Below are 285,050 nucleotides of genomic sequence, written 5' to 3'. Positions count from 1 at the left end.
GAGCAGGACATCTTGACGCCGTTGACGACTCTCAAGTTTAGACGTATGCTTTTTTAGGTTCAGATTTTCTAGCATAATGTCCTGATTTTGCTGCAAAATGGTGTCCACTTCAGGTGGAAATTGCCCGGACATTTGAGAAGTTGACGAAGATGCTGCCCTCTTTGCGCCAATTGCCTTCAACCTAGGCAACCCCCCAAACCCTTTCTTATAACGCGAGCGGGGTCCAAGGACATCCGTGACAATATCCATATCAGGCGGGAACTGACCGTCGACATTATCGCCGACACAAGAAGCAGCAGATGATACAAGGGCCGTACTCTGGGATGCTCGACGCTCGGTCATCTCAGTCTGCACAATAAAAAGCACATATCTCGAATTCCAATATAACATTATTTGAAAACCTAACTTATAAATTTTTAAAATAACAACATATAAAATATAACTTTATTATCTATCTGCTAACATTCTATCATTAATGACTGCAGACCAGTGATTGAAAAAGAATGTAATTAATTTTGTTCTCGTATTAAGGAGTAAGTGGACTAAAGTAAATTTGGTCATGAAAATCTATATCTAAATCAAAATCATGAAGATGTTGTTGATATATACAGTAAGTGCCATTAATTCCATTAATGGGGAATTTACGTCTCTAAACATATACATCAACTATATTTGCATGTTTTTTATTTAGATATGAATTTTCATGACCAAATTTACTTTAGCCCACAAGCTCCCTAATACGGGGACAATATTAGTTACATTCTTTTTTTTATCTTAGTCCACAATCATTAATCATAAAAATATTGGCACATAGATTATAAAGATTTAATTGTTAAAAATTTAATTAATAATTAATAAATAATTACTAATTGACAACAACCAATTAATAATTAATATTTATTAATTATTTACTAAACTTTTTTAAAGTTAAATGATCATAAATTAGTTAAGGTTATGCAACTTACATGTTTTGTCGTTGCTACATCACTAATCCACTTATCCTTCTTCTCGTGGAGGTGCTCAAATGTGTTGATCATGCTCGGGAGCTCGCCAGTAGATCAGTCCATCTAAAAAAGCAAATTATTTAAAAATTGTGACATTTATAATATTTTCGTAAATGTAAGGATATATGTTATTATAATTTACGTGATCATAAACATGGGCAACGACGGATTTGGAACCGTGTCCTCTTGGTATGGTCATTTTTGCTCGAGCTTCTTTATTTTTCTTCGATATATGCGTCAAATAGAAAATAGTACTCATTAATCTAGATTGTAATTTTATAATTAAAAATTAATGTAAAATCTACGGCATACCTGCTGAGAATCAGAAGCCCAAAAATCCCATAAAATTGCCCAATCAGAAGAAGTAATTGACCCAAAAGGTTTTGACTTCGCTCTCTCATTGTCCACCTCTCCTCCAACCTCTACCCAGTGTTTCTTCATCGTGCTGCGCCAATCAGTCAGATGTTTTTGCATTTGTCTTACCATGGTATCGTTGATTATTGGATTGTTTTGTGGATAAATGAATTTGTCCTAAAATCACAATTAAATTTGGAATTTGTTAAAATATTATGAAGATAGACAAAATATTTAATCGTGAGTTATTAAAGGTTTAAAAAATGCTTACAGATAGCCTATTTCGAATAACTTGGATATCAGCTGGTTTTACTTGTTCCCAAGCTAGTGTAGTTGGGGGTACGGTGTTACGCAAATAACGAGTCATGGAATTGTTGAACCACTTGCCATACATTTGAATAGCTTTTCTAGTTTGTGCATCAAACTCTACTTTCAAATGTTTAACTTTTTTGATGGCCAGCTCCTTCTCGATATTGGCACCGTAATAAGCTCCCCTGCCCCTCTTGGAGCCACCACCTGTGTCATTACTTGGTTCGACCATTCTACATTAAAATATTCATTAATTAACTAATTCAAATTATGTATGTTTGTTGTTTTTTGTTATAAAATTAATATTTATTCATTATGGTCTTTCCCAACCTACCCTATTCCAACCTAGTGGATCAGAGGTCAGAGGTCCTAATGTTCTTACCCGGGTTCCTCCAGTACGGGTGCTTCCTAAACCCGGACGACATAGGGGATCGAGTCCATTCATTTTCTTTAAGGGAATTGAGTCTCGCCCGGGGCCTAGACGAGGGTTCGTCCCGGGTCGTTTTTAACTATGTGCGTTTTCATCTGTTTGGTTTACTGTCCTAACTCCTTTTTCTGTACTTTTTCAGAGGACTCCGACATGTCAAACCCGGCCAGCGAAATGAGGAGACTCATCAAGGACAGAGCGGCCAAGAAGGCGGCCAGGAAAGGAAATGAGGTGATAGGCCTGGAGCCCCACCTTACCAGGGAAACGCCCGGGACCGAGCTCCGTCCAGGTGAAGAAGCTCTGGCCGTGGTTCCCTTCCAGGCCGTGGAGCCTGCTGCAGACTTCGAGTCTGACCAGCCCCCCGTGATTGATTTGGAGGCGGGCGCGGCTGTCAGCCGGAGCTCCGGGAAGAGGGTCCCGGAGGCTGACGCTGGAGAAGGCAACATCGGGAAGAGGCCTCGGACGACGCGGGCAGGCTCGACTGAAGAATCCCACGGGGAGAGTCGGCTGACCGCGAAGGAAATCCCCCCCCCCCCCCCCGCCAGTTCTTCCCCTTCGCCTAACTCTTCTCGAGAAGCGGGAGTCAGCCTTGCGGGATGAGCAGTCCCGGCTGATCAATCGGACCTGGGAAAACGGCCGGTGCTGGAGGGACGACACTTACAAGGCCCTGACGATCCGTCGCCATCTCGGATCATCCTACCGAGTTTAGCGCTCCCCAGCCGATCGTGGACTGACTAGTCACCGAAGCGGGCTTTCGCCCAAAGCTCGGCCAGGACACAGCCCCCTGGCGGCTGATCTGCTGGACCAGGTTGGGAGCACCATGTCCAACCTTCAGCTGAAGAGGTACGCCACGATATCCAACCCAGACGTGTTGTTCATCTCCCAGGCTCTCCGCCACCAAGCCACCGCGGTAATTTTTACTTCTCTTATACTCCTCCCTCACTTGTTGATGATGGTTTTATTTTCTAACTTTTCTTTGCTCCAGGTTGATCTGTTGTCCCAACGGAGTGCGGACCTGGTGGCTGAGCTTGCCATAAAGATGGAGACGGCCAAGCTGGATTTGGAGGCGGTCGTGAATCAGAGGGAGGCTGCCAAGGAGACCCTTGGCCAGGAGACGGCCCGCCTCCAGGCAGAGGTGGCCCGTGTGCAGGCAGAGCGCGAGGAGCTCGGCCGCGCCAAGGTCGGGTTGGAAGAGGAGCTGTCTCGTAAGTCAAAGGATGCTGATGAACGAACGACACTCTTGGAGACGGCCGCGGCACAATCCGCCCTAGACAAGGAGGAGATCCTGGCCTTGAAAGCCTGAGTCTGCGAACTGGGCGACTCTCTGCTTCAGGAGAAGGCGGCGCATGAAATGACCCGTCACGAAAAGGAGGAGGCCGAGGGCTAACTGGACGTCACCTTTGATGAGGCCATCTACATGGCCTGGTGCAAGGATAAGAGTATGAACCTCCTTGTCTTCCCTGATCTTGAGTCAAAGCGGGCCGAGTACGAGGCCAAGGAGAGGGAGGATGCGGACCTCTGAGCGGATGCGCTGTAGGCCCGACCCCCGGCGTTGTACTTTTATTAGTGTTTTTGGCTTATAATTAAATTTAAAACACTGCTACTTTCTTTGGTTTTTACGAAAGCTTCCTTCCGTTGTTCAGTAGAAATTTCATTTTGTTGCCGCGATTAACTGATTGCAGGGGTTTAGTTCCGGTTCCAACGGCCTGGACTAGACCAAACGAATTAACTTTCCAAGTTTCTAATCCTGGCACCCTATCCATGGCCCTCGGGGCTTGGTTTAACCTGGAGTTCTGTTCTCCTTTGATCAGTTTTAGGCCCTGGCATTGCCCTGGGGCTAGCTGGATGCTTTTATATCCCGGAGGTCAATTTGTCTGGATCAGACGGGCCCTGAGCTCTGTCCTCTTTATTATACTCCCGGACTTCGTTCGTCCGGGCTGGGACATGCCTTGGGCTCGGTCCATTCTTCTATACCCCCGGACGTCGTTCATCCGGGGTGGGACCGACCTTGGGCTCGGTCCTTTTTTGTATTCCTGGATGTCGTTCGTTCGGGGTGGGACCGGCCTTGGCTCGGTCCTCTTTTTTATATCCCTGGACATCGTTCGTTCGGGGTGGGACCGGCCTTGGGCTCGGTCCTTTCTTTTATACTCCCGGACGTTGTTCGTCCGGGGTGCGACCGGCCTTGGGCACGGTCCTCTTTTTTGTATTCTCGGACGTCGTTCGTCCGGGGTGGGACTGGCCTTGGCTCGGTCCTCTCTTTTATATCCCCGGACGTCGTTCTTCCGGGGTGGGACCGACCTTGGGCTCGGTCCTTTCATTTATACCCCAGACGTCGTTCGTCTGGGGTGGGACCGGCCTTGGGCTCGGTCCTCTTTTTGCATTCCCGGACGTCGTTCGTCCGGGGTGGGACCGGCCTTGGCTCGGTCCTCTTTTTTACCCCCGGACATCGTTCGTCCGGGGCAGGACTGGCCTTGGGCACAGTCCTTCGTTTTTATACCCCCGGACATCGTTCGTCCGGGGTGGGACCGGCCTTGGGCTCGGTCCTTTTTTGTATTCCCGGATGTCGTTCGTCCGGGGTGGGACCGGCCTTCGATCGGTCCTCTTTTTTATATCCCCGGACGTCGTTCGTCCGGGGTGGGACCGGCCTTGGGCTCGGTCCTTTTTTTTGTATTCCCGGACATCATTCGTCCGGGGTGGGACCGGCCTTGGCTCGGTCCTTTCTTTTATACCCCCGGACGTCGTTTGTCCGGGGTGGGACCGGCCTTGGGCTCGGTCCTCTTTTTGTATTCCCGGACGTCGTTCGTCCGGAGTGGGACCGGCCTTGGCTCGGTCCTCTTTTTTACCCCCGGACATCGTTTGTCCGGGGCGGGACCGCCTTTAGGTCGGTCCTCTTTTATACCCCCGGACATCGTTCGTCCGGGGCTGGACCGGCCTTGGGCACGGTCCGTTTTTATACCCCCGGACATCGTTCGTCCGGGGCTGGACCGCCTTTAGGTCGATCCTCTTTTCTACCCCCGGACATCGTTCATCCGGGGCAGGACCGGCCTTGGGCACGGTCTTTCGTTTTTATACCCCCGGACATCGTTCGTCCGGGGCGGGACCGCCTTTAGGTCGGTCCTCTTTTATAGCCCTGGACATCGTTCGTCCGGGGTTGGACCGGCCTTGGGCACAGTCCTCTTTTATACCCCCGGACATCGTTCGTCCGGGGTTGGACCGGCCTTGGGCACAGTCCTCTTTTATACCCCCGGAAATCGTTCGTCCGGTGCGGGACCGCCTTTAGGTCGGTCCTCTTTTATACCCCCGGACATCATTCGTCCGGGGTTGTACCGGCCTTGGGCACGGTCCTCTTTTATACCCCCGGACATCGTTCGTCCGGGGCGGGACCGCCTTTAGGTCGGTCCTCTTTTATACCCCCGGACATCGTTCGTCCGGGACTGGACCAGCCTTGGGCACGGTCCTCTTTTATACCCCCGGACACCGTTCGTCCGGGGCATGACCGGCCTTGGGGTTTGCGTCTCCCGGACTGTGGTCCGAGTCGGGACTAGCCTAAGCTTTCGCCCCGCCGGGTATTTTGTTTATACCTTGGATGATACCCCCCGCAAGTGAGTAGAGACGGGTCTGGGGTCACTTGAGAGAGATTAGCATGGTTGTGACAATAGCCCTTTATGACGTTTTGCACACGTTATTTCCATTGTTCGAAAGAAATTCGCCCTGAGGCGTACATTGTTTACAACGAAAATGTTAAACTGGGAAAAGCTCTAGGACTATTGATAGTATTTGCGGAGATGCTCCGCGTTCTAGGCTCGTGGGACTTCTGAACCATCGAGCCGCTTCAAGCGATACGTTCTGGGGCATACCTCATGTTGGATCTCATATGGCCCCTCCCAATTAGGGCCTAGAACCCCCAATCCCGGATCTTGAGTTGCAGGGAAGACTCTTCGCAGGACTAGATCGCCGGTTCCAAACTTACGGCTCTTGACTCTGGAGTTGAAATGCCGCGCGATTTTGCCCTGGTACATCTTCAGCTGCACTTGCGACTCTTCCCGGATCTCTTCGATGAGATTTAGCGATTCCTGGAGTAAGGCGTGGTTCTGGGTGGGATCATATGTGTCGCGTCGGTGGGACGGGACGGTCGTTTCGATTAGGATGACGACTTCGCATCCATAGACCATAGAGTAGGGGGTGTGCCCGGTTGACGTCCTCTCGGTCGTTCGGTAGGCCCACAGTACGCGGGGGAGTTCCTCGGGCCATTTTCTCTTACAGGCCTGGAGCTTCTTCTTCAGTGTCCCCTTCAGGATTTTGTTCACGGCTTCTGCCTGCCCGTTTGCCTGAGGTCTGGCAACCGCGGAGAAACTCTTCACTACACCGTGCCTTTCGCAAAAATCCGTGAAGTGGGGGCTGTCGAACTGCTTCCCATTGTCGGACATGATTTTGTAGGGGAGGCCATACCGACACACTATGTTGTTGATGACGAAATCTAGGGCCTTTTTGGAAGTGATTGTGTTCATGGGCTCTGCCTCAACTCATTTTGTGTAATAGTCCACAGCCACAATGGCATACTTAACCCCTCCCTTCCCGGTCGGGAGGGATCCAACAAGGTCGATCCCCCATACTGCGAAGGGCCAGGGACTATTCATCAAGGTTATCTCTGTCGGGGGGCCCGCGGGATCTTCGCGTACCTCTGGCACTGTTCGCACTTGCAGACTTAATCTATACAGTCTTTCTTCATGGTGGGCCAGAAGTATCCTTGGCGCAGGATCTTCTTGGATAGATTGGGCCCGGCCGTGTGATCTCCACAAAAACCTTCATGCACCTCATGCATGATGGCACTCAGCTCAGTCTCGGACACGCACCGGAGGTAAGGCATGGACAGCCCCCGGCGGTAGAGTTTTCCGTCCATCAGGACGTATCGGTGGGCCTGGTACAGGAGTTTCTTGGCTGCGGCCCGGTTGTTTGGAACTTCCCCGGTGGATAGGTATCGGATCAGCGGTCCCATCCAGGAAGCGGAGTGGTCGATGGTGTGGATGGTGGAGGCCTTGATGCTCGGTACGAGGATATGGTTGATGGGAACCAGTCCGGCCAACTCGGCCTCTGCGTCGGTCGCCAGCTTTGCCAGTGTATCCGCAAAGACATTTTGCTCCCGGGGGATTTGGCGGATGGAATGCACTGCGAACGTTTGGAGCATTTCCCTCGCTTGAGTCACGTATGCCGCCACTCTCTCTCCCTTGGTCTGATACTCCCTTGAGATTTGTCTGACGACTAGCTGGGAATCGCTGTAAATTTCCAGGTTCGCTGCCCCTACCTCCCGGGCCAGGCGCAAACCGGCTAGGACAGCTTCATGCTCCGCCTCGTTGTTCGATGCTTTGAACTGGAAACGGAGGGCATTTTGTAGCTGGTGCCCCTGCGGTGACACCAGGATGATCCCGGCCCCAGCCCCATTCTCGTTAGAGGCTCCATCCACGAAGAATTTCCACACGGGCGCCGCGGAGGCCTTGGGAATATTTTCTTCCGAGGAAATCCCGGAACATTCGACGATGAAGTCGGCCAGGGCCTGTCCCTTGATGGACACCCGGGGCACGTAAGATATATCGAACTGGCTCAGCTCCATTTCCCACTTCAAGAGTCTTCTCGATGACTCGGGTTTCTGCAATACCTGCCGCAGGGGATGGTTGGTTAAGACCTTTATGGCATGAGCCTGGAAGTAAGGTCGAAGCTTCCGGGACGCCATCAGCAGGCAGAAAGTCAGCTTTTTGATCAATGGGTATCGAGACTCGGTGTCTAGTAGCCGCTTGCTCACATAGTATACCGGGAGTTGCGTCCTTTATTCTTCTCGCACCAGCGCGGCGCTGATCGCGTGCTCGGTCACGGCCAGGTATAGATACAGTGGCTCTCCTTCTACTGGTTTCGCCAGGTATAGCTTCCGGAAGGCCTCCTCGCACTCGGGCGACCACTCGAAACGCTGGCTTCCCCGAAGGACGTTGAAGAAAGGGACGCACTTATCCATGGCTTTAGAAACGAAATGGCTCAGGGCGGCCACTCGCCCCGTCAGGCTTTGCACGTCCTTGTACTTCCGGGGAGAGGCGATGTCAATCAGTGCCTTGATCTTGTCCGGGTTGGCTTCTATTCCCCGGAAGCCACGCCGAAAGTGCACTTCTTAGGGTTCAGCTTCATCCCGTACTTCCGGATAATCGTGAAAGCCTCTGCCAAGTCGTGCGAATGGTTCCGGGACGTCTTAGACTTGACCAGCATATCATCGATGTATACTTCCATGTTTCGCCCTAGCTGGGCCCGGAACATCCAATTGACGAGCCTTTGGTACGTTGCTCCGGCATTCTTGAGTCCGAAAGGCATGACTATGTAGCAATAAATGCCCTTGTCGGTTTGGAAACTGGTGTGCTCCTGATCCGCCACGTGCATAGAGATCTGATTGTAGCCAGAGTAGGCATCCATGAAGCTCAAGATCTAGTATCCAGACGTGGCATCCACCATTTGGTCGATTCGGGGGAGCGGGAAATAGTCTTTCGGACACACTTTGTTGAGGTCCGAGAAGTCAATGCATGTTCTCCAGGTCCCGATTGGTTTCGGCACCAAGACGGGATTGGCCAACCACACGGGGTACACAGCCTCGTGTATGAAGTTGATGGAAGACAACTTCTCCACCTCCAGCTTGAGGGCCTCGGCCCTCTCCGTCCCCAAAGGTCTGCGCTTCTGGCGGACCGGGATCGCGTTTGGGTCAATACTTAATGCGTGGCAGATGATATTGTGGCCGATCTCGGTCATATCGGAGTGGGACCAGGCTAGAAGGTTTTGGTTTTCCTGGACTTGGGCGATGATGGCGGCCCGAATGTCTGCCGACAGGCTCTTTCCTACTTGGATGATCCTGGCCGGGTCGGTTTCGCTGATGCACACCTCTTCTATTTCGTCCATTGGCTCCAGGACGCGATCGTCCCCTATCCACGGGTCTAGGTCATCCTCTTCTTGGCCCACTCGCTCAGCTGGAGGGAGGAGGGCTGGTTCGACGGGCTCCTCTCGGACCATGTATATGGGCCGGGCGGAGACGTGGTAACACTTCCGGGCGATTTTTTGATCTCCCCGGACAGTCCCTACCCCTCCGTTGTCGCATGGGAACTTCATGCAAAGATGGCGGATGGAGGTGACGGCCCCGAACTCGACCAGTGCGGGCCGGCCAAAGATGACGTTGTAAGCGGTGGGGCAATCCACCAAAACAAAGGTGCAGAATTTGAACGAGTGTTGCAATTCACCCCCCAGCGTAACCGGCAGCTGGATCTTTCCCATGGGGAGAAGCCCATCTCCGTTGAAACCGTAGATTTGGGTCGGGCAGGACGCCAGATCCGCTTTCGTCAGGCCAATGGCGATGAAGGCGGGTTTGAACAACAAGTTGACAGAGCTTCCGTCATCCACCAACACGCGGGACACCAATTTGCTGGCGATTTGCGCATCTATGACCAGCGGGTCATGGTGCGAAAAATGGACGTTGCGGGCGTCGTCCTCCGTGAAGGTGATGGGTAGGTTCATCAGTATAGGGCGCTGAGCCGGAGCCTGGACAAAGGCGCAAACTTCCTGGTCGTGGTCCAGCTCGCTCAGATAGCGCTTTTGGTCATTCCTCGAAGGCCCTCCCAGGTGAGGTCCGCTCGAGATGGTTGCCACATGCCCGTTAACTCGAGGGGGTACCGTCCCGGAGGGATAAAGCATTCCGGGGCTGGAAACTTCCGCGGCGAGGGCCCCCTGAGGGGCCTGCGCCGGAGGTCCCTGTGCATACCCTCCCGGGGGGGGGGGGGGTATGCCCGAGTCGTTACCGGGGCCATGGATTACCTGGGGCTTGCTGACATGCCCGGGACTCCCACGGGCATCCTTACCCACTGGTGGAGGTGCCCCAGCTTGATGAGATTTTTCGATCTCATCCTTGAGCTGCCGACACTCGTCGGTGGTGTGGCCCACATCTTTGTGATAGGCGCACCTTTTGCTGGTGTCTCTCGGATTCCTTCCCCCCTTAAACATGGGGCCAGGCTTCTGGTAGTGGACCGCCCTCTCTGTCGCCAGGTAGATGTTTTCCCTGGTGTCCACCAAGTTGGTGTATTCTGAATATTGGGGCTCGTAGCCCCTCTTCTCCTTTTTGGCCGGCTTGGGCCGGTTCTGGCCTTTGCCTGCTCGCTTCCCCCGGGAGGGATTCACGCTTACCTCTGTCACTCCTGTTTGTGACTGCTAGGCCATGACGGGGGCCATGCTGTATCCTGCTGGCGCGGTGCCATAACCGGAGAAGTGGGTTGACTGGACCGGGGCGTACCCCGAAGTGGCAGGGCCGTATACCGTAGCGGTGTAGCTGACTCCGGGCGCGACGACCGACCCCGTGGCAATGGGGGGCGCGGCGTAGGACTGCGCCGGGAATTGTCCCGTATATCCCGGAATCGTCTGAGAGACGGGATGAGGAGCTGGGGGCCACCCGAAGGCCTGGATCTGAGCTTCCTCCTAGTTGATGAATCCTTGGGCCCTCCTGATGAATTCTTCCAAGGTGGCGGCCTTGCTGCACTGCATGTCATCCCAAAGGGGGGACCCGGCCCGGATCCCGGACTGCAGTGCCACCAGGCCCTGCCCGTCGTCGACTTTCGTCTTGGAGGCTTCTTCAGTAAAGCGCTGGATGTAGGCTCTCAATGTCTCCGCGGGGAGTTGCTTAATATTGGCGAGAGTGCTGATTTTCATATCCATCCTCATGGCGGCCATGAACTGCTTTTGAAACACAGACTGCAGCCCGGACCAGGATTGGATGGACCCCGGTTTAAGCCTCTTCCACCATTCTTCGGCGGGACCGCCCAAAGTGATTGAGAAGCAGAGGCATTTTCCGTCGTCGCTAACATGAGCTACTGTCATGAGTCGGTTGTACCGGGACAGATGGTCCCTGGGATCGGTATTTCCAGTATAGGCAGTGAGGCTCGGCATCTTGAACCCCTTGGGTAGTACGGCTTCTAGGATGTGCCTCGCGCATGACTCTTTATCCTCTTCGTCGGAGTCAGTGTCTGCGCCTTCTTGCTTGCGGACTAGGTGATCAGTGACCTTTTTTAATGCGACCATCTGCTCCATCAGCAGCTTGGCCATGTTATCCTCCAGGGGGATTCTTTCGTTCCTCCTATCGTTGATGTCGTTCCTGAGGTCGCCGCCTCGAGGGAGGATTTTTCCCTCGCGGGCCCACTCCTTCTGAGCGTTCAGTCCATCGCGTAAATCTATCCGGGAAGTGTCGTCCCCTGAACTGAGGGCGTGGCGTTCCTCGCGGCGAGACCGTTATCGGCGGTTCTTGTTGACCGAGGCACTTGGGTGCAAAGACCTTTCCCGCCCGTTTGGCCCTGGGGCGTGCCGAGGCTGTCCATTCCGTGGCCGCGTCCCCTGTGGATCGATCGGGTGGCCTCGTCCTGGGACGGGGCACACCTTCTCTTTCCTGGGTAGCGGCCGTGAACGTGCCCCGGCTTTCTCAACAGGGGTGGTCTTCTCCCGGGTCTTCCGTCGCTCCTTGTCCGAGCCGGCTAGGGTTGGTTCGGAAAAAGGCTCCGGTGAACGGTCCGGGCTGGCACCCCTGGGGACCCCGGCTTGCTCCCGGGGAGCGGGTGGCTGCTTTTTTGGAAGTGGGCCAGCTGTGGGGTTGGCTGCCGGACCCTGCGCGACCATGAGTGCCTGCAGGGCCTGGAGAGACTCTTGCATCCAGCGATGCGCCTCCGCCTGCCCAGCGATCCTGGATTCCTGATCCAGGACTTGCTGCCTTAGTCTGGTCATTTCCAAGTCCTGCTGATCGTCGCGGAGGGTCCTGGGATCCGCAGCTTCGTCGTGGTATGCCCCCTCATTTTCCTCCTCATAATACTCCTCCTCGTTTTCCACTTCGTATTCTATCCCACCCTCGTAGTCCTATGAATCGTCTTGGTGAGGCGTTTGAGGAGGCACGTCCTCGGGCAGGTCCTGAGGAACATGCTGCGAAGGCAGCGGGTCTCCGTTGCCCTGCTCTGGATTGGTAGGGTCGAAGGTGGTGTGTCGTGTGTTCACCATCGTAGTAAAGGCTTGACGTTAGCACTAGCTTCCTTTAGCTCTCAATGAGAGCACCAAACTGTTAACCGAGATTTTCGGCAACTCTATTAATGAGTAATATTTACTGATAATAATAATGAAAACAGAAGATTGACACAGAGTTTTTACGTGGTTGGGGCGTTAACTAGCCTTAGTCCACGAGTCTATATTATTAGAGCTTGAAGAAGTTTTTACAATGGAGTTTTCTCTCTATATTTTGACAGAGTTCCTGTCTTTTTCGTGAAAAGGAGACTCCTTTTACAGTGTTCTGTAGCTTATATTTATAGGCGTATGGGAATACCGGGTCTGGGCCGGATCCGACCCAGGCCCATCGGGGAAATGGATATAAGCGGCCTTTCTAGTGGAGGCCCAATACAAAAAGATACAAAATACATGAAATCCAAACCAGCTAAGGCCCAATAGGTTGACCTTAGAACTACGTCTCGCTCGACAAAACGACACTTTGGGTCTGATCACTTCGAGTCACGAGGCAGATTCAGGAGACAAGACCAGTCAGAGTACTTGCCTGCGCAGTCCTGACACATCGGCGTGCAATCCCGAGGTGGCCTTTTCTGCAGGTGAAAAGTGGGGGACAACGCCCACGTGGAGCGAGGCGGCATCAGGATCCTGGACGCCTGGCATCTTCAACCGGGGGCGAGGTGATCCGGGTCCATTTACCTTGGTCCCGCTTCGTTTACCCTTGGCCCGGACAGTGCCAGGGGTCCAGGATCGGGACGCGTAGGCCGCGGCTATTCGAACGCCCTGTACGTCGCTCGGACTATCGTCGCGGAGGACGGACCCGGAGGGACATTCCGGACCCCTCCAATGGTCCTAGACATGAATCCTCGGTCCATACCCTTCCCCTTGGGCACTCTACATACCAAGAGGCCTTGGGCCGGGCCCGCGTGCTGATCTGGCCCCTGACAGTGGGCCATGACGAAGGGCCCGAGCCCATGCAGGAAATGGGGATAACAGTTACATATACTTGTTTAAATTACATATCATTGTCCTCATCATCACTAACTACAACATCATTACGAATATCACTATCACTATCGACTAGAACATTGTCGTCATCCTCATCGTCCTCATACTCGGCCAACGTGTCGTCTTCAAATTAAACTTCATCATCGACAACAAATTCATCTGAACCTTCGCCAACCATATCATCGATGTTGTACACTTCAGTGGCATGGACATCAACTTGATCATACTGAAGATTATCAAAAATTGGAAGTTCTACCCACAACTGAAATGAAGAAGAATTAAATTCTTGCAATATTGGTATATCATTTGTGGTCTCAGTATCATCAACACGGAATTTGAGAAATCCCATACATTCCTCGGAATGTATTCATTAATGAGCCTCCAATCATCCCAATTTTTCACATCTCGAAGATAATACACAAACTTCGCTTGAGATGCGAGAACGAAAGGATCATCTTTATAACATTCTTCCTTCAAATATAGCTCATAAAATTGGATTCCACTTTAATTCTACTTGTATTGAACCATCTACACTTGAATAGGACAACACTGTAACCCATCAAGTAGGACAATTCAATTACTTCTTCCAGAACTCCATAGTAGTTCACTCCTTCCTCACTTGGCACCATTACACCGCAATTTTGTGTTTTAAGCTTGTTATCCAAAAAACAGGCACAGATGACGTTGCAGGCAATTTTTGAACACGTGGCTGATACCTGGCAGAGTTCTGTTAGGGTATCGACCAGTAAGACATTACAAGCGCGGCAGCTGAGTTTTTACCACGACCAACATGGTCGTACATTCCAGATATTTCAAGATAATCTTGTAGAGATCATAATCAATTCCGAGATTATCTCCAATGATTCCTGATTATCCGAGTAATTAGGAGAGAATATCTGTAACAAATTCATGTAATCCTCCTTGAGCCTATAAATAGAGAAAGATAGCTCAAGGGAGGGACTTTTTGGGCTTTTGCTTAATTAAAATTACATATTTAGGAGAGAATTAGAGCTATTGTATTACGATTGTACTGTTTATCTCTCTCAGGTTTGTGAAACTCGGAGAACCCTAGTTCTTTGATCACCCCTTTGAGATCTCACATCAATAATAGCTTAAGTGGATGTAGGTCATTACCGGTTCTTGGGGCCGAACCACTATAATTTCTCGTGTCCTTTACTGTTTTTGTCATTATATTCATCCCGACACATCTATCCACATCAAGCGCTTTGACTCCGTGTCAGTTGACCAAATCAATGGTCAACATTCTGGTGCTTTCATTGAGAGCTTGATACGAAATCGTTGATATAGTAATGGCTAAAACAACAAAGAAGACTGGACAGGCGGCTAGTGCGGCACCATCTTAACCGCCTCCTCCTCCTCCAAACATGGCTGAAAATGAGCCACATTTGGAATTTGATGAGGAAGAATTGGATTCCGAGAAGCTGAGAAATACCCTAGGGGTATTGCAGGATGAACTGGCTAATCTGAGGGCCAGCCAAGAAAATGTTGTTGAGATTATGGCGCGGCAGCAACAAGAGATTGAGCGACAGCGCCAGGAACTGAGTGAAAGACAGGCGGAGATGGACCGTCGTCAGAGGGAGGCTATGGCAGCCCTCGAAGCAGCCTTGCAGTTGGCTAGGAATCAGGCTGCACCTGCCTCGCAGCCTGATCAACCTACAAATGGGCCACCCCAAAGGGGTCCCAATTCTAGCCCTCCAATCCAACCCTCGTGCCCGCAAAGGCCCGAGCAACCACCAATGCCTTAGGATGATGTCCCACCAAGGGATCCTGAAGCGCAGCCTCCATCCCAAGCTGGTTGGGGTAATCCCTCGCAGCAAAGGCAGAATAGGGCCGGGCAGCAGCCCCGTAGTCCTAGACGCAACAGAGGCGAAGATCCTAACCCACCAAGTAGGGGGCAGCGTCCTTCTGGCAACAGAAGGAACTCAGAGATAAGCTCTGCGGTCCGGGGCCCCCCACGGCATGATAATGCACGGGGACCTACCGACCAACGCAAGTCACCCTCTAACGCTTGGGAAGTTCCGGCCCGATGAGGCAACCGAGGGGACAGTCGATCCCACCATAGCCAGTCAAGGTTTAGAGATGGCCATGGTTACAATGAGGCCGACTCAGGCAGAGGAAATGCTAGTCGGAGAAATGGAGAAAGAGGTGGGGGCAGAAGCCCACCACCTAAGGAAGACCAACCCGAGACACGTGACGTTGGGGGGCAGCCCAGGAAAAATAGCGTCTTTAACCGGCTCGGAGCAAGCGAGCAGAGGCGAAGAGATGAAGATTTAAGAGATGTACTCAACGATCGCAGGGAACGGCATGATGAGTACATTCCCCCAGCAACAGAGGCCCCGACGATTCTTGACGCCGTGCAAGCCCAAATAGATGCCTTGAACCAGGCAGTACAATAGCTGGTCGGGGGAAGAACGTCTTATATCGAGTATGACAGGAGAAGGGGCACTCCTTTCGTTCAGAGGATAGCTGTGGCAGAAACTCCCAGCAAGTTTAAGAAGCCCACGCTTCCAAACTTTGACGAGTATGGTGACCCAATATCTCATGTCAACAAGTTTGAGATACAGATGGACATTCAGAAAGTGTCCGAAGACGCTCGGTGCAAGATCTTTCCTGCAACACTTTCTGATGCTGCATAGGAGTGGTTTCTCAAATTCCCTCCTGCAAGCATTGTTTCTTGGGAGATGTTCGTGAAAGAATTTTACGGGCAATTCTATGCGGGTCGTGTGCACCCAACTGAGGCAAATCAGCTGGTGGAGATACGCCAGCAAGAGGGAGAGCCAATGAAGGATTACGTCTAGCGCTTCATGCGAGCAGCGGCCAGAGCCAAAACAGTGGGTGATGAGGGCAAGATGATGGCCCTAACTGCGGGAGTTAGGCGCCGCACGTCTTTGTGGAGTAGCCTCATAAAGCATGGAGTTAAGACTACTCAAGAATTTTTGGATAGAGCTGATCGATACATCAAGCTCGAGGATGCCATCGCCAGCGAAAGGAAATCCCCAGGCAAGGATAAGGGGACTGCTGAGCCCGCCAAAGCCGCCAATGGGTCAAAACCTAACGGCAACGGCAAAGGCAACAGGAACGGCAATGGCAATGGCAAGAATGGGAGGAAACGGCCGCACAATGAGCCTTCCACCTCTGAAAATAAACGAGCCAAGGGCAATCGTTAGTGAACCAAGGGAAAACAAAAGGCAGCCGAGCCTGTTATAGACTTAGACGAGTCCTTTGACGAAAACGGTATTGTTATTTCACTCTTAGATAACTTGCCAATTCCCTGTCATTTATTCGACGGGGACGACAATTTTACATATGCTCCAAACTTAGGGCCAGACTTCTTCATGCCAGAGAGTGAGTGTATGACTAGTAGAGTCAATAGTATAGCGACCATTAGTAATAGCTCGAGTATTTGACTTTGTAATTTTCTTTATTTCCTTTCTGATACAACATAACTTGTCATCTATTTTTGGCTTACTGTCCGCATGTTTACCTCTTTTGCAGAAATGGCTTCTGCAAACGTTTTCGATCTCTACAGCACTCAGGAGGAAGAGGAAGTTCCCTTGGTCCGAAAGAAGAAATTGACTAGGAAACATGACGGGGAGCTCAGTCAGATGCCTTCGGCCAAGAAGAACCGAGCCACTGAACCTTCGAAGGATGGGCCTTCTGGCCAAACACCTGCCCAGCCTCCTGCTCCTCTCGAGAAGGAAATTCCGCCTCCACCTGCTCCTGCTGCCACGACTCCTTCACCCCCGCTCCTACCGAACAGGCTCAACAAACTGAGGGTGTTCTTCCTAGGGCTAAACTATCGGGCCACTCCCTAAGGTCGGCCAAGGATCGCCTTACTCACATCCTTAAGCATGACCGCTGCAAAGAGGCCATGGTTGAAGCAGAAAAAATGGAAGTCGACCAGATCCTCAATAAAGCCCTCAATGAAGTGGCCAGTATAAGTAACCTTCCTTCTCTTTTGTCCTCATGGTCCTGATTTTTTGCTTTTTGAAGCTAGTCTAACTTTTATTCTTTGATTGCAGGCAATGCTGACCATGATTGCTGCTCGCGCCCGCGCGGGTGCAAGTGTCAAGCAGTCCCGTGCTAGGGAGTTGAAGCTAATGGAGGAGCTTCAAGCCGCGGAGGCAAGGCACGTGGGAGTGCTGGAGGTGGTGACCCAGCAGAAGGATTCTTTGGCTGCGGATTTGGTGGAAAAACAAGCCTCTTTGGAAAATGTCAGAAAACAGAGAGACGATTACCATGAGGCTCGCCGAATCCACTGGCGCGAAGTCAAAAAGCTCCAAGAGGAAAATCTTGCAAAGGACAAGAGCATTGCCATCCTCAAAAGCCAAGTAGAGCAACTCAAGCGCCAAGGACCTGGAAATGTACAAGAATGCGACACTTCAATGCTTCTACGACTTCACCAAACTTATTTTTATTTTTATTTTTAAAAAACAGAAAACAAAAATGGTTTCAAACATATTTTCATTTTATAAAAATAAAAAAATATAAAACAAAAAAATATTTTTATTTTTGAGTTTAAAAAATTTAAAAACAAAATTTTTAACAAACTTCACTTGCATGTGCGGTTGACTTTTTGTACTCTCTGTCTCGTACAAGATGTTGAGTGTATTATTTTCATAGATTTTTATGTACTTCTTTTGAATTTTGACTCCTGAAAATCAGAATAAATAAACTTTACTGTGTCTAAAAGCAATCACAATAGTCAACTATATATATATTTATATATATATTTTGCACTACTCTCTTATAAACGTAGTCTTTGTGTTCCATAACATGTATAAAAACATTGAACCTTGCAGTTCACTGGTCAAAGCGTTTACTTTTGTAATGATTAACGATGGTTTATCACAGGAATGCAGATGTGGCAGTGCCTAATTCGTTGGAGCAACACAACTCACCAAAAGTGGAGCAGGCTGCTGAAGCACAAACCTAAACCCAGTATGAAGAAGAAGCCTGAACATCAATAAGAAAACCACCTAACATGGTTGAATGATTATACTGCCTAAATATGAGAGGTTTTTCATCACGATCGATATATACTATGGTGGCTTTGATTATATCAAATTTTATGTATTTTTAGTCCGATTATCACGATCGATATATACTATGGTGGCTTTGATTATATCAACTTTTATGTATTTTTAGTTTGAACACTTTAAAATACCAAATAATATACCAAATAAGAATACTTTTAATCGTGAGCGCCGAGTAGGTAAAGAGTCGAAAGTGTGCATGAGATTTTCCGATTCTTTACTCTACAATGTACTAATAATAATTTCGTTTACTGTATTTGAGTATTCTTTTGTGCATAATATATGACTTTTGGAATGTAACAATTAAAAAAGAGTCGTATATATATATACACTTGCATTAATCTTTTATGGGCTAACCCCATTGGAAAACCATTCTTTCTTTGCCCCCACAATATCCTCCTACCTTGCGTGAACGGTCATTAATGTAAAAAAAAAAATACCAAACAGTTGCATTATTAGTTGACCGTGCAATATTATTAGACCCCTATTGGCTTATTAATTAATCATAAAATTTGGAGTAAAAACCCCACTTCTAATTATTACTTTTTCCACCACTACTATATATATATATATATATATATATACAGAGAATTCTATTAATGCTGTACAATATTTGATGAGAATAAACTTCTACTCTTTCTCTCTAAACCAAAAACAAAAAAATGTCTTCTTCAGTTCAGAGCGGTCATTTAAATCTGGGAGCTTTATGCAAGTATATAGTCATTTCAGGTACATTTCTCTTCTTCTTTTACTTAGTTTTTTTCGATACAAATCATCACGGTGATCACCATTACCAACCTTATTCCGATCTCTTAGAAACCCTAAAGCAAAAACTACCAAAACCTTCTTGTTCTACAACAACTCCGACCAATATTAGCCACCTTGTGTTCGGAGTCATTGGCTCCATGAACACATGGAAGCGCAAAAGATTCTACTCCACAGCTTGGTGGAGACCAAACGTGACTCGAGGACATGTCTTTCTAGATAGAGCTCCAACCAAGGAGTTTCTACCATGGCCGCCATCTTCTCCTCCTTTCGAAATCAGCGAAAACATAACTATGAGAAAAATTTACCCCAAACTCGCCTCGCCAATCCAAGTTCGGATGTTGAGGACGAGTTTGGAGATGTTCAGACAGGGTGACGAGAATGTCAGATGGTATGTCGTTTGCGACGACGACACCGTTTTAATGGTGGATAACTTGGTTGAGATTCTAAGCAAGTACGACCATACCAAGTACTATTATATTGGAACTAGCTCAGAGAGTCTCAGCTCAGACTTTGGATTGTCGTTCGACATGGCTTTTGGTGGAGCTGGTTACGTGTTGAGTTACCCTTTGGCTTCAATGGTGGCTTCAACCTTGGATAGTTGTATTGAGAGATATCCCTTTATAAAATTCAGTGATTTCTTTATGTATACTTGTTTGGCTGATCTTGGAGTTGCTTTAACTCATAACAATGGCTTTCATCAGGTAATAATTAGTAATTTGATTTTTATTTCTTGAATTATATATATATATTTAATAAATTATTTTGTAATATTATATATTATTCTCGTACTACTTTTAATCCTCCTTGTACTAAATGATTATCACGGATATATGTAGTGCTTGTATCCACATGTTTTTGGGAATTGAAAGAGCAAAATAATCGTAATAATGTATTTCACTATAATTCACAATAATTTTTCAAAAAAAATATTTTCTATGATTATAAAACTCTGCTTTTTTTGTCAAAATAATATTTCTGATTTATTATTTTTATTTTGCAAAATAATATCAAAAATATATTTTGTCCTCTCGAGAATACTGCTTTATAAATAATTTTTTTAAAATGAAATAATTCTTTTATTAAAACCATATATTTTCACTAGTTACTCAAAAGTAATTTCACCATAAAAGATCAATTTATTATTATATAGGTTGTTAAAAAGTTTTTTTTTATTTATTAAAAAGTCAGTATATTAATGATTTTCTCATGGGAAAAAAAAAGTAGATTAATGATACATTTATGACAAAAATACCAATTCTTAGTCCCATTAAGCTATTATGGTTGTAACCGTACTTTGTAATTACTATTTTGGTTGATTACCCATTATTTATAAAAATTAACTTTTAGACCTCCTATTTAGTCAAAGTTCAAAATGTTAAAAATAGAAATAGATAGATTAATTATTTGAATATTCTATTTCAATTGATTACCAATTTGAACATTTTATTTATAAAAATTAATCTTTTGAACATGTATGTATTTAAAATGTTAAAAATTCTTTATAAAAAATAAAATTACATGTATAATATATGTTTTGTGTAAGAATTCACACTATTTTGAATCTTCTATTTTAGTCAACCCATTTGGACAATTTATTTTAAAAAAAATTAATTTATGGACCTTGTGTTTTAAATTATTACATTATTATAATCTATAAAATGAATAAAAAATTATATTAAAAGAGAAAATAGAAAGAGTGTTTTAGAGAAATTTTAATTAACTTTTGGACCTCGTGTTTTAAATTATTACATTATTATAATCTATATAAAATGAATAAAAAATTAGATTAAAGGAGAAAATAAATAGAGTGTTTTAGAACAATTTTAATTAACTTTTGGACCTCGTGTTTTAAACTATTACATTATTATAGTCTACAAAATAAATAAAAAAATAGACTAAAGGAAAAATAAATACAATGTTTTAGAATAATTTTAAAACGTCACATCTCTCCTTTATATAAGATATAAATTACATTTTTTTCTCAACATGCTATTTTTTTTCTTTGTTGGCAAGTCAATACGGTTTCTATTGTATAATGTATTCAATAAATACATAACTTAAGTATTTTTCACTATTTTCTTTCATCAATAATCATTATTTTTGTGGTTATAATAATTATAGCCTAGTAATATACAGTTCTCCTCACAAAGAAATGTTTTAAATTAGAATCCCCATCCCAATATCAAAAAATAAATCACAGTCATTTTCTTTTTTTAAAAAAAGAAAATAAATAAATAAATAAAAAATGGTGTGCTTATTAATGGCAGATTGATTTAAGGGGTGACATATCAGGGTTTCTATCAGCACATCCACAGACACCATTCCTCTCCCTCCACCACATGGACAACATCAACCCAATCTTTCCGACCACGAAGGACCAACCCACCGCCATCAACCACCTCATGAAGGCTGCAAATGTCGACCAGTCCCGCCTTCTCCAGCAGACCATATGCCACCACCGCCCCACCAACTGGACCTTCTCGGTCGCCTGGGGCTACTCCGCCCATGTCTACGAATCCATACTCCCTCGCAGCTTTCTCCGCAAACCACTCCAGACGTTCAGGGACTGGTCCGGTGGAAGACCTCCGCGCAGCGTTATCAATCCACGGTGGCCCACCAACGATCCTTGCCAAGCCCCTCATGCCTTCTTCTTCGACTCCATAAACGACGACGATAATGGAGTCGTTATCACCACTTATGTGAGAGCCTCTCCTCGTGGTTTGCCGGCGGCTTGTTCTTCCAGCGGTAACCATTCTGCCGATCACATCGACAGAATTCGGGTGTTTTCTCTGGCCAAACTACCCTTGGAGGTAAGTTCTCTGCTTTTTTGGTACCAAATCACAATACTCTTTATTAGGAAGAAAAATTTAGAGACGTGATTTTCATTCATAGTTATAGGGAAAATATTGCTTTGTGCAGCATGCAGCATGCTGTGTAATTTAACATCAAATCATTATAGCTAATTAAAACCAGCTCGGGTAGTTGGGTGTGTGCCTGGAAAGGAGATAAGATTTCAATTCCCATTTTTTTTATATGGCAGTATATAGTATAGTAATTTAAATTTTCAGAAAATTCTAGACAATTTAGAATGTCGAAAATTGAGTTCAAACAATTTATTTTACTTGCATGTAAAAGACTATTTGAATATAGATTTCGATACTCTAAATTATTCAAAATTTCTTAAAAATTTACACAATATCTTAAATAACTACCATATATATATATCGTATAAAAAAAAATTGAGTTTCAACTCATTTATATATGGTTACACGACGACTCTCTATAGATATATAAATATATACATATATATATTACTAACTACGAGTCTATAATATGTGTTGGTGTGTTTGTGTTGTGTATAGGCCGGAGGAAGAGAATGCTGCGACGTTGTATATGCAGCCGGAATGGACACTACTACGGAGGTCAGATACAGGGCATGCTTGAACCAAGAAGTCACTGCCTAGCCTATACCTATATATATATATATACAATATATATATATATATATTTAACATGACTAGTCAGATAAAGATGTATGAATTTTTTGACGGATTAATATATGCTAAATTTTGTTAAATTCCCAAAACTTGTAATTTTCATTTGTAATAAGTTTTGAAATCTGAATTATTGTAGTGACATATATATGAGCTATATAAATATATTCGTTTGTACATTTGTTGTGGTTACATTGTTCCGAAATTCACCTATCCATGGTGAAGAGGAACTATGGGGAGGTGGTATAATAAATGAATAATGTGAATTTTATTTATAACTATTATCATGAGTGAGAATGAGATATATGAATAAAATTGATTTTTTATTAATACTTGTTATCTAAATACATGTTTTAAATAAGAAACCTATATATATATATTAAATTCATTAAAATTGTCAAAAATTTATAATTAAATTTAGATGTGTTCATCTAATCCAATCCGCACTATTTTACTCATAATTTATCTGATCTGCAAGTTCGAATTTCATATTTCAGATCCAATATCTGCATAACAACTCAAATTCAATCCGTATAACTGTAACGCCTTACTACGTACCCTAGAGTCGTTACCATGTGATTTTAAAATGTGTCATTAGCTCGCTAACCGAGGTTTTAGCCCAAAAGTGTGATTAAATTAAATTGAAGACTCAATTAATGAAACTCTAAGAGAAAAAGTTTGGACATTCATTAAAATTATAAAAGTGTTATATAAGGATCCCCAAAACATTGTTTAAAACATAATTACAACTCAAAAGTTAGTACAGTTGACCTAGGCGAAAAATTTGAACAGTTATAACTTGTTCCTCAAAACTACCTCAGCCGTGGTGGCCAGGTAGGCTAAACATGTACACACCGCTTTATGCCCTCCAACTCATGCCTGGTCAACCTTTCCTTTGCCCTTATCTGCACCATAGAGCACATGCGAGCCAAAACCCAACAAGATAACTCCACACACATAGCATATAACAATTCATTCCAGTAAATGCATAACTAAAATAAATACAACAGACTATTCACATAGCGGCCTAAGCCGATCCAGGTGCGTTACCAAGCACCAGATTCACGGTCTTCACTGAGCGATTGAGTATAGCACCCTAGATGGCATGCTTGTTGTGACAGTCAGAATCCCGTGATCCGTAAGGGGAAAGACCGGGTAAGCTGTGCAATCCCACACCGCCTGGGGAAGGTCAAGTGTGATGATTCTAAGACTGTGTAGGTATGAGACTACACAGTTGAAGTGGGCTTAAATGGATTGATGGGTACTACCTATATCAACGATGCATCTTCTTTTCGGTAGCCCATCACTTAAGAACTCCAAAGTTAAGCGTGCTTGACCTGGGGTAATCTAGGGATGGGTGACCTCCTGGGAAGTTTTCCTAGGAAGCATGTGAGTGAGGACAAAGCACGCTAAAAAGACTCGTGTTGGTTGTAGGGCCAGTCGTCATTCCAGAAAGCAGCCATAATGACGTGGGGCGTCACACTTGTTTCCGTTCAACCTGCATTCAGCATGCTTGTTGCCGTTCCCGGCCTTTGTTGATCCCAGCCTTCGCCGATCCCGACCTTTGCCGAACCTAGCCTTTGTCGATCATTCATAAACACACAAACATGGCATAATGACTAAAAACATTCATACATAACACTAAACACAGATAATCAATCCATGCCCTACTCTATGAGCACAAACAATTTTCTTACCTAAGTCCCGAGCTGACAATATCAGGCGACCCTGAGCACGATCCCTAAATCCGAGCTTTAGCAGTAAAACTTAGTCACAATGTAATAATACATAACCATCACAATCTAAATCGATTAAAAACCTTTCAGAATAATAAACTAGCCTACGGGATCTCAAATTCTACTAAACCGGGTAGTAGGATCCTTCCCGAGTCCTTAAGTTTGAGTTCGCGAGCTTAAAATCCTAATCTGGCCAAAAACCTCTATTCGCGTCGTGGCGCCATCAATTAGAGTCGCAACGCCCCCACAATTAGAGTCACGACCCTCAATTTCTCCGGACATGCGTCGCGGCGCTCCCTGCCTAGAGCTACGGCGGTAAGGTGATTCAGCGAATCCCCAAGGCCTTCTGAGTTCATGCGGGTCGCGCCGCTCAAGAACAGCGCTACGACGTGAACCCAGAATTTCCAGTGTTTTCAGAATTCTAAATCCCATGAAAATCGATCCAAACGTGCTCTAAGGCCATAATTGAGTCCCAAAACACTTTTACTACACCTAGAGTAATACATAAACCCGAAAAACTCAACCAAAACCTCATCACAACTTAAATTTAATCCCTTGAGTTCAAAACCCCAAAACACTAAAAACATCGGAGAAATTCATGAAGAAAACTTGTTCTAAACCTTACCTTAGTGATGATTCCGACCCTGAGCTAGATCCCCAACACTTCCAACTTCAAATCCTCAATTCCGAGAGCTTTTCCTTCAAAATTTCTAAAAACCCTCTAAGCCACCAAGAGAAGGAGAGTGAGCTGAGTAGAGAGAGAGAGAGTGAGGGTGTTATGCTCATTTCCTAAGTATTATGATGAGATTAAGTTCAACCAAGTCTATCCTTAGCCTCAAATGACCAAAACGCCCTTTAGACCAATTCTAGCCACTTTAATGCTACCAAGGGCAAATCCGTCATTTGCATCATTCCCACTAATTCCTTGAGTATTCCTATGAATCCCCAATTAATATTGACATACCCAAATAACCGCTAAATAATTACCTGTTTCCCGGTAAATCCCAAACACACGCCAAGTTCCCAAAATACCCCTACGCTCACTCTGAGCCGGGTATTTGACCTCGTTGTAGCTATTCTATTAATATGCTCCCTAGGACAGCCTCGGATCACGCATCTCAAATATATCTCCACAATACTATGGCCTTATGTCATATCAAAAACATAACAAACACACATATATATACCTCAACGGGTCAAAAATTATAAATACGTCATTATTAACACAAACAGGCTCACATGCATATTTAATTCACCTAAACATGCATATCTAGTCATATAATAACATAATTCGAGTAATCAAATATTGACACATGCATATATCACAATTAATCACGTAATAATACGATTAAATCAATTATTACTCTCCCGACATGCTAATAAAGGCACTAAGCCTTATTAGCAGATTTGAGGCGTTATAATAACAAATCAAATCCAATCTGCACTATTGTGGATTGGGTCGGTTATTTTAGGATGGATTTTTAATATTAAATTATTTAATAATTTTTAGTAGAATAAATATTTTTTTTGTCATAACTAATGGACTACGTAAATATTGAAATAAAATATTTTTTTTTAATTTAAATATCCAATAACAAATAAACAAACTCCAATTGCACATAACATCAAGTTCCTTAAGGCTTAAATCTCCAATAATAAAATAAATATATATAGAAAGCAAAAACATATAACTTTTCAACAACACAATTATTTAAAACATCATATATTAATTTTTTAAAATATTAAAATTTTCATATATATTTATAATTTTTTAAATATATATATATATATAAATATATAAGTATTACATTGGATCACTTACTTTTATTGGTGAAAATGCATATTTTAGATTTTTCAATCCGCACAAGTGTGAATATCCGTGTTTTGTGGATTAGATTATGCAAATTGATTAGGATTAGGTATTTAATTTGTGAACACCCATTCAAATTTTTTAATTAGTATTTCATTATTTGCATTAAAGCCATGATCTGATGTATTGGACTATAAGTCTCAAAAAAATTATATATTGGTAATTGGAAAGTCAACCTCTCTAATTCTTACACTATTAACCTATACTTGTAGGAATCCAATGCTCAAATCGGTAGTTATTTTGTGTGGAATTAGTTCGGATGCTCTTATCTCGTGCTTGCGTTGGACTACAAGTCATTAATCTCATTAATTCTACTTACACTAAAGTATAGCTACTTTGTGTGGGGTTAATTGGAATAACATTATTTGTGCATTGAAACCCCTAATCTCATACTTATATATGAGACTATACTATAATTCATTAATTAAAGAGACGTAATTAGAACACTTATTCTTACACTAGAAGTCAAAGTTTGAAAATTCAACATCACTAATTCTTACACTAATTAATAATCTAAGTTGTATTATATACAAGGAGTAATTGCGGTATTTTCGACAACAAAAATATTGAACGTTATGTTTTTCCCACTTTTGTAACTACCAATTCCATCAAATTCATATGAGATTGAATGAGATGCCACATGTCACTTAACTATTCGTCCACATCATAATTTTTTAAAAAAAATCTTATTATAATTGATTTTAAAAATAATTAAAAAATAAAAAATTATAAATTGTAATAAATCCTCATTAAGAAAAATAATTACCCCCAGCCATCTATCTATAAATAGGGCTAGAGCACACTATGTAAAAGATCTCCAGATTGAATCCCCTCTTTGGTATTTAGAACATTGCAAAAACGGTGTTTGAAATTCATAGAAGCTTGAGACCTTCAAGCTTCCAAAATTTTAATACAAGTGACTTGTGGACTATAGTTAATTAATAACTCGAACCACGTAAAGTCCATGTGTTTTTCTTGCATTTTCTTTAAGCTTGATTTAATTAGTTGATAGCGAAAAAAGCAGTAAAATAAAAAAAATTGGATGCAAAGTAGCAATTCTTTGTTCTTATCAAAGAAATACATAGAGATGGGGATTGGATATGATAAAATTATCCCAAATTTTAATGGAATTAAGTTATTCCAACCTAGGGGATTATTTAGGCTGGGATTATTTTTTATAACATCTTCTCTAGTTTGATAATAAAATTACATTATAAAAATGATCTAATCCAATCCCACTATCCAAATGAAGCATTAGTTTATAACAAAACTTATAAAACTAATAAATTAACTACTAAAACTTGCTATAATTAAAAATTTTAATTCTCAATTATTAACATAAAAATATAAATTTTATAATTGTTATTTATAGATAAATTCTTCTTAAATTTTCTTATTTCCATTTTAAGGGATATAATTTAATTTTATTTAAAAAAAAAAGCTTATTATGCTATGATTTACATCTCAAAAAGAAAATTATGTTATTGTGCATTTTTTTTGCTTACTTATACTAGTATGCTGTAATATAGTTTAAATATGGTGTTTTTTTCTCTTTTGAATTTGTAGTAGTTATTTTAATGTAATATAAATTTTAGTAATTTATTTATTAAAAAATGTTAAATTATTGTATTTTTATACCATATTTAGAAAAGCCTCCAATTAAATTGTCGCCCAAAACCTTCAAATTTATTGAGAATTAAAAAACATAACCGTGCTTCGCGCAATCTTTTGTAATTATTAAAAATATATATTAAATAATTTTTGGGAGAATGTGAGGTAGGGATTCATTTTCATCATAATCGTACATCATGCTCTTTATATAGATACGTGAGGACATCTTAACTATATATTATTATTGTAATGATATTTTATAATATTTAAATTTATATTAATATAAATATTAAATATCTAGTCTTGTATTAAATATAATTATAATAATAATATTTTATAATATTTGAATTTATATTAATATAATTAGTAAAAAATTAAGATTATATATTATTATCATAATAATATTTTATAACATTTAAATTTATATTAGTGTAATTGTTAAATATCTAGTCTTGTATTATATTTGTGACAGTCACAATCCTGTGATCCGCAATGGGAAAGACTGGGTAAAAAGTTGTGCAATCCCACATCACCTGGGGAAGGTCAAGTGTAATGATTCTAAGACTGTAGTTATGAGACTACACAGTTGAATATGACTTAAATGGATCGATAGGTACTATCTATATAAACAAGATGCATCTTCTTTTTGGTAGTCTCATGATGGGTGACCTCCTAGGAAGTTTTCCCAGGAAGCGTGCGATTGAGGACAAAGCACGCTAGAAAGACTCGTGTTAGTTTGTAGGGTCAGTCGTCATTCCAGGAAAGCAATCATAGTGACGTCAGACGTTACAATATTATTATAATAATGATATTTTATAACATTTGAATTTAAATTTATATTAATATAATTATTATATATGTAGTCTTATATTAAATATTATTATAATAATGATATTTTATCATATTTAAATTTATATTAATATAATTAATAAATATCTATTATCAATTAGTTTTAAAGGTATATTATGTTAAATATTTAAAATATTCCGTTAAAGTTAATAAAACAAACTGTTGAAACAAAGAATTTCCATTATCAATATACTTTTTATATAAAAGAATTAAATATTATTATAATAATAATATTTTATAATATTTAAATTTATATTACTATAAATATAAATATCTATTATTAATTAGTTTTAAAATTTTATTCCGTTAAATATTTAGGGGCTGATTGATAGTTAATTCAAAAATATAATTTTAGAAAATTATTTTCAAATCAAATGATTTGAAAATATTGAATTTAAAAATAAAGTATAAATTTTTGAGATCTTGAATAGTTGGGTATTTTTAAAATTTAAAATTCATAGAATAGAAAGAAAACAATAATTTGTTGCTTTCTCTTTTGTTGAAAGATTTTAACTCAGTTTTCAAAAATTATTTTTTTTATTTTCTAAAACAAGTGTGCCAATTAAATTTTCATTGGAGTTTCCATATTTTAAATTCTGAAAATGATAAAACTATTTTTGAATCCACTACCAATCACACCCTTAGAAATTCTCTTAAAGTTAACAAAACAAACCCTTCAAACCAAATTTTTTGGTTATCTATACACTAGAGGTGATATAGATTGTTAAGAACACTTGTATATAGTTCGGGCACCCCCAACAAGTTTAAATAATAAAAGTGCTTTTGGTATTTTAGATTAAACCTTTTGGGAGTTTAACGTCAATAAGTCACGTGTGTTCTCATAACAAAGTACATCAAGTTTTTAAAAACGCTTCTGGGATATACATTAATTCATGATTATCAATGCTTAAAGTTTGGACATTGGAGTTAGTTGTAAGACATTTTGATTAGCAGAGTAACTGATCAAAATTATATATATAAATATATGAATAATTAGATGTTATGTATACCAATAAATTGTTTGTTTGAACACTGAAATTCTGTGTTTTATGATTACTAAGGGTCTGATTGGTTCGCGATTAGAAAACTGTATTTTTTAAAAGTGAGATTCTGAAATGAAATTCTGAATTTAGTAACTGAAAACATGTTTCTGAAAATGTGATTGGTTCAATGTCAGTAAACTGTTTTTGAGTTTTAAAAAACTGAATCTGTGATTGAGATTAAATTTGAAAATATAACAGAAACTGAATACGTGATTAGTTTAGCTGAAAGTAAAATTTAATTATATTGATAAATTAAAATTTAATTATAGTGCATTAATTAAATTCATAACAATATTGCATTGTCATTAACTTTGATTTTTTTTATATTAAAGTTATATTTTTTTAGGGCATGATTGATTAGTGATTTAAAAATTGTATTTTAAAAAAGTATGATTCTGAAAAAAGAATCTAGATTTAGTATCTGAAAATATGTTTATCAAAATGTGATTGAATGTATTGTCCGTTAACTATTTTTTAGTTTTATAAAATTGAATATGTAATATTTTTTTTTTATTTTTGGTATAATAATAATTGAAGTGAAAATATTTTTTTATTTATTTGTTGTAATTTTTATTTGATCAATGATTTTTTTAGCAAATATATTGTAAATTAGAATTAAATTATATTCTGTTATATAATTTTATAATTAATTATTTTACTAAATTTATATAGATAAAAAATTTAAAAAGTAGATTGACTTGTAAAAATGACAAAAGAAAAAAAATCAACACTAAGAAAAATAAAAGAAAATTAGCAAGAATTTTTTTTTTTAAATAGTAAAATTATAAAAAACAATAAATTTTCGTTTTCAAAATCCTTCATTAAAATTGAAGTTGCTTTTGGAATTAGTTTCCAAAAACATTTAACCAATCAAGTATTATTTGTAGGTCCCACCACTTTTAATTTTTGAAAACATAAAATCATTCTTAAATACTATACCAATCATGCCCTAAGTAATTAGAGATAAACTACTTCATTAAATGTAGAATACTGATTAAGTTGTTTAGACCGATTACAGTGTTGTTAACACAACTATTACGAAAGTTAAGACAGAAACAAAAAAATATGTAAAAGAATAGCACACGAAATTTTTTACGTGGTTCAAAAATTCTTTCGGATAACCTACATCCACAGGCGACGCTCAGAGAATAAACTAATTAGTAAAGAAATAATGAGTACAAAAGCATTGATTTAAACAACGTAAGACTCCCTCTTAAACTATTGTCACAATCTTGTTGTACTCTTCTCTAGGAATCTGGTTTTGATGAAACACTAATTCTTTTGAAATCCCTTCACGGATAGCGAGTATTCTCTTCTTCCCGAAATGAGACTTTGATAAAACTCTCTCCCAAAGATCCTTAGAAACACGTTCACAAGTGATAATACATGTTTGCAAAGAACAAGATAGATATATATTCACAAGTAATATCTTAATCTTTACAAAGAAATATTCTTCAAAATAACAACAAATGTTTACAAAATTCAAAGTAGAAGAGATGAAATTTCCAAAGACATTGGCAATGTATTTATAGGTGAAAAAATTGACCAATGGAAGCTTTTTCTGAAATCTTGTAATCAATACAAGAATATTTACAAATTTCTTTGATTTAAAAAATCTGCCAGCCAGATTCATATTCTATATCAACAGAATAGGAAACAGTTGCGTTAGCGTGAACATCAGACTTATATGGCAGAACAAACTTGGTCATTTTCGAAAATATTTTTATCATTGGGTAAACATAATCCCTGAAAAATATCTCACAAAATAATAAATTAAATTTATTATTCTACCAATGAAGATTATTTGTGATAAATATGGTAAATATATTATATTCACATTGAAACAAATTTTCACACTAAGGCCAGCTCAATCAAGTGATAACTAATTCATAAATCAAATGAATTAATTCACAAATCAACAAATTTCTCAATAACTTTAAAATATTTTTTTCTAATATAAAATTATCCAATAAAAAGTATTTTACAAACACATTTTTGCCCCAGCCATATATATATTGACCGTACGTTACACCATACAAAGCTGTATTGTCAAGCATATATATGCATTGATATGAAAACATATACATATATACTTATATATATATATTTATATACGTACATACTTTTCACGAATGGTAACTCCTATCTATCCTATACTTGAAAGTTAATTTATGTTATGAGATTAATTGTTAGATCACGCCAAATACATATAATTCATGAGTTTCAAAAATGGGTTTTATCAAAAGATTATGTATTTTATATATATAATAAAGAAAAGGCAACACATCTCGTCACATGTATTAGCAAAAACTTAAACAAGAATCATGTCCTAAAATCCAACTTATTATATGCTTATCTTCTTAATTAGTACAAATATATATGTATATATATAATGGTAATATTAATATTGTGTTCATATTTTATGGCGTTGGATGAAAGTTCCCTAAAAAAATGAGGCCACGCCTTAAGCAAGAGCAAACATAATAATAATTAATTCATAGGCCCTAGCTACAAAAAATGAAATTAAAAAAAGTTTTGTATATATTTCGTTTAATAAGAATTAATATATGTAAATAAAATACATCTCATTTTGTATTTGTGTATTTATGGAAGAATTGATAAAATCTCAAAAGGAAACATGATGAACATCGTTTATATATACATATATATATATATATATTACCAAACATGCATGCCAATTAAATTGATTTTAGAAAAAAAAAATTATATATATATAATGCAAAGAGGAAGGAAATAATTATTTCCTAATTATTCTCAATATATAGTACCTGTTGAGTTTTTTCCACTTTGCATTATATATATAAAAAATGTTATATATATATATATATATATGTTAAGGTGCTACCAAACCCTTTTTTTATTATTATTATTTAGTTGCCAATTTTAAGTTTTTCTTAAAAAAAAATCATTTAGAAAATGTATATATAGTACTAATTAAACTCCTAATGTTATAGTAATAATAACATATTTTGTCAAAAAAATTAAAATAATAAATAAAATATTTTTTTTTAATTTTTGTAGTTTCCTTCTTATTCTAAAGGGAAAAAAATCTCACATCTTTAAAGACCACACGAACTATAATATTCTTTCCATATTAGATTTCTTCTATATATAAATATTAACTAAAAAAAATTCATTCTAATAAGAGTTGGAATCTATATTATTTTTCATCTATTTTGTTTTCAAATTATATCTTCTATATATGTATAAATATTAACTAAAAATGCAATCCGATAAGTTATCTCTTATCGGTGTGTATTAATTATTCAATTTCATTCGATATATATTGCAGACAAAACCATACAACAAAGATTAACAAAATCAACTACATCCACTAAACCCATGAAACTTGTTATGAAAAAAAAAATTGAAAAAAAAAAATTAACATTCATGTGTAATTTTAATTTTTATTAAAAAAAAAGTTAGCACTACTAGTGCCCTTGTAACAAAAACTGTAATAATAATATCATATAACAAGCTCTCTAGATCTTAAACGACATACGTGACAATCTATAATGTCACGTACATATATATAATTATTAAAAAAAAATCATAAATTTAAAATTTAATTAACTTTTTTATTTTCCTTATCTGTCAATGCATTTTATTTATTTAATTTTCCTTAAATAAAATAAATAGTATTTACTCTCTTCATAAAGAAAGAAAAAAAAATTATCTCTCCTCTATTTTTCTTTATCATTTTCTCTATCACTCACACTACTTTTTCAAAAAAACTAAGAGCGTATTTAGAAAATCACCCTATAATTAGAATTGAGTATAATTTGAAATAATTAATCAATTTGGCATGGTCGTGAATTCCAATTATACTCTCTAATTCTCCTAGCCCCTAGAGAATTAGGTGTAATTACACGATGTAATTACTCATCACTATCAATTTTAAATAATATTTATCACATAATATTACTAATTATTAATTATTTTGCCAAACATAATTCATAAATAATTATTATATCTTGAATTGAAAATATATTGTAATTACTCACGTAAATAATTACTACTTTACACAGTTGTTTCTAAACCACGACAATTAGTCTCTCTACATGGAAAATCATACATATACATATGAGTCTATAACCGAGTCACATTTATATACTGAGGAGTGAGTGAGTTGAGTTATAGCGAGGGATATCGAAAATGGCATCTCCAGTTGCCATAGACACTCCCACAAGAAACCCAAAAATGGGGTCTTCATTCGGAGATTTATTGAAATCTCTGGCCATATCAGGTCTAGTCCTCTTCCTCTTCTACATAGTTTTATTCGACAGTACTCACAACACCAAACGTTTCGATCTTCTGGAAACCTTCATACAAAAATGGCCAATATCTTCTTCACCAAACCATACTCTCCCAACTCCTCCTTCTCCTCCTCCGATCAAAACCAATCTCAGCCACCTCGTTTTCAGTATAGTCGGCTCCATGAACACATGGAAGCACAAAAAGCTCTACTCCGAATCCTGGTGGCGACCCAACGTGACTCGAGGATATCTCTTTCTCGACAAACCACCCAAAAACGAGTTCCTCCCTTGGCCCTCTTCGGCTCCTCCGTTTCGGGTCAACGAAAACGTCAAGAGAATCTACGAACGAGCCTCGAGCCCATCTCAGGTTAGGATTGTACGGACGATTCTGGAGATGTTTAGGGAAGGTGACGAGGGTGTTAGATGGTATGTGATGACGGACGACGACACCGTTTTGGCGGTCGATAACTTGGTCGAAGTTCTGAGCAAGTATGATCATACTAACTACTTTTATATTGGAACGAACTCTGAGTGTATCAAGTCCAACTCCGACTTCTCGTTCGAGATGGCCTTCGGCGGAGCTGGTTATGCCTTGAGTTACCCTTTGGCTTCGTTGGTGGCGACTCAGTTGGATGGTTGTCTCGAGAGATATCCCACTTTGAAAGTCAGTGATTTTATGTTGTATACTTGTTTGGCTGATCTTGGTGTTTTTCTCACTCATAACAATGGCTTCCATCAGGTAAAGTAATTTGATTTTGATTTTATTATTTTTTTCAACTGATATTGTCATTGAAAAACTGATATTAAAGGAGACGAATGGAAAGACTTCTTTTTTTTTTTTTTTTTTTTAAGAATCGCTAAGCGCACCACTCGTGCTTAACAATATAAGGAGTATTGGTCCAATTTAATATCACGTCAATTATGTGAATTTAATAACGCTAATTAATTATATCACTTCGTATGGCTTTGGACACAAAGTGTCAAATAATAACACTTTAAATTCAAATAGAGTATTGTTATTGACACCACCTTAAGGTGCACACACGAATTGGCACCTCATAATTAGTTAGCGATACTGCATGATACTTATTAAATTCAAATATGTGACACCCAATCTTCTTGTGGTGTTGCACACAACTGATGCACTTTAGCCATTCTCTTTTTTTATGGGGTGAAATAATCATCTTCCCGTATAAATGGCAAGTAATATTCATGACACTACATTGGTAAAGATAATTGTCAATCATTTTATCATTTGATTGATTATAATTTGATTGGGATAATGAATGAGAAAGAGAATCATTATATTATATTGTTAATGTTTGAGAGTTTGTGTAAAATAATTGACAATTATTAAAATATTCTCCATTTAAAACCTAATGCTTAAAAATTGTAGAAAACACTAATTTACATTCAATGCAATTTTCTATATAAAAATGAGTTTAGGCAAAATATTAATTTTTATACTTATTTTTACACGATAGCTTTTATTAATATTAACATTTGATTTTATTCAAATTTCTCAACACCCAAGTCTATTTTGCTAAATAAAATTAATTAGAATAGAGTATTTTCACAAATATATATCCTTTTTAGAGATTTTTAATTATTTTTTACAATGATTTTTGGTATATGTAGAGTATAAATTTGGTATATATTTAATATACTTTTAATAGATTTGATATATGTTTTATACCAAATACACATTATATCTCTAATATACTAGAAATCATAATTTTTTCTAAAATCATAAAAATAATAATAAAAAAAACTCAAAAATAAATTATTTTTTAAAAAATTCCTGAAAATTATATCATTATTCATTTAAAAGTATACAATGTACAATCAAATAATGTTTCAGGAAAAAACTTTCTTAATAAAGGAAAATATTAGTAGTCATCAGTTATAAAATGACTGATGTTTATTATTTTTTGTTTTTAAAAACAAAAATAGTTAATTTAATGGCTACGTAAAATGTGTGGTTGTAGATTGATCTACACGGTGACATATCAGGACTACTATCAGCTCATCCACAGACACCATTCCTCTCCCTCCACCACATCGACACCGTAGACCCGATCTTCCCCAACAAGACCCGACCCGAATCCATCCACCACCTCATGAAGGCAGTGAAAGTTGACCCCTCTCGTGTTCTCCAACAAACCATATGCCACCACAGGCCGACCAACTGGTCATTCTCAGTCTCATGGGGCTACTCCACACACATCTACGAAGCCACACTCCCTCGCAGCTTTCTGCGCAGACCACTCGAGACTTTCCGCCCATGGAAGCGGCACAGGCCACCGTTCTACATGTTCAACACGCGGTGGCTCACCAACAATCCCTGCGAAGCCCCTCACGTCTTCTTCTTCGACTCCATTCAGGAGGCTGCCGACGATGGGATTGTAACCACTTATGTAAGAGCATCTTCTCGTGGCTTACCAGCTTGTTCTTCCAGTGGTAACCATTCTGCCGATCACATCCAAAGAATTCGAGTCTTTTCCCCTGCCAAACTGCCTTTGGAGGTCAGTATATGGATACGATTATACATAGATAGCAATCTGAATTTGTTTTGTTAAGTAAGCTGTTTGTGTTGATTATTATGTGTTTTTGTGTGTAATAGAGTAAAGGAAGAGAGTGTTGCGACGTCGTTTATGGGGACGGAGAGAACACTACAGAGGTCAGATACAGGGCATGTCCGAAGGAAGAAGTCACAGCTTAATTTAACAAGAACACAAAGACTACTAGGCTTAAAATTTAACTTTCGGCGCAGTAACAGTAAGTTATTGAATGCATGGAAATGAATGCTGGATATGTTTCACAATATTTGCTTGATTATTATACAAAAGTGGGATAAAGAAGATCATGTATAAGAGTTTTTGAGTGGTTGGTGATTTCACAGGAACCACTAATGACAAGAGACAAAACTCATGGCCATGGTTCGCTTGGCTTGTTGTGCATACATATTCTCACATTGATAGTCTTAGTTTTGTTTTCTGTTTGAACTGTTAAAAAAAAAACTAGGCTTCCAGAACCATAAAACTACCAGTGATTGTTATGTAAGTACTCGGGAGAGACTCGAACCACAGACCTTGTGGGAGCAATCAAAATAAATGTTTAATCTCTTCAATAATTACAAAACTTCATTCCAGAATAAAGGAAATACATAACAACAATTCAGGTTTCTGTAGCAATGTACCACAAATCTTCATGAATGGGTTGAAATCATAATGGACCAGAAACTAATAATCCAAACATGTGTTAGCTCAGTCACGAGCTGTAAAATGTACTAGGACAAAGAATATCCTAAGCACCCAAAACTCCCCCGCCAATCCAATTTTTTTAAGCAATTTGCCAATCTTTTACAACATCTTGTAGTGGGGCAGGGTAGACCAACTTCACTCTATAATTTCTTTCAAATAAAGTAAAACAGAAACGGCGGTGAAGACATACCCACTCACTTATTAATGGGATTTCTGGATTCCTATCCAACGAGCATAATCCACCCACCTGTGATTAGAATTTAGCAAAAAGTGGTTAGAATTTAATCACCAAGGGGAAGAGACTCATTTGGGAATAAAAATGTTGATAGGAGAATAATTCTTACAATAATGAACCCAAGAATGTATTGCCCGTCCTAACAGCAAAGCACATTGCACTTAGCATAAGCTTGTGTTGGTGTAGTAAGGGTTCCAATAAACGCTGTTCGATAACACCGGCCAGTACTTGATACCTGTCAATCACAATTATGGTTTTGGTAAAGATATTCCAGTGCTAATGCTAGTCTTGAAACCAGTAGTAGCGTGTACAGAGAATTTAAGCATTGTAGCAAGTAAAACTATACTTGTTTTTTCTCTGAGTTTAGTTTATGTAATAAGTTTATGAGCACATCATGTGACAAATTTAACAATCATAAGAAATATCCGTCACACTGACTTAGCATAAGCAAGATGAATTGCTAACTAAAAGGTTGATCATGATACTGAAGAACCTAACTGAAGAAGTCACATACCTGAGGTTGCTAGAAACTGCCATGTACACACCATAGGCAACACTGGTGGATACTATAGGCACGTTTTCAACTTCAAGAGCAGCATCCTTATTTACTGCCTTCTTTGCATTAATCAAGGCATTTGTCACAGCTGTGCCAACCTAAATAAAAATATAACCAATTTCATTATGTGAGCTTCATTTAGATTTGTGGTAATGAGATTTTTTTTATTACTTATTTTTTCAATCACAATACAATCGAAAAAAAAAAAAGGTGACAGAAACAATCGTAGGCACACAGAAACTAACCAGTGATGAAGCAGTGCCAACTGCAAAAAGCTTGGTACCATTGCGCTGCAAAATTCAATCAAGTCATTGTAAATATCTAAATTCATTTTAGTTTTTTCCAGTACAAACTAGCTAGCAGGCATCTAAACTTCTCCTTACCACTATGGCACCAATCCTCTGCATTAATGAATATGATGTTCCAGACAAAGCAATCTGTAGACATATATTTAGAATAGTATTAGTAGCTGTAAACAATACCTCGGCAAGAATTGGAAAATGTTGACAGAAAAAGAAGAAAACCTGGAAGGCGTTATCAGGGCAGTTATGGAAAAACTTGGCAATGAATCCTGCATTTAGTGAAAGTGCAGGTCGGAGAGAAACAGTGGGAGCGGGAAGAAAAACAAGCATGAAATCTGCAATTATGGCCATTACCTAAGGAAAAATATGGAAAGAAGTGTTAAAAGCAAAGCAACAATAACATAAACAGGACGGTAATGGGTATATCAAAAATCGTATATCACCATCAACCTTATTTTCTTTTACGGCAAGCCCTTTGCCACAATTGCCCCACCAAAAAGGAAAAAAAATCCCTTTGTTGTTTTGTAAGTTGCAACATTAATTAGCGCTATTACATAAGGTTGAAAATAAAGACGAGAGAAATGGTAAGAAAGAATACATACCACATCTGCAAAAACAACTTCAAGCTCATTGAAAAAGTTTTCCCTTCGGCGTTCATACTCAGCAGCAGTCTATGATCAAAATAAAAATTAAAACTCAGAACCCAACAAAAGTGATCAACTTCATCACACCGATCAAAAAATACATATTGCCCGTAAAACATACTAATCTAATGGACGTTTTACTCTTCCTAATAACTACCAGAAAAAACTTCTGGTTATCGAAAATCTTTCTCCCTACTGAAACTTTTTTATTCAATTATACACCACAATCACATCGTCATAGAACAACTCAGAAATTGAAAACATGATATTTGACTCCACAAAACTAAGACAATCAACCGATTAATTTTTGCAAAAAAAAAACGGTGGAGCTTAAAAGACCTTTTGATCTCTAGCTGCTCAGAAAGTAAAGGTATCTCTTTTTTTCTTTTTCTTATTTGGTTATTGCTGAAAATGAAATCAAATCTACCCACATTTATTATACATATGTAAATCAAAGAACAATGACAGTGATTGAAAAAGAAAGTGGAAAATCAGAAGAGTATACCTTAGTAAACATTCCAACGCCGCACTCCATAGCAACCTTAGCCAAGAACAAATCATCAGCCAAAAGCCTCTCCCTAAATCCAGCAAACTGCATCAGCCACCGGATCAACCCCGACTTCTCAAGCGAAAAGTACCGACTAACAACCATTCCAGGAATCCGCCCCGCCTCAATCGCCGCCGCCAAGTCTTTAGGCAAACTCTCCAGAGACCTCCCAGCTTCCTTCAGAACCAAAAAAGCCTCCGCTCTGTTCTTTCCGCCAGCATTGTCGTCAGATTCACCACCGTGACCGTGATCATCACCTCCACCGCCACCGCCACCGGAAGATCCTTTTCCGTTGAATCCACCACCACCTCCGCCGCCGGTGGAAGCAACAATAAAATGAGACAAACGGTGGCGGTTGTGGTAGGCAAGGGAGTTAGCGGTTGGGGAGGAGAAACTTAGGTGAAGATGAGACGATGAAGATGGTAATGATAGAAGTGAACGGTGGAGATTGAGATTGGAGAACGATAAGGAGGAAGAAGAGGAAGATGGAGAGAGGCAGAAGGCGATCGCCATTGTTGATTTTGGGGAGGCTCGTTCGTTGGTTGGTGGCGCACACAGATGGAAGTCTTCCCCCTTCGACTGTGTGTGTTTGGGTTTCTTCTTCTTATACTTTATATAGTCTTTACTTTAGAGAGATTTTTTTTTTTTTGTTTTGTTGGGACAAACACAAAACCTTTTAGAAAGATTTGTTGGACGAGACTAGCAAGAAATTTTAGTGATGAGCAGGGGTATTTTAGTCATTTTACTTTTCGACCTTCACCTTCATTTTCTGTACTCATATACAGTGCCCTTTTTGGTATTTTTCTATTTTTGGAATATATTTTGGCCTTAAATAATATTCTCTTTTCGGCGATATGGTAGAAATCATAAAATTTATTTAATCATAATGTTCATTGGCATTATATTCACAAATTTAATTTTCATAAGTGAAATATATCAATATTAATGAATATTATAATTAATGGCCATAGACATATGATTGAGTTTTAATTATATGGATTTCATTTTAATTATAAATTATTTTAAGTGAGGTCTACATCACTTTTAATTGTATTTTTGAGTTTTTTTTTTTTTTTTACAATAATGGTTGAAATTAATTACACATTATAGTGCGTAAAAAATGTACAATTTGAACGTGTATTAATCATTACTGGTTAATTATACTGTTTCAAGTTCACATTTTCACTCTTAATGTAAAAAAATATATATTTATGTAAAGTGGAGGAGCTAAGGGGACTACCCTCTCCTAACTTTCCAAAAACAAGAAATTTAATTAAAAAAAAATAGATATTAGAGTCTATAAAACATTTCTTTGTAATCTTCACTATTTTTTTTTTGGCAAAATCAATATTAATTGGTATAACAATTCAAGAAGAACTACTATGGATATATTCAACTCATTAAATTGTAGATTCGGGTTGATTCAAGATTCTATGTCAAATTATGGTGTCTCATAATGTATCCAATCAATATAATTTTGACTTCTCATTTAATTTTGACGCATCATATTACTAAAGGAGGTAATAGTTTTTTAATAAAAGAAAATTAAATGAGGTGTTAGTATTATATTGATTTGACACATTATGGAACACTGTAATCTGATCAGAAATCTTGATTAGTGCATATTAATGCTTATTTAGTAGGGTTAAATATACGAGAGTGAAGAAAATATTGATGCACCACAAATGTTGGACAGTATACTAAGACAGTTGTAAGATCTACATATTTATATGCTCGATAGATACTAAAGACAGCAGAAAATTATTCTAAGGGTTATTTGTATATGATATGGCCCAGCACTTGGTAATAGATTTGTGTGTGCTTACTCAATATTACATGTATCCCAAATAATGTTAATATTTGGGAAAAAAACAAAGTTGTTTGGTGAGAAAAAATATATCCATAATTAAGAAGAAGAAAAAAGTTAAAGTTTATATTTTTTTTCTTTAAATTTACAATATCAACTTTCTTATTTTTAATATTATGACCAGCTATTCAAAATAGAATATGTTTTAATTCCCCCACCCCCAAAAAAAATATATATTAATGTTTTATTTTCTTAGGAAATAATTGATATTTTACCAAAAGGACCCCTCCCCCAACTATGGTTGTTGTAGCAGAGTTTTGTCGCTCGAAATTTTTGCGTAATGAAAATTCCCTCAACTATAGCAATCATTGAAAATGTATTTAAATCAATTTATTTTTTAAAAAGATTGTTGATGTAGCACTTATGTGGTGTGATTCGAGACTCCAGACGAAAAATATATACATAGATATTGATCTAATGATAAATAATGAGAATATGCATCTCTATTTTTAGAGTTAATATTAGTATGTTTAGCATCAATAAACTCGATTCCAACTAGTTTGCATTAGTAAAATAAACCCTCGTATGGCATCTATGACTATATCGAAACATTTAAAAAATGAATAAAATACAACAAAAGGGACATGTTTTCAATTATTGGTATAGTTTGGGGAATTTTTGTCACGCAAAAGAAGTTGGAATGGAAAACTCTACAAGAACCATAATTTTGGGATGGAAAAAAGCTATTTGTCCAAAAGAAAATTAATTTTTTTACTAGGCAAAATTGGCAACTTGAAAAAAAAAACATTGTGGACCTTATGATTTTATGTGAATTTTGTACTTTACTAAATTAGCCTTGAAGAGAATATATGCATAATAATCTTTTTTTTAAGGACAAATACTTATTAGTATTTATTCCACTAAGTTCTTACTTATTAATTTAAAAAAAAAAAAGTGATTCTAATTAGTTTGCATATTTTTTTTCAAACTATTAGAGAAACGAATTTAATAATATATTTAGTATCTGCAAAATATATATTAATATAAATAATATATATTAGGATCCTTTTATAATAGTAAGAAAATAACTGACATTATTAATTTCTAACCATTAAGAAATAACATATTTTAAAATATATATTTATATTGTGTAAAGAATTATATTTAAAAAAAAAAAAAGGATTGGCACTTTCATGTATAGTTTCTTTAATCAATAATGAATGAGTTGTGTGGTAACAATGATTAAATTATATTTGAAGAATATATTCCTTTATGATCTGGTAATTAATTTCATTGGTATTTCTGACTTTTAGGCATCTAGTGATATATTTATATAATTCTTGAATGATGGCATCTAATTTTTTTTTATTTTTTTTATGTTTCGAAAGATATGCTTTTAGAAATATTATCTTTTTTTAGTAAAAAAGAAAATAAATAGAGGGCAAAGTTGGTATAATAATTTGGAAACATGAGAGAAAGTAACTTTTAATACCGCTGATTTGTGAAGCTAATTTTAAATGGAAAATGAACGATTCCATTGGACCACACTATATATTAAGTTTAAGATCTTGTATTATTACTTTATGTTTTGGAAAGATGTATGCATATGAATTTATTTTATTTTGAAAAGGAATATAATTTTATTTGGGTGTGAAAGATTTATCATATTTTTTATTTTCATGTTTTTCGATTTTTTTTTTTTTTAAAATTGGCATCCAAATGTGATCTCCTACATAAGTTCAAATCCTTTCATCCAAAATACATAAATATATGGAACTTCTTAGGTAGAGGTAGAGGTATTACTTTTATCCTTACCAGTATGAGTGTTTTTATTTTCTACATCTGTAGAAATTATAACCTAATTTTTTTATATAATGGTGTACATAATAATTATAACAGTCATTTTACCAATTTTTTTAAGTTTTAAATAATTTACATTGTGAAATAAGTTTAAGCAATTTATTTTACATGAGTGCGACTGCTTGTTTGAATCTTGATTTCTGCATCATAATTACTATGAATTTCTCAAAAATTAATAAGATATATGTTATAACTACAAAGTAAACCATTATATATATAAAAAAAATTATTTATAATTTCTCTACGTAGGAACAAAAATGCTCCTATTACCCCTACAAAGGAAATTTTAATTTTAGGAAGAGTTGGTGTGGAAATTAATACTCAACAACCATCAACAAAAGTTATTATTAGACAAGTTTTGGTGTGGGGTGGGCAAGTAAAGGTCATATCCATTAAGTGTTTTAATAATATTAATACAAAAACTTATTAAAAAAATTACATTTTCCTGTTAAAAAAACATAATTCATTATAATGCAAAGTGAGGCTATAAATTTTAGAAAAACTGTTGTGTTAGTGTTCTTGTATAAAGTATGACCAAGTTTTATTCAAGTACATGTAAATTAATTATAATTAATTGAAACATCCAATTATTGATCTATCGTTCGATACAATCCAATAAAAAAATAGTTTGATGAAAAAAAACTTTCGGAATTTCATAATAATAATACTTCTTTTGATAGTTTAGATTAATTATGTCATTATTCCTATTTGTTTAAAAATCAAAATATCATTGTACGCATAATTTAATAAATATAATTAATAAATTCTATAAATAAAACTAAACATATATATAGCAGAATATATATTAAGTACAAACATTAAAAAAAAAATTTAAATGAACAAAATATAATGACGGAGTAAAATATGGATATGAACTACTACCATGTGCAATTTTTCTTTCAAAAGGAAACTAATATATAGTAATGTAGTGGCGTGGGAAAACTAATTGTTTCAATATTTTTCCTTAATAATGGGTAATTTTGTACTTGGAAATTTTTTTAAGAATAATTGTTTTAATATTTTTTTCTTAATAATGGGTAATTTTGTACTTAATAATTTTTTTAATAAAGGAAGTTTTTTAATTTTTCAATTTTATGGAGTTTAACTAGAAAATGGGTAGAAATAAAAATAAATAAATAGTGTGCCTATATATTGTTTATCCCAAAAATAAACATGGTGATGTGGCAACCAAATGCAAAAATGTTACTGGTCCTGGTCGATTACTCGACCAGATGATTATAAGATTTTAGTCGGGTTTAATTGATGAAGTTGAAGATTTATTGATCGAAGGGTTGCTGGTCGAATGCAAGCTAAACGTGTGAGCTGCTTGAAGAGGTGCCAGTCAAGAGATGTAGCTAAGAGTAGGCCGAACGGCCAAAGTGACCCGAGCTTTACGAGATATTTATGTAATTGTAATTTGAATGTATTTTTTATATTATTTTATTATGAGTTTAGCTCTAACATACCCACATTATACGTGTAGGATCCATTTCATGCTTGTAAAGCCCATGACCTACTAGGGACTATAAATGGAGACATCTCAATTATTATTTTTTATGCGCACTTTACATACAAATATTCTGTCAAATTGTATTATCTCTAAGGTTTGAGAAACTCAGTTGAATCTTGTTTTCTTGAGTTTGAAACATTCGTGATTAATAAAATTGCAAATGGACATAGGTCATTACCAACTCTTGGAGCCGAACCACTATAAAATTGTTGTATCGTTTATCTAAATTCAGCTCTTTATCATTTATTATTGTCGGATACTCGATTCAATGACGTTGACCAAATCGGTGGTCAACATATATGCATCCAAACCAGTGGTAGATGAATATCGATCGATCAAAATTGAATTATATATTATTTTGCATATACTTTTAATTACTCTAATTTAAGGAAGTTGATTGTCACAAATTGGATAAGTAATTTTGTAATTTTTAGAACCCTTAAACAGTCAACCACTTTATCAGTAAAGAAGATCAGAGTGACATGGGTCCCCAATTGAGTATGTTAAAATACTGCTGAAATTATACCATAAATAAAGATCATTAAAAGTCTCTAATACACATAAGTAGGGATGAAAACAGGGCGGGTACTTGGCGGGGGGTGCTCCCCTGGCCCCATCCCCGTTTTCCATTTTAATACCCATCCCTGCCCCCATCCCCGCATATTCTGCATCGGGGACGGGGCGAGGAATCTCCGTGAGTATCCATTTATTTTAAAAAATAAAATAAATAAATGTAGATTACCTAAAATTAATACATGTTACACTATATTACACAACCCTTACTTTAATTAATGGTTAACAAAAATTTTGAATCAACACAGTTATTACTGAATTTTTTTAAATCTAATAACTTTGAATTAGTTTTTCGGATTTAAATTTATTATCAAATAAATGTATACTAATATGTTTAATTGAGTATACTAAAATACTTATTTAACTATATTGATTGAGATAAATATTGACTCCCGAACAAAAATATCAATTTTAACTAAATGTTTAATTGGTTAAATAGATGATTTTTAAATATATATATATATAATTATACTTAAGGAGGGTATAGGCCTTGCATTATTTATTTGAAATATAAAAATAAAAAGTTACCAAAATGTATTTTAGGCCTTTAATTTTACACAGTTCGCCGTAAAACAGTTTAGTAGGAAGGAAAAATGTATAGAAGAGATAAAAATACGAATATATTTCATTCTTAATTGTTTGATATGTAAAAAAAAAGGAAATTATTTTATGCAAAATTATTATATTATTTTTAAATTATTACATTTGGAAAAATATTTGAATAATTTCACTTTCATTTATTTATGTAAAATCTCACCTTTCTTTCTCCCATCCAAGGAAAAATAGCTATGGTCCCAAATAGTAATTTTTACCTTACCTTTTTTTGTTTTCTCTCTCAATTTTTTCTACTTATTTTAGTCTGATTGATTCACGATTGGAACATTACATTTTTAAAAAGTGTGTTTCTAAAATGAAAATCTGTATATATAGTCTTAAAATATGTTTTTAAAAATATAATTAGTTCAGAATCCGTAAATTGTTTTTATATTTTATAAAACTGAATATGTGTTTGGTAGAGAATCTGAAAATATAAAAAATGATAAAATTGTAGATTTAAGAATATAATGATTTGGATTGAGAGAAAACATAAAAATAATATTTTTTATTTTGTAACTTAAAGTTAGATTCATTATTCAATATTCATGTATGCCTTACTATTTTTAGTTTTAGAAATCATAAAATTGAATTTATATTTACTATCAATCGGACCTACTGTTTTTATTTTATTTTCTTTTCTCTCACATTTCTCTTTTATTTTATGTACTCAATACTAAGCTACTATGTAATGTAAATAATAATAATAAGAGTCTATATCTTTTTGAACTCTGTGTTTTGACAAATTACTTTTTGGACCCTATGTTTTGTAAAATGGTTAAAATATAACCCTAAACTCAATTTTGATGAAGAAAAAATTGAATATAACAACACAGTTTTTAAGCAAAATGATTTTATTTTTGTTTTGAATTGTTAGTTTGGTAAATTATTTGTGATTTTAGTTGAGAAAACATTGACTAAAATTGGGTTTAGGGTTCTATTTTAACTATTTTACAAAATATATGGTCCAAAAAGTAATTTGTTAAAACATAGAGTCCAAACAGATAATATGACAAAACATAAAGTACAAAAAAACATAAACCCTAATAATAATAATAATAAGAATAAGAAGTAAACATTGTGGGGATTTAAAAGTCTTTTTGTATTTATGAAGATGAATGAGTGAGCAAGATTCAGAATATATATTTTTTTATAGAAAAAGAAAATTGAATTGAGTTCCACAAACGTTGGAAGTCGTAGTCAATGGCAATGAATAATAATAATAATAATTGGTTTAAATGAGTGAGAGTTTCAAAGTGTTTTAGACAGGCGTGCTTACCAGAACGACAGCTGTTATGGTATTTATGAGTTCGATGAAACAGTTGTTTGTGTTTGTTGTATTTAAAAATTTGATTTGATTTGATTGATTTTATATGGCTACACCATCATTGTATGCATCATACACATGTTGTCACTTTTAATGCACTATTTTTGTCACATATTTTGTATGAATTTTTTTTAAAATTCATGTATAGCAAACATTAATATATAGGATTCAAATTCAATATTTTTTTTTAAATAATTTGATATTGTGTATTGTCTATATATGTTTGGAGATTAGCTCTATATTTTCATCTAATTTTTGTTTGACGTGCTTCATATTTTTCTTTCACTTGTTTTTAATATTACTATAACGCCTTAAATAGCTAAGATCATTATAATATGTATTGTAAATAGTAATAAATTTGTTAATCAAGTCATTTGGACATAAATGTGTTATTAGAAGCAATTAACGGATTATGGTTAAAAAATTTGGTCAAAAGAATATTTATTTTCATTAAAAAGTTTAAGTTCATGCATGAGATCTCCAAAATAAACATTTAAAAAGTCACTTGCAACTCAAAAAGGTAGTTACAACACAAGTCGACATAAGCGACAAAATTAAGGTTTAACCCTAGGTCCTTTATGAATCTGCGACTATGGTGGTCGAGCAAACTGCATATGTATATGTCGTCATCGAAGCTCTCCAACTCATGACTGGTCCAACTTCTTTTTTCCTTTATCTACACACATAGCACCTGTGAGCTAAGACTCAGTAAGAAAACTTAGACATGCTCATAAGCAGTTAATAACATATTACAAAATCATACATAACATGCCTTGCAGTAGTAATCCTACTCATGCATGCATTCAGTCCAGATAAGTGACTATAAAGTCACACCGGGGCATGTTGCCCTACATTAGTGACTGTAGAGTCACCCCTAGGGCCCATTGTCATATTCTCTGTATAATCTGCCTTAGGGCTGCCCAAGCATACCTGGCGCTTTATTTTCCAAGCAACCATAGAGTCGATCAAGCATATACCACGCTCCTGATAGGCCTAACCATATCGGCCAGCACTCAGCGCACTATTGCTACCCTTAACTTATAATTCAAGTCTTTCGGCCTGCGCTTAGCCGGCTATTGTCGCCCTTGACTTAATAAGTCAAGTCTTTCAATCAGATAATTGTTTAACGTCCAAAACGTGCTTCCACAAAGCGGTGGTTGTAGTATAGATCAGGCGATCGATTCCACAATGAGGCAAAGAAATACAGTTAATCAATAAATAAAGTTTAGAGATAAATAATATGGGAAAAATAGAACAAGTGATATTTTTGTTGTTTTTGAGATTTAAAGATAATAAATAAAGATAAATTAAAGTGTGATGTAACAATAGGTAACAAGTAGGAATGATCAAGAGTCACCAATATGCATACTTATTTATTTGGATCTTTGATTCACAAAAATTAACAAATGGATAGTTCACATCCCAACTATTCATTTGGAAGATTTAACAATGATGCACAAATATATTTTATACAAAAGTATTCAAGTGATTATTAATCTTTACCATGGAAGGATGAGATAAATCTTATGAGAAATCTAAAAATGACATTATACCATTGTTAATAATGCAATAAAAGATTGGACATAAAACCCTAACACAAATATTACTTTTATTATTTATAAAATACATAGAAAGAGCGTGACTAATTCTATATAGATTTTAGCAAAAGTACATATATATGAGTGAGATGGAGAAAATGATAAATATATTATCTATATTATTTTCACTAATTTGATAATATATAGAAAGTGTATGACAAAATCTATATACTATTAATAAACATAAATATAGATAATAAGATGAAGAAGTAGAGATGAAATAAAATAAATCACTAAAATATATAAACTTTAAGCACGTGGTGAATAAAAAATATCAAACAAATTCATAGTGCATATAGGATCATCCTAACCTTCCTAAGAATGTTAGCCTATTATGCTAGACATTCTCATGAAATTCTAGAGAGAAAGATAAATGAGATTAAAATTTGGTAGAGTTTTGCTACCTAAAAATTACATAGAAAATGTCAAAGAAGAGTCTCTATTTATAGAGGGAGAAAATGACTAAAAAGAAATTAAACAACAATTTGGGGTTTACAAAATAAATCTGAAATATTAATAGTAAAATATGATTTTGAAAAATAAAATCTTATTATAAATATTAACCTAGTTAGTTTTGTGTATGGTCAATATGCCATTTTTCTAAAGCACTAAAAAAGAAGAGCTTTAAAGCTCAAAATAGCAATTTCGCAAGGCCCAATACCCATGAAAGTGGCTGTTAGCAGATGAGGGTTTTGACCCACTCCCAGCCAATGGGAGCGCGCCACGTAGGCCCTGGCTGGGAGGGTTGGGCTGCTTCAGATGGGTCTGCGTTGGGGGAGCTTCAGTTGGGCCTTCGGTTTGGGCCAATGTGGTGATGCTACATTGAAGGGAGTAGAGGCAAGGCTGGGGATTATGTTGGGCCGCTGGAAACATTGGTGAGCTGAAGGGAATGGCGTTGGAGTGAGGCTATTGGGCAGTTGACATGTGGCGCACGAGGTGGCAGCAACTGGGCATCTAGGCAACGCATGGCAGGCCGTGAGGATGACACCTGGCGGCTGGGCAAGGAGAAAAAGGCTGGGCTTAGGCCAATGGGCCTGAGCTTCTCCTTCATATTGGGCCACTTTCTTTCAAGAAAAATGCCGTTTTCTATTCTCTTTTTTCATATTTAATTATTTTCTTTTCTCTTAATTTCAAAGTGTCAAAATACAACTTGAATTCCTACAAAATAATAATAAATTAAATCATAATTAAATATTTTCATTTATAAAATATATCATATTAATTAAATGAAAATAATAATCAAAACTTAATTTATTTTGACATTTAAGATCAATAAATGTGTATTTTTCACCACTAATCAATAATACAGAGAAGCATAAAGCATTTAACAATTATCCAGACACAGAACACTATCATGTTTGATCAAATGATCATAGACATAATCATAATCATGCTCATTCACAAGGGCCTCTGACCCAAGCACTGGATAAATAGAAACGACCATCGAGCATGATCCCTTTCTGAGCCCTAGCGGTACCCTAGTCACAACCATAATAGAGGATATCCATCAATATCGAGTAAATAAATGCTTTCGGACCGAGTCCTCGTCTCCAGGACCTAGAATTCTACTAAACCGGCTAGTAGAATCCTTCACAAGCCCTTAGGTTTGAGTCCCTGCAACTCGAAACTTCATTTGGCCACTTTCCCTTACTAGGGTCGCAGCCCGCCCCTGAAGGGTCACAGCGTGCCTTTAGGTAGAGAGCCCCTAACCACAAAGGCACATGGCATGCGTCGCGGTGCAACCTACTAGGCGTTGCAGCACCAAGGTGGTTCAAAAGAACCCCAGCGCCTCTGAGTTCATGCAGGCCGCGACGCTCCAAGAACAGCACCGCGACGTAACCTCCGTGAACCCAGAATTCCAGCAATTTTAAGAATCGCCCAACCTCCCAAAATCATCCCAACACCTGATTTTTGAAACGCCCCAACTCCAGGGACCGTTACGGTGTACCTTGTAAACAATGCTAAACTCGCTAATCGAGTCATTTGGCCAAAATCGTGAACTAAGTATGATTAGCGGTTAAGGGATTAAACATTTTGGATAAGTTGTAACGTTTCACTAGAACGTTTAATATATACATTGGGATCCCGAAAATAAAGTTTCAGAGTTTATTACAGAAAATATATACAACAGACCGTTCTAAGCGGCAAAACAGGGTTCAGCCCTAGTTCCACTTTAAACCTCGGCCGTGGCGGACGAGCAGCTGCATATGTACACGTCATCACCTAAGCTCTCCAACTCAAGGATGGTCTGTCCAACTTCCTCTTGCCTTTACCTGCACCACGTAGCACCCGTGAGCCGAAGCCCAACAAGAAAACATAATATATCATGATATAATATCAACAATAACCAAAGTAACCATCCAGAACCAACGGTCCATACAGATAGGTGACAATAGCCAAAAGTCACGATAATGAGCATCGCTCCCTCTAGCCATGTGACGATAGGGTCACCAGGGCTCAACTGATAAGAGATTCTTTCATAAGCTTGGTTAGGACAGGTGCAAGGTGATTAGTCACCAACATAGCCTTCCTCGCGACTCTAGAGTCGAAACTATGGACAATGTCCCTTAGCCATGTGACAAACAGTCACCGGGGTCATATACCTTGGCTATAGTCATCTGGTCGTAGACCAGGCAAGCACTTATAGTTCTCATTGACCTTCTGGTCAGTCCGGCATTAATACCCCATATGAGTCATTCAATGCCGGTCTCGATTAGATCTAATCTTTAATCGGCCCGGCGTTCACAACGCACTGCCACTTTTGACCCTTGGGTCGGTAAAACGCGACCAGTGCTCAGCCCGTGGTGAACCTAACTGATAAGTCACAGCTTCACAGACGGATCTGGCACCATTGTCGATTCTGACTAATAAGTCAGCGCCATACACAGGTAAGCCATGCCACCAACATATACCACATGTCCAATATCCAATAACAAGTATTCAGCATGCTTACTCAACAGATATTAGTACAATTAGGACTGTGCATTAACACAGAGGCTCAAGCTTTGAACGATATCACACCCAGTATACAAAGCATGTCCTAATCACATGTTTCTCATGCATCATATGCAATATATCCAGCAATCCAACATGCACCAATAACAGCCATGCATGTCACATTTAAAAGTCAACCAACATGCATCAAGAATAGCCATGCATGTCATACATAATAATCAACCAACATGCATCATAATAACCATGCATGTCATACATATTAATCAACCGGCATGCACCAATAATAACCATGCATGTCCCATATACACAGGGTGCAGTTTTCTTACCTCAAAGCCGAGCTAGAACGATTAAAAGAACGACCCTTGAGAACGATCAACTTTTAGTCCTTTAGCGGTCACCTAATCATAACCAAATATAAGGTATCATTAATAAAAATGATAACTGAGGGTTCCCAAACCAAATCCCAGCCCCCGAGACCTCAAATACTACCCAACCGGGTACTAGGTCCAACCCCGAGGCCTATGGTTTGAATCCCTAAGCTAAAAACTACTTTTTAGCGAAATTGGCCATAAGGGCCGCGGCCCCCAAAAGCTGTGCCGCGGCACACCCCCAAACCGAGAGGCCCCCATCTGCCAGACGCCAAGGGCCGCGGCACGCAAAAGCTGTGCCGCGGCACCCAGCCCAGTTCAGCCTAAGCCCCACCATACACGAACCAGTTTTTCCCAAGTACGATAACTCCTCAAACCAGCCCTTCAAACCTCCACTAAACCTTCTCCTAACATACAATTAAACCCCTAGACAACACCCATAACCTCCCCTCATCAAAACTCAATCTTAAAATCCATCAAAACCCCTTTGAATCCAAACATCTAACAAGAATCAAAAACTGAAAACCAAAACTTGAAAATAGAGCAACACCTGAAACCAAAGTCTAAAACTCACCTTGAAACCTGTTTTGAATCCTCTTTAATGGTTGAAACAAGTCCCCTAGCTGCCACCTTTGATTTCCTAGCTCAAAACCCCTAAGTGGCTCTCAAAATTTGGAAGAGAGATGGAGGAGAGTTTTGTACGGGAGAGAGAGGAGAAGAGGATGAGGATGGCTCTGTTTTAACTCTGTTTTCTACAGCCTACTAAACCTCATGCATATCCAAGCCAAATGACCTAAATGCCCCTAGGTCATTTAAAGGCTTCTAAGCACTCCCAAGGGTAAAATCGTCCTTTTCAACCTATACCGTTAATCATAATTAACGCTCTCCAATTCCCGCTATTCTCAATATTCTCAAATACCATTAAATCATATCCCGTTACCCTTTAATTCCCGGTAATGCTCTAATCATCAATTCCACCCCGAGACTCACCCCGAGCCCCGAACTAAACCCGTTATGACTAGACCGAACACTTGCATCTCATGATCGTCTCATGTCGACAAGCTCGAACCAATCCACCTTATAATGTGGCTATAATAATTAATCACAATCACCCACCCAAAATATACAATTACGCCCACAGTGGCCAAATTACCAAATTACCCCCATAATTAACATATGAGCCCATATGCATGCATTCACCATCATACCATAATATAGTTTCATGTAAACATGCACATAACCATTAAATACCATAATAAATCAATTATGGCCCTCCCGGCCTCCTAATCAAGGTCCCATACCTTATTAGGAAATTCGGGGCATTACAATTTTGCTCACAATTGGCCATGAAAATGGTCTCGATAACTCTGAAATACACTAACCCACCTCAATACTTAATCAAAACATCATACAAACTCAATATTATTAATTAGCTCTAGAAACTATAGAAAAAGCTCAGAACTCAAGCTTGAATTTACCTCTATTCAATTTGTTTCCCAGCTGCTTCCTTAAGCTTGTTACCCTCTAAGTTCTCCCAAAGCAAGTTTCAATTCCACAAGCTCCCTCCTAGACTTAAAATGATCAAGGCACTCCAAAGTCCTTCTTGAAGCCAAAGCACCAGTGAGAGGGAGAGAGAGTCACGAGAGAGAAGAGAGAGAGTGAAGTGTTTTTTTTTTTGTTGAGTTTATTGATGCTAAAGGCTCCTAATTGACTAAATCAATCCATAGGCATGAAATGACCAAAATGCCCCTAGCCTAAATCCTTACTCTTTAACACCCTCAAGGGAGAAATGGTTTTTTACCACCATTTCACACTAAGTTCAAATTACACCAATAAATTCACATTACCCGATAGATCCCGGTAATGTACTAAATTATCAAAATACCCTTAGGCTCACCCCGAGCTGGGTATTTGACCCCGTTGTGACTGAACCGCTAACTTGCTCACTAGGACCTTCTTGTGCCGAGTAACTCAAATATATCCACATAATAATGTGGTCTAAATCACAAAACACATATATTTACAAATATGCCCTTGACGAGTCAAAATTATGAAAATGTCATTTCTAATTAAAAACGGGACCACATGCATGCTTAATACACCTAAACATGTCACACTAGTCATATCATAATATAACTCACACATCACATAAACACATAATTAATCCAAATTATTGTTCTTTTGTCCCCCTAATCAAGACACTAAGTCTTATTATGAAATTTGGGACGTTACAATCACAATGGCTAAATTAGTGTTGTAACTTGTAGTCAATTTTGATTCGTTTTTTTTTTCTTTCAAAATGCATAATATTGTATTCAATTTTAATTGACATTGGGTTACATATGGTAATTTTCTTTTATAAGATTTTAAGTGAAAACTTATTGGGATATATTCAAAATTGTATTTAAGTTCAACAAAAATATAACTACTAAGATAATGATGCTATAATATTAGGGATGTTCATTAGTCGGTTTGGGTAGGTTGGACGATTGTCAACCCGCCCAACTCGTAACCCGCCTAAGGAAAAAGAAAATTAACTTCAATCCGACTCTCATTGAAAAAAAAAATTAACTTTAACCCGACTATCGAGTTGGGCAGTTTGGGTTGCCAAAACATTTTTTTAATTATTTTTTTATATAAAAGTTTTAATTATTTTATCTATTGATTTTGAACTTGTAACTTAAATGATTGTTACTTTTAGGGATTTTTTAAAATTTTAATTTGTATTCAATTTTATATAATATATAATTAGTAATTATGTAAATATATATAAAAATAAAAAATAAAAAAATTCTTAATTGGTGGGTAGCATAAAATTTCAACCCACGCGCCTAATATAATAATTGAACGATTTGAAATGAAGCTCGTATTTTTCGAGTTGCATTTGTTATTAGTTTTTTCCAATTGGTTTGGGCAGGTTATTCAAATTGGGTGGGTTGTAAAATTTTTTGAACCTTATTTAATACAAAATTATGGCTCTCTAGTTCCATTTTTTTGGTGGACCTGTCTTGATAGTTCTAAAGGAATGGTCAAGATTCAACCTCAAAATTCTTTATTTCAGTTTTTGTAGTCAAAACTGCAAAGACAATGGGTATCCTACTAGTTTAATCTTAACACGTCTAACATGAACTAGTAATATTAGTTATATTTTAATCGATTTCCATCTTAATAATTTATAGGTAATTCATTTTAGGAACTTGTTTTTTATTCACAACATAACTCTACAAAGATTTTTCATAATCTTGGGGTGACTTGTGATAATGTCTTTTTACAGGTACTCTAATATTATCTCAGTAATAAACTAATTTCTGTATGTATATATACATAGTCTAACTATGAAAAAAAAAAAATTAGATTTTTTAATCTAATAGTTAGACTCAGTTGCCACATTAATGAATTGTTTTTAGGTGAAAAGAGTACCCAAAAAAATATGAGGAAATTATATGTTTTATGACATTTTTTAACAAGTTTAATTTTTTTTTTTTTTTTCAAAAAAACTTATTTTATGGTTTTTTTTTTAAGAATTTTCAAATTTATGGATTTAGTTTCTCATATTTTTGTATAAAAGTTGGTTTATGCCATAGTTTTACTCTTAAGTTTCTTTAAATTAGAAAGTTATTTTAGTCATTTCAGTATTTTTTATTGGGTAATTCCATTTGCACCCCAATAATATATATATATATATATAAATATTCACCACCCCATTAATTAAATAAAATTAATTTTTTAAAATCATTTTTAACATTTTTTCTCAATATTTTTTTTGACATTCTTTAATTTCTTATTTTTATTAATTTCAATAATTTTATTCAACTTGTTTTCATATATTTTTTTAAAATAATGTATAATTTTTTAGAAAAAAAAAAATCTTACTTTAACAAGTTTTAATATATTTTTTGTTATAATTTTTTATTTAAATATTTAAAATATATATTGTTTATATGTATTTTTTAGAATATAAACAAAATAGAAAAATGTGAGCATAAGTTGGAAAAAAAAAGTATATATTAATTCTTAATCAAATTTTGGGGTGCAAATATAATGTCATTTTCTATTTATTATTTTTATATTGTTTAATGTTTATTTTTTGTAATTTAGTATTACAATTCAAAATCACAAATACATTTTCAAGTTTCATCTTTCCAACTTCTCTTCTCTGTAATGTCTTTTTTCTCCTCCCTCTTTCGTCGAACTTTTTTTGGAGAGAACTTCTTATTCAGTCGTCTCGCCTTTAACTCAAATTATTTCATTATTTATTATCATTTTTTATTATTCTGCTTATTCTTTTTAGTTCTAATATATTTTTAAAAAATCAAATCAATTGTTTTGTTCTAGCTTTTTCTTATACGTTTTTTTAAAGACTGTGACTATTTTTTTTCTTTGTCTAGGTTAAGTAACTGATTACTTTCACATTTACATATATGCTTTTTTCTTCATATTCGGATGTTCCTATCAATGTAACTAATTACCCATTCACGTTTTTATATCATTTTTTTTTCTTCAGAATTGAATGTTCCTATCAAGGTAACTGGTTACCCATTCATGTTTTCATATCTAATTTGTTTTTCTTTCCAAATTTGGATGTTCCAATCAGGGTTACTGATTACCCATTTAAGTTTTCATATTTGGATGTTCTTACTAGAGTAACTGGTTACACGTTCACGTTTTCATTAGACTTTTTTCTTCAGATTTGAATTCCCCCATTAGGGTAACTAGTTACCCATTCACGTTTTCAAATCTTTTTTTTTCTTTCCAAATTTGGATGTTCCTATCAGGGTTACTGTTTACCCATTCAAGTTTTCATATCTATTTTTCTTCTTCTAAATTTGGATGTTCCCACTAGGGTAACTAGTTACCCATTTACATTTTCATATAAAAACCTTTTTTTTTTCATATTTGAATGTTCTTATCAAGGTAACTAGTTACTTATTCACGTTTTCATATCTATTTTTTTCTTTTCAAATTTGGATATTCATATCAGGGTTACTTTAAAAAGAAAATGTTGAAAAAAATGATTTGAAGTAGTCTACATATAGTAGAAAAAACACCAAAAAAAGTACAATAATAAATAATAAAAAATAAAATAGTAAAATAATTATGTAAAAGTAAATGAAGAAAAAATAAAATGGAAGGAGAAAAGAGTTAGAAGAAAAAATAGAACGGAAAAAAGAAAAGAGGAAAGAAAACCGAAAAAATATAAAAAAAAACAATTGATGAAAGACAAAAAAAGATGAAGGTAAAAAAGAAATGAAAATGGAAAGAAAAGAAACGATGAAGGGAAAAAATGACAAGAAAAAAAAGAAGAAAAAAAGAAGGAAAAAAATGGCAGAAAAAAAAGAGAGAAAGAAATGAAGAAAAAACAAACAAAATTATCCTCAAAATCAAAGAAAATATAATTATGAATTATCATTAGAGATATAGCATAATTATATATTTCAAATTTATAAGATAGAAAATCCCATAATTATGAAATCTAACTCAAAAAAACTATAGAAGGTAGAAAAATTAAATGTTGATATTTTTGTAAATCAACCTAAAAAAGTCATAAATATGAAGGAAAAAATCCCCAAAAATATCGTTACTGTGCACAACAAATGATATGAAATCAATGTTGACCAACCATTCAAAAACTACCTAGTATTTTCTAGAAGTAAAACTGAATATAAAGTTATATATTTTGTGGTTGTGGTTTTTTTTTATTAAGTCATTTAATTTCATATACCGTTTTAAATTTACAAAAATACGATTTATTTCTACGATTATACACTAAAAAAAAGTTGTAAGTTTCCTTATTCGTTTCTCGTTTCATTTCCCATCATTAAGTTTGTATTTCGCCTCGATTAGATTTGGTATTTCCAAAGGGCTTAACGATGAAAAAATAATATGGGCCAAACTTGTGGTCAAAGGTCCAATATAACTACTTGGGCCGGTGGACAGTCCATAAAAGTGGTCTATTTGGGCCAACCATTGCTTGTTGTTTATCAACTTGGATATTGGTGTTCATATATTTTTCAATCAATACTAGGCATAAAAAAAAAAAAATCATATATTAGTGCATAAACTAAAATATTTAATCCAACTTCTAAAAAATATACCTCATCAACAAGTGTTTATACTTCAAATCACATTCTTTTTCTTAACTAAAAAGATCAAAATAAAAGTTTTGCATGCTTTTTCTTTTTGGCAATGATAACTTCATTGATTATAATAAAAAAGTCCTACAACCTAAAAAAACTAAGTATATCTAAGAAAAGATGGGATGTTAACTAACCATACAAGTTGTCTACCTATCTTAATAGCATGCGCAGCTAATCCATATATGAGCAGTCATAATGGCTGACCGACGAACATGGACTAGGGCACTTCTGGAAATCTTGATGACAAAGTTGCTATATCCTTTTATAAGGACCCAAGGCCATAAAAAAATATTGCTCTCTTAGAAATAGCAGACACAGCTGCTAGATAATCTGTTTCGACAACATGCACCGAAAGTCCTTTGAGAGAATCCAATCTAAAGCCACCATTAATGCCACACATTATGTCTGTGTAATTGTAAAGCAACCTACAAAATAGAAAAATCAAGAAAACAGAAGAACATTAGTGAGGAAAAATAAATAAAGTACAGATACGTAAATATAACAGTTGAGATTGATATATGTTGATAAAGAAAGATAATACTCTCATTATTAGACTTAAATCAATCACTAAATAGAAGAAATTAATAAGTAAAAAATTATCTGTAATTGTAATTTCTGATCTGTGGATGATTCATTAAAATAACCAATAACTTAATTATAACACAATAACCTCAAATAACTAAAAATTGATATAACCTCCCTCATAAAGTTAATCATTCTTGATATATAATAAAATTTAAGATATTAATGTGAAAGTAACTAACTTAAAAAAGGTAAAAACAATTAATCATATCGTTTAAAAAAAATAGAAAAAAATATTAATTGATTCTTTTTATAATGAATAAGATTAAGAATAAACACATCTAATTCCCTAATACCTTATCATAAAAAAACGTGTAACACTTTTGCTTATTGCAATGACCAACATTAAGGTGTAAGAATAACTTTTTTTTTCCTCTTTCTATTATTTTACTTTTCCTTTTTGTGCCATGTAACACAAGACAAGAATCAATCATGTCAATGGTGATGTTGGTGCTTTTTAGGGTTTCCCATTACAAATTTAGTGATTCACAAAAGAAAAATAATGAACCCTCCTCATAATTTATGTAGGTGGTGAGTTTGTCTATGGAGGCAAGTTTTATAGCTTAGCATACAATTGGCTATAATAGAAGGCCCGCTCCACTTATTTTTGTAACATAATTATAATGTAGGCATCCAAAAATGACATAAGATAGTTTATTTATGTGTGTATATATATACAGGGAATTCTCTTTTAGGGGTTTCACTTTTAGTCCTACTGGTAGGGCTCTCAGTGTTTACAACCTGTAAACAGTTTTGGGCATGATTTTTTTTATGATCGTGTATATTGTAGCTATTTAGAGCATCCTGCAAATTTTTAGAAAATTCCAAATAGTTTACTGTACTGAAAACTAGATTCAAACATGTTGTTGCACGCGTGACTAATTTTTTTTTATGCGGGTAGAAAACAACATGTTTGAACATAATTTTCGGTACTGTAAACTATTCGAAATTTTCTGAAAATTTGCAGGATGCTCTAAATAGCTACAATATACACGGTTATAAAAAAAAGTCGCGCCGAAAACTATTCACGGGTCGAGAAACACTGAGAGTCCTACCGATAGGGCTTAAAATGAAGCTCCTTTAAAAAAATTGTCATATATATATAAATATATATTTATATAGCCTAATAGTACTATTGTTCTATTATTGGATACTATATATAGTCTATAATATCATGGGCATGGCATAATATTCCACTTTATGGAACAATATTCTTGGAAGTGAAAGGAAGGTTAGTGGAATGGTGCTCACATACAACTAGAACTAGTTATATATAGTGAAACTCTAATCTATATAAGGGAAGACTATTGAAAATTGTATAATTTGTCCCTATTTTTGGCTAAAATATCTTAAATTATGCTTTAAAATTAAACTAAAAAAATAATAAAAATATAAATGTTATGAGGTTTAAAAAATATGCATTTTTTTTTTTTGTGAACGATATTTTTCTAACAAAAAAATGATGTTGATAAATTTTATCATAATTTTAAGTTTGAGACTTAGATTGTTAAGTTTTGATCGATGATGACATTTTTGTATTTTATATATATGGTTGTTTTGACTGAGGAACGAATTTAGTTATATATATATATATATATATATATCGAAATATTAGAGGAGTAATTGTAAATTTAACAAAATTTATAATGAATTATCTTATAAAATGCTTTTGTAAGTAATCCCTTTAATTATGTTTTAAAATGTAGCTATATGTTAGTTGTATAAGTAAATTTAGAAGACAATAATACAAAAAACAAAAGACTAAAGTTAAAATAATTGCAATAATTTAGAGATGTATATACACAATTATTTGGAAAAAGATGTGTTGAATAATAGGAGACTTTTCGATTGTTATGGAAGACTATTAAGTGAGATATATATATATATACATTTATATATATATAAATGGGAATTCTCTTGAGACTTCACTTTAAGCCCTACCAGTGGGACTTTCAATGTTCTCGACCCGTGAATAGTTTTCGGCGTGATTTTTTTTTTATAACCGTGTATATTGTAGCTATTTAGAGCATCTTGCAAATTTTTATAAATTTCCGAATAGTTTACATTACCGAAAACTAGGTTCAAACCATGTTGTTTTCACGCGTATAAAAAATATTAGTCATGCGTGCAACATATGTTTGAACTTAGTTTTCGTTACTGTAAACTATTCGGAATTTTCTGAAAATTTGCAGGATGCTCTAAATAGCTACAATATACACGGTCATAAAAAAAAATCACGCTGAAAACTATTCACAGGTCGAAAACACTAAGAGTCTTATCGATAAGGCTTAAAGTAAAACCCTATAAAAGAATTCCTCTAATATATATATATATATAAAAGTGGCCTAGGATAAGTACCAAGATATCTAGATAAGAATAAGAGGAAGACTTGCTGATATGAAAATGTTGACTCATGATTATTCAATATTTCATCGACCAACTTAGGCACGTTTTGCTTACTTGAATTATTTTCTAGTTTAATAGATCGAAGAAAATACGTTACACCAAATTTAATTCTCTACCCTCTCATAATTATGTGGTGTATGATTTTATATATTATTCTCTTATGGAATAGTATTATAAGAATTTTGTTAGCTTTTTATATTTTCGGCATTAAGAGAAATTATATAACCTATTTTTTTTTTTTTATGATGGTATACATTATAGTTATAACATGCATCTGATCGATTTTTGGGATTCTGAATTCCCAAATAATTTGCGGTGTCGAAATTAAAATTCAAATGCCTACTATAATTATTATATATACTGTCATATAAAAAATTAGGGTATAATTTATCCAAATACCTAAAATAAAAAATACTTATACTATGGGAGGCAAAAGTAAACCCCTATCTAAGAAGCTCTTTAATATTATATATGTGGTTTATGCTCTCATTCTCAATGATATACAATGAAATGAAATGTGTTAGAAAAATAACTATTTTTTGATATAATTTTTATAATTATTTGTGAAATAATATTCTTGACACTCGAAACTCTTTTAAACTCACTCAACATCTTGTTTGGAAGATTATTTAACAAAAAAAATTATACAAAAGAAAAATTATTTTGAAATTATCATTAAAAAAGGTAAATATCATTTTGGATTCCGTGTTATGCAAAAGTTATCGATCAGATCTTCTATTTTGTTAAATGATAATTTGAACCATCTGCTTTATAAAATGAAACAAATTAATACTCTGAGCCTGATTTTTGTTAATTTTTTTAATATGACCAAAAAATACCCTCAAATTTTCTAATTAATCGTTTAAAAATTAATAAACAAATAAGAAATTTTATTTTAATATTAAAAATATATTTAAATTAATTAAAATAATTTTAAAAATCAAAAATCAAAATTAAAATAAAAAATAAAAAATAAAAAACCTAAACATTATAATAAAAAAGTTGTGTAGTACTTTTTTAAATAATTATCCTTAATTCCTTAAAAAAGTATATTTTTGTCTCAATTTTTTTTAATCTTTTGACCTCATGAAAAAAATTCCTTACATCACCCTATCTACAATAATAAATAAAAATATTTGTAATATTGTGAAAGATCTGCCTATGATTAAATAAAACATGACCAAAAAAAGAAAGCAAAGGAAAAACATGTGTCTACCAATTTATACATGTGTGTAATTGATAACAATATATAATGATAATTTTTTTCGATTATAAAATGATAGTGATGATCCATATCATGCTATATTATTCTAAAGACAAAAATGCAAGCCAAAAAAAAAAAAGCAAATCTTTCTTAGTCTGTAAAAAATATAGAAACGAATAAAGTGAGATGGCTATAAAAAATGGTCCATGAAAAACTCCATGATAGTTACACCTGCTACACGTTTTTATTTTTATTTTTACTAAGTTATAGTGGACATATATTTCAGTACCACAAAATGTAATGATGATCATAACCATTTTCTTTTGAAGTGCTTACTGCTTTTTTATAATATCTATTCGAGCACTCAAAATGTTATTCTACTTTATTTATCAATATACTTCATCAAACCTTATTTTTTTTTATTTTACTTTACATTTTTACATTACACCATACATCAACTACTCTATATTTTCTTTTACATTATTTAAATATTATATCTATAAATATTATTTAATAGTTAAAGTAAAAAATATATATTAAAAGAGAAAAAAGAATAATAAAAAAATTGCTAATGGGAGAGAGAAAGGAAAAAAAGGACAAATAGCTAATTTAAGCTTAGCTACATTTAGAATATAATTTATTGGGTTTAGTGCTAAGCTATTATACATATATATATTTAAAGGAGTTGATGGAGTAGATATTAAGTCATTTAGCTAAAAAAATTTACATTTGGACTACTTTAAAACAGCTATTGGGACTGCTCTTAGTGACCAAAATGGTAGTCAACCATCATCAAAATGAGTTAACACTATATTTTTTCTCCAATCCAATCACAACACTAAAAATTACACCAAAAAATTTATCATACATTATTATATTCCCTACAAAATACACATTATATTATTTTATCTTAGAGTAAATTAAGGTTAAAATACTTAATGTTTTCAAAATGTTGTATTTTTATACCAATCTTTTTTTTTTGCGATAAATATACTTAATGTATTCAAAATGTTGCACTTTTATATCTAATTTTTTTTGCTGTAAATATACTCAATATTTTTAAAATATTGCGCTTTAATACTTATTTTTTATTATTTTGAGAAATAATAGGAAAGTTAAAGAAAATATAGGGTTTTAATTAGATTTTAAATTATAAATTATTTTCACTTTCTTATTCTTTTTTAAAATAATAAAAAAAGGAATCATTTAAAATTATAAAATTAATCAAAATAGTTAAAACTTATATTTTTCCTTCACTTCTTTTTTAAACTTATATTTTTAATTGATGGAAAATAATTTTTAATTATTTTTTAATTTAAAATAGTTATTTTGAGGAATTATAAGAAAGAGAAAATAATTTAAAATTTTAAAAATAATTAAAAACCTATATTTTTCCTTAACTTTCTTATTACTTCTCAAAATAATAAAAAAAAAAAGTATAAAAGTGCAACATTTTAAAAACATTGAGTATATTTACCACAAGAAAAAATTTGGGTATAAACGTGCAACATTTTGAAGACATTGAGTATATTAATCGCAAAAAAAAAAATTGAGTATTTTAGCCGAAATTTACTCTTTATTTGTAAAATAAAATAAATTATATTTATACTTATTTAAAATATTAATTTGAAACACAAAAAGCAAAAAAAATATATTGGTAAATAATTTCGCATCAATAATATGAAAATACTGTTCTCCACCACCACTTTGCAGGCCTTTTGGATTAGTTTTGATGTGAAATTTACACCAAAACATTTTTACCTTTTTGTTGGAGTTGACCTTATATATATAATTTTTTTTTTGTTTAAAAAAGAAGTAAAAAAAAAGGAAAGAAGGAAAACTAAAGTATGCAATAATTTCATCAAGATTTATTTTCTTTGTTTTCCTTTAAAAAAAAATACAAATTTCGACCTTCATATATCTCCTTTTTAAATTTATATGTATAGTGTAATTATATAGGTAAGAGTCGAATTCGATAAAAGCACAAAATATAAAAGACAATTTATGATGTAAATATATAAAATTAATCAGTTTGAAACGAAAAGGTCTTTGAGTTTATTTTGTGACACTTTTGAATATTTGAAGGAGTCTTTTTCTCATTAAAAAAAATATTACATAGGGTTTATGTTTTTTTAGATCCTGTGTTTTGGCTTTGGACTTTGTATTTTAAAAAATTACTTTTTGATTATGTATTTTCTAAAATAGATCAAATAGATCTCTAAACTTGATTTTGATTAAAGTTTTCTAAACTAAAATCACAAATAATTCATCAAACTAACAATTCAGAACAAAAATACAGTCGTTCTGCATAAGAATTGTATTGTTATATTTAATTTTTTGTTCATCAAAATCAGGTTTAGGGACTTATTTGAACTATTTTATAAAACACAGAGTCCAAAAAATAATTTGTTAAAATACAGAGTCTAAACAAATAATAAAGCAAAATACAAAGTCTAAATAAAAGTTGCCCAACTAAAAATGATTGATCTTTTGAATATGTAAGATGGATATAAATATAGGATAATTTTTTTTACACATGCTTCACTTTAAGTTTTACTGGTGGGGCTCTCAGTGTTTCTCGACCCGTGAACAGTTTTTGGCGCGATTCTTTTTTATGATCGTGTATATTGTAGCTATTTAGAGCATCCTGCAAATTTTCATAAAATTTCGAATAATTTATAGTACCGAAAACTAGGTTCAAACATGTTGATTTCCACGCACACAAAAAAAATTAGTCACGCGTACAACAACATGTTTGAACTTAATTTTCAGTACTATGAACTATTCGAAATTTTCTGAAAATTTGCAAGATGCTATAAATAGCTACAATATACACGGTCATAAAAAAAATCGTGCCAAAAACAATTCACGGGTCGAGAACACTTAAAACCCCACTGATAAGACTTAAAGTGAAACTCCTATAGAAGAATTCTCTTTAAATATATTATGCACATATTATGCACATAATATGGTCAATAGAAAGCCAACAAGATCGTTCACTAAAAGGTTTTCTTTTTTTCTTGTTGAGAAAAGGTATTGTATTATCATTAAAAATTAACTCCAAAGGTACATGTAAACATAACAATCGAGGAAATATTAAATATGATTAAAGGTGATCATGAAAAAAGATAAAAACAAATAAGTTTCGTTTTCTTTCACTTTTTAGTTAAATTAAACTGTTCGCTTTGTCTTCTTTTTTTCAAGGAAAAAATAATGCAATATTTCACTTACTTTTTATTTTTATTTTAAATATCCCTAAGATAGTTTGTTTCTAATTAATAAGTTAAATATTCTTTGATTATTTATCATATAATTTGACCAATATATGTGACTAATTACTCCTCGATATCAAGTTCAACAAATGATCTCTAACTCTCTATATTGTTTTTTCCTCTCAATTTGAGACGTTATTTTTTTTAACACGTGGAGAAATTATAACTTAAATTTTTTTATATAACCATGTAAGTTGTAGTTATAGTAAGCGTTCATCAATTTTTAAATTTTTTTAAATAATTAACAAAGTCAAAATTATAAGATTTTAAAATCTATTTTACATATATATAAAAAATAATATAAGTATAATTTACTGTTTAAACTGTGATCTTAATATTGTGAGAGAACAAGCGCTATAATTTTTTTTTCAATATATATCTTATCAATAAAGTATATTTTACTTTTATAAAAAACTTAATGTTAGGAGTCATAATAAATCTAGGTATATACTATAGGCAGTAGCTTGAAGAAGTCAATGAAACATAATTAGACCTAACACGTTCCATCTATATTACGAGGATGAGTAATGATCATTTAAACACCGAATTCCCAAAGAGTATATTATAAAGAGTAATGGTATGTGTACCTAAAATATGTACCCAAACATTACACACAGTGATGTGTCACTGCTATTTAAAACAGTAGGTCCTAATTTTAATAAATGTGATTGACTAGGCCAAACTACCACATCACTGTGTGTAATGTTTGAGTGCACATATCATTACTCTATTATAAATTGGTACGCAACTACTTGGTCGCACATAATTATTTTATTTTTTGATATTAAGTTTTAATGGAGAATTCTCTCTTGCACTCTCCAAAAGGGCCACCCTGGTGTACCTTTTGGTATTTTTGGTTCGCGGAGTATTTTTGGTGAATTTTTTATATGACCGTTTACTTATTTAGAGCATCTTATAAATTTTTATAAAATTTTCAATAATTTACAGTGTCGAAAATTAGATTCAAAATAAATTGTTGCACGTATGACTAATTTTTTTTATGCGCGTGGAAGGTAATATTTGGAACCTTATTTTCGGCACTATAAATTATTCAAAAATTTATAAGATTCTCTAAATAACTATAATGTACACGACCATAAAAGAAAAATTACCAAAAATAATTTATGAGCCAAAAATACCAGTGGGTGCATCAGTGTACTCTTTTAGAGTGTGCACCCGAGAATTTACCAATAACATTAATACAAAAAAAAAATTATTATACATAGAAACCAGTTTTGTAAAACTTGAAATTTTTAATTTTTTTAATAGTCTATGTTGGTCTAATTAGTCGAATTCTCCATAAATATATACACACTATAAATGCAGCTTACTTAATTAATGGATTTTGTGACCATGAAAATAAGTGGCACACAATTGCATCATCTAGTCACGTCATCACAAGTGGCTAGCATTGAAGCTAATTAGTAATGCTACATACATATATAAAACACTACCCAGAATTTGCCACATATATATATATACGTCTATGTATTATATAAATTCTTTTGACTTTCTGTCGTTTCATTAATTATTTATATTATTAGATGTTGCGTTGGATTCTCGCAGTGCTATATATAACGGTGGGTTTATATTTTTTTTTTAATTTCTGTCATATTATTTGTTTGGACTCTGTATTTTAATAAATTACTTTTTGAACTCTATATTTTGTAAAATAGTTAAAATAGAACCATAAACTCAATTTTGATGAAGAATAAATTGAATATAACAATATAATTTTTAAGCAGAATTATTTTATTTTTGTTCTGAATTGTTAGTTTGGTAAATTATTTGTGATTTTAGTTGAGAAAACATTGACCAAAATCGGGTTTAGGATTCTATTTTAACTATTTTACAAAACATAGAATTCAAAAAGTAATTTATCAAAACACAGGGTCCAAACAGGTAATGAGACAAAACACAGAGTTCAAAAAGATATAAACTCATATATAATTGAATATTCTCAGCTAACAAAATTCTCTATTATATTTTTTTTAATAAGACATGTGTATATTATTTAATTTATTATATTTTAAGATTTTTCAAAATTATTAATAGAATTTATATGACATTTATTGATTTAAGAAAATATAAAAAATATATAGAAGGGAGTGTAATATTTACATGTCTATTGAATATATATATATGGTCAATTGCAATGGGGCTTAATATATATATATTTATATAAAGGGAGTTTATTATGTATGAGTATGGTATTACTTTTGCCTTTTTATATGTTTGGTACTTCAAAAAGTTATAATCCAACTTTTATTATATAAAAGCGTATTTGATAGTTATAATAGGTATAATAAATTATATCGTACTGAAATAAGAGTTTAAATAGTTTATTTTTTATGCATATGAAAAAGTCTAGCACGCGTGTAATTAACTGCTTGAATTTTAATTTCGGTACCATAAATTATTCAAAATTTTCCAAAAATTTTCAGAATGTGTGTTATAATTATAATGTACGTCATCATGCAACAAAAAATTGGATTATAATTTTTTCATGTGCTTGAAAATAGAAAACGCTCGTACGGTAAAAAAAAAAAAAAGTGATGTGCCTACCTAATAAAATTCATATATTTATATATAAAAAATGTATTAATTGATATGGATAAAGATACAAATTACAATTGTATACTTCAAATAAAAATTGTAATTAATTTTAGTAATTTTATCTTTTTATATGAATAATTAATTGATTTATAAAATATATATGGCGACTTTTTTGTTAAAATTAAATAAATAATTAGTAAATTATAAAAAAATTGGAGTTTTTATTAAATAAATAACTAATAAATTATTAAAAACAAACCTCCGTAGTACGTATATATATATAGGTGTTGTGCATGATTTTCTTTATGAACCCACATGTTTAATCGATCTATATATATACATATATTTGTACCATATAAAACGACGAAAATAATAAGAATATATAATTGGCATTTTCAAGAATGCAAAACAAGTGAAAAGGACAATAGCTAGATCTCTTGTATCACTTCACAAGAGAATATAATTAAACACCAAGAACACATGATTCAATCTCATATATATATTTATATATTTAAAACAAGAAAATTAGTGACTAAACACTTAATTATATAATTAACTTGAGTTTGTTAGATTTAATTAATCAAGCCGAACCCAACTGCTGTGCCCCATTACTACTACCATTATCCTCATTAATATTCCTAGTAAGGACTTTCTTCAAATGCTCCGCCATGTCCGGCGGGTGGCCCTCCAACCTCGGCCGCTCCGGCAACACCCACCGCCCATCGCTGTTCCGTACCATCCCTTTATTCTCGTCTTGCCGCCAGTTTGGCGGCACACCATATTCTCCTCTCAAAAGATCACAGTTCTTGTTCACGAGCGCTACGTCTCTCTTCGTGGCCAGCCGGAACCGCCGTCCCTTGCCGTGGTACCCATCCACCAAGTGCAATAGGGCCTCGAGATTATGGGCCGAGCCCGGATCCTTATTGGGCTTCAGAAATGGGCTTTTGGTGTGGTCCACAGCGAGCTCCACTCCCACGTGTGCGTAACTCCATGGAAACGACATCGCTTCCTCGATGTACTTCTGGAACTGAAACTTCTCGTTCGTTACTATCCCCGGCACCGTCGGGACCACGTCGTGAACGTTGACTATTCTCAGTACTTTGACTCCCAGCTCTTCGCACCGTACTTTGAATTTCAGGTTCCCTACTCTCGGCCCGGCGAAGGAGAACACGGTGACTGGGATTTTAGAAGAGTTGTCACCGTCACCAACGACGTCGTTTAGCCCAACTTCGGCTATGTCGTACGCGCTTATCAAAGCAAGAGCCGCGCCTAGGCTGTGACCGGTGACGGTGATGCTAATCTCTGCACCGTCGTAATACTCCAACAGACGTTTAACCTCCGCGAGTACTTGCTCACGCGCCGAGAACGAGCAGTACTTGCAACCGCGTTCTTTCTTGGTGTAGAGATCGTAGAAACCGGACTCGATCTTGACCGTCGGATCGGTTCCGAACTCTGCCGGACGGAGAATATCCTTGAGGTCGCATAACCACTCGAGGTAAGTGACGGTTCCTCTCCAGGCGATGAGGATGTCACGGCGGCCGAGCCTGGCGGTCTCGGAGTCGTCGGTCGAAACGGCGACGTATCCCATCCAGTTGGCGTGTGTGCTCCAAACGCTGCTCATCTTCGATTTCTGGAAGAAGTTTGGGAGGTTGATGTTCGAGGTGGCGTAGAGGTATCGACTGATTTGGTAGCCACGGTCAGCCATGTCGAGGCGTTCGAAGAAATGGGCTCCTTGGTATTTACAGGTGCCGCAGTACTTGGAGTGAGGGTCGAAGTCGAAGGAGTCGTAGCTGGCTTGGGAGAACTCGCCGTACCGGATTATTTCCTGCCGGAGATGAGAGTTCAAAGGGTCCAGTAGACCTTCCCAGTTGTTCGAACCTTGAATCTCTCTCCATATTTCACTCAGTTCCCTCTCGTCCTCGTCGTAAACCAGATCGTAATGTTCATCGTGATCGTGATCGTGATCGTGATCTCGATGATGATGGTGGTCGACCTTTAACTGATCAGGGCTTAAAAGGGTTTTTGAGAGTGATGACGATGAAGATGATGGTGGTAATGATGAACACGCGATAATGCTCAAAGAAGGAGCTTTGGTTGTAGTTGTTGTTCTGAGATTGTTTCTGTATCTTGCTAAGAAGCTGTTATTACAGTTAAATGAAGAGTTAAGGGTGGTCATCGGAATCGGATTATGTCTGAGATTTTTGTGGAGAAAGAGTGAGAAAGAAGATGCCATGATTCTGTTTTTTTTTTCTTTTTTTTTTTGAATTAAAAAATTAAAAAAAAACCTAAAAATATATTGTTTCGATAAGAGATCAAGAAGAAGAGAGATGGTACTATAGAAAAACAAGTGATATCAAATCAATATGAAAAAAATGAAATATAAAGTGGGTTTAGCCTTGAGAGACAAAATGGCCTACTATAGAAAACACCTATATATATCTTAATATCATTTTTTATTTTTTATTTTTTATTTTTTTTAAAGATATCATTTTGGTAAAATTTTTATTTTTGAATTTTTTAAACAAAAAAATAGAAATATTATTTTTATTTTTGTTTCTATATTTTTAAAAAATAAAAATATATTTGATAACTATTTTTTTTTAAACAAAAAATAAAAATAAAAATTTATTATTTTTTTGTTTTTAAAAACAAAAAATATAATAAATATATTTGATAATTTTTATTTTTATTTTTTATTTCACAATATAACATAAGGTGTTAATTTGAAGAAGATAAAAAAATATAAAAAACAGTTGAAAAATATTTTGAAAGTGGAAAATTTTTGTTTTCAAAATTTAATAAATTTTAATTAAATTTTTTAAAAATAATAAATAAGAATAGAGTTATCAAATACTATTTTATGTTTAATTTTCAAAATTTTAATTAATTAAATAAAAAACTATTTTTTTTAAGGATTACCAAAAACTCCTATGTATTGAAATTATTTGTTTTTGAACACATATATGCATGAAATTTTTTGGTCAAACTACTTTTTAATTATTCAAAGACTACAAAGTTATTTCAAGGTATTTTTTTTCCAACTGCCATGAAAGAAATTAAATTTTTTGTCTTTAGGATTGATTTTCATATTAAAAATATATATATCTATTTTATTATTTAACCGACAATTACTAAAAGAAAAAAAATCTAAGTAAATATACAACATTACCATTTCTTATCATGAATTAAAGTTAGGTATGATAATTATTTCTTTTTTCTTTTACTAAAAGGCCAAATTAAATTATATATGTGTGTGTGAAAGAATAATTCAATTGTCCATGGCCAAAAAAAAAAGGTGTTGGTTCACACGCTTGAATATATTATTGAAAGGAAAAAAAAAATATCTTTTGAAAATTTATAAATTGAGCCTATGAACCGACTAAATATATGATATGATTGATTAATTAAGTCACCTTTATTCCAAACTAGATATGAAGATTTATAATGACTCAGACGTTTGGTTAGTAATATATATATACTAGGTACAATGTGAAATGCATATTCTATTTAATTTTTTTAAAATAATTATGAAATATATTTATTAAATTTTTATTATCATATAAATTTTAAATAAATAAACAATATTATATATAATATATTAAAATAACAATTAAACCTAAACATCATTTATGATTTTTTTAATATATAATAATATTTTATATCATATAGTGCAATGTATAAAACATTCATAATATTATTCAAATCACACATTTATATAATTAGAGAAGAAATTTGTTTATTTTTTATAGAATATAAATATTATTATAATTTCTTATGTGGTTACACAGTCATACTATTTATACATACGACACTTATATATAATGTATTTATAATATTTGTTGTTATTTAATATGAATATATATTTAATTAAGTTATATTAAGTAATAAAAAAATATTTTCTTTATAAATATAAATGATAAAAAATTTAATAAAAATTAAGATTATGTATTATATATTATTATAATAATTATATTTTATAATATTTGAATTCATATATTAAATATTATCATAATAATAATATTTTATAATATTTAAATTTATATTAGTATAATTAATACATATTTATTTTTAATAAGAGTTAGCGAAAAAATTCATTAAAACCAAAAAAATTTTTTTATCTATTTCCTTTTTGTACAGAGATATATATAATTCTACTAGATCTTATATAAAATATAATAATATAGAAATCCACTTAATTATATAATACAACTTAATTAGACTGATCGATATAACAGACAAATTAATACTACTACGTACGGCATTGTATTAATTGAACTATATAATAATAGCCCAAATATACAGCTAATTGGCATTAAAAGGGTTTGTTGTGATTGTAGAACACGAGAATTGATATAAGAGACTCTAGGGTGTATGACTTCTTTTAACATGCCATATCATAATTGTTGCAAATTAATAACGAGTTTCGTATATTCTAATTTACTAAATACAAATAATATAATGCATGTTTGCTTAGTTTTATTTATAAAATTTATTAATATTTTATTAAATTTATATCATTGTCATATAAATTTCAAATAAATAAATAATATTATATATAAAAAAATGACATAAACATATTAATTGAAAAATTAAACCAAAATATTATTTATATTTTTTTTAATATACATATATATAATATAACAACTTTTATAAACATAAACGATAATTTTTGTAATAAAAATTAAGATTATGTATTATATATTATTATAATGATATTTTATAATATTTAAATATATATTAATATAAGTATTAAATATTTATACTTGTATTAAATATTATTATAATAATAATATTTGAATTTATATTAGTATAATTAGTAAAAAACTAGGATTACATATTATTATCATAGTAATATTATATAATATTTAAATTTATATTAATATAATTATTGAATATCTAATTTTGTATTACATATTATTATAATAATGATATTTTATAACATTTGAATTTAAATTTAAATTTAAATTTATATTAATATTAATATAATTAATAAATATATATTAATATTAATATAATTAATAAATATATATTTTTAATTAGTTTTAAGGATATATTCCGTTAAATATTTAGAATATTCAGTTAAACTTATCAAAACAAATCGTTAAAATCAAGAATTTCCGTTAGAAGAAATTAGAATATGTGAGTTGCGATATTAAATTGCTCTAATGACAATATGCCCTATCATAAGGCATTAGGCACCATAGAATGTCCTTTAGTAATTATCTTAAATTACAACTTTAAGGTGACCAACACTACATAAAGTGACATCTTAATTAAAAATGATTACCGATTTCTAATATTACTCAATAATTTAATATATGTGGGATCCATTATTTAATTATACACTAATAATAGTAAAACATCTCATGTGTTCTTGTATAGTTATATCCATATATTTACATGATATTGACATTTATTTTTTGCGGTTAAAGTCTTCGTTACTTTCCACAAGTTAATATAATATACATAAATATATCATTTCCATTGACTTATTATATCTACATATGTAATGTAACTGAGATTATAGTAGCTTTTCACACGATAAAAATAATGTTATATTATTTTTTGGATCAATAATTGAACTTTAATTAGTTAAAGTGAGATATAGAGATGTCTCATTGGTGGTGGTTCTCATTCTCATATGGCAGAGAGAGGCAATGTTGTCGCTTATATTTGGAGCCAGTTTCTGACAATTATTAGCTAAAATGATATAGAGAATAAGCCCCTTATAATATATTGTCTACCTAAAAAAAATGAAATATATGGATTATCGAACATCTATATATAATATGATATAATACAGTGCAATGTGCCTAGAAATCAACTCAAGTTCAGTCTTATGTGTGGTATATATTTATAGGGAAAATTTGTTGCCTGGGTCCAAAAAATGCTCCATCAGCGGATGTCTTTTGTGTTTCTGAACCGTAAACAGTTTTCAGTACGACATTTCTAGAGAAATCATCTACTCTAGACATGAAATAAATGTTACCCCCACGTAGCAGTTTTTTCCGAACCCCATATATCAAAATGAATATACTCTAGTATAGCTTTAGCTTTGTGTGTACCTGCTTTGAATTTGAGCCTATGATGTTTTCCAAGTATACAATACTCACAAAAATCCACTTTACTGACTTTGTCCTTTCCCAATAATTGCTGGTCACTCACAATTTGTAATCTACTTTCACTAATGTGGCCAAGCCTTCTGTGCCAAAGTGTTGCCTTTGAGTCTTCTGGCGATTCTGTCACTGTATTGTGACTCTTTGCAATCGGTTCACCTATTAGATCGTATAGGCCTTCTTTCTTGACTCCCTTCATTATCACCATAGATCCTTTACACAAGTTTATTTGCCCTTCCTTGATTTTGATTTCTACCTTCACATCATCAAGCACACTTAGTGAAATAAAATTTCTGGACAGATTAGGAACATACCTTACTCCACTTAGGGTTATAATAATCCCATCAAGCATTCTGAAGCTCACTGAACCTGAGCCTTCTATACTATAGTATTGGTTGTTTCCTAGGATCACCTTCCCTTTTGTTGAATCCCTGAAATCAGTCAACAAATGTTTATTATTAGTCATATAGAAAGTACAACTAGAGTCTAGTATCCAATCATTTTTAAAAGATGATGAGGCTACATAGACTTCTCCACTTTCATATCCATCAATCAAATTAGCATTTTGAAATTCATGTTTATTGTTTGATGAAAGTGATAAAGAGCTGTTAGAGTCTCCATGTCCCTCATATTTTTTTTCTGTTATTCTTTTTCAAGAAATAGCAACCTCTCTTGAAATGTCCAGGTTTTCCACAGTTGTAGTAGCTTTTAGGATCACTCGGGCCCCTTGAGTGAGATCTGATTTTGTCACGGCTGTGGTTGTCTTTGTGATGTCCACATCTGTGACTTCTACCCTTGTTGTGCCAAGGTTTCCTTTGAGTTGGTCTTCCACGACTTAAGTTTAGTTCTCCACTTAAGTTCCCTGATTTTTCAGATTTCATTTCCAGGTCCTTTGACTTCAAAGCATAAATAACTTCTTCAAGAGTTATCTCTGTCCTCCCATATTTTATTGTTGTCTTCACTTCCCTATATGATTCAGGCAATGAGTTGAGGATGATAATGGCTTGATTTTCATCACTTAAAGCCTCATTCTCTCCTGAGTTTGCAAGCTCAATGTGCATTCTCGAGAAATCATCAAGATTCTGCTCTAATGTTCTTGAATGACTCATCTTGAAGCCAAAGATTCTTTCCTTCAGAAAAATCTTATTAGTTAGAGATTTTTGCTGAACTTGTTCCTCCAGCTTCTTCCAAATCTTGGCTAGAGTCTCCTCTTTGTCAACTAATCTGATAATGACATCTGAAAGATTGAATACTATGATTCCAGTTGCTGTTTCAAGAAATTCCTCTTGCTGAGTCTTGGATGTGTTCTCAGGCCACTCAATGGGATCCTCCAAGACCCTTAGTAATTTTTGTTGTGCCAATAAGGATCTAATCTTCCTTCTCCAAATCCTCTAGTCACCTGAGCCATCAAACTTATCAATATCAACTTTAAAGTTACTCATATTATTTAAATCTAAATCAAGAAAAGTATTAGGGATTTTAGTAGGTTCAATCAGTGGTATATCCACAAATTCTTCTTGAACTTCTTCAGGATCTTGAATGGGTTCTGTTGTATTATCTCCTTCTAGCTTTGATTGGGTTGTCCTTCTCCCTGATGTGAATTTTTGTTGCTTCTTCTAGCCGAAACCTGGCTCTGATACCACTATAGGAATTAGACAGTTATATCCCTACACCAACAAAAATTCAATCAGTAATTCCAAGGTCAATATAGACCTTTCACACCTCTGATTTGACTAAGGATCAAAAGGTTTAAACGACAACGTATTAGAACCCTTAATATCACAATATTATACAAGACCCTAAACACAAATCAATTTCCAGTCTGATATCAAACCCTAGCAGACCGAAACCCCAAAGATCCCCTACTGGAATTTCAATCCCAAACCCAGAAAATTTTCTGTAAACTTAGTTCAGCAAAACAACAAACAAAACGAAAAACAGAGAAGAAAACACCCATAAATTTTTCGAGATTCGCCCAAAAATTTGGGTTACATCCTCGTTGAGCTGCTCCTCAGATGGTGAGCTCCGATCTTCATTAATGTTGGTGAGATTACAAAGATTCAGCAAGGTTCCAAGTCACAGAAGAATCGACAAGGTAACATTCTTCCTTAAACTCTCTCTGTAAATTTCTTTCTTACTCTTTCTTTAGAAAGAACACTCTCTAACACTTGTATATTTTTCTTGACTCTATCTCTCTCACCTTTTCTTTTGAGCTCTCGGGACTGCTTCAAAGCCAAAATTGGTTGTTTTCAATTGGAGCAAGCATCAGGTATAAATAGGGAGAAAAAATCTTCTATTTTGAATGTACTGTTGAGTCTGTTTGGATCTATTTGAAAAGCTGTTAGGATCTTGAGCTTGTTTTCTGTTGTAACTAGTATGAGCATGAGAAAAAGAAAAATTTATGTTCTGTAACTGATTTTGTAAACCTTCGGGCAAGAGAGTCAGTCTTTGTTGTTGTTTTCACTGATAACAGTTTAAACGAGGATTTACACAACAATATAAAATTTGCCCATAATATTTAGTGTCAATATTATTAATTACCTATCAAAAGTGACATAGTTTTATTCTAAATAAATTATGTGATTGAAAAACTACTACTTCATTGTAAATACACTTTATGTATTAAAAAAAATGTGTGTTTAGTGATACTCATATTTGCAATATAGAAGGTTGATTAAAAATGATCTAAATTTAAGTTTTATGCTCAATTTTATTCTACGTAGTTTGCAAAATTTTCACTGATGTAAGAAATTGGTTCTAGGAGGAGACTACAATGGAAATCTATACAAAAACAGAGTATGCAAGAATGTTCAAAATGGATTTTTACTTTTCATAATCTTAATCATTCATTTTTTTTTTCAACATGTGGCGATATTATTATTTATAATTTTTTTAACGAACTAATGTGACATAAATTTGACAATTCAAATAATTGAGTTTGAAAATAAAAAATAATTCCTTGTAATCATGACTCATGAAAGAGTCTCATCACCAAATAATAAAAATCCAACTATAATCATATTATTTATACATAATAGAACCCCACAAAAATTGAATATTTTAAATGAGCCAGCAGGATTGAACATCACAACAACCAGGAATTAAACTTTTGATATGTTGTTTATCTAATCTCAATAATGTCAATTTCATATTCTTGTCTGCTGCTTATCATCAAACCCTAGTCATTAATGTTACTTAAGGTTAATACCATCTACTATATATCTGTCAATATAAATAAATATAGTATATTACATTTAGATAAATTATTGGGTAGTGTTACTCAAGATTAATTATATCATATAGTATATATATGTCAATATAAATAAAAATAGTATATTACATATAGAAAAATTATTGGGTAGTGTTACTTAAGATTAATATCATTAGGTATATATAGTATATTATATATATAAATTATTGAGTAGTAATTATTTTTAATTAATATCTATAAGTACTCTTAGTATATTTGGTATATGGATAACTTGTCACTCTATTTTTTTCATGATAGTGTATAGTGTAGTTATAGGACCCTCTTACAAATTTTTTTAAAAATATAAATAATTTAGATTGTCAAAATCAAAATTCAAACAATTTCTTACATGTGTGTTTGTTAATATATTTATACGCGCATGTAACAATCTGTTTGAATCTTACATTTTAAATTATTTAGAATTTCTTAATAAATTGTGGAAAATCTCCTATAATTACATTATACATCATCGTGTAAAAAAATAGAGTTACAACTTATTAATATATCAAAAATACTAAAAATACTTATGATGCGTACGGATTAAAAACAATTAGTACCAAGTGGTACAATTATATAGTGAATTTATATATCACAAATTTTTTGGGAAATTTAATTTTGGGTTACTTAAATATTTTTTTATAAAAAGATTAAATATTTTTTTCTCCAATATTTTAAGATAATATTAATAACTTATTTTAATAAATAAGTTAAATTTTTTTAAATAATTAACATGTAGAGGGAGCTTCAGATCTGTCGTGTATACCAATACTATGTTTGCAATGAAATTAAATGATAATAATAATAATAATGTACTAAATTATTAGAATTTTAATAATGAGAAAATGTATCCAAGATAAAATTTATGTATTAGATTCTTGGTAATAGTAAATGGGATATAATGTGATAATATGAAAGGTTAGGGCAGCCTCCCATTGAAATAAAAAAGAAGAAGCTATCTATGATAATGCGAGAACGAAACAAATTACAGAACAATTCATATGTCCAAATAGAAACGAGGACAGTGCAACAAACGACAACAATGGATTAAAACGACAATACGTGAAGAAAACGACAATAATCCAATCAGTGATGAGCGACGACAATCAGTGAAGAAAATCACAATAATTTAAAATGACTAAAACGACAATAACAACCATTATGCAACTCTTACTGTTAAATACCTAAATTTTTTTTAATTTTTAATGTTTTTTTTAAAGAAATTAACTTTTAATGTTAATGGTAAAATACTGTTACTCTTTTGTGTTAGATGTGACATGACTAAGTATAATTGATCCACATTAAATTATGGATAACATGTATGTAAAAGAAATTAAAGGTTTTTGAATTGATTCACATGCCTGAATACATATATAAAAAAATATATAATCACTTTTGAAAAAAAAAATATATATATATATATATATATATAACTAGGTAGAAGCATAGTGAGGTAGAAGCATAGTGAATGCACGTCGTAGTTTTAAAGTTGTAAATATTTTCTATAATTTTAATAAAAACTAATTTACTATTTTTTTTAAAAATATATATATATATATAGTAGAATGAATTATAATTATATTATATATATAAATATTTATATCAATATTCTCTACATATATGATCTCTAAATACAACATTGACATAAATATATATATATATATTTACATAGCTATATGACATATATATAAAATACAATAATATTTAAAAAGAAATTAATAATAGAAATAAAATAAGAATAGAAAAAGTCATAGTGTAGACAGTAGTATACATGCATCAACTATATTTAGTTTCCAATGTATCTCACAATGTCCTTTGGTGAATTTGATGAAGAAAAAAAACTTCAATCACTTGATAAAAAACAAATTATCACACAAATTTATAAAATAAAAAAATGATGTATGCCTTTATTATTTTTAAATAAATATGATTTAATTATTTAAATTATCATAAAATATCTTAAAAATATCATTTTTCAATTAATTAATTATTTAATTTTTATTTAAGTTTATATTTGTTTTAGTTTATGAATTTAGCAGTGACAACAATAAATTATATATTATATGTTTAATATAATATTAAGTTTAAGTTTAATTAAATTTAATTTAAGTTATAAAATATATGGTTTTATTATTTTTAAATAATTATTATTGTAAAATATCTCAAAAATATCATATTTTAATTTGTTTAATGATTTATTTATTTAATTTTATTTAAGTTTAAGTCATATTTACATTCTACCGTTAAATATAAAAATATTTTGTTAAATATAAGAATATTTCGTTAAAGTTAACGGAAAAAAAATAAAAAACATTTAAAACCAATAATTTTCGTTATCTACACACTTATTATATAGAAGATATATACTATAATATTATATTATGAACGCAAAATAATATTTGATTTGAATATATGCGTACTAGTTTTTTTTTTCTATCTCCCACACCGTAAATTGAGAGTAAAAATAAGAATACAGATTCATTAATCTTAATCAAAACAAAATGTCACCTATAAGATTTTTAGATAATGATTTTTTAGGTTGTGATTGTATAAATGGTTGATCATCGAGTTTGTTTTCATGCTGTTTTTAAATTTTTTGAAATAAAAATTAGGAACATATTTTAGGCTGCTGAAAGATGTTCAAGTCAAATAAACCTATTTATTTACTTTTTTATTTCAAGCTACTCAAATAATTTTAGAAAAGAATAAACCATATAATTTAGGAATGGTTGATTATAAACATAGGAATAAGATGAGATTTTATTTTATAAATAATGTGGTATTTGTATTTCTCTTTTTGAGTTTGAGAACTTAATGTTAGTATTAAATATTTAGAATATTTGCACCATAAATACCTAATTGTAAGGAAATACTAACTTTTAGTTTTGACAACAAAAGTAATAGAATTTTGAACGGTGTATAATTGGTCCAAATCAAATAAAATTAATTTATTATTTAAAAAATTAATTCAAAAATAAAAAAATTGAAATTTAAAAACACAATTTTTTCATCAAAAAAAAAATACCATAGCTAAGATTTAATTGACTTAAATCTTAATTCAACAAAAAATTTAAAACTTAATTTTTTATTAATTTATTAATCCTTTAATAAACCTTAATATGGGTTTTGAGTGAAGAAAGTATGAGCTTTATTCTTGAAGAAGAGTTTTTGTATTCTTAATTTGAACCAAGCTAAGTGCAAGATTTTTGGTGACCCTTGCTTTTCATCAATTTTTTTATAATTATTTCTCCCACAATCCTTGAGATGCATACATATTTGATGATAAAACATAGATCTCAGATTTTTACTGCCTCAATTTCCAATGGGTTTTGTGTGAAGAAAATTAAAAAAAATAAAAAAATAAAATCAAACTTGAATATAAAAGAACTCACAAAACTTGAATATAAAATGAGCCCAAGATTAAACATTACAACAACAAGGAATTAAATTTTCCAGGTTGTTTATTTAATTTCAACAATTATCAATTTCATCATCCTTAATTAGCCTTAACGTTTTATTCAAAAAAACAAAAAACAAAAATAGACTATGTATATTTACCACTATATATATATATATGGTGGATATATATTAGAGAAATTTGTGAAAATGATATTTTTTTTTAAGTGATTTTATATTTTAGTCTACTTTTGATAATTTTATGCAAAATGGACTATGTCTAAAATTTGACTAGTTGTCTAAATTTTTCGATTAGTTGTCTAAAATTTTCGACCGTTTGTTTAAGTTTTTCAACCACATGTCTAAATTTTTTACTAGCTGTCTAAATTATGAGAGATCATTTTGCAAAGAATTATTAAAGCTGGGCGAGAGTGCAAAATGACTTTAAAAAATATGTCATTTTGCCAAAAAAAACCCTTTATATTATTACAAATTATTGAGGAAACTTATTTTATGGGTACTTAATTTTTTTAAAAGATTAAATATTTTTCCTACAACATTTTAAGATAAAATTAATTTATTCTAAAAAATAATTTAAAATGTTGATGGGGAGCTATAAGATCTGCATAATATACTAATTATTTATGTTATGATATATAAGTTCTAAACAATTTAAGGGTATTTTGGTAAAAAATGACTTATTTTTTAAAGTCATTTCACACTCTGATCTAATTTTAATAATATTTTGCAAAATGGCCTCCGACAATCCAGATAACTGGTCAAAATTTAAGACAAAGGCCATATAACAAAAAATTATCAAAATTAGGCTAGAATGCAAAATAATTTAAAAAAAATAACTCATTTTCAGTTTAAATGGCAATGGCCATTCCTTTCCCCTAAAACAATACCAAGAATTTAAAGCGACAAAATTAACACTCAATTTAAATTGATAATTTTTTATAATAGAATAGATATCAAAAAATAATATTCACATCTCTTAAAATTGGAAAAACGACAATAGTCGAGAAAAAAGACAATAAATGGGAAAAACGACAATAATTGTGGAAAGACCTTAATAATAAAAACGACTGAGACAATTGTAATAATTTGGAGAAGTAGAGTTAGTACGATGTTGTTAAGGAGGCTAGTGGCGTAGGGATGGCATAGCTAGGGTGACGTGGTAAGAAGCATGAAGTTACATCTCAAAACCAATTGGTGATGAGCGGAGTAACACATGCTCTTATGTATTGTTAAATATACCCATACACTTTCCATGTGGGATATTTGTTCTCTAACACTGTCTATATTTGTGTTGATATTTCTATGTATTAGCATTGTTTATGCGTTTTTTTTAACAATTTAAGAATTGAAAACCATTTGGAGCGTTTTCTATTTTCGGTATTTAGATAAATTATAATCCAATTTTTTTTGTGACGATGTTCATTATAATTATAATAATAATTATAACATGCATCACACTAATTTTTTAGAAATTTCAAATAATTTACGGTGTCAAAATGAGAGTTCAAATAGTGAGTTGCACACATGTATATATATGTATATATATTAAAAAAGAAATGTGTTATTTTTAAGGAGATAGTTTCACTTAAATTAGTGTAATTTAACAAAGGGATAAGAAATCCAATCTTAATATACCCATAGAATAGTTTCTAAATCTTTTATTGCTAGTATTTAAGCTGTGTTTGAATCCTATTTAAACAATTATGCCTTGTTTGCTCTTATAATTATTAGTTACTATTAATGTTGGAAACAAAATCTCAATTAATATTTTCTTGGTATTATAACAATCATCACACTCGATCATCCCTGAACTCGCATACAAAAATCAAATCGTAAATAAATGAATCATTAATAATTTAAAACCAATTAGATATTTTTATTTTTTTTCCAAACCAAACAAATTATTTACCAACTAGATAATTTGGGAGTGCTCTAATAATTTAAGTTCCTTTAATATTATTTTATAGAACTACACTTTAAATTTCACTTCACACTTTCATTTCATTTGTCATCAATTGATCTTATTCTCATCAATTTTGTTAGTTACAGATTTTGTTCACAGATAAAGAATTGATTATCTACTATTTGGTATTCTGCGTTTTATCGAAATACATACTTTGATATACTTTATGTTTTCAATAATACTCATATGGTACTATGTAATTTAAAATCGTACATATTTTATACATTGGACTCAAATTTGAACAATAAAATTTTATCAATATGACCAGACCGTTCTTAGTTTTATGTAATTAAGTAATTGAATTCGAATTTGAAACTCATATAATTAAGAGCAATTTGGTCATATTGATAAAATTGTATCGATCAAAATTGAGTTCAGGACACTAAATATGTGTGATTTCAAATTACAAGGTATCAAATTATTATTATTGAAAACATAGGGTGCCACAAAGTACTAAATGAGTATTTACCCATTCTTAAATCGCAGAGAAAACCATAAACAATGTTGCATATTTTAATTTGCAAATAATTTTTGTTATTTCTAAATGAATTTTATTTTATTTGGACCAATTATGCACCATCTAACATTCTATTATTTTTTATGTCAAAATTAAAAGTTAGGTATTTTCCTACATTCAGGTATTTCTGGTGCAAATATTCTTAATATTTAATAGTTACATTAATATAAGTTCCCCAAAAAAAAAACAAAGTGCCACATTGTTTAGAAAATAAAATTTCATCTGATTTCTGTGTTTATAATTATCTTATCCCAAACTATATGATGGTAGAATATTTTCAAATTTAAATTGATATATTTTATAATAAATAAAATAAATATCCAACAAGATGATCACAAATATCTTTTTTCATTTTGTGATCAATTGATCTTATGAAAATGGAAAACTTTCAAGTAGCACAAGGTAAATCAATCAACATCATATCCTTCGTTAATCGCTATCATTTTCAACCAAAATCATTAATAGGTATCTATATATTAGTATAATTACTAACAATTAATAATTGTGTAATTTTTTTTAATTAGATTCATACAAACTGCATACCGTAGTTTTTGGAAGATATGTTATTCGTCGAAAACTTGAAAAATATTCTTAATTTTAATTACGAAAAGCGTAGAAGTAGTGTCAAATCAAAGATGAATCAAGCGTAAAAGTATTCTTCATAAGATATTTTAAAATCCAAAGAAATATGGAAATCCAGATGAGCAAGAGCAGCAACGACCATTATTGTTATTATTATTAGAAGCTGAAATTAACAATGATGAAATACAAATAAATATCTTTAGCCTTGATGAAGAAGATCAACAACAGAAACTCATAGTGAAATTATTCACATTAATCAGCAACAAACAAGTACTGGCAATGAACAACACCATCAACCATCCATACAAGTTGACCAGAGTAATGAAATGATGAACCTCTTTTATATAATGGTTATGATCCCAGCCTAAAATTAACTAGTGTCCTATATATTAAAAACTAAATTATAGTGTTACACACTCTTTTATATTTTTTTAATGTGGTGACATTTTGTTTTAATTAAGATCACCGTCTTTACATTATTATTTTACTCTCAGTTTTTTTTATATGTATATATATATCTCTTCTATATAAAAAGAGTTTGTAAACAACGGAAATTCTTGATTTAACAAAATTATTATAATACTCTGTTAAGTTTGACGGCATTTAAAAATCTGACGTTAATTTTAATAGACTTACTTAAAATAATTAAAAATTTTAAAATAACATAAAATAAATCGTGAGAAATCTGACGATATCTTTTTTAATAACATAATAAACTTTTTTTTTAATCTCTGATGCTTTGGATAACATGAAATAACATCTGACAATATTCTTTTTAATAACATGATAACCTTATTTTAACTCTTGCTTTGGATAACAAGAAAAAACTTATTTTAACTCTGTTAATATAAAAAATTTTAGTTAGTGTGAAAAAAATCTGTTAAAATCCCGCAATTAATATTTTTATTTCAATTTTTAAACTTCTATTTAAAATAATATAAATATTTATAGGGCTTGATTTTTTTATTTAAAAAAAAAGTCAGTTAACATTACCCGTACCCGTGTATAATCTGTTACGTCTAGATCTTTTAAGAAAATTCAAGTTTAATTTTTTTTTAAAATAATATCTACAATTTAAGTGTACTGCTATACAAGTCACCTTATCAAATATAATTTCTATCTTTCCAAACTCTATAAATTGCGAGTACATTAACAACATTGTTAGCCTGGAGTTGAGCAAGAGAACACAGTAAATATTTTTGTCATACAAAATTACATCTCAAATTCTTTATAATCATCCATTATTGATTTACTATACAATTTATTTTACACAGATATAATTACATAAATAATTGCATCTCAAATTATAAATATATATCCAAAATAACATAATTATTAATATTATATGATGAAAATAATATATTCCAAATTTTGTATACCTAAATAATTTAATTTTAATTAATTTAAATATATAAATAAAAATTTTGTTTAACTAAGTTATAAATTTTTAGTTATTAATCTTTTATAGTATAAATTTTAACATTATTGGTAATAAAAATTATACATTATTGGACCAAACCCAAACTAATTAACTCAAGCTCAATAATTAAAGCCTATTGGGCCAAACCCAAACTAATTAACTGAAACCCAATATTAAACCCCTAACTACAAACCCTAGTATAAATATATATCTTTCTACCCCATCTCCGCATATCATTTCTAAACTCTCCCTCCCCTCTCCTCTGTCTAAACCTACCCCACCCGCATATCATTTCTAAACCTTGCCGTCTCCCTCCCCAATCCAAAATGATATGCAGGTGGGGTAAGTTTAGACAGAGGAGAGGGGAGGGAGACGGCTAGGTTTAGAAATGATATGCGAGGGTAGGGTAGAAAGATATATATTTATATTAGGGGTGGCAATTCGTGTTATCGTGTCATAATTGTGTTGACACGATTATGACACGACACGATTAGAGTAAACCCGTACACGACACGATTATTATTCGTGTCAGAAATCCAAACCCGTACACGACACGATTATCTTAGCGGGTCACACATGTCGACACGATAACATGTTTAATAAATTTGTCATTTGACACAAATCTAAAACAAACACGATTAATACACAATTAAACGTGTACTGACACGACACGAAATTGACACGATTAACATAATATAAATAAATTAAAATGTTTATATAATCTTAAACGTGTCTTAAGCGTGTCATTTTCGGGTTAAGCGAGTTGACCCGAAAATGACACGTTTAATAAACGTGTTAAACGTGTCGACACGATTTTGACACGAAAATTAAATGCGTCACCCAAACCCATTTATTTCGTGTCGTTTTTTAGTCGTGTCATCGTGTCGTATCGAAAATTGCCAACCCTAATTTATACTAGGGTTTGGTAGTTAGGGGTTGAATATTGGGCTTCAATTAATTAGTTTGGGTTTGGCCCAATAGACTTTAATTATTGAGCTTGAGTTAATTAGTTTGGGTTTGGTCCAATAATGTGTAATTTTTATTACCAATAATATTAAAATTTATCCAAAATTTATACTATAAAAGATTAATAACTAAAAATTTATAACTTAGTTAAACAAAATTTTTATTTATATATTTAAATTAATTAAAATTAAATTATTTAGGTATACAAAATTTGAAATATATTATTATCATCATATAATATTAATAATTATGTTATTTTGGATATATATTAATAATAATATTCATAATATATAACATTATTGATTTACTATACAATATTCGACTATCTAATTTTTTCTTAAATAATTGCATCTCAAATTCTTTATAATCATAAATCATTGATTCAATAACCATTTTATTTCAAATCAGGCAGTGAAGGTAGTGAGTGGCAAATTCAAGGTACCATCCTATCCAAATTCAATTATAAATTACCATATTATTCTTATATAAAAGTAGTTTTTTTTTTTCCTAAAATCAAGTAGTTCTTCACATATCAGTCAACAAAAACACAAAGGTAGCATCTTGTACAAATTCACTTAGTCTCAAATTATTTATAATCATACTTCATTGATTTAATAACCATTTTTTTCTCAAATAATTAAATCTTCAATTCTTAATAATCATACATCATTGATTTACTAATCTTTTTTTTTTCTAAAATTAGGTGGTCATTCTAAGCAAAGTTACAAGGTAAATCGACAGTCAAAAATAATGTAAATTGAAAATGTTTAAACAAATTACTCAATTCAATAATTAATTACTTTATGCATCTTATACAAATTCAATTATAAATTACCATATTCATCTTATAAAAATTTCGTTTTTTTTCTCTAATCAGGTAGTTATTCACAAATCAATGGAGTGAGTTCATACAAGATAAAGTTCAACAAATCACAAGGTATCTTCTTATACAAATTCAGTTATGATATATTATGTTATGTGAGTAAAAATATTTTAAATATTTTTAGTTTATAAATTTAGTGAGTTTAAAATAGTAACACAATAAATAGACAAATAAAACCTACAAACATTAATAAGGATTGATTAGATTAACTATCAAGATTAAATAATACTCAAACAAACAATGCTAATGCAAAAATAAAATACTTAGATCTAGAGCTAACTCATTAATACTTGGATTTTTAAAATCTAATTTAATTTTATTGAAAACCCATGTAGCCATTAAAAAAGAAAAACAAAAACTTTTAAAACTTATATTTGCCTTTGAAAAGTAACACATTAAAACTTAATATAACATGAACGCACAAAAAATATAGTAACATAAATCCACCTATGCCAAACCATTCTCAGATCTTCATATGCCAAAAATTTTACAAGCATGAATCCCCAAAAATGCTTACATTAGAGGAAAAAAGAGAAATAAATTATAAAAATATTTCAACAATACTCAAACAAAAAATTAATCACACAAATAAAAGGATTTGAATAAGTAGTAATCAATTTAGTGAGTTTAAAATAGTAACACAATCAATTAGTAAATAGAGAAATAAAACCTACAAGTATTAATAAGATTTTAGGATTGATTAGATTAATTAGATTAAATAATACTCAAACAAATAAATGCTATCAATGCATAAATAAAATTCTTAGATCTAGAGCTAACCCATTAATACTTGGGATTGTTAAAATCTTACACAATTTTATTAAAAAAACCATGCAACCTTTATAAAAGAACAACAAAAACTTTTAAAACCCATACTTGCCTCCAAAAAAGTAACACATTAATACATAATATAACATGTACATACAAAAAATAAATATAGTAACACATAAATGATAGAGTAGTTAGCAAGAGTTGAGAAGAAAATAATAGAATCATATAAACAAAGATTAATCTCCTCAATTTGTTGGATTCTAATATAAACAAATATAATAAGAAATGAAGAGATCAAAAACAAAAAAAAAAGGACTGAACAGATTAACAATTTCTGATGAACACTTGTATATTTCCTTTATCCTATCAATTCCTTTATCACGACTTCACTTATTTTTAGCTATGATTAAAAAAGTATCAAACATACACAACAAAAAATACCAGTAATGTAGTGGTCCTTGGTTAAATTAACAACCTCAGAACTTGAGAAACTAAAAAAAGCAATACATACTCACCTGTTGAATCAGTGTATCATAGAGAACAATTCTCTTGTTGTTAAAGAATCCGTACATATAGGCCTGCATCAAACATGAATCAAAATCAAAGAAATCAGGTAATCCCAATCCAAATCTTTCTGAAATTTTTTATTATAAAAAAATTAAAAAACATGAAATTATTTATTAACTGCCTGATTTTCAGCAGTTAATGCCTGCAATGCAATGTCTTTGTCTTTTTCCCTCCTGAAAGCCCCAACAAGGGCAAATTCATAATCTTTTTTCTGGACGTACAACAAACTCAATTACAAACTAGAAATACCAAACTATACATTTTTTGAAGCTCAAGGAAAATTAGTGTACCTGAGACATCGTTCTGTCAGAATTAAGTGGACTAAATTCCCACTTAAAAAATCCAGGGGATCCTGGAAAACTCACTCACTGCCAATGTATTATTATCATGGCTTTCGACGCCTCCACTAGCTAATCCTTGTAACCGAGATACTTCTTTCTATAAATGAATAGAAGTGTAAGCAAAAATAAAATCTGAAAAATCAACAAACCACAAGTCCAATTCGAGTAACACAGAAAGCAATTATTGTATGTGAAATACAAGGTGAATTTGACTTTACAATAAAAAAAAATGCAGGGTATAAATATGGTTAATTAAACTTAAAAGGTTTACAAAAAGGTGAAAGGTGCACATGGATGGAGTGTCAAATGTGGGTAGATTTCATGTTCAGCATGAGCTGAAAATAAACTAAAATCAACTCAAATATGTTATGATGACTAGGCCAACCAAGCCCTTTGTTCGGTGTATAAGTCACAGATATTAAAACCCAATGAAATGTAGAAAAAGCTAAAACTCACATTGCTCTGACTTGACCTTGTGGAACCATCTACGAGAAACAACTTCTTCGATGGAAAATTGAGAGACGCAACAACATTTGGACTCAGCACACATTCCTGTCATAGAAGAAATATAATAAAAATGCTCCTTAATATAACATAAGGTTACTGCCCTTTGATAAACCTTAAAATGAACTCATCAGCGGCGATACTATAAAACCAGAATCACACATTATAATACAAAGAAAATGTGACTCACCCATGAAAATTTATCTAAAAGAAAGTAAGTACTTTTTTCCCCATAGCTTAGAGGATCTCAGATATGAGCCTCAGCCGAAATGGTCATAGATATTCTTTTATTTATGTTCTAGCCGAAATGGTCATAGGAAATGGTTTATGAAATAAGAGTAGTGGGAGAGTGGTTCTACCTCTATGGGAAAGGTTTTAAAGTGTGGGAAGAGAGGAGAAAGCTGGGGAGCTAACAGTTCACTACCGATTTCAAAGGACAGAGGAGAGGGTGGGTGGAGCTGGTGGAGTGGTTGTGAAAGATATATATTTATATTAGGGTTTGGTAGGTAGGGTTTGAATATTGAGTTTCAGTAAATTAGTTTGGTTTGCCTAATAGGCTTTAATTATTGAGCTTGAGTTAATTAGTTTGGGTTTGGTCTAATAATGTGTAATTTTTATTACCAATAATGTTAAAATTTATCCAAAATTTATACTATAAAAGATTAATAATTAAAAATTTATAGTCAAAATTTATAACTTAGTTAAACAAATTTTTTATTTATATATATTTAAATTAATTAAAATTAAATTATTTAGGAATATATTATTATTATCATCATATTTTTTTTTTATAAAAAGTGTGTAGATAACAGAAATTCTTGGTTTTAATGGTTTTTTAATTTTTTTCAGTTAACTTTAACATAATATTCTTATATTTAACAGAATGTTCTTATATTTAACAGTAAATTGTAAATATAAATTAAACTTAAATAAATAATTAATTAAACAAATTAAAATAAGATATTTTTGAGATACTTTACAATGATAATTATTTAAAAATAATAAAACCATATATTTTATAACTTAAATAAAATTTAATCAAACTTGATATTATATTAAACATATAATATATAATCATTTGTTGTCACTCAAAAACTAGAACAAATATAAACTTAGACAAAAATAAATAAATTAATTAATTAAAATAAGATATTTTTAAGATATTTTATGATAATTTAAATAATTAAATCATATTTATTTAAAAATAATAAAAACATGTACATGATTTTTTTATCTTATAAATTTGTATGATAGTTTGTTTTTATCAAGTTATTGGAGTTTTTTTTCTTCATCAAATTCACCAAAGGACATTGCGAGATATATTAAAATCTAAAAATAGTTTATGCATATATACTAATGTCTACACTATGATTTTTTCTATTATTATTTTATTTCTATTATCAATTTCTTTTTAAATATTATTCTATTTTATATATATTATGTAATCTTGTAAATATATATCTATGTCAACATTATGTTTAGATATCATATATATATAAATATTATTAATATAAATATTTATATATAATGTACAAATATAATTCATTCGATTATAAAAATATATATTTTCAAAAAGATAGTGAACCAGTTTTTATTAAAATTATATACAATGTTTACAATTTTAAAACTAAGTAAACGTGTATTGCACGTTGCTTTTACCTAGTAATATTAATAATTATGTTATTTTGGATATATATTAATAATAATATTCATAATATATAAATTGTATATCTTAATAAATATATCAATATTATTGTTATTAATTTCCATATATATAACATACTTTGGTAGATTAACATATTATTATATAAAAAATATAATTATATTAAAAATTTAACTTTATTATTATTATAATTTTACTTTCAGGATTCACCTTCAATATTTTGAGTGTTACCAAGTTGGTATTAAAATATTAATTATTTATTATTACATAAATAATTGGAAGTATCTTGGATTATGAAAATTTAATTAATTAGTATATTTGAAAATATATTTTATCATTTAATTATTTAAATACAAAATCAACATGTATGTTGATTTAGTATATATGTCATATTTTATCATAATTAAATTTAGTTAAATAGTATATTTAAAAACATATATGACATATATGCATTGCAATTTTATCTTTAATAAGTAACGTCTAATTTTATTAATAATAATAGTGTTTAAATTTTTATAATAATAGTAGGGTTTTGGGTTTTGAGTTTAATATTAATGTGGTCTTAGAATTTATCCAAAATTTATAGTACAAAATATTAATAACTAAAAATTTATACCCAAAATTGTAAACTTATATATTTAAATTAATTAAAATTAAATAACCTAAGTGGACAAAATTCGAAGATATTATTATCATCATATAATATTAATAATTAAGTTATTTTCGAAAATAAATTGGATATATATTAATAAAAATATTCATAATATATAAATTGTATATCTTAATAAATATATAAATATTATTGTTAATAATTTCCATATCTATTCTATATAAAAAGTGTGTAGATAACGAAAATTCTTGGTTTTAAAGGTTTTTTAATTTTTTTCAGTTAACTTTAACGGAATATTCTTATATTTAACAGAATATTCTTATATTTAACAGTAAACTGTAAACATGACTTAAACTTAAATAAATAAATAATTAAACAAATTAAAATAAGATATTTTTTAGATATTTTACGATGATAATTATTTAAAAATAATAAAACCATATATTTTAAAACTTAAATAAAACTTAATATTATATTAAACATATAATATATAATCCTTTGTTGTGACTGCCAAATTCAAAAACTAAAACAAACATAAACTTAAATAAAAATAATTAATTAAAATAAGATATTTTATGATAATTTAAATAACTAAATTATATTTATTTAAAAATAATAAAGACATGCATATTATTTTTTTATCTTATAAATTTGTGTGATAGTTTATTTTTATCAAGTGACTGAAACTTTTTTTCTTCATCAAATTCACCAAAGGACATTGCGAGATATATTAGAATCTGAAAATAGTTTATGCATATATACTATTGTCTACACTATGACTTTTTCTATTCTTATTTTATTTTTATTATCAATTTCTTTTTAAATATTATTCTATTTTATATATATGTCATGTAATAATGTAAATATATATTTATGTCAACGTTATGTTTAAATGTCATATATATAAAGATTATTAATATAAATATTTATATATAATATAGAACTATAATTCATTCGATTATAAAAAAATATATTTTTTTAAAAAGATAGTGAACCAGTTTTTATTAAAATTATATATAATGTTTACAACTTTAAAACTAAGCAAATGTGCATTGCACGTTGCTTTTACCTAGTATATATATATACTAGATATAAGCAACGTGCAATATGCATGTTTGTTTAGTTTTATTTATAGAATTTATTGATTATTTTTATTAAATTTATATTACTGTCATATAAATTGTGAAATAAATATCATATTTTAATTAAATAATTTATTTATTTTTGTTTAAGTTTATGTTTGTTCTAGTTTTTGAATTTGAGAGTGACAACAAAAGATTATATATTATATATTTAACGTAATATTATATATTATACTTTGATTTTAAATTTAAGTTTCTTGCTAGTTTTTTAAAAAAAAAAAGTAATTTGTTGCTAATTCACAGTAGATTATATTATATGTTTAATATGATATTACTCTAATAAGTGAGTTTAAGTTTAAGTTTAATTAAAATTTATTTAAGTTATAATGATTTTATTATTTTTAAATAATTATTATTGTAAAATATCTCAAATATATCATATTTTAATTTGTTTAATTATTTATTATTTTAAAATAATTATCATTATAAAATATCTTTAAAATATATTATTTTAATGTATTTAATTATTTATTATTATTAAGTAATTATCATTGTAAAATATCTCAAAAATATCATATTTTAATTTTTTTAATTATTTATTTTATTTTATTTAAATTTAAATGTTTATAAACTACCGTTAAATATAAAAATATTCTGTTAAATATAAGAATATTCCGTTAAAATTAACATTAAAAAATAAAAAACCGTTAAAATCAAGAATTTCCGTTATCTAGACACTTATTATATAGAATAGAAATATATATGTAGATATTATCATCTTGAACCTACCAAATAATAATTACTAATGGACTCATTCAAACAGTTAATAACAACTATTTTATATGCAAACCAAGAAACTTGTAAGTATTGTTGTTAAAGAAATTGGGTTTATACATTTTTAGGTCCTGTGTTTTGACTCATTAACTATTTAGACCCTGTGTTTTGACAAATTATTTTTTAGATCCTGTGTTTTGTAAAAGGATTCAAATAGGCCCCTAAATCTGATTTGATGAACAAAAAATTGAATATAACAATATAGTTCTTAGACAGAATGATTATATTTTTATTCTGTGTTGTTAGTTTGATGAATTATTTGTGATTTTAGTTCAAAAAACTTTGATCAAAATCGAGTTGAGAAATCTATTTGAACTATTTTAGAAAACACAAAATCTAAAAAATAATTTGCCAAAACATAAGTTCCAAACAAGTAATGAGCCAAAACAGAGAGTCTAAAAAAACATAAATCCAAATAAATTTCAAAGAGAATGATAAACTTTGAAATTTTTTTGGTCCTTAGTATTAAGTGTCATGCCTTCATAGAGCTTCAATTATAAATTCGCTATTAACAGTATTATTAATTGAACAAAGCATAGATATAATTCTGAATGATTGAAATCGCAGGATATTTCCCTCAAAAGTAAATAAATAAAACAACAAAAGTCTCAAGATAATTTTATGTTATTTATTTTCAAAAATTTAAGTCCTTTATTATGTTATTGTTTCTTTATGCAGTTTATACTTTTATTCCATTGACATATATATACAACTACTCTTTTTTTTTTAAAAAAATTAATCTAATAGTCATAATGATGTATCATTAATTTAAATAAATATTAAATATAATTTTTCACACAAATGAATCTACTCATACTGAGCAGACTTGCATTGCATATATTTAGGAATCATATACTTTATAGTATTACACCATTTATAACTAAAACAAAATATTTACACTAATTCTCAGTAGAAAAATGTTTCATCACAGCCTAAACACTCAAAAGCTTAATCCTCAAAGGCATCTTTGTGACCCTTCAAATAATGGGAATCAAGTTAAAGTCTGCATAACAAGCCTAGAAGTGCCCATTGAACCCAAAATGCTAACTTAAACCTTTTTTTCTTTTTCTTTTTCTGAACTTCTATTCATTTCTCATTGATGATCAGAGATTTATAATGCTAACAGATTTCTCTGATTGTATCTTCAAATAAAAAAAAATTAAGAAAATTTAAGAATGTCAGTGTTTCATGTATGGAAAATACATTGGTTTACAACAACAACAAAAATAACAGTCTATAATTAAAACTGATAAATGAACTCCAAAATTGTTTCTCCAAATGAGGAAATAAGTTGATGTGTCTATTAGTCTAAAGATTTTTCTTTTTGGACTTGAATCAAAGATACTTAGCTAGCCAAGGTAGTTCCTTATTGTCCTTGAGTGCAAATGCTACATCATCACTGCAAGAAAACAAAAACAGATTTGGGGTCAGGCCAGAACTGCCAAAGTTTTCTGACCCTTAACTTGGTATGGTAGGGTCAGTATTCCATTGCTCTAAATGGTCTCTTTTGAGCATTATTGAGTCAAGAGCAGAAAAGCTCGAGTAGTTGTTGTCATTACAGAAGTCGACATGTATATAAAAATATAGATATTATCATCTTCAACCTTCCTAATAATAATACTAATTAACTCGTTCAGACAGTTAATAACTATTTTATATGCAAGCCAGGAGAGTGGAGACTAGTCAGTAATGTTGTAAAAAAGTAAGAACAAACCTTGGAAAGTTGAGTTGCAATTTTTGCAACTTGTGCTTAGTACCGGACTCGCATAAAACAATCCTCCATTCACCAAGCTTACACCTGCCAATGACATAACATGAAATTTGTCTCTCACAGTGAATATGACTGAAAAAATCTACTTCAAGAAGAGCAAAAGCTCATATTCTCTCTTTTCCATATGAAAACATGGCCTTCATAGATGTTGGAAGAAGAAAAAATAGTCTTATGATCATTAAGTACTTTTAAAATTATAATGTGAACCATGCAATCAAGGTGTGTACTGGGAAACATGCTTACCCGATTTTCAAAAGAATGTCATGTCCAGGGAATGCTTCTCCATTGCTTGTACAGAGACATGAGACAGCCATTGCCAGCTGCATGGTCAAAAACTCAATTGTGAACTTTAGTACTTCAGTTCTACAAGTGTTCAATAATACAAGAGTGGAGGCATCAAAGGAGGTCTCATGTTTGCCTACCATGGGACTAACCCAGCGAGAAAATGAGAAATTATGTTCAAAGAATTGCATTAGTTAGAGTGAAATTTTGTGTAAACAAACTGAAAATGTGACCTAAAAATACCCTTTTTAAAATTCAATGAATAATAAATAATATCAAATAGTTAATAAAGCAAGAAGTTAGACTACGATTTTAAGGGAAGAACTCAGAGCATGAAAAGTTAACCTTTTCAAAGGTGGTTTCACCCATTCCTGTTTTATAAAGTTCATACACCATAGCAGTCAAGAAAATTTTACTCAGTTTAGAACAACTTTTCATCACCTGCAGAAGACAAAACAAGAATCATGTCAATAATATAATTATTTTGGAGAAATGAGAAGAATGGTATTCATATTACTAGATAACAAACATTAAATCCTTCCCACAAATAAAGGAACAACAGTCTGAGTATTAAATCAAGTTTGTGCACATAAATTAGTAATTTCCAGTGCTCGCCACTTTATGATACTTAACTACAACAAAGATAAAAAATAAAAAAAAAGCCTCGTGCAAGAATTTTAACCAAAAGATCAATTGTGATCACTGTTCATTATTCAGTTAAAATTATACTCACTTGAATATGAGGTGCCTGGAACATCTCTTGAATGGCTGCTTCCACTTCTCCCATGCCAACAAGTGTTTTTTCTAAAAATTTGGTACATATTTCCAAAAGATTAGCTTTACCCACTAACTGAACAAAATGAAGTCACTAACTTAGATTGAATGAAGATAAGCAGTTTCTGTTAGAAAGAAATGATATTTGGTGATTAGCGTTTGTGAAAAAAAGGATAAACTCCCCATAACGAACACAAACTTTCTCCATGTGCATGCAAATGAAATATAGTGATCTGAGCATAAGAAACTAATGAATGTTATGGAACCCTTATCCCCTTTCTCCTATCGATTTGTAAGAACAAATGTAGCACTTAATAACTTCATAAATTGAGCACCTTCAGAAACACTAATGGCATTTGCGCTTAGTTTCTTTAATCGATAATCTGTGAGTTCTGCAGCACGCCTGCAAATTTCTAAAGCACGACGAGCATCTCCTGAAACAGCAGCTACCTGGATACATGTTGACAATATTGTAAGATCGGTGCTCGGTAATAAATTTAGTGGAAGTTAGGAGACGAACAAAATATGATGAAACAAATTGCACACACTGACCTTCCTTGAAGCAAATTCTATAGCCTGTTTCTCAAATGCATCAATTCCTTTCAGGCGACTCAAAATAATTTCTTGAAGTTGCTGATAGTTATAGGGGCCAAAACAAAGCCTTTGAATTCCCATACGGCTTGAAATACGAGGAAGCAACTTTTCTGGAAGATCCATTGTATTTGCTATGCCTATATTTGTTGTCACATGAGAACAGGTGAGGCCAAATAATATAACCAATTATGGATTAGACAAAGAGAAGCTGCAAGACGATTGTATACCTATCACAATCAATTTGGAATGTGCTTTAGTGGGCCAGTCTAGAAGGTTGTAAAGAACCTGCAAAAATTAAATTAAATTAAAATTTTGGAACAAGTCTTCATATCTTTTTTTCCCACAATGAATGTCTATATGCCAAAGTAATCAATACAAAAAATTTGCATTAGAAGAGCTACCAGTTACCAGCTAAGCTCAGCAAAGGGCAAGAAAGGAAGAAAAGAATTACCGACTGATTCCTGGTAACAAGAAGATCAAGTTCATCAATGAGAAGAATACAAGGTCGGTCATCCTCTTTGCCAAACTTTTTTCCTTCTGAAAATCGTTCATTTAGCAATTGGAGAGCCTTTTTCCAACCAACCCTGTGCCCAGTTAATGCTTCATATATAACCTGTGGGAATATAACTTGTTTTTATAGGGCAAATACAGTATTTCATCTAAGAAACATACAGCTAAACTCTTTATATCTCACCCTATAAATATTTTCTGGTGATGCCAATTTTAGACCATTAATCTCCACAAAGCAATAGGGCTTTATGCTTCCTGCATCAACTTCAGACCTTAGATTCCTCAGTACTGCCAATACACTCATTGTCTGCAGTTTCACAAAGAAAGATCAAACAATAAAAAATAGGAACTGGAACAGAATCTATAGCCTCCTAAATTTAGTCTCTATACCATAAATTAAAGAAATAATTTACCTTGCCAGTTCCAGGAACACCATGAATGTAGAGGCAACGGCCCAGACATTGATCATCACATATGGCACCTTTGATAAAGGAAGATATCTCCTCCATTTCTCTAAATAAAAGAATGTGGTCTTTAGTAAGCGTAACATAGTACAATGCAAAATGATAATAACTTAAATAAATATCAAATTTCAACATACTTATTCCTGCAAGGAAGTGACTTTGGCATTGATGCCAGCAGAAGTGTTGCCTTTGCTCTTTCAAGGTCAGTCTGCTTATGGCATCTTACGTGCTCTGGGATTTTCTTCATCCCAATTTTTTCAAGTCCAAAGAACCGTCCCTTTCGAGAGTTCTGCATAAAAAAATGGACTACATTAATTTGGAAAACTTTTAAACAAGCTAGAGCCAAAAATTGTCATAAAAGATATTGGACATACTGCAGCCAACTCATGAGCTGAATATGATTTCGCTCGTATATTTTGGACGTTCTCTTCTTCATAGTACATGTCATCATCTGTGTCAGAGTCCACATCCTTGCAAACTTTCCAGTCTTCATCACTTTCTGACTCTTCATCCTAGCATATGAGAATAAGAGCCCATAAATTTTTTAACTGATTAATGACCCTTATTCAAAATTTTATAACCTAAATCCTGCTTCTAATTTCTGAAGTGCTTACCTCTTCATTGTCATCAATTTCAGCAAGCCGCTTGAAACTGTGCCAACGTATGTCGTATTCATATTCACATAGATACACATCATCCCCTTCATCACAGGCCTTCGCATATTCTTTAGGGTTCTTGACATAACAATGTCGAAGCACACATTCCATCTGCGCATTTGCAGTAGCAAATCATGAACTAAGGAATGAGACATCTCCCTCTTTTTCAACATAATACCTGATTTAAATGTAAGAGAATCATGCAAAAACAATTGGTGCACAAAATTGCATTCTTTGTACCTATACTAAGTTTCAAGTTTAGACCTATTTAAAAGTATAAATAGTTTGGCTGTTCTGGATTTTTCAAATCTCAACAAAATTTGAATGCAAGCCCAGAGAAAGAGCGCAAACTCAATAAACAATGTGAAGTGTAGCATGAATTGACAGCTAGACATTAAACAGAAAATATAAATATAAAAAAAATGTACCAAAAGTCTAAGCATAGACACGTCTGTTTATAAGATGTACATCATTGGATATCCGAAAAAATCTCAGAAGATAAAACTTCCTAAGACTTTATCAGCATAGAGATCAAGAATTATTTTTCACCTCAATGTCAGCCAAATCATTAGTGCGATAAAGCTCCCTCCTCAAATTATGAGGTTGTCTTCCAGAAGCAGTCTCCTCAGGGATTACATACCAACGTACTCGACACCAGTAGCTACCATCCACTTCTTTCCATAAACTACACCAATGAAGCAATGACACAACTAGGTAAGAACCAAAATTGACCGACAGTATATAGAACAAACGTTCACAATATCACCAAAAGAAATGAATGTTCACAATAAAAATATTTTTTTATGGATAAAAAAATAAAGATTACCTTTCAATACAAGCAGCCCACAAATCGCTAGAAAGAAGCTTATCCCTCATTGTTCTAGCCAATTTCTTCCCTACCGGGGGCCTTGGAAGCTGAACCTCTTTGCCCATCTTCCGAGCCTGGCAGAACCCACATATCCAATCTTCTTCTGGAACCTCCTTCAATGGTGGTTTCAGACATTTCAAATGGAAGCCACCTAAACAATCATCACATTCGATCATCACGGCCCTCCCGGACTTAAAGCACACCCTGCACTCCTCCACTTCCGGGTCTTCATCGTCTGAACTCGCATCCTCTCTCCTCCTGATATACACATCATCCCCCACCTCAAATTCACCCTCATCATACACAACCTTCTTGTAATAAACTCGTTTCTTCGATAATGCCCCACCCTTCTTCTTTCCCAAATTCTTATCTTTTGAATCCATAGCTTTAGTAACCACCGTTCTTCCATTCCCCCTTTTCCTCTTTCTTGACTCCGGCTGCTCTGGCGATGCCGGAGAGAACAAAACTTCTTCCACATGAGTTGGGTCTTTCTCCACTTTGCGAGTACGTTTATCGCTCTTTTTCTCAGAGTTCGAGGTTTTTTTCACATCTGGGGTTTTGGGAACCACAGCATTTCGATTTCTCTTCCCCCTAATCGAATCCTCAGGGAAATCGAGGGACTTCCGAATCGTCTTTGCATCGACTCCCTCCCCCTTCTTCAAATTTCTTGGAGTTTTCTTCGCTGAACTCTCAATGGGCTTCTCAACAAGATCAATACCCTTCAGTGGAGTTTGAATTTCGGAATCGAAGTTGAGCGAAGTCCGCCGAGTCGACCGACGAGGACCAGGTGTTGAGGTTCGCGGAGTTGAAGGAGTGAGCGTGGACTTGGAATTGACACGAGGAGAGTGGTTGGGTCTCCTCGGGGATTGAAGGGCTGTTGTTCTGGCAGTCTTCGCCATGGATTTAGGGATAGACCAGCGGAGAAGCTGTTTAGGGTTAGAGCAGACATGGCGACTCACTTGTCTTGAAGGAGACACAAATTTGGCGGGAAATGTTTCCCTCCATTATTATTATTACTATTATTATTTTATATAAAAGACTATTATTATTTTTTTGTTGGGCATTATTTAAAGTAAAATGGTTTTTTTAAGGGGAAAACCATTTTAATGCCCAATTTAATTACAAGGCCTTGTAATTAATTTTTTTTTTAACAAAGCCTTGTAATTAAATATGATTGAAAATATTCATTTGATTTGTTTTTTATATTTATTTAATTTTTTTCGTACTATGTTTTATATATAGTATAGCATAATTGGCCACTAATTTTATAGTAATATAATTAAAATTAAAATAGTAATCAAGTTCTTAAATTGACAAAATAATACAATTTAACTTCCTTGTTTTCCTTTGAATTGAAGTGATTTTTTTATTCTAAGTTGTAAAATGCAAAATGATTTTTTTTGGATATAGTGCTACTTACGTAAATTCAAAACAAAATGTATATATTCTCACTATTGAAGGAATAATTAGGTGCTAAGTATTGTGGATTTTTTTTCTTTATTTTTTTTGTTGCAATGAAAATATATATTCATTGAAAAAAGTTTATAAGATTTTTTTTTTCTTTATTGATATACACGAAGAAGATCAAATTTTACAACCTCACTCAATTTAAACATTTAAACATGAAATGAATAAACTTATATTTTTGTTGGAAGTCTTTTTTGCTAACAACTTTAACAGGAGAGATTGAAGAAATAAATTGTAAGAACACAATAATTTTTACGTGGTTCAAATTATAAAATAACCTTAATTTATGAGTCTCTGGTATTAAGAGGATTGTAAGTTTATAATTGCAAACTCCAATGCTCAGGCAATGTTTAGATTGCGCTGAGTACAAAGATTTTTCTCTCTAAAAAAATGAATCTCTTACAATGAGACTCATAGTCCTATTCATAGAGGTTGAGGTCATTAATGTTAATCATAAGTAATTAATACATATTCTCCCCATTATTGGGGGATTAATACACTTCAATGCATTTGGCTGCATTGAATAGAGACCACGACCCAAGCGAGATTTGCGGGGCTCACTGCAGAAAGGTAACCACTTTACGGGGAACATGCCCCTGGGACTGTCAAGGCGTGTTGTACGTACTTCTGTGTCAGGCAGCGTAGTGGAAGTGCGAGTTGTCGAGTCGTACCATTGACAACACTATAGGCAGATCGTCCAAAAAAATTTATCAGGTCTTCCTCTAAGGCAGCTAATCCGCATTAGCTAACACCTGGCTTATCCTTAAGATTCCGAGGACTAGGTCCTCATAATAGAGGGCAAGGAAAGACGTGGACTACTGTTGACGCCGTTTTTCGTCAACAGTGAAATAAGAGCACGAAAACAATGATTGGTTATGGCCAAGAAAAATATGATCACACAAATGAGATTTTTTACGTGGTTCAGCAGTTAACTCTACCTAGTCCACGAGTCTTTGTTATTAAAACTTAAGATGATTTCTGGAAATTCTTTAAGAATGAATTCTCCAGAGTTTTTCTCAAGATCACCAAAATTCAGTCCTTTACAATGGTGCATGACTTCTCTATTTATAGAGAAGATTTCTGAATATTATCTCACATATTTCGAGAAGTTATTCTGTATATGTAAATAAATTTAATGGCATTAAAAGCTTGTAATCCTATATACAAGGAAACGTCTCCTGAAGATCAGGGAGCGAATAACTGAATAATAAATATCTCTTGATTATAGGGGATTTACAGCAATGAATGCAGACTGCGTCTTTCTTAGATGATTCACTATGATATTCAAAGTTATCAGCTTATATTGTCAATACCACGTTCACCCAGGTTTCTTAATGACTTTCGAGCTATAGCATTTTCCCGAGATTATGTGACTTCGAGCTCATACTTATGTCAGGCTCAGAACCCCTGATCCGAGGTCATCTGAGAACAGACGCACTTCGATACCTGCCCTTCGAGCTCGTGAGGGTTTCGAGGCTACCATCTTCGAAGCTGCCCTTGCTTCCTAGGCTCGGTGCCTAGGTTGTGGACACGTGCTCCAGACCTTACGAGTCCATTTATGACGAATCTAGTTTTCGAGATCATAATTCCTAAAGCTCGAAATCTGGGTGTAACAACTACCAAGCATCCCCATGATATAACCCTATGAAGACATTCATAGCTCTCGGGACATGGCCCAGGAGAGATGTCGACGCCCTTTCACTATCCGAGGAGAATGACCTCATAAAAAAGAGGCACATGTTCTACTCGGGTGATCATGTGTCCTTGGGTGAAACCATAGACAACAATATTGATTTGGTGCTAATAATTATTTAGGTAAAGAGATGTGTGATAAGTGAATTTTAGATTCACTTATTAATGTCATTTTATATCTAATTTGTAGGTGTTTAGGGTGTTTTGTTTGGTTTTATGCTTGTGTTGTGTTTGTGTAGGGTCTAAGGAAAAGTGGAGCGAAGTTCGTACAAAACGGGAGTGAAACGAAGAAAAATAAAAAAATCGTGAAATAGGGCTGCAGCGCCATCATTAAGCGCTGCAGCGGCTGATTGATATAGAGAGCATGTATTTGGTTTTTTTTTGTAGCACAACAGCGCCTGTTTAAGGGGCTGCAGCGCCTGGATTCGTACAGAAAGTTTAAATTGCGATTTTTGAAGGGCAAAAGAGGTCCTTTTGAAGGGGATATAAAAGGAAAAGTATAATTAGGGTTCAAATGACGTTTTGGAGGAGATTAGACCTGAGATTACATGCTTGGAAAGGAAAAGGAGGCTAGACTTCATCAACATCATCACCACTATATCTAGTTTTCTTTCTTCTTCCTTTTATTTTTAGTTTTTAATTATGAACAACTACATTGCTATTATGTTTATGTTTGTAAAGGAGAACTAAACTCTTTTTGTGCTAGAGTATTAGATGAATCTATTTTGATTATTGAATTGTGGTTTTTATTATTATTTTTATAAAGTTCTTCTCATTTGCTCATATCTTCTTGATTTAATTTTCTCATATTAATATTTGGCCATCATTATTGTGAATTGAGATCTAGGGTTTATGCTTGAGAAAGATAAACGTAGATTGGACATAAGAAGATTTGACATAGAGTGATTGTGAGATTGAGAGATTCCTTGAACTTTATGAATTTGGCTTAGAATAATTATTGCTAAATGACGTCTTGATTAATTAATAGAGAATAGAGATATCATATTGATTAATTGAGATTAATTGCATATATGCTTGAGAGAGATAGATGCATTATATTAGAATTCAAGAAATTACAAATGAGGAGAATTAATTAGGATAATAAAGAAACCATGTTCATAATTTAATAGTGAAATCATTACTCTAGTAAATTTATCTTTTATTTATTCACCTTCCAAGATCATTAGCTTTGATTATTTTGTTATTTCATTTTCTTTATTTTATTGTTTGATTTATTTATTGAATTTTCTAATTAAAATTACAGACTTAACAGTAATAGTAATTAGTGAATTTAATATTTAATCCATGTGGGTTCGACATCTTTTAAATTAAAACTATATTGCAATACACCGTACACTTGCGGTAGAAAAATCTATATCAAGTTTTTGGCGCCGTCGCTAGGGATTAAAAATTTATTTTACTAATATTGAAACTTTAAGTCTTGATTTTAAATTAGATTTTTATTTGTTTTGTTACTAACGTTATAGATTGTGCTTGTGTTCTCAGTATATGCGAAGGACTAGAAGTTTTACGCCTGTTGAGCCTCTGAATCCTGAAATTGAGCACACACTCCGTCAGTTGAGAACTAAGAAAAGGACTGAAGAGCTTAATATGGACAACAACGGGGTGAACAACAACGGTGACAATGGCAATAATAATAATCAACCAGCAGCTGGTGGGGCTCCTCTTAATCCAGCGCAGCAGGCAGTGCGTGACTTTTGCATGCCCTGTAACGCCCTACTTCCTTAGAGCCGTTACTAAGTGAGTTTTTAAGACAAAACAGTGTGCAATGAACTCGCTAACCGAGGTTTTGAAACAAAAGTGTGACTAATTAAAAGTTAAGGCTGTAATCTTTGAAAATGCGTCGTTTCATCAAAACTTCTATTATTAAACAGTTGGGATCCCAAAATAAGGTTTGAAAACTAATTACATCTTGAAATAAGGTTACAGTTGAGAAATTATAAAATCATAGATTATTACAGCCATTTTCGAATAAACCCCCAACCAAAGCAGTCGGGCAGGCCAAACATGTACGCGTCGCTTCACGCTCTCCGTACTCATGGTTGGTTGACTCAGTCCTTGCTTCTACCTGCCACACGGAGCACCCATGAGCCGAAGCCCAGCAAGAAAACCCAAATAATAGATAACATATGCAATTCATATAGCTGGCATAATTCACTGATAAATAGGAAAACCATCATAATAAACAAGTACGGCCATGCCGCCCCCGAGGCCTTACCAAAGCCTGGGGTTTCGGTTCTCACCGCGAGGATAACTCATGTATCCCTTGGGTCCCACCCTGAATATAAGCATCCCATGTGCTGTGTGTTACTTTGGGTCCCACCCTGAATATAAGCATCCCATGTGCTGTGTGTTACTTTCGGCCCCACAGCCGTACCCGGCCTACGCCGCACTCGGCCCTTGCCGTTCATTTCATCATAATCACACATATAGTGCATTCGAAATAATAATTCGCACACATCATGATTCATTTAAGGTTAAACATTTGCACACAATACAATCTGGGGCCATGCCCTGCAATCACACAGTGGGGCCATGCCTTATTCTCGGGTGTTACGGTTTTCTTACCTGTATTCCGAGCCTCCTGATGCACTAAAGTCGCGAGCACGGTCCTCTAGCACGAGCCTCACCAACAACCTAGTCACAACACACAAGAAACATCCCTCAATACTAATCAAATCAAAAACCGCTTCCCGGGACCAATCCCACACTCTCGGGACTCCCAAATCCCTAAAACAAGTCATCGGAAACATCCCCCGAACCCCCGGAGCAAAAGCTCAAAAACGCAACTTTTGGTGCCCTGAAAATGGCCTAGCGCCGCGGCACTTCCCTAAAGGGCCGCGACGCCCAGCGGGATGCCCCTCTCCTGATGCAACCTCGCGCCGCGGCGCCCAAGAACAGGGCCGCGGCGCTCCTTCGCGAACCCAGAAAATCTGGGTTTTCTCTTGCGTTTTTCCCGAACTTAAACCTTCCAAAATCATACCAACCAATACCCAAACCCCAAAATCAATTCCAAACATCAAATGAACCACCCAACAACTCATAAACTCTAGATTCAAGCTCAAAACACAAACATACCCAACAATCCACCCTTAGATTGCAAAAAAAATCAGCAACTTCAAACTCAAACATTAAAACTTAACTCAAGCTATAGATTTCACAATTCAAAACAGAAATCAAACTTAATTACTCATAAAATCCATACCTCAAGTGGAGAATCCACCCTACAAGCTCCCTTGATTCACCTCCTAAGCTCCCACTTCAGCCCATTTTCCTCTTCTTCTTCTTCTTCTCATTGCCCTAACTCTCCTTCTCTTTATTTTTAGCAAAGCCATCATATAACCCAAATGCCCAAACCGTGACCCACTAAAACCCAGCTGAGAATTTCCTATTACCCTTGCCAAATGACCATTTTACCCTTTCCTACTAATCCTCCTTAGCTAAACCTCAAAGGCCACTTAAGTCTTTACGCTTCATTTCAATTCTATCACTTTTTACCTTAAAACTTGTTACCCACAGCAGTAACTAATGGTTACCCAGGTTACTAAATCTCCAATAACCATTACCCGCTAAATCTCAACTTAACAATAAAATTCCCGAGGTACCCCTAGGCTCCTCCCGAGCCGGGTATAGAAATACCGTTGTGACTCTTGAGTTAACTAGCTCTCTAGGACCGTCTCGGCACGTGCATCACAATAATACCACCACACTCACGTGGTACAAATCACGGAATACAATTATCACATATATGCCCTCAGCGGGCTAAAATTACAATTATGCCCTTCTCACACGATCCGTGCCTACATGCATACTAATATACATAGTCATGCATATCAGATAAACAAATAGTCATATAACATGCTTTAATTCATAATCATGCATTTAACTCATCAAAGTCACACATAAATCCCATCATGCCCTCCTGGCACGCTAATCAAGGCCCTTAAGCCTTATTAGCGATTTTGGGTCGTTACATGCCCGTTGTGAATGAAAATCTCACGGGAATAGCCATTCCATCCATTGGTACCAACAACTTTGAATTGAAACCTGCACTAATCAACATGGTGCAGCGAAATCAGTTTGGGGGTTTAGCTACTGAAGATCCTAACATTCACTTGGCCATATTTCTGGAGGTATGTGCCACAGTGAAGATGAATGGCGTTACTGATGATGCCATCAGATTGCGTCTCTTCCCTTTCTCTTTGAGGGATAGAGCCAGGATTTGGTTGCAATATTTGTAGCCTGGAACAATTACAACTTAGGATGAGATGGCAAGAAAGTTCCTAATTAAGTTCTTCCCTCCTTCCAAGTCAGCCCAATTACGCAGCGATATTGGGCAATTTCGACAATTAGAGCAAGAACCATTCTATGAGGCTTGGGAAAGGTTTAAGGATTTATTATGACGTTGCCCACAACACAGTTATCAAAACTGAATGGAAGTTCATATTTTTTTATCAAGGATTGAATGCTCCAACACGAACAATAGTTGATGCTGCTGCAGGGGGTGCTCTATTAGCCAAGACAGCTGATGAAGCCTTCACTTTGATGGAGGAAATGACTACCAAAAGTTATCAGTGCCCCAATGAGAGGTCAGACCCAAGGAAAGTTGCTGGGTTATATGAAGTTAACCAGATGACAGCCATGCATGCCCAAATTGCTGCTTTACAAACACAAATGGCTGCTCTGTAAGCGCAAAATAATTCAACGGTAATGGAGAGTGTAGCAGCGGCTGCTGCAATGCAGGGGCAAGATATGAGTCCAGAACAAGCCCAGTTTATGGCAAACCGCTCCTTCCCCAATAATTACATAAGCAACAACATGCCTAATTATTATCATCCAGGATTGCGCAACCATGAAAATTTCTCTTATGCTAATAATAAAAATGTGTTGCAACCACCTCCGGGATTCAATTCTCAACAGCAACAAGAGAAAAAGCAATCATTGGAAGACATTTTGGGCACTTTTATTATGGAGTCTAACAAGAGGTTTGGAAAAAATGAAGCAAGACTCGACAATATAGAAACCCATATGACTAACATGGGTGCTTCAATGAAGAAAATTGAGACTCAAGTGGGCCAATTAGCTAATGCAGTGAAATCTAATCAGAAGGGAAGTTTTCCTAGTGACACTGTGGTAAATCCAAAGGAATCATGCCAAGCAGTTTCTTTGAGAAGTGGTAAGGTGCTTAATGAGGGTAATGTTCAAGTCAGTTCAAAGGAGAAAGTTGAGTCAGTGGTACGAGAGGTAGACAAGGAAGAGCAAGCAAAGAAGCAGAGTGGAAGTGACAAGACTGACATGAAGAAAGATAGCCTTCCAATGTATCAACCTCCCATTCCTTACCCTCAACGATTTCAGAAGAAGAAATTAGATGAACAATTTGTAAAGTTTCTAGAAATCTTCAAAAGAATTCACATAAACATTCCATTTGCAGATGCTCTTAAGCAAATGCCCAATTATGTGAAATTCATGAAAGAAGTTATGTCAAAGAAAAGAAGATTAGAAGACTTTGAAACTGTGAAGTTAACAGAAGAATGCAGCGCCATCTTAGAGAAAAAGTTGCCACAAAAGGTGAAAGATCCGGGTAGCTTTACTATCCCATGCACTATTGGAGGATCATCCTTTGACAAGGCATTATGTGATCTTGGAGCAAGTATTAATTTGATGCCACTTTCAATTTTTAAGAAGTTGGGGGTAGGAGAGGTGAAGCCCACAACCATTACTCTTCAATTAGCAGATCGGTCACTTACTTATCCTAGGGGAGTGATTGAAGACGTGTTGGTTAAGGTGGACAAATTTATTTTTCCCGCTGATTTTGTGGTGTTGGATATGGAGGAGGACCATGAAATCCCCATTATTCTTGGTCGTCCATTCTTGGCTACTGGAAGAGCTCTTATTGATGTACAAAGTGGTCAGTTGACACTGAGGGTTAACAATGAAAAGGTTAAATTCAACATTTATCAAGCACTAAAGCAACATGACAACACAAGCACATGTCACCGTGTGGATTCTATTGAGGTAGTAGTAGAAGAACAATGAGAAAAGAATTATGTGCTGATCCGTTACAACATTACCTTAATTCTAGTATTACTCAATCTGATTTGAAGAAGGTGAGCGGTGAGTTTGTGGGTGACGAAGTGGTTGAATTTGTGATGGCTCTCAGTGCTATTCCTAGTGCTAGTGGGATTATAGTTGACGAGACTCTTTATGAAGTTAAATAAGGTGACATTGAGAAGGAAGTAGTGGGTAAGCAAGATTTGAAGCAACTCCCAGATCATTTGCGTTATGAGTATCTAGGAGAGAATTTCACTTGCCCAGTGATAATTTCCTCAAAACTCTTAGAAAGCGAAACTGGAAAATTGCTAAGAGTTTTGAGGAAATATAAATCTGCAATAGGATGGGCAATTTCAGATCTGAAGGGAATAAGCCCAACTGTTTGTATGCATAAGATTCTATTTGAAGAAAATTACAAGCCTTCTATTGAGCATCAACGACGATTGAACCCAGCCATGAAAGAAGTGGTGAGGGCAGAAGTATTAAAACTATTGAAGACTGGGATCATTTATGCTATTTCGGATAGTAGTTGGGTTAGTCCTGTGCAAGTTGTACCAAAGAAAGGGGGATGACAGTGATCAAGAATGAAGCCAATGAATTGATTCAAACAAGAACAGCGACAGGGTGGAGAGTTTGTATTGATTACCGGAAGTTGAACAAGGCTACTAGAAATGATCATTTCCCACTTCCATTTATCGATCAGATGCTTGACTGTTTAGCTGGCTATACACATTACTGCTTCTTAGATGGATATTCAGGCTATAATCAAATAGCAATCGCTCCTGAAGATCAAGAAAAGACAACTTTCACATGTCTTTACGGCACTTTTGCATACAGGAGGATGCCTTTTGGACTTTGTAATGCACCTGCTACTTTTCAGTGGTGTATGATGGCCATTTGGTAAAAGAGATCATGGAGGTATTTATGGATGGCTTTTCTGTTTTTGGGTCATCATTTGACCATTGCTTGCACAACTTGGCCTTGGTCCTCTGTAGATGTGAAGAGAAGAACCTCGTGCTAAATTGGGAGAAATGTCACTTCATGGTTGAAGAAGGAATTGTGTTGGGGCATCGAGTTTCAAAGGAAGGTCTTGAAGTAGATCGAGCCAAGATAGCCATTATTGAGAAGCTTCCTCCACCGATGAATGTCAAGGGGATAAGAAGTTTTTTGGGGCATGCAAGGTTTTACAGAAGGTTTATCAAAGATTTCTCGAAAATCAGCAAGCCACTATGCAATCTCCTAGAAAAAGATATTGATTTTGTTTTTGACGAAGAGTGTAGGAAGGCATTTGAGTTAATAAAAGAGAAATTGGTGTCAGCCCCTATTATGATTGTCCCAAATTGGAGTCAAGCATTCGAGATTATGTGCGATGCTAGTGATTATGCAGTAGGGGCTGTCTTGGGGCAGCGAAGAGAAAAGACTTTCCGAGCAATTTATTATGCGAGCAAGACTCTTAATGATGCTCAACGAAATTACTCAACCACTGAAAAAGAACTATTAGCGGTGGTGTTTGCATGCGATAAATTCAGACCATATCTTTTGTGTTCCAAAGTTATTATATACACAGACCATGCAGCACTTCGTTATTTGTTTGCAAAGAAGGAGGCCAAGCCAAGATTGATACGTTGAGTATTGTTACTTCAAGAGTTCGACATTGAGATTGTGGATAAGAAGGGGAAAGAGAACTTTGTGGCAGATCATTTATCACGATTAGAGAATAAAGAAGCTGAATGTAAAGATGCGATCAAAGAATTATTTCCGGATGAGTTACTACTGGCTGTATCAACAGAACTTCCATGGTATGCCGACATCGTGAATTACCTTGTTAGTGGCAAGCTTCCTCCTGATTTTAATGCACATCAAAAGAGGAAATTGATTCATGATTCTAAATACTACTTCTTTGATGATCCATACCTATTCAAAATGAGTACGGATCGAATAATTTGTCGTTGTGTACCAATGGAAAAGACTCAATCAATAGAAGAGTAGTGTCATTTGGCACCTTATGGTGGGCACTTCGGGCCATCGCGTACAGCAGCGAAAGTTTTGCAATCGGGTTTTTATTGGCCTTCAATTTTTAAAGATTGTTACACTTTTTTCAAGACTTGTGATAGATGTCAACGAGTTGGAAATATCTCGCAAAGAAACGAGATGCCTATGAATGTGATTTTAGAGGTGGAATTGTTCGATGTGTGGGGCATTGACTTCATGGGGCCCTTTCCACCATCTTTCGGGAACTTGTTTATCTTACTCGCTGTTGATTATGTTTCAAAGTGGGTCGAAGCGATAACCACTACTACAAATGATTCCAAGGTGGTTTCTTCTTTTCTGTAGAAGTTTATATTTAATCGTTTTGGAACTCCAAAAGCGATAATAAGTGATGAAGGAACACATTTCTGCAACAAAGTTATTAAACCACTCTTGATGAAGTATGGTGTTCGACATAAGGTGGCTTTGGCCTATCACCCCCAGTCTAATGGCCAAGCTGAGGTATCAAACTGAGAGATCAAGTCCATCTTGGAGAAAACAGTGAATCTAAATAGAAAGGATTGGTCTCAAAAGCTTGATGACTCTTTATGGGCCTACAGGATAGCGTACAAGACTCCTCTTGGTATGTCTCCTTATCGACTAGTATTTGGCAAAGCTTGTCACTTACCAGTCGAATTGGAGCACAAGGCCTATTGGGCGATAGAGAAGCTGAATTTTGATTACCAAGCAGCAGGTGAGAAGAGGTTATCGCAGCTAAATGAAATGGAGGAGTTTCGGAATGATGCATATGAAAATGCTCGTATTTACAAGGAGAGGACAAAGAAATATCATGATCAAATGATATTAAAGCGAGAGTTTGTGCCGGGACAGCAAGTTTTACTTTTCAATTCTCGTTTGAGGTTATTTCTCGGTAAGCTAAAGTCACTATGGTCTGGTTCGTTTGTTATCACCAAGGTTTCTCCTTTTGGTTCTGTGGAATTAAGAAATAATGACGGTTCACTTTTTCAAGTGAATGGACAAAGGTTGAAATATTATTTTGGTGAAATTCATAAGAAGGTGGAGACGATGTATCTCCAAGACAGTAACTGAAGCTTCATCAATGTCTAGCTAAAGACGATAAATTAAGTGCTTAATGGGAGGCAACCCATTGTTTTCTATTTTATTTTAGAAGACTTTATTTATTTATTTTGTAAAATATTAAGTTTATTATGAGCCGTGAAAATCGTTAAAAAAAACAAATATTAAGGTTCAAGGGGCTGCAGCGCCACTTTCATAGCGCTGCAGCGCAATTCTTGACGAAATTAGAGCCGCAACGCCATCATTAGGCGCTGCGGCGCCACACCCTTACAGAGAGGGTGTTATTTGAGAGTCCCAAGCACTGCAGCGCCTGTTGATAGTGCTACAGCGCTAATTCACAAAAAAAATGGGGGAATGGTTTTGGAGCATCAGCATTTTTAGTGCCGTAGCGACAGTTAGAGGCGCAGCAGCGCTACTTCGAACAGAAAAAAATAATAATAATAAAAAGAGGGTTTTTACCCTTATTTCCTTCCTTATCTCTAAAACACCATCACCATCCTTTCTTCTCTACTCCGAAAATCAACATCCCACACCCATAACTCAACTTTCTTTCCTTATTCCTCAATTTCAAATCATCAAATTCTACCCTTCTCATCACCATTCCTAATCTCTCATTTCATTTTTTTTTCATTTTTCCTTACCACTAACCCTATATATCACCTCCAACTTCCATTTTGTTCAAGTTTTCACTTACTTTTCCATGTGGCCGAATTTTATGAAGATAGTGGTTCATTGAAGATCACAAGACACTCACATTCATCAAGTAAGTCATTTACTCATCTCTTTGGGCCACTTAGATTCTTGAATATATGTGTAAGAGGAAATTTTATTTTATGAGTTTGATGAATGTTGTAAGTTGCATTGTTGGAATTGATGATTCATGGATTGTTTTTGAAATATTAGTGTGATTTCGGGGATTAAGATTGAGAAGTGGAAGGGAAAAGTGAGAATTGTTTTTGCCCACCAAGTGTTTGAAAAATTGCCTAAGTGACTGTTCTTGGTGATTTTTTCTTAATTGTAATGAGGAAGAAGTTGTGAATTAAGTTTGGTGGTATTGTTTAGTTGTTAGAGGGTTAATACATGATTAATTAGGAAGTGAGGTATTGTTTGGTTGTTTGGCGGGTTGTTCCGAGTCACCATGGCACCTAAGAGAAATAGTTCAAGACCATCATCTTCAAGACCATCATCCTCTAGGGCACCACCATTTGATGCCACAAAATTTGTAAGTAAGGAGGCGGAAGAGTGATATATTTCTCTTGTGGGGAAACCGGTGCTCAAGGAAAGAGGTATCGAATATGCTCCTCAACCTAGTTCGTGTGTTATCTTTGAGCCAATTAGAGCCAATATAGAAAGTAGGCAATGGGAAACCGTTGTGAAGCAACCAGAAACTAGAATGAATATCTCTTGGGTGTATGAATTTTATGCTAATTTTCCGGAGTTGAATGAGAAGGGTGAATGTTTTGTGAGAGGAAAATGGCTACATGTGGGGAGTTATAAGGCAGTCGATGATTTTTTAAATACGAAGAGCTTTGATGAAGAGCATGATGAGTACCAACTGTTTCTACAAGATCAGCATGATTATGTTCTTAATAGCGGAAACATTAGGTTGTCCAGGAGCTCGAGTTGCATACGCTCATGATGAGCCTAATGGGATGTTTTTATGGCAACTTAATCAGGAAGCTCGAGCATGATTCTACTTTGTGGCAACCAAATTAATCCCTACTGGTCATGTTAGCCATATGACGAACGACCAGATGCGGTTGGTATTTGCTATCATGAAGGGGATGACTATTGATGTTGGACGAATTATTCGTCAGGGTATGCGGTTTGTTCTTCGTGGCACCACTACTGGGGGATTTCTGTTTGGGTCATTTATCACAGATATGTGCGTCGTGTATGAAGTACCGAAGGAAAAAGCTGATATAACGGTGCCAGTCAAAGGGAAACTTACTCAAGCCAGAATTGTGGGTTATCTGAATGCCTCTTTAGTAGCACCAGTCGCACCTCCACAAAAACAAGGCCAACGAAGAAGGCGAGAGAGCGATGATGAGGACCTTGAAAATCAGGAGGATGACAATGTTTCGGAGAATGAAGAGGGGCCAATGAATGTGGATGTTCCTTTGGTTCTTAGTGGTCCAATTGATCTTGATATGCAATACTCGCATGACATGATGCGCTATATTGTTCAACAAAACACAATAACTCATAACTATTTGGCTGCTCGGGAGGAATATGAGCATAATCAGGTTGATCAGCTAAATTTGTTGGTGCTCAGTGGACGTTGAACAGAGGACAGAATAATTATTTTGCTTATCCTCCTCCGTTTCATGGGATGCAAGACCCACCCCCACCGCCACCACCTTCTCCTTATTAGCGAGCATGGACTGTTTGTAAGTTTCCTTCCTTTTCTTTGTAGTTACACATTGGGGACAATGTTTGATCCAAGTTTGGGGGAGGGACTTTACGAAAGTTTTTTTTTAATTTTGTAAATATGTGTTTAGAGTCGGGTTGTTGTGAGTTGTGTTTGAATCAAATCAATAATAAAAGTTAAGGATACATAATGAATGCTATGAACATAAAGTTAAGAAATAAAACCACCTTGCATCCGTGTGCTTGATTTTTCTGCTGCCATGATTGACTAATATATGAGAAAAGATTGAACGTTTTTCCATGATTGTTAAGTTCGTGTTAATTGATTGTGTTATGCATGTTAAATGGGAATTGTGGAAAGATTTGGTTGATTACTCTAGAATTTGTGTTACTTGTTATTTGAGACGAAATCCTAAATAATGTGTGCTTAAGAAGAAGATGTAGGCAATTTTGTTTGGTCCGTTTGAGCCTTTCTTGCCATGATTGACTAATATATGAGAAAAGATTGAACGTTTTGCTATGATTGTTAAGTTCGTGTTGATTGATTGTGTTATGCATGTTAAATGGGAATTGTGGAAAGATTTGGTTGATTACTCTAAAATTTGTGTCACTTGTTATTTGAGACGAAATCCTAAATAATGTGTGCTTAAGAAGAAGATGTAGGCAATTTTGTTTGATCCATTTGAGCCTTTCTTGCCAACCCGAGGAAACAATATTTTGTATCTTTAGTTACCATAATTAAGCCTAGGCCTATTTGTTGTTCGAGACCCCAAAATTGTTGAAACCTAACAAAAATCTTATCAAATATCCTAACCATAATAATATCATGAGCATACAAAGATAATTTGGGATGAGGTTTTGTAATGGAAAGCATTTTGGGATTTCAAGAGAGGAAAAGATGAATGAGAGAAAGTTACTTCTTAAAAGAAAAAAAGAAAAAAAAATTTCATGGAGATACACTTCCTTAAGAAAGTATATTGTATACACAAAGTTTGGGGGAGTGAGCTTTGAAATATTTATATCTCATTCATGTCAAGGTTGTTCAATATGGGTGTTTGGGATTTATGTGTATATGGTTGTTTGAGAGGTTAATATGCTTATGGTATTAGTGCCTAAATGACTTTCTTATCTACCTTACCTAAGCCATACATTGTAAGTTATTAAAGTCCTATTGATTCTTAAGCATGCGTTGTTTACATTAGTGGAGAATAATGAGTAATGCAAACTTATGGAATAATATTGATTGTGGTATGACTGTGAGAATTTGATGTGCATAACTATGTCAATTACTTGAGTTTTAATCATTATGGTGAATAGTTAAAGGATGTATTAGTTGATTATGGCAATAGTTGAGATTGAAATTCTGGATTGTGTTGTTGGGAAATTTCTGAAGCTTTATGTGAGCATGGTATTCAGGAAATTGAAGCTTGTCTGTTATTGCTGGTTTGATTCGCGTTGTGTGAGTGTGTTTAGTTTTTATTTAGTTTGTGTTTTGAGTCGTTACTCGAGGGCGAGTAATAGTCAAGTTTGGGGGAGTTTGATAAGTGAATTTTAGATTCACTTATCAATGACATTAGATATAAAATGACATTAATAAGTGAATCTAAAATTCACTTATCAAACTCCCCCAAACTTGACAATTACTCGCCCTCGAGTAACGACTCAAAACACAAACTAAATAAAAACTAAACACACTCACACAACGCGAATCAAACCAGCAATAACAGTCAAGCTTCAATTTCCTGAATACCATGCTCACATAAAGCTTCAGAAATTTCCCAACAACACAATCCAGAATTTCAATCTCAACTATTGCCATAATCAACTAATACATCCTTTAACTATTCACCATAATGATTAAAACTCAAGTAATTGACATAGTTATGCACATCAAATTCTCACAGTCATACCACAATCAATATTATTCCATAAGTTTGCATTACTCATTATTCTCCACTAATGCAAACAACGCATGCTTAAGAATCAATAAGACTTTAATGGCTTACAATGTATGGCTTAGGTAAGGTAGATAAGAAAGCCATTTAGGCACTAATACCATAAGAATATTAACCTCTCAAACAACCATATACACATAAATCCCAAACACCCATATTGAACAACCTTGACATGAATGAGATAGAAATATATATTTTTTTCTTTTCTTCATATGTATATATATTTTTATATATATATATTATTTTCTTTTTCAAAGCTCACTCCCCCAAACTTTGTGTATACAATATACTTTCTTAAGGGAGTGTATCTCCATGAGTTTTTTTTTTTTCTTTTTTTCTTTCAAGAAGAAATTTTCTCTCATTCATCTTTTCCTCTCTTGAAATCCCAAAATGCTTTCCATTACAAAACCTCATCCCAAATTATCTTTGTATGCTCATGATATTATTATGGTTAGGATATTTGATAAGATTTTTGTTAGGTTTCAACAATTTTGGGGTCTCAAACAACAAATAGGCCTAGGCTCAATTATGGTGACTAAAGATACAAAATATTGTTTCCTCGGGTTGGCAAGAAAGGCTCAAACGGACCAAACAAAATTGCCTACATCTTCTTCTTAAGCACACATTATTTAGGATTTCGTCTCAAATAACAAGTGACACAGATTCTAGAGTAATCAACCAAATCTTTCCACAATTCCCATTTAACATGCATAACACAATCAATCAACACGACCTTAACAATCATGGCAAAACGTTCAATCTTTTCTCATATATTAGTCAATCATGGCAGCAGAAAATTCAAGCACACGGAAGCAAGGTGGTTTTATTTCTTAACGTTATGTTCATAACATTCATTATGTATCCTTAACTTTTATTATTGATTTGATTCAAACACGACTCACAACAACCTGACTCTAAACACATATTTACAAAATGAAAATTAAAATTAAAAAAAACTTTCGTAAAGTCCCTCCCCCAAACTTGGATCAAACATTGCCCCCAATGTGTAACTACAAAGAAAAGGAAGGAAACTTACAAACAGTCCATGCTCGCTAATAAGGAGAAGGTGGTGGCGGTGGGGGTGGGTCTTGCATCCCATGAAACGGAGGAGGATAAGCAAAATAATTATTCTGTCCTCTGTTCAACGTCCACTGAGCACCAACAAATTTAGCTGATCAACCTGATTATGCTTATATTCCTCCCGAGCAGCCAAATAGTTATGAGTTATTGTGTTTTGTTGAACAATATAGCGCATCATGTCATGCGAGTATTGCATATCAAGATCAATTGGACCACCAAGAACCAAAGGAACATCCACATTCATTGGCCCCACTTCATTCTCCGGAACATTGTCATCCAGTTGATTTTCAAGGTCCTCATCATCACTCTCCCGCCTTCTTCGTTGGCCTTGTTTTCGTGGAGGTGCCGCTGGTGCTACTAAAGAGGCATTCGGATAACGCACAATTCTGGCTTGAGTAAGTTTCCCTTTGACTGGCACCGTTATATCAGCTTTTTCCTTCGGTACTTCATACACGACGCACATATCTGTGATAAATGACCCAAACAGAAATCCCCCAGTAGTGGTGCCACGAAGAACAAACCGCATACCCTGACGAATAATTCGTCCAACATCAATAGTCATCCCCTTCATGATAGCAAATACCAACCGCATCTGGTCATTCGTCATATGGCTAACATGACCAGTAGGGATTAATTTGGCTGCCACAAAGTAGAACCATGCTTGAGCTTCCTGATTAAGTTGCCATAAAAACATCCCATTAGGCTCATCATGAGCGTATGCAACTCGAGCTCCTGGACAACCTAATGTTTCCGCTATAAGAACATAATCATGCTGATCTTGTAGAAACAGTTGGTACTCATCATGCTCTTCATCAAAGCTCTTCGTATTTAAAAAATCATCGACTGCTTTATAACTCCCCACAGGTAGCCATTTTCCTCTCACAAAACATTCACCCTTCTCATTCAACTTCGGAAAATTAGCATAAAATTCATACACCCAAGAGATATTCATTCTAGTTTTCGGTTGTTTCACAACGGTTTCCCATTGCCTACTTTCTATATTGGCTCTAATTGGCTCAAAGATGACACACGAACTAGGTTGAGGAGCATATTCGATACCTCTTTCCTTGAGCACCGGTTTCCCCACAAGAGAAATATATCGCTCTTCCGCCTCCTTACTTACAAATTTTGTGGCATCAAATGGTGGTGCCCTAGAGGATGAGGGTCTTGAAGATGATGGTCTTGAACTATTTCTCTTAGGTCCCATGGTGACTCGAAACAACCCGCCAAACAACCAAACAATACATCACTTCCCAATTAATCATGTATTAACCCTCTAACAACTAAACAATACCACCAAACTTAATTCACAACTTCTTCCTCATTACAATTAAGCAAAAATCACCAAGAACAGTCACTTAGGCAATTTTTCAAACACTTGGTGGGCAAAAACAATTCTCACTCTTCCCTTCCACTTTTTCTCAATCTTAATCCCCAAAATCACACTAATACTTCAAAAACAATCCATGAATCATCAATTCCAACAATGCAACTTACAACATTCATCAAACTCATAAAATAAAATTTCCTCTTACACATATATTCAAGAATCTAAGTGGTCCAAAGAGATGAGTAAATGACTTACTTGATGAATGTGTCTTGTGATCTTCAATGAACCACTATCTTCATAAAATTCGGCCACATGGAAAAGTAAGTGAAAACTTGAACAAAATGGAAGTTGGAGGTGATATATAGGATTAGTGGTAAGGAAAAATGAAAAAAAAAAATGAAATGAGAGATTAGGAATGGTGATGAGAAGGGTAGAATTTGATGATTTGAAATTGAGGAATAAGGAAAGAAAGTTGAGTTATGGGTGTGGGATGTTGATTTTCGGAGTAGAGAAGAAAGGAGGGTGATGGTGTTTTAGAGAGAAGGAAGGAAATAAGGGTAAAAACCCTCTTTTTATTATTATTATTTTTTCTGTTTTTGCACAAGGCTTTATATTGAGAAAGAGTACAAACATGGTGCTAAAATTTTATATCAACAATTTAACTTGGCTTTATTAATAATATAGCATATCCACTATTACAAACCAATACAATAAACACAAAAATTTTGGTTTTATCTCTTGGCTATTGCTTAAGCCAAAATGTATGTATCTCCTCAAGTCCTAATATGAGTATGTGCTATCTCTGGCATATTTTGTGCATGTTCGTAGGCTTGTTTTGTTGTGCTTATTTGTAGGTTTACTAAATTGGTAGTCAACACACAAGATTAATTGTTTTAAAACTGTAATCTGATCGCTAGTGACTTTCTAACAAGTCACTTTGGGTCATAAGAAATTTTAGCTATCTTAATAGATAATTTTTAATTATTGGATGTGGTTGTTTGTTATTTTATTACACTCAATATACCTAGACAAAATTAATGGGTCTAACCAAAGAGTAGACTTTCATTAGACCCCTAATGCTAAAAACTAATTTTATTTCTAAAATTTTAATCAAGGGCCAGCCAAAGGACCTTTGTTTTTATGCTCAAGATTTGATCTTCTTCTTGCGGAAATTTCTCTAACTCTTTTTCACTTGTTTTTGGCTTAGTCAATATATATTTCAACCTATTAAATTATTTTAGTATTAGTTATTTCGATTTGAAAATTCTTTTGTCTAATTTCCAAGAGTATCTTTGCATACTCTTTGGCTAGACAATGAGTTTTGTTAGTTGGAAGAAATCTCTCTCCATTCTATACATTATGAATAACATAAATTTATTCCCAAAAAAAAAACCAATACAATACACTAATATTATGCTTAATCAGACATAAATTATTGCCATTTATCTTTAGTCAATATATAATAATAATTAACAAAAACACACAATAATACAACTGAGATGAAAACTATATATGATTGTATAATGTATCCAAATAGAGATTTACTTCTATTTTCTTAGATGGAACAGTGTGAGCTCTTTCTGGCTCTCTTCAAGCCAAGAATCACAAGAACAATACCCAAGTAATCATAGTTGTAAGTAACACGAAAGAGTTGAAGCTTGTGGTCATTCCATGGAGGGTATCTGAACCAAAAATCAGAGAAGAAGCTTCTTCTTACCACTGCTTTTTCATGGCTGAATGTATCAAAAGAGAACTTTCCATGGTACCTTCCCATCCCACTCTCTCCAACCCCTCCAAAAGGGATTGCATCTGCAGCATACTGCATTTTGTAGCAGCCATAAGAAATAACCCAATGTTAACAAAACCCATGCTGCAATGCTAAAAGTGTTAAAACTTGGATCGGGATTTCATCATTTTAGGCCTCACTGTGTTTTTTATACCAGTTTGAACTCTTAGGTGATGTTTGGTTAGGGGTAATAGAATAGAATAGAATAGAATGGAAAAGAATCAATTTTCATTCCATTTTTTTGTATGGTTGCATTTTAGTGTATTGGAATGTCATTACAATGGAATGGTTTTTCCAACTTTTTGGTGGAATGACTATTTTATTTGAAAATTGAAGGAAAGACTATTACAATGCAAGACTGAAAAAAATTTAATAATTTTTTTTTATTTATATTAATTTTTATTTCATTCCATTACTATTCTTTTTCCCATTCCCTTTCATATTTCTCTACTTTCATTCTCTCCAACCAAACGACACCTTAATTTCGAACAATTACAACCAGGACTATCTGTTTTGTAAATTAGTAAAAATTGGTACCCTCAACTCAGAATGGTCTAGATTTTTATTGTTGGTCTCCTATGGCATACCGAGTTCGTGGGAGGAGAAAGATAAAAAGTGAGAAGAAAGAGTCTAAATTGTTGAGTTAAGGGTACCATTATTTATTTGTAATTGTTTGATAACAAGGGTCCAAATTGGTATTGAAAAAAAAAAATAGAGGGAGCTAAAATTATATAAATTCTTCATTTTTTGTGTAAAGAAAGAGAATGAAAAAGTTAAAAAGAAAGTACTTGAATTATGGCATCATTGAATGTCACACTCCCTGAAGATGTTTCTGATATGAGTCTTCTCTCCAGTGTTTTGCTCTTGGTGAAGGCATAAATAGCAAGTGGTTTAGGCCTTAGCTTTATGAATTCAATGCTATCTTCAATCTTCTCCAACTGTCCAAGCAAGAAAAAAGTAGTTATGTCAGTTATTGTTTCAAACACAAGAAAGAAAAGCACTGTCTTTTCATGATCTTCACCGTGATGATTGGAAGCAACGGGCCAAAGATCTCTTCTGTCATGAGTTCGGATTCAAATGGAGGGTCTACCAAGATCGTTGGCTCGATGAACCTGACATAAAATTTGACCAAAGTTATGATTTTGTCACTAAACAAATGCTGATGTCATCAACCAAAAAGGCTTGTAGTTTCTGTCATTACAAGTTTTGCTCATCGATTTTGCCACCATAAACAATTGAAGATTTAACAGCAGGATCAGCCAAAAGATTTTTCAGTCTCAAGAAATTTTGCTTGTTAACTATCCTGGCCATGCAATTTGACTCTTGGGGATTGTCTCCAAACATTTGCCTAGTGATGGTCATCATTAAGTCCACCTAAACAACAAGAACAGATGATTTTAACCATATGCTTGTTTGGTACATCAGAAAATGTGAGAAAGCTCTTGTTTTCTTACCAATATGGGCTGGAATTTCTTTTCCACTAGAACATAATCGATTGTTATGCAAGCTTGCCCAGCACATGTCCCAAATTTCCCAACAAGGATTCGCTTTACAGCCGCCTTGTGATTAAATGAACAAAAGGGAAAATGAGTTTTTTACTAAACAAAAACTAACCAGTTTTCATAAAGAACAAAGTTTATATCTTTGATTACTTCTCTGTCCCAAGAAGATGATAAGGAATCAAAAACAGCAGGGCATTTTCCACCAAGCTCTAGCACAACTGGTGTTAAAAACTTTGCAGCTGCGGTCATGACTATCTGCGCCACTCGAGGACTACCTATATCATTAGATTCAGCATTCAAATCTAAGCCAAACACAGGGAAATTCCAACTTAACATAGCATACATAAATGAAAAAGTACATAGAGCTCAAAATGACCATGTATACATACATATGCATCAGTGGAAAGAAAGTAATAGAGTCTTGAGTCTGTTAAGACTGTTTTGTTTAGTTAATTTTTCTGTTGTTTTGGTTTGTTGAGTTTCCTATATAAAGCACAGTTTTTACTCTCTTCTTTAATTCAATTCATTTCACTTTCCTCTCAATTATAATATGGTATCAGAGTCAGATTACAACAATCCTGAAACTTGTAATTAATATCAAAATGATCATGTATACAGTGTGTGTGTGTGTGTGTGAGTGAGTGTGAGTGAGAGTGTGTATACCAGTAAAGAATATCTTGTCCCATCTGTGTTTGAGAAGCTGTTCCCCAACATCCGAGCCGCCTTGGATAACCTTGACAGCTTTACCGTCGAGGTAAGTGGGCATGGTGTTTGCTAGAAGAGAAGAACAAGTAGGAGACAACTCTGAAGGTTTCAGAACAACTGTGTTTCCAGCAGCCAGTGCTCCTATGAGAGGCTCCAAGGACAGTCCTAACAGAAGCAACAAGTTAATGTTTTAGAAAGAAAGAAAGAAAGAATCAATAGTTTGAAATATTAAGGTTTCTATCTAGTTTTGTCTTAGTTTTTTTCACTCACCAATTGGAAAATTCCATGAAGAGAATATGAGAACCAGACCAAGAGGCTCAGAAACCAATTCTGCAGTGCTCAGTAATGCAATTGCAGGCAGTTTAGCCTATTCACCAAGCAGTAACAAGTATAGGAATTATTAGTATAAATTTGATAGAACAATACCAAGTAGTTTAGTCAAAGACTGATAAAAATTGTATTATAGAGTACCTTTTGTGGTGACATCCATGTTTTCAAAGACTTCAAAGCTAAGTTTAGAGACTTTATCAAAGTTCCAATCTGCAATAAAGAACAAACATTTTTCACTCACATACCCTCTAAAAGAATAATGTATAATATATAATAGTACTGACCAACTTCTTATTTTACTATATTATATCAGTTATATATACCTCATCTCTAAAAGCCTCAATATAATGTTTTCCCAAGTCTTGTTTAAGAGCTTTCATAATATCAACCTCATTATCTTCAAGAAAAGAAAGCAACCCTTTGAGCTGTGACTTTCTCCAAGATATTTCCTTAGTTGCTCCACTTCTGTGAAACACCCTCATAGACTCAAGATCACCCTGCAGATTTTTTGAAGACTCCATAGCTCAATGCACTACTAAAAAAGAAGAAAAAGTTTTTAGTTTGGTCAGTGATATCAACACACTTTATATCCCTATATAATTCATATTCAACAACCTCTTTGCCCTAACAGTTGGTTTCATTAAAGCATATGCATTAGTACCTAACCAAGAATAATACATTAATGTGAGACACAAGGAGTTTTCATTTCAAAACTTACCTCTCTAATCAAGTGATGTAGATATTAGCATAAAAATGGGAATATCAATGACATCATTATTGCTATAGATAATGTCTACTTGTCATGGCCCTGCAATTTACAGCATCATATATATGGGAGTTTGAAGAGGTTTCTTATGGCTTCTAAAACTTGAATTTTCATAATATTAATATAAATATAAAATATGATATTATCATGAAATGAGATAGTGACTTTGTCCAAGAAATGGACTGTGAATATGGAGCAGGGTAGGTATCACTCTAAAAATTGTAATAAATGCAGAAAAACAAAATAATTTTCCAAAATAAATTATATTTTGTGCTCAAACTTAGGTTTTATTCTTTCATGAGATTTTGACTCATAGTGAGTGTATTAATGGAGTATTGATTTATGACATCGATGGTGCCACGTGGCATACCAGTGCAATTTAATATCAGGTCTCACATATTCTAATTTTTTTTTTTAAATTTGGGACCCGGTATTAAATTGAACCAATAACAGTATATTACATCAAATGGTGTTAGACAACAATATTCATTCTAATTTTGTCAATGTTAATTTTGGATATGTTTTAAGTTTGAACAATCCTACAGGAGACATACACTAATACAAATAGGTTCTATGTATCTTAGTATTATTCATTGTTCTTAAAGAATAATATTAAGAGGTATTTGTAGTGTTTAGCATAACACTAATACAAATGTAAGTCTTAAGAGATAATTTAATAATGTAACTCATTTGTATTAGTTAGTATGTGTGGTAGGTATTGGATTGGGTACAAGTTTTTCTTTTGTAATGAAATTACATGTTATGTTTTGAAGTACTTTAATTTTATATTAAAGATAAATGGGAGAGGTAAGTCCTAGCTTTTATGAATAAGTTCCAAGAATAAATAGTGTTGTTATTTGGCACTGAAAGTGTCCTACACCACATGAAATAACATTTTATGTTTGGTTAGTGATAACTCATAATATTTATTAAATTCAAATATGTGGGACTCGATATTGAATTAGACTAATAACGATATGTCGAATACTTGTGGTGTTGGGCACCCCTTAGCAATTCTCAAGAATAAATGTGTAGAGATGAGAGTAAATGCTCACATTCATATTTATATCAAACTTCAGCAACATCAACTAGACAAAAAAATTAATTACAATGACATCTCCATAATTACATAGAAATAGTAGGCTCTACAATGTTAAATTATTACTCTAGATCAAGTGAGACTACAAGTGTCTATTAGCATTATTCATTGACCTTAAAGAATAGAGCATTATTATAGGACACTTATGGTGTCCAACAACGCCTATTGATTGATGCAATTTAGTATCGAGTCTCTTATATTATATATTAAATTAAATATGAGTGATTTAATATTAATTTGCACCAATAACAATATGTCATGTCAAATAGTGTTAGAAACCATTGTAATGTTATAATGTTAGACAACTTAATAATATTCTAAAGAATAATAGTAAGATGCACTTATAATGTTAAAATATTAAGTATCAAGTGATTATTTAATATTGTATATAGTATTAATCTGCATTGTTGAGTATACTTGTTTTCTTTTATAATATAAGTACATGTTATGCTTCATAATAGTAATTTTTTTTATAATATTAAAAAAAATGGGAGAGGGTAAGTCCTTCTAGATTTAAAGAATAAATTCCATAAATAAATATGTGTAGAGATGAGAGTAAATGCTCACACTCATATTTATATCAATCTTCAGCAACATTAATTGGATAAAAAATTAATTACAATGACACCTCCATAATTATATATATTTATGTGAACAAGTTTTTTATTTTAAAGATATCATTATGAAATGACCCTAAATAATGGGGTGGCAATTTTTTATTTTATTTTTAAAAGGGGTAGCAAAATATTACTACTTAGTAAATTATGGAAAAGAAAGAGACAGCTTGACAGTCTTTATCACTGTTTATTCCAGTAATAAAACAAAACACATCAACACTAAACCTCATTTATTATTATTATTATTAATTGTACATACCATAAGTTATTATTATTTTATATAATTGTTAATTATAAAATATTAATTTTTATGCTTGTTCACATATTTTGTATATGTATATATTTTCTAATATGGCTAGTAAAATATAATTTTGTGTTTAGGGTTTTTTTTAAGCTGCATTACTCATTATTTACACTTTGTAATACTTAGGTCCTAAAAGTTATTTTTGTATCAATTAGGTCAACAACACTTTCAAATCGTATTGTTTAGGTCCTTAAATAATATTTTTATTTCTTTTAAAATACATAAAAAATACAAAAATAAATGATGAATCATTCTTAAAATGTTTAGACACTTAATTTATAACAATAACAAACATGACATGAGAAAAAAAATATTTCCGTAGTATTTTTAAAAATATTTAATATTTTTATAAATTAAATTAATGTTTATTTAAAAAAAATATTCTTACTTACATTGTTGTTTTATAACTAGTATTAAAAACTATATTATCTCGATTATTTTGATATTATCAATTTTTATTATGTTTATACTTGTTTATTTCATACACTTTTGTTTTTTAAATAGTGCACCTTAATAGTGTATATGAAATTATTTATGTGTATGATAAATATTGATAATTTCGTGATAGTTCAGATATTAATATTAATATATGTAAGAATTTTTTTTAATAAAAAATTAATTTAATTTATAAAACTATTAAATATTTTTTAAAATATCATAATTTTTTTTTCAATGTCATATTTGGTATTTTCATAAATTAAGTGATCCAATTTTTGTAAGATTGATTCACATTTTTTTTTTATATATTTATTATGTATTTTGAAAGGAAAAATAAATAAAAATAACATTTAGAGACCTAAATGATACGATTTGAAAATATTGGGAACTTAATTGATACAAAATCAACTTTTGGGACCTAAGTATTACAATGCAGCTAAAAATAACTCAATATTTTTAATTTTTAATAAATTATTTTTACGTATAAATATATTTTATACCCATGATATTTTTATATATTTTTAATAAAACGTTGTTGTTCCTTGATTGACCAATATTTTATGCCCATGATATTTCCTTTTTATTGTTATACACGTGGTATATGACTTTATATAACCTAATACAACAAAATTTGTGTGCGTATATATTTAGGGATATTTGCGAGTATTTATTTAGGGATATTTGCGGTAAAATTACTTAAGTTATTACATTTGTAGTACTTGAGTACCCAAGTTATTTTTTTTGCAGTAAAAATATCTTCCGTCTATGTTTTGGTACAATTTGGTACAGCAATCAATTCTCACCGTTAAGTTCGATTGTGACACGTAGCCGAAAATATTTAATTAAATTAATATTTTTGATGAAAATACTAAATTAAAGGGATATTTGCGGTGAAAGTATCAATTTAAGATATGTTTGTGACAAAAATACTCAAGTTATAAGTAAATTTCACGATATGTAGGCAGACTTAATGACGAAATAAACAGCTGTACTAAATTGCACCAAAACATAGATACAATGTACTTTCGCCGCCAACAAAATAACTTAAGTACTTAAGTGTTACAGACACAATAATTTAAGTAAATCCGTCTCAAATATCATTTTTTATTCGCTTTCGTAATTCTATATTCTATTTATTAGAATGTATTCAATTTACATGTGATATATAAATATATGAAATTTTTCTAGAATTTTTTTTATTGATTGATATATAATGATTCATATAAAGAAGAGCATGATTCACATATTTTTTGAGAGGGTAACTAGTGACTTTTTTGCAAGACATGTTTCTTCTAATTTTAGTTGGTGATCTTATTATCTTCATTTATTATTATTATTTTGTGTTCGCTTATTTTGAATGATTTTTATGGTCTTGTTTTTTTTTTCCATTTTAGGTGAGACATGCTTTATTTTTTTTCCATAATTTTTTTTCCATTGCTTTTGGGAATTTTGTGTCATAAGTCTCATGAATGTATGTGTTTTTTTTTCCCTTTATAGTGTAAGTTTTTTATTTTATTTTTCATATTGCAATTTGTGACCTCATCTTTGTAAGAATAAGTGTAATACTATTAGGTTATGCTTATAACCATTTTTGTTAATGTAATGTGTTTTTTTCAGCTACAGTTCTCATTTTTTATGCTTTGTAACACTTAAGTTCCGAAAGTTGATTTTGTATCAGTTAGGTCCCCAACATTTTCAAATCGTATCATTTAAGTCCTTAAATGCTAGTTTTATTGCTTTTTTCTTTCAAAATACATAAATAAAATATAAAAAAGGTGAATCAAACTTAAAAAAATTGGACCACTTAATTTTGGACAATACCAAACATGACATTGATTTTTTTTTCATGACATTTTAAAAAATATTTAATAGTTTTACAAATTAAATTAAATTTTCATTAAAAAATTATTACTTATATTTTTTTTAATATTAATAATTGAACTATCACGAAATTATCAATATTTATCATGTACATATTTTTTTTTATTTTGTATTTTTTTCTATAGTGCAACTTATAACAAATAATATATATATATATATGCATATAAATAATTTTATGTACACTATTAAGTTTAAAAAAAGTATGAAATAAACAAGCATAAACATAATAAAAATTGATAATATCAAGATAATTGAGAGAATATATTTATTAGTATTAATTATAAAACAACAATGTAGGTAATAATATTTTTTTTTAATGAAACATTAATTTAATTTAAAAAATATTATGTATTTTTAAAAATGTCGTGATAATATTTTTTTATTTTATGTTTGTTATTGTTATATATTAAATGTCCAAATGTTTTAAGAATGATTACTATTTATATTGTATTTTTTATGTATTAAAAAAAGAAATAAAAATAACATCTATGACCTAATTGATACGATTTGAAAATGTTGAGGACCTAACTGATACAAAATCAACTTTTGAGACTTAAGTGTTACAGAGTGTAAAGAATGAGGAATGCAACTAAAAAAAATCCTAATAGCATTTATATAGTTGAGTTAGGAGTTTTCTCTTTCTCTAATGTCTTTCAAATATAACAATTTAAAAAAAAAACAAGAATGGGAAATGCAACTAAAAAATCCTAATAGTATTTATATAGTTTAGTTAGGAGTTTTCTCTTTCTCTAATGTCTTTCAAATATAACAATTTTTTTTAAAAACAAACAAATTCTTAATAAATAGAGAACGCAATGCCTATTAATTTATTTCAACTACTAAAATAAATGATATTTATTTTATCAAAAAAAAAAAATAAAGGATATTTATTATCTTACTAATGACAAAATGGGTTACTCTAAAATAAAAAGGATGAGGATGTGAACATAAAATTTATCAAAATAAAATAATTTATAAATAAAACAATTTATTTTTTTATTAAAAAAACTATTTACATCCAACTGAATATATGAATAGGAAAGAAATTCATGGTTGGTGTGAAGCATTTAATGTGATTAAGTAGAATCATAACTATAGCAGGGACCCCCACTAGAAATAAGATGACAAAATATATAACTATAGTAACAGTTAGCAAGAGAACCAACTCTCTCTACTTATTCAATTCTTTCTTCCATAGATTGATCAAAATGTTCTGATATTTTGATGATTTGCCAAAAGACTCAAATGGGACAACAATTATCATGATAAACAAACACAACAGTTATGGTTGTATCCTAGTAAAGGCTTAGTCCAATGTCTAATGATTTGAATACAAGACAATGCCTGTTGTCAGAAGCTATACATAGTATACATGTCTAGTGATTTTTACTAAATATAACCATGGAAGTTCTCCAAGTTCATATTCATGATCTGAAACAAAATTCAAAAGCTGGGATTAATTGTCAGAGATTATCTGAGGCTAATAGCAATGCTTTAACAACCTCAACTCAGAAAATTTCAACAACACTACATGGATTTTCAGAATGTAATGTAATCACATCATGATTAAGTACCTTAAGCAGAGCTGTTACTCTCACTGAAAATGCACTTGTTTTCTCATATGTGACATGCCGGTATAACTACACATTTCCCAAGAGGACAAGCAACTTCAATGCTATCACAATAAAGACTGTCACGTTTGTTTGTTTGCCAGTCTTTTTCTAATCCTTGATCGGTGTTTGTGTTGGTGAGAAGCATTAATAGTAATACAGTGTCTCTCTCAACTAGAGAAAAGATGAAACAAGTTTATAATTACTGTTGGTTTATATTTGGAATTTACTCACTTATCTTCAGTATATTCCATAGCATAGGCTGATTTGTGGTCTATTCTATTCCCAGACACAAGAAGAATCCTACCAAGTTTTTTGGGATGGTGAATGAAACCTCTCATTTCCTTCATGTAGTAGCAGCAGATGCCATTTTTCTATTACGAGGCACAAGATTGCCTTGTGACCTTGAAGATTTGCCTGTGAAAAAGGAAAGTATCACAGCCATCTTAATCAGTTGGAAAACACCAAATTCATGCACATTTCACACACAAACACATATGAGGTGAGGCTAGACTAGAACTCACCATCATTTCTTTCCATTTTTTTCCGGCTGCGCCATAGAATACGGATTGGTGTGCCGGGAAATCCTGCATCCGTCCGTAGTTGCTTTTCCATGTAACGTCGGTATGTCTCGGGAAAAAGTTTTGCATCATTAACAAAGAAAACAAATGTAGGTGGCCTTATTGCAGCCTGCATATGAATAACAAGTAAATTAAGAGTCATAAAGTTGTCTCTACCAATGCCTCATGAGTTGAAACAATATTAAAATACACATGTCATGTTTGTGTTTAGAAAAACCTTAACAATAAATAAATAAATTCTTCTTGCCAGACTGAAAATGTTTTCAATTGCATAAGGACCTACATCTTAAAGTCGTGAGCAACATGAAATCCGTAACAAAAAATAGACTTTTTTAAAAAAGAAAAGAAAAGAAAAACTAGGCTTTCCCGCCTAATACTACAATATTTGGGAACCAATAAACTTTAGTAATTGCTATGTAAGTATCTAGGAGGGACTCGAACCTCAGACCTTGTGAGAGCAAATCACATGCCTGACCCTCTTAGGTAGTGTAAAAGAAATAGAATAAGGCACCGACAAAATCTACCTGAGTACAGTAATAAACACGGCCGCGTCTGCCACCTCTGGTTCTTGGAGGTGATTTAAAAGCAAGTGCTTCCTGTACCACTTGATTCAAAATGGCAGTACTCAGCCTTCTTGATCTTTCCTTTTCAACCGCACTAGCGGCAACAATTACCCTGAATCAAACAAAAAATTAACAGATCATTTTCAGCCTAGAATAACAACTATGCAATATGAAACCATAAAGAAAGACATGCTTCTGTCTGCTATTCCAAGAATGCTATTACAGGTTAGGAGCATATTACTGTTCGTGAGGAGATGAAGATCTTGCAAGAGTGGAAGCATGGCATACAACATAGCTTAGCTAAAATACAGAATCTATTTATGATAATTCACAATAACTGGGAATCTAGCACTATAGCTCTCGTCAGAACATACTTTTCAACACTCTGCTGACCAGCTATTGCAGTTGAATATACGATTGGTGCCCAATCCAGTATGCGAAGCTTCTCCCTAACATCTTGCTCGTAATAAGATGCAGTCTGCTGGTTTTTGTTTGGTATAGTATCCCACTTATTTACAACTATAAGGCAACCCTTCCCTTCTTTTTCTATCCTTTCAGCAATCTTGAAATCCTAGGACATCAAGACAGAAAACTCATACTCAGAGGCTTAAGAAAGCATAAAGCAAAAGTTTACTACCAATGGAAGGTGCACGCACATTCATCAGAGTTCTGATTTCATTAGAATATGGCCCTGCAGAAAGCTAAAAGATTAACTACCTGTTCTGTAATGCAAGCCAGGGCCTCGATAACAAGAGCTACAACATCAGAACGACGAACGGCACGAAAAGCTCGATTCACTGATAAAGCCTCTGTAGTACTACCTAATGAAGCTACAGCTGCTCTTCTTCTAATTCCAGCAGTATCAATCAACCGGAACTTCTACAAAACAGTAAAACCATCCGACAAATTTAACAACCAATAAGGGTTCATTTTTCATTAGATCTGAACAAATTAGCCCCAACACAATAAAGCAATAGCTGAAACCATAAGCAGAATAATGGCTGTGGTATCTTGATGCAAAGCAAGGAAACCAAGATAGCATCAACCAACCAGCAAGATTGTGTTTTTGTATTACAACCCAAAGGGGAAAAAAGAAGACACAGAAATCAAAAGAAGGTGGAATAAGCAGAAAACCCCAGCCAGACATGCAATAGCCGATTACAATGTGAAAGTTGGTCAGAAAATTCAGAATAATAGTCAACAAGACATGTAAAGAAGTTTGATATACTGAAAGGAAAACAAGAATGGAAAGTAATGCGACAAACTATAAGGAAAACAGCAGAAAGTAGTGGGGTAAACTGAAGGGAAACCAAACCTCGCCATTTGGTCCTGTATATTCAGTATCTATGGCATCGCGAGTAGTGCCACTAACTGGGCTAACGATAGTTCTGTCTTCTCCAACCAAAGCATTTAAAATGCTACTTTTACCAACATTTGGTCGGCCAACAATTGCAATTGCTGGAATATACTCTTCTTCTTCAGCAAATTCTTCTTGATCCTAGGAAAAAACAAGAATCTATTAAGGAAGAAGAAATCCTAACATTTCCAACAATCTTCGATGAAATCCTTTTAAGAGACTTATTCTAACAATGTTCAATATATGGTTGGAAGTTGAATAACTGCAGCTCACACGACATAACGTAAAATATTAAGGGGGAGGAAAAACAAATCACTTTTAAAAGAGGCATGGCAAACCTTAATCTTTATAAGTCCTGAACAAACAAGATCTAGAAGCTCTCCTGTGCCAGTTCCGGAAACAGCAGATATAGGATATGGTGTAAACCTGGTTAAACAAATAAAAAGATACACACTGTTATTATAACCATTTTATGACAATTCATAGCATGCGTACCATTGCATACCAGATGAATCAAAATCAGCACAAAATAATTTCAAGGAAAAGGACGGAAAAGAGTTCAGCACACCCTAAGGACCAAAACTCTGTTGCTTGCAACGCTCCTTTACGAGGAGATTCACACTTGTTAACAGCAAGAATTATAGACTTATCAGAGAAGTGTCTACGTAACCAGTCAGCAATTTCCTCATCAGCTGCTGTTAAACCTGCCTGCCAATGTTCCCAGTATCACCAACTTTGTACTATGACATTATCCCACTTTCCAAATCATAAAGACAGACAACTAATAAAGTACTATGAATAAATAAATAAAAAATTATGTACCCTTCAGAGCAACAAGTCACTAAGAAGCCATTAACAATCAGGAAAAAAACAAATCAGGTTAAAACACCCACATACACTTGAAAAGAGGTGTTGAATCATCCTTTTACCAAAAGGAACCAAATTTTACTTTTTAATTTTCAAAGTTCGCACCTGACCATCAACAACAAATATAATGACAGATGATTCTTCCACAGCTGCAGTTGCTTGTCGTTCAATCATAGAGGGCATCCTGGCAATAGCTGCTTCTCTGGAGGCAAGTGGAATCCCATCCATGCCAATTGTTGTTGTAATATCCAAGTCTTCCATAACATTAGCCTGTGATTTTGAAACTGTGAGAACACCTCCAGTGTCGATGACCAAAAATTCACAATCCCCCCAAAAAGCTCTACCATATAAACGATCTCTTGTAACCCCAGGTTCATCAACAACAATAGCCCTGTTCCCCTACAATAATTATTGACAAAAAGGGAAGTCAACTGTCAGAAAGAAAACTTCTACATTATGAATTTAAGAATCATAAGTTCCAAGTACTCAAGACATGAACTAAGCAGGAAAAGGCAGCATTCATGATCAAATACCCCAACAAGACGGTTGAATAATGCTGATTTACCAACATTTGGCCTTCCAACAATTGCAACTTTTGGAAGAAGATGGTCAGGTATCTGCGAAGGAAATTTAAAATTTCAGAAAATAGAAACCTAGATTTTATCTCATTTCTTTTTCAATCAATCCAAGAGAAGAGTCCCTATCTTACAATGAAGAGTTAACACTATAATGACATTACAGACAACTCATAATCTAACCATTAAATTGATAGAAATTTGATCTTTCCTTTTAACTCCACCAAACCATTGGGTTGATAGAAAGTATGATATTTACTCGTTTGTTAGAAATTAAGTCCAAGTTATACTTAAATAATTTCATATTTTCAAAGACAATAGTTTATTTCCAGCTTAATTTGAAAAATCCAACACATACGAAATAACTAAACTCAGCCTTCATAGCTCGCAAACTCTAACAATTGTTGCAAGAAAATATAACGTGACAACAAAGATAAACACTTGCTTACATTTTTCGTTACACTTTTTTGCCTCCTCCTGCCCTTTCGGTCGGTTTTCTCATCTACTTCTGAAATTAGCACAATAATCTATGTATAGTCATAAACATAACCAGATTTTAGCCTTAGAGACCAAGTAATCTATCACCATAAACTATTGGATTACAATGTACATGCCTTGACACAAATATTATAAGATGAATCCACCAGAAAACCATCCCAAAAGCAGAAAAGCTACCTAAATGCCTTATCACTTTTTTCTTGGTTAAGGAAAAAAGAAAAAGGAAAAGTCTCAAAAAGATTGAACATTTGACCAAATTTCCGAATTATCAGGTCAAATTATTAGCAGGGTCAGAACAAAAATATCAAATTTATCCATTCATCACCAAAGTATAATCCCAAACCAAATGCAAGAGGGAATTGGACTCGCAAACAGAGAAATGCCATAATAGAACAACAAAACGCACCGATTATAAGCTCTTTAGACAAGGAGGTTGAAAATTCCCGAACAACATCAATAGCTTCTTTTTCAAGGCTTTCGACATCAATCATGGCGTCACTCTCACTCTCAGAATCCTCAGCACCATCTGCTTCTTCTTCATCTTCTTCTACCAATTCCTCAAAATCATCTTCTGGGTCGTCATCTTCGTCGTTTTTGAAATCATTGGCGACCAAATTAGAAGTACAGCGAGAAATAGGCCGGAGAGTTGGACGGAGCTGAAGAAATGGGGGATGTGAGGGTGTAAGAGTGCGGAGAGATAAAGAGGAGGGTCTGGTGGGACATGGAGAGAGGAGAGAGAGAGATGTAGTGGTAGTGGGTGCTGTTGTTGGGCTTAAGAGAATGATCTCCAAGGCTCCCATTCTGATTCAGAGAGCTCTCTGGTTTGGTTTCTGATTGTTTGTGTGAGCAATGGGGAAGACGACGAGGTTTATCCATTTCGGTTTGGGGTTTTAGAATTAAATAAATTAATAAAAATACAGCAAATATAAGAAACGACATGTCGTTGAAGTCCATAACGCTGTCCTGTTTCTAGGCTAATTAAAACAAATTAAATTAGAAAACAACAAAAGTAAAAAAAAACGACAATAATTTGGGAAACGACACTGATAAAAACGACAATAATGATTAAAAACGACAAAAACTTGGGAAAACGGCATATATTTTTTTAAGGGAGGAAAAACGACATTAATAAGAAAAACGACATTAATAAGGGGAAACTACAATAATCTGGAAAACGACAATAATTTTTTAAGGGAGGAAAATGAGATTAATAAGGAAAAACACAGTAATATCGAAAAAAGACAATGATTTACAACGACAAAAGTTTTTGGAAACGACAGTCATTTTTTAATGGAAGAAATACGACATTAATGAAGAAAAACGACAATAATCTGGAAAAAGGGCGACAATGCAAAAGAACGATTATCTCAAAAGAAAAAAAATAAAACAATAGTAAGCTTATCAACTAAAAAATGACATAATATATACAAACACATATTGTTGTTGTTTAAAAAAATCAAGACGTTGAAAGGTGAAACTTTTGTACGAGGGACTTCTTAGATTGCCAAATACTGTCGTTTTCTTAGATTTCTGTCGTTTTACTTTTTGAGATTGATGAGATCAGAAGTACTATGGGGTTTAAGAAGAAGAAGAAGACGACATGCTCATCGAGCCAGAGGGAAAATGGGGTTTAAGAAGAAGAAGAAGAAGAAAGTGATCAAAGCTCTCATCTTTCTGATCCAAAGCTCTGTTCATGGAGAAGCAGAGAGCCTTAGAGACCAAGCTTGTTCGGCTTGTTCACCGAATATCTTCCATGAAAGATGTTGAACAGGTGCAAGCTTTCATCGCCAAAACAGGTCAAGTCAATTACTCTCCATTGATCGCCAAGCTCATCTCCCTGACTTCCGTGTCGTCGTGGGGCTGTCTCGCTCATGCTCAGTCGCTGTTCGAAGAAACCACCATGAATGATCCATTCGTATGTAATACCATGATTAGAGCTTACTCCAGAAGCGTTTTTCCAATTAGAGCTTTGTGTATTTATAATCGTATGCAAAAACTGAATCTTGGGTCGGATAATTTCACCTTTAATTTTGCTCTCAGGGCTTGCTCGAGAACACTGAAATGGTTCGAAGAAGATTGTGGTTTTGAGATCGTTCGAAAGGGAACTGAAATTCACTGCCGGGTTTTGAAATTGGGGTTTGATCGTTATTCAAATGTTTTGAATTCTTTGGTTTTTGCTTATTCGCAATGTGGGCACGTGGGTGTTGCACGCCAGGTGTTTGATGAAATGACTGACAGAAGTGTTGCTTCTTGGAACATCATGATATCGGCTTATGATCAACTCAATGATTTCAACTCGGCGGATTACCTGTTTGCTTTAATGCCTCAGAAGAATGTGGTTTCTTGGAACACTTTGTTATCGAGGAATGTTAGGTTGGGGAAGATCGAGGCTGCAAAAGAGTTGTTTCAAGAGATGCCTGAAAGGGATGCTGTTTCTTGGAACTCCATAATTGCTGCTAATGTTCAGGCCAAAGACTATGATGGGGCGTTAAATCTCTTCCGTGAAATGCAAGTGTCCAAAGTGGAAGCTACAGAAGTAACACTGATATCGATTTTGGGTGCTTGTGCTGAAACAGGCGCATTGGATATTGGTACAGAAATCCATGAATCATTGGTAAAAAAACGCTACAAGATTGAAGGATACCTTGGTAATGCTCTGGTTGATATGTACGCAAAATGTGGGAAGTTGAATTCAGCTTGGGAAGTATTCAATGAGCTAAAAATGAAACCTGTAAGCTGCTGGAATGCTATGATTGTTGGTTTAGCCGTCCATGGTGGCTCTGAGGAGGCTTTGGAACTATTTTCGGAAATGGAAAACAGACGTGATGAAGTTAGGCCTAATCGAGTTACATTCATTGGTGTTTTAATTGCTTGCCGCCATAAGGGTTTGGTGGAAGAAGGACGCCAGTATTTTGACCGTATGTTCCAACAGTATAATATTAAGCCCGATATCAAGCATTACGGTTGTATGGTTGATCTTCTAAGCCGATGGGGATTTCTATATGAAGCTTATGAGATGATTAAAACCAGGTCTTGGGAAACAAGCTCGGTAATGTGGAGAACTTTGCTCGGTGCTTGTATGGTGCACAGAAACGTGGACTTAGCTGAGAAATGCTTCCAGCAGCTTGCTGGGTTGGAGCCTCTTAAGGATGCAGATTATGTTTTGCTATCGAACATTTACGCTGAAGCCGAAAGATGGGATGATGTTGAGCGACTGAGAAATGAAATGGTTAGTTCCGGGGTTGTGAAGATACTTGGCTACAGCCATATAGAGAATGAGATATGAAATGAACAAGAAATGGATTTTAGTAACTTTTTGGTAAGTTCCTTGGCCTTTACCTCTTTCACACCTACTTAGCAATCTGTAAACTTGATTTACTATACTGTGAACACAAACGTTGAAAGGGAGAGAGAGAGATGCTACTGCAGCCTGATGTTTTGGCCAACATACTGAACCAGTGTATAGAATCTATATATCAGTGAGCAATGAAGCTGCGGAGATGGAAAATGGCTGGAACAAGTGGAATGAGATTGAAGAGTATGATAAGCTTGGCAAGTTTTGGGATAGTGACTAAATAAAGATAAGGGTGGACTTGATACAATGCATGGATTCTGTTTTATTACGATCAAGCTGGTCTCCTAATTAAGATGGAATCATATATGATATTTTAGTAGAAAATCAAATGTAAAAATGTTTATTCCTTTTCCTTTCTCTAGACAATGCAATTTGAGATCGAAGAGGATATGCTTTGTTTATGTAAAGTGTGAACCAAATAAGGTATACCTTTTAACAGTTGTTATTCGATTTATAAAACCCCAAACATTTAGGGTCTGGTTTGCGATTAGAAAACTATATTTTTAAAAAGTGAGATCCTGAAATGAAAATCTGAATTTAGTGACTAAAATTATGTTTCTGAAAATGTGATTGGTTAGTAAACTGTTTTTGAGTTTTAAAAAATTTAATCTGTGATTGATATTAAATTTGAAAATATAACATAAACTGAATACGTGATTGGAGCAATTGAATTTGAATATTATTTTAATTTTATATACATAAGTTGTATAATATTAAATTTTGATTTATCAATAGATTTAATTAAGTAAAATTTAATTATATTGATGAATTAAAATTTAATAATAGTTATTGATTAAATTAATAACAATATTGCATTATCATCTATAAAAATACCAGCACAACTTATTTTTGAATTTGGCATAATGTCATAAAATGTTTCATAAACACTTTATTACTAGTGGGAACATACTCAAGTCATAAAAATTGGCAAAAAAAAAAAATCCAAGCAATGATACAGAGGATAGAAGTAGAAAGAACAAATAAATCCTGATTTTGATTTTAGTTTTTGGAAAAAAAAAATCACAAAACAGAAAAAACGCAAAATCATTGTTTTCTAAATTATAACACAAAATTAGAATTCTGATTAGGATATAGTTTTCAAAAATAATATATCAATCAAATATTTTAGTAGGTCCCACAAAGTTTGAGTTTTCAAAATCATAAAATCATTTCCAAATCAACTACCAATCATACCCTTATTTAGTTATTTATTGAACAATCTTTGAATGGAAAGAAAATAAAAGGGTCATCTTCTTAGTTGGAGGCTTAAACAGAGAAAGCGTCATTGAAAACTTGGCAAGAATCAGAACAATTTGAAAAGATAGAAACTTTAAGTAAACGCGGTAAAAGAATTGCAATTTAAACTCAGCTTATTGTAGTGGTAACATAATCATGTGAGAAAAATTGTAGGCAATAACAAAATGAAGTAATAATAAACTTTCAAAATGACTATACATCAATTGAGGACCACTTAGAAGAACAAAGGTCCATATCTAATTTTCATTTCTAGGATTGTTCCAGCTATATAAATCTAAGCTACATGTATGCACTTCTTGGCACAAGTTAGAATATCCTAAACCAGTTATCTCTAAATTGTTGCAGCCACTTGATAGGAGGGAATATCGGCAGCCTGCCTCGTTTGGCTGCAGCAATATGGGAACTTCTCTGCTCCTTATTAAGCTTTGTACCACCTTCCTGATCAAGCTCCAAGGGAGGACAATCGGGCTTGACTTTTATCTTTACGGGTTTTCCGAGCAGTGACTTGTCTTCCATTCTTGCAATTTCGAGAGCTTTGGCACATACAGGAAAGCCCTTGTCATCCCAAGACTCCAAAATTACACCGGAACCCAAGCAGGTCTTTCCTTGGTAAAAGGCAGCGAACTGTCCAGCTGCCAAGCCTTGATCATCTTCAGATAACTGTACAACTGCAACATCTTCATGGCCATCTTCACCCGATTCCATGGTTAAGCTACAATTGTAAAAACCAGGGCCATGTCTGACCTGAAACAGTTATACAAACAAGTATATTTTATTGCTTGCATGCATGTGTACAAGAATATAGTTTCTCAAAGAGTTTCGATTTGAATAGTACTAGATTGGTAATAACTATTCCAGAGAGATTAATCTTCAATTAAATTTCAGTCAAAATAGCTAGCAAGAAAATAATATTGGCCATGTCGAAATTAATTAAATAAAAGGCAATAAAATGCACCAGTAATTGGTTTCTCTACCTTGCACTGCAGATGACAGGTTTGATCTGTGCCAAGCCTGCTCAGCCACCTTAAGGAGCCAACCCGAAAAATGCGCCTTCTTTTGTCAATTGAAAAGTAGTTTCTTGATGCAAAAACTACGTTGTTTTTAACATCCTTCTCAACAACATACCTGAACAAGGAAAAGCAAATAGATATTGGCAGAAATACAATGACATTTTACAGAAGTATCTCACTAGATAATAATAAACTTATGGATGATTCAGTAATTGAAACTCAAAAACATACCAGGGTCCACCAGGTAGGCGTAAACCTTGACGTTGACCAATTGTATAAAACCAGAAACCCCGATGCTTTCCAAGAAAATCACCTGTTTCAGCTTCTAATATGACACCTTCCTCCTCCCCTATGTGTCTGGCGACAAATTCACTGAACTTTATCTAAAGAAATAAAAAAAGAGAGAAAAAGTTAACATTGCATTAACTCACCATTGATGCTTACCAAACAAATTCAGCTTGGCACACTAGAGAGAGATCAAGTAAAATATCATTCTAGATTCAAGTTTCCAGTCTTTGGCATCTATCTAAATCAGAGAAAGGTGTTCGGATTGGGAAGCAAATAACGTTAGATATTAAACTAGCGAATCAAGGGCTCAAAGATGTTCAACAATTTTTGTTTCTAATCCAAGCTAACTAACAAAAATGTAGACAGTCAAGGGAAAATAAACCAGAGGTGCAGCCATTCTAAAACATTTGTGAAATAATGAATTTTAAAGACAAGTAAGATAGGAAGAGATGCACAGCATACCTTTCCGAGAAAGCATATTCCTTGTGAATCTTTTCTTACTTTGTTAGGCAGATCAAATTGTGTGGCAAGCTTCCGAACTTCTTCCTGTATACGAAATTTACACAAAGGAAAAAAAACATAAAGATTAATGCAGGAGTCCAGCAATGAAAAAAAATCACATAAGTGAACTTTCTTGATGTTCGAATTCTGAACTCAACAGTATGTTTTTCTTGCAGCTAATGACACTCTTTTATTGAAATGCAAGATAATAAGAGATGTTGCTTATGTTTTTGTTGAATTGGATAACAATGAATGAAATTGTTTTAATAAAGAATCTAGCAGAAAGAAGCCATACAAATAAAACTAGCCCCTAACCTTTGAGATACAACCAAGTGGGAAAATTAGTCGCTTGAGCTGCGCCTGAGAAAGATGTGAAAGAAAGTATGTCTGATCCTTCACCTAAAATGTAGAAGTTAAGGATATCAAGAGTTAGTGCTATGATCCATTAAAAAAAAGGTTTGTGCTAGAAACATGTCAAAAGAATCATCACAACATGTAAATTCTGAAAATTGAAACAGATTCCTTCCTAACATGAGCAAGAATAGATTCCATAAATGCATCTAGCATAACAAAATGTGACCATAACTAAGGAACAGATGCACAGAAGTCAGAATTCAGCAATTATGTTATTGCATAAGTACCATGTCCTGTGATAATTCTAAAACAGAATTATCATCCATTTGATTTGTACATGAGTGGACAACTTTTGCATAATGTCCAGAAGCAACATAATCAAAGTCCATACTTTTGATGGCATCCATGAATGCACCTGAGAAATAGCTTACCTTAAAACAATGTTTGAATCATAAAGATTAAAACATAACATTCTTAAAGTTCTATTCACCACATACCAAACTTTATTCTTGTATTGCATAGAACATCTGGATTAGGGGTACGGCCACAGCGATACTCGTCAATAATGTAGGAGACCTGAAGCATGGAAATGACAATATTTTCAATTATTTTCCAGGCAGGGAAACTGTTATAGTTTATGTTAAGATTATAATTGAACTAGTTCAGAAAATGGAACATCCAACTTCCTTTAATCCAGTAATATTTTCAGTAGGAAGAACTCCTTAAAGGATGAAGTCATGAAACAAGACCTCGTTCTTTTAAAATCCAAGAAGGGAGAGGCATTACATGCATGGATGAGATCATGTGTTCATACTTCATATGTATTATATTCATATATATATATATATAATATATATTTGTATGTATGCAGATGGAGGGAATTAAGAACTTATAAAACTTGATTTTAAAAAAAAAATCAACAAAGAAGAGCTGGCGTACCACGTTCTTCCAATATTCATCAGTCAGGTGCACAACTTCTAGTGGCACTTCAATCTGAAAAAGAAAATGCCAGTTTCCATAATAATGTATATCTTTTGCAAGACTCGTATGTCGATGAAACTAGTAAAAAGCAAGCAAAACAAGCTTCCAATGAAAATCATTCATACAGTAGCAGATTACAGAAACAGACCTGATTACAAACAGCTTTTGCATACTTCAAATCCTCTTCCCATGGGCATTCCGACCAAAAGTTCTCAAAATCTTCCTACATAAGACCACCCATTAGCCTTCTCTAGCTCAAAACAACTCACAAATAAACATTAGCATAAGGTTTCTTTACATAATCTAATAAACTTTCCCACATTTTTGTTGACCCAGATAAAAATTTTACATTTTGAGACCAGAGCAAGCCCAAGTAATCATATTCATCCATACAATTGCCAAAATTGGATATACCTAAAAAAGCATAGAAATCTATCAAAGCAAAATGGCAAAGTAATGTACTTGGAACCAAATTTTAAGATAGAAGGCGGTGCAGGAGTGTCCGGCGGCGTGGAGGAGGCGAAGAGCAACGCTGCTGTCGACACCGCCACTGAGCAGAACGGCGACTTTGAGATGTTTATGAGGCATGGTGCAGCGCAAGTATGGTTGAATATCACCATCAAAGCTCTTCAAATAATGAGGGGTTTGAGGCTGTGCGGCTGAGGCGGAAACAGACAAGGCTCTCGCGAAGATGATTGAAACATAGAGTTTTGAAGGGAAGAGAGCTCGGGGTTTAAGAGGGATAGAGACGAAGTGGTGGGGTTGAATTAGAGAACAAGAAGAAGGCATTGCCATGACTCTCATCAGTCTCAATCTCCCCATTTTTGACAATTCCCAGTGTGGATAAGAGAGTTTGGCTAAAACTGAAAACTGGGCACTTTGAGGCTTTGAGCTAGATGACCCAGCAAGCCCAAGTAAATTTATTATAAAGACAAGCTTTGGGGTCAAGGTTATAAATTTATTATATCTACTTCCCAAAAAAAATATTCTTTTGGGGAAAGAATAGCGATGTATTGAGTAATAATGTTGTAACTTGTAACAACTTCTGCAAAAAAAAATTGCTTTTGTTCGTGTGAAAATTGTAGTTTTAGATGTTTATGAGACGGAAAATTTGGGTATTTATGCCTTAAATGGTGTCTTGTAATAAAAATATCATACTCATTATACACATGTCAATTTGATCTCATTATCTGCCTTAGTTTCAAAAATATCCTTGACATTTATTTCCCACTTTCTCTCTTTACTTTCTCGGACTTTCTCTATTCTCTTCCTCAATCTCTGGTCCCGATATCAAATTCCCCAAGATCCTTCACTCGCCCTTCACATTCATTGTTGGAACCCAAGGGAATCTGTGGGCATTGTCTTCCACGATCACGACCGCGCATTAGTGGCAAGAAATCTTGTCGGAGGAGACGACCAGGGTGGGCGGGTGGGCGGGTAGGCGAGAAAACCCCATAGATCAATGAAACAACCCCGAAGTAGGCAAAGGCGAGGAATTTACTTGTTTATTCAGCAATAAATTTTTTGGGCCTGGTTTATTTTTTAATTTTTTGTCCATAGGATAGATCGGAACTGGGGAATGAAGAAATTTGGGTTTTTTTTTTCGAGTTTTTTATTGACCTCGATAGGGCTCAACGAATACCTCGACATGCTTCGATTTAAATTGGAAAAATTGGGTATTGTAGAAGTTTAAGTACTTCAGCAGATTTTGATGTAACTAGAAAAAAACTTAATGTTGGTGGTACCTCGATGGGCCTCGATAGGTCTCGATAGACCTAGATAGTTATATAATTTGAACGTGTCTCGACATGCCTCGACATAAATTGGAAAAATTAGGAATTGTGGGAGTTAAGTTCCTCGACAAGCCTCAATGAGCCTTGATATACCTCAATGACTACCAGATTGCTTTTAAATTAAATTTGATTGAATTTGTGCATCGATATGCCTCGTCAGGGCTTGATTAAATTGATAGTCTTAGAATTTGTGATAACTTGATGGACTTTGACAGGTCTTGATGGTTACCAAATTGCTTAAAAATGTATTATTAACAATTTTTTTTCTTTTCAGATGCCTGACCTTATTGTACCTTTAGATAAGACCGTCGAGGATAGTCTAGGTGGTCATCTATGGGATAGTTCGAGTACCTATCGAGGTCCATCGAGGACAATCGATGCTAGTCGAGGTGGTCTATTCCTAACTGCCATCGAGGCAAGTCGAGGTGCATCGAGGCATGTCGAGTTTCATCGAAACTCGTTAAGGCAGACAAAGAACGCATAAAAGCTCAGATCTAATCCGACCGTGAAACATTAAAAAAAAAACTCCAAAAGCATACACAAATCTATTCGAAATAGTTAAAACAATGTAAATAAACAAATTTACTCACTACATTTAAAGAAAATATATTTACCCATAATTTTTTGGCCTCTAGATCCAAAACCCAAAGGTTATTTTGTCTTGATAGGAATCAATCTTGCCCAAAACACAACCTCAAAACAAAGAGGGATCGATTCAATCTTGATGGTTGCCTTGTTTTTTTAAGTGATATCTTGGACATAGAAGAAGTGGGAGCTTGGGTGAGCTTGGGGGTGAGAGAGAGAGCATACAAAATCAGAAAAGAGAGGTTCCTTTGATATGTTATGGGCATTTTAGAAAACAAGGGGAATACTAGCATAAAAGGGTAATGTATACATAGGCTAAGATAATTTTGTTATGGGACCCCATTTAATGCATAATTACCCAAATTTCCCATTGAGATTTGGGGTTTGTTATTGTGCGTGAGGACATCATCAATTTTATTTTATTGAGAAAAAAATAGCTGTTTTTCAGTTGTTTTTATTTGATGTGGAGGCTATACTGAGTGAGTCATGATATTTGGCTTTTTTTTCTGTTGATAAATTTGATTATCTTTATGATTGCTTGAATGAGCTATATTGGGTCAGTATGATATTGGTTATGTTTATTTGTAATATTACTCTATTCATGATAAGCTTTCCACACAAAATTTGATGTTTCTGTGTTTAAGTCAACTAAACTGAAGTCGATTTCTGCATTTTGTGTTAACTTTTCTCAAAGAATTGTACCCATATACAACAGAACATAGAAGTGTTCTAACTATGCTTAGCATTTTTACATTAAAAAATTGTGCTTTCTATGGCTGCTGATTGTGATTGACCTCAATCCAGCTACACCCTGCCATTTTCTTCTCTCCCAACCATCTCATCTCATCACGAACCTTATGAGCATCATCCCATCTATGAGAGCTAGCATAAGCATTGGATAACAAAGCAAGAGTTCCAATGTTCACTCCATCATCAACAAGGCATCCTTTGATTCTTTCAAACATCTCATCGTTTCCATGGATTCTACAAGCATTAAGCAAAGCCCCCCAAACTGCAGCATCTGCTTCAATTGGCATTCCTCTAATGAAATCCTCCGCAGCCTCCAACAGCCCTGCTCGGCCATACATGTCAACCACACAAGCATAGTGCTGAACTCGAGGTTCGATTCCATAAACATTTTTCATGGCGTTGAAGAACATCAACCCTTTGTCGACGAGCCCAACATGGCTGCAGGCCGATAACAAGCTGACAAAGGTGACACCATCAGGAGGAACTCCATGAACTATCATGAGTGAAAAGAGTTGCAGTACTTGGTTGCCATGGCCATTCATGGCCATGCCACTTATCATTGTACTCCATGAAATAGTGTCCTTGCTTTTAAGGGTGTTGAAAACTTGGAAGGCCATACCCAGATGGCTACATTTGACATACATGTTGATTAAAGCATTTCCCACATTACCACTTATTACAAGATCAGGTTGACCATTGATATAGGTATGTATCCATTCTCCTAAATTCAAAGCACCAACGGATGAACAAGCTGACAATAGGTTGACAATGGTGACCTGGTTAGGCTTAGCCTCATCACCTTCAACCATTTGTTGGAAGAGTGTGGCGGCTTCATCACAAAGCCCTGTCTGTGCATAGCCACCTATTAGTGTAGTCCAAGAAAAAACATCTCTTTTAGGCATTTTATCAAACAAGTTGTTTGCATTAACCAAACACCCACAACTCGTGTAAAAATCCAGAATTGCATTATCCAAAATAATGTTATGTTCACTCAAGTTCCTTAAACTATAACCATGAACTGCTTTACCAAGCTTCAAAGCTCTTAGACTAGAACAAGCAGACATAACACTAACAAGTGTAAAAGAGTTAGGCTCCACATCCATAGACAAGAACTTAACAATGGCTTCCTCTTCAAAACCACATTTACAAAGCCCTGAAATGATCAAAGTCCACGAAACAACATTCGGAAAACGTATCGAACAAAAGATTTTGGAAGCAGAGACAATGTCGTTTTTATGTATGTAAAAATGCAGCAACGAGTTTTGGATGAAAACATCATAAAAGTGACCACATTTCAAAACACGGGCATGGATTTCAAGCCCCTTTTGGTGAGCCTTTAGCAAAGCACATGCCTTGAGGGCATATGTGAAAGTGTAGTGGTTATGAGAAGTTGGGTAGTAAAGCATTTGGTTGTACATGAACAGTGCATTTTCAGGGATGGTGGAGTTTATCAATGACCCTAGCAATGGGTTTAAGTTGTGAGGTTTAGGGTTTATGATAAGTTGGGTAAGAATTTGGTTTAGTGTCTTGTGAGTTAGAGATGAAACTCTGAACTTTGGTGTCATGGCATGGATGTTTGGTTGTTAATTGACTTGTTTACAGCAACCACAACAACAGAAGAAAATGACATATATATCTATATATATATATATATAAACATAGGTTGGTCAAGAATTAATGGCCTAATGGGTTGATTTGAACCAATGTTTGCTCAAATGGGTTTGCAGCTGAGAACTCATAATTGGGTCTCCTGGAAATTTGTTGGGTTGAAATTGAAACATCTTTTCATGACAAAATTGTCAAATTATGAGTTTGGGTTTATGTATAGATGCATGTTTGGAGGAGAATGGAGGCAAAGCCAATGAGAATCAGAGATCATTGCAAATTGTCAAAACAACTTTTGGAGAAAAAGGGGGAAAGCTCAGAGAAAAAAGAACCAGTACTCTTTGAGAAAAATGGTAAGTTGCCAATTACATCTGATTAGATGTTTCTTAATCCCTTAGATATGAAGGAAAAAGAAAAATACCCAATACTTTTTAGATCATAACAAACACATTTGATGAATTATATCAAAGCCTATTCTTTTGTTTGGTAGATAGATATATTGTGTTTAAACTATGAATTTACAATTCTCTAGTATCATTTTTCTTTGTAGAGTTCAAGTGTGACTTGGTTTTCTCATCAAAAATACATTATTTAAGGATGACTGGGTTGCTTTTGCAAGGACATATTGACTCCAAGAAAGGTATAAATTTCTGCATATTTCTATGTCTAAATTGAAAATGTACAAATTGTAATGATACATGCTATAAAAACTAAGCACATGGTTCTTATAGAGAGGGGGTTCAATAGGGTCCCATTACCAAATAGACAAAGCCAAAGAGCCTCTAAAAAGTATCTAAATGATCAGAAAAATGAAAAGAAAAGAAAAATCCCCATTACCCCATTGCTCTTCTTTTTATTTTCCTATCATCAAAAGTGAACAAACAAATGACTATTTCATACTCATTTGTGTTACCATACTGATATCTTTCCTTCCTTTTTTTTTTTTTTCCTAGGAGATTTTGTTTGGCAGTAATTTTCACTTGGAGTTAATAAGGTTTCAGATTGATAAAGTAAATTATTCTGAGTTGGGCCAGTCTCATCAAACCTAAGGCCATATTTGCTTACTGTTGTGGTAATCAAAATATATTGGCATGGCCATAAAGCTTTGGCAAATAGTAAAGTGAAAGCATACAAAAAGTTGGAGTCTTTGGAGTAGCTCTACTCTTTCCCTCCTTTAACCTTTTTCCTTCTTCACTTGTTCTTTATACTACATCTCTTGTTTTTGTTTAGTCATTAATGATTAAATTGATCATAAGGCTATTAATAAATAAATAAAAAGTATATCAAACCTTAAATCAGTAAATATAACAATATTTGTTATGTAAAAAAACAAAATTCAAAGCTATATAGACATGTATGTATGAAGAAGTTAAACAAAGCAACTTTGTATTAGGCCTGCACATCGGGTGGGTTGCCGGGTTTGGGTGCACGAAAATGATACCGAACCCGTCCGATACATTTTTGGAAATGGGGTATTTTCGAATTTCGGGTTTGGGGTGGGGTCCGGTTGGGTTTGGTCGAGTTCAGGTGGGAAATATCCTGGATTTTGAGTTTGGGCTTTGAATGGGCTTCGACTGCATTTTTACAAAAATACTATTTTTTAAGTTTTTTAACTTTTATCATGTATTTTTACAAAAATAAAATAAGTTACAGCAACATGTCAACATTCAAAAACATAATTGTTGAATTATTTTTTGTTAGACAAGTGTTTTATTTCACACAAAAATTATAAAACAAAAATCTATAAAAACATAATTTCGAATGCCCTTTCGGGTTTCGGGTTTAACCCAAACTTGCACACCATTAACATACTAAACTCGAATCCGAACTCGATTGGGTTCGAATCGGTTCGGGTTCACTCGAAATTTTCTGATTTTTTGCAAAATTGGGTTTGTCGGGCTCAAATCGGTCATATTTCTCGAGTTTTCGATTTCGCGGGTTAAATGTTCACCCCTACCACTTGTATTAGGTTGAAACCAAACTACATAAAACCAAACTCATAATACATTAAATTTAAATGTCCACACACCAGGAAATTTTTCTTGGACAGAATCCAAAGCCTAACTAAGAAAGATTTTTATGATGTCATTGTTACTAGAGTAATTAGTAATTTGTTCATTACTGTTCAACTTTCTGTTAAACTGCCGACAAAGATGATTCTCTAATGTACATTTGAAGGTAATTAGGTTGTCTTGACCTTTCATTAGAGTTGCTGTAATTAATTATAAGGTTTGACTTATTTTTTTCTTATCATTATTATTATATTTTTAAATATAATATGACGTGTTAATAACGGCATAATTTGAATAATTATGAAAGTTATATGATTTTGATTTTGATTTTTATCACTTTTTTTTTAACCTTCTGGCCCCACAAGTAACCAAATTGTGCATTGCCACAAAGGGTTTGAAAAGTACTTACTTTGATGATTGAATCTTGATCTCTTTGGTTCCGCCATGCTTTTTATTATTCATTTATTAAAAAAAACATTACTATTTTTATCTTTTTTCTCATTTTCTTTTTAGTCCCCATCAAAAAAATATCTCATTGATGGCTGTACTAGAACTTTTAGACCAAATGCATAAATTTATATATGTATATATATAATATCTCCTTTAACTTTATGGCATCCCAGAAAGAGCAGTTGATATAAATTACAGTAAAAAAGAATAATGATACATAAGATTTCTAGAAGAAAACTTACATAAATATTCGTCGGTTTTGTTCTATTACCTACTTCGATTATTTTTTTTTTTTAGATTTAATGTTTTGTAAAATAGTTTAAATAGGCTCTTAAATTCGATTTTGATGAAGAAAAAAATTAAATATATCAATACAGTTATTAAGCAGAATGATTACTTTTTGTACTGAATTGTTAGTTTGATAAATTATTTATAATTTTAGTTGAGTTTATACATTTTTTGACTATGTATTTTGTCTCATTACTTGTTTTGACCATGTGTTTTAACAAATTCTTTTTTGGACCCCGTGTATTGTAAAATGGTTCAAATAGATCTTTAAACTCAATTTTGATGAAGAAAAAATTAAATATAACAACATATTTATTAGGCAAAATGATTTTGTTTTTGTTTTTGTTTTAAATTGTTAGTTTAGTGAATTATTTGTAATTTTATCTCAAATTTTTTTGACCAAAATCAAGTTTAGGGTTCTATTTGAACCATTTTATAAAACACATGGTCCAAAAAGTCATTTGTCAAAACACATAGTTCAAACAAGTAATTTGACAAAACACAGAGTCCAAAAATATATAAACTCATTTTAGTTCAAATTTTTTTATTAAAATCAAGTTTAGATGCATATTTAAATCATTTTATAAACCACATAATCAAAAAATTAATTTCTCAAAACACATCAAGCAAACAAATAATTCAACAAAAACAAATACATACCCAAAAAGTTATAAACCCAATAAATAAATATATATAGTACAAAGTTATCTAGAGGGCCACCAATCCTTGTTCATTTACAGTACTTTTTAACAAGTTCGAATTTTCATTGGTGAGTTTAATTTAAACCCCATTGTCCAATTATGCACCATTTGATATTCCTTTATTTTATTATATTATATTTTTGTTTTATTATATTTTCCAATGAATTTTTGAAGAGTGTTTTAGTGTGTCCTATCAACAGTGACCACTATAATTACTTTTACTTCTCCAGAAGTTGAAGCTGTTGTTGTTTGGACATATATGTAGCAGTTGTATACCAATGATCATCAAAGTGCCGCCTTAAACTTCTAGAAGATGATTATATATTATGCTCTATATGTACTTCAACTTGGCTCACTTGGAAAAGTGTAATGCTATGAAAAATAAAAGTTTCCCATCACTTTTACCTTGGGCCAAGGATAAATAATTTCAATAAATAAATAATAATAAACACTTCAAATAGCAAAAAAAAAGTAAAGGAAATTAATAAGAAGATAAAGAATGTGGAATTTTATTATTCCATATTAATTCACAATTTAACATTTAGGGGTGTTTGGTAAGGGGTAAAGTAAAGGCGGGAATGAAAATCTAAAAACATTTTTATATTTTGTTCAAATTTTAAGGGGTAAAGTTAATAATTTGTGTGGGTCCCATATGTATTTTAAGCATAAAGTGAACTCTTTTGTACACAAGAGTTATATTACATTCATCTTAAGTCCTTCTATATTTTTCAAGGCAACTCAACTACTCAAAACACGCACCCCCTAAAGACTTTTGAGTTAAATTATTAGCGTCCCTAGTAATAAGCCATTAAAGACTTAAGAATAAAGAAAGTGAACAACAAATGTAAGGAAAAATAATTTTGAAGATTTGAGCATTAATATACCACTTTAATGAGATTAATACAATTTAATATCGAGTTATATATCTATTATTCATGTGGGACCTAATATTATATTGCAAAAATAACAATATATCATGTCAAATAATATTGAATACTTTTAGTGCCTCATAGCAAACTTTAATATAAGACAAGGGAAAATCTCTAAGAAAGTGAGAAGGGTATATAAGGCCATTTTTATATAGCTTTTAGAAAAGCTAGAAGCATATTTCTGAAAAAGTTGTGCAATAAAGGTGTTTAGTAAATAGACAAAAAAATAATTTATTGAAAAATTTATGCAGAAGCTATAACTAAAATTTAAAACTCGGTTTTAACTTTTTTCTAAAAATTACTTTTTGAAAAAACTCTACAATAAATGTGTTTTTTTTATCTAAATATATCTACTTATTTATTATATATTAATCCAAATTAAAATATTTAAAATAAATTAATATGACAATAACATAAACAATATTTAAATCTTAAATATTTTATTTTGTTTTAAAAATATAATTTTATATTTATTAGATACTTCTAAATATTTTTATTTTAGTAATTTAAAATTTTCAAATCACATCAGTATATAAATATATATTTAAATGTTAAATATGAATTTTATTATACACTATAATATTATTTTTGCATCTCATAGTATTTTTAATTAATAATTTATCAAATACATATTAATTTCATGGTTTTGAAAAAAAATAAAAATAATTAAAAACATAAAAAGTGGGAGGTTTTGCTTAACTTAAATTTTATATATTTGTGATTATATCATGACAATATTATTATATTATGATCAACAATTAGAATTTTAGCTACACCAACTAGTTATAATATATATGTGCATATTATATATTATAACATTTTTGTTGATCACTTTATTAGTGTCTTATTGAAAATATATTTTAATTTTAACATGTTTAAATAAATACAATGTTTATATTGAAATCTATTTAGTATGTGTGAATTTATTTAAATAAAATAAAAGGGATATTGGCGGCGATAATACCCATTTTTTTTCTTCAAAAGTTGAACTTCATTCAATACCAAAATCTTTTTTTTTTTGTGGTAATAATACCTAAAAATATAATTTTGGTGCATCCGTTAGTACTCACCGTTAACTGTCCGTTAAGTGTCCACATGACACATTTTTATTAGTCTAAGTTGGCGGCAATTATACCTATATCTTTTCAAAAGTTACACTTTAATTCCCAATTTTTTTTTTAACGGTAATACATAAATCTACAATTTTTGTGCAACCGTTAGTACTCATCGATAACTACACGTTAGGTATCCACGTGGCACATATGGATTTTAGGATGATTTTAGACTAAATTATTTAAATATTATAAAAATCATTTTAAATTTAAAAAATCTAAAAGATTTTTAAAAACTAATTAATAATATAGATTTTGGGATGATTTTGAGTTTCAATTTTAATTTGGGTTGTTTTGAATTTGTAAATTTTAGTTTTATTAATTAGTTTCTAATAATCTTTTAGATTTTTTAAAGTTTAAAATGATTTTTATAGTATTTAAAGAATTTAGGGATATTGGCGGCGATAATAATCAAATCATTTATAAAGTTATACTTTAATACCTAAATTTATGAGTATAAAAATGTATCGCTTGGATATTTAATGGGCAGTTAACGGTAAGTATTGAAAAAATTTAGGTATTATCGTCGCCAATTAGACTAATAAAATGTGTCACATGGATACTTAACGGTCAATTAAAAATAAAAATTTGGCAAAATTTGGGTATTTTCTATTTGACAAAATGATTTTAACTTATCTAAAATAAACTAAAGTTAAAAATAAATAGAAAAATATTATTAAGAAAAATAAATAGAAAAAAATTTATATTAATTTCGAATTTAGTTATTTTTTTACCATAATTAATGGTGTTTTCAACCAATGAGAAACACTAGTTATATTTAGAAATTGACATACATTTGAAAAATGAAAAAGTTTACAATATTATATTTTCATAATAAATACACATTTTTCATCAGGTAACCCTTCTAAAAATTTGAAAAACTCAAAATTTATTTTTAGAAATATTAATTAACAACTATAAATATGAATCATTGATCTTAATCCAATGATTAATATTAAAGTAACCATCCATGAGTAGTAACAATTAAGAGTGCACCCATATATATAGGGCATTGCTCAAGTGGAGACGGTAAAAACGTCTGCACTGGTGGAGACCTTTTTTTTCCACCATTTGATCAAATGAACGACTTTGATATTCATTAAGCTATATATATCAACTTCAATCAATCAATCAATCTCTCTTATATATAACATAGTTACACAACTTCAATTACAATCAATCAATATTTCTTATATATAATATAACCTTTTTTTATGTACATCGATAGAACTCGATGTACCTTGATGCCCAGCCCGATAGGTCCTTAAAAATCATGATTTTCAAGAAAAAAAGCCATCTGCCTCGATAGGACTCGACAGAACTCGATAGGTCTCGATGCAATTGATAGAAATTGCATAAATTTTCACTCGGGTGTCTGTTTGAGGTGATTTTTTTTAATTTGGGTATTTTCTTGAGATCTACATGCTTTTGGGATATGTAAACACACATTTGGGAAGTTAAAAGTTTGAAAACATACCCAACTTTGAAAATATAATGGTATTGTTTTTTAACTTTGGTGTGTTTTCAAGTTTTCAACTTCCCAAATGCATGTGTAAACATATTAGACGTGTAGATCTCAAAAAAATACCCAAATTCAAAAAAAAAAATCACCTCAAACGGACACCCGAGTGAAAAGTTATGCAATTTCTATCAATTGCATCGAGACCTATCGAGACTCGATAGGACTCGATAGAACTCGATACAAATCGATGCAATTGATAGAAATTGCATAACTTTTCACTCGAGTGTCCGTTTGAGGTGATTTTTTTTTTTTGAATTTGGGTATTTTCTTGAGATCTACACGTTTGGGATATGTAAACACACATTTGGGAAGTTATGTAGATCTCAAGAAAATACCAAAATTCAAAAAAAAAATCACCTCAAACGGACACCCGAGTGAAAAGTTATGCAATTTCTATCAATTGCATTGATTTGCATCGAGACCTATCGAGTTCTGTCGAATCCTATCGAGGCAGATGGTTTTTTTTTTAAAATCATGATTTTTAAGGACCTATCGAGCTGGGCATCGAGGTACATCGAGTTCTATCGAGGTACATAAAAAATGATTATATTATATATAAGAGATATTGATTGATTGTAGTTGAAGTTGTGTAGCTATGTTATATATAAGAAAGATTGATTGATTGAAGTTGACATATATATATATATATAGCTTAATGAATATCAAAGTCGTTCATTTGATCAAATGGTAGAAAAAAAAAGGTCTCCACCGGTGCAGACGTTTTTATCACTTCACCTAAGAAATTCCCTATATATATTGTGTGTGTAAAAATGCTTAACAAGTGATGATACTATTAAAATATTCTATAGTTTAAAAGTAGTATAAAATTTTAATAAAATTCATGAGATACATATATAACAAAATAAGAGAGTACAAAAAACTAATTATAAAAACGTTGTCTTTAGCATTATTGGTTATAGTAAGTACAAAATGAGATATTAATAATAATAATTCAAAATTCATAAGTGACATACATACGGGTATATATATAGCGTAAGTTGCTGTCTTTCCCATTCATCTCTATTTGACAATCATTAAATTTAATTTAGTTTAATTTAATTAAATTTAATTTGGGGTAATTAATAGTGAAACATAAGTAAATTCATTACATTCTTTTGCTTCTAATAGATGTTATAATAAGTCAATGATCTGTTGCACCATTTCTTTCTCTCCCTTTTTCACATGATTCATTTCACATTCTTCTAATTAATAACTTCACAAACAAAATAAAATCAAATAAAAAAAAAAAACCATATTCTCATGCTACCAAAAAAAATCAACATTTAAGGCAAAAAGATCCTCACTTTCTTCAATTGCAATCCATTGATTAATTCACACATTTTTTATTTGCCAATATTGATAAAAAAAATTAAATTACAAAAAACACAGTATAGTGGCCTAAATAAATATATATATATATATATATTTATATCCATAAGGGGAACGTGTGAAATAAGTATATTCTTGATGAGGACCAGCAAAATGCAGCTGATTAATAGTTTTCCTTTACTTTAACTAATAATAATAATTAAGTCAAAATATCAGAATATATATTCTAATTTGTTTGAATGTTTATTGATCAAAAGTAGCATTTTACTTAGTACTAATACCTAGTTTGTTTTAAATCTTATGGTTATTGGTGGATCTATTGAGAATTTGGATTATTATTATTAATAATATTCATGATATATAAACTAATATATATATATATATATATATGCCCAGTTAATGATACAGAAAAACAAGTTGGTTAATTGGGACCACACTTTAAAATAAATAAAGAGACAAAGTAATAATATATATATATATATATATAAATATAAACATTTAAAGCTGACCATTTTTTTTTTGTAAAACATATATAGGAGAGATATATAGGTTGAGAAAACTCCAAATCTCTTCTTTTGTCACCTTTTATCATTTCACAATATTTTATGGTTGTATATATATATATATATATCTATTAATTATATGATAAGAAAAGAAAAGTATAAAGGCTTAAAATGTGGATCTTATGGTGAATGAACATAAATCTTCAGAAAGAATGAGGTGGTGGTATTTAGTGTATATAAATATCAATATATATATATGATATGGTTTTTACTTTGCTTAATAAATATAGGGTTTATATTTTTTTAGACATGTTATTTTATTTAATTATTTGTTTGAATTTGTATTTTGTAAAATGGTTCAATAGAACTTTAAACTCAATTTTTGTCAAAAATTTCTGAATTAAAATTACAAATAATTCATTAAACTAATAATTTAAAGCAAAAACAAAATCATTTTGCCTAACAACTGTATGGTTATATTCAATTTATCTTTCATTAAAATTGGTTTTAGAAGTTTATTTGAACTATTTTATAAAATATAAGATCCAAAACTAAATTTATTAAAAAACATAATCCAGTAACCAAAAAAAAAAAAAAAACCATGTCTAAAAATATATAAACCCATAAATATATATATATGATATGGTCCTGGCTTAATAAATATATATATATATATGTATATAAATTTATGTGGCGCGTGCATTATTATTAATTGAATTATGGTTCATTATCTTATTCTTTATCTTCAACTACACGTGTGACAGAAGGAGAGAGAGAAGAAAGATTATGTGAAGTGGAAGCAATTAATATGTTGGCTTCGTTATAAAACAAACTTACATATATATATATATATATTATTAATTCATTTCACTAGTATACTATACACACATAGGATTTCGATTTTTTTTTTCTTCTACTTTTTGTACAAAAATAAAGAAAGAAAAATTAATACTTTCATTTTATATGTATTTAGATTAAAATTCTAAATTTAATTTGATGTACTTATACTTCAAACCATTCAATTATAAATGAAGAAAAAATTATAAATAAATTGTTAATAATTTCGTTTTATGTATTTATTAGATTATAATATAATGTATTATAAGTTTTGTTTGATGTATCTAATTAATAAGCTTTTACCTGCCTATTAATTTAATAATTTATCTAACGAATATTGAGGTATATGGAAAATTGTTGTTATTAGATACCTTAAGCTATCCAACACCAGACGAACAGACTTCTCACGATTAGATAATGATACTCTATTATTATTATTAAATACAACACGAGAAGGCTCCTCACGATTGGATAACGATACTCTGTTATTATTATTAAACTAAATTGTATGAATTCCGATATCGAAAGTATGACAACTTCGTATGGTATCGGGTACCCTCGAAGACCTAAGTAGTTTGTAACTTAGAATTTGTTATACATATTTTATATATGTATAAGTATTATTATGAATTTTGAGAAGAGAAGATTATTATAAGCTAATATCTTGTGAATGAAGAAAGAAATAGTTAATTAATTTGGGAAGAAAAAGACAAAGGTCATGGAGTCAAAGACAAGACGACCACCTATCTCTCTCTCTCATAGTCATACCCCCTAAGGTCCCTCTCCAAACCGTTTTCTACTCAGACCCATCAACCAACCTCTTCTTCTTCTTCTTCTTCATCTCTCTCTCTCTCTCTCTCTCTTTCCTATATTCTAAGCAAACCCCACAACCGTCACCATCATCATTATCATCATCATTCCCACAACCTCAAGTTTCTCTCATCTTTTCTCTCTATAAAGACCACTCAGCACATTCTTACATCAAACCACTTCTCTCTCTCTCTCTTTTTCTCTCATTCAGATCTCTTTGCTATAATATTATCTGATATCAGAATGAGAAAGCCAGACCATCCTTCTGGGAAGAACAACAACGTTAACTCGTCATCGTCTTCGAACAATAACAATAATAATAAGCTGAGAAAAGGGCTGTGGTCCCCCGAAGAAGATGACAAGCTGATGAACTACATGCTCAACAATGGCCAAGGCTGCTGGAGCGATGTGGCCAGAAACGCAGGGCTGCAGCGCTGCGGAAAGAGCTGCCGTCTTCGTTGGATCAATTACTTGAGGCCTGACCTCAAGCGCGGCGCTTTCTCACCCCAAGAAGAAGAACTCATCATCCATTTGCACTCTCTTCTTGGCAACAGGTAATAATAATATTATTAATTAATTACCTTAATTAATCACTAATTAAATTTAACATCATCATCTACTGTGCTAATACTAGATATTTGTTGTGTGTCACTATCTATATCCACCTGCTTCAATTTAATTTATTTTTTAAAAAGTATTATTAACTGTGGTAGCTGTTGGTTTTTATGACGAAAATTGAAAATTAGAGCTTATACAAGCTACTATATAGTAGTGTTTTTATGTGGTCGTGTGTGATTTTGATTAGCTGCTGAGGTTGTATTTTTGTCTGTTTTCTTAATAATTTTTCTACCAACTTTTTCAAGAAATGACAGGTTGAATATAACAAGATCAAGTTGTGGTTTTTGAATGAAAATATACAATATAATATACATATATATACATGTATACAAATAGAAAGAGAGAGATGAGAGAATAATACGTTATATATTAATTCTTGTTGTTTGTCAAAAGTAATTAATAAAACAAATATAATAATTTCAGTTAAGACTAATAATAATACTACCAATCATCTTTACCGACAGTATATATAATATTAAGTCAATACATATATATATTCCATCAAAATAAAATAAAAAAGTCAATATATATACTTACGTTTCTTTATTTTCCTTTTTTGGTTTATGCGTAAATAATAATTCAATTATATATATATATATACATACATAAGCAAATTAATGTACACGTACAAGTATATATAATCCAAATGGAATTTGTTTTTTAGGTTCTTCAGTTCAGATACAAACAAGTACACTTACACACATATATATATAAATATACATCTATATAGTTATACATTAATACAGTTATAACTTCATGAAAGATATATATATATATATATAATAAAAGCTGAAAATGACATTGGTCTGAGATATACATCAGCCCTTGAGTTGAAGACACTCAAGCCCTTAACTTTTCATTCAAGTATATATTTATATATATATATATTTACATAAAGAAGTCTTTCCATGCAATATTATTCAAGCGTCATAAAAAAGACTACTGTACTACTGTAGTATTAACTTGATCAGATAATTTCATTAATTTCAACCCGACAAGTACGTAGTCTAATATATATATATATATATACCTCTATTATATTAAGTGTTTAAGTCCAACTTGTCTGGCGGCCAAAGAAAACTTTGATCATATACAATGAATATATATATATACATATATATTTATTATATCATGTGTCTACATCGATCCCCATGCTTTGAGTTCAACACACTCCACACACATATATACACATATACATATATATATATTATTGTCATACATACATGCAACTCATGCATAATTCAATCATACGAATATATATATATATCTCAGGTGGTCTCAAATTGCGGCACGCTTACCTGGAAGAACCGACAATGAAATCAAGAATTTTTGGAACTCAACAGTGAAAAAACGACTCAAGAACTTGTCATCTTCGTCTACAACCTCACCGAACACAAGTGACTCTTCGTTTGAGCTCAAGGACTCGATTTCTTCCATGGATGCTCGGCTTAACATTCCTTGCAGCAGCACTACCAGGCAAGAAAACGGCATGTTTTCTACGTCTCTGAACCACTTGATCAGACCATTCCCAGCCATGCAGCAACTCGATCATCATCATCATGGGCTTAACAACATGTTTGGTTCCAGTAATGGGTTCTTGAGTAATCATAATCCAATATCACAGATTGGAATGGTTAGTAATAATAATGATTATCCTCATGGTCTTTTTGGAGAAGTTAATGGAGTTTTTGGCAGTGGTACTGATATTGGGTTAGAAGGAGAGCTTTTTGTTCCTCCATTGGAGAGTGCCAGCACTGATCAAGAGATCAGTCACCATCACCATCACCATCACCAAAAATCATCAGTACTAGTTCATGACAGGATTAACATGAGTAATAACAACAGTAGTAGTGTCAAAGCTGAAAATAATGGTGATGATCTTCGTTATGATCATGGGGTTGAGAGTTATTTCCAGGCTGAGCTAACAGTTGGGGAGTGGGACTTAGAGGATTTGATGAAAGATGTTTCGAGCTCATTTCCCTTTCTTGACTTCCAACTCGAATAGTTAATTCATTTCCATTCCACACACACTTAATTTTCTTTCCATTTTTCCAAACACCACAATTGTTTTTCTCTCATCTCCATCTCTCTCTCTTACATTTTTAGTGTTTTTTTTAAATCAAATCCTTTTGTTTTCCCAAAATACATAGACACCAGAAGTAGAATAAGTAACACCCTTTTACAACACTGATGAACTCAGCTGGTTTTTGGAGTTTAGAAACCATGGAATGAGCTAGCACAACTGGTGTGATAATAAAGGTCACAATGGGGGGTATATATATAATATCAAGTGACCATATCATATATATATATATATATTACAGTCTTGTATATGTATCTGGATTTGCCAATATATATATATGATGAGCTTCAACCATGTCATCATAAATATATATATATATATATATATACAATAAAATTAGTATGTATACTTGTGAAGAAAAGAGATGTGAATATAGCTTCATGAAAAGTACGTACGTAGAAGAAAGAGGTTTTAATTTTTTTTTAATCAAAGATTTAATAATTAGTTGGTATGTATAGAAACTTTTAATTACTTAATTAGTACTCTGAGATGTACAAAACAATGTTTGAGAGAGGTGCGGAAGTTGTTATTAGTGGGTGACAAAAAGTAGTAGGTTGTATTAAATATTACACATTTCATGAATATATATATGAACTTTTCTCTCTTTTTTCTCATGATCATATCGCACATTACAATTAATATATTACCTCTCTCAAAAGTTATATTTCAATTAATTAATAACTTTAAGAATAATTAAGAGAGATATTTATGGAGATAATACTCAAAAATTGGTGTCTTAAACAAAAATTGGGTATTAAAGTGTTACAAGAAGTACGATTTGTTTTTTATTAAGTGGGAATATATTAATGTTTCACATTGACTATATATACGAAAAACATGTTACATCATCAATTAGTATCTAGACAAATTTACAAGAAAAAGAAAAACAAAAGGTTAATTATATTCTTCAAATGGGGTCTAAATCTAATCATTTAACAAACGTGCCCACTTTGAAACCAAAAAAAAAATTAAAAAGCAAATCTATAAAAATCAGTAATAAAGCTATAGTACTTAAGTATATATAGAGACATAAAGCTTGGTCCCTATATACATGGGTGTGATTAATTTTTTATATTGCATAAATATTTAAAATGTATAGTTAGTTAGGAGCCTAAAACAAAGTTAGATTCCAGATAGTAATTATAACTCCTGTCCCTTCCATACCTATATATATATAAATTTGATATATATATAGAGTGCAAAATGGTATATTTTTTAAAGTTATTTTATACTTTAACATAAAAATGATATCTCATAATTTAGATAGTTAGTCAAAAATTTAAACAAATAATTAAAAAAATTCAAACAGTTAGTCGAAAAATTTAAACAACTAGTCGAGTTTTAGACAGATGTTATTTTGTAAAAAATTATCAAAACTACGTCGGAATACAAAATCATTTAAAAATATATATATATGGCTAAAAATAGCAATACATAATAATTATGATTTTGAGAAGTAATCAATGCAAAGAGAAATTAATTTGAGCCAACTCATTCAAGAAGTGAATAGGAAGCAACCATGGAATAGGACCTTATATTATGCTAATTTTTATATAGATATATATATAGAAGATGACAAAGTGGCCATTTTCACTTTAATAACATTCCCTATTACAAGAGAGTGCATTCATAAATCATTTCACTTTAGATTTCAAACTTACCATAACTAACATTTGTGTGTGCATTAACAATGATTTAATTTGAAAATTTTGAAAAGGTTGTCTTACTTTGAGAAGCATATTATTGTTTGTGTATACAGTAATTAAACCGATGATTACGCCTGTGTTTCATGTAAATGAGATATCACTATTCAATATTATAGTATTAATTTTCCTAAAATAATTTTAAGGAATGGGAACTAATAATTATTGCCACCCTCTTTTCTATCTATTTACTTTACCATTTATTGTTTTATATTATATTAGAATAGTAAATCATTTGTTTTATATTGCTTTACCATTCACTTTTCTATTTGTGTTCTTTCTTTGTTGTAAAGATTTTTTGTCTAATTTTCTAACATAATTCTCTCTTTAATTAGTTCTTGGTCACTTTTTAATTTATTTTGTATATGGTTTGACTAGACAATAATAAACTATTTGGATAAAAATGATCCATTCATTTTTACTTTGCACAATACAATTTTATGATGATTCAATTACTTTTAAAAAAATAATATATTGTTTTTCTTGTAAGATTATTTTTATGTTTTCTCTATTCTAAGACTACTTTGGTCTTTTTGCTGATATATATTGTATCTATTACAATATTCTTCTTGCTAATTTAATTTTGCAATAAACCCTAGCCTCTATTTCTTTATTTTTCTCTCTGAATATTTGATGTATTTGTTTTGAATAATTATTGAAACTCCAATTTTAAAATTTTATTTGAGATTTTGTTTGTTTTGCCATTTAGAAGTTTGATTGTTTTTGCACTAGTAATAGAAATTATCGCTCCAATCCAATGTGAGATTATATGAGAAAAATTATTCGTATAAATTTTCTTTAAAATATATGTGAGTTATGCTTTGGAACTATAAATAAAGTCACAAGTAGATTGATTATGCAATCATATAAATAATTAGAAAAATACTTAAATTAAAAATTATCATTTTTGGATATATAAATAGTGATATTGAACACTATCAATAGCTACCCAATTAAAAAAAAAGTCATCAAATTAGTAGTAGTGCATGAGATACTACCTATTTAATTATTCTTTTGCATTTTATCTTAATAATTTATGTGTATATTGAATGGGGCATTATATATTGATTAGTGGTCAAATTTATATATTTTAAGGCTTCAATTGTGTACGTAAAGTTAATTTAAATTAATTATTTATATAGTTTTAATTGTAAGATTATTTTAGTTAAAAATATTTGATTTATTTTGGTTTTGGTTTTGTGTTATTTTTCAAATTTGAGAAGTGGTATAAATAAAAAGATGAATAAGCTCAATTGAAGAGACCAAAAGAAGCCCAAACCGAGCTTAGCAACCACACTGCCACGTGGCACTCTCTGATTCATGGAGCCAAGCCGACACGCGTCCCCACTAGCTGCACCATTTCCTCCTGACGCCACGGTCCCATGCGCCTGACAACCGCCTACCACCTATGGATCCCACCACCTGCCGAAGCCTCCAGAAGCTGCCATGCATCCCCTCGCCTGATGTCACGGACCGCCAACTTGACTCCTCAAATTGACGGAATATGCGACACTTGTTAGCACTCTTAGGAAATTGGCAGCCCGTGACACGTGACGCCTCCCTGCCGAACCGCCTGCACACACGACATGTGTCCCCATGCTTGATGGAGCTGTCTCCTACTCCAACAGCAACCCTTTTTCAAAGCCACTCTGAGTGCGCCACGTGTCCCACTTCCATCAGAATTTGATGAAGTCACTTTCTCCACTATATTGTACACGATTTTGTCACATTTTGGGGTCTATTATCACTATAAATAGGACCCTAAAGCTAAGAAAGAATCATCAGATTTCGGAGAGAAAAATACACTTAGTCATTTTGTTTCTTTTCTTATTTCTAGTTTAGTTTTGCTTGTTTTAAGTGACAAAAATGAGTGAACTATTTTAGAAATATTGGTGAGGTTAGAGTGTATACGTAGTTTTAGTACTTTTCATTCTTAATAGTGATATTGATTCTTTTAAGTGTTTCGTCTCCATATCTCATTAATTATGTCTCTCATATTTTAATTTCTTTTCTAAAATTATTTAGCATATTTTACATAAGTTCAGTTATGTTTTTTTTATGTAACTTAGATTGTTATATTATCTTAGTATATTTGTTATATTGTATGTCTTTTACTGCATTCTTTCGCTGTAGGTATTTTGTCACTCTTTGATAGTTTGTCTAACTAACTTATAGCAAAAACACCTTAATGGTATTAGAGCCATACTTCATCCTATCCTACCGACGAATCTCTACTTCAAATCATGGCAAACGAAACATCATCTACAAGTTCTGCAAACTATAGTAATCCTATAATATCACCATTGTCACTTACTCCTTCTCCATCTTTCCGTAAGTTCACAGGCAACAAACTTGACTTTCTTTATGAACTATCATATGTTCATGAAGAAAAAAAAATTACCAATAACAACCTTTCTTTGATTAACCTATACCAAATCTTCCCAAAATCCATTACTCATTTTACCCGGTCCATTAAAGCGCTCATCAAACCATCCTACAAAGCCCCAAAAGAATATATTCAAGCTTCTAAATTCAGCGAGTGTCAATTGAGACCTACTCCTGAGGTTTAATTCGTTACTTTACAAATCCCTCCTGAATTTATTCCCGAGTGGATTGCACAAGGATTTACCATATTCATTTTGGTGCCATTCGCTTAGCTATTTCCCTTCATGGCCAAAAGGGTCTTCCAATCGGCTTCCGAATGGGTCTGCTCGACATCCGAATGAGGAAATATCAATATGCAAGCATTGCAACCATAGAAACCACATTAAACGCAGGAACAGTAATAACTACAATGTTTCCTAACTTTAATATGTCTCTCAAAGAAAACCGCTTGACTGATGATTTCAAAGTAGAGGTCCAACTTTCTGGAATTAGCCAAGATCTTACTTCCATTGGAGCTACTCTTCACTACCAGATGACATACAGACTCCAAGATCACGCTCTGGATCTTTCTTTGCCAACAACTAAAGAAGCATTACTAGTCTTGATAGACTCTACCCAAGTTCCAACATGCACTCATATTCCAAGGCAAATCTCTACAATGATCTTATGAAGATTTTGCCCAGTTCATGGATAACAAACTATGAGATGCTCCATCAACCTCAAAAAGTTGTCCAGACTCTTACTGAACCATCTTACCACAAGAAAGAAGATGGCTCTGTCGAAATAATCTTTGACATAACTCAAACAAAGACTCCTAGTTGCTTTACCACCCAGTATATGATGACTTCTGTCACACCAGCTCATGTGGAAATCCAATCCTTTGATTCTCAAGGCAGCCCTATTTATGCTTTCGAATCTTCAGATGGACATAAGTATTGGGATGTTTGCGACTGCAAAAGCTGCCAAAAAATAGAAGAAGACCTCCCAAAGCCAAACAGACGTCCTAGCTCCAGAAAACGACTTAAGCAATGGCTAGATCAAGGGGAAAAAGGAATAGGACTGTTAGGCCAACCCTCTGGAAAGTTTGACTATATAGTCAAATATTCTGCTCCCAAAGACTTACCTGACTCTCCTCCAGAACCAACTAGATGGGATATTGAGCTTCCTCCAAAAAGCTCCCAAGAGCCTCCACTTTCGACTCCTCAACAAAACATTTTTCCATGCTACAAAAGAAGCCGAGACGGTAGTAAAATAATCTCAGACTACTGTCATCGATAAACTCACTACAAAGATCCAACATACTCATGAAGAGCTTTTAGCCATCATCAAAGCAAACTCCTTCCCGATGCCAGTTTTCCTGGCAAAATAAACCGAGATGAAGAGCCTTAAAACTCAATATGAATCCCTCAAGAACCGGTTCTGCCAACAAGAACTGACAAAGGCTCCTTCAACTAGCTATTTGGGAATCTCGCCCCCTTCGGGATAACTACAATGTCGGTCCCTTGGCAGTTTGCTACAATACCAAAAACCCTCCAGCATTTTCCTATTACTGGATCTGTGTAAGAGGACTCTGTTGTAAGATTAAGACGCCAACAACAAAAGACAAAAAAAGGAAAGAAGAAAGAATCACCAAGCCAACCGACAGACGAACTCAAGCAACTTATGGTTCATCCAGCCACAAATCCTTTGTCACAAATGATTTGACATACAAGCACTCTCCACATTGCAGAAAATGAAACGGACTCAGATGATCAAAGCTCTTCGGCCATTTCAGACAATTCTTCAGATGACTGGTCTGAAAAAATGAGATCAACTTCTGATGATACTATACCTAGTAATCCCGAGAGCCCATCCAGCAAAAACTTATCCAGCGATGACGATGGAGCATTTCCACATCTGATGGTTCAACCAGCCGAATCAAACTCACAGACGGAACCAATTATCACAAGTGAAGACGAAAGTGGAAATGAATCAACAACACCACATGTTCCCCAAAAATGAAAGAGTAAAGGTTCAAATTTTCAAACTTTTACTTTAGATGACCTCCCTCCATCAAAATGGCGCGAAAGGTTCCAAGAGTTTCAAGCTTGGCTCAGACTAAAATCACAAAAACCAGAAGCACAGTTTCCTGTTTTACAGGCACCCTACAAGACGGGTGGACAAGTCTGGGCGACTACAGGCAAATGACATTTTTACAACTTCCTTCTGTCACCAATGCCCTGACCTATCTGTATATTGAGTTCTACGGACAGGACGCTTAAGTCACTGAAAGACTACGCGCAGAATTCCTTAAACTAAAATGTTGTTCAATGGATAAGAGAGATTTGGAGAAGCATTACAAAAGGATGACTCAACGGTTCTACCAAATAGGTGAAATTTATGATCCAAATCTAAAACAGGCTTTCCTCTCTTCCATACCAAAATTACTAGGAGAAGAAACCTTCAGACTTCTCTCAAGAATAGGAAGAACCCTAGCTGATACTACGATTGGAGAAATCTATCAGCTAGTTCTAAAGGCATTGGAAAATATGTGCTCTCAGCACAATTTTATCCAAGAATTCATGAAACTATCAAAGAAGCTTGGAAATGTTTACAGCTAAAAGGACCTACAAATCAAATGTCCATCAGAATCAGCATGTTCTTGTCTTCCAGAAAAAAGGAAACACAACAAAAGGTTTAAAACCTTTAAGACCTTTAAATTCTTAAATGAAAAAGGACGTCGCTCATTCAAGTTTCTAAGGAGGAAGCGCACTTTCAGGAAGAAGTCCGATAGATGTTTCATCTGTGGCGACAAAGGACATTATGCAAAGTAGTGCCCTAAAGGGAAAACTACCAAACTTGATAACCCTACAAAATAGAGTTATTTTACCACTTTTTATGTGCTAATTGTTGCTTAATTCTTGAGTTTTTAATTTATTTATTAAGATTTTAAGTAATTTTGAATTTATTAGGTTTACTTTAATTGTATATATTTTTGTGTATTTTTATTGTTATATTATTGTAAAATGTTATGGCTTAATTATTTAAAATTAATATTGTTAAGTTAGGAGTAAAAAGATGCAATTTTGAGTTTAAATGTTTAAGTAAATTAAATTTTAATTAAAATTTTCATTGAACTTTTGTTGTATATTTCATTATTGAAAATATTTAGTTTTAATTTAATTTATGTTTGTTTAATAGGGAATTTTTCGTATGTTATTTGTTCTTGAAAAGCAAGAAGAATGGAAAAAAAATGGCATTTCTGTAAAAGAAAAGCAAGGAAAGTGGCATTTTTCTCTAGGCCCACGCCTGCCCAGGCCCAAATCCTCCTGCTCTCCAGCCGTGCACCAGCCGAGCTTCACTCCAGCAGCATCTCCTCCCACGCCTGACTAGCCATGCATCAACTCTTACTCCTTGCTTCGTCAGCTGTCGCCTCCAAGAAGAAGCAAGATGAAGAGACCCTCTTCATATGCATCATGCCTCACGCCTCCTGTTCAAAGTGCCAGTCGTGGCTAAATTAGCCAGCAAGGCCCAACATTCAGCTGCTGCCCCAACAATGCCCAGCCCGAAACATCTCATCACACAGCCACCAAAATGCCAAAACTCACATTTTTATTCCCAATATTTTTCACTCAAATATCAATTCACTCTTCCCTATTTTTCTTACCTAAATAAACATTCCTAATTCCTTTTTTTACCCTAGCTTTTCACTAATCTTTTACCCAACCAAACATTTCATCTTTCCAATACTCTTACACTTACTCTATTTATCCTACCACTTCCCAACACAATTAAATTAATCAATTTATTTATTTTAATTTGATTAATTTAATCTTCATATTTTGCCTATAAATAGAGTATTGTAAGACCATTTTGGGGAGCTCTTCTTCTTCATCTTTTTTTCAACCTCTCCTACACTTCATATTTTTCTCTCTTCTTTTCACTATTTTCTCTCTACCATTTTCATCTTTTGAAGAGCATGTCAAGTATGCTATTTTGTAATTTTTATCTAGTTATGAGCTTCTAATCTTTTTCAAAGATTATTAAAATGATGATGAAGCAAAATGTAACTAGATAGTATTTTTTGGTTGTATGTTGATTTCCCATTTGTGTAACATTGTTTATGGATTTTTATATCAAAGATATGCATTTTTCATCTATTATTGAGTGTTAAAGCATATTACACTTAGTTCTTCATTATGCAAAAACATGATATTCTTTGATTAAATGTTTTTCATTAAATTGTTCACATCTAATTCTTAGAGCATAAGTATCATATTTTGCCTAAACATAATCTCTTTGATTTTTTGTAGTTTCATTAGGTTGTAACACAACTAATGCTTAGAAATTATATCTTATATAAGTGAAGAAAAATCCTACATTTTTGAAAGAGTAACTTGTGCTTGAATAGAAAATATATTTTGAAAAAATATATAGTGTGATTTATTTCAACTATATCTAAACTTGGGAATCAATATACTTATAAATACTATTGAACTTGCATTTTGTGGATTCTAATATCTTAATTGTAACGCCCCAAACTCCAGGGACCGTTACGGTGTGCCTTGTAAACAGTGCTAAACTCGCTAACCGAGTCATTTGGCCAAAATCGTGAACTAAGTATGATTAGCGATTTAGGGATTAAAAACTTTGGTTAAGATGTAGCGTCTCACTAGAAAGTTTAATATATACATTGGGATCCCGAAAATATAATTTCAGAGTTTATTACAGAAAATATTTACAACAAGCTGTTCTAAGCGGCAAAACAGGGTTTAACCCTAGTTCCACTTTAAACCTCGGCCGTGGCGGACGAGCAGCTGCATATGTACACGTCATCACCTAAGCTCTCCAACTCAAGGATGGTCCAGCTTCCTCTTGCTTTTACCTACACCACGTAGCACCCGTGAGCCGAAGCCCAGCAAGAAAACCCAATAAAACTTGATATAATATCAACAACGATCATAATAATCATTCAGGACTATCAGTCCAAGCAAATAGGTGACAATAGCCAAAAGTCACAATAATGAGCATCGCTCCTTCTAGCCATGTGACGATAGGGTCACCAGGGCTTAACCAATAAGTGATTCTTTCTTAAATTTGATTAGGACAGGTGCAAGGTGATTAGTCACCAACATAACCTTCCTCACGACTCTAGAGTCGAAACTATGGACAACGCCCCTTAGCCATGTGACAAACGGTCACCGGGGTCATATACCTTGGCTATAGTCATCTGGTCGTAGACCAGGCAAGCGCTTATAAGTTCTTCAACCCTAGGGTCGGTCTAGCATTAATGCCATAGAGCCATTCAATGCGTGATTCTCGACTTTAGAGTCGGTCCCTGACTAGTCAGTGCCATACACAAGCAAGTCATGCCACCAATCGTATACCACATGTTCAATATCCATAAACAAGGTATTTAGCATGCTTACTAAACAGATACCAGTACAATTAGGACCATGCACAACCACAGAGGCTCAAGCTTTGAACAATATCATAACCAGTATACAAAGCATGTCCTAATCACATGTTTCTCATGCATCATATGCAATATATCCAGCAATCCAACATGCACCAATAACAGCCATGCATGTCACGTTTAATAGTCAACCTACATGCACCAATAACAGCCATGCATGTCACGTTTCATAGTCAACCAACATGCATCAAGTATAGCCATGCATGTCATACATAATAATCAACCGACATGCATCAATAATAACCCCGCATGTCATACTCAATAATCAACCAGCATGCATCATAATAGCCATGCATGTCATACATAATAATCAACCGACATACACCAATAATAGCCATGCATGTCTCATATACACAGGGTACAGTTTTCTTACCTCAAAGTCGAGCTAGAACGATTAAAAGAACAACCCTTGAGAACGATCAACTTTTAGTCCTTTAGCGGTCACCTAGTCATAACCAAATATAAGGTATCATCAATAAAAATGATCAACTTAAGTTCCCAAATCAATATCTAGCCTTCGGGGCATCAATTCCCACTTAACCGGGTATTAGGACCAACCCCGAGGCCTATGGTAGACATCCCTAGGCTAAAAACACAATTTTGGTCAAATCTGCCCTGATGGGCCGCGGCTCACCCTCCTGACAGAGCCATTTTCACCTTTAGAGCCAACACAGGCCGTGGCACACCATAGACAGGTCGCGACTCATTTCGCATATCAACCAAGAAACCAGCACGCACCAGCCAACTCTCCCCTGCGTTTTCCCTTGGAACCAAGCCTTCAACCCAGTTCCAAACCTTCTCCAAACACACAATTAAACCTCTAAACATCACCCATAACTCCCCCTCATCAAAACCCAACCAAACATACACAAAAACTCCCATTGATTCCCACTTTCCACATCAAAAACCTTAAGTTGAAAACCAAAAGGAAAACAGAGCATAACCTGAATTCAATGGCTAGAACTATCCTTAAAAACGATTTTGAATCCCCTTAAATGTCTGAATCAAGTTCTCTAGCTCCCACCTTTGATCTCCTAGCTCAACTCCTTAATTTGGGCTCTCAAAATTCAAAGAAAAGTGAAGGGAGAAACTTGTACGGGAAGAGAGGAAGATAGGCTCTGTTTTATTTTCATTCCACAGCCTTCTAAAATTCCCTTAGGCTGATATAAATCCTTAAGGTCAAAAGACCATAATGCCCTTAAGCCAAATAAACCCCTTTAAAGGCTTCCAAGGGTAAAACCGTCATTTCCCGCCTATCTCGTTAATTATAATTAACGCTCTCCAATTCCCGCTATTCTCAATATTCCCAAATACCAATAAATCATATCCCATTACCCTTTAATTCCTGGTAATGCTCTAATCATTAATTTCACCCCGAGACTCACCCCGAGCCCCGAACTTAAACCCGTTATGACTAGACCGAACACTTACATCACATGATCGTCTCATGTCGATTAGCTCGAACCAATCCACCTTATAATGTGGCTATATTAATTAATCACAATCATGCACCCAAAATATACAATTACGCCCACAGTGGCCAAATTACCCTCATAATTAACAAATGAGCCCATATGCATGCATTCACCATCATATAATAATATAATTCACGTAAACATGCATATAATCATTAAATACTATAATAAATCAATTATGGCCCTCCCGGCCTCCTAATCAAGGTCTTAAACCTTATTAGGAAATTTGGGGCATTACATTAATAATCTTATTTTATATATCTCATTTGAAAACCATTTTTCTATTTAATCTTAAATCTTTTTATTACTTGTCTTTTATTTTTCTAAAACAAAATCTCATCAAATATTTGGAACTAGGTTAGAATATTCTTGCTTTGTTTGAAATAGTTTCTTTTGATGTTAGTCAACTCCCATGGGTTCGACCTCGTACTTACATGAACATTATATTCCGAAACGATTCGTGCACTTGCGAGTATAAATATTAAAACACCCTCTTTTGGGATCAACAAAACTGATCTCCCACATTCAATAAACAATGGGTATATCACTCGAAGAGAATGATTTAGAATCCATTTTCTCTACTGATGACGAGATAAATCCATAATCCCTCTGTGCATTCGAACAACAGAAGGCTTCAGATGAATTCTACCACATGGCAGCTATCAATACAATACAACCATCGCCAATCATCTCCATGCAGATCCTCTCTACAAAGTATGCTCGGCCAGTCAAAGTAGCAGCCTTCTTCGATACGGGAGCATCATACACCATGATGAACCCTGATGTTCTCCCTCTAGAATATTGGAGGAAAGAAAAACAATTCCTCCACGCTGCAAATGGGAGCATCTTCTGTACAGAGCTCATCAGTAAACCAATTAAATTACGGTTCTTTCCAAAATGCTCTATCATTCATAGAATAATTAGTTCAAAATTACCAGGGAAAGATCTAATTATTGGTTTTGATGTCTACACCAAGAAAAAGGGTTTACGAATCCTTCCTAGTGACCTTGACTACAAACAACATTTTGCTCAATGGGAATCCATACCAAACTATTTTCTCATGCCTCCTGATCCATTCTCCAAGGTCAGACAACGACTCATAGAAAATTCTTGTGCCACAAGTCATGTCGAATTCCTCCAAAAATGTGAACGCCCTCTATGGAAAAATGATCAGTTTACCATTCAAGCTCATTGAATACGTTAACCCTACCAAGGCAAGTCACCCAGAGCATAAAAAAATGGCAACTGAGGAATGCAAAGAACTACAACAATAAGGATTAATCGAATCAACCACCTCCTCATGGGCATGCCATGCTTTCTACGTCAATAAGAGATCGAAGCAGGCTCGGGGAAAACAAAGGCTGGTCATCAATTACAAGCCCTTGAATGAATTTTTGGCAGATGATAAATTCCCCCTACCAAACAAGAATTCCCTATTTGCAAGCCTATCAAACGCTCCAATATTTTCAAAATTTGATCTAAAGGCGGGATTTTGGCAGTTGGGTATCAAAGAAGAAGATAGGCCCAAAACGGCCTTCTGCATTCCAAATCACCGCTATCAATGGTCTGTCCTTCCTTTTGGTCTCAAAACAGCCCCATCACTGTTCCAAAAAGCCATGACTAAAATCTATGGCCCCATTCTAGATAAGGCCCTAATCTACATTGATGATATATTACTCTTCTCACAAGATGAACAAGCCCATCACAATCTTCTGGCCCAATTCATCTCTCTCATAGAATCTCATGGGGTCATGTTATCCGAAAAGAAGATGATCATTGGACAAGCCCAAATTGACTTTCTGGGGATGAAGCTTGTTAAAGGCCAATATGAAGCCCAACCGCACATAGCCCAAGATTTGTTAAAGTTTCCCAAAAAGGACTTCACAAAGGTCTAAATCTAACAGTTCCTAGGAATTGTAAACTATTTAATGGATTTTTTCCCGCGACTTTCGAAAATGACAAGACCACTTAGTGACATGCTTAAAAAGCAAACTCCACCATGGTCACAAGAGCAAACATTAGAAGTCAAAAAACTAAAGGAGATAATGCAGACACTACCACCTTTGTAGATTCCTTCTGATGGAAAAATAATCTTGCAAACAGACACTAGTGATCGGTATTAGGGAGTTGACCTACTTGAACAAGACAAGACAGGGAAAGAAAAATATGTGGATACAAGAGTGGCCACTTCAAGAACTCTCAGCTCCATTATCATTCTACCCTAAAAGAATTATTGGCGATAAAGAAGGGTATTACAAAATTTGAATTCCATCTAATAGGTCATCATTTCTTAGTAGAAACGGATTTTGCTGCGTTAAAAGGAATGATTGGTCTAAAAAAGAGCAAAATGACAAATGCCCAACATTTGAGATTGGCAGTCTGGTTTGACAACTAATCTTTTGACATTAAACACATTCAAGGCAAAGACAATACTGTGGCTGATTTCTTATCCAGATCACCCCTGTAATGCCCCGAATTCTCCGATGTGTTTAACGGCGTGAATAGTAGGCCGGGAGGGCCATACTTGCTTAATTATGTTATTAATTGATAAAATGCATGTATATGTTGATTATATTATGATATGATGTGAAATGCATGCATGTGAGTCCATATTTCTAATTACAGGGGTGTGATGGTAATTTGGCCCGTTGAGAGTAAATTGATTATTTGTACGCGTGTTGGTGATATATCTTGAGACCACATTATGATGTGGGTTTGTTCGAGCCATTTGGCATGAGACGATCAAGGAATGTTAATTATCGGTTCGGTCATAACAGGCTTAAGCTCGGGGCTCGGGGTGAGTCTCGGGGTGTTTTAAGGATTAGAGTGTTACTGGGCATTAAAGGGTAACGGGATGTGAATTATTGGTGTTTGAGGATATTGAGATTAGCGGGAATTGGGAAGCGTTAATTATGATTAACGGGATTAGTGGAATGTGCCAAAATTACCCTTGAAGTGGCTTTAGAAGCTTCAAAATACCAAGGGGTATTTTAGTCTTTTTGGCTTGGATATATATGATGCTTGGAGGCTGTAGAATAAACATAACCAAAAACAGAGTTTTCTTCTTCTCCTTCCCGTACCTTCTCCTTCCTTCATTTCCTTGTGAGTTTTTGTGATCTTGTTGAGGATTTGAGCTTGGGAGCTAGGCCTTGGTACTTTGGGAGAGTGTTCCACTGTGGAAGAGCACCATAACCTGAACTTGAGGTAAGCTTTTAGCCACTAGTTTCCATGTATGCTCTATTTTCGTTTTAAGATTTCAGCTCTAGATTTTGGTGTGGAAAGTTGGAATCAAGGGGAGTTTATGTGGTGTTTTACTTGGGTTATGATGGGGGAGAGTTATGGGTGATGTTTGGAGGGTTAAAGGGGTGTTTGGAAGAGGTTTTGAGTTGGTTTGAAGGGTTGGTTCCAAGAGAAAACGCAAGGGAAGAAAACAGGGGTTTTGGCTAAACTGGAGCTTGCGCCGCGGCATGGCCAAGGTGAGTCGCGGCCCTTGGGGAAATGCTGAGTTGGGGTGCCTCTGTTTGAGGGGCGGGCCGCGGCCCTTAAGGCATTTTTGGCCAAAATGGAGTTTTTAGCATGGGGATTCAAACCTAAGGCCTCGGGGTTGAACCTACTACCCGGTTGAGTAGTGTTTGATGTCTCGGAGGTTAGGTTTTGGTTTGGGAACCTTTTATTATTCATTTTATTGATGGAATCCCATAATTGGTTATGACCAGGTAACCGCTAAAGGACCAAAAGGTCGATCGTTCTCAGGGTTGTTCTTTTATTCATTCTTGCTCGAACCAGAGGTAAGAAAACTGCACCCCAAGTGTGACATGCATGGATATTCGTGAGGCATGTTGGTTGTGTAATATGGACATGGATTGAATATAGAATGCTTAGCATAAGTTGCTCACTTGTGCGTGGTACCGACTCATTAGTCAGGTTTGGCAAAGGTGCTAGTATCAACTGTGAAGTTGTGACTCATCAGTCAGATTCGGCAGTGGTACTGGGCACTGGTCACGTTGCACTGACTCATCAGTCAGAATTGGCAAATGTGTTAGTATCAACTGTGAAGTTGTGACTTATTAGTCAGGTTCGGCAGTGATACAAGACACTGGTCACATAGCGCTGACTCATTAGTCAGAACGGCCTTAGCGTGGATCACGCAAGCCAACAGAGATTAGATCTAATCGACTATTAGTATTGAGTGGCTCAAAGAGCATTAATGCCAGACCGACCCCGAGGGTTGATGAATGAAATAAGCGCTTGGAGGCTAGCGGCTTACCTAGCAGCCACTCTCCCCCGCTAGAAACATGTGATGTTCACTCGTTTGTTCGAAAGCTTTGTGTTCAGTGTGATTATAATGATAATCATTTGATAATGTTTATGAAAAGTATTATGTTTTCTTGCTGGGCTTTGGCTCATGGGTGCTATGTGGTGCGGGTAAAGGGAAAGAAAAGCTCACCTAGCCTTGAGTGGAGAGCTGATGTGGTGATGTGTACATATGTGGTCGCTTGACCACCACGGCCAAGGAGTTCTCAGAGGAACTACGGGGTTTACCCTATTTTTGCCGCTTAGGTCGGCGGGATTGTAAATTTAAAACAGTAATGACCACTTTGTACTGAGAACCACTTGTAAATGTTTTGTTTAGCTCTGCAGAGCAGTTTGTAATGAAAATCTCCATTACCTTTTTATTGGTTTTATGCCTTAACCTGTTAATTACACTTAGAGCACGTTTTTGACCAAAGGACTCGGGTAGCGAGTCAAATTTCCGGTCCACCGTTCACCGTAACTGTTCTGGGGTAGCCAGGGCGTTACAACCCCTGTTATAAATCTCGCCTCAGGATACTCACCAAAAACCATTCCCATTGTCATTCAAAAATTATCACATACCATCTCAATCATATTCATGATGGCCTTTTCCTCTTCTGTCACACACAACCAATCTTTTCCCCGGGATGCAAAAAATATCCTTTCAAAAACATCCAACAAATCAGCCAGAGAAAGAGCAACCCACAGAGCAATCGTTCTTCAAAATTTTATGATTTCCAAACTTGGACCTTCTATACAAAATGACTTTGGAATCCATCCAAAGTATCCATTTGCCCAAATCCTACCTCTTCGAGATGTTATATTCACACCAAAACCAGTAGCTCACCTTTTCTAGTATTTGGCCAGTGTTTTTACCATAGTTGTCGAGGTACAAACTATGGTCTTGCACACATCCATAAAATCCTTCTTGGACCAAGAAAGGTTCAAACTAGCGTACCAAGTCCAAATGGACATTCTGTTCTGGTTCGCCCCATTGGAAAAATGGAAAAAGGTCCTATCGGCTGAATGGAAAAATGTCCAAAATAACAGGCCCACTTTTATCTACCCACCAGGCCCAAATGTTGCCAACGTAATGAACTGTTATACTGTTCTCTTTCTTAGTCTTAGTGCCAAGCTTGATGAGGAACAAAATATAGTTATCAATCCGGCATTCAAAGTCTACGGGTCAAAAGAAGAGTCATTATGTGGTCTTGGGGGCCAAGAATATATGGACATCCAAAAAAGTCTGTTTGAGAAGAATCAGATTATACCTCCTGAATTATGGCCCAAGCCAGAAGAAGACGCTCGTTAGGAGTCATTCCCTTCCGACTATACTCGCAAAATAACGAGGGCCCTTAAAGGCTTCCATATTTCAAAAAATGAAACAAATCAGGCCACCAAACTTGAAGAAACATTAGAGTAAAAATATCTGTCACTATACAAATTGATCGACACTAAATGGGTAATTTTGCGAAAAAATACTTACTTTGAAGATTCTCAAGGCCCATATGCTGACACTGCAAATATGCAAGATCCTTATCTCTTCCAGTACATAGGAAAAGAATGGAACATGGGGATACAGACTACGACACCTGCCCTCCAGCTGGCAATGATCAGGATGAAGAAGAACAGACAGGATGGAACCCACTTCATGACGACCCATCATATGACTCTGACTATGAGGCCAGCCATGAGACAATCTTTAAATAAATATTGTGTCTTTTAGTCTTTGGTCAGGGAATCTTATCCATTATCTTTATGTTTTACTTTATGCTTTTGTCGTTTAGCCATTATGCTTCTGTCAGGGAATCTTATCCTTTATCTTTATGTTTTACTTTATGCTTTTGTCATTATGCTTTTGTCGGGAAAGCTTATCCCTTATCTTGTCTAGGGGAATCTTATCCCTTATTCTATCCCAACCATGGTTGGTTTTGACTAGGGTGGGTTAGGTTTGTATGTTTGAGTACATGGCTATATAAGGTCATCATCTCTCTTTGTGTAAGGCAGAGAATTATGAAGTAATAAAATATCAGAGTGTTTGTTATAAAAAATGTTCTTCTAAATCCTTCTTTAAGAGATTTCTGAAGTAGAGATAGTATGCAATATGGATCATAACTGAAGGCAACTATTGTTATGAGTTTTTATATTAACCTTCGAGTTAATTGATCTAGCAATCTATCATTTATGATCGTAAGTCACGCAATTTGGTGAGTAAGTCGTGCAGATCCGTGTGAGAAATTGCTGGGTCTATTAATCCGTTAGTTTGTCTAACTAACTTATTGCAGGAACACCTTAATGGATATGATATGCTATGACATTAGAAGTAAAATTCAATTTAATCTAAATCAATTAATTTGTGCCTTTAACATATATATCTTCCAGTTGCAATTAATGATGTAGAATTGCAGCTGTGTTTTGAATTAATATCAATGTTAGAATAAGATTTACAGTGCACTGCATCTCTACTATACTCTTTATCTGATCAATTTCTCTAATCTATCATTTTAATTTTACAAAATTCATCTCTTCAATTTTACTTTATTTTTATCTTTAACTTTACTAATCTAATATTTAGTTGTGTTTTGCCTCTCTGTGGATATGGCATAGTCCGTTTACTACTGCGACCGCAATGTGAATTATTGGGCGATATCATATATGCACCCCCAAAATTTGATTAAAACACTTTATTTTTATTAAAAATTAATGTATAATGTATATTTTTTCCAATTCATGCTCACATTTTTCTAATTTTTTTTCTTTGTCATATTCTAAAAAATACATATAAATAATATATATTTAAAATATTTAAATAAAAATTTGTTAATGTAAGAGTTTTTTTAATTATGAAAATAGGATAAAATACAATTATTGAAATTAACAAAAAAAAATAAAGAATGGAAAAAAAATATTAAATAAAAATTGTTAAAATTAATTTTTATAATTAATGGTGTGTGTATATATTTTTGTGGTAGAAATATAATGCCCAATATTGAAATTTTAATAAGCAAGGTAAGTTCAACTACAGATAACAACAATGGTGGTCTTCCATATATAAATTTTCTTATCAAGACTAGATAATGACGAATTTTTCCATGATTTTGAGTCGGCAAATAACGATTGTTTTATAAGCAAAAGTCATTCGATTTATCATCATTTTACATGATAGGAATCTTTCTTTTGAAAAATATGATTAAATTATAATATGCCTTCTAGAATAATGTCTCTGTTTCGAAGTAGATATAAGAATTTCATTACTATTCATTATAATATTGTAGAAGAAAAAAAACATAACAACAAAAACTTTTATTCTTTTATCAATAATTTACAACAAAATCCACCTCTTAGTCAAAATATGATTACAAGAAAACAACCAGCATATCTTTATTAGTGTACACTTATATCAAATAAAAAATTAAACGAAATTATAAGACAATATATATTGATTGATTTAATATATATTTATAGGGTATCAATTTTTCTGTGAGCGTTAAATAATACAAATGAGTACACCAGGATAAATATTGAAGTACATTGAGAGTTTTGAGAACATTTATAAAATAATAAAAAGCACACAAATGTCATTTTTTATATGAATTTTTGTTGAATATATATTAGAGTAGAAATATTTTAAGGCGAAATGATTGTATATAACTCAAAATTTTAGAAAATAAATTGTAAATAATAATTGATTTTTTGTTTTTAAATTTTTTTCTTATAAGAAATGTGATGTTATTAGGATGTTTGAGTGTAAATTTTAAGATTAATTTCAAAGCAATTTTGTACTTATAACAAATAATGATAAATTTAACTTGGACATAAAGTAATAATGTGTGGCAAAGTTACCAATATTCTTAACTAACGTACTTAAAGATAAGGAAATGTGGAAAATACAAACTGAAGCATTCCTTAGAGTTATAGCATAAGCAGCAATAGTAGTTTAGAAAAGAACTAGTAATAGAAGAAGTTAAAATACAAACTGAAGCAGTGGTGCGAGTTATAGCATAAGAAGTGGTAGTAGTATAGAGAAGAATTAGTAATAGAAGAAGCCATTGTGGTATGATTCTTGCGTTGAGCCTGTTGGATCAGGGTGTGAGTCGACTCCAAGGTGAACATGAGGATTGCTAACTTTTGGGTCCTGCGTTGCATTGTATTGATCTTTGTCTGTGCACTTACAGTAGTCATGGTAGGTGGATTGACATATGCGACAGTGTTTTTGCCTTCGTGGGACTCCCTCTCGCTCCTGTGGGGTTGGATTACCTGTGCCCTTGGTTCTGACCACTTCGGGGTCTCTAAGAATGTTGGCGTTGCCATTATATTTGCCTGGTTGTGGTGTCTCGCCTTCGGGATTGGAGTTCAACTTGAACTCCTATTTGAACTTTGCTATGAGGCGTGAAATTCCTTCCATGGAGTGGTAGTACGAATATGGTAATTTGGAAGCATAAAAATTCATGGTGCCTATTTGTAAATTAAGGGATCCAAACCTGTCCATCTCGAAAAGATTTTCTTGTTATGATGTTGCATGGATAAATTGAAGGTGTAAATTTAGCTTGGCATCTTTGCTCCATTGCTTCTTGAGAAGGGAATCTGGAATTCTCTAGATGCTTAATCTTTTCATGGCAGCTCATAAATGTCTACATGGGTAGCCTTGACTCTCAAACATCATACAACTATAGTGTAGACAGTTTTGATATTGAGAATAATGAACAGTGTATTGTACCTTAGGGTGTTGGAATTTCCCGATGGTGAAGATCTTCCACCCGTCTTCTTCTTACTCACCAAGCACAAAATAATTAGTCTCCATGTCAATTTGTACAACAACTTTGAGGTACATGTGTTCTTGTGAAAATTTCTGCACACTACTTATAGTACGTTGTTAGCAATCTTGCATGAGTTAGGAGTTCAGGTCTTATGTGCTTGGTTAAGTAGTCATTTTTTCGCTCTTGGTGGCGTAGCTTCGACACTATGAAATCAATGGTGGTCACAAATTCATGTAGGGAGTAATTTTTCTCCAGGAATTTTTTGAGTGGTGAATTTATGGATTCGCAATGTTTTTTAGTTCTCATTCTTGTGATAAAATTGCTCCTAATAAAACGTTCTGCCCATATTTCCTTGGTGGGATATCTTAGTTGTCACCATTCATTATTTGTTAGCTGAAGCCTTTCCAGTAATTCGACCCACTTTGTTTCGAACTCTTCCTCGGTGTAGTAGTTGTACATGAGATCCTTAACTTTTTTCGAAGCATTTGTATTGATATGTCATGCGCATAGTCGGTGACTGGCCTCAGGCATGTGTTCGTCGATTGCTTGTTTCATGGTCGGGTCTTGCTCAGTCATTGCCACTCCCGGCTTCTTTTGTCTATGGAATTCTAGTTAATCTCTGAGTATCCACGAGTAAGAGACTTGCTTCTCGTGAAGTAGAAGAGCAAACCCGAAAATGCAGGTTTGGAAATGGTGGTTGACACCAAGCATAACGACGAGAGGCTTATTGTATTCGTTGGTCATGTATGTGGTGTTGAACCCCAAAGGCAACATAATCCATGTGTGAGGTTCCATCAACCCAAAATAAGTTGGCAAGACGATTGTCCTGATCAACCTGATATACCATAAAGAAATTGGAATCATTCTCAGAGAGGCAATCAAGAAAATCTAACGCCCTTCATAGTCCGCTTCAATCTTCTCTTCTAACTACCTATTCATTAAATCAATTTTTGCATCTATATATGTTTCATTTTAGGTACCTAGAAGGTGGAGTAAGCCATTTCTTTGGGGAAATAAGCATTTGCAATAGAAAATTCAATAACATATGAGAAAGAAAAATCAAGGATGATGATGATGAGACAATCAATAATGTTTGTTGGAACTTTGTGTGAAATTTTAAAATAGAGAAGTGTTAAGTGTGTGTGATAATGGATTGAGTCCCACATGGGATAAAATCATTTTTCATAAGGGTATATAATACAATGAGAATTGGGTTTGGGCCCTAAGGGGCACCCAGTTTTGTGCACATGGGTGAGGACTCACACACCTGACCACCACAAGCGCGCGCGCACGCCGCCGCTGTCATCCGTCTGACCGTGCCTAGCCGAGATGAGCTAGCAGGTAGTGTAGTGTCACACTTTTTTTTTTGTTGAAAAATTATTTAATAAAATAAATATTTTTAATATTTTATTAATTAATTTAATTTAAAACGTTTTAATAGAAGCAGTAAATGTGATTCGTTTTTAACTGCATACGACCACGATTCCTCCCACGAATTAATCAACGTTTTCCACCGCTTTATTTTTGTTCGACTTCTCTTAATAAGTCGCATCAGAATAACGTCATACGACAATTTTTTATAAAAAGAAAAAACTCGAATTTTCGAAGAGCAATTTTGAGGGTGTGTATCAGCGATTCCTTTCGGTGCAGAAGGGTTTCGTATACAGCGGTTGTTTTATCCTGGGGACGGCACGGTTGATAGACTGCCGTGACTCAACTAGAAATTTTTATTGGTAATTCGTTCCAATTTTTATTTCAGTTTTGAAATAACAATTTTAAGACGTTTTGTTTTGCTATGGCTACTACCAATGATTTTTCTGGTTCTGCCTCTACTGATATTAACAAGTCATTTTGTTTTGAGGGTTTGCACTTTAAGCGTTGGAAACAAAAGATGTTGTTTTATCTAACCATGAAGAAGGTTGTGCTTGTCCTCACTGTTGTCAAGTCGGTTGTCTCTGAACCTTCGACCGACAACGACAAAGAGACTGAACATGAGAAGCAACAGAAGGAATTGGACTCTTGGGTTGAAAACGAATTTCTCTGTAAGAATTTTATTCTTAACGGTTTATCTGATGATCTCTATGATTATTAGAATTTAGACAAATCAACAAAGGAAATTTGAGAGGCGTTGCAAAAGAAATATGATACAGAAGAGGCAGGGACTAAAAAATACGCTGTCAGTCGCTACCCAAAGTATCAAATGGTGGACGATAAATCTGTGGAAGCCCAATCTCACAAAATTCAGAAAATCAGACATGAGATTATCTCAGAAGGTATGACTCTTGATGAACAGTTTCAAGTTGTTGTTTTAATTGACAAATTACCTCCAACCTGGAAGGATTTTACAAATGTACTCAGGCGTAAGACTAAAGAATTTTCATTGGAGAGTTTGACCAACTGCCTTCATATCGAGGAGGAAGCAAGGAAACAAGACCAGAAAGAAGAGGTGCTTGTTGTTTCAAACAGCAACCCCAAGAAGTCCACACTTGCTGTAATGCCCAAATTTCCGAATAAGGTTTAGGACCTTGATTAGGAGGTCGGGAGGGCCATAATTGATTTATTTTTCCATTAAATGATTATATGCATGTTTATGTGAATTATATTATTATATGATGATAAATGCATGCATATGGGTCTACATTTTATTATAAGGGAATTTCGGTAATTTGGCTCGTTGATGGTGTAATTGTGTATTTTCATGCATGTTGGTGAATTATGAGTAATACCACATTATAATGTGGATTTTTTCGAGCCATTCGGCATGAGACGATCTTTGAATGCAAGTTATCGGTCTGGTCATAATGGGGTTAGTTTCGGAGCTTGGGGTGAGTCTCGGGGTGATTTGGTGATTAGAACATTATTGGGAATAAAAGGATAATGGAATATGATTTATTAAAATTTGAGAATATTGATAATAACGGGAATTTGAGGGTGTTAATTATGATTAATGAGATAGGCGGGAAATGACGATTTTGATGACTGTTAAGGGTTTTAATTAGGCATGAGGGTAGGGTTGCCGTAGCGGCCCTTATAGGGAATTTTGGCTTAAATGGGATTTTTAGATTGGGAACCTAACCATTTGGGCTCGGGATCAATTCTACTTCCTTGCTAAGTGGAATTCGATGTCCCGGAGGCTAAGATTTGGTCTAGAATCTTTTATCTACCTGTTGTTGATGGAACTTCCTTATTACGGCTGTGACTAGGTTTTCACTAAAGGCTTGAATCGGGGATCGTACTCAAAGGGCCATCATTAGTAACTCGAATACGGACCAAAGGTAAGAAAACTGCACCTGTTATGTGAATGCATGATTAAAGCTTAGTCAAGGTGATGAACATGATTATAATTATGTTTGTGAATATCATGTTTGATGCATTGTAATGTGCATAATTATGATTATGCTTATGACTGCTATGTGAATGTATTATAATGCACTGTGATTGTTGATGAGTATGCTATATGAAACATGTGACTGTCTGTTATGACTGTGAAGCTTAGTTTATAAACTAGGATATTATTAGGGTGTTAAGTGGGGATCAACTTATTAGTTGAGAATATGATGGGCTCTAGGAAACTGGCCTTATTAGTTGAGAATCCCAAGGCTTCAACTTATAAGTTGGAGGCACGTGGTGGCTTGACTTATAAGTCAAGGGCTTAAGGAACTTAGTTTATAAGCTAAGTTTGGCATAATGCACGTGGAGTGCAGGCCACCATGGCTGGGCCACCCTGGAAGTGCGACATGCACTTGACTGGCTCGGATGCCAATTACTTGAAAGAGAGTGCAGCATGCACTTGTGTGACTCTATGGTCTCCAATTGGGCTCGATGAATGTACTGGTTTCAGTTATTACTGTTTGATGGTTGCTTTATTCAGTGAATTGTTGATTATGTTTTCTTGCTGAGTCTTCTGGCTCACAGGTGCTTTGTGGTGCAGGTAAAGGTAAGGAGAAGCTAAACCAGCCATGAGTCGGAGGGCATAAGCAGTGGTATGTACATATGCAGCCCGCTCGACCACCATGGCCGAGATCCTCAGAGGAACTAGGATTAAAGCCAGCTTTTGCTGCCTAGGTCGGCTTATTGTGTAATCTGAGTATTGTAATTAGTTTTTAAACTGATGTTTTTGGGATCCCATGTAAAGAACTTTTTTTTAACTTAATGGAAATGTTTATGAGATGATCAAAAGTTTTCATACCCAAATCTTAGTGGCTTAATCACATGTTTAGTCCAAATGACTTGCTAGCAAGTCCAGCATTGGTTTCAAAACACACCTGGTAATGGACCATAATTAGCAGGGCGTTACTAATGTAATCCTTGGTATTAAGATTATTAGATCTAAAAAGGGAATTTCTTTGGATCAATCTCACTACGTTGAGAAGATTATAAAGAAATACAATTACTTTGATGGTAAACCTGCTTGCACACCATATGATCCAAGTGTAAAGTTATTTAAGAACACTGGTGACGATGTGAGACAGTCTGACTATGGGAGCATCATTGGCACTTGGCAGTCTTCGATATGCCACTGATTGAACGAAACCCGACATTGCCTATGTCGTGGGATTATTGTGCACGTTTAATGGTAGACCTAGTATAGAGCATTGGCATGCTATTGAAAGGGTTATGAGATACCTTAAGAGAACCATGAACCTTGGATTACATTATCAGAAGTTTCCAGCTGTACTTGAAGGATATAGTGATGCAGACTGGAACACTTTGTCAGATGACTCCAAAGCAACAAGTGGCTCTATCTTTAGTATAGCTGGTGGAGTTGCTTCTTAGAAATCAAAGAAACAAACTATTTTGGCTCAGTCCACCATGGAGTCTGAAATGATAGCACTAGCTACTGCTAGTGAAGAAGCAGGCTGGCTGAGAAGCCTGCTATCTGAGATCCCTTTATGGGAAAGATTGATACCAGCTATGTCGATCCATTGCGATAGTACCGCGGCTATTGCAAAAGTATAGAACCGTTATTACAACGGTAAGAGATGACAAATACGTCGTAAGCACAACATTGTTAGAGAGTTCCTCTCAACAGGTGTTGTTAGAGTGGATCAAGTACGCACTGATGATAATTTAGTAGATCCTTTGACAAAAGGACTAGCTATATAGAAATTCCATAGAACTTCAAAAGGAATGGGACTATTGCCCTTAGAATGACGAGTCACCCATGATGGTAACCCAATCTAAAGCTCGGAGATCCCAAGAATCAGGTTCAATGGGTAATAACAAGCTATGAGGTGATAAGTATTGATCATGCTATTTTCATAATTGAAGCATGAAGTCCTGAAGCGATATGAAGATGAGTTAATAGGAACTCTTAATGAGATCTATACTCTACGTGGAGTGGAGTACCAAGCTGCAGGAGTACTCTTGATAGACTCACCTATGTGAATGTGGAAGTGGGGCTGCTTCCTATGAAATTTGGGGCAAAAATTTCTAGAGCGTTCACTATACTGGGATAGACGTGCATGGCCATTAACACACGAGCTTTTGACTACACCCTTGAAAGATTGGTACGTGGTACATTGTTAGAGATAGAGTTCAAGACTACGAGTCACTCTAGTATAATCTAAATCGTATTCACTGCGCAAATGTTCAAATCGAAAGATACATCTGTTTATGCACAACCTTATAGATTTCGATATTGCTCGAGAAAATATTTATAAAAATTCAAGTGGGCGATTGTTGGAACTTTGTGTGAAATTTTAAAATAGAGAAGTGTTAAGTGTGTGTGATAATGGAAAGAGTCCCGCATGGGATAAAAATCTTTTTTCATAAGGGTATATAATAGACAACCACGAGAATTGGGTTTATACCCTAAGGGGCACCCAGTTTTGTGCGCAAGGGTGAGGACTCACACACCTGACCACCATGCGAGTGCGCGCCATCCATCCGACCGTGCTGTGCTGAGCTGGCGGGTGGTGTGGTGTGGTGTCACACTTTATTTTTTGTTGAAAAAATATTTAATAAAATAAATATTTTTACTTTTTAATTAATTAATTTAATGTAAAACGTTTTAATAGAAGCAGTAAACGTGATTCATTTTTAACTTCATAAGACCACGATTCCTCCCACGAATTAATCAATGTTTTCTACCGTTTTATTTTTGTTCGACTTCTCTTAATAAGTCGCATCAAAATAACGGGAGACGACAATTTTTTTGTAAAAAGAAAAAACTCGAATTTTCGAAGAGCAATTTTGAGGGTGTGTATCAGCGATTCCTTTCGGTGTGGAAAAGTTTCGTATACAGTGGCTTTTTTATCCTGGAGACGGTGTGGTTGATAGACTGTCGTGCATACTTGGGGGAGAGTCGCCCGTCTTAAAGAGAGCGACATAGTCCGCAACTCAGCCATAAATTTTTATCAGTAATTCGTTCAAATTTTTATTTCAATTTTGAAATAACAATATTTTTTAAATGAGTGGAGATGTTGTAAGACTGAGGAAAATTGTATTAAGAAAAAACTACTAACGGCCACAAAGCACTAGATGGGCAGACATTTTTTTTAGAATCTAATTTATTTATTTTTAGTAATTTTAAGCTTGTTACTTGATCGCTTTAATAATATACTAATGCAACCTTTAGCTTGAGCTTTAAATTTTCATAATAATACATATTTTTTTTTATTTGCTTTCTATTAAATTAAACTCAGGGATAGGGTGTATTTTCTCATAAATTAAATTAAGATGGGAAAATTTTATAATTTATTAAATGTGGTGGATTGTCGAATAGTGAGAGTGAGAGAGAATAATTTATAAAATTAAAAAAAAAAAAAAAAAAAAGTGGACCGAACACCTCTCATGGTTGAAGGCCCAAAGCCCAAGTCCAAGTGAGGAGGCGCTATGAATACGAGCAGCCCAAATCTGAAGGAAAATGACGATTCAGCCGTCGAAGAAGCATGTAACATGAAGGGCATTTGAGTGATTTCGCTCAAAAGAACGAGATAAAAATAGAAACGTCGCCTGAGAGATTCGAACTCTCGCGGGGAAACCCCATGTACTTAGCAGGCACACGCCTTAACCACTCGGCCAAAGCGACTGTTGACTTTTGTTGTGATATTACATTATATATATCAGAAAATTATATCACAATATTTTGGTGGCACAGTATTTTAACTTTAGTGCTCTTTAAAATATCATTAATGAATCTATTAATACAAAATGTATATATAAAAAAACCATAAAAATATACAATAAAGCTTCACTTTATTCTTGCACACTTACTTTATTTAAAAAAAATGGATAATCAACATGTTATTGATTAAATGAATCCAATAAAATAACATGTTATTAAAATTGAAAGAATTTACCCTATCATTTTAATTAAATATAAAAACGTACTTAGCAATATCACATCGTCAGTTATTTTGTTTTCATTACATTTCCATTAGAGTTTTGAACTAGTTCCCCAATTCCATTTCAATGTTAAAGATTTCACTACATTTCTAATAGAGTTTTGTTTTCGTTACATTTCTATTAGGAGGTGTTTAATTTGAGGTAAAGTGAATGTGAGAATGTGAATTTAAAATATTTTTCATATTTTGTTCAATTTTAAATGTAAAATGAACAATTTTATACACTTGAGTTTAATATCACCTCCATCATAAATCTCTTAGAGTTTTGAACTAGTTCCCAATTCCATGTCAATGTTAAAGATTTCACTACATTTCCATTAGAGTTTTGAACTAGTCCCCAATTCCAACTACTTGATTCATTAAATCAACTTTTGCATCTATGTTCAATTTAAGCTCCCAGAAAGTGGAGTAAGCCATGGTCAAAAGTGAAGAAAGATTTGGGGCCGGTAAAATTTAATAACGTATGAGAAAGAAAAATCAAGTATGATGATACAATCAATGATGTTTTTCTTGAGTGGAGATGTTATAAAACTGGCCAAAATTGTATTAAGAAAAAAAAAATACTAATGGCCACAAAGCACTAGATAGGCATGACATTTTTTTTAAGAATTCAATTTTTTTTAGTAATTTTAAACTTGTTACTTGATTGATTTAAGGAAAAATATAAAAGTTAATTTGGCATTTATGTTTTGTCCGAGTACTTGATAGGTTTTTGTGTTTTGTTAAATGACAAATCTGATTCTTTTTTTCGTAAAATGGATCAAAATAGTACGCTGGACTTAATTTTGGTTAAAATATTTTTTAATATGACTAAAATACCTTTATATTTTTCCATTAATGAATTAAATTATACAAAATATGTCATTATTGAATTAAAAATTAATATAAATTTAAAAAATATATATTTAAATTAAATAAAACTTTAAAATAATTATAATAAATAAAAGAAATTTAAATCAAAACTAAACATAAATTAAAATACAAAAAACTATACTTAACATAACAAAAACAAAAATTAAATTACATAAATAGATTTTTCTTTCTCCTATTTCTCTCTCCTTCCACTCTTTCTTCTCTTCTGCATCTAGTTGGCCCTATCAGCTCCTCCATTGCAGTACATGCACTTTCGTATCTTCCACCATGCATCTCCTCCACAAAAATAGAACAACGATGATGTGACAATGCTTTCTCTCCTCTCCCACCTCTAAAGGCGATGGCTGTGGGCGACTTGCGATGATAGGCTATGGGCGAAGGTTGAACTATGATGGGTTATGGGCTATGGACGATTACAACGACTAAAGGACGAAGGATGATGGGTAGAGGGCTTCAATCTAGGCTATTGTTTTAGAAACAATCCTGAACCCGAATATCCGACTAGAACTGTTAAATTAGAGCCGAGAGTGAGGGGTATTTGGAGACCTAACGGGAAGAGAATTTCTTGAAGATCGTGCATTTTAGCCAGAGAAAGGAAAAGGGACACTTGTGATATGGATGATTTGCTCATGAATTGGTGGAAAGTAGAAACCCTTACTCTAAGTCTGATATGGAAAAATGGGGAAGAATAATGTATTAAATACACAAATGAATCAACGACTAAATGTTGAAGGACGATGGGTAGAGGGCTTCGATCTGGGCTATTGTGGAAATCGCTGGAGAATCTGAGCAAGGATAGAAGTAGCAGGTTTGGGGAAATCTGGTTCTGGGTTTGATAGGTGATGAAAAAACATTAGGGTATTTTGGTCGTATTGAAAAATATTTGGACAAAAATCAGATCTAGAGTATGATTTGTTAATTAATAAAACACAGGAGCGGATCGAGTATTCGGACAAAACACATGGGTCAAACTAGTATTTTTCCTTTATTTAATAATATATCACTATAATTTTTAGTTTGAGATTTAAATTTTCATAATAATACATTTTTTTTTATTTTCTTTTTATTAAATTAGACTTAGGAATAGGGTGTATTTTATCATAAATTGAACTATAAGGGGAGAATATTAAAAAAGATGGTATAATTTAGTAAAAGATTTAGGAGATTTTTTTTTATTTTTTATTTTTTATTGTCGGACAGAGTATTTAAGAAAAAATGTGGACTGGACTGAACATCTCTCATGGTTGAAGGCCCAAGTTGATAGAAGCCCAAGTCCAACGTGGGGGCGGCGGTACGACCAACCCAAATCCGAAGTAAAATGACGATTTTGCCGTTGAAGAAGTATGTAAAATAAAGGGTAGTTTAGTAATTTCGCTGAAATGATCAACGTAAAACTAGAAACGTCGCCTGAGAGATTCGAACTCTCGCGGGGAAACCCCATGCACTTAGCAGGCACACGCCTTAACCACTCGGCCAAAGCGACTCCTTACCCTCTACCGTTCTCTTCAAAATATTATGTTATAAAATATCAACCATAAAAATTTCTAGTAAATACTTCAAATTATTCTTGGACGTGGCTCCGGACCCTCCCATATTTTTTTTATTTTTTCTTAATTTTTTTAAGAAACTTATATTTTAGCCTCTGATATTTTATTTATTTTGCATTCTAGTGCTTCATTTTTTTCATAAACTTATTTATCAGTAAAACTTAGACCCGTCTATAGAAAAACAACCTGTGTATTGATTAGATGAGTCCAACATATATAAATACAAATTGAAAGAATTTAGGAGATCTATCTTTGTCAAATAATATATATTTATTGTTTAGTCTAAAAACATACTTAGCAATATCAAACGTTGTTTTGTTTGTATTGTGATAAACCCTAGTAACCTTAGCACATAGAAAATTAATGAGAACAAGTGCTTAATATCAAAAGGTAGTAGATATGTGTAAACCATGGATAGTGGAGAGTATATATTTCAATAAGAATGAAAGGTTAAACTAAGATTGATAGCTTAAGCTTATGATAATTTTAGTGAGTGAAGCTTCTTGAAGCAAGCCAAAAGTATGATTTTACATTGTATATTATTAGTGTCATGTGGTTGAATATATATAAAAAATTTAGCCACTTTGATTATAAATGATGACCAAAACCAAGAAAAAAGAATAGGAGTGAAGGAGGTACTACCAAGCAGGTTACATATTGAACAATATCAATAGAGAAATCATCTCCAACTTTTCAACAAAGGCATTTGACCATTAAGTCATAGCCCTAACCAATACTACACCAACCTAAAAAAGGTTAATGTCCCAAAAGGGTATCCAAAAAATTATTACAAGAAAAGTAAAAGTAGAATTCAATTGTTAATAAATTATCATGTTTGTTTAGCTAGTAAAGTTTGATTAAAGTGATGAATGGACGAAAATCAAGACCATCCTCAAATTTTGATTGACATAAAAAAAAACTTTTCTAATCAATTTTGATTTTTTTTTTTTTTCAAATTTTGTCCATAAAGAGTAGAAAGAACAATTATTTTCATAAAATTTATTTAGAGAAAATATTTTCTAGTGGATGTCAAATCTTTCATTTAGACATTACTAAACAAAGAGTTGTTTACATCTCTATTCCAAGGAAAGTAATTCCAAATATGCATTATGTCATTCACAAGCCTTTATTACCAAAATCTTAGCAAATAAAAATCGTTATTATTTGATGGAATTTTATAAAATAATAAATAGCTAGAGATACTTTCTCACATCACATTGATCACATATATTTTTACAACAAATAAATAATATTAAATAATAAAAATTTGAAAAAAAAAATGAGATGCCATAAAGAATGGAGAAGAATATTGTAATGTTCTGGTTACTCCAAGACCGTTACTGTGGACTTTAAACATTGTTTAACTCGCTAAACGGGTCATTTGGTTATAAGCGTGCATCTACGTATTATTAATAGGATAAAGTGAAAAATCTTGATAAAAAATAATTGATATATTTTATTTAAAATATAAAACTGTACATAGGCCTATAAAAGTGTTTACAAAGTTATTTACAATCTAAAATGATCATTACAATATAAAAATTACAACTCGTCGACCTAAGTAGCAAAAATAAGGTTAAACCCTAGTTCCTCTGAGAAACACATTGGCCATGGTGGTCAAGTGGTCGCATATGTACACATCGCCACCTAAGCTCTCCACTCGAGGCTGGGTGAGCTTTTCTTTCCCTTTACTTGCACCACATAGCACCCGTGAGCCAAGACTCAGCAAGAAAACTTATTACTGCATGTATGTAATATCAATAAATGATTATGGTAATCATTTTGGGGCTTGCAGCCCTAATCAGATAGTGAGTCACACTTTGGGCTTCGCACCCTAATCAGATAAGTGACTATTAAGTTATACTCTGAATAGATGATTAATAAGTCTATCTCTGGATAGATGACTAATAAGTCTATCTCTAGGGCTCTGCACCCTAAGCCACGTGATATTCAGTCACCTGAACCTTTTGGCCCCTGATTCTACGTAACTAGCATTTAGACTAGACAAGAGCTTTTAGTTTTCATCGAACTTGGGGTCAGTCAAGCATTTCATGCTCATGTTGATTAGATCTAATCATTTCGGCCTATGTTAAACACATTAATGTCGTTCTTGACTCTTAAACCAATACCATACGACCAGTGCTCATATCATCACTGAACTTGACTTATAAATCATAGCTTCAGGATCAATACTATACACCATTGTCGTTCTCTGACTAATAAGTCAGTACTATACACAGATAAGCAAAACTGTTATGCGTTTATTATGCAATCAATGTCCATATATAGAGCACTCAACCTGCTTCATCAATAACCATGCATGTCACATACCAGGTGTAGTGTTCCTATAACGACCTCCTTTCTTAACATACATATATATAGAGTAAAAACAAATTTTAACCTAAATATGACAATACTGAAATTCTGAATTTACAAAAATTTTACTAAACAATACATAAATAATGTTTATAACCTTAACCACACAATACTCACAACTAGATAAAAACTTTATCTTACATACAAATCTTAATACTTTTATAAATCATTTTCGTGGCGTTACTACACCTTAACGTAGAAATGAAAATGTATCCAACTGATAAATTGAAAAGCTTTATGTAAATTACAAAGTTCATGAAATACTTTTTAAAGCTTTAAGTAAATGATAAAGTTCACAAAATACTTTTAATGAAATATAATAAAACCAAGTTTCTTGTTTATTTATAAAATAGCATAGCAGAACTCCACTCCCTTCAGGTCAGCCCCATATGTACAGTCATGTTGGCCCCACGTATACTCATCAACAATTTATATTTGGGGTCTCTTACCTACAATACAAAACATTATCTGATGAGCTAAGGCTCAGTAAGTAGAATAACTACCTCATATGCATTAAAATAAACATGCAACATGCTATGTATTTTCTTTCTTTCACTTTCCTTTCTTTTGGGCCCTAGAGGATGCTGCTGCCGGCATTACATAGGGAATCACATTCCCACCTGAACATAAACATGATAATAGGGAATTTCCCTCATAAACATTCATCATATAGGGACGTACATCTCCCTCCTTACATTTTTGGGACTTAGGTCTCCCAAGCAGCACCTCTACTTTAACGTTTTCAATAACTTGTCTGTGAACATTAAGCGTGCTTATGCATAATATAACATTCTTGAAAATAACTTATGCATAAGAACAATATGACAGATTAACATATAAAGCATATAAATGCACATAAGACACATAAAATACTTGTATTGTAGATGAGGATTCTACTTACCTTGCGTCTTGATAAAACAATCGAAATTGTTAGCTTCCTGATAAAAACACAAACTATTAAATTACATAAAATCTACATTATGAAATGTTAGCTTAAAATTATTATTATCCCATTTTTCCTGTTTTAGTGCTTATTTTATGTCCAGGCGTATGGTCATACTATAGTTGTCCATGACAAGGTCCTGATCTAAAAGTCGTGGTCATGGTCATACTGAAAAGTCCAGGTCATAATACTTGTCCATAATAATAGGGAATAAGGTCATAAGAGTCCATAATAATAGTCCAAAGTATGACCATAGCCTATATAAGTTTACTATCATGAGGATACAAAAAAAAATAGTTCATATTTCAATTTTGGCATTTATAAAATATGACGACATGGTAAAATAATCCATATATAAATTTTAGCATTTTAATGGCATAGTAAAGTAATCTATATAAATTTTGGCATTATAATGGCATGGTAACATAATCCATATATAAATTTGGCATTATAGTAAAATAATCTATATATAAATTTTTGGTATTATAACGGCATAGTAAAATGATCTACATATAACTTTTGGCATTATAATGTCATAGTAAAATAATCTATATATAAATTTTGGCATTATAACGGCATAGTAAAATAATCTATATATAAATTATAACGGCATAGTAAATTAATCTATATATAAATTTTTGCATTATAACGGCATAGTAAAATAATCTATATATAAATTTTGGCATTATAACGGCATAGTAAATTAATCTATATATAAATTTTTGCATTATAACGGCATAGTAAAATAATCTATACATATATAATAACTAAATAACTGAAAAGAAAGGCTCGGGAAGAGCTTACCTAAAAGGCTAGCGTTATGGACAGAACTTCGCCTAGATCTCCGAGGTTTAGAACTTTAGAAGGATGTTAAGAATATTTTTGGGTAGAGTAAGAGAAAGAAAATGAGGTTTTTGTGATTTCAAGATGAGTTTTGGAAGGGCTATTTATAGGAAAAACTTGGGATACTATTCTAATAAAATATTAAAAATAATAAGCATAGTGGAATAATAACATATTCAAAATATCAAGCATAGTAATTTGCTTAAGTCATCAATGTGTCACTACTGCATCAACATGTGGAACCCATGGGGTGGACCCCGCTGTGGGACCCATGTGGACCCTACTGTGGGACCCTTGCGGACCCCACTGTGGGACCCACTATGAATAGTACCTGGTGAATAGTAAAAAAAATGAAAATTTCCCAATCTTCTTATATTACTTAGTCTAGCATTTTTGACTCACAAACTTTTCTGAAAAAGTTTCTCTAACACCCATAAATTAATTATTCCCACCTATTGGTTACTTCAACAACTTAGAATTGTTAAAATCCCATAATAGAAAACAACTACACCCCCAACGGTCATGAACACTATTCACCAACGGTCATAAACGGCTAGTTTTTGCCCTATAAATACTTGTTCCTTCAACCATTTATTTGCACAACTTCTTCATCTCTTAACCTTCTAGATAAAATTCATCATCAAAACATGAATTTCTCTTTATTTTTCATAACTTTAGTGATTGTTTGCTTGTATTTAGCATCATTCTATGGGTATTATACTAATGAAATGCCCATGAATGTTATAGTTGCATATTCATTAGTTATTCTTCCACTTTACTTAATAGCTCTAACATTCGGTTAGCATTGTAATGCACTCAAAAATGAATAAAAAAAATCTTCTCTTATCTTTCATAATTGTTATAATTTGTAAAAAGAAAATGGGAGTTACAATCTACCCTCCTTATAAATTTTCGTCCTCGAAAATCTAGAATAAATCGGGATGTTTAGCTTTCATCTCATCCTCGCGCTCCCACGTAGCCTCTTCTATTGCCTGGCTTCTCCACAATACTTTGACCAAAGGTATTTCTTTATTTCTTAAGACCTTATTCTTTCGATCCAAAATTTGGACAGGCTTTTCCTCATAAGTAAGGTCTTTGTCCACCTGGATAACTTCATGTTTCAACACGTGACTGGAATCAGGAATGTATTTCTTCAACATAGACACATGGAATACATCATGTACATCCGACAACTCTGGTGGCAGTGCCAATTTATAGGCCACTTTTCCAATTCGGTCTAGTATTTCAAAAGGTCCAATGAACCTTGGGTTCAATTTCCCTTTTTGTCCAAATCTCATAACACCTTTCATTGGCGTTATCCGCAGAAATACTTTTTCTCCGACTTGGAACTTTAATGGTCTTCTTCGTTTGTCTGCATAGCACTTTTGTCGACTTTGGGCTGTTGCTATCCTCTGTTGAATTTTTCGAACGGCTTCCGTTGTCGACGTCACCATATCTGGTCCAGTTTGTTGCTCTATGTACTTTCTTTCACCCACTTCATGCCAATGGATAGGAGATCGACACTTCCGCCCATATAACGCTTCATAGGGTGCCATCCCTATGGTTTCCTGATAACTATTGTTATAGGCAAATTCAATCAGCGGTAAATATTTACTCCACGATCCTTCAAAGTCCAGGACACACGCTCTTAGCATATCTTCAAGAGTCTGTATAGTCCTTTCTGTTTGACCATCTGTTTGTGGGTGGAAAGCTGTACTAAATTTCAATCTTGTCCCCATAGCCTTGTGCAAGCTTTGCCAGAACTTCGAAGTAAATTTTGAGTCTCTATCTGACACTATGGAAATTGGAATTCCATGCAATCGTACTATCTCTTGCACATAAGCTTCCGCTAACTGGTCCCCTGTGTACGTCACCTTTACCGGAAGGAAATGAGCCGACTTTGTTAATCGGTCGATGATGACCCATATTGAATCATATCCTTTGCTTGTTCGTGGAAGTCCAATAACAAAGTCCATTGCAATCTGCTCCCATTTCCATTCTGGTATTTCCAAGGGCTGAAGTTCTCCTCCAGGTCGTTGATGTTCTGCCTTAATCCTCTGGCAAGTAAGGCATCGAGCTACATATTGGGCTACGTCTTTCTTCATGCCAGGCCACCAAAAGTGTTCCTTCAAACTTCTGTACATCTTTGTTGAGCCTGGGTGTACCGTGTATGGAGTATTATGGGCTTCATTCATAATCTTTTTCTTAATGTCCTCTCTTGCAGGTACGCAAATTCTTTCATTAAATTTTAATATTCCTGCGTCAGAAACATTAAAATTCTTCACTTTTTCTTCTTTGACTTCTGCTTTGACCTCGGTCAGGTGAGGATCTGATTCTTGACCTTCTTTTATTTCCTCCAGCAGAGTCGACTGCAACGTCAGATTGGACAATCCTCCGATTACTACTTCTATGCCCGATCTTACTACTTCTTCTTGTAGCGGTTTGGACAAGGCTTGAAGGAACATCAAGCTTGTCGACGTCTTTCTACTCAATGCATCCGCTACTTTGTTGGCTTTCCCAGGGTGGTATAAAATTTCACAGTCGTAGTCTTTGACTAATTCCAACCACCTTCTTTGTCTCATATTAAGTTCTTTCTGGGTAAAGAAGTACTTCAGACTTTTGTGATCGGTAAAAATTTTACATCTTACTCCATAGAGATAATGTCTCCAAATTTTCAAGGCAAAAACTACCGCAGCTAACTCTAGATCATGTGTGGGGTAGTTCTTCTCGTAATCCTTTAATTGTCTGGAGGCGTAAGCTACTACTCTTTCTTCTTGCATCAACACCGCTCCTAATCCCATCTTTGAAGCGTCACAGAAAATTTCAAACTCGTCTGTACTATTCGGGATGGTGAGGACTGGGGCATTAGTTAGTCGATTCTTTAATTCCATAAAACTCTTCTCACAAGCTTCCGTCCATATGAATCGACTATTCATTCTAGTGAGTGCCGTAAGTGGGGTTGCGATTTTGGAAAACCCTTCTATGAATCGTCGATAATATCCAGCTAAGCCCAGAAAACTTCTTATTTCAGTTGCATTCCTTGGCTGGGACCATTCTTTTACTGCTTCCACCTTAGCTGGATCCACCAAAATCCCACTTTTTGATACAACATGTCCCAAAAAGTTAATCTTGTCGAGCCAAAATTCACACTTCTTGAATTTGGCATACAGTTGTTCCTTTTTGAGAGTTTCCAGCGTACGTCTTAGATGTTCCTCATGTTCTTTTTCTGACTTTGAGTATATAAGGATATCATCGATAAACACAACGACAAATTTATCCAAGAAATCCTTAAATACTCTATTCATGAGGTCCATGAAAGCTGCAGGAGCATTGGTTAGTCCAAATGGCATCACCAGAAATTCGTAATGTCCGTAACAAGTTCGAAACGCCGTTTTGGGAATATCATGTTCCTTCACCTTGAGCTGGTGGTATCCCGAACGAAGGTCTATCTTTGAAAATACTGCCGCTCCTTGTAGTTGGTCGAATAAACCATCAATCCTTGGTAGCGGGTACTTATTTTTAATCGTCACTTTGTTGAGCTCCCTGTAATCAATGCACATTCTCATTGTGCCATCCTTCTTCTTCACGAATAGTACTGGGGCTCCCCACGGTGAATGACTGGGTCTTATAAACTTCTTTTCCAAAAGTTCCTCCAGTTGAGTCTTTAGTTCCTTCAGTTCGGCAGGTGCCATGCGGTAAGGGGCCTTTGAAATCGGAGTTGTACCAGGTAACAACTCGATCTCAAACTCAATTTCACGATCGGGAGGAATTCCAGGAAGATCTTCTGGAAATACTTCCATGAATTCGCGTACAATATGAACGTCTTCAGGTCGCGCAAGCTTCTCTTTCGAGACGTCACAAATCATTGCTAGATATCTGGTGCATCCGTTTGCTAATAATTTCCTGGCCTTTGCTGCAGAAATCATTGGTGAAGGGGTTCGCTTCTCTTTCCCTTGAAAATGAACTTCTTCTTCTCCAACCGGTGCAAAAACGACTTCTTTCTTACTACAGTCGATTCTAGCGTTATACGTTGTTAGGAAATCCATTCCTAAAATGACGTCATAGTCCTTCATGTCGATAATGATCAGGTTAACATATAGTTCCCTGTCATTGATTGTAATTGGTATAGTCTTATACCAATGAGTTGAGTATAGCACTTCCCCGGAGGGTAGTGCTACACTAAAAATTGTATCCATCTCAACAGGTAATCCATTTAGTCTACCAACTAAATGCACTGATGCGAATGAGAGTGTAGCTCCAGAATCAACTAATACTGATGCAGGGACATTATTGAAAAGGAGCTGACCTGAGATTACTGTGGATGGACTTGCTTCCGCTTCTTCCCGAGTCAGGGCAAAGACTCTGGCGTTTGTTTTCTTTTCTTCTCCTCCTTTATACTGTTCGGTACGGTTGGAACATTCCTTTGCAAAGTGTCCCGGCTTCCCACATATGTAACATGTGTTAGTACCAATCCGACATTCACCAGGATGATATCTGTTACATTTGGGGCATTGAGGAAATCCTGGCTTTTCTTGGGACTGCTCCTTTCCTCTCTTGTTGTTGTTGTTGTTGAAACTCCACTGGTTAGGCCGCTTCTTGTCACTATTTCTCTGACTTGGACCACCCTTTATGAAATGGTTATTTTGCCGATTTCGGAAGTTCCTTGCGCCCTGTCTTCTGAATTCAGCTTCTTTCTCCCGTTCTTGCATCAGTATTGCCCTTTCGATCTTCAAGGCTTTGTCAGCTACTTTGGAAAAAGAAGCTCCCTCCAAGTCTGCTACTTCGAGATCTTTACGGATGTCAGGATGAATAGCATTTTTGAAATGCTTGATTTTTAATTCATCCGTACAGACCATGTGGGGGGCGTATCTTGAGAGTTCATTAAATTTTCGAATAAACTCTTCCATCAGCATCTTTTTCTGCCTTAGGTAGGTGAATTCTCTTGCTTTTTCATCTTTTAAGGCAGTTGTAAGGTATCTTTCTTCCAACAAGTTTCGAAAATGTTCCCAAGTCATTGTGTCTACTCCATGGATGGCCGCCATAGTATCCCACCAATAGCTAGCATCCTCCCTCAACAAGTATATTGCTAGCCGTACTTTGTCAACTTGGGGGACTCGAGCTAGATCAAAAAGTCTTTCCATCGTGCGAATCCAATTCTCTGTTACTTTTGAATCAATGCTTCCATAAAATTCCGGGGGGTGGAATTTCATAAAGGTCTCCGGAGAGTAATTGGCTGTCGCATTTCTGACTTCTATTGAAGGAGTCGGAGGTGGTGCGTGTTGTTGTGCTCCATTTGTTGGTGGGTGGTCTGCGCTCTCATGTGGTGATTCTTCATTACCCTGTGGTCGTCCTTCATTTCTTTGTTGCCTTAGGAATTGTTCTAGTAACTCTTCTAACCGTTGGTTTTTCTCCCTTTCTTCCTGAAATCTCCGCATTAGCTCAGCAACATTTGGAATAGTTTGCTCTGCAGTAGGCTCTCCAGCTGCATGTCCTTCCATTCTTCAATTCTAAAAGGTCATGAGTTGGGATGATTACCATGAATAAAACTTTCTTGAAAGTAAATCACCATATCACTTATTTACACGTCAAGTAGCGCTAGATATAACTTTGCTAAGGGATAAAATTTTAACGCAAATATATATATTTATAAGGACTTACTTGATGAGTACCACGCTTACCATCATGCTTGTACATATGGGATTGTCTTCAAAACCGAACCTCTCTGATACCACTCTGTAACGACCTCCTTTCTTAACATACATATATATAGAGTAAAAACAAATTTTAACCTAAATATGACAATACTGAAATTCTGAATTTACAAAAACTTTACTAAACAATACATAAATAATGTTTATAACCTTAACCACACAATACTCACAACTAGATAAAAACTTTATCTTACATACAAATCTTAATACTTTTATAAATCATTTTCGTGGCGTTACTACACCTTAACGTAGAAATGAAAATGTATCCAACTGATAAATTGAAAAGCTTTATGTAAATTACAAAGTTCATGAAATACTTTTTAAAGCTTTAAGTAAATGATAAAGTTCACAAAATACTTTTAATGAAATATAATAAAACCAAGTTTCTTGTTTATTTATAAAATAGCATAGCAGAACTCCACTCCCTTCAGGTCAGCCCCATATGTACAGTCATGTTGGCCCCACGTATACTCATCAACAATTTATATTTGGGGTCTCTTACCTACAATACAAAACATTATCTGATGAGCTAAGGCTCAGTAAGTAGAATAACTACCTCATATGCATTAAAATAAACATGCAACATGCTATGTATTTTCTTTCTTTCACTTTCCTTTCTTTTGGGCCCTAGAGGATGCTGCTGCCGGCATTACATAGGGAATCACATTCCCACCTGAACATAAACATGATAATAGGGAATTTCCCTCATAAACATTCATCATATAGGGACGTACATCTCCCTCCTTACATTTTTGGGACTTAGGTCTCCCAAGCAGCACCTCTACTTTAACGTTTTCAATAACTTGTCTGTGAACATTAAGCGTGCTTATGCATAATATAACATTCTTGAAAATAACTTATGCATAAGAACAATATGACAGATTAACATATAAAGCATATAAATGCACATAAGACACATAAAATACTTGTATTGTAGATGAGGATTCTACTTACCTTGCGTCTTGATAAAACAATCGAAATTGTTAGCTTCCTGATAAAAACACAAATTATTAAATTACATAAAATCTACATTATGAAATGTTAGCTTAAAATTGTTATTATCCCATTTTTCCTGTTTTAGTGCTTATTTTATGTCCAGGCGTATGGTCATACTATAGTTGTCCATGACAAGGTCCTGATCTAAAAGTCGTGGTCGTGGTCTGATAACTCTACAAAATAGAGTTATTTTACCATATTTTATATGCTAATTGTTGCTTAGTTCTTGAGTTTTTAAATAACTTATTAAATTTTTATGTAATTTTTAATTTATTAGTCTTATTGTAGTTTTCTAGATTTTTATATGTTTTTATAGTTATTTTATTGTGTTATGTTGTAATTTAATTATATGAAATTTGTATTGTTAAGTTAGAAGTTAAAAATGTAATTCTTTTGAACTTAAATGCTTTATTAAATTAAGTTATAATCAATATTTTCAAATAATTAATATGATTTATTTATAATTGAAAATATTTGATTGTTATTTAATTTATTTTTATCTTGTAGGAATTATATTGCATGCTTGAAAGAAAGAAGAGAAAAGAAAACAAAAGTGGCAAAATTGAAAGAAAATAACATGAATTGTGGCAGTTTTCCTCTTGCCATCCCCTTCCGAAGCAAGCCCAGCCCGCCTGGCATCACAAGACCTCAGCCAGCCTCTTGGGCCCATCCAGCAAGCCCACCACCGAATCCCTTCTTCAGCCTCCAAGGCTCAGCTGCCGCCAGCTGCTCCCATTCAGCCTGCTGCCTTCCACGATTACACCCCCAGCCGTACGCCTGCAGCTCACTTCAGCAAGCATCAAGCCAAGGCAACTTTGGGCCTTGCCTTCAACCCAGCCCAAACCGTGGGCCTGTCCTCCTGCCCAGCCCGTCCGTACGGCCCAAGCACCTCCTCAGATGCTTGCCTCCAACACACAGCCGTACGCCTGGCACAAGCCTCCCACACGCCTGCCTTGCCTCCTTCCCAGCCACACTCAGCCACCAAAGCCCACAAACACCTCTTGAGCCCATAAATTTGGGTATTGTCCCCTTGTCTAAAATGTCACATTTTTACCCATTTTCTACACACTTTTTACCCCAAAATCATCATCACTCCTACAATTTACCCCTATTTACCATATTATTATTAATTTAATCAATTTACTTAATTTAAATTGATTATCTTAATAATCTCATTTTGGCTATAAATAAGGGTTTTGAAGACCATTTTGGGGTGCTTAATGTTTTTGGTTACCATCTTTTTCTCTCATTTTCTATCTACCATTCTCTCTTCCATTTGGGTTTTTCAAGAGCATTTTGCAAGTATGTATGTCTTTGATTTTGTAATTTCTACTCTAGTTATGTGCTTCTAATCTTTTTCATAAGATTATTAAGATCATGATGAAGCAACTTGTAACTAGATAATATTTATGTTGTATGTTGATTTCCATTGTAATACAACAAAGTCTATGGATTTTTCTTCTTCATATACTTCTTTCATCTTAAATATCTTGTATTTTAGATTGTTAGAACATACTTACACTTTGTTCTTCATTAGTGCATAAACATAATATTCTTTGTGTAACATGTGTCATTAAATTGTACACATCCATGCTTAGAACAAAAATATTATGTTTTGCCTTATAAATAATGTTCATTGATTTATTTGTTATTTCATTAGTTTGATTTACACTAAATGCTTTGAAATTATAATTTTGAAAAGTGAAGAAAAATCCTATCTTTTTATAAGAAATTTGTGTTTGAAATTATAAATCTTTTTGAAAAAGGATAGTTTAAATTATTTTAACTATCACTAACACTTGGGAATCAATATACTAATAAATATTATTAAACTTACATTTTGTGGATTCTAGTATCTTAATAATCTTTTCTTTTAACACTTATTTTCAACTCATTATTGCTTTATTTTTATTCTCTTAAATAGCTTTATTTTTCAATCTTTTATTTTATGTTCATAATATTAAAACTCATCAATCTTTGGAGCTAGGTTAGAATTTATTATTTTTGATTTAAAATAGTTTCATTTTCGATTTTAGACAACTCCCTTGGGTTCGACATCCTTGCTTACACGATCACTATTCTATATGGACGATTCGTGCGCTTGCGATATATAAATTTTTAAACATACCCGTTTTGGGTCCATCAAGTTTTTGGCGCCGTTGCCGGGGAGTTGCAAGAGAAAAGAAACGAATTTATCTCAAGGTTAGTGAATTCTTCTACTAGTTATTTTAATTTTTGTTACACTTAAAAAAAAAAAACTAAAAAATATATATCTATAAAATCTATAAAAAAAAAAAGGTAAAAAGAAATTTGGGACGGTTCAACCACCCATAAAAAAAATATATACTTATATTTATATTTATTGCTTTTTTTTTTAGTTGACGGCACTTGTGCCTCCTATCTATCCTTTTAATTTTTATAGTCGATGGCACTTGTGCCTCCTAATTTTGTTATAATTTTGTTGTAATTTTATTTCTTTTATATCTTTGTTAATTGATGGCACTTGTGCCTCTTGACATTTGTTGTAATTTTCTTTATTTATATTGTTGTAATTTTTATTTTATTTAATTTCCGCAAATTACTAGTTGATGGCAATTTTGCCTCCTAGCTAGTTGATGGCAATTTTTGCCTCCTAGTCCTCTATCTTATGTTTAAGTTGATGGCACTTGTGCCTCCTAGTTTTTACCTTAATTTTATTATGGTTGATGGCATGCTATGCCTCCCTACTCTTGCCTAAATTTTAGTCTTATTTAATTTTTGCCTTATTTTTCTTTGTCTTCTTTAATATTTTAGTGTAATATTGTGAAAAATACTTGAGAAAAAAAAAAAGAGAAACCTAAATCTTGTCCTTTCACCATAAGCAATTTTTGCTTAAAGGAAATTTGAACAAAATTCCCATCCGCCTCTACTAATTAACCTCGGGGAGTTGTTAGTAGTGCGCGAGTAAGTGGAATCAAATAGGCCTGGGGACAAGTAAACCATAAGAATTATATTGTTGTGAAATCTCTAAAAATTATAAGTATGCTCTGTGGTTGCGGTTTTAACTGATCTTCCACATCAGAAAATTGCTTGTTTGAGATTATCCTTGTTGCCTTGTTTGTGAAAATTGTATGCATCATTGGGAACGTAACTCTAAAAAACGATTAGTAAAAAGACGTTTATCTTTGTTTGAAATTGAAAGTGTTAGTAAAAATTTGAGCATCATGGAACCTATTGCTAATCCTCTTGATGAAAATGTTGTGCCTGAAAAAACTTTGCTTGAATATTTTGCACCTATTTCATCTAATGCTCCGTCATGCATTGTTTTACCTACTACTTCTGCTACTCATTTTGAGCTTAAACCCGCAATCATTCAATTATTGCCATCTTTTTATGGGTTAGATAGAGAGGATCCTTACATGCATGTCAAAGATTTCTTAGAAATTTGCTCAACATTTAAATTTCAAAATTTTTCTGATGAGTCGGTCAAACTAAGATTGTTCCCTTTTTCATTAAAAGACAAATCAAAAGCTTGGTTAAATTCCCTTCCCACGGGGTCTATAACTACATGGGATCAACTTTATAATAAATTCTTACTGAAATTTTTTCCTATGTCTAAAACTGATAGTCTAAGGAGAGAAATCTCCGAGTTTTTTCAAAAAGATAATGAAGAGTTTTATGAATGTTGGGAAAGATTTAAAGATTTATTATTAAAATGTCCTCATCATGGTTTTGAAAAATGGAGACTTGTAAAATATTTTTATGATGGTTTGACTCCCTCTAATCGTCAAATGATTCAATCTATGCATACTGGAAAAATTTTAAAATTTCAAGGACAAGAGGCGTGGGACGCCCTTGAAGATTTATCTGTCAATTCACAACAATGGAATTATTTTGATCCTAGGTCTAGGTCAACTAATTCACCAAAAAGAGGAGGAAGGTATGAAATAAAAGAAGAATTAGACTTAAGAACATCCTTAGACAAATTAGCGAGAAAAGTAGAAGCTTTAGCCATAAGCCAAACTATAAACTTTCCAATACAACCAAGAAAAGATATTTGTTCTATATGTTCTAGTCCTTGCCATAATGCCCAATCATGTCCTTCCTACCAAGAAGCCTTTTCTGAGGAGGCCAATGCACTTCATACTTATGGGAAACCAAATGATAGCCCATTTTCATCCACCTACAATCCAAATTGGAGAAACCATCCGAACTTTTCATGGAGACAAAACCAACCCCAAATGAATCAAGGGCACCAATACAACACACAAAATCAAGCTCATACCCCACAAAATCAACCATATCCGCAACAAAGAAAACCTTCCTTAGAAGATACTTTACAACAATTTATGCAATCCACCCAACAAATCCTACAAAATCAATCTCAATCAATTACCAAACTCGAGACACAAGTAGGACAACTCGCCACTTCTTTAGCTGATAGAGAAAAAGGAACATTCCCTAGTCAACCTATCCCTAATCCAAAAGGTCAATATGAGATAGGAAAGTCTAGTCATAATGGAGAAGTCAAATCAATTTCAACTCTTAGGTCTGGAAAGAAAATTGTCAAACCCGATTACATACCCGAGGTTGAAAACAAAAAAGAAAAAGAAAAGAGTCAGTCTTCTAGTTCTAATGCCAATGACTTTTCAAACAAAGAAATTCCAATCCATCCTTTCATTCCAAAAGCCCCATTCCCACAAAGATTACTTCCAATTAAAAAAGGTGGCCAATATAATGACATCTTAGAAGTTTTTAAACAAGTTAGTATCAACATCCCTTTCTTAGATGCCATTAAACAAATTCCTGCCTACTCCAAATTTTTAAAGGATCTTTGTACTGTTAAGAGAAACACTAATGTTCCTAAAAAGGCGTTTTTAACTGAACAAGCTAGTTCCATTATCCAATATAAAAGTCTTGTTAAATATAAAGATCCTGGGTGTCCCACAATTTCATGCATTATTGGTGATCATTTTATTAACAAAGCTTTACTTGATTTGGGTGCTAGTGTGAATTTGTTGCCTTATTCTGTTTATAAGCAACTTGGTCTTGGTGAGCTAAAACCTACCTCTATAACTCTTCAATTAGCCGATCGTTCTGTGAAAATTCCTAGAGGCATTATAGAGGATGTTTTGATAAAAGTTGATAAATTTTATTTTCCTGTTGACTTCATTGTTCTTGATACTCAACCTGTGGAAAATATGCGTGCTCAAATTCCTATCATTTTAGGTAGACCATTCTTAGCTACATCTAATGCAATCATAAATTGTCGTAATGGTGTTTTGAAATTATCTTTTGGAAATATGACTGTTGAATTGAATGTATTTAATGTGGTTAAATCTGTTGAGTGTGAAGAAGTGCATGAAGTTAACATGATAGATAGTATTTGTGAAGATGATGGAAATGACTTACTTGATTTTTGTGAAAAATACTTTGGTATGAACTTGCATATTGATGACTTTAATGATGATGTGAATGCTTTGCTAGAGTCTATACCCTTAAATGAAACCAAAGTTGAACATTTTTCACCCTTAGGTCATGTTCAATCAATTTCTGAGTCTCCAAAGTTAGACCTTAAACCTTTACCAGAAAATTTAAAATATGCTTTTCTAGGAGAATCTGAAACTTTACCTGTTATCATAGCATCCGCTTTAGATAAAGAACAAGAAGATAAATTGTTAGATGTCCTTAGAAAACATAAAGAAGCCATAGGTTGGACCATTGGAGACATTAAAGGAATTAGCCCATCCATATGTATGCATAGAATCCATCTAGAAGAGAATGCTAAAGCCTCTCGGGAATGTCAAAGAAGATTAAATCCAAATATGAAAGAAGTAGTTAGAGAAGAGGTCATAAAATTGTTAGACGTAGGTATCATTTACCCTATTTCTGATAGTCAATGGGTTAGTCCAGTTCAAGTTGTGCCTAAGAAGTCTGGGATCACAGTTGTTGAAAATGAGAAAAATGAATTAATCCCTACTAGAGTACAAACGGGGTGGAGAGTGTGCATAGATTATAGAAAGTTGAATAATGTTACTAGAAAAGATCATTTTCCATTGCCTTTTATTGATCAAATGCTTGAACGATTAGCTGGCCATGCATATTATTGTTTTCTTGATGGGTATTCGGGGTATAACCAAATCCCCATCGCCCCAGAAGATCAAGAAAAGACTACTTTTACATGCCCTTTTGGAACTTTTGCCTATCGTCGCATGCCTTTTGGATTATGCAACGCACCTGCGACTTTTCAAAGGTGTATGATTTCGATTTTTTCTGACATGGTTGAAAGATTTCTTGAAGTATTTATGGATGATTTTTCTGTGTTTGGTTCTTCCTTTGATGAATGTCTGCATCATCTTTCACTTGTTTTAATTCGTTGCAAAGAGAAAAACCTTGTGCTTAACTGGGAAAAATGTCATTTTATGGTTAAAAAAGGAATTGTTTTAGGTCATGTAATCTCATCTGATGGAATAGAAGTTGATAAAGCTAAAGTTGATCTTATTTCAAAACTTCCCCCACCTAAAACTGTTAAAGAAATTAGATCATTCTTAGGCCATGCCGGTTTTTATAGAAGATTTATAAAAGACTTTAGCAAAATTTCTCGGCCTTTATGCCATTTACTTGGAAAAGAAAATGCTTTTGTCTTTGATAATAATTGCCATGTTGCCTTTGAAAAATTAAAAAATTTGTTGACTACTGCACCCATTATTCGACCTCCTGATTGGAAAATACCTTTTGAAATAATGTGTGATGCTTCTGATTATGCTATAGGTGCTGTCTTAGGACAAAGACTTGAAAAAATACCTCATGTAATTTACTATGCTAGCAAAACTTTAAATGATGCTCAATTAAATTACTCCACAACCGAAAAAGAATTGCTTGCTGTTGTTTTTGCATTGGAGAAATTTAGATCTTATCTGTTAGGGTCTAAAATTATTGTCTATTCTGATCATGCTGCATTAAAATATCTCTTGTCGAAAAAAGATGCTAAGTCTCGTTTGATCCGTTGGATCCTGCTTTTACAAGAATTTGACTTAGAAATACGTGATAAAAAAGGATCTGAAAATGTTGTTGCTGATCATTTATCTAGACTAGTTGTTGAAACTATACATGATTCCACCCCTATCACTGAAACTTTTCCTGATGAACAATTGATGCATGTTTCTTCCTTGCCTTGGTATGCTGATATTGTTAATTATTTGGTCACTAAAGAAATACCATCTCATTGGTCTAAGCATGATAAATCTAAATTTTATTCTGAGGTGAAAAACTTTATTTGGGATGATCCTTACTTGTTTAAATACTGCCCTGATCAAATAATTAGAAGATGCATTCCAAACTGTGATCAATCTAAAATCATATCTTTCTGTCATGATCATGCATGTGGAGGACATTTTAGTGGTAAGAAAACAGCTGCTAAAGTTTTACAATGTGGTTTTTATTGGCCTACTATCTTTCATGATACATATGTTTATTGTAAAGCTTGTGAACGTTGCCAAAAGTTAGGAAGTTTAACTAAAAGAAATATGATGCCTTTAAATCCTATTCTTATTATTGACATATTTGATGTTTGGGGCATTGATTTTATGAGACCATTTCCTAACTCTTTTGGTAATCTTTATATACTTGTTGGAGTTGATTATGTGTCTAAATGGGTTGAAGCTATTGCATGCCACACTAATGACCACAAAGTTGTGCTTCGGTTTTTAAAAGAAAATATATTTTCCCGTTTTGGTTCACCACGTGCTATAATTAGTGATAACGGTACACACTTTTGTAATAGGCCATTTGAACATTTGATGAAACAATATGGCATTACACATAAAGTCTCAACACCATATCACCCACAAACTAGTGGTCAAGTTGAAGTGTCTAATAGGGAAGTTAAGCACATTTTAGAAAAAACTGTGAATCCAACTAGGAAAGATTGGTCCTTAAGACTCACTGATGCATTATGGGCGTATCGTACCGCGTACAAAACACCCATTGGCATGTCACCCTACAGACTTGTGTATGGGAAGGCGTGCCACTTACCTGTTGAGTTAGAACATAGAGCCTTTTGGGCAATTAAGCAGTTAAACTTTTCTTTAGACAAGGCAGGTGAGAAACGAAAACTTCAACTAAATGAACTAGACGAAATTAGGAATGATGCATATGACTATTCAAAAAAGTATAAGGATCGCATGAAATTTTACCATGATAAAAATATTTTGAGAAAAGATTTTTATCCAGGTCAGAAAGTCCTTTTATACAACTCTCGTTTGCATTTATTCCCGGGAAAGTTACGCTCTAGGTGGTCCGGTCCTTACATTGTTCGTATTGTTTTTCCACATGGAGCTATTGAAATTGAAAATCCTAAAAATGGTGATATATTTAAAGTTAATGGACAAAAATTAAAACCATTTTTAGAATTAAAATCTGATGAAGTGGATGAGATACTCCTTGAGGACCCTGTTTATCATGCTCTTTGATTCTTGTGTGATCTTGATAACTTGTGTTTTATTTGTATTATTGTTTTATGTGTGATTTAATTTTTGTTCGTTGTATCTTGTTCTCTCTTCGCAATGCACAATATCGAGGTACGACCATTCTAAACCTTACACTCTTGTCAATTTTAATTTATATTTATATTTATATTTTGACACATTGAGGACAATGCTTAAATTAAGTTTGGGGGTATCGAGTTTTATTGTGTATGTTTTGTGTTTTATTTATGTTATTTATGTTTGTTTGAAAAAAAAAAAGTTTATTTATTTATATGTTGTTGTTTTGTTATTTTTTTTTTATTTGTTCATTATCATAAAAATTAAAAAAAAAAAAAATTTTAAAAAAAAAATTTTTGGTGATATTTTTAATTTTCAATGATAAAAATCCTGATTGAGTTTGAATTTAATTTTCTTAAAAATATGAATAATTTTTAAGCTTTATTTTTAATTATAGGGTCAATTTTGCTTGTAACAAAAGTTACATTTTTCATAACAAAAACATTCTTATTTCCTATAAGTTTAAGTGAAAAATAATTTTAATGAAAACCTATTTTCTAAAAGCAAAATTGACAATTTAATTAATTATATAAGCTTAACTTTTATTCATAATAATTTCTGAGATTTATTTTCATTGTGCAATTTTTGAGAAAATCATTTTTATATCAGCAATAAAAAAAATATATATATTTGTGTATTTTAATTTTTCTTTTGCTTGAGGACTAGCAAAACTTTAAGTTTGGGGGTGTGATAACTCTACAAAATAGAGTTATTTTACCATATTTTATATGCTAATTGTTGCTTAGTTCTTGAGTTTTTAAATAACTTATTAAATTTTTATGTAATTTTTAATTTATTAGTCTTATTGTAGTTTTCTAGATTTTTATATGTTTTTATAGTTATTTTATTGTGTTATGTTGTAATTTAATTATATGAAATTTGTATTGTTAAGTTAGAAGTTAAAAATGTAATTCTTTTGAACTTAAATGCTTTATTAAATTAAGTTATAATCAATATTTTCAAATAATTAATATGATTTATTTATAATTGAAAATATTTGATTGTTATTTAATTTATTTTTATCTTGTAGGAATTATATTGCATGCTTGAAAGAAAGAAGAGAAAAGAAAACAAAAGTGGCAAAATTGAAAGAAAATAACATGAATTGTGGCAGTTTTCCTCTTGCCATCCCCTTCCGAAGCAAGCCCAGCCCGCCTGGCATCACAAGACCTCAGCCAGCCTCTTGGGCCCATCCAGCAAGCCCACCACCGAATCCCTTCTTCAGCCTCCAAGGCTCAGCTGCCGCCAGCTGCTCCCATTCAGCCTGCTGCCTTCCACGATTACACCCCCAGCCGTACGCCTGCAGCTCACTTCAGCAAGCATCAAGCCAAGGCAACTTTGGGCCTTGCCTTCAACCCAGCCCAAACCGTGGGCCTGTCCTCCTGCCCAGCCCGTCCGTACGGCCCAAGCACCTCCTCAGATGCTTGCCTCCAACACACAGCCGTACGCCTGGCACAAGCCTCCCACACGCCTGCCTTGCCTCCTTCCCAGCCACACTCAGCCACCAAAGCCCACAAACACCTCTTGAGCCCATAAATTTGGGTATTGTCCCCTTGTCTAAAATGTCACATTTTTACCCATTTTCTACACACTTTTTACCCCAAAATCATCATCACTCCTACAATTTACCCCTATTTACCATATTATTATTAATTTAATCAATTTACTTAATTTAAATTGATTATCTTAATAATCTCATTTTGGCTATAAATAAGGGTTTTGAAGACCATTTTGGGGTGCTTAATGTTTTTGGTTACCATCTTTTTCTCTCATTTTCTATCTACCATTCTCTCTTCCATTTGGGTTTTTCAAGAGCATTTTGCAAGTATGTATGTCTTTGATTTTGTAATTTCTACTCTAGTTATGTGCTTCTAATCTTTTTCATAAGATTATTAAGATCATGATGAAGCAACTTGTAACTAGATAATATTTATGTTGTATGTTGATTTCCATTGTAATACAACAAAGTCTATGGATTTTTCTTCTTCATATACTTCTTTCATCTTAAATATCTTGTATTTTAGATTGTTAGAACATACTTACACTTTGTTCTTCATTAGTGCATAAACATAATATTCTTTGTGTAACATGTGTCATTAAATTGTACACATCCATGCTTAGAACAAAAATATTATGTTTTGCCTTATAAATAATGTTCATTGATTTATTTGTTATTTCATTAGTTTGATTTACACTAAATGCTTTGAAATTATAATTTTGAAAAGTGAAGAAAAATCCTATCTTTTTATAAGAAATTTGTGTTTGAAATTATAAATCTTTTTGAAAAAGGATAGTTTAAATTATTTTAACTATCACTAACACTTGGGAATCAATATACTAATAAATATTATTAAACTTACATTTTGTGGATTCTAGTATCTTAATAATCTTTTCTTTTAACACTTATTTTCAACTCATTATTGCTTTATTTTTATTCTCTTAAATAGCTTTATTTTTCAATCTTTTATTTTATGTTCATAATATTAAAACTCATCAATCTTTGGAGCTAGGTTAGAATTTATTATTTTTGATTTAAAATAGTTTCATTTTCGATTTTAGACAACTCCCTTGGGTTCGACATCCTTGCTTACACGATCACTATTCTATATGGACGATTCGTGCGCTTGCGATATATAAATTTTTAAACATACCCGTTTTGGGTCCATCATGGTCATACTGAAAAGTCCAGGTCATAATACTTGTCCATAATAATAGGGAATAAGGTCATAAGAGTCCATAATAATAGTCCAAAGTATGACCATAGCCTATATAAGTTTACTATTATGAGGATACAAAAAAAAATAGTTCATATTTCAATTTTGGCATTTGTAAAATATGACGACATGGTAAAATAATCCATATATAAATTTTAGCATTTTAATGGCATAGTAAAGTAATCTATATAAATTTTGGCATTATAATGGCATGGTAACATAATCCATATATAAATTTGGCATTATAGTAAAATAATCTATATATAAATTTTTGGTATTATAACGGCATAGTAAAATTATCTACATATAACTTTTGGCATTATAACGTCATAGTAAAATAATCTATATATAAATTTTGGCATTATAACGGCATAGTAAAATAATCTATATATAAATTTTTGCATTATAACGGCATAGTAAAATAATCTATATATAAATTTTGGCATTATAACGGCATAGTAAATTAATCTATATATAAATTTTTGCATTATAACGGCATAGTAAAATAATCTATACATATATAATAACTAAATAACTGAAAAGAAAGGCTCGGGAAGAGCTTACCTAAAAGGCTAGCGTTATGGACAGAACTTCGCCTAGATCTCCGAGGTTTAGAACTTTAGAAGGATGTTAAGAATATTTTTGGGTAGAGTAAGAGAAAGGAAATGAGGTTTTTGTGATTTCAAGATGAGTTTTGGAAGGGCTATTTATAGGAAAAACTTGAGATACTATTCTAATAAAATATTAAAAATAATAAGCATAGTGGAATAATAACATATTCAAAATATCAAGCATAGTAATTTGCTTAAGTCATCAATGTGTCACTACTGCATCAACATGTGGAACCCATGGGGTGGACCCCGCTGTGGGACCCATGTGGACCCTACTGTGGGACCCTTGCGGACCCCACTGTGGGACCCACTATGAATAGTACCTGGTGAATAGTAAAAAAATTGAAAATTTCCCAATCTTCTTATATTACTTAGTCTAGCATTTTTTACTTACAAACTTTTCTGAAAAAGTTTCTCTAACACCCATAAATTAATTATTCCCACCTATTGGTTACTTCAACAACTTAGAATTGTTAAAATCCCATAATAGAAAACAACTACACCCCCAACGGTCATGAACACTATTCACCAACGGTCATAAACGGCTAGTTTTTGCCCTATAAATACTTGTTCCTTCAACCATTTATTTGCACAACTTCTTCATCTCTTAACCTTCTAGATAAAATTCATCATCAAAACATGAATTTCTCTTTATTTTTCATAACTTTAGTGATTGTTTGCTTGTATTTAGCATCATTCTATGGGTATTATACTAATGAAATGCCCATGAATGTTATAGTTGCATATTCATTAGTTATTCTTCCACTTTACTTAATAGCTCTAACATTCGGTTAGCATTGTAATGCACTCAAAAATGAATAAAAAAAATCTTCTCTTATCTTTCATAATTGTTATAATTTGTAAAAAGAAAATGGGAGTTACAGTTCCTACCTCTAGTTCGAGCATGAAATAATAAAAAATGACATTTGTGAACGATCAGTCCTTAAGTTCCTTAACGATCACATAGTCATAACCAATATGAAATCCCATCAATAAAAATAAACAATAAAAGGTTCATAATCTAAAACCTCGCTCCCGGGGTCTCAAACTGTACTGAAACGTTTAGTAGATTCGGTCCCGAGCCTTAGCAAATGAAACTCCGAGCCTAAACCCTTCAAAAGCTCCTCCCTATCACAAAAGGAAGGGGCGGGCCGTGACTTGGCCTAGTGAGTCGCGGTGCGCCCCTAAGACAAAAAGCAATCTGTCTGGGGTACCAAGGGCGGGCCACGACTTGGCCTAGTGGGTCGCGACGCGCTTGCCTAACACAGCCTAGGGGAGGCTCTGGCTTGGGTCCAAGTCGCGACTTGCATGAACTTGGTCGCGACTTGACCCAGCAAACCCAGCTCCCCTGCCCATTTCCTAAATCAAACCTGCTAAAATCTTCATCAATTAAATCTCAAAATCATAGCCAAACATTACCACAATATATCCATCATTCAACCAAAAAAATCTAAGCTTTATAATATTTAAAACCTCATCAAATAACCACTAAGATCAAAACTCTCAAGCTCAAGAACTAACTCAAAAACAGAGCAAACTAGAAACCTATGGCTGAAATCTTACCTTAAATACAGGTTTGAATCCCCTCCAATGGTTGATCACTAGCCTAAAACCTTAAGTTTTGATTCCCAAACTTGAACCCTCAATATTGCTTCAAAATTCCAACCGAGAAGAAGAAGAAGAAAGGATCAGGAGAGATAGGAAAAGAGCCTTGTTTTTGCTGTCTAATTCCTTCTACAACCAACCACTAACCTTAAGTACATCCCATGGTCAAAAGACCATAATACCCCGAAGCCCATTTAATTCCTATACAACCACCCAAGGGCAAAACAATCATTTATCACTTTTCCCGCTAATTATAATCAACGTCCTCAAATTTCCATTATTCTCAATATTCTCAACTAATAATTAAATCATAACTCATTACCGGTTCATTCCCAGTAATGTACTAAGCATCAAATTACCCCTAAACTTACCTTAAGTCTGAAAATTATTCTCGTTATGACCAAACCGCTAATTTTGCGTTCTAGGATCATCTCATGCTGAATAACTTAAACATATCCACATTATAATGTGGTCTCATCCATAAATCATAAACATGCACATAAATATATAAATATGTAATTATTATCATATAATCATGCATTTAATCATATAATTGCATAATAAATCAATTATGGTCATCCTGGCCCCTAATCCAAACATAAACCACATTAGAGAGTTTGAGACATTATTACAAATACATAGTTTTTTAACGAGTAATGATATGTGCATCAAAATGTTATAACAACTCACGTAACATCCGTTGTTGTAATATTTAGATGTAAATAATATTATTTTTTTAATTAGTTTATGAATTATGTCTACATATAATGTAAACTAATAATATTGAAGTTAAAAAAGTAGTTTAAGCACGCCATTCATATACACTAAATTAGTGTACCAAGTTGCTAAACTTAAATTGACTTTGCTAAAAAATAATCAAGTCGTCTCTTGGGATCACAAAAAAAATGGCCGACTCTTGGTACTCTCAAAAGCTTTTCTTAATGTAGATAAACAAACATAGTAGAACCAACCAAAAAATAATAAAAAATAATAATTGAAATTAAAAAATAAATAAAACAGTAAAAAATATTTGCTAAATGTTTTCGGACCACAGACCGAACTGGCTTGAATTGAATCAATCAAATTCTACGTTGCAATTTGGAACGGACAAATATATTTTTTTACTGTTTGCCCACGTGCACATTTGTGGTGCCTATTCATTCACCAAGGGTATATTCGTCTTTTCACTCCTCCCCAACTCCTGGCCCTGACTCACTCTACAACAATCAGATCTTTGTTTCTGACCTCATCTCCCAAATCTAAGAGGGCCTATCATTCCCTACCAATGGCGTCAAGCCACGTGGAAAAAACTCGTTCCCATTGGCCATTGAGTTTCCCCACTTATCACACGTCAGCAATAAAAAGCTACTAAATTGTTGACACGTGTAGTTGACCCCACCTTGTAAGAGTTGCGGAGGTTCAGTTGAACTAACCTATTGAGTCCAACCTGGCACTGTGGTTTGGGGGATCTCAGTCCTTCCGGCGGAGATTTCTAACACAAGCCACGGCACTACCAAAGAAAGCTGTTTTTTCTTTTTTGAGCTTTTTGAATCTGATTGAAAAAGATTCGAATCCTTTCTCAGCCGTCTGATCAAAATCAGACGGTTCATCACATTCTTCTTCGTTTTCTTTTTTATTTTATTTTATCTTATATTTTGCTGATTGCTCCAAAGTATAAAGCTTCACACTCTTCTTCTTTGCTGAAAAACCCTCCTCCAATGGCGTCTCTCGCCCTTACCACCGCGGCTTCTCCTTCTCCTCTAATCTCTCTCAGATCCCGCCTTTCGTCGCCCAAATCTGCCGTACTCAGGCACGACAACCGATGCGCCTCCCGGCCGATTATCACTCCCCTGAGAACCGCCGGCCTCGGGAATCTCCGACCGCTCATTTCGTCAAACGGTTTCTCTAAAGTCGCAAAGTCCGGTAGCGTATTCACCGTTAAGGCATCCGCGTCGTCGAAAGGCGCTTCTCCGGTGGTTCCGACGACTCCGAAGCCATGGCAGGGAGCGGCGATAAAGCCTCTCATGGCTTCGATTGCAACGGGAATCATTCTCTGGTTCGTTCCTGTTCCCTCTGGGGTTTCCCAGAACGCATGGCAGCTCCTTTCCATTTTTTTGGCCACGATCGTCGGAATCATTACTCAGCCTTTGCCGCTCGGTGCCGTGGCTTTGTTGGGATTGGGAGCTTGTGTACTCACAAAAACCCTAACCTTCGCCGCTGCGTTCTCTGGATTCGGCGATCCGATTCCGTGGTTGATCGCACTCGCCTTCTTCTTCGCCAGAGGGTTTATCAAGACCGGTCTGGGTAACAGAATCGCTTACCAATTCGTCTCCCTCTTCGGTAGCTCGTCGCTGGGGTTGGGGTACAGTCTGGTGTTCAGTGAGGCCCTTTTAGCGCCGGCCATTCCGTCAGTTTCGGCAAGAGCTGGTGGGATATTCTTGCCGCTGGTTAAGTCTTTATGCGTTGCATGTGGTAGCAATGTCGGAGATGGGACGGAGCACAAGTTGGGATCCTGGCTGATGCTTACTTGCTTTCAGACGTCGGTGATTTCTTCAGCGATGTTCTTGACGGCAATGGCAGCTAATCCGCTTAGTGCGACGCTGACTTTCAATACGATTCAGAAGACAATTGGCTGGACTGATTGGGCAAAGGCCGCCATTGTTCCTGGATTGGTGTCGTTGATTGTGGTCCCTTTCCTATTGTATCTGATTTACCCGCCATCGGTAAAGTCCAGTCCCGATGCACCTAAGCTTGCTAAGGAAAAGTTGGAGAAGATGGGGCCAATGAGCACCAACGAGATTGTTATGTCTGGGACTCTTCTTCTTACGGTAAAGCCCTTCACTTGATCTACAAATTCAGTTCTTGTACAAATTTTACTGTGGTTTTTCATGATTTTACTCACAGATTGCATTCATTTGATAAATTTATGTGTTTGCTTAAGCTCTCTGAATATGTTAAAATTAAATTTTAAAGATTGGGCTTATATGGGGAGAGAATTTTTGAACTGGAGACCTTTAATGGTGCAAAACAATTTATGTAGCATAGTGAATAATAACACTGTAATGCATCTCAATAATGTAAATTACTTATTTGCTTAAATTCGTAGGAAAAATAGGTTTGTTGTTGTTGTAAGCATTGATTTTTATCTGTTTAGTATATACTTTGATAACCTTGGTTTAGTATGTGAATTATATCATGTTCCTCTAGATAAGTTTTGCAACTCGGATTTTTATTCAATTGTGTATTACTTTATGCCACAAACTAGTTTAGTTTGACAAAATTTGTGGTGCAAATGCACTATCTGAATATGGATAATGGATTATTGATCAATGTTGCTTGTCAAACATCTACATGTTGTGTCCAATAATGGGCTCATTTTGTTTCTATATCCAGGTTGGACTTTGGATTTTTGGAGGGATGTTGAACGTGGATGCTGTCACTGCTGCAATTGTTGGGTTGTCTATTCTTCTTGTGAGTGGAGTTGTGACATGGAAGGAGTGCTTAGGTGAATCAGTTGCTTGGGATACCCTCACTTGGTTTGCTGCACTAATTGCAATGGCTGGTTATCTTAACAAATATGGTCTTATCGCCTGGTTTAGCCAAACTGTTGTTAAGGTTTGTCCTTACTTTTCCCTTCCTAGTTTTCTTCTTGGTGACTTTTTTGTCAATGATCTCACCAATTCTGAATTTTGTCATCGCTTGACTTGGCTTGATAATACGATTTCATTTGATACGCAATTGCAGAGCCTGCTAATTATTTATTTTGTCTTTTTCTAACATACTAAAGTCTGCCCCTCTGATATGGTAATTAGAGTTTGTCTATTGGTTTTTTCCTGTTAATTAAAATAGACAAATAAGAGTTACATGGATATTGTCTTGGAAATTACCAAGCATTAGTATATTCAGTCATCTGACAAGTATATTTGATTGCATGCTGGGTCCACTAGTTGTCTAGTTGATAATTCTAGCAGCTCGAGGCTGTCTGGTTTGACACATATGCAATGTTTTATTATATTAGTTTTAGTATCCTTTATAAGACATTTATCAAAGATAAAATAGTATGATAATACCAATCAATATTGTTTTTTGATTAAGCTAAAGTCTAGAGTAGAAAGATAGTAAGAACTTAACAGAGTTAACATTGAATAAACGAGTCTTAACATCTACATCAGTTAATCTTCCATATTATTATGTATTTGCTAAAACATCCAATAACAACCATGACAATATTTCTGTTTCCCAGTTTGTTGGCGGATTGGGTCTTTCATGGCAATTATCTTTTGGAATTCTCGTCCTCCTATATTTCTACTCTCATTACTTCTTTGCAAGTGGAGCTGCTCACATCGGTGCAATGTTCACGGCGTTCTTATCTGTCGCTAGCGCTCTTGGGACTCCTCCCTACTTTGGGGCCATGGTGTTGGCGTTCTTCTCAAACCTCATGGGTGGTCTGACCCACTATGGAATTGGATCAGCGCCTGTCTTCTACGGTGCTAACTATGTTCCACTAGGTAAGTGGTGGGGATATGGATTCTTAATCTCTGTTGTTAATATCATTATTTGGCTCGGAGTTGGAGGAGCTTGGTGGAAGTTTATTGGCTTGTGGTAGGGGATTTGCAGCATTTTAAGTCTGAGTTTTCTGATTTTCAGGATGCCATAGTTTTTCCTTCTATTCTTTTCGTAGAAATAATTTTTTTCTTTTGGGGCCTCTTAGAGTTTGACTTGGTGGAAAATGGTATACAACATGATGTTATTCATGGAGGTGGTAGAGATTGTTTATATGAAATTTTGACTAGGCTTGCTTGCGTAATTGCTGCCTGCAATTTTATGGCACTTAACAAGTCTTATCATATTTTTTTCTTCTTCCATTTTTATTTATTTCTTTATTTTATGTATAAACAAACACTTGTTTCATTTCTTGTGGCCTATTATGGTCATAGTCACAAGTGAGGTGATATTTAGTTGAGAGTAATGGAAATTATAGAGAATAGGAATGGAATGATAAAATTTAATGTGAAAAAAAAATTAATAAAACATAATGGTCTTTTACATGAGATGGGAGATAAGTACATGATATGATTTAGGTAAGCATTTCTATGGAGCAATGTTTACACGCAATTATTCAAGGGAAATTTTCATAAATATGGCTTTTTAGCCATAATTGTGCAAAAATATGGGAATAAATCTTTTTATAATATGTATGGAAGATTTTATACAAGGAAAACTTAGAATATGGGAAAAATAAGTATATGCCATAATTGAAATTTAAACAACAACACATCAGCACAAATCAGGGGTACACATGTAATTACCCTGCTCATTTTTGTTCAATCCTCCTCTCCTCTGCTCATTTGCTCATGCGTGAAACATGATCAAAAAAACACGTTACTATTTCTTCCATCTCCGGCAAGCAATTCTCCGGTGATAGCTTCCTTCTCCGGCAACGAGTAGTATCTCCGGCGATCACCACACCAATCGACCAACTCTAGCAAAGGTTTGACCCCATCTTCTGACAAAAAAATGCAAGAAAAATCTGATCACTAAACAAATGGTCCCTTTCTGCAGAAATCAAAAAAATTCCAACATTCTTCCAATCAAACCAGCTGGAATCTTTGAAGATTCCGGTGTCCTGCATATCCATTACACGATCAAGAAAACAAGGTTAGCAAGAAACCATTTCCTCTGTCAACTCTGTTCTGCTGTCATTTTTTTTTTTTTGCAAACTATGTTCAATCTACTATATTATTTGCAACTATTATCTTGATTATAATAAAAATGATCATGATCAAATGTGCTTGCTGGAAACAAAAACAATTTATAAACTAAAAAATAGAAAAAAAATATCGAAGACTGGTTTGTATACATTGATTAACCAGAAAAAAAACAAGAAACATTCAGAAACATTACGACAACCAGTTACTTGGAATAACATGCAATAAATTCAACTCAAATGTTTCAGTACGGTATGCAATTACAGATTAAGGGAACCAGTTACCTTCCCACTGGTTTTTCTACATTCATTAACCAAAAAAAAAAATAGGCAAGAAACAAGAACTCTGAAAAATTATTTGATGTATCTGGGAAGATTTACTACAAAAACAATCAGTAACAATAGGGTAACCAGTTACCCTGAAAAACAGAAAATAAATAAAACTAAGAGGAAATTACAACTATATAAAACTAAGGGTAAAAATAAGCAATATATGATTCATTATTAAGGTAACCAGTTACCCTGCAAAAAAAAAAAAAACAAACAATGTGTAAAACTAAGTGTAACAAGTTACCCTGCAACAACAATCAATATATATAACTAATTTGAAAAACATAAAATATATAAAACTAAGTGTGACCAGTTACCCTACAAAAGCTAAATGCTTCAGGATAATATGTGATTAAATATTAAGTTAACCAGTTACCTAGCCCATTTAGAACCAACTAACTGCTTAAAAAATTGCCAAATTTTACAGATATGGACAATATTACTTCTTTGGTTCAATATGGAGGCAATTGGAATGAAAACAACGAGTACCAAGGATACACAATGTCTGGGATATTAATACCACCAAATTGTTCTCTTGACAACTTGGTGAATCTGATAAAAAAGGAGATAAAGGAAAAAACAGCAACTATTGAAGTTTCTTATCAAGTAGAAAAAGGAACACCACCAATGAAGGTTGTAACAGACAATTCAGTGTTGTTCTTCCTGGAAATAAAGAAAAAAGTTGCTACTAAAATAACAGACTTACCATTGTGTGTCACTATAATTCAAGAATCAAACAATGAAAATGGCCTTCTTCTACTAGCAAATCAGAAAGCTACAGCAGAAGAAATGGAGGTGGGGACATTATTAATGCAAGCAAATCAAGCTTCCATCAATGAACAAATGTTACTTGAAGAAGGAATGTCAAGCACAACAAATGAGGGCATAAATGTGTCATACATACCCCATTTTGCTGAAGAAGTAGCTGATTTCATAATTGAGGACAATACAAAAAGAAAAAAGAAGTTGGATGAAATCCAACTAGTAATATCTGATTACAGAGTGAACACAATAGAGCAAGGACAAATTTACAAGGATAAGAACACAGTCAAATCAGCCCTTAGCTACTATGCAATGCTGCATAACTTCCAGTTCAAAACAAAAAGATCAGAACCTAGAGAGTACCTAGTTACTTGCGCAGATGAAAAATGCAACTGGTTGGTGAGAGCATCTAAGTACAGAAATCAAGATTTATTCAAGGTACGGAAATGCAATCCAAATCACACTTGCTCTGTTGAAATTGTTTTGGAAGACCATAGGCAAGCAAAAAGCATCGTAGTTGGGGAATTAATAAAGAATAAGTACAAGTCAATCAAAAGAAATTACACTCCAAATGACATCATGAATGATATGAATGATGACTTTGGAGTAACTATGGGATACACAAAAGCATGGAGATCAAGAGAGAAAGCTTTGCGTCTAGTAAGAGGGAACCCCGATGATTCATATCAGAAGTTGCCAATATATCTTTACATGTTGAAAAAAGCAAATCCAGGAACAATAACACACCTACTCACAGACAAGGAAGATAGATTCAAATACCTATACATAGCTTTCTCTAACTCAATCAAGGGTTGGAGATACTTGAGGCCTATAATTGTTGTTGATGGAACTTTTTTGAAAAATGCACATGGTGGTACCCTGTTTTCAGCATCAACGTTAGATTCAAACAACAACATTTTCGTGTTGGCTTTTGGAATAGCAGACTCCGAAAATGATAACTCATGGCTATGGTTCTTCTCCAAACTGCGAGAAACCTATGGAGAACCCGAAGGTATGATAGCTTCAACGATATATTCTTGTTTACAAACAAACAGGAACATTTTACCAAAACAAAATACACAAATACATGCTATTTCTTTTAGAATATGACCAAAGTAACTGGTTACCTTCACTAAAATAATAATAAAAAAAAAATTGAAAAATACTTGGTTTTTGTTTTTTTATATTAAAATATGTGTACTACACAGGATTGGCTATAGTTTCTGACAGACATAAGAGCATAGACAATGCAGTACATATGGTGTACCCAAATGCTTTCCATGGAGCTTGCATGTTTCACTTACTCAATAATTTGAAAGGCAAGTATGGGAGCCATGGAGAAGAACTACAAATGAAATTCATTGCAGCAGCAAAAGCATACACACAGACAGAATGTGAAAACTACATGAAAGGCCTTGATAGAATTGATAGACGCATTAGGCCCTATTTAGAAAAAGCCAAGTATGAAACTTGGGCAAGATCATACTCGCCAACAAAAAGATACACCATGATGACATCCAACATTGCAGAATCACTCAACGCTGCACTAAAAGCTGCAAGAAATCTCCACATTGATATCTTGGTTGAATGACTTAGAAGTTTGGTTCAAAAGTGGGTTTGGAACAACTCAAATAATGCAAATGGAACATTCACAAAAGTCTCTACAGCAACAGAAAATGAATTGAGACATGACATTGTTTCAAAAATGAAGTATGAGGTATGCAACTAAACATATTCTTACAAATCCTTATTCTGTCAATTGATGGTAACCAGTTACCTTCCATAAGAACATGAAATTTTTTTTACACAGAAGCATAACTAGTTACTTTAAATCTTAAGTCTACTTAAAATGTTTATTATCTGATTCTAATTCATGACAAACTATTTTTAGGTCTTGCCTTTCAACACAATAGAATACCAAGTTCGTGATCAAAAGGGGATAAATTTCACAGTAAATATACATAATAGAACATGCACTTGCAATAGGTTCCAAGAAGATGAAATACCTTGTGGCCATGCAGTAGTTGTCATTGCAAAAAGAAACTTGAGTGTCTATGATTATTGTGCAAAATTCTACAGAACAGAAACGTTGAAAGCATTGTATCAAGAAAATGTTCATCCTTTGCCCCATAAAGATGAATGGAATCTCCCACAACACTTGGACATACTAGTGCTGCCTCCAAATTCAACAATCCCTGCAGGAAGACCAAGAAAGAAACGAATAAGATCAAGAGGGGAAAATAACATAATAATCACCTGTGGGAAATGTGCACAACCAGGACATAACAGGAAGACTTGCAGGAATCCTCCATTTCAGAAGCCAAATAAACAGAAAAAGCCAAAGACATAGATTCACATTCTACAGAAAAACAAACATTTCATAGCTTTCCTCATTGAAAGAGATACTTTCATATTCATCAAGTATCATTCAGAATTTTAATAAGATTGTTTCAAAATAAAACACATTGATTGGTTATGCAAACTTATAAAATCCTTTCAAAATAATTTCTTGGATTTGTTTGCTTCTATTTTTCAATGCTACAATCACTAACAACAAAAACAACGATATAGGTAACTGGTTACCCTGAAGTTTCAATACAAGGTAAATTACCCCACTATAACAATCTCAAAGCCAAAAAAAAAGAAAAAAAGAATTAAACCCTTTACTTTCTTCTATCACAAACTCGTCTATATATAATATTAAAGTTACTTTAATATTAATATAATAAACTGGTTGCATAACTATTAAAAAAGACAAGCTTAGGGGAAAAATAAAAAAAAAAACACTTAAGTAACCAGTTACCCTCGGTATATTATGAAACAAACAGCCTGAGTACCTAGTTACCCTCCAATATCACCATTAAAATTAGTTAAACAAACCAACTAGGAATTAGTTTCCCTCAAGTTATTCCATAAAACAGTGGAAAAAAATACAAAAACAAACAGAAAACTAGCTACCTGATTTAAAGGGTTATCTAAAATATATATTAATAAATGTAATTAACAAACAACAAACCAATGGGGAAAAAATTAAAAAGAAAACAATTAAGTAACCAGTTACCCTTGGTATGTTAGAAAATAAACAACCTAGGTACCTGGTTACCCTCTAAATCATTCTTCCAAAAAGCTAACAGCAAAAGAATTAACAAAACGATATACTAATATGTATATATAAAATGACCTTAAGAATCCCAATGTTTTACATAAGAAGAAAATTAAAAAAGCTAACTGTTAAACTAGAAATTGATTCACCATTTAATTACAGTTGTAGAAAAGATTAAAAAACCAAAAGAAATATAATATTACTAAAAGCCTATGCAGCAATTTTCATTCTTTTCTGTCTCCTCTCCAGAAGCTTCTCAGTGAACTCATCGCTAGTTAAGTATCCCTCAAGTTCTTTGTTCTTTCCATGATAGTACAAGCTGACAGCAATGTCTTTACGAAGGAGGCGAACATCAATATTTTTAGGCATCTCATTCTCCTTCCCAAGAATTATTTGCTTAGCAAAATAAGTACAGAACACACCACAATCACTGCATAATAGAAAAAAGAAAAAGAAAAAAAAACAACTAAGAACATATAAACAAAACAGAACACAAAAAAAAAAAAAAAAACTAAAATCAAATAAACAAACTAACCAATCAGTCTGTTGAGGAATGCCTTTAGCAATGCTCAACTTCAAAGCCTCATTCTCTACCACATCATACGGGCTAACATCAAGATGAATATCTTTACGAACATAGAAATCAATCATCTCCAGAAGAAGAGGAATCAAAACAGCAAATGCCTCAACGACAGGTAAAGTCTGATTTTCATGCTTTGCACCAGACATTGAATCATACACCGTAAGAGATCTCTGCTGTACATTAAAGTGCAACAAAATCCAGTGCATAAGACCATTCACATTAACAGGCATGACAACATCATCAAGCAAATTCCAATGAGTTGCACAAAACATGGATTCCCCCTTCATTATCTTCAAAGCAACGCATCTCTCATCTATTTTAAATGCGCCACTACCTTTTTTCTTAAAATCTTCATACATAAACACTATGTTTTGCCCAAAACAAGTGTCAGTCATAGATACTCTTCTCTTCAAATCTGTAGACAATTTAACCTTTCTCCTCAAGTAATACATCATCACATCAATATGCTGCATAATAAATAAAATACATGATTATAAAATGATATGGGTAGAAACAAATCTACTATGATTTGGGTAACCAGTTACCCAATGAACTACAACAAAGCAAACAGTAAGGTAACTGGGTACCCAATAACATCATAATATATAACATAAAATAGATCACCAGACTTATTACCTTGTAAAAAAAAAAAGAGAAAAAAAAAAAGAACTCCAACATGAAAAACCAGATAAATTAAAAAAGCGAGAATCTCACCGATGAGTCAACGAATTGCCCAGAGAAATAAAGGCTATGAAACCAAGCCTTCTCAGAAATATGAACAAAAGTGAAATTAATTGGTGGCTCCACAGAATTATCATCATATTTTTTAAACCTGAAAAATACATTAAAAAACAAAATAAAAAGCTTAACAAATTAATCATACATATTACACATATAACAAACTTTAAAACAAATAATGGTTATACATACTTGTTCCTTTTCTTCAAACCATGATTAATCCAGGAATCAAACTCAGACAGTTGTTCTTTAGTGTGATTATCACCAAGGTCATTGGAAAAGGGACAAATATTATCCAATATCGTCATCTTTCTTTTTTGTTTCACTCCAACTTCAGAAGATCCAAATTTTGTTAAGAAAGGAGATTTTACAACAGCGCTTGGCTTCGCTTGCCTTTTCCTTCCCAAAATCAGTCCAGTATCAACTGCTTGTGCATCATCATACTTCACAATTGACCACTTACTTTTATCCTCCAAAGAACTACTCTCTTTAAGTGGCCTCTCAACTGAATCATTAATAACTCTCCATATTGCATTAGACACATGAATTGTGGGAGTTTGAGGACTTGAGCATACACTTGAGTCAACCTTAATTGGCTCCTGAAAAAAGAAATAAAAATATACAACCAATACTACATTACAAACAAGAAAACACAGAGGAAAAAAACCAATTGCTTAAACAAAACAAACGAAAATAAGATCTTACTTTAACAGTAGAAAAAAATTGTGAAGCAATCTGAACGGAATGCTCCAAATCAGCCCCCAACTCCTCACCAATATCAACATTTTGGTAACCCCCAGAGGAATGACCATCAAAAAAATCCTAAAAAATACAAAAACCAGCAATTTTTAAACAAAATAGAACCAAAATAGACATCATAAAAGGGAAACACACACCACAACAGAAACCAGTTACCTCCGAAGAAGCCTCAGCATGCATAGGATCTTCAAACTCTCCACCAACATTATGATTACCAGCTGCCATAGATGCCTTAATACCATCCAACAAAGATATAACAGAAGCAAAATCAGATGCAAAGGCTGCCTTCAATTCAGAAATTGCAATCAATATAGACTTCTGCGAATTTTGCACTTCAACCAATTTTGATTGAATGGCAATAAGATCCTGATGCATATCTGAGGAACTAGTAGCATCGTCATCGGGTGGATCTGTCGGCGAAAACTTGCTTTCAAAAGACAACCCTCTCAGAATAGGCAGTCTCAATTCTTCAGTAGTAGGCATTATGACATTAACATCATACTGCAAGAATCAATTTTTTTAAAAAAAAAACAGGCAACACAAAAATAAATGAGACAAAGTAACTAGTTACCCAACTATAAAACAAACATAATAAAAAATAGAAAGAAAACGACAAAACGCCTGTCAGGTTTAATTCTGAAATGCGCATCCTAAAAACAAACATGAGAATCAATTACACACTGATAACATAACAGTAAACAAAATAAAGAAACTATGAATAATATGAAGGGGGGAAAACAAACAAGGTAACTAGGTACCTATTATAAAATAACAGTAAACAGAATAAAGAAACTATGAATAATATGAAGGGGGAAAACAAACAAGGTAACTAGGTACCTATTATAAAATAACAGTAAACAGAATAAAGAAACTATGAATAATATGAAGGGGGGAAAACAAACAAGGTAACTAGGTACCTATTATAAAACAATAAATGTAAACAACTAACTCGGTACCTAAAAATCCAACAAAAAAATATAAAAAATAAAATAAAAAGAAAAGTAGAAAACATACAGAAAAATGAAAAGCTAACATTAAACTAAACAAAAATTATACAATAAAATCAACACAAAAGAAACTAGGGACCACATGATAACACATTACAAGACACTAAAACTTAAGAAACATAATAATACGATTAAACCATAAAAAGTAAACAGGAACCACAGAAAGAAAAGCAATGCCAAACACATATAAACTATTAACTTTAAAAAAAAAAAACACTAAACATCAACAACTAACTAGGAACCTAAAAAAACCAAAAAAAATAATAAAAAAAGAAACAGTAAGGGCATAACATAGATAACAGGGAAACTTAAAAACATTAAAATAACAACAAATGATAAAAGTAAATCAATTGAAAAAAACTAGGGACCACATGAGAACACATGACAAAAAAAACTAAACATAATCATACACTTAAACCATATCAAAGAAACAAAGCACCACAAACAGAAAACAATACCTCTAGAATGCACTTTGAACTTTGTTTTATATGTATGTTTTTCTAGTTACCTAGTTACTTTGAACTTTGTTAAATGTCGAACTGGACATGAATGAAATCAGTAGTATACGACAAGGAGTATGAGCAAGTTTTATCATTATTTAATTGACAAAACCACACACAAACACACATTAAGATATTTATATATATATATATATATATAAAAACATGCTCTAAACTTGAAGTTACAGCAAGTCAGAGCCAGTTTCATCATAATCTAATATAAAGATGAAGGCATATGATATTAATCATATATGTGGGAATTACAAATATCATATAAGATTTCCCTCAAGGGAAACATGCAGCAAAAAGGAAAAACATACAAATACACATAGGAAAAAACAAATCAAGGTAACTAGGTACCTTTACTCTACTCTGACGATCTTTCTTTGTCCCAGCAGCAGTTCTCTTGATCCTTGAAGAACCCTTAACTTGAGGGGAAGAACGCAAACCGCCATCAACACTTGTTGATGAAGAACCAACATTACCTCCCTTAAAAAACATAAACATAAATTCAAAAATTGAAAAAATGAACAATGAAAACAACATACAAATAATATTCGATTCCAACTCAAAAAAACAAAAATCAAACTAACAACCAAACCAAAACACTGAAAGAAACACGATACCTTAACGTTAGCTCCTGCATTGTCGGCAGGAACCGTCGGAGTTCGAGGAGATCGGCGCATTCCGACAACAATCAAGACAGTTCACCAAAATTTCTGAAAAATCCAGACGACCAAACTCCTAAACAACAACTACGATGACCGAAAACGACTCCAATCACACCAAAATACTCATCAACAAACCCCGAACACCAAACTCAAATCGCATGCAACCAACTGAAAAAAAAAGAAATAACGCTCGGGAAACAAAGGGGAAACAACTGATCGGAAAAGGTAAAGTAAAAAAACTACCTATGTAAAATTTTAAAAAATTACATAAAATAAAATTACCTAACTACCCCTGGAATTAAAAAATTATCATTAGAAACAACATATGGCATAATAAAGACATCTTAACAAAAATATGGGAAAAAAAACCACAAAAGTGATAAAAAAGTATAAAAAGCCATACAAAAGTTAAGATGAAAAAAAAGCCATATTTTTTAAAATATCAATTAAAAGTTCATATAAAATGTAATTTCCACATTATTCAAATGTAACATTGACATATTGTGATATTCACATGTATTATTGGAGAAATGATTAAGACACTCGCAGTTTTATGAACCACTCATAAAAATAGCCATACCCCCAATTTTGAGGAAATTACATTTTATACTTGTTTTATGGCTTTTTTTTAAAAAAAAATTATTCTAGGGCTTCTTTTTTTTAAGAATTTTCACTTTTATGTAATTATATATATTTTCATATTTTTTTTTATAAAAGTTAGTTTATGTCATAGTTTTATTTTTAATCAAGTTTCTCATAGTTAGTTAGCAATTTTATTTTTTTCTTTAATAAATTTTCTTATACAAATTAGGATAAGAATAATTTCCATATTTTTGCCCAATAGCTGCATAAAAGCCATAAACTAATTTTAGAGTGATGAAGATGAAGATGGTTTTGTTTATTGATGAAGATGGTGATGGTGTTGATGATCAATGTTTTCTAATTTTAGAGTTACATTTATTTTCTAATTTTAGGGTTAGTATTAATTTTGAGTTTTAATTATGTTGATGAGAAGTATTTTTATAATTTTATTATAATAGATATTGTATGTTATAATTATTTATTTGTTTAAAAAATAAATTGAAAATAAATCAAAGTGGGAAAATGTATAAATTGAGGGTATCTTGGTATTTTAAAGAAAATGTTTGACAAAAATCATGGACTCTTTTTTACCATTTTAATAATCAGAAGGTGATCTAAAGTGGCATTTAGCTAAATCATAGGGGACCAAAGTTGTATTATCATTGTAATTCTATAGTGAAAAGTATTATGTGATTGAGGTGTATACAATTGGAGTGTAAAAAGAAAAAATGTCTCTGTAAGTTCTCGAGTTAGTGAGCAAGAAGTTTGTGTAACATTTTACTTTGAAGTTTGATTAGTTCGAGGGATTTTTTATAAATATGACTTTTATATCGTTACTTTGCAAAATGACGAGGATTATACTTTTCTTAATTTAAATGAGAAAATTTATTAAAGAAAAAAATAAATAATGATAAACATAATTGTTAATTAATTAAATATGAGAAACTTGATTAAGAGTAAAATTATAGCATAAAACAACTTTTATATAAAAATATATATAGTAAAAATTATTTAAAAAGAAATCACATTTTTGCACACTTTATTAAAAAAGCATATAAAAAATAATTTCCTCTTCGTAAACCAAACCAATGAATGATAAAGGCTGGGCCTGACCACAGTGAATGAGTCCATCACTGCCGGGCTGACAGCCTAAAGCCCATTTCACTAATTGAGGGTATGTGTTCACTTCACAAATAATAAACTTTTCAAGTAAACAAACCAATAGTGATAAATGAACCATTTAGGGATGTTTTTTTTTATAGAAGTTTGATAAAATTGTAGGGACACTCACATATTTATATTAAAAAATAGAAGAAATTACATTTTATATGAGATTTTTAATAAAGTTTGCAAAAATATGACTTTTTTAAGAAATTTCACTTTTATGGGTTTAGTTCCTCTTTTTTTTTTATAAAAGTTTGTTTATGTCATAGTTTTACTTTTAATCAAGTTCTGTTAATTTGTAAAGATATTTTTGTAATTTAATTATTATTTTTTTAGCTTATTAGATTTTTTATATTAATTTTATATAACTATTTTCATAGTAATTTTTTTTAAAACATTTTTTTCCTTTTTTTTTAGATTGTACGTTTATTTTTTAAAAATTTGGGTAAGGTAACCAATTACTTGATTGATCTTTCACGGTAATGTACAAAAAATCCTAGAGCTAGGTTAAATAATATGTATCAGGAGGGGTAACCAATTACCTTGAGAGGAGTAACTTTCTGCCATAAGAGGGGTAACCAGATACTATAAGATGAGTGACGAGTTACTCATATTAAATATGAACAGAAACATCAAATTTGAAGAAAAAAGATGCAGAAAACTTCATTAAGAAAATGAAGAAGAAGTAGTTATAATTTTAGTAACATAGTTAACCAGTTACCGTAAAGAACCCAGAAATATACACACATATCAGAACGTGAAGGTAACCAGTTACCCACATAAATATACACACAAAGAACGTGAAGGTAATCGGTTACCACAGACCTGAAGATAGAAAAATAGATCCACCCCTTTCTCTCTCTCTCTCTCTCTCTCTCTCTCTCTCTCTCTCTCTCTCTCTCTCCCATCTTCTTCTCTTCCCTTACCAAGAACCCTAGCCATCACCTGCCTCTAATTGTCGACCCTCCACTCCGACCACCTCCCTGCATCACCTTGAAAAAAAAACAAGATATGAAAATGACAGAGGGGTGGCAATGGATCTTGGGATTGACGAGACTCTCGGATAGGCATAGCGACGAAGATGGAGGTGAGAGAAAGTTCGCGTTTGGGTGGGTTGCCGTGGGGATGGACTCGGACTGTCAAAGCTGGGTCACTCGGATTATGGGCTCGCACGCCTGAGCTTGAAATTGCGCACCTAGGTGTGGCTGTGTGATTCAGGTCCCCTGGGTTTTGGGGTTCGCGAATGGAATAGCGCAGAGATGTGCATATTGGGGCTGGGTTTGTGGGAGCTTACGGGTAAGAGGTGGCTCACGATTGGGGAGCTGGCTGCGCGCCTGGGTCGTGCGGAGCTAGGCACTTGGGTACTAAGTCAATGGCGCGACTGGGTTTCGTGAAAGTGCGCGCCTAAGGTGAATCGCAAGTGGTAAGGGTGGGTGGTCGGAGATGATGGTGAGGCATGCGAGTGGAAGACAAGGGAGAGAGAGAGAAAAGGGTTTGTAGGGTTTGAGAGAGAAAAGAATGGAATTCTAATTTACAATAGTAATCATGTTTGGGTGATGTGTTTTGGTTTTAAATTTAGCTTCCATAATTAGTTAGCTAGTAGTTGTGTTTTCCATATTTTATTTTTTTCTTTAATAAATTTTCCCATACAAATTAAAAAAAATTAAATCCCCATATTTTTACACAACAATGACATAAAAGTCATGTTTTTTAAAAATTCCCTAAAATATATTCAAATAATATGTATCATTTAAGTTTAATTAGTGTAATTAAAATTAAATAATTTTTTTTATGTAACTTTTGAGTACTTATAGCATATGAATGAGATACAAAATTAGAGTTAGAATGATCTGATCTATATTCTTAACTATTTTAAAAAAAAAAGTTCAAGTATAAACATTAATTTCTGACCATGATGAGCTTTGAAATAGAACTTATGATACCTAAATTCGGATTATAATTTGTGAAGATATCATAAGAAATGTTTTAAATATTATAGATCATTTTGCCTTCAAGTTTGGTCAAGTGCCATTCACATGATTAATTTTCGAATTTATTGAAATTGATGTTGTTATTTAAAAATTTTGATTAAAAATAAAATAAAATAAATTCCCGTCAAGCAAAATCGTTCAACCAAGAACAATTGAGTGGAGAATGATGTGAAAGACACTTGTTCTATTAAAATAGTGTGAATATGCTACATGTGTAGGAATCTATCTTTTTCAAGAGTCTCAATCATAGCTATCATGTTCATGGGGGAAAGCTATATTAAATTCCCACTTTCTAATTTAGTGATAAGAGTTTTAATTGATAGATTTATTAAATTGACATGAAAGACCTGTTTGCATTAACACTTAGGGTTTATAATAATTAATGACTAGGGTTTGGGGATCCCACCATTAAATAATTACAGATGGTTGGATCTTACTTGGACCATTAATCACCATAAAGAATTTGCTTAGTTTAATAAGTCATACCTCCAAATCTAACCAAACATATTAAATTGGTCAATTTGGGTAAACAAATCTTATGTTAAACTTTTAGTTAAGATTGTGATACTTTAGTTTAGAGGGTGTGAAGAATATATTTTAAAAATGATTAAATAAAATAATACTTGGAACTCCTTTGATGACTATTGTCTTTTTTTTTTTTTATCTAAATTATTTTATAGGTGAATCTATTATCATACATAATATAACCTCACTCACACACCCAAAAAAAAAAAAGAATAGTTGTGATCAAGTAATCATTCACAGTCTTACTTTTTTGTTTCTTACGATTTTATTCAACATTTACAATCAATGAATATAAAATTAAAATGGATTTAGTATGTATCACAACTATTACTCTTTTCCTTCTTCTTTTTTTGGTCAGAAGTTTAACTAAATACTCAATGATTAATACCCATGAAAGTATTAATCACATTTAAATATCAATCAATGTAGACTTTGAAATTATATTTATATATATATACATTAATGTCTCCCCAAGAAATTATATATGAATTTTGTTTCATATATTTGGTGAGCTACTAACTAGACTCCAAGAGATAACTTATTCCTTTCCCTTTAGCTTTTCACCTTTAGAAATGGTGAAAGAGGCAAGCACCAAAATCTTAAGATAAACTCTATCAAATCAAATGGTTCTTGAAATAAAGAACATGATACCTTTTAATTTTTTTTATAAAAAAAAAAAGAAAGGCTGAATTAATCTTCAAATTTCAAGCATTGATGCCAAATGTTTCGCTAGAATTTATTCCATTCTTCATTATTTATGTCATTCTATGCTTACAACAGTTTCTTTCAATCATTTTGTAGCCAAGTATAGTTGTACGTTCCTTTATATATTCTTTCAACTATTAAAAAAAAATACTCTGATTTTTATTATTATTATTCTATTTGTTATATTATTTATGTAATATAATGTTTTAGATTAAATAATGTGACAAAGTGTTGTCACACATTGTAACATATTATATATGAGAGTTATATTTTGGGTAGTGTGCATTTCTACGTATGTAACATATTTGAGAGTTACAAAATCAGTTATGAATTTGTAATTTCTAAATATTATCCAATAATATGTAGATTATATGTTACACATTTTGAGTTTGAATTTCTCAAAACCATAAGCGATACTATTGGAGATATGCTTTTAACTCTCATAATGTGTATGTATGTTACTTACAAAGTCATGTGGGAAGAGGATTGAGCTGTTTGGAAATGCAAACTTGAGTTTTGCTGAAATTGGAGCTGTGGCCGCGGCCTGGAAACCGAGTTTGGTGGCCGCGGCCAAGAACATCTCTGGCCACGGCCTAGGACGCTGCCAGCCAACTCTAACTTATTTTTCCATTTCGAACAGTTCTAACAACTCATGTAACTCCCAAATCTCCATTTTAATTTCATAAACATTCAATTTAACATTGGTAACAACCACGAGAGTTTGTGAAATTTGAAATTCAAAGGGTGTCTCAAAACTCTATAAATAGGAGTCTATTGCTCACTTGTTAGACACACCATTTCTATCCACTAGAGCACTTGGCTAGAAATTCACCAAAAGACTTGTTTATTCCATAGAGTTATATTCATATTGTGAAAATCTCTTAGTGATTGAGATAGGGGAAATAAGATTTTGAACAAAGGTTATAAACCTTGTTCAAGTTGATGATCCTGAATGCTCTTTACTTTGGTTGTGTGAGTGAGATAGCTTTGTTTATTGTTCTTGTTTTTTTCTTATTTCTACTATTGCTCTTTATCATCTTTCTTCTATTTTTCTCTTTACATATTTGCTTGTATATTTGTATATTTTGTTTTAGAGTTGTAATCTCTGTTTACTTTTTTATTCTACTACTTCTAGTTTATTTATATCTATCGTCTAGAGTTGTATTTTCTATTATTCTATTTTTCTACATCTTTCTATATTTACTTGTATTCTTACAATGGAATTGTAATCTTATTTAATCAATTATCTTGTCATTTGTATTATTTTGCTTAGAGTTGTAATAGTCTTACTGACAATATATTATCTCTAACACTATTTATATATATATACACTTCTTATATGAATCAAGCTAGTATAATATCCATAATAAATAGATTAATTCCATATATAATAATTAATCTTATTACTCTATCTTAAAAAAAAGTCGCGTAGTTCTAATCAATAATTAGAATATTTATCTATAGAGTTTATATCATCAAAAGTCCCTAAGTGTGTGATTGGTAGTTGATTTGGAAATGATTTTATGATTTTGAAAACTTAAAATTTGTGGGACCTACCAAAATATTTGATTGTTAGATTGTTTTTTAAAACTATATCCTAATCAAAATTTTAATTTTGTGTTGTAATTTAGAAAACAACAATTTTGCGTTTTCTCTGTTTTGTGATTTTTTCTCCAAAAACTTAAAATCAAAATCAAGATTTGTTTGTTCTCTCTACTCCTATCCTTTGTATCATTGCTTGTATTTATTTATTTTTTTTGCCAATTTTTATGACTTGAGTATGTTCCCACTAGTAATAATGTGTTTATGGAACATTTTATGACATTTATGCACAATTCAAAAATAAGCCGTGCTGGTATTTTTATAGATGACAATACAATATTGTTATGAATTTAATCAATAATTATTATTAAATTGTAATTTATCAATATAATTAAATTTTACTTAATTAAATCTATTGATAAATCAAAATTTAATATTATACAACCTATGTATATAAAACATATAAAATTAAAATAATATTTAAATTCAGCTGTTCCAATCACATATTCAGTTTCTGTTATATTTTCAAATTTAATACCAATCACAGATTCATTTTTTTAAAACTCAAAAACAGTTTACTGACATTGAACCAATCACATTTTCAGAAACATGATTTTAGTGACTAAATTCAGATTTTCATTTTAGAATCTCACTTTTCAAAAATACAGTTTTCTAATCGCGAAACAATCAGACCCTAATCTTTTTGAAAAATATCATTTGGATTTCCAAATTTTTTGTATTACTCAGGTCCTTTAAACTTACTAAATGTGTATCTTATAGATCATTTCAAAAAAATGTAGTTCTAAAATTTTACACTTATATCTTTTGTATGTATACTAGTATAATCTTTATAATTTTTTTGGCTTCTCTATATTGTAGTCCTAACTTCGTCAATATATATATATTATAGGAAAAATACCACTTTGGTCCCTGTGTTTTGGCGGAATACTCGATCGGCCCCTGTGTTTTATTAAATGACAATTCGAACCATCTGTTTTGCAAAATGGATCAAAATAGTACCCTGAGCCTCAAACTATTTTTAAATATGACCAAAATGTCTCTTATATTTTATAATTAATGGATTAATCAAATAATTAAAAATAGATTTTAAAATAAAAATTAAATTAAATTATTTTAAAATGAATTAAAATTAACTACATAATTCAAAATAATTTTTTTAATTAAAATAACACAAATTTAAAATAAAAAAAATAACGTAAATCAAACCAAAATCAAAGCAAAATTAATCTAAATTAAATCAAATTTATGTTCTTGAGTTAATGACTCAAATTTGGAAACAAAATATTCATCATCGTCACAAATCAAGAATCAAAACTTGTAATTGAAACTGAATAATTTTGCTTTCTTCTATTCCCAATTTCATACATAAATTTCCACATAAACCTAGAAAAGTATGAGAAATACCCACAAAACACATAAACAAAAACCTGAAAAACACATGAACAAAACCATGATACACAAAAAACAAAGGGCAAGAACAACCCATCATGGTCACGCCTCGGACCTCAAGCAGCCCTAGCATCATCGTGCTTCTGACCTCACAGGCAGCCCCATCTCCATCGTTCCTCAGACTTCACAAGCAGCCTCATCGCCGTCGTGCCTCATATCTTAGGCAACCCCATCCCCATCACCCCTCACTGATTCTCGTCGTGCTTAAAAACTCAACCCAGCGCCCATCTCCGATGGATCTTTAAATCTCGCACTACGACAAACCTCAATCGCATATCATACTTTGCTTCGCAACTTCAAATCTCCATCTCTGACGAAGAAGCAATGGTTCCAACTCTTGTTGATCGAAAAAATGAAGCTTCATCTAGGACCGGCTGGGGAGGAAACCAAAGCTATTTCATCTATGCCCAGTTGAGGGGAGAATGAGTAGCTTCGTCTAGGGCCACTGCCATTCTTATGAATCCATGTATTCTTTAGGGCCGACTGGGTTTAGGAAGAAGGAACGAAGGAGAAGAGAGAGGGAGAGAAGGAGAGAGAAGAAAATAAATTTTTATTTTTTAATATGAAATATAATTTAAGTAAAATAAATTTTATTTAGTTTATATTTTAAAATTCATCAATATATATTTTTAATTGTTAATTATTTTAATTTGAGGGAATTTTGTTCATATTGAAAAATTGTTTGACTAAATTCTGGCTCATGGTACTATTTTGATTTGTTTTGCAAAACATATAGTCCGAATTGTCATTTAACAAAACATAAGGGTCGATCGAGTATTCGGACAAAACACAGGGGCCAAAATAAGTATTTCATTTTGAAATCATTAAAACCCTAATAAGCTAAAATATGAAATGAGTACATACATGAATTGAAAGTATTTATGTTCCTATCACTCACTTTGCAAAAAAAATAAAAAAGATAGTGAATAGTCAACTCTCACGTACGAAAGAGATAGTAATTAATAATAGAAATAAATTATTGAGTGTAGAGTTTTATTGGATCCTCAAGTCATATGCTAGTGGTTTTCCTTTGCATTTAATAAAGACTACTCATCAATTTAATTTGGAAGTTCATCAAGGGTGTTTGGTGGTACGTACATACATGCATATTCAATAATTTAAATTAATTAAATGTCAAAAAATTAAAATAAAATTAAAAGGGTAGGCTTAGACATTCCCCAAAATAGCTAGCTACTTGATGAAATGTTTTGTTCAAACAATTTATTTAAATGTCAAGTTTAGAGAAATTTGTTGTTTACAAATTAAAGATCATTAACATTCAAAAAGTCAATTATTGAAATTATTAATATACTTAATTAAACTTCAATAATTAGCTCTTGAAATTCTATATATATTAATATGAATTTTGCTACCATATACATATGATCAAAACTAACTAATAATAAATATATCAGAAACCTAATCAAATAAATTTTTATATTTTAAATGGTGATTTGTAAACTATTCTTTTTTGTTATTTTTCTTGATTAAGGTTAATTTTTCTAAAATAAATTTATAATAATATTTTTATTACAAGATAATATTCTCCACAACTCTTATAATGAGTAATTAGTTTAGTTTATAATATTTTTAAAAATTAATAAATATCAATGAGAGGAAGGTAGAACTAAGGAGTAGGGGGGCCAACAGATAAAATAAAATTTTAAGGGAGTCAATACATATACTTTTTTTTAAATTAAGGACTATGACAAAAAATCTAATATAATTTGTTTTTTCCAAATTTTAGAGAGCCAAGGCCCTTTCGTGCTCATAACTTTTCTTATAGTTGTAAATAGCATCTGTAAGTGTTAGTAAAACAAAATTAATTTTTCACTTAATAATGATATGTGCACTAAAATTATGCACAAAAAATATTATACCAACTGACGTGACACTGTTTTTAAAAATATTAGGTACAGCCTAAAATAAATTTAATTAGTTAAATGAAAAAATAAATTTGATTAGTTAAATGAAATTGTCATGTCACAGTTAATGTATAATTTTAGTGCACATATCATTATTATTTTTTAATAATTTATTATAACTTTATTATAACTTCTTCAAACCTCTAGCTATAACTCTATGCAATAAGAGATTATAAATTAATCATTTATATATATATAGAAAACGATTACAATGCATCATTTTTTTTGCAACACCGGTGTATCATTTTTCTATTTCGGTACCTGGATAGATATAATCCCAAATTTTTTTATATGACGATATACATTGTAGGTATTTAGAATATCCTGCAAATTTTCAAGAAATTCATAATAGTTTACGAAGCCGAAAACAGAATTCAAACTGTCAAATTTTACACCCGTACACAAAAAAATAGGCACGAGTGCAACAGACGGTTTAGACCCTGTTTCAGCAACATAATTTATTCAGAATTTCTTGAAAATTTGTAGGATGTTCTAGATAGCTATAATGTACACCATCATATAATATTTTTTTTATTATAACTATTCAGGTGTCGAAATAGAAGAAGGATGCACCGGTGTTGCAAAAAAAAAAGAATGCGTTGTAATCGCTCCCTATATATATATATATATATATATATATATATAGTCATATCTCTAAGCATGATGATTGAAGACACTTAATCAAAATTCAAAATATGATAACAAACTTATAATTGTTTAGATAAAAACATTATGCTCAAGAATTGGTGTATTACTGTCAAATAAGGTCAGGCAAAATATTAAACGTAAAGCATGCATTCAAATATATAATATAATATGGAATTAATTGCATTGTTTATGGTTTTTTTTAAGAAAAAATAATACGATAATATTTTAGAACACAAACTATCATAGTTAAGGTATAAAATATTCATGATAATATTATTCAAATTACATCTCAATGATTGAAGATGAAACTTATTTATTCTTGATTGAAGATAAATGTTATCTTAATTTATTATTTAATTACATAGTCATTTATACTATTTGAACACAAACTACACTTATATATAATGTATTTATTATGTATTATATATTATTGTAATAACAAATATCTTATTTTATATTATATCAATATAATTATTAAATATCTAATTCTGTATTAAATATTAGTATTATTATTATAATAATATTTTATAATATTTGAATTTATATTAATAATATTAAATATTTATTCTAGTAAAATTTTATAAAACCTAAGATTATATATTATATGTTATATATTATTATAATAATAATATTTTATAACATTTGAATTTATATGAATATAATTAATAAACATCTAATATTAAATATTATTCTAATAATGATATTTTATAATATTTGAATTTATGTTAATATAATTAATAAATATCTAATGATATTTTATAATATTTAAATTTATAATATAATTAATAAATATATAATAATATTTTATAATATTTGAATATATATTAATATAATAAATAATTATTTTTTATTTGGTTAAAGTTAACAAAACAAATCATTAAAATCAAGAATTTTTATTATCTACACACTTATTTTTATATAGAAGATATTTAAGTAAAAATAAATAATTATTAAAAAAATTTGCAAATATTTCTATGGAAGGAGAACTATGTTTAAATGTTAAAAAAATTCTGGTTGTAGTCAGAACATGCGATTATAGAAGCCATAATGAATATTATTCCTTAGCATAACCATAAACTATATAAAACAATACTTTTATACATGAAAATAACTCTAAATAAAGAAACAAATGAAATAAAAGTATTTTTAATTATTTTTTTAATAATTTAATGTTTCTCACGTATTATTGGTTTTAAATAGTGAGATAATATTTCTTTGGGAAATATCACATATTTTAATTATTTTTTTAATAATTTAATGTTTCTCACCTATTATTGGTTCTAAATAGTTAGATAATTTCTTTGGGAAATATCACATATAATCGTAATAATAACTACTAATTATTATATATGCCTCATAACTATCTATGCCTAAAATATGCTATTTTGTAATTATTACTCAATTGCCCCTCTCATTAACATCATCAATTTCTCTCTAAATTGTATATTCTACATATAAATTTTAAGATTTTACATGATTTAATCTTGTAGATCTCGAAAAAATACCAAAATTAAAAAAAAATCATTTGAAACAGACATTTGAGTGAAAATATATGAACCTCCAAAATTTTCATAATTGTATCACAAAAGCATCAAAACAACATCGATTTTGCATTTCCAAACATTTATGTTCTCTTTCCACATAATTTTCCATACACATAATGAGAGTAAAAATCATCTCTTTAACAACCATTTCACATGTGATTTCGATAAATTCAAATCAAAATGTATAACATAAAATCAATAAATTATTTGGTGATATTTGAAAGTTACAAAATTATAACTAAATTTGTAACTCTCAATAATATTTTACACATTGTGACAAATTATATTATATTTAATCAAACATTATATTATTTAAAATAATATATCTAGAGCAAGGTTCCGGAAACACTCTCTCTAATTTTCACCCACGTACACTCCTACTTTGACCGCTGTTAGTTGTTATTCTTAAAAAAAAAAAAAAAGCATCTATCATTAAAGCATAATGGTACACATGCAAGAAAAACACATGATATTATATCTTTTACCATAAATGGTTAGAAAAATAATTTTCTACCAAAATAATAATAATAATAAATTAAAGAGAACTTTCAACGCAAAAAAAAGCAGGGGAGACTACTTGGGACTTGATTACAGAAAGAGAAACCAAATTTCGAATCGGTTCAGTGTCGTTTTCTTGACTAGTGATACTGTAATAACGTAAGAAGGACACGTGGACGTCACTCATAGCATGCAGTGACTATCAAATAATAATAATAATGGTTTTTCTCTTGATTCTTTCTATCCTTCTGCGACAGTCACATGTCGTAAAGTCATTTTTTTTGTTCCGAGTCAATTAGCAAAAAGCAGCTTTAATTTCTCGTACGTGTAAACCTTTGGCACGTGGACTGACTTCTGTCCATGATATTACTCTACCTTCCCTCTACCACGAAGACAAAGAAGCTTGCTTTTTTGCTCACACTTTCTCTCTTCACAAAGACCAAATACCTCATTAAAAATACTAAAGCTTTTTCAAAACTCAATTTCTTTTCCATTTTTCTCAACTGGGTTTTAATTATAAGGCTGCTTGGATTAATGGGTAATCAAGTTTTCTGAGCTAAAATGTCAATAAGGTTGAAAATGTTATGTATTGCTTTAATAGGAAGAGTAGTCTTTTGATGGGTCTTTGTTCTGATTTTATTGTGTTTGGTGTCTGTTGAGCTTTCAAAGTTGAAATGTCAAGCTTCCACACCAAACGACTCTGATACCAGGTATTTTAATTTCTCTCTCAAAGACTCTGGATTTTCAAGGTTATGAGATCATATGTATTTATATGTATAATCCAAGAGGAAACTTCCTGTACTAATCACCATGCAACTTCTACAGTTGACAGTGGAAACGATCTCAGAGACTTTCTTTCTTCATTTGTGTATATATATTTGTATACTTGATTGTCTGATATTATCACTCTTAGCAAGAAATGAGTTTTAAAAGTTGGTTGATTTCAAAGCCAGACTCTTAGTTTGGTGGGTAGTGATTCTAGTGAAATCAGTCTTTTCTTAGCATTAAAACCTGTACTTATATTGGCTTAATAGTTCAGTTTCAGAAGCTGTAGAAGACAATCTTCTGAAAACTGTACCAAATGTTGGCTGAAAAAGAGGACTCGTCATATCCATGTGATAAGAGCATGAGACTTCCCACATGCATTTTCTTCAAGGATGCCAGGTACTATTTTCAATTAAGTTGATCTTTTTCTGTTCTCTAATGATGTATATATATAAGTGATTATGATAAAATCTCTGTTTGTATGAGCAGATTTGTGTTTAAATTAGATAAACTTGGTGTGGAAATAGCTTCAATTGCATTACCAGCTGCACTGGCTTTGACAGCTGATCCAATTGCTTCTTTAGTGGACACAGCATTCATAGGCCAAATCGGTTCGTCCTTATACTCTTTTGTTATAAGATTTTCATGTTTCTGTAGCACTGTTAGATGAGTTCTATGCTTGTTGAGACAAATTGTTTTTTCTTGGGTCCATACAGGATCAGTGGAGCTTGCTGCTGTTGGAGTTTCTATTGCTTTGTTCAATCAAGTGTCGCGAATTGCGATATTCCCACTTGTCAGTGTCACAACCTCTTTTGTTGCTGAAGAAGACACCATTGGAAGAGTGAAACCTCAACCACAACCACAGGAGGAGACTGAGAACCTTGAACAAGAACACCTGATAGCAGAAAATAGTATGCTCTTTCTTTAGGGCCATGTGCCTTGCATGCAGTTCTTGACTATTTTGCTTACTTCTCTTGAAAATGTTTGATTTGCTACTTTTGTGTTTACCAAATCTAAGAAGACTTAGTCAAGATAAGTTATCAGTCAATCTAGGAAGTTGAAAGAGTAATTAACCAAAATAAGAACATAAGCAATTTTACATGATTCGTGATGAACACCTACTCCATGGGACCAAGTCCAGATGAGAAAATTCATGGATTCTTCTCTACTTCACTTGAGCATCCCACTCATTCTAAAACTCTAGAGTCCCTCCAGAATCTGCTTGTCAAACTTTCTTCGACTCAGCAACCTTGAGATTCCCTCAAGTCCAATCTTGATCTCCCATCAAGATTTCGATGGAATCTTCCTGCTTCAGCTTATGAGATTCACTGAATCTCTTCACCTGGAAAACAGAACAAAAAAACTACGAAACAGACTGAACAATAAATCAAGCAGTTAAATCAAACTTGTTCACTTACATTCTTATCACTTTTTCACCAGGTACTGGTTACAATGAATCCAACTTAAAATCAGATCATGAAAGCTTTGATATAGAGGCAGTCGAAAATGGCAAAAGGCATATTCCATCAGCCTCATCAGCTATGGTTATTGGGGGTATCCTAGGCCTCATCCAAGCCATATTCCTCATATCTGGAGCTAAACCTCTGCTCAACTTCATGGGAGTTGGTTCTGTATGTTCTTCTTACTTTTTCATGTGATATGTATCAAGTTACTTCTGATTATTATTCTACTGACACATAACTAAAAACAACATGATTGTGTGTGCCTTTTTTTTTTAAGGATTCACCTATGCTAAAGCCTGCACAGCTGTACTTGACACTGAGGTCGCTTGGTGCTCCTGCAGTTCTTCTTTCTCTAGCAATGCAAGGCGTCTTCCGTGGATTTAAGGACACGAAAACACCTTTATATGCCATTGGTATGTTTTTATGGGAGCTCAGTACTTTAAATTTATGATTTTTTTTTTTATCTTTTCAGTGCTAGTAAAAACACTTTTTGGATTCAAATTCAGTTGTAGGAGATGTGACAAATATAATTTTGGATCCGATTTTTATCTTTGTTCTTCGCCTTGGTGTTGGCGGTGCAGCCATTGCCCATGTCATTTCTCAGTAAGTTTTTCTCGGTCGTGTTCCAAATATGATGATTTTATCATCACTGTGCTGTGTTTTGGGAAACTTGACTTGTCACATTGCTGTAATGTAATGCTTTTAGGTACTTAATTTCAATCATACTGCTATGGAGATTGATGAATAAAGTTGATCTGTTGCCCCCAAGTATTAAACACCTTCAATTTGGTAGATTTCTCAAAAATGGTAAGAGCCACACAACCAGCTACAAATTCTCAGTACATAATTTCTTTAGAAGTATCAGGATTATGCAGAGAGCTTCAATCAAACCATGCTGTTTTGATGAAACAGTAGCTGAAGGAAACTTAAGAAATTGCTCCTTCAAGTATTGCACAGTGTACTATTAAATATATTCAATGAGTAAATGCAAAAGAGCTACAGAGATCAAACTGTCTACTACATGAAACTAAAAGAGCTAAAGTTAATAAAACTGAACCAAGACATGGCATAGTAAAATTAAAACCCCATAACCCCTTTGTTCTTTCTGCTTGAGCTGCAGGTTTTCTGTTATTAATGAGGGTAATAGCTGTCACATTCTGTGTAACTCTAGCTGCATCACTGGCTGCGCGCCAAGGTTCCATATCCATGGCGGCTTTTCAGGTCTGCCTTCAGGTTTGGTTGGCAACATCTCTTCTTGCAGATGGGCTGGCAGTTGCTGGGCAGGTTCGAAAAATTTCCCCGTCTCAAACTCAAACATGAATTTCATTCTCTCTGGATTGACATATCTATGCTAAAATTTCTTTTTTGCTTCACACTTCTTGCAGGCAATACTTGCAAGTTCATTTGCAAACAAAGACTATGACAAGGCGACCGCCACTGCATCCAGAGTATTGCAGGTTACCAAATGACATTTTATAACACTACAAAACATCTCTCACTTAATGTTATCATTTCACCTTCTGTTGAAGTAATCAATGCATTGAAATTATGCAGTTGGGATTGGTTCTGGGATTGGTGCTTGCAATATTCCTTGGAGTGGGAATGCAGTATGGAGCCAGATTATTTACAAGTGATGTAAATGTTCTCCATCTCATCGGCATAGGCATTCCGGTACCTCTTTTTATCTTTCTCTTCCAAACTGGGTTCCTCATCTAATCCTACAATATTTAAGAGTATCCAGAAGGCAGGTCAGCCATCTTTGTGGCCACAATTATAAGAGCTCCATATTTTAGAAAAATATCATTTTTCTTCTACACAAAAGGCTCGTAAATTTAGAAAAATATCATTTTATATATAATTATTATAAAAATATCATATTGGCTGACCCTGCTAGAAGGGACTCAAACTCAAACCTAGTAAGAACAAATCACATGCTTGACCGTTTGAGCTCTCGTTTCTCTTGAAACAAATAAAACAAAATGCTACTAACCCTTTTCACTCTCAAAATGGTAACAAAATGGCTCGTAAATTTAGAAAAATATCATTTTACAAATAATTATTATAAAAATATCATATTGGCCGACCCTGCTAAAAGGGACTAAAACTCAAACCTAGTATAAGAACAAATCACATGCTGGACTCAAACTCAAACCTAGTAAGAGCAAATCACATGCTTGACCGTTTGAGCTCTCGTTTCTCTTGAAACAAATAAAACAAAATACTACTAATCCTTTTCACTCTCAAAATGGTAACAAAACGACTCATAAATTTAGAAAAATATCATTTTACAAATAATTATTATAAAAATATCATATACAAATAATTACCCTGCTAGAAGGGACTCGAACTCAAACCCAGTATAAGAACAAATCACATGCTGGACTCGAACTCAAACCTAGTAAGAGCAAATCACATGCTTGACCGTTTGAGCTCTCGTTTCTCTTGAAACAAATAAAACAAAATACTACTAATCCTTTTCGCTCTCGAAATGGTAACAAAACAACTAACACAGTATCTTCCATTTGAAAATCAGTTTGTTGCAGCAACTCAACCCATCAATGCCTTGGCTTTTGTTTTTGATGGTGTCAACTTTGGAGCATCTGATTTTGCATATTCAGCTTACTCCATGGCAAGTCTACTAACAATTCTAAAGCATAAACTATTTTGTTTATATAGAAAATAAAAAAATAAAAAAACATTTGAGTTAATTCTCTGATTTTCTATGTGTGAGCAGGTTATGGTGGCTGCTCTCAGCATCTTATGTCTGTTTGTTCTTTCTTCCACAAATGGTTTTGTTGGAATATGGGTTGCTTTGACTATCTACATGAGTCTTAGAACATTTGCTGGATTTTGGAGGTAAATTTATAAAAATGCTATAAATAAAGAAGACCAAAATAATGTATTATATGAAGCCACTAATTTTTTTAAATTACTTTGTTTGCAGGATAGGAACAGGGACTGGACCTTGGAAATTTTTACACTCCAGGACCTAATATATAAATAGATATAATTATAGGAGTGGGAGTTTGCAATTTTTGATTTTGTGGTATTCTTTGCTTGGTAGTTGGGAATTATTACTCTTCTATGCTTATTTGTTTGTATATTTGATTAATATACTCATGTAAAAAAAAAAAAAAAAAGATAAAGATGTTCATTCATTAGTTGAATAATTATTGATAAAGTGGTGATCTTGATTGTGGTTTTAGGTGTTAGTAATTAATTAAGATGTAATAAGTCATAAGAAACAAAATACATAAATTTATCACCAATGTAATAAACAACTACAACAAAAAATATATTTAATGATCTACTTAAATTTATGAGAGCCGGCTCTATTTATAGACAATAAAAATGAAATGATTCATGTTATTATTTTACATTGAAAGATGTATTGCTTTTCAATGTAAATTAATACTTATATATTTTTTTTGTATTATATATTTTATAATAATTTAATATGATTTTTTAATTATCTTCGGATAATAGATTTAATATTTAAAATTATTGATTAATTTTTTCTAACATTTTAAATAATATTCCTAAAGCTCTGACAAATTATTTTAGGCCGGCTCTGAGCAATATATAATTTTTAGACAATGAAAAAACCTTCATACCTAACATAGTAAAAAAAAAAAAACATGTTTGTCCTTTTTTTTATTTATTATTATCACTCATATCAATCTAACATAGGATTATGGTTCACTTTCCATGTCTTTATGTTTAATATATAATAAAAAAATCTATTGGTAAAATCCTCTTTAAATTCCTTACAAGTTAATAAATTGGTCTTTAAAGTATTTTTTAAAACAATATTAGGTTATTGAATTTGATTTGCTTAGTAATTAACTTTAAATTATACACAATTAATAATTATAATATTATGATATAATCTAATGGTATTATACATTTTTATTGAAGGAGGAGATCCCAAATTCAAATACTCTTCTCAAAATGTAAAAAATAAATAAAATTATAATATATGCTAATTATGTACAATATAACAACACTTTATAAGTATATTGATCAATAAAATCAAAATTGTGAATGTAGGCTTCTTAACCACTCAACCACGTAAATAAATTTATTTTCCTAAGTTTAATAAGAAAATTTTTTGTTGATAAAAACTGCGATAATAATATATAAATTTAATTTAATAAAAAATTAAAATTATATTTATTAACCTTGATATTCATAAAATAATTACATTTAAAATATGAAGTGTAAAAAAAAAAAAAAAAAAACTTTGAAGTTTAAACTATTTGATTGATTAAATAAATAATCATAAAAAGTGCATGGGAAGAAAAATAAAATATTGTTTAGCATTTACAAAAAGAAAAGTAAATTACATGGTTTTATGGAATATTCATTAGCAGACTATCCAAGCCAAGTCACCCTTGCTATACAACTACAAATGATACGAATCTTATCATTAAAATTGTGGTTGATGATGAAAATTAATTAAAATATAAAACCAAAACCAAATCTTAAGTTAGATTTTTAGTTTCAACTTTATGATCACTTTTCTTAATGACATTTTTGGTAAAACTAATATTTATAGGTAGTAGCTTGGAAAATGTTTTTTAATATTGACACATTCCCAATTATTCTTTTCCTTTCTAAAAAGACAACTTTCAAGATTTTCAATTATTTTTTTGAGAAAAATAGTAGTTTGTTGGTTTCTATTTTAAAAATAAGAATTCTTAAAAATTAATTTGAGATAGGATGATTTCAAAACTAAAATTTTATTTTGGAATTTTTATTTTATACTAAAGAGAACATAGGACCAAAAAAAAGACACTAAAGTTAGGATATGTATTTTTGAAAATACATTGTATATATTAGTAAACTTTTTAGTTCACTTAAAGAAAATAAGCTTGTCATTAATGTTAATTTTTAATTTCATAAATCTTATATTTATATAATTATTATTTTTTGGACAATGCTTTTTTTTTAAATAATGCAAAAATGCTTAACAAAAAACTATTGTAATTATTTTTTTTCTTCTTTCGGACAATGTTTTTTTTTTAAAAAAAAAAAAAGCGAAAAATGCATTTTAAGGAAAAGCTTGTAATTTTTGTTAATTTTTATTTTCTTATTGAAAAAAATATATAAGTGTATGGCCTATAGAGAATAGAAAGGCTTCGCTTTTTTTCTTCTCCCGCGGAGCTCGGTGGCTCGGTCGCTTCGCTTGCTCTCTCAGATATCTTATGACAATCAATAATCCAACGTCTTCCTCAAGACGATGCCCACCTCAGCCTCACCACCGCCCTCCGCCTCCGACATCAGCGTCGCTGTGTCCGCCACGCGCCGCCATTCGGACCTCCTTCCTAGACTAACCTCCTCCGACTCCCATGTTCAGGTCAAGGCTCTCAGGGAGCTCAAGAACCGCATCATCGGGAATCGGACTAAGAAGCTTTTTTTCATTAAGCTCGGCTTAGTTCCTGCTGTAGCCGATATCCTCGGCTCCAAAGCCGAAGCCGTTGTCCGAGACGATCGTGACTCCGATCTTCTTATCCAGTCCGCTGCTGTCATTGGTAGCTTTGCATGCGGCTTCGACGCCGGAGTCCATGCCGTCCTCGATGCCGGAGTGTTCCCTAGCCTCGTTAGACTCTTATCTCATCGTGATGAGAAGGTAATTTTTTGCGATCCGTTTTCTGTTTGGTTGCCAAGAATTTGGTGGAAAATGCGCGAGGTTGAATGCGTAATGTATTTGAAATGGATTTATTTGATGTTTTTGGATAAGTTGAGATGAGAATTCGAAGTATTTATCCTGATAATCAGTGTTAGTTTAGTTCAATTTTATGGTTTTGAATTTGATTAGGTTATTATTCGCTACTGTTGAATATAGCTGCAAAAAATTTCTCATTAAGAACAGGAAAAAGAACTTTGTTTGATTTTGATGTCCTAATGTGAGGAGAGTCTATTAGCCTAATTAGGTTATAGATTTTATAGTTTAGGCGTGTAAAGACTTTTATGTATGTGATTTTGTTATAAGTTGAGATGAGGATTCGAAGTATTTATGTTGATGATAAACAGTGCTGGTTTAGTTCAATTTCATGGCGTCAATATTTGTGGAATTTGCTTAGGTCATTATTCACTACTGTTGAATGTAGCTGCAAGTACTTGCTCATTAAGAAATTTTTTTATGTGATTTTGATGGCCAGATGTGAGGAGAGCCTATTAGCCTAATTAGGCTATACGTTTTATAGTTTAGGCGTGTAAAGGCTTTAATGAATGTGGAATTGTGGACTTTGCGTATGAATGTGTAATTGTGGACTTTGTGCTGTAGGTTGTGGATGCCGGGGCTCGATCTTTGCGAATGATATATCAATCAAAGCTTGCACCAAAATATGAATTTATTCAACAGAAAAACATGGAGTTTCTTCTTTCGTTATTGAATAGTGAGAATGAAAATGTAACTGGGCTTGGTGCAAGCATTATAATGCATTCTTGCAAGACAGTCGCAGAGCAGAAGGCATTGTGTCAAGCTGGGGTTCTAAAGAAATTTATTGGCCTTCTTCAGGGTTCTCTAAGTCAGAGAGATGCTAGTTTGGAGTCTTTAGCTACTATTATAAAAAACAATGTTGAAGCTGTTTCTGAGTTTGTGGGATCGGATAGTGGAAGATCTTTGAGTTCTGTGATTGAGTTAACAACGGATAGGTATCCTCGGACAAGATTACTGGCCTCTTTGTGCTTGATTGTTATAAGGAACACTTGTCCTTGCTACCTGCAAGATATAGCCATCAAAACCAAGTTGGTGCATCTTTTACTTGAGCTTCATGATGATCCTGGTCAAGTCGGAGACGAAGCCTCCTTTGCCTTTTCTAGTTTAATAGCTGGAAGGGAGGATCTTCAAAAACTAGCATTTGAGGCTAATGCCATTGATAAACTGTACAACCACTTGCAGAAAGGTGCACTACATCCCAAACGTGTTGAAGGCATATTGTTGGCATTGGCTGATCTATGCTCAAAGTTGGATAGCTGCAGGTTTAAGTTCCTTACACTGAAGGTTTGTGCTTTACAGTTTTACTAGAAGATACTAATTTACTAATGCATTATCTTACCTATCCTATAGTCAATCATCTTTTTCAGCAATATCATTGACTACAGCATAGATCCGTATTTCTCTTGCTTAGTTGTTTGACTTATTCGGATGATATCAACTATTTTTATGTGTATGATTTTTCTAAACAATTTGGTATATTTTTCATAAACACAGGCATTGAACTTGGTAATAGATGGGCTAACTCAAGATAGTTCTGCTGTACGTGCTGCAGCTTGCATTTGCTTAAAAAGTGTCTCTCGATCAATCAAGGTGTGTAATGGGAGTACTCAGTTTGCTTTTTACAGTTGTCTTTGACAACATGCTTTGGCTAATATGCTGAGAAATTATTGTGCAGAGTTTGTGTGCAGGAGATTTCATGGATGAAACAATTGTATTTCCCTTGGTTCAACTTTTACAGGATCCTTCTACTTCTGTCCAGGTACAGGTCTAGTGATCACTAATTATTATGTTTTCTCTACGTGCATAGTCATATTTGCTTTTCTGAATTTCCTTTCTTGCTCGATGTAGGCTTAGTGTTTAGGTTACCCTTAATTTAGTTGGACCAACGTGCTTGCTGGTTATTACAGTCCCTGTTTCCTTTGAGATTTCAACAAGTACTCAATAGAAAATTTTGGTTAAATGCTTCTCAGGTTGCAGCTCTCAGTGCTATTGGCAACATTGTTCTTGATTTTACCAAACGTAGGTCCATTTTCATACGATGTGGAGGTGCAACACAACTAGTTCAGTTATCAAAATCAATGGATTCAGCTTTGAGATTAAATGCCTTGTGGGCCTTAAGAAACTTGATGTTTCTTGCGGATACCACATGTAAGGAAAGCATATTTGGAGAACTTGAAGCTTCCTCATTGGCAAGCCTTGTCTGTGGTAAATGAATTTTATTTCTCTTTAATGAACAATGTTTATGATGGTTCGTGATCTTTCATAAATATTGTTCTCATCATGTGGAAGTTGGATGAACTTTCAAACAATAAACTTTAGTTGATTGGATTGATCTGCAGATTCTGAGCCTGTAGTCCAGGAGCAAGCTCTGGCACTTGTCCGAAATCTTATTGATGGATGTGCGAACTGTATTGAGTTCGTATTTGCTGAAGACGGTATTATTTTACATGCCGTTGGAAGGAAATTGCAGAGTGTTCCTAAAGTTGAAATTGCTATACAGGTGAGGATGCTTTTGTAGTTGGGTCATTTGGTACTGGTGTATAGTATGCATTATGAACTTTATAAGGAGGTGAAATGTAATAATGTCAAGATGTGTGCTTCTTTTGTCATTGTTACACTTTATAACAGAGTTCTGGAAACCTTCATTATTTAGGGAATGTATTTGCTCTGCAATGTTGCAAGTGGGAACGAATTTCACAAGGATGCCGTAATGAACCAACTTGTTAAACAAACAGACAATGGGGTGGTGCAATCTTTTATGATTGAGTTTTTGCAGAGCAGCGACAGTCGATTACGTACAGCTGCTGTCTGGACCATAATAAATCTCACTTTTCCATCAGTTCCCGGTGCATCTGATCGTGCATCAAAACTAAGAAATGCTGGCATATTTTCTCAAGTAAAGAGCATGGTCAATGATCCTTGCCCAGAAGTAAAGGTTGGTTGGTTTATCTTCCATCCGATTTCATATTTTCAATTTTTGTCTTCAAAATATTTCCTAAATCACATTTAACTCGCCATGCAGCTTCGCATAAGAACAGCACTTGGGCAATTTACGACTTCTGGTGATGGTTCAACATGATGCCCTTTCCCCCCCAATCCGTAGGGGACCCAACGAAGTTAAACAACCATTTGTTGCAGCTTGGTGTATCTTATGCTCTGGTTCTTTTTGAATGGAGTTTCAGCCTTCCCGGCTGTGGCTTGCCAGTGCATGGTATGCTTCAATCAACGTTTACATGACATGTTTATCGTCGTAAGGGCAAAATATTATTTTTTGTATATTGTTCAAAGAAATTATATCATATGTGATTGAGGGTTGCCTTAGCAGTTAGATGTCATTTATAATAGGGCAAATGTTCATGTAGTAAATTTTTGTCTTCGATCCACCCGACAAACAACGAGTGTAAACGGAAGCTTTCAAACAAAGCTGGCTGTCAATTTTACTTACTCTCCAAGTCTTTTTATGTTCAACTAGTTTGTGGCAGTGAATTTGATGTTTCAATTTGCATTGGATACACATACATACAGGCCACAATGCCCAACCTCCAGTCGACCACTACGGTATCCTTGAACTAAGCTTCAAAACTTGTTATTTGTGCATCAATTCATCATGTCTTGCTTTTGCAGGTTAACCACTTTGCTTTTCTTTTTCTTCAATCAAAGCAGTCAGGTCGCTTCTTTCATGGGTAATACTAATAATTATCATAACCACCTATTATTATTTTAATCGTAGCTTTATAAACTTAATATATTGCTTTTTTTAGGGGTTTTTTCATACTTATTTTCAAAAATAGGATTTTTAAAGTTTTTTATTTATAAAAATAAGATGTCAGAAAAGCAACTAAAAAATTTCAATTCATCAATTAGAGAATAACTAGATATCAGCTCATTGCATTGCATGCTAACACATTCAAATACAACTAAAAACTAATAATTGGACAGCAACTTTTAAAAAAAATTCAAAATAAATTTGAAAACAACTAAATACCAATACAACAATATATTAACAAAACATGTAAAAATTTCCTTAAATTAATAAAATTAAAAAAAACTTTGTCAGTCCATAAAAATATAATTTCGCTATTTTTAGCGAAATTAAGTGTATTATGTAATTTTTTTTTTATTACACCATGATTGCTTCAATTGCAATCTATTGCTTCAAAGCTAACTGATTATTTGCAACTTTTATTCACTTCGATGACTTTGTGGTGGTAGCTATTCTGGCTGAGGGCAGAGTAACTCGAGTCCCACAAGTTTAAAAGTCACAAGGTCCCTTCCCTAGTGTGAAACACCCTTCATTTCATTCTTTAGTTTTGCTGAAAAAAAATCTGAATTATCAATAATATTAATATGACTAAGCTATAACCACTAATGCAAGTATGATGATGTAAATTAATTCAAATGAATGTCGCTAACAGTAACGAGCCATAATTTTTTTTTTAAAGGAGTGTGTATACATATATATTTTTAGGGGTTTTATTACTATTTATCTTAAAATTTTACATTAAAAATTAATATTTTGACTGAATTAATTAAAAAAAGATTAGGAAAGCTTTGCGTGAGAGGTGAAAGTGAGACCACTCGATACGATTTGTGATGTTACTTGGGGGATGTTTGCTGTATTACTTGGAATCTCAAAGTGTTAAAAGAATTTGAGATTACACTAAAAATGAGATTTCCACTAAAAATCATATTTAGTTTTACATTCTCATTCATACTATGTGTTTTTTAAAGTATCATTTCAGTACTATGTGTTTACAATAATGTTTATTTGGTATGTTGTATTTTGAGATCGTATATATTTAGTACCCTGTATTTTGAAATCATATATATTTGGTATCCTAAACTCAAATTTATTTAATAAAATTTTATCAATTTAATCAACATGTTTTCAATTATGTAAGTTTCAAACATAAATTTAATTTCTTAATTACATATAATTTATGACAATTTGGTCATATTGATAAAATTTTATTTATCAAATATGAACCTAGGTACCAAATATGTATGATTTTAAAATACAGGTATTATATGAACATTATTGAAAAAAAAAGTATCAAAATAATACTTTGTAAAAATATAAAATACCAAATAAGTAAATTATCTTTTAAAAATTACGAACTCCATAATAAATACCCCTATTTTTTTTATTCCATTGGGTCAAATTGTTAACTATGAAAATTGTCCATATATCCACCTTCACTACCCAGATCTCTAAAGATAGTATAATTTCCATTATAAGGATTAGCAAAATTAAGCATCTAATAGCTTTGAGCCTATGTAATACCCAAACTTGGTTCGAATTTTGGTACACATCTTGGTTTCTCTTGGATCATTGAATTAAGAAAGTGATTTGAAAAACAACATGCGAAATTGTCTTAAATTGTTATATGAATCTCATATTTATTGTCCAACACTATAAAATAAAGTATCTTTTATCATTTTTCTATATTAAACCATTATTGCGTTCAATGCATGATCGACACTTTTCAAGTCAAATACTCTGACTTTCACCCTTTTCTTTCTTTACAAATTGCCATCATGCAAAAGAGCACAATCAAATCAACCATTATCTCAGGCACAAAAAGCTTTCAAATTTTGACCATATTGACTGACTCACCATAATATATTAAGAGCATCACTAGTGCGGTCAAACTCGTAAGTTAAACACACCCAGCTTTAAAATGATTGTAACATATATACTTTCCATATGTTTATATATACAGGTTACCAAGTACAATAATAACATAACAAGTAGTAGGAACACTATCTTATTGGTCAAATTTAAAATAATACAATTCATCATAGAAGACAAGACAGAGTGGATGTTGGGCCAAACTCTTGAAGCAAAAATTACCTAAAACTAAAGGAACAATAAAAGAAGAGAAAGGATTAAAATAGGACGTTTGTGTTTTGCTTTTTTATCCGATCTTTTCTGTGTTGGTGTCGTCTGAGGGCCATATCACAGTCTCAATAAGACGTTCACGCATCAACTCCAAGTTTTGGTCAGATATCTCTTTGTATATTTCAGCATGATCACATTTCTACATCACAATTAACCAAATAATATAGTTTTAATGAATTAAGCTCTGTCCACGTTCTCATACTAATTATTAATTAAGAGATGTGAACTATCAAGTATACCTTTACCCATTTTCCATAGAGATGAAGCCTTGTCACCATCACCCTTTCAGCAAGCTCGTGCCTCTCCTGAGAGACATTGAATAAAAGAAAAGCATAAACTCACTTCACATTTCATATGATCTATTGTGAAGGGAAAATACGAGTTTAGTCCTTGTATTTTTCTAAATATATGATTGGTTTTTGTATTTTGTTAAATGACAATTCGGACCCTGTGTTTTACAAAATTGATCAAAATAGTACTATATACCCAATTTTGGTCAAAAAAAATTTAAATATAACATTTCATTATCGACTCCTTGACCACTTTCTCCGCTTTCATGAACTTATTGTATTACTAACGATCTGAGAATTGATTTTATAATTGAAAATATTTTGACCATAATCAGGTCTAGGGTATTATTTTGATCCATTTTATAAAATACGGAGTCTAAAATACCAATCGCATATTCAGAAAAAACACAGCAGCTAAAATGATAGTGAGATAGAATTGGTTCTACTCAATAACAATGATAATTTTTCTCAGTAAAGTATAAACTCAAGTACATAGTTTTAACTTTAGGCACATTATTAGAATTCAAATATACCTTTCATTTATTCCTTTTTCCTAAATTTTATAATAAAGCTTGAAGAATTCGAAAGTTACCTTGCCAAGGGTGCGAAGGAATCTCTTCCCATCTCCAGGCTTGTTTGTTACAACAAAACTGTTCAAAATGTGAGTTGAAGCGATTAAGTTATATATATATATATGTAGAAAAATGATTGGGTAGTGATCACTACCTATATAAGTAACTTTATTTTCAGCATATTCTAAATAATTATTTAAATATTAAAATAGTGATTCAAATAACTTTATGCATGTGAGTATTAATATTAAAACAAGTACTCATATAATAATTAAATTATGTATCGAAAATACTAAAATTATCTATCGAAGTGGAATATATATATATATATATATATTGAGTTATTTTATAGCTAGAGCACAAATTAAGCAATTAATATCAGAAAATCTTGAGCTTTTGGCTGATCCACAAGGCTACTCCTGATATATAAATGTATATATATATTGTTGTATCATTTTAATTATTATAGAATATATGATTCTTACCATAACTCTAAATATGTGAGAAATGATATTGTTGTAAAAACAGATTACAATAAGAATGTAAATGAAAGCAAGTTGAGAAAATATATCATATGTATATATATATATATATATATATTACTTACTCGTAAAACCACCTATATTGTGTGGGATTCATTTCATAGAGTTGGTTCATAACTGTCCTCACAGCCTTGTACGTGAAATAGTTGAGTATTTGCTGCATCCACACATTAATTGTTTAGGTTATTAGCTCCAAATGTTATAAATATTTTAATGACATTATTATCATAGATTTAGATAAGTATATATTTTCTTACTACTACTTTTTCTTATAAAAAACTATTGTAAACATAAAAATTTGGATGCATCTCACGTCATTTAAGTATTAATACAATTATAAAACTAATTTAATTATTACTATATGATTATTTGTTAATTCAAATGCATGCAAATCCCATTACTTCAACTTAAATTATATGTCAATAAACTTGAAAAACATGCAAACTTTTCTAGTCACCCAAATCCATAGCCTCCCCGCTTTAGATTTGACAAAACAATAGTTAATTAGATAATTAATTAAGAATATATATATATATAAAAATAATATAATATGAATTATTATTTGCTGACCACTTTAACGTCCTCAAAAGTGTCTTCATACTGGCCACCCAATTCATTGACGACCACCTTCCGCCGCCGATTACTCTTCCTCTGGTTCCTGTAACTTCGACTAACAATACCCGGAACCGATTTCATCACCGACAGCCGCCGCCTGTCATGGCCGGAATCGATGAACGAACTGTTCAACTCCAAGGAGGAAGACGACCCAGCAGCCGCCTTGATGGTATGCTTCCTTCCCAAGTCTCCAACGCTTTTGAAATTCAAGTTCGTCGTAGGCAGAGCATCGACGCACAAGCATGGACAAGCATGCGAGTCCACAACCGATGAACCCACCAAGGATAAAGCCCCCACCATTCCCTCCTCGCCAAAAATAAGATTTTCCAACGTCGAAGACCAACTGTTTGATGAAATTCCTCAACGATAACGAGGGCCAAAATTACCGATCTCTGAAGGCTACCCACCAAAGAAGATGGAGAATCTGGAAGTGGGTGTCCAAGAAAATTGGAGAATTTTGGGGTTTGTAGTCAAAGATTCAAAAGGAAGGATTTTTAATGAGATGAAAGCAGTGGAACTCGATGGGAAAAACAAGGCGTACGTTTTGGGCGTGGGCGAGTAAGGTGCAGGGGAATGTGGGGATGATTTTGAAGGTGTGTGAATCTTAACCAGACAACAATTTGAGGTCCAAATTTCTCCACACAAAATGGTCAAGGACTCAAATCAAACTTAGCTTCCTCATTTAGTTTTTTTTAATTTATTTATTTAAATTTAACTAACTAATTGAGTTTGTAAATTGTACGTACTTTTCAAAATAAAAATAAAAATTGAGTTTGTGTGTGTGTGTGTGTGTGTGTATGTAGTCTACAAAATCTATGTACACACACCTGGACGGTTTCTGCTCCAAATTGGTGGGCTTCTTGACACGTGAGAGAATCTTGTTTCTTCTTCGTATCCAAACGAGTAAAATGATTTTGATTATAAAACGACACTTTAGGTCGATGAACAATTGCTTTGCCCACTCGCACCGTCTTTCGTTTGTGTGTCACTTTCACTATTCCTTTTTCTAGACAATTTGGTACGTACGTAGCATACTTGTGCACGAGTATTCTTAACTTGGGGTACTACTATTCATTTGGTTTATGTATGTTAAATTTTGAACCGTTAATTAAACATATTCTTTTTTTAAAAGAAAGTACGAGAAGAGTTATTTATAGGATAATTCTTCATTAGGGGTTTCACTTTAAGTCCTACCGATAGGGTTTTCACTGTTTCTCGACTCCTGAACAGTTTTCGACATAGTTTTTTTTTATGACCATGAATATTGTAGTTATTTAGAGTATCCTGCAAATTTTCAGAAAATTCTGAATAGTTTACAGTACCGAAAACTAGGTTCAAACATATTGTTTTCCACGCGCATAAAAAAATTAGTCACGCGTGCAACAATATGTTTGAACTCAATTTTCGGTACTGTAAACTATTCGGAATTTTCTGAAAATTTGTAGGATGCCGTAAATAGCTACAATATACACAGTCATAAAAAAAATCGCGCCGAGAATACTGAGAGCCACACCGATAGAGCTTAAAGTGAAGCTCCTATAGGAGAATTCCTCATTATATATATATACCATGCGTATTATACCATGTAGAAATTTGAATCCATAATATCTAACATTAAGCATGTTATTATCATCGGTTGTGATCTAATTTTCTTTTTCGGTATTGACGGCATAAGTACTTAAGTTCATATTTTTTTTACGACATAAATATCTAATATTTTTTTTTTGTAACTGTTACACTTACAAACTTAATTTTTAATTGTTGTAGCATAAATAATAAAAAAAATAGTTTTAAAAAATAAAATATCTATTATTTATACTACAAATATTAATAGTTAGGTATTTAAGTGCAACAAACAATTACGTAAATAACTCAACTTAAAATTTTGGTATATGTTTGTTAACGAAAAAAAGTAACGGTTGCAACAAAAAATAAACGTTAGATATTTATGCCGTTAAAAAAATAAGTTAGGCATTTAAGTGCACGAGAAGTATGAATTTATGTATTTATGTCGTCAATATCTATTTTTTTTTTAGGGTTTTCTCTTCTCTTAGTGAATGAGGTAGAAAAAAAGAAAAGAAAAATGATACCAAAAGAAATTAGGCCTATGAGTTCTAATTAGAAGTTATCATATTTTTTCTTTATAATTTCAATTTTTAAGAGCATAAACTTTAAGAGAACACTACACATTTAATCACACATGTGCACATATTAAACTTTGGCTCAGTCATTAATAAGGGTTAAATTTATAGGATATTTCTATGGGGTCCTAGTGCATATTTTTTGTGTTTTTGACTCGTGAATAGTTTTCCGCGCGATTTTTTTATGATTGTATTTGTTGTAATTATTTAGAGCATTTTATAAATTTTTTGGAAATTCCGAATAATTTATAGTGCCGAAAACTAGGTTTAAACAGGTTGTTACACGCGTGACTAATTTTTTTTATGCGGGTATAAAACAATCTATTTGAACATAGCTTTTGGTACTGTAAATTATTCAGAATTTCCTAAAAATTTACAGAATACTCTAAATAACTACAATATATATAGTCATAAAAAAATCACGCAAAAAATTATTTGTGAGTCGGAAAACATGAAAAGTATGCACCGATGCATATCTTTAAAATTATCCTACATTTATATGTGCATGAGATTAAAAGAGAAAGTTTGGTAGCCAAAGATGTTATTGTTAAGAAAAGTATTAATAGGAGATTTTGGGGTCGGCGCGTAAAGTAGACGTGTGAGCCAAAACAAAAGGTACATGGGAAACCGTGGAAGTGAGGTTAAAGCAAGCAAAGGTTAGAGAATCTAATTAATTAAAAGGTTAAAACAAAAACAAAAGTAAGTTAGAAGAAGGAACACACGTACATTGATACATACCTAATAAGCACAAACAATATAGGCAGTTTGAACAGTTGTCCACCAACTTTCAACTACCCCACGCCTTTGTTGTTCTTCAATTTTGACCTGTACCAGGTATACCAATTGATACGGGTCAGCATTCTTCTTGGGCTTTAAGCCCATTTTCCAGTTGGGTTTCATCATTTGGCCCACATGCATACAAACAAATTTCACAATAAAAATAGATATTTATGGCATAAAGAAAATTTTCGGTAGTAACACTTATATATTTGGTCAACCTCTCATTTAAACATCTTAGTAAACTTCCGAAAATACATGGCATAATACTTTTTTTAAAAAAATTACGGTATTGTTCGTTATAGTTACAATACAAATCTTGCAAATTTTTGAAAAATTTCGAATAATATACAGTGTGGAAAACATATTTATATTTTTTCGAACAATAATATCAAAAACTTTGTTTTCGGCACCGTAAACTATTTGAAAATTTTCAAAAATGTGCAAGAAAGATGTTATTGTTAGAGAATAATATTGCTTAAATGGAAATGGTAAAACCAAAATACAACTCTATGCAAAGAGTTACAATAGACAAGATGACTGTAATGCCCCAAAATTCTTAATAAGGTTTAGGACCTTAATTAGGAGGTCGGGAGGGCCATAATTGATTTATTATGTCATTAAATGATTATATGCATGTTTATGTGAATTATATTACAATATGACGATAAATGCATGCATATGAGTCCATTTTTAATTATAATGGTATTTTGGTAATTTGGCTCATTGAGGGCATAATTGTGTATTTTCATGTATGTGGGTGAATTATGATTAATACCACATTATATGTGGATTTGTTCGAGCCATTCGGCATGAGACGATCTCAGAATGTAAGCTATCGGTCTGGTCATAACGGGGTTAGTTTCGGGGCCTGAGGTGAGTCTCGGGGTAATTTGGTGATTAGAACATTGCCGGGAATTAAAGGGTAATGGGATGTGATTTATTAGCATTTGAGAATATTGAGAATAATGGGAATTGGAGGATGTTAATTATGATTAGCGGGATTAGATGGGAAATGACAATTTTACCCTTGGGGGCTGTTAAGGAAAAAAGATAAGCCTATGGGCATTTTGGTCTTTTGACCTAAAGGATATATATCACCTTAAGAAGCTTTAGGCAGCAGAAAAGCAGAGCACCTCCTCTTCCTTCAAACCGATCATCATTTCCTCTTCCTTCTCTTTGAATTTTGAAGCTCAAGTTTGAGGATTCTAGTGTGGGAATCAAGACTTTAGGATTTGGGCTTGTGTTCAGTCATATAGGAGGATTCAATTCGGGTTCAAGGTAAGGTTTTAGTTCAATTTTCTGGTTTCTTACTCTGTTTTTGGAGTTAGTTTTGAGTTAGAGCTTTTGATTATAGAATTGAGTAATTGGTGTGGTTTTTTATGGTTTAAGGCTTGGGTTTTGTTGGTTATATGTTGGAAAAGTTGTGGTAATTGTTGGGAACTTTGATTTGTGTTGTTGGAGATGTTTTAGTGAGATTTTGAATTGGGTTCGATGAGGAAAAACAGGGGTTTTTGGTTGGGTTTTAGGTAGGGTCGCGGGTCTGTTCTAGAGCGTCGCGGCCCAAGCGATGAAGATGCGGGATGGTGCAGGAAGGCCTTAAGGCCGCGCATAGGGGAGGTAGGGCTGCGGCGCGTATGGGTGGCTGGAGTGTAGGCGCCTCTATTTGGGGAGGTGGGCCACGGCATGGTGGATGTAGGGTCGCGACCCTTAGTGGCATTTTTGGCCAGAAATGTGTTTTGATCATGGGAACTCAAACCTTAGGTCTCGGGATCGTTCTTACTACCCGGTTTAGTGGGATTTTATGTCCCGGAGGCTAGGTCTTGGTCTGGGAACCTTTATTATTGATTTTATTTATGGAATCCCATATTTGGTTATGACTAGGTGGCCGCTAGGGGATCAAAGGATCGATCGTTCTCAAGGGTCGTTCAATTGTTATTTCTCACTCGAACCAGAGGTAAGAAAACTGTACCTTGTATGTGATGCACGAGAAACATGTGGTTAGGGCATGCCATGAATGTTGAATATGAGATTTATCAGAGCTTGATTCTAATTATGCTAGCAATTGTTAAGTAAGCATGCTGAATGCCCTACATTCGAATATTTGACATATGATATATGTCTGGTAGCATTGCTTACTTGTACGTGGCACTAACTTACTAGTCAACATCGACAATGGTGTTAGAACTGATTGTGAAGCTATGACTTACTAGTCAAGTTCAACAATAGTACTAATCACTGGTCGTGTGTTATTGACCTAAGAGTCAAGAGCGGCATAAGCTTCATGAACATAGAACCGATAAAAGATTAGATCTAATCGACATCTGCATTGAATGACTCATCATGAGCATTAATGCTGGACCGACCTCAAGTTCGATGAAAACTAAAAGCACTTGTCTAGTATAAAGGCTAGTTACTTAGAGCCAGAGTCGGAAAGACTAAGGTGATCTATACGTCACATGGCTAGGAGGGTATGGGACCTTAGAGATTGAATTACTAGTCATCTACCGAGATTGACTTACTAGTCATCAGACCGAGATTGACTTACTAGTCATTTGACCGAGATAGACTTACTAATCATCTACCTCAGAGTGAAAGAATTACTAGCCATCTACTCAGAGCGCAGGACTCCACACCATTTATTTGAATTTATTTGCATGCGTGATTAAGGCTATTATGGCTAGGCATGCACTTTGTGATTTGATGACATGTTATTACTGTTCATGAGCATATTGAGTTTTCTTGCTGGGCTTCGGTTCACAGGTGCTATGTGGTGCATGTAAAGGCAAAAGAAAGTTGGACCATCCTTGAGTTAGAGAGCTTAGGTAATGATGTATACATATGCGGCTGATCGACCGCCACGGCCGAGGGTTGAAAGAGGAACTAGGGTTAAACCCTGTTTTGCCACTTAGATCGGCTGGTTGTAAATATTTTCTTGTAATGAACCTTTAAATTATATTTTTGGGATCCCAATGTATATAGTAAACGTTTTAGTGAAACGTTATATCTTAACCAAAAAATTTAAATCCTAAACTGCTAATCATACTTAGTTACACGATTATGGCCAAATGACTCGGTTAGCCAGTTTAGTACTGTTCAAAATGCACACTGTAACAGTCCCTGGAGTTTAGGGCGTTACAATGACAGATAAATAATTTTTACAACTCTATTACAAAAATACAAGTAAATAAAGAAAAATGATGGTGAATAGAAAGATAGATACTGTTGGGGTTTTATACTCTAATTAAAACTCAAATTCTTTGTAATCTCATTTTATTATCAATAAAAAAATAGAAATCATTTTTTGACTTGGTTAATCACTTTGCTCACATGTTTTATTTTCACGATTATTTGTTTAATATAAACCTCTATTAAATCTCGAGCATATAGCTAATCTTATTTATAGTGACGTAATCACAGTGGAATATAAATATGATTATATGTTTGAAATAAGTTAGTCCTAAGAATAGTCAGTGCACCGTATTTACACTGACTTGCCAATCTACGATATGATCTACTTAGACATTACAGTGTTCTGTTCTTTCCAGAACATTAGCAAAGTAGATAAGATCGGATGTATTTGTTACATCGGACATAACCGATATTGACAGTTGATAAGATAAGTAAACATACTGTTATTATCTATTCTAATCATATCATATAGTTGACCATAGGTCAATTCAATCTCAATTCTGAGTGGTTAGTATTCTAACTGATTGTATTATTTGAGTTCTTTGACTTGTTTGTTACCAGCTTACCCTACGGACTAGCCCATACTTACATTTTGGGAACTCGGTAGTATAATTGAGTGGGAGTGTTAATCATAGATATGAACATATATAGCTTCTGATGAAGAAGTGAAACGATGGTTTCCTTTTAGTTTGGTTCAAGGTGTTAAATGATAGAGATCTCATTTCAGTAATTAAATTAGTTTACTGAAATATCATTTACAAGGAACTAAGTGTTTTAAGGATAAAATACAATGAGGGGTAAAACGGTATTTTAGTCATGTCTCATTGTAGACCGTCTATAGAGGATTGAGTGACAATTATGGTTGTAACAATGGATAATTAATAGCGTATCTATATTTGTTATAGAGCGTTCTATGAATTCAAGAGTGCAATTCCAAGTCTATAGTGGAGTCACGAGGGATTAATAAGTTAGTAAATTTATTTGTTAGATTTATGATAACTTATTGGAGCTTGATTTCATAGGCCCATGGTCCCCATTGTACCTTGGATAAAATCATCTAGATAGTCTCAATTAATTGATTTAATTATCAATTAGAATTATCAAAGTTGACCAGGTCAATTTTGGATAGTTTCACAGAGTTGTGTAATTTTGAGAAAAAAAAGAGAAATTATGGCAGATTTATTAATTAAGATAAATTGGTATCTAAATTAATAAATAAGTTTAAATCAATGTTCAAATTATAAATAATTAATTTGATAAAGGATTTAAATAATTATTTAATTAATTAAATCAATAGAAAATAATACAGGCCTTGATTTTAAGTCCAATGGGTTTATAATCAAATGGAAAATTTCACAGACCTATAGCCCATGATAATTTCGACCTAGGGCTTCAAAATGACTGTTATTTTATTGATTTTTTAATTAAATAAAATGACATAATTGAGTCTATAAAAGGAGTGCTTAGAGAGAAGTCAAAACATGTAACGCCCTGGTTACCCCAGAACAGTTACGGTGAACCAGAAATTTGACTCATTGCCTGAGTCCTTTGGTTAAAACGTGTTCTAAGTGTTATTAACAGGCTAAGGTGAAAATCAGAAAAAAGGAAAGGATATGTTTTATTTAATACATAAAACTGTTCATGGGCCCACAAGAACATTTACAAGTTATTTACAACTCAAAAAGGTCATTACTGTTCCAAAATTATAAACCCGCCGACCTAAGCGGCAAAAATAAGGTAAACCCCCTAGTTCCTCTGAGAACTCCTTGGCCGTGGTGGTCAAGCGGCCGCATATGTACACATCAGCACCTAAGCTCTCCACTCAAGGTTGGGTGAGCTTCTCTTTTCCTTTACCAGCACCACACAGCACCCATGAGCCAAAGCCCAGCAAGAAAACATAGCATTATATGTAAACGTTATCAAATGATTATCATTATAATCACACATAGCTCATAGCTCTCAAACAGGTGAGTGAATATCACTTGAGGTTCTGATAAACCATACTGAGTAACTGACAAGCATGTCACTAATTCAAATGGAAGAGTTGCTGCTAGGTAAGCCACTAGCCTTCAACAAATGAGAGACTAATGGGTAAGTCTCTATTTTAACAAGTGAGTGATTGATGGGTAAGCCACACAAGCGCTTATAATATTCATCGAACTTGAGGTCGGTCCGACATTTATGCTCTTTGAGTCATTCAATGCAGAAAGTCGATTAGATCTAATCTTTATTGGCTTGCGTGAATCACGCTAAGGCCGTCCTGACTAATGAGTCAACACTATGTGACCAGTGCCCAATACCACTGCCGAACCTGACTAATAAGTCACAACTTCACAGTTGATACTAGCACCTTTGCCAAATCTGACTGATGAGTCAGTACCATGCACAAGTGAGCAACATTTGCTAAGCATTCAATAATCAATCCATGACCACATTTACATAATCAACATGCCTCATGAACAACCATGCATGTCACATATGGGGTGCAGTTCTCTTACCTCTGATTCGAGCTAGAATGAACAAAAGAACGACCCTTGAGAACGATTTAGCTTTTAGTCCTTTAGCGGTTACCTAATCATAACACATTATAGGATAGTGATAAGCGTACAAAATATACGCTTATTTATAACCTTTTCAGATTGATTTGGTTGTTTTTCTCAAGAGAAAGTTTCTATTTAATCTGTTTGGTGAACTTGTGCAGTGTGTCGTTATAATTCTGATTTGTTCGAGAATTTGGATAAATGTCTGTTTTAGTAGCCGAAATTGGCTAATATTTGGAAATGTGGTACATGCGATATATCGCATGTCTTGGGCGATATATCGCTGCTTGAGGAGTTTCAATTTTTAGCTTAGCAGAAACGACATCAGAAACTTGCGTTTTTATCGAGCACATTCAACAGGCGATATTTCGCAGCACCTTAGGCGATATATCGGCACAAGGGCATTTTTAGAAATTATTATGGAAATTCGTAGGTTTTTGGATTTTTTTAAAAAGAATAAAAAGAAGATCGAAAGGGAGAGAAAGGGGGAAGCATTCTGACGGCAGAGGGAAAGAAACAGAGAAGAATCCACGTTTAATTTTGTTTGTGTTTATTTATGCTTTTGAATTTTAGATTGTGTGATGAAGTTTGATATTATGAACTAAATTCTTATTTAGAGTATTTTAATGTAGTCACTGGATATTCTATTCGTCTTTAATGCAATTTCTATGACTCTTTGAATTTATGGCTATCTATTGTTCTTATGTTTAATGCTTGTAATTGATTGGCCATCTTTTGCATGATTATTGTTTTTAATTCAATATCTGAAAAGTGCGAATTGGAATAGCTTTAGACAATAGACATAGATTTCAATTTAGAACGAAAGTATCAAATTGGTTTGTGTAGCAATTAGGTTTTTGTTCTTAATGCGGTTTATGTGTAGAATTTATCACAGACATGTAGAGAATTCACAGGTAAACTGAATATTTTATATCTTGAGAAAGAATAGAATTGTCATTAGTAAACTTGATATAATCATAGATCAAAGAAACATATTAGTTGTATTATTGATAGTTTGCTATTGGTAATTATTGGATCAATTCCCTGAAGGAACGATACTGTATTTCCACTACTACTACTACTTGTTTATTCGATTGCGTATACTTGCGCAGTAAAAAAAATATCGCAACAAGTTTTTGGCGCCGTTGCCGGGGAATTGATATTCTATTAATATCAAAATAGTTAATTTTTATTCTAATTTGACTATTATTATTATTTGAACTAATCCAAGTTGTTGCATTTTGTTTTAATAGGTGAATCTTTTGTATGCGACGTGAAGGATCTGCAAATCTTGTGCCTGTTAATCCTGAAATCGAAAGATCCTGCAGACAAAACAGAAGGAAAAAGAGGTTGGAAGCATCAATGGCTGCCAACCAAAGAGACGGGGTTAACAATAATGATGGTCCAAATCACATCGCTCAGGACCAAAATGTGCGAGCATTAAGAGATTATGTGCTCCCTGCTGTCACAGGAGTGCACTCGTGCATTAGGCCGCCGACTGTTACTGCCAATAACTTTGAGATTAAGCCAGCGATGATACAAATGGTCCAGACTTCTGTCCAGTTTGGTGGTCTCCCCAATGAGGATCCTAACTTGCACATAGTGAACTTCCTTGAGCTATGTGCAACGTTTAAGTTTAATGGGGTGAGCGATGATGCGATAAGGTTGAGATTGTTCCCTTTTTCACTAAGGGATAGGGCAAAAAGTTGGCTTATTTCTCTACAAGCCAACTCAATCAATACATGGGAGGAACTAGCTCAGAAGTTTCTCTCAAAGTTCTTTCCTCCTGCAAAAGCTGCTAAGTTGAGGGGAGAAATCAACAACTTCTATCAGAATGAGGGAGAGTCATTGTACGATGCTTGGGAAAGATTCAAAGACCTACTCAGGAAATGCCCTCATCACGGTATAGAGAAGTGGATGTTAGTCCACAATTTTTATAATGGGCTTTGCGGTACTACTCGCACTATAATAGATGTAGCAGCAGGTAGTGCTTTCATGAGTAAAGGGGCTGATGAGGCATATGAATTGTTAGAGGAGATGGCTATGAACAATTATCAGTGGCCTGCCGAACGAGATACTTCACAGAGAAAAGTAGCTGGGGTACATGAATTAGATGTTATCACTGCTTTAACTGCTCAGGTTGCTTCATTGACAAAGCAGTTGCAACAAAACAAGATCTCAGCTCAAGCCCAGGCTATACAGATGCAATCAGGGTGTGAATTATGTGAAGGGCCTCATTTGTATGAACAGTGTATTGCGGCCAACATGTATGGTAATATGCCAGTTAATCAGGCTCAGGAACAGGCAGTTGGTAATTTCAGAGGCCTTATCAGAATCCGTTCTCCAATACTTACAATCCTGGGTGGAGAAATCACCCAAATTTCTCATGGAGAAACAATCTGGGCCAACAATCACAGTTTCAAGGGCCATACCAGCAACACATGTCACAACAGCCTATGAATCAAGCCTCATCGTCACAACAGCCTATGAATCAAGCCTCATCGTCACACCAGCCTAGACCTCAAGATCAACCAGAAAAGCCTAATGACTTGCAAGCAGCCTTGTTGACCCTCACTAATACTCAGACTCAATTCATGACTGAGACCAGATCCTCTATTCGAAACCTTGAGACACAAGTGGGTCAGTTGGCCAACATGCTTAATAACAGACCGCAAGGGAATTTGCCTAGTAATACCGTGGTAAATCCTAAAGAGAACTGTCAAGCAATTTCGTTGAGGAATGGTAAGCAAGTGGAGCAGCCCAGTGTACAAAAGTCAGTGGTTCAGAATGAAGAGTTGGGTGAGAAATCAGATACAAATGCGAATGGGGTTACTGAAGACCACTAGGGTTCAAACAAGTGTCCTCCCTTTGTTGATAACCAGCCAGTTCAAGTTCCATATCCTCAGAGGCTTAGAAAAACTATACTGGATAAACAGTTTTCTAAGTTTTTAGAGGTATTCAAAAAGCTGCACATCAATATTCCATTTGCTGAAGCATTAGAGCAGATGCCTAGTTATGTCAAATTTATGAAAGAGATTCTGTCAAAGAAAAGGAAGATGGAAGATTATGAGACGGTGGCGCTCACTGAAGAGTGCAGTGCGATATTGCAGAGGAAGTTGCCCCAAAAGTTGAGAGATCGGGGGAGCTTTACTATACCGTGTACAATTGGGAAGTTTGAATGTAAGCATGCTTTGTGTGATTTGGGGGCGAGTATAAATCTGATGCCTTTGTCTGTATTCAGAAGACTTGGTTTGGGGGAGGCTAGTCCTACAACAGTCACATTACAGTTAGCAGATCGTTCAGTGAAACACCCTAGAGGAATCATAGAGGATGTCCTTGTTAAAGTGGACAAGTTCATTTTTCCGGCAGATTTCATAGTTCTGGATATGGAGGAGGATATGGATGTACCTATCATTCTGGGCAGGCCATTTTTAGCTACTGGGCAGGCTTTAATTGATGTGCAGAAAGGTGAATTGACACTTCGAGTTCAGGGTGAAGAAGTGGTATTCAACGTGTTTAAGGCCTTAAAGTTTGCAAATGTCAATGATAGCTGTTTCACAGTTGACATGGTAGAGAAAGAGGTGGTAGAAATTAATCTTACAGAGGATTCACTTCAGAAGAGCTTGACAATTGGGGATATAGATGCTGAGTTAGACAGTGAGGTCCAATAGTGTGTACAGTGGATGAATTCTAAAGGACCAATTTATAAGCGGAAATATGAATATTTGGGCCAAGGACCTGAAAGACCATTACCATCAGTTCAGAAACCTCCAGAGTTGGAATTGAAATCATTGCCAGCACATCTTCACTATGCTTTTCTGGGTGAGAAGGAGACTTTACCAGTTATTGTGTCTTCTTCTCTTTCTAATGAGGAGATGGAAAAACTGTTGCGGGTGTTGAGAACCCATAAGTTGGCAATTGGATGGACGTTGGCAGATATTCAGGGAATAATTTCATCCACAGTTATGCACAAGATCTTGATGGAAGATGACAGTAAGCCCTCCATTGAAGCACAAAGTCGATTGAATCCAGCAATGAAAGAGGTGGTAAGGAAGGAGATCTTGAAATGGTTAGATGCTGGAGTGATCTATCTCATTTCAGATAGTAGTTGGGTAAGTCCAGTTCAGGTAGTCCCTAAGAAAGGAGGGATTACAGTGGTGAAGAATGACAATAACGAACTTATCCCAACGCGTACCGTAACTGGTTGGAGGATTTGTATAGATTATCGTAAACTGAACAAAGCAACCAGAAAAGATCACTTTCCACTGCCTTTCCTTGATCAGATGTTGGATAGATTGGCTGGACATCAGTATTACTGTTTTCTGGATGGCTATTCAGGGTATCATCAAATAGCCATTGCGCCTGAGGATCAAGAAAAGATGACCTTCACCTGTCCTTATGGTACATTCGCATTCCGTCGTATGCCGTTTGGTCTGTGCAATGCCCCAGCCACTTTTCAACAGTGTATGATGGCTATTTTCTCTGATATGGTTGAACGAAGCATTGAGATCTTTATGGATGATTTCTCTGTTATGGGGTCTTCTTTTGATGATTGTCTAAGGAATTTGGAGGCTGTGCTGAGAAGATGTGAAGAGGCGAACTTAGTCTTGAATTGGGAAAAATGCCATTTCATGGTAAATGAAGGCATAGTACTTAGGCACAAGGTGTCTAAGAATGATATTGAGGTTGATAGGGCTAAGATTGCTACTATTGAGAATTTGCCGCCTCCAGTTTCACTGAAAGGGGTGAGAAGTTTCCTTGGCCATGCGGGGTTCTACAGAAGATTTATAAAGGACTTCTCCAGGATTTCTAAGCCACTCTCGACATTGTTGATGAATGGGGTGCCATTTGAGTTTGATGAGAAGTGTCTTGAAGCTTTCAGGATACTAAAGCAGAAATTGGTGTCGGCACCTATAGTAATTTCACCGGATTGGGACCAGCCATTTGAGTTAATGTACGATGCAAGCGATTTTGCAGTGGGTGCGGTTCTGGGGCAGCGTGTTGACAAAGTATTTCGGACTATTTATTATGCCAGCAGAACACTAAATGGCGCTCAGTTGAATTATGCCATCACTAAGAAAGAGCTTCTTGCCATTGTATATGCATTCGATAAATTCAGGCCGTATTTGATGGGGAACAAAGTTATTGTGTATATTGATCACTCAGCAATCAGGCATCTTATTGCTAAGAAAGATGCTAAACCCAGACTTATTCGTTGGGTACTTCTTTTACAAGAGTTTGATATGGAGGTTCGGGATAAGAAGGGTACTGAGAATTTGGTAGCGGATCACTTATCAAGACTTGAGTTGGGGGATAAGTCAGAACTTGCTGCAGGAGAGATTAATGAGAGTTTCCCAGATGAACAATTATTTGCAGTGGAAGATGAGTTGGTGCCATGGTTTGCGGATTATGTGAATTATTTGGCAGCCAACGTAGTGCCATCAGAATTTGTAGGGCAGAGATTGAAAAAGTTTTATCATGATGTGAATAACTACTACTGGGATGATCCTTTCTTATTCAAACAATGTCCGGATTTGATTATCAGAAGATGTGTGCCTGAAAGAGAAATGAAGGACATATTGTTTCATTGCCATGCATCGCCGATTGGTGGACATTTTGGGGGAGCAAAGACTGCTGCAAAGGTCCTTGAATGTGGATTTTATTGGCCTACTCTGTATAAAGACAGCTATGACTATGTGAAACGGTGTGATCGTTGCCAAAGGGTAGGTAATATCTCAAGACGTCATGAAATGCCTCTCACTAGTATATTAGAGGTTGAATTATTTGATGTTTGGGGTATTGACTTTATGGGTCCCTACCCACCGTCGTTTGGTAATTTGTATATTTTATTGGTGGTGGATTATGTAAGTAAGTGGGTTGAAGCAGTTGCTACTTCAACTAATGATGCTAAGGTGGTAGTCAAGTTTCTGAAAAAGAATATTTTCTCTCGGTTTGGCACACCTCGAGCGATTATAAGTGATGAAGGGACTCATTTTTCCAATAAGATTTTTGATTCCTTAATGGAGAAGTATGGAATTAAACACAAGATGGCATTGGGATATCATCCGCAGTCAAATGGGCAAGCGGAAGTGTCAAATCGTGAGATTAAGCTGATTTTAGAGAAGACGGTGCAAGTTAATAGAAAGGATTGGTCGAATAAGCTTGATGATGCGTTGTGGGCTTATCGGACAACTTTTAAAACGCCAATTGGTACTTCTCCCTATCGTCTTGTATATGGTAAAGCTTGTCACTTGCCATTTGAATTGGAGCATAGGGCACAGTGGACGTTAAAGAAGTTGAATTTCAATCCGGTCGCTTCGAAAGCATTAAGGTTAGCTCAACTGAATGAGCTAGATGAATTGCGTCATGATTCCTACGAGAATGCAAGAATCTACAAAGAGAAGACAAAGAAATGGCATGAAAATAATATTGTTAATCGGACTTTTCAAGTGGGCGATAAGGTGCTGTTATTCAATTCTCGCCTCAAGTTATTTCCGGGAAAATTAAAGTCTCGATGGTCGGGGCCATTCATTGTTACAAAAGTTTTTCCATACGGGGCTTTGGAGATTCAACAAGGTGATTCTTCGCCGTTTAAAGTTAATGGACAACGGGTGAAGCATTACTATGGAGGCGAAATTGAAAAGAAGGTCAATATTACACTGGTGGATTCTTGAAGGCAGCGTCCGGCTAAATGACGTTAATGACAGTGCTTTTGAGAGGCACCTCATTATTTTTACTTTTCGGTTGTTTTCAGTTTTAAAATTTATGAACAATTTGTTGTTAGTTTACAATTCATTTTTGTTTTTGTTTGACATTATACATATATTTTTAGTGTAGTAGAACCACGAAAAAAAAAAGATGATTTTAAACTGCATTTAGGCGATATATCGCCTAAACTAGGCGATATATCGCCCGGACAACAAATTCGGATGGGTTTTTTTGTTTTAAGTTGGAATTTTTTCACGTGCCTTGGAGATATATCGCCTACCAATGGCGATATATTGGCACCAGTGAATTGGGAGGCGACATATCGGCAGTGCAAGTGGCGAAATATCGGCATGAAAGTCAGAGACGCCGATTTGTATACAGCATGTGGCGATATATCGCCACTTACAGGCGATATATCGCCTGGTGGAATTTTTTGAAAAAAAAATGGCACGTGGGGGAGCACATGATCCATTTATATCAGTTATTTTTCCCAAAAATAATCCCAATTCGACCCCATCTTCCAGAACCGAAACCCTCTTTCAAACCTTTCCAAATTTCACCCACTTTTCCTCTCAAGCAAATCACTCTCTCAATCATCTCCATCAAGCACTCAAGGGGCCGAATATTGCTGTGATTCACCAACAATCTCACCATCATCTTCAAGTTTTCAAGGTACTTTGCTGAGTTTTTATGTGCTTAAAGATATATTGAGGAATTTGAAGAACATAGATTTTGTGTTGGGTATTGGACGGATTTTTGGAATCTATTGTGAGATTGGCTTGTGTTTACTGTTTTTATCATCTTGGGAACATATTCTATACAGTTGGGAAAGATTATGGGGTTGTTTGAGTAGTTTTGGACACTTTTTCACGATTGCACCCTAAGTGTTCAATAAAAGTACTCAGTGAACGGTTTTGCCATATTTTGGAGATTATTGGGTGTTTCAGAGTTGATTTGGAGTTGTTAGTGTGTTCAGCAACTATTAATTGTGTTTTTGCGATTTAACTACTCCATGGCTCCCAAGAAAGCGAAGACCATGTCCACAGTCCAACGAGCCAATGTAACTATTCCCCATACCTTTGTTAACCCCACTGCTCAAAATAAATTCGAGGAATGGATTATTAAAAATAAAACGGTGATAATGGAGTCTCACTTTTGGTCAAGTGAATTGGATGGCATTCTCCCATAGATGATTATAAATAGAAATTGGCAGCAGTTGTGTGAGCCAAAACTTTTGGCTAATATCAGTTTGGTAAGGGAATTTTACGCCAATGCTTTTGTGGAGAGGGATGATCATACAGTCTTAGTTCGGGGTAAAAAGGTTTGCTATTCCCCTCAAGTAATCAACAGGTTCTACGGCCTCAATGATCCATGGGATGACGATTATCGCGCATGAGCTGCTGAAAAGGATTATGATTTACTCTTAAAGGAAATGACAAAGCCTGGCTCTACTTACAAAATGGGGAGTGACATGGTTACTCCAAGATCAATCAAGGCTACATGTTTGAGTTCGTATGGGAGGCTTTGGAACAGGTTCGTCATTAGTACTCTTATGCCTTCCACTCAACAAATGGAAGTCACTACTGAACGTCTATACTTGCTCTATTGTATTTGTTCGGGCAAGTCAATCAATGTTGGGAGGCTTATCGCAGAGAGTATTAATTATATTGCGCGAGGGGCCACATCTGGTGGTCATGGACATGCTTCATTAATTACCAGTTTATGTAAGGATCAGGGAGTGCCAATGAACGTTAATGAAGTCTGTGAACAGTCTCCAATAATTAGTCATCAGTCAGTGTTGCATCAAGAGGAGAATTATGGAGGTGTTCCTCGACCCACTGGTTTGGGATACGAGCCTGTCGACCCGAGTCTGTTGTCCTTGCCACCGACCGATGAACAACCTGAGTCCACTAGGCCAAGGAGAAAGGGGCGAAAACCATCCACTTCTAGAGCTACTGAAGGCTCTAGTTCTTGGCAATATAGCACCATGCAACAAGATATTGAAGATTTGAAGAGACAACAACAGCTGTTGTTGCATGGTCAGGCGGATATTCGAGATCGTCAGTTCCACATGACGAACTACATGGCTGATTTTTGTGGGGAATTTGCGTGCTACACAGGCTTTAATGATTTTCCACAATGTCCTCCAGAATTGCGCCAGCCATATCAGCCGCCTCCAGATTCAGAAGATGACGAATAACTGTTCTGTTGTCAGGTTTTTTTTTAGTTTATTTTATTTTTATTTTATTTTTTCTTTTAGTTCAGTTCCTTTGGATTTTATGAAACAGTGAGGGTATTGTTTATTTTAAGTTTGGGGGACTATTTACTTTTCTTTTTATTTATTTATTATTTTTTTATTTCTATTTTTAATGTTGGATGACTGTACGAAACTATTATTGACTAAGACAGGTGGGGCTTCAATGATGAATTATGCTAATTCTTTGATGTTGTTAGACTGATGCTTTGGATATGTAGACTGTGTGCTTAACCTGTTGATAATTGATCTGAGTATTGTCATTTGTGTAATATATGTGTTTTATTTAATTTATGCTTTACATTATATAAGTTTATAAGTATTGTGGGAATTGGTATGTATGGTGGATGTTGAAATAAGCTAGAACTTGCTCAGTTAATTTGTTGAGACGAAATGCTAAATGAAGTATTGAGTAGAGATGATTTAGGCAATTTTCTTTGGTAAACGTTTGAGCCTTTCCAGCTAACCCATGAAAATTTATCCTTAGTTACCCTTTTTGAGCCTTAAACTTTGGTTTTTGTTCTTGATTATACTATTTGAGCCTAAATTTCCTAACTTCATTATTTTTTCCTTTTCCTTTGTTATCATAAGCATATAATTTGTGGGAAAGAAGAATGGAAAATAGTGAGGTATTGGTATGATTTGAATGTAGTATGATTGTACAAAAAGAAGAGAGAGAGAAGTTTTTGAGATTATGAAGAAAAAAAAAACAAATCACTTTGTCACACTCCTTGATTATATATATATAGAAAATATTAAGTTTGAGGGAGTGTGATTTGAAAAGAAAAAAAAAGTGATAAGTCTAGAAAAAAAAATGATATAAAAAGAAAAGAAGAAAATGATGAAAGTATGTAATCTCTCTCTCTAATTGTATAAAAGGGTGATTTTTGGTGTGGTGAAAAGAAATTCGGCTGGTTTTGAGGTTTATATGCTTATGATAATTCTGAGCCTAAATGACTATTTATCTACCTTTACCTAAGCCTAATGTTATGAGCCTATCAAAGTCATTTTGATCTACTTGATACAGATTTTATATTAGTGGAGACAAGTTAATTGGGCAAGCTTATGGTGAATTTTGATGGGTTTGTGGTATGAATGAATGTTGATACTTGTAAAATTATGTTTTGTACGGTATTTGTTAAATGAAGTGTGTATTTGCATGAATGACAGTATTTGGAGAAATTATTGATATGTTGAAATTCTAGTCACATGATCTGAAGCATTGGTTGAGCGATTGAAGAAGAATTGTAATTTTTGAGAAAAGTTATGCCCCTAGTCCAAGTTTAAATTTTTCTGTGAAGTTAAGTCATCCAATAGTTTTTTTTTAGTTTTGGATTGTTTCTTTGTTCTTTCTTTTGTTTGCTTGAGGACAAGCAACCAGTCAAGTTTGGGAGTGTGATAAGCGTACAAAATATACGCTTATTTATAACATTTTCAGATTGATTTGGTTGTTTTTCTCAAGAGAAAGTTTCTATTTAATCTGTTTGGTGAACTTGTGCAGTGTGTCGTTATAATTCTGATTTGTTCGAGAATTTGGATAAATGTCTGTTTTAGTAGCCGAAATTGGCTAATATTTGGAAATATGGTACAGGCGATATATCGCCTGTCTTGGGCGATATATCGTTGCTTGAGGAGTTTCAATTTTTGGCTTAGCAGAAACGACATCAGAAACTTGCGTTTTTATCGAGCACATTCAATAGGCAATATTTCGCAGCACCTTAGGCGATATATCGACACAAGGGCATTTTTGGAAATTATTATGGAAATTCGTAGGTTTTTGGATTTTTGTAAAAAGAATAAAAAGAAGATCGAAAGGGGGAAGCATTCTGACGGCAGAGGGAAAGAAACAGAGAAGAATCCACGTTTAATTTTGTTTGTGTTTATTTATGCTTTTGAATTTTAGATTGTGTGATGAATTTTGATATTATGAACTAAATTCTTATTTAGAGTATTTTAATGTAGTCACTGGATATTCTATTCGTCTTTAATGCAATTTCTATGACTCTTTGAATTTATGGTTATCTATTGTTCTTATGTTTAATGCTTGTAATTGATTGGCCATCTCTTGCATGATTATTGGTTTTAATTCAATATCTGAAAAGTGCGAATTGGAATAGCTTTAGACAATAGACATAGATTTCAATTTAGAACGAAAGTATCAAATTGGTTTGTGTAGCAATTAGGTTTTTGTTCTTAATGCGGTTTATGTGTAGAATTTATCACAGACATGTAGAGAATTCACGGGTAAACTGAATAATTTATATCTTGAGAAAGAATAGAATTGTCATTAGTAAACTTGCTATTATCATAGATCAAAGAAACATATTAGTTGTATTATTGATTGAATAGAATTGAAGGTTGATGAAATTAGAATGCTCTAATATTTCGCTTATATTAAGTTTCGTTAATTAAATCTTGCTTTCCTAGTTTATTGTATATTATTAATTGTCATTAAATTTTCATTAGTCAAATAGAAATAAAAGTTTGCTATTGGTAATTATTGGATCAATTCCCTGAAGGAACGATACTGTATTTCCACTACTACTACTTGTTTATTCGATTGCGTATACTTGCGCAGTAAAAAAAAAAATCGCAACAAATACCATCAATAACATGATAATAAAAGGTTCTCAAACCATTATCTAGCCTCCAAGAGATCAATCCAAACTAAACCAAGTATTAGGGACACTCCCGAGGCCTAAAACTAGGTTTCCGGGGTCAAAACGAGCAAATGGGGCGAAAACTGGGCAAGGGCTGTGGCCCTAGCACCTTGGGCCGCGGCCCCCAGAGTTCCCTGAAGCAAGGGCCACGGCGCCCTCCATCAAGGGCTGCGGCACCCAGCAAGTGCATTTTCCCCCACCTGCTTCTTCGAAGCAGGGCCGCGGCACCCCAAGAACAGGGCCGCGGCCCTCAACTCTGGGCCATTCCCAAACATGTTTTTAACACTCCAAAGCCTCCAAAATCATACCTAAACATTCCTCAATCATAAAAACAAAGTTCCTAAGCTTCCCAATGCTCCAAAATCCTCAAAACCCAAGGTTCGAACGAACCGAAAACTCAACAATTTACAAAATCAATTCAAAGTTAGAAACTCGAAAAACTCAAAACTCAAACTTCGATTACCTTCGATTGGGTTGTTTTCTGTCAAATTCTTCGGTTAAGAAGCTTCTAATCTTTCCTAGGATCGCTATGCCTCGATCCTCGCTCAATTTCGACTCCTAGAACTCAAGATTTCTTCGAAAATGCTTCGGGTGGCAAAAGTGAACTAATGAGAGAGAACGAGAGGTTTTCTGATCGTACGTTCTATTTGAAAACTACTTCAAGCTTAAGTAACCTCAAATAAAACCCAGTGCTCGGGGTCCCGAAAACAACCCCAGGGACATTATAGTCAAAACTCCCGGAATTTCACCCTGATCTCAATAACTCCCAATTTATCATCAAATAAACATTCCTATTACCCCAAAATTGACCCCGTTATGACAAAACCGCTAATCCACTATATAAAACCGTCTCATGCCGAATAGCTCGAATATATCTCCATAATAATGGAATCTCATTCACAAATCACATCATGCACCCAAATACACAAATTTACCCTCAATGGGCCAAATTATCAAATCAGCTCAATTAACACAAATGTGGACCCACATGCATGAATATAACATCATATCATAATATAATTCACATATACATGCATATTATCATTTAATGGCTTAATTAAACAAGTATGGCCCTCCCGGCCTACTAATCCCGCCATTAAACCATGTCGGAGAATTCGGGGCATTACAAAACATAAGTTTGATAAGTCACAAGTCAGATTTTCTGATAGTTTTATATTCTCTCTAAACACAAGTCATTTTCTAAGCCACTTTGTTATTTTCTCTTCTTCTCTCTATATCTATCTCATGTGTTGGGAATTGCCCACACTAGTCTAGGTGGTTCTAAGGATACATTGAAAGATTGTGAAGAAAATAGAAGATCGGTTCAGTTTCTTGATAATACTCTGCGACAGAAAGGATACAAGAGTTAGAGAAACTGAAGGAAGGACTCTTAATTCCGCTGCGTATACTGTAAGTATTCTATTATTTGTTTCTCTTTGAATTCAATTTTAGAAACATGTTTTAGGCTATCTCGTATTAATTTGTTTAATATTAGATATACATGAAAATAAATAAAGATCCTGTATAAGCTAATCCAACAGATACAACTCTATTTGCATAAGATACAATTAAACTAAAGGGATGTAGAATAAGAAGAAGTAAATAGAAAATACAATTCTAAGCATAACAATACAAATAAATATACGAAGAAGAAACAAGAAGTAAAACAATAGAAATAGAAGAACAAAATAAGAACAAGAACAATAAAAAGAACTCTCACACTCACACAACCAAAGTGTAGAGTAATGGAGATCACCAACTTGAACAAGATTCAAGACTTTCGCCCAAAAGCTTATTTTCTCCTATTCTCTAAGCAGTAAGGGAACCCATAAATAGAAACAACTCCCTGGAATTATCGAACATTTTTTGTGTATTTATAGCCAAGTACTCTAGTGGATACACTAGAAAATGGTGTGTCTTGCACGTGAATATTAGGCTCCTATATATAGAGTTTTGAGGCACTCTTTGAATTTCAAATCCCACCAACCCGGGGCTATTACCAATTGTTGACCACGATTTTGGCCAACGACAAGTAGACGTCAAAACTACAGTAAGCCTTGAAAAGAAAGTAAATAACACACGTAATTTTTATAGTGGTTCAGCCCCAATTTGTTGGTAATAGCCTAATCCACTTGGAGTTGTGATATATATCCTACACTTAAGTTCAGATGAACTTGAGCCAACTGAGTTTCTTAAGTGTAAGTAGAAAAATACATAGTTTCCCTCTCTAAACTCTCTTAGAAAGTGCCCCAAGAATGCCCCAATTTACAGTCCCAAAGTCTCAAAACTAGAGAGTTTTTCTTAGTCCCCAAAAGATCAGATTCCCCAAAATGATGCCATGAGCCATTTATTTATAGGCTCATGGATTGTACATAAATATCTCCCTTTTATCGGGTCATTTGTTCTTCCAACAGACTTTAATTAATAAAATATAAATAAATCTAATATTATAACAATATGGCTATTATTCTGGGATATCTGAGAGATTCCCGCGGTAGTTGATAATGATTCGGGTTGAAGCTGTTATTGAGGAAATAGGCAAGCACCTCTCGTAGGCAAAGCACTCCTCTAGCACACCTTTGGTCTAGCAAAACACTCCACTAGTCGGGCAAAACAAATGACTGGTCGGCCATTGATAACTCTACAAAATAGAGTTATTTTACCATATTTTATATTCTAATTGTTGCTTAGTTCTTGAGTTTTTAATTAACTTATTAAGTTTTTATGTAATTTTTAATTTATTAGTCTTATTGTAGTTTTCTAGATTTTTTTATATGTTTTTATAGATATTTTATTATAATATGTTGTAGTTTAATTATTTAAAATTTGTGTTGTTAGATTATAAGTTAAAAAATGTGATTTTATTGAACTTAATTACCAAAGTAAATTAAATTTCAATTAGTATTTTCATGGACTTAATATGAGTTATTTTATAATTGAAAATATTTGATTCTAATTTAATATTTACTTATTTTGTAGGATTTACTTTGCAATTTTTTATGCTTAAAAAAGAAGATAAATGGAAATAAAAGTGGCATTTTTGTGGAAAAAGCTAAGAGATTGTGGCATTTTCCCCATTTTCTCTCTGCCCAGACCGAAGGCCCAATGCCTCAGCCCAGGCCCCCCTGACTCCAGCAAGTGCCTCCTTTCTCCTCTAGCCAGCCACCTGGGCCTCCCCAGCAAGCCAGGCTCGCTTCTCCACTCCTGCACCTGGCACCAAGCAGCCATCACACCTCTAGCCAGCACCCAACGCCCCAAGCCTCCACGCCTTCAGCACCTTGCCCAGCCGTACACTGCTTGCCCTTCAATTCGGCCCAGCTTCCTCTCCAACCAAAGCCTTCCTCCAGCCGTACAATAGCAACTCCCACCTTCACCAAAATCCCCTTGAGCCCATCAAATTGCTCATTTGTCCCCTATGACCAAAATGCCAACTCTTTACCCTTTTTTCTACACATTTTCACCACAACATCATCTTTACACCTTATCATTTACCTCTACATATTATATTTATTTTAATAATCTCATTTTGGCTATATATATGGAATTTCAAGACCATTTTAGGGTGCTTAATTTTTTGGTTACCATCTTTTTTTCTCTCATTTTCTCTTTACCACTCTCTCTTCCATTTTGGGTTTTTCAAGAGCATTTTGCAAGTATGTATGTCATTTATTTTGTAATTTCTACTCTAGTTATGTGCTTCTAATATTTTTTATAAGATTATTAAGATCATGATGAAGCAACTTGTAACTAGGTAATATTTATGTTATATGTTGATTTCCTTTGTAATGCAACAAGTTTATGGATTTTTCTTTTTCATATATGTCTTTCATCTTTAATATCTCATATTTTAGATTGTTAGATAATATGCACTTTGTTCTTCATTTTGCAAAAACATAATATTCTTTGTGTAAGATGTGTCATTAAATTGTACACATCCATGTTTAGAACAAAAATATTATGTTTTGCCTTATAAATAATGTTCATTGATTTATTTGTTATTTCATTAGATTGATTTACACTAAATGCTTTGAAATTATAATTTTGAAAAATGAAGAAAAATCCTATCTTTTTAGAAGTAATTTGTGCTTAAAATTATAAATCTATTTGGAAAATTATAGTTTGAATTATTTTAATTATCACTAAAACTTGGGAATCAATATACTAATAAATATTATTAAACTTACATTTTGTGGATTCTAGTATCTTAATAATCTTTTCTTTTAACACTTATTTTCAAATCATTATTGCTTTATTTTTATTCTCTTAAATAGCTTTATTTTTTAATTTTTTATTTTATGCTCATAATATTAAAACTCATCAATCTTTGGAGCTAGGTTATAATTTATTACTTTTGATTTAAAATAGTTTTTTTTTTATATTTTAGACAACTCCTTTGGGTTCGATCTCGTGCTTACACGAACACTATATTCCATATACGATTCGTGCGTTTGCGAGTATAAATTTTTAAAACATACCCGTTTTAGGTCCATCAGCCATGCACTCCACCGGTCGGCCAAATACTTCACTGGTCACCCAAACACTTAACTGGTCGGACAAACACCTCACTAGTCGGACAAGCACATGACTGGGCAGACAAGCACTTGACTGGTCAGACAAGCACATGACTGGGCAGACAAGCACATGACTGGTCGGTCATGACACTTGACTGGTCAGTCAAAAATCCTTATCGGTCTGACATAATCTCTACCAGGTCGGTCAAATCACTTTATCACAACTCCGAAGAGCCAATACATTTATTGACTATTAATGTGTTGTTTACGGACCATGTATTGCCACTTGTCACTTCTGATTGCCACGTCATCGAACTCCAATTTTTGGGGATAACATTTGCCCCCAAGTTTATTATATGATTTATTCATATGATAAACTTTTTCTTTAGAAAATTGTTGTTGAGGTCATCCAAAAGCTTCCATCTGGTCAGTAACATTCACTTTTGTAGTAAAACCACGACTTAACTTTTCTGTCCGTAAAAATGGTAGTTATCAGTTTCCTATTTCCATTGCTTTTTCGGGCTTACGGGTATAAGATAATCATTGATGTTATCTGGAAGTTTGTTGAACCCTTGAAATTCAACTTTTTGATCTTGTTTACATAGTTCAAAATCAAGAAAATAGGTTTCCTTGCTCCTTGGATGCCCAGCTATTGGGACACCCAGCCCTTCGGGTGCACATCTCCTCGGATGACCAACTCTTCGGACACACATCCCCTAGGTGTCCTCCTCGAGCCACTCGGACACCAATCTTCAGCCGCTCGGCCATGCAACCAAACCGCTCAGCCATGCACCCCAACTGCTTGGGTGTGCATCTCCTCGGATGCGCATCCCCTCGGATGCACACATGCCAGTCTCAGCCACTCGGATGCAGCCCACACCCGCTAGGACACAGCCTACACCCTTTCGGATGCAGCCCGAGCTGGTCGGACACAGCCCACACCCGATCGGACGTAGCCCCAACCGCTCGGACACGCTTGACACCATCTGCTCGGACGCGCGCACACACCGCTCGGATGCAGCCCAGGTGCTCAGACACAGCCCACACACCGCTCGAATGCAGCCCCAGCTGCTCGGACACAGCCCACACACCACTCGGATGCAGCCCAGCTTCTCAGACGCAGCCCACACACCACTCGAATGCAGCCCAGTTGCTCGGACGAATGCCCCCGTTCGCTCGGACACAACCCTGGCTACTCGGACACCAGCCTTCGGACGCGTGTGGGCCTACTTGGACATACCCAGCATCCGCTCGGCCCAGCACCCCTGCTGCTCGAACACACCGCACAACCGCTCGGGAACGTGACCATCCGCTCGGGTAGACAGCATGGTCACTCGGCACGCACCTGCAGCAGCACGACCGCGCGCCTGGTTGCTTCGGTTTTGCATGCTTTCAGGTTTGTAAAAAAAAAAGTTCATAGTTCATGCATTTGGGCACCAAAAATTTCTGACTATTATTGTTGCTCTCATACTTTTTATCTGGGTAGTAAAATATTTTACTGCTCAGAGAAAATATTTTACTGGGTAGTAAATATTTTTTCTTTGCATTTATTTGTTCGTGTTTTGTTTGATTTACTCCAGGGACTCATTGCTGTTTGTCATGCTCAACAACAAAGTTTCCTACCTGACCAGTGATATATGCTCAGCCGACCAGGGAAGTTGTATCTGCTCTCCCGACCAGGAAAACTTTGCACCTGATCAGCTAAACTTTGTACCTGGCCAGTGGTTTACTCTTTCTTCTTGTGAAGACATTTGTTGCTCAGCAGCTTTGATATTTTTATCGTACAGCCGAGTTGTTGGCATTTATACTTTACTTTTCTTTGCTAACTTAAAACATTCTAACTCATTTTAGACTTAAAAATTTATAAGTTTTTTTATGAATAGTAAAGTCACTCTGATGTATGCCTTATATTTTCGCATGAGTACTTAGTTTTCTAACTTATAAATTCAAGACATTTCATAAGTCCATACTAAGTATTCTTTCTCACACTCTTATTGCTCTAACATTTTATGAGTATAATGTTTATTGTTACACGAATATCTGCTTCTAACTTGAATTTTTTTTTTAAAAAAAAAAAAAATTCCAAGTTACTCAAGCTTTGTCAAACAAGTTAGCTTAATGGCCTTTTTGGACTTCAAAAATTTACAAGTCAGCCTAAAAACAGATATCTTAACTCGTGCTCTTATTGCTTGTGTTAAATTATATACCAGTATATCCCATGTGCCCCCTAAGTTTTTGAGGGTTGAAAGATCCGTAGTCACTAGCTATTTGACTGAATCTGTTCGAGCAGTTAATTACTCGTGAAACACATAGAAGATATGGAAAATATTCGAGTAGTTGAAAACTGCTTGAACGTATCGACCAGTTGAACACTGTTTGATCTTACCGACCAATTGAACAATGCTCGAATAGCTAACACACATGCATATTTGTAGCAAGAATTGACCACGCTACGCGTAGTCTCTTTTATTACTCGTAAATTAAAAAGGACAAAACGTGTCTAATAACGAGTCTTAAACAACAAAAATTGTTCAAAAATAGATGACTGGTCAGCAAATAACCAGCTCATAAACCAAATTTAAATAACAAGTTAAACAACTTGAAATTAAACTACCACTCTGAAAGCGGTATTTAGAAATAATATATTCACAAACGCTCGCCGTTCCAGTGGCTCCTAATCCTAGCACTCCCGCTCATGTTGAAGTTTCTCGGCATACCCCTCCCTTGCTTTGTTGCTATCCTCAGCCAAGTGTGGACCTCCACATATAGTGTCTAAGGTAAAGTCCACAGGTCCGGGCTACAAGGGTGGAGATCTTTGTCGTTTGAAACCAAGATTGCTGCTGCCTCCTTCTCCTTGGGGTGTCTCTGCCCGATACTTCCTCAACTTGCCCGACCGGAGAAGAAATTCTATCTCTTCCTTGAGGTGATTGCATTCATTCGTGTCGTGACCATAATCTCCATGGAAACGACAAAAATTATTCATATCTCTCTTCCTCATCTATTTCCTGATGCGTGGAGGTTTCTTGTAGGGAACCTCTTCATGACTAGCAAGATATATTTCCGCTCGGCTAGCCGAGAGAGTGGTGTAGTTAGTAAATTAAGGCTCATACTTGGTTGGATTTTCACTTGAACTCAACTTTGCTTTCTTTTCCTCATGGTGGTCAGACTCATTATTTCCACGTTTCTTTCCATCATTCTTAGGAGGGTCAGTTGATCCGCTCGGATTGTTTATGCCATTCTCCTATTTTTCGATTGCATCATCGAATTTCAGATACTTGTCTGCTCGGTCAAGAAATTGTTGAAGTGTTGAAATTGGATTTCTATGTATGCTATCCCACAAAGAGCTCTGATAAGTTATCCCAGCGGATATTGCAACCATCTTCCCCTCGTCTCCTACAGCAATTGCTCTATTGGCTTCTCTCATGAATCTCTGTATATAATTCTTTAAAGAGTCATCTTTCCCATGTTTGATATCTACCAAGTGGTTGGCATAAACTGGTCGAGTCCGGGCAGTGTTGAATTGTCTACAAAACTCCTTCCTGAATGTTTCCCAAGAGGTTATGGAGTTCGGCTTAAACTTCCAATACCATTCCTGGGCAGTATCTGTAACGCCCTGGTTACCCCAGAACAGTTACGGTGAACCAGAAATTTGACCCGTTACCCGAGTCCTTTGGTTACTCTAAATGTGATTAACAGGTTAAGGTAGAAAAACCAATAAAAGGAAAGGATGTTTTACATTATAAACCGC

General features: G+C 33.7%; 18 protein-coding genes, 4 non-coding genes and 1 pseudogene across 30 annotated transcripts; 11 read left to right on the top strand and 12 right to left on the bottom strand.

The window, feature by feature from the left end:
• The first annotated feature begins 18,832 nt into the window (after positions 1 to 18,832).
• Positions 18,833 to 22,647, top strand: LOC133789382 (uncharacterized). Its single transcript, XM_062227226.1, has 3 exons — positions 18,833 to 19,672; positions 21,239 to 21,781; positions 22,334 to 22,647. Exons 1-3 carry the CDS (start codon positions 18,866 to 18,868, stop codon positions 22,433 to 22,435), a joined length of 1,452 nt encoding a protein of 483 aa, XP_062083210.1. The 5' UTR covers positions 18,833 to 18,865; the 3' UTR covers positions 22,436 to 22,647.
• Positions 22,648 to 33,757: 11,110 nt separating this feature from the next.
• On the top strand, positions 33,758 to 36,811 carry LOC133790451 (uncharacterized). The gene is made up of 3 exons (XM_062228099.1): positions 33,758 to 34,590; positions 35,840 to 36,376; positions 36,475 to 36,811. The coding sequence occupies exons 1-3, from the start codon at positions 33,796 to 33,798 to the stop codon at positions 36,571 to 36,573; spliced, it is 1,431 nt and encodes a 476-aa protein (XP_062084083.1). The 5' UTR covers positions 33,758 to 33,795; the 3' UTR covers positions 36,574 to 36,811.
• A 115-nt stretch (positions 36,812 to 36,926) lies between these two features.
• LOC133790452 (protein RETICULATA-RELATED 4, chloroplastic-like) lies at positions 36,927 to 40,047 on the bottom strand. The gene is made up of 8 exons (XM_062228100.1): positions 39,357 to 40,047; positions 38,810 to 38,878; positions 38,430 to 38,561; positions 38,289 to 38,342; positions 38,151 to 38,195; positions 37,864 to 38,003; positions 37,459 to 37,584; positions 36,927 to 37,361 (listed from the first exon to the last, which is right to left on the bottom strand). The coding sequence occupies exons 1-8, from the start codon at positions 39,909 to 39,911 to the stop codon at positions 37,316 to 37,318; spliced, it is 1,167 nt and encodes a 388-aa protein (XP_062084084.1). The 5' UTR covers positions 39,912 to 40,047; the 3' UTR covers positions 36,927 to 37,315.
• Positions 40,048 to 68,517: 28,470 nt separating this feature from the next.
• LOC133790450 (phospholipase A1-Igamma3, chloroplastic) lies at positions 68,518 to 70,526 on the bottom strand. Its single transcript, XM_062228098.1, has one exon. It carries the CDS (start codon positions 70,378 to 70,380, stop codon positions 68,728 to 68,730), a length of 1,653 nt encoding a protein of 550 aa, XP_062084082.1. The 5' UTR covers positions 70,381 to 70,526; the 3' UTR covers positions 68,518 to 68,727.
• A 23,912-nt stretch (positions 70,527 to 94,438) lies between these two features.
• Positions 94,439 to 100,514, bottom strand: LOC133790449 (origin of replication complex subunit 1B-like). Its single transcript, XM_062228096.1, has 16 exons — positions 99,508 to 100,514; positions 99,231 to 99,366; positions 98,640 to 98,792; positions 98,400 to 98,537; positions 98,163 to 98,314; positions 97,975 to 98,074; positions 97,746 to 97,868; positions 97,503 to 97,664; positions 97,279 to 97,336; positions 97,010 to 97,188; positions 96,793 to 96,907; positions 96,417 to 96,487; positions 96,029 to 96,124; positions 95,645 to 95,721; positions 95,345 to 95,428; positions 94,439 to 95,029 (listed from the first exon to the last, which is right to left on the bottom strand). Exons 1-16 carry the CDS (start codon positions 100,446 to 100,448, stop codon positions 94,966 to 94,968), a joined length of 2,649 nt encoding a protein of 882 aa, XP_062084080.1. The 5' UTR covers positions 100,449 to 100,514; the 3' UTR covers positions 94,439 to 94,965.
• On the bottom strand, positions 98,655 to 98,732 carry LOC133792913 (small nucleolar RNA snoR28). Its single transcript, XR_009874380.1, has one exon. It is a non-coding gene; the product is annotated as a small nucleolar RNA snoR28 (small nucleolar RNA).
• Positions 100,515 to 106,703: 6,189 nt separating the features above from the next.
• LOC133791270 (uncharacterized) lies at positions 106,704 to 107,418 on the top strand. Its single transcript, XM_062229200.1, has 2 exons — positions 106,704 to 106,914; positions 107,189 to 107,418. The coding sequence occupies exons 1-2, from the start codon at positions 106,704 to 106,706 to the stop codon at positions 107,416 to 107,418; spliced, it is 441 nt and encodes a 146-aa protein (XP_062085184.1).
• A 21-nt stretch (positions 107,419 to 107,439) lies between these two features.
• Positions 107,440 to 108,765, top strand: LOC133791269 (uncharacterized). Its single transcript, XM_062229199.1, has 2 exons — positions 107,440 to 108,108; positions 108,217 to 108,765. Exons 1-2 carry the CDS (start codon positions 107,440 to 107,442, stop codon positions 108,763 to 108,765), a joined length of 1,218 nt encoding a protein of 405 aa, XP_062085183.1.
• Positions 108,766 to 109,692: 927 nt separating this feature from the next.
• Positions 109,693 to 271,843, top strand: LOC133791268 (uncharacterized; annotated as a pseudogene).
• Positions 119,993 to 123,748, bottom strand: LOC133790442 (aldehyde dehydrogenase family 3 member F1-like). Of its 2 annotated transcripts, XM_062228083.1 has the most exons (11): positions 123,623 to 123,748; positions 123,228 to 123,439; positions 123,046 to 123,114; positions 122,845 to 122,941; positions 122,533 to 122,739; positions 122,020 to 122,144; positions 121,822 to 121,926; positions 121,569 to 121,741; positions 121,389 to 121,479; positions 121,156 to 121,305; positions 119,993 to 120,400 (listed from the first exon to the last, which is right to left on the bottom strand). In XM_062228083.1, exons 2-11 carry the CDS (start codon positions 123,423 to 123,425, stop codon positions 120,137 to 120,139), a joined length of 1,479 nt encoding a protein of 492 aa, XP_062084067.1. In that variant the 5' UTR covers positions 123,426 to 123,439; positions 123,623 to 123,748; the 3' UTR covers positions 119,993 to 120,136. The 2 variants fall into 2 exon arrangements, with proteins under 2 accessions (XP_062084067.1, XP_062084066.1); XM_062228082.1 differs by lacking the exon at positions 123,623 to 123,748 and having other exon boundaries at positions 123,228 to 123,483.
• On the bottom strand, positions 129,357 to 134,918 carry LOC133790439 (uncharacterized). 2 transcript variants are annotated; one of them, XR_009874013.1, is made up of 13 exons: positions 134,467 to 134,918; positions 134,012 to 134,070; positions 133,521 to 133,604; positions 133,093 to 133,386; positions 132,689 to 132,828; positions 132,459 to 132,546; positions 132,079 to 132,261; positions 131,481 to 131,642; positions 131,138 to 131,334; positions 130,725 to 130,875; positions 130,144 to 130,309; positions 129,584 to 130,036; positions 129,357 to 129,440 (listed from the first exon to the last, which is right to left on the bottom strand). XR_009874013.1 is itself a non-coding variant. In XM_062228080.1 (12 exons), the coding sequence occupies exons 1-12, from the start codon at positions 134,858 to 134,860 to the stop codon at positions 129,966 to 129,968; spliced, it is 1,989 nt and encodes a 662-aa protein (XP_062084064.1). In that variant the 5' UTR covers positions 134,861 to 134,918; the 3' UTR covers positions 129,357 to 129,965. The 2 variants fall into 2 exon arrangements, 1 of the variants encoding a protein (XP_062084064.1); XM_062228080.1 differs by having other exon boundaries at positions 129,357 to 130,036.
• Positions 135,539 to 137,892, top strand: LOC133790441 (pentatricopeptide repeat-containing protein At5g15300-like). The gene has a single exon (XM_062228081.1). The coding sequence runs from the start codon at positions 135,754 to 135,756 to the stop codon at positions 137,344 to 137,346; it is 1,593 nt and encodes a 530-aa protein (XP_062084065.1). The 5' UTR covers positions 135,539 to 135,753; the 3' UTR covers positions 137,347 to 137,892.
• Positions 138,809 to 142,728, bottom strand: LOC133790438 (uncharacterized). The gene is made up of 10 exons (XM_062228079.1): positions 142,269 to 142,728; positions 141,955 to 142,029; positions 141,765 to 141,818; positions 141,323 to 141,401; positions 141,113 to 141,240; positions 140,787 to 140,870; positions 140,433 to 140,516; positions 139,914 to 140,065; positions 139,647 to 139,797; positions 138,809 to 139,416 (listed from the first exon to the last, which is right to left on the bottom strand). Exons 1-10 carry the CDS (start codon positions 142,626 to 142,628, stop codon positions 138,979 to 138,981), a joined length of 1,605 nt encoding a protein of 534 aa, XP_062084063.1. The 5' UTR covers positions 142,629 to 142,728; the 3' UTR covers positions 138,809 to 138,978.
• Positions 144,829 to 146,884, bottom strand: LOC133789381 (pentatricopeptide repeat-containing protein At2g29760, chloroplastic-like). The gene has a single exon (XM_062227225.1). The coding sequence runs from the start codon at positions 146,497 to 146,499 to the stop codon at positions 144,955 to 144,957; it is 1,545 nt and encodes a 514-aa protein (XP_062083209.1). The 5' UTR covers positions 146,500 to 146,884; the 3' UTR covers positions 144,829 to 144,954.
• LOC133790437 (transcription factor MYB46) lies at positions 157,226 to 160,347 on the top strand. The gene is made up of 2 exons (XM_062228078.1): positions 157,226 to 157,586; positions 158,923 to 160,347. Exons 1-2 carry the CDS (start codon positions 157,276 to 157,278, stop codon positions 159,653 to 159,655), a joined length of 1,044 nt encoding a protein of 347 aa, XP_062084062.1. The 5' UTR covers positions 157,226 to 157,275; the 3' UTR covers positions 159,656 to 160,347.
• On the bottom strand, positions 186,753 to 186,834 carry TRNAS-GCU (transfer RNA serine (anticodon GCU)). The gene has a single exon. It is a non-coding gene; the product is annotated as a tRNA-Ser (tRNA).
• TRNAS-GCU (transfer RNA serine (anticodon GCU)) lies at positions 189,425 to 189,506 on the bottom strand. Its single transcript has one exon. It is a non-coding gene; the product is annotated as a tRNA-Ser (tRNA).
• On the bottom strand, positions 204,045 to 204,151 carry LOC133792992 (small nucleolar RNA R71). Its single transcript, XR_009874458.1, has one exon. It is a non-coding gene; the product is annotated as a small nucleolar RNA R71 (small nucleolar RNA).
• LOC133790445 (dicarboxylate transporter 1, chloroplastic) lies at positions 215,564 to 218,750 on the top strand. The gene is made up of 3 exons (XM_062228089.1): positions 215,564 to 216,719; positions 217,285 to 217,506; positions 218,135 to 218,750. Exons 1-3 carry the CDS (start codon positions 215,610 to 215,612, stop codon positions 218,495 to 218,497), a joined length of 1,695 nt encoding a protein of 564 aa, XP_062084073.1. The 5' UTR covers positions 215,564 to 215,609; the 3' UTR covers positions 218,498 to 218,750.
• On the top strand, positions 218,945 to 223,706 carry LOC133790444 (uncharacterized). Of its 3 annotated transcripts, XM_062228087.1 has the most exons (5): positions 218,945 to 219,382; positions 219,454 to 219,549; positions 220,356 to 221,702; positions 221,899 to 222,407; positions 222,582 to 223,706. In XM_062228087.1, exons 3-4 carry the CDS (start codon positions 220,358 to 220,360, stop codon positions 222,279 to 222,281), a joined length of 1,728 nt encoding a protein of 575 aa, XP_062084071.1. In that variant the 5' UTR covers positions 218,945 to 219,382; positions 219,454 to 219,549; positions 220,356 to 220,357; the 3' UTR covers positions 222,282 to 222,407; positions 222,582 to 223,706. The 3 variants fall into 3 exon arrangements, with proteins under 3 accessions (XP_062084071.1, XP_062084070.1, XP_062084072.1); XM_062228086.1 differs by having other exon boundaries at positions 218,945 to 219,549; XM_062228088.1 differs by lacking the exons at positions 218,945 to 219,382; positions 219,454 to 219,549 and having other exon boundaries at positions 219,581 to 221,702.
• LOC133790446 (protein DETOXIFICATION 42) lies at positions 241,038 to 246,075 on the top strand. Of its 5 annotated transcripts, none has more exons than XM_062228091.1 (15): positions 241,038 to 241,217; positions 241,315 to 241,355; positions 241,685 to 241,809; positions 241,900 to 242,021; positions 242,127 to 242,321; positions 242,851 to 243,041; positions 243,151 to 243,286; positions 243,380 to 243,476; positions 243,580 to 243,680; positions 243,994 to 244,157; positions 244,259 to 244,330; positions 244,428 to 244,544; positions 245,407 to 245,502; positions 245,608 to 245,729; positions 245,818 to 246,075. In XM_062228091.1, exons 3-15 carry the CDS (start codon positions 241,727 to 241,729, stop codon positions 245,864 to 245,866), a joined length of 1,545 nt encoding a protein of 514 aa, XP_062084075.1. In that variant the 5' UTR covers positions 241,038 to 241,217; positions 241,315 to 241,355; positions 241,685 to 241,726; the 3' UTR covers positions 245,867 to 246,075. The 5 variants fall into 5 exon arrangements, with proteins under 5 accessions (XP_062084075.1, XP_062084077.1, XP_062084074.1 ...); XM_062228093.1 differs by having other exon boundaries at positions 241,680 to 241,809; XM_062228090.1 differs by having other exon boundaries at positions 241,047 to 241,183.
• LOC133790443 (uncharacterized) lies at positions 248,010 to 252,042 on the top strand. Its single transcript, XM_062228085.1, has 8 exons — positions 248,010 to 248,505; positions 249,163 to 249,882; positions 250,093 to 250,188; positions 250,274 to 250,357; positions 250,569 to 250,803; positions 250,938 to 251,098; positions 251,252 to 251,533; positions 251,621 to 252,042. Exons 1-8 carry the CDS (start codon positions 248,116 to 248,118, stop codon positions 251,675 to 251,677), a joined length of 2,025 nt encoding a protein of 674 aa, XP_062084069.1. The 5' UTR covers positions 248,010 to 248,115; the 3' UTR covers positions 251,678 to 252,042.
• LOC133790448 (chaperonin-like RbcX protein 2, chloroplastic) lies at positions 254,274 to 257,218 on the bottom strand. Its single transcript, XM_062228095.1, has 5 exons — positions 256,475 to 257,218; positions 255,970 to 256,061; positions 255,383 to 255,440; positions 254,740 to 254,805; positions 254,274 to 254,639 (listed from the first exon to the last, which is right to left on the bottom strand). Exons 1-5 carry the CDS (start codon positions 256,817 to 256,819, stop codon positions 254,517 to 254,519), a joined length of 684 nt encoding a protein of 227 aa, XP_062084079.1. The 5' UTR covers positions 256,820 to 257,218; the 3' UTR covers positions 254,274 to 254,516.
• Positions 271,844 to 285,050: the final 13,207 nt, after the last annotated feature.

This window comes from Humulus lupulus, chromosome 7 (assembly GCF_963169125.1).
Source record: "Humulus lupulus chromosome 7, drHumLupu1.1, whole genome shotgun sequence".
Lineage (NCBI taxonomy): Eukaryota > Viridiplantae > Streptophyta > Magnoliopsida > Rosales > Cannabaceae > Humulus > Humulus lupulus.
Note: the sequence above shows the minus strand (reverse complement) of the source record. Positions and strands in the feature narration are given on the sequence as shown.

Excerpts from the sequence above, each read along its gene's own strand:
- LOC133789381 (XM_062227225.1), bottom strand. The coding sequence starts at position 146,499 with ATGACACCAAAGTTCAGAGTTTCATCTCTAACTCACAAGACACTAAAC.
- LOC133790452 (XM_062228100.1), bottom strand. The coding sequence starts at position 39,911 with ATGGCGATCGCCTTCTGCCTCTCTCCATCTTCCTCTTCTTCCTCCTTA. Across the intron at positions 38,879-39,356 it reads GCGTTGGAATGTTTACTAAG|ACTGCTGCTGAGTATGAACG; the intron begins GTATACTCTTCT and ends TTTTGATCATAG. Across the intron at positions 38,343-38,429 it reads GCCCTGATAACGCCTTCCAG|ATTGCTTTGTCTGGAACATC; the intron begins GTTTTCTTCTTT and ends ATATGTCTACAG.
- LOC133791269 (XM_062229199.1), top strand. The coding sequence starts at position 107,440 with ATGGAGAGTGTAGCAGCGGCTGCTGCAATGCAGGGGCAAGATATGAGT. Across the intron at positions 108,109-108,216 it reads AGAAATTAGATGAACAATTT|AAAAGAAGATTAGAAGACTT; the intron begins GTAAAGTTTCTA and ends GTTATGTCAAAG.
- LOC133790445 (XM_062228089.1), top strand. The coding sequence starts at position 215,610 with ATGGCGTCTCTCGCCCTTACCACCGCGGCTTCTCCTTCTCCTCTAATC. Across the intron at positions 216,720-217,284 it reads CTGGGACTCTTCTTCTTACG|GTTGGACTTTGGATTTTTGG; the intron begins GTAAAGCCCTTC and ends TTCTATATCCAG. Across the intron at positions 217,507-218,134 it reads TTAGCCAAACTGTTGTTAAG|TTTGTTGGCGGATTGGGTCT; the intron begins GTTTGTCCTTAC and ends TCTGTTTCCCAG.
- LOC133789382 (XM_062227226.1), top strand. The coding sequence starts at position 18,866 with ATGTCTTCTTCAGTTCAGAGCGGTCATTTAAATCTGGGAGCTTTATGC. Across the intron at positions 19,673-21,238 it reads ATAACAATGGCTTTCATCAG|ATTGATTTAAGGGGTGACAT; the intron begins GTAATAATTAGT and ends TATTAATGGCAG. Across the intron at positions 21,782-22,333 it reads TGGCCAAACTACCCTTGGAG|GCCGGAGGAAGAGAATGCTG; the intron begins GTAAGTTCTCTG and ends TGTTGTGTATAG.
- LOC133790444 (XM_062228087.1), top strand. The coding sequence starts at position 220,358 with ATGGACAATATTACTTCTTTGGTTCAATATGGAGGCAATTGGAATGAA. Across the intron at positions 221,703-221,898 it reads AACCTATGGAGAACCCGAAG|GATTGGCTATAGTTTCTGAC; the intron begins GTATGATAGCTT and ends TGTACTACACAG.
- LOC133790439 (XM_062228080.1), bottom strand. The coding sequence starts at position 134,860 with ATGGGAGCCTTGGAGATCATTCTCTTAAGCCCAACAACAGCACCCACT. Across the intron at positions 133,605-134,011 it reads AAAAAAGTGTAACGAAAAAT|ATACCTGACCATCTTCTTCC; the intron begins GTAAGCAAGTGT and ends TTTCCTTCGCAG. Across the intron at positions 131,643-132,078 it reads ATACAGGACCAAATGGCGAG|AAGTTCCGGTTGATTGATAC; the intron begins GTTTGGTTTCCC and ends ACTGTTTTGTAG.
- LOC133790438 (XM_062228079.1), bottom strand. The coding sequence starts at position 142,628 with ATGGGGAGATTGAGACTGATGAGAGTCATGGCAATGCCTTCTTCTTGT. Across the intron at positions 140,871-141,112 it reads TAGAATTATCACAGGACATG|GTGAAGGATCAGACATACTT; the intron begins GTACTTATGCAA and ends TCTACATTTTAG. Across the intron at positions 139,417-139,646 it reads CCTGTCATCTGCAGTGCAAG|GTCAGACATGGCCCTGGTTT; the intron begins GTAGAGAAACCA and ends TAACTGTTTCAG.
- LOC133790443 (XM_062228085.1), top strand. The coding sequence starts at position 248,116 with ATGCCCACCTCAGCCTCACCACCGCCCTCCGCCTCCGACATCAGCGTC. Across the intron at positions 248,506-249,162 it reads TATCTCATCGTGATGAGAAG|GTTGTGGATGCCGGGGCTCG; the intron begins GTAATTTTTTGC and ends TTTGTGCTGTAG. Across the intron at positions 250,804-250,937 it reads ATTGGCAAGCCTTGTCTGTG|ATTCTGAGCCTGTAGTCCAG; the intron begins GTAAATGAATTT and ends ATTGATCTGCAG.
- LOC133790442 (XM_062228083.1), bottom strand. The coding sequence starts at position 123,425 with ATGGAGTCTTCAAAAAATCTGCAGGGTGATCTTGAGTCTATGAGGGTG. Across the intron at positions 121,480-121,568 it reads AAAATCGATGAGCAAAACTT|GTTCATCGAGCCAACGATCT; the intron begins GTAATGACAGAA and ends ATTTTATGTCAG. Across the intron at positions 121,306-121,388 it reads CGTTGCTTCCAATCATCACG|TTGGAGAAGATTGAAGATAG; the intron begins GTGAAGATCATG and ends TTGCTTGGACAG.
- LOC133790450 (XM_062228098.1), bottom strand. The coding sequence starts at position 70,380 with ATGGCATCTTCTTTCTCACTCTTTCTCCACAAAAATCTCAGACATAAT.
- LOC133790451 (XM_062228099.1), top strand. The coding sequence starts at position 33,796 with ATGGGGTCTTCATTCGGAGATTTATTGAAATCTCTGGCCATATCAGGT. Across the intron at positions 34,591-35,839 it reads ATAACAATGGCTTCCATCAG|ATTGATCTACACGGTGACAT; the intron begins GTAAAGTAATTT and ends GTGTGGTTGTAG. Across the intron at positions 36,377-36,474 it reads CTGCCAAACTGCCTTTGGAG|AGTAAAGGAAGAGAGTGTTG; the intron begins GTCAGTATATGG and ends TGTGTGTAATAG.
- LOC133790441 (XM_062228081.1), top strand. The coding sequence starts at position 135,754 with ATGGAGAAGCAGAGAGCCTTAGAGACCAAGCTTGTTCGGCTTGTTCAC.
- LOC133791270 (XM_062229200.1), top strand. The coding sequence starts at position 106,704 with ATGCCCGTTGTGAATGAAAATCTCACGGGAATAGCCATTCCATCCATT. Across the intron at positions 106,915-107,188 it reads TGATGATGCCATCAGATTGC|GATTGAATGCTCCAACACGA; the intron begins GTCTCTTCCCTT and ends TTTTTTATCAAG.
- LOC133790449 (XM_062228096.1), bottom strand. The coding sequence starts at position 100,448 with ATGGCGAAGACTGCCAGAACAACAGCCCTTCAATCCCCGAGGAGACCC. Across the intron at positions 96,125-96,416 it reads TCCAGGCACCTCATATTCAA|GTGATGAAAAGTTGTTCTAA; the intron begins GTGAGTATAATT and ends TGTCTTCTGCAG. Across the intron at positions 95,030-95,344 it reads TTGCAACTCAACTTTCCAAG|TGATGATGTAGCATTTGCAC; the intron begins GTTTGTTCTTAC and ends GTTTTCTTGCAG.
- LOC133790446 (XM_062228091.1), top strand. The coding sequence starts at position 241,727 with ATGTTGGCTGAAAAAGAGGACTCGTCATATCCATGTGATAAGAGCATG. Across the intron at positions 244,545-245,406 it reads TCATCGGCATAGGCATTCCG|TTTGTTGCAGCAACTCAACC; the intron begins GTACCTCTTTTT and ends TTTGAAAATCAG. Across the intron at positions 245,503-245,607 it reads CATATTCAGCTTACTCCATG|GTTATGGTGGCTGCTCTCAG; the intron begins GCAAGTCTACTA and ends ATGTGTGAGCAG.
- LOC133790437 (XM_062228078.1), top strand. The coding sequence starts at position 157,276 with ATGAGAAAGCCAGACCATCCTTCTGGGAAGAACAACAACGTTAACTCG. Across the intron at positions 157,587-158,922 it reads CACTCTCTTCTTGGCAACAG|GTGGTCTCAAATTGCGGCAC; the intron begins GTAATAATAATA and ends TATATATCTCAG.
- LOC133790448 (XM_062228095.1), bottom strand. The coding sequence starts at position 256,819 with ATGGTGGGGGCTTTATCCTTGGTGGGTTCATCGGTTGTGGACTCGCAT. Across the intron at positions 256,062-256,474 it reads CTTTTGAGGACGTTAAAGTG|CAAATACTCAACTATTTCAC; the intron begins GTCAGCAAATAA and ends GTGTGGATGCAG. Across the intron at positions 254,640-254,739 it reads TCTATGGAAAATGGGTAAAG|AAATGTGATCATGCTGAAAT; the intron begins GTATACTTGATA and ends ATTGTGATGTAG.